Genomic DNA, 288,358 nt, shown 5'->3' with positions numbered 1-288,358 from the left:
CAAAGTTCTCAGGGAAGTTCACTGTGTAATTTCACAAAACATAGCTTGGCGTATTTCACAAAAGAAAACATTGTCTCACAATCATAAAGATTTATTGATAAACACAGTTACAACTCTTTTCAAGTTCCTGTGAGTCTGAATAGAACACAAGTCTCCAAAAATAAAACAAATGAAAATTCTTCACCAATGAAATTAGTTTAGAGTTTCAGATTCACAATATCAGTGACTGAAACAAACAGTGTCTTTAATTAACCAAACAAAGCATTATTCAGAACTCTAACATGAACAGAAAAAGGCTTTTCTCAAGTGGGTTTTTGTAAAAAAGCCCGCAGCAACCAACTTAAGTTATCGAAAGAACAAATTCTTGACGAAATATTATGTATTACTTCACTTTTGAAATATCACGAGTCTAACAGTAACGAAAATTTGGAAGTGCGACAGGGACTGAAAAGCTGAAGTCTGACATTGCCTTGTCGCTCAGTAGAACAACAGCACAAACGATACCAAGTTTCGACTGGCAGGACACTAGACACTTACAGTCGCAGGGTTTGGAGGTTGGGTAGTGTCCAGGACGGCGGATGAGTCACTGGCGTAGCATAGGTGAAGGTCTTCCGGTTGCTGGCTGCAACGGAACTGGTGTCCGGAGCTCGTGCGCCGGCCTGAACAGCCACATTGTAAATGGCTACTTGTGGACGTATTTTCGGCACGTGACATGGTGGATGCATGAAAAGCTGCAGTTTGTCAACGACCTAGCCACCTGGTTGTCCGGTCGGAGCGCTATGTTGCCTTCTGCTGGCCTGGCCGCTGAGACCCGGGGTTGTGAAGTCCAGCCACAGAATAGGAGCATACAGAATAGAAAGTCAGCTGATATCCATGCTCCAAAATATAGTGCACACGTGCGAAGTCTACCGTATTAAAACCGTGTAAACAGCGGTGTTTGAAGCCAAAGGCTAACGGTTATGTTTTGTGTATTTTATTAATTGTGCATTTCAGCTGCTGGTCTTACCTAGAAGTAAACAGTTGTTTGACGTATTGTTAAAGTTAGAAACATATCGTTAATAGAAAAGGCCACACAGGAAAGTAACGAGCGATTTCCAGGAAGTGTCCGACAGCAGTACACGAGAAAAATGTGTTTTCTGATTTTCTTGTTGTACACAGTAATAGCTCATTAAACTGTAAAAAGTGCTGTATGTAAATGAAGCAAAGGTACATCAACTAGCGTGGTTTGCTTTTCGGTAGGGTATCTCCTTTTTCTTTCAAAAATTAAAAACGACTTTTTCACATTTGCGTGTCTTCTTCACTGTTGTACACAGTATCTCTCATTCAATCCTGAGGGAAGAAATTGACATATAAAATTTATTTCTTTTGTGTCTTATAGTTTCATACCACATCTTTAAATGAAGTGTCTATTTTTTCGTTCTGAGTCTTAGTTACCGTGGTACTTAATTTCCAAGTACTCCGTAGCACAATCTGAAGAGCTTTTAGTAAAAAATGTGCTCACTGCCTACTTTACATATGGTTCATTTCAGATGTATGTTGATGTATACTAAATATAGTTATTTGTTGTAATCGTTTTTAAGGATAGAAGAAAAGCCAATCCCGCTCAGCATGGAGAAAACAGAAATATAAGAATTTTATTTGAGCGCGCTGCCCGACCACGCCACGCACAAGTAGCCTGCAGATCACGAGGGAACTGCGCTTACTCGTCATCACCGGTTTCGTACACGTTTTATGGTATCTGCATCCAGATTTATGGTATATGCGGGACTTGGCCAGAAATAAAAGAGACAAAGTAGGAGCTCCAGGTGGCCAAGTGTTTGGAAGAAAATAGCATTTTTGGCGCGGCTCGGACGAGGGATGAGTCATGTACGGAAGTTAACGGTGGTGAGAGTCGGGTTATGAAAAGAGTGTGGGAAGATAATGCAAGCGTCGCCAGTTCGAATACATCTGTCGCAACAATTTTTTTCTTTCCTATTTTCACTTTTTTCGTTACTTACACCGCAAAATAAACATAAATGATATTTAATATATTGTCTTGATTAATTCTTTCGTAAAAGGCATGAGAAGGAAAGGAAAACAAAAATTTTGGGATTGCATACAGTTATGCAGCAAGCGATTGCACGCTGTACACAAGAAAGTCGTATATAAAATTAGAAGACTTCATTCTTTTACAGTTGATGATGTATACTTGCTGGGATCATATTTACAGTAAAAATAGTCGTGAACACCTCGTGGAATAAATGCACTTTTCTCAAATCAGTGATCGCAGTTGATTATAGTATTTTTTGATGGAAGAAAATGAATAAAAATACGTTCTGCACCGTTACGTAATGGAAAGCTGACACATCTCATATTTAGGGCAAAATTGGACAGAAGTTCCTTTACGATACTTATCAATCGTTGTTTACTAAACGGATATGATTTGTATCACGTAATAAGCTAGAGTGAAGTCATACATGTGGACTTAACTTTTGTGTGGATTAAATTTTAATCATCCTACTGCCCTCATTCAGAGTAATGTCTATACGTTACTTTCCGATTGAAAACCCGAATGAAAATTACATTGATGTATAACCTGAAACTTCTGCAGAGTGTTCGATGATAAGTTTCTTTGGGAAGTGAAGCCTATTTATTAGCTCCCAGTACCAGAAAGGAAAAATTAGGGAGTAAAATTAATTTGTGCAAGGAAAAAACTGATATTTACAAAAAAAAGTAGCTTCATTGTGATCTGAAGCTAAAAGCAATGGCAGATCACAGCTTGTACATGTGAACAGGAATTAATTTATAAGCTCATGTGATAAGTTTATGTCTAAAGACTACGCTCGAGATTTGATATAACAAAATGACGGACAACATCTCCTTCAGATTGGCATATATACTATTACTACGGGAAAACCTCACTCTTCGAGAATAAAAACTAAGCAACGGCGAACAGGTAAAATGGATAACCCAGCTGGATTGCTGTGCCTGAATGCATTGTGTCCCGAACGTTGTGTCTCGCCATTAGCTGTCTACAGTCCTTTATAGTGAATTCTGAGCAGTACTTCCCGGAATTGTTTTCATACAAAGAGGGTTAAAATAACAATTCTTTACTAGTCCAAGACCGAACGAAGGGTAAAGGAAGAGGAGAGTTTTAACGTCTCAATGACCAGACGCGGATCTGAACCGCCATACTCTCGAACGTGAGTCTAGTGTGCTAACCACTGTACCATCTCGCTGGGTTAAGCAAAGAGGTCTGAGAAATTTACCTATCTTATTATTATTCTATAATGATTTATTTGCCTTAGTAAGTCTCCTGTTCTCGCGAAAAACAAAAAAAAAAACTCATGGATACATAAGCGGCAGTCGTGAAAGATTCTTTTCCAATTCCTAGGAAATTATGCGATTAGAATACCATATATAATGAAGACAAATACGACATTTTAAAATATCTATTGATCCTGACAATTTTGGTTCATTGAGAGTCATAAATTTCAGGGGTGGTTTTCTGAAAAATGAGAGAGTAGTGAGCTAAAACAACTTTCCGGTCCTAATTTTAGGCTGTACACCAACAATCTGTCATACATCAGTCGAAATGGTTTCCCGTGTCTGAAACCGTTCCCTTGTGAGAAATGATGTTAAAACTATTTAGTCTTGGTAGCTTGCCTAATAATCAACCTTGAAAACTTAGGACAAGGGAACCCCAAAAAGTAAGTTAAGCATTATTATGGCATGTCAAATAATTTTTATTTAATGTTGCACTATACTTCACAGTGACCGAGATACATCATATTATTTTTAACAGAGCCATAAAATCTCTGTAAAAACGGTTTGAACGTTTTATCCATCGTTCAATTTCTCGACAGTAGAAATCCTGCTCTATGACAGAAATCCGCTCCTTGATCACGCGGCGACTCAACAATTACTTTGTGAACGTCCTCATCGTCGGAAATTCTTCGATTCCAAAGTATCAGTTTGTCGATTACCTGGACAGTGTCATCTATGATCGATGGCGATGGCCTTCCTTCCCGATCAACATCATCCACGTCGGTGCAGCTTTGGTCAAATTGTATGTACTATATCACTACTGCTGGACACGACATTGTATTCGGTCGATACACCGCGACAATTTCTCGGTTAATATGTGTGTAGTTTAGATGTTTTGCCAACAGGAATCGTACTCCCTATGTATTTTGGAGTATGTTTCTAGTTACCGCACCATTTTACTCCCACACTGTGATGAACCTGTTAATCATAAGGCGGGAGAAATGTGTCTGTAGTAAACCAACAACATGTAACATCTTCTGCCCATCCTTCACTCATGTTGCGCAATGGTCTTAGTGCGAGACAACATGTGTACGAGTGGCTTACTTCTTGAAGTCCCGACGTAGCTCTTGGCTTAAGCTGCCCATTTAACGAAGACGGAGACAAGTCTAAGAAGGCAAATATTCGTGTAGTCGCAAATTTTTGTACAGTGGGCGGACTGAGTACCATGAACAACATACTAAGATCCTAATCAAATGAGGTCTGAGCACTATGGGACTTAACATCTGTGGTCATCAGTCCCCTAGAACTTAGAACTACTTAAACCTAACTAACCTGAGGACATCACACACATCCATGACCGAGGCAGGATTCGAACCTGCGACCGTAGCGGTCACGCGGTTCCAGACTGAAGCGCCTAGAACCGCACGCCCACTCCGGCCGGCAAAAATCCTAATCGCGTGGGTGAGAGCATGAGAGTGGGGGCGCTTTTGAAGGTCACTTGTTCAAGTTCTTCTTGAATGGCTTGGAAACCATGGACTCCATGGAATAAGCATCTTAGTGCAAAATTAAATTATATTAAATTTCCAACAAAAGGTCTCACTCATTTTTTCTCTTGGGCAAATGTTTCTGTGTCGCAGGGCATGAAAAAATAGCAGCATGTTAAAAATAGTATATTAGCTGTATAGAGTTAATGTTTATTATCGAATTAAGTATGTTAAGGACAATTATTAAATGAGTGTACCACATATAACTGCAGTACAGTAGTACGGAGAGATCAGTTGTGTTCTGGTTGCGTATTATGCTGGAGTGGTGAGTGGAGGGGAGGGAGTGGGAAGGCGGAAGCGTGAGAAAAGGTAGGTAGCTGGATTGTGGTCACGAACTTTCCTGCTTCGTACGTCTGAAAGCTGAAGTGTCAGCAGGCGCTTCTCCACTGCATCTACCTCAATATGTCACATAAAGCAGCTGAAGAGTGTTTCACAAAGTTAAACCGACACGGCAGTTGTCACATTCTTCCGGGAAAGGCGACTTGGCCCACTACGAGAACTGCTTGCTTTTCAGTTTACGGTCAGACTGTATCTCACCAGCATCTCCTGTGTTGTTCTCTTACACGAACAGAGAAAATAACTTTACTGAGCTCATTTTTACTTCCTGGAGCCACATTGTGACCATCTGCTCAATAGCCTTTTTGCCCATCTTTGAAAGTAAATACATCACTGATTCTGCGTATCACGGATCCAACAGTTCGCTGGTAGATTTGTGGAGGTATGTGGCATTAAATGTCTACGCACAGATCATGTAATTCACGAAAGTAACTGTTTACTGGTTTGATTATGCGATGACGTCGACCGATAGCGACCAAGATGGGTTACATGTGATTTACATGAACTAATTTGGTAACCGAGGCATCAACGTGACTTCATTATAATGCTCCTCAAACCACAGTAGCACGCTTCTGACTCCGAGATACGGCATCGCCGTCGTTTAAGACATAAGGTATGAAGGGATGCAGGTGGTTCGCAGCTGTCAGCAAGTCTTCAATTACTACCGCAAGTCCCATTAAAGCGCAGGAGAATGTCTTCCTCAGGATAATACTTCACCCACCAGCCTGCGTCCGTGGCGTGCTGCAAGTGCTCTGCAAGTGATCTTTCGGCAGAGATGCTACAGATCGCCATCTATCCTACTTTACAAAGCAGACAGCTTCAGAACCCCACGTTCTGTGAAGAGTCGTGGACTTCCAACCATATAACGCCTGGAGGTACGAGTAGTTTCACATCCCACCTCTTTCCGCATATGTTCCCAACAGTAGCACGCGAGCATTCCACCTTGTTCGACATTTTTCGAAGTACTCGTTCACGGGCTCTGCTTAATAATAACCTGCCATTTGTTAAAGTCGCTTGCCTGAATGGGTTTCCCCATTTGCCACCCATATCTTCGCTATGGTGTTCCCCCGTCCTTGTCTGCTCCGCTTACATATTTTTGTTACCCCGTCACGTGGCCCCAACGATACTAGGCAACATCCATCGCTGCGGTGGGCATGCTTATAATGCTTTGTCTTAGCAGTGTATTTTTGGGTTATTAAGTGAGTACTTGTTTGCAGCTGTCAAGTGGGCTTTCATGTAACATTACTTTCTTATTAACAACGCATGAAAATTGTTTAATTTCTAAGTGTGACGCTCTCAGTGACGTAAGTAGTATCGAAGGGAAAGTGCTCAGATGCATAAATTTGCCATCTCGCTGGCGTCTATCGTTGACAGCATGTTGTAAAGCCCTGTAATCATGTGGTAGTCACTTTGTGATGAATTAAAGAAGGACCCGATAGTTACTGCACATCTCTCGCCATTAACTGGTTACTGGTAGGCTGCATAACTCTCTATCATTCTGGAAGTTCTAGCATTTGAAGTGGGATGCATCAAACTGAGCCACTTACCACACACACATAATGTAGACGGTTGTCAATATGTCTCATGGAATGGAACTTACGATGTTCAAGTCTAGAACAGTAATCCGCTGTAACGCATTGCTTGAGTTACGTTGAAATATCTGAAGTTTCATAACACCTGGGCGACATACATACGTTGCAAATGCACACAGTTTGTGCCTCTTCCCCTTTTTAAGTACTGGGAGAGGTCAGTTTGGGGTGATTCATTCGAACATCTCATTCTGTGTAAAGTATTACAGCCATTGAGAGTGTAGACATCCACATCTACATCTACGTGATTACTCTGCTATTCACAATAAAGCGCCTGGCAGAGGGTTCAATGAACCACCTTCATGCTGTCTCTCTCTACCGTTCCACTGTCGAACGGTACGCGGGGAAAACGAGCACTTAAATTTTTCCGTGCGAGCCCTGATTTCTCTTATTTTGTAGTGATGATCATTTCTCCCTATGTAGGTGGGTGCCAACAGAATGTTTTCGCAATCGGAGGAGAAAACTGGTGACTGAAAGTTCATGAGAAGATCCCGTCGCAACGAAAAACGCCTTTGTTTTAATGATTGCCACTCCAATTCACGTATCATGTCTGTGACACTATCTCCCCTACTTCGCGATAATACAAAACGAGGTGCCCTTCTGTGTACTTTTTCGACGTCATCCGTCAGTCCCACCTGGGAACAACAGAGGGCGTATAACACTTCCTTGGGGAACGCCGGATATTACTTCTGTTTTAACTTGATGACTTTCCGTCTATTACTACGAACTGTGACCTTTCTGACAGGAAATCACGAATCCAGTCGCACAACTGAGGCGATACTCCGTAGGCACGCAGTTTGATTAGAAGACGCTTGTGAGGAACGGTGTCGAAAGCCTTCTGGAAATCTAAAAATATGGAAACAATTTGACATCCCCTGTCGATAGCATTTATTACTTCATGAGTATAAAGAGCTAGTTGTGTTTCACAAGAACGATATTTTCTGAATCCGTGCTGACTGTATGTCGATAAATCGTTTACTTCGAGGTACTTCATAATGTTCGAATATAGTATATGTTCTAATGACAATGAACTCGACATTTTTAATACATATTGACAGCATGTTACACTTGAGGTGGTACACACTTGGTAGTTGGAGCCAACGAGATTTTTAGATAATATCTGAGCAAATAACTGCAAAGAAGTACTTACTTCATAAACTGAAAATAGCTCTCGTATATACGCATCGACCTAAGTTATTTGTCCACTCACATAAGAGGACTGGACAACAAGTGTTGGCTAAGAATAGTTTGTTCGTAAAATGAAAAGCGAGCAGCGCTGGTGGTGGGCTAAGCTGACTTTCTGGAGAGAAATTGACCTGCCGTACAGGATGACTAAGAATCAATTTCTGCACTAGCAGTGTGCAACAACGTTCAAGGATAATGGGATACACATACATTTGGTCCACATTGTTAATTACTTAGTATTATCACCAACAAGTGCTAACGCACTTTGTCTAAATAAACAACGCTTGGACATGTCCGTGCACTCAGTGTCCAGTGATTCATAAGGTGCCCTTCGGAAGGGCCAGTTTAACTTCAGACTCTTTCCTCCCGCTTCAATGCTTCCAATCCGCATCGCACACCCAGAACACAAATTATCCCTCAATACTGGACGTAGATGTGGGATACTCATTTAATATTTGTTCTTAACGCACTTCATTTAACAACATTAATTTTATATGGTCAAAACACTATTTTTAAGAATCTGCAATTTTTCCATCCCCAGCAGGAAGGATGCTTTTTCTGCTAGAGAATAAACTAACAGGGCCTTTATTGTAGGAAATGTACTTTAATTTTGTGCTGGTAAACATTTTCGCTGTAAGTCGCGGTTTTCCGGTACTTAAAATCATAAAAAAATGACCTTTAAAGGCGCCTCCAACCCCACCTGATTTTTATTATGTTGTTCATGGCACTCCCTCCTATCACTGTACAAAAATTTGCACTACACGAATTGTTTCGTCTAATTTTCATTTGTTTACTAGAGTTGCACTCGTGGTCTAGCGATAGCGTCTTCAGCTGGTAATCAAAACGTCCTTGGTACAAGATTCTAGTCCCATCACTGCTTAAGCTTTGAATAAAAGACGTCAGGAATGGCAGCCGACGACTTCCGGCATCAGAAGTCACCCTCACTCTTTTTGTTTTTGTGGTAAGGTGCTATGGGACCAAACTGCTGAGGTCATCGGTTCCTGGGCTTACGCACTAACTAAACCAACTTAAACTAACTTACACTAAGGACAACATGCACACCCACGCCCGATGGAGGACTCGAACCTCCGATGGGGGGAGCCGCGCGAACCGCGCAAGGCGCCAAGACCGCACGGCTACCCCGCGCCGCCACCCTCATTCTGTCAACGGCCTTGTCGAAGGGGACCGAGAAATGGACAAATGTTCAGGCCATTGTTTTGCCCTTGGGGTGGGAAACTGTCCCAAAACGGCGCAAGAATCAGCAATGATCAACGGCATCAGGATTCAGACGTCAATGGAAACCACTACATTAAAGACACAAATTAGATATTCACGGGACATGTGACTTGTAATTTAAAAACTGTCATGATGATCTCTCTATTGAGAATAGGTAGCGGAATTGTCCTTCACTCGGCTCTTTGGGAGAGGACTGCTAACGGGGAGGTGACCATGAAAAAAATATCGAATAATCAACGAAAGGATAACTTTCTGCGAGTCGAGGAATGAAATGTCAGAAGTTTAAACGCGGTAGGGAAGCAAAAAAATATGAAAAGGGAAATGGTAAAGCTCAATCTAGATACAGTGGGGGTAAGTGAAGTGAAATGGAAAGAAGACACGGATTTCTGCTCAGTTGAGTATAGGGAAGTATCAACGGCAGCAGAAAATGGTACAGATGAAATAGGATTAGTTATGAGGTAGAGCAGAGAGTGTGTTACTGTGAGCGGTTAAAATATATGATCTCATCAGAATCGGCAAACAAACCAACACCGATAACTATAAGACAGATATTCATGCAGACGTCGCAAGCAGACGGAGAAGAGGTAGAAGAGGTGTAGGTTATATTCAAAGGGCAATTCGATACGTAAAGGGAGATGCAAAGCTAAAAAATCATGGGAGATCTGAAAGCGGTTGAGTGGAAAGGAATAGAAGAGAGGACTGAAGGAGAATATCGGCTTGGAAGTAGGAATGAGGGAGAGGAGAAACTAATTGAGTTCTGCAATAAATTTCAGCTAGTAATCGGGAGTACTCTGTTCAACAATCACAACGAGATTAGGTATACTTAGAAAATGCTGGGAGTTACGGGAAGATTCCACTTAGAAGACATCACGGTCAGGCAGAGTTTCGGAAATCACATATTGGATTTTAAGGCGTAACCAGGAGAAGGTATAGACTCATATCAAAATTTAGTATTGATGAAGAATGGGCTGAAGTTTAACATACTAGTCAGAAAAATCTGCGTTACGAAGGTGCTAAGGAGTCAAGAGATACGCTTGAAGTGCTCTAAAGCTACAGATACTAAGGTAATGAATAGCTCAATAGGTACCTCAGTCGAAGAGGAATGGATATATCTAAAAAGAGCAATCACAGTAGTTGGAAAGAAAAGCACAGTTGCAAGGAGTGTAACTGCTAGGAAACCATGGGTAACAGAAGAAATACTTCAGCTGATTGGCGAAGAAGGAAATACAAATATTATCAGGAGAGTTCAAGACAACACGAATACAAGTCAATTAGGAATGACACAAATAGGAATTGCGGGGAGGACCGGCGAAACGGCTGCATGAAAAATGTGAAGAAATCGAGAAAGAAATGGTTGTTGGAAGGAGTGACACAGAATATAGAAGGAAGGGCGGTAACGTTAAGAGAGCCATGGGATCCCATAGTTAAATGCAGAGGAAAGAGTGAACACAAGTGGAAAGAGTACACTGAAGGAGTGTACGAGGGGAAGACTTGTCGGGTGAAGTGACAGAAGAAGAAATAGGAGTTGATAGCGAAGACACAGCAGATACAGTATTAGAGATAGAATTCAATATAGACTTAAACTCAAATAAGGCAAAAGGGGTAGATAACGTTGCACCGAAGTTTCTAAAATTATTGTGGGAAGTTGCTACAGAACGACTATTTATTTTGCCAGCAGAATTCATGGGACTGACGACAAATCATCAGACTTTCGGAGAAACATCATCCACACATTTCCGAAGGTAGCAAGTGGCAACAAGTGCGAGATTTATCGTACAATCAACTTTTATGCTTATAAGTTTCTGACAAGAATAATATATAGAATAATGGAGAAGAAACTTTAGAATTTGTTGGATGAGGATCAGTTTGGTTTTAAGAACGGTAAAGGCACCAGAGAGGCGTTACCAACGATGCGCTTGATAATGGAAGCAAGACTGAAGAAAAGTCAAGACAGGTTCATAGGATCTGTAGATATTTAAAAAAAAAAAGCATTCGACATTATAAGACGGTGCAAGACTTTCGAAATCCTGAGGAAAACAAGGTGTAAGCTATAGGGATGATGAGTAATACACAATAGGTACAAGAACATAGAGGGAAGGGTAAGAGTGGGCGGCCAAGAATGAAGTGCTCGGATTAAAAAGAGTTTAAGATACGGATATAGTCTTTCACCCCTAACGTTCAGCCTATTAATTTAAGAAGCAATGACAGAAATAAAAGAAAGGTTCAAAAGTGGCATTAAAATTGGGTGAAAAGATACCAATGACAAGAGGCGTTGATGGCACTGCTATCCTCAGTGAAAGTGAAGATTTGCAGGATCTGTTGAATGGAATGAAGAATCTGATGTGTATAGAATAGGGATTCAGAATAAATCGAAGCCGGCCGGTGTGGCCGAGCGGTTCTAGGCGCTTCAGTCTGGAACCGCGCAACCGCTATGTTAGCAGGTTCGAATCCTGCCTCGGGCGTGGATGTGTGTGATGTCCTTAGGTTGGTTAGGTGTAAGTAGATCTAAGTTCTAGGGGACTGATGACCACAGATGTTACATACCATAGTGCTCAGAGCAATTTGAACCAATAAATCGAAGAAAGTCGAAAGTCATGAGAAGCAGCAGAAATGAGAACAGCAAGAAATTTGACATCAGAATTGGTCATCACGACGTAGATGAATTTAAGGAATTCTGCCACCTGGGCAGCAAAATATCCCATGACGGACGCAGCAAGGAGAACATAAAATGGAGACCAATACTGGCAAAAAGGCAGTCCTGCCCAAGAGAAGCCTGCAAGTATCAGACATAGGCCTTAACTGGAGGAAGACATTTCTGAGAAGGTACGTTTAGAACAGAGCCATGTGTTGTGGTGAGACATTTACTGTGGCAAAACCGCAACAGAAGAGAATCGAAGCATTTGAGATGTGGCACTACAGAAGAATGTTGAAGACCAGAATGAGATTTTCACTCTGCAGCGGAGCCTGCGCTGATATGAAACTTTCCTGCCAGATTAAAACTGTGTGCCGGACCGAGACTCGAACTCGGGACCTTTGCCTTTCGCGGGCAAGTGCTCTACCTATTGAGCTACCCAAGCACGACTCACGCCCCGTCCTCAAAGCTTTACTTCCGCCAGTACCTCGTCTCCTACCTTCCAAACTTTACAAAAGCTCTCCTGCGAACCTTGCAGGAATAGCACTTCTGAAAGAAAGGATACTGTGGAGACATGGCTTAGCCACAGTCTGGGGGATGTTTCAGAAGTGCTAGTCCTGCAAGGTTCGCAGGAGAGCTTCTGTAAAGTTCGGAAGGTAGGAGACTAGGTCCTGGCGGAAGTACAGGTGTGAGGACGGGGCGTGAGTCGTGCTTGGGTGGCTCAGTTGGTAGAGCACTTGCCCGCGAAAGGCAAAGGTCCCGAGTTCAAGTCTCGGTCCGGCACACAGTTTTAATCTGCCAGGGAAGTTTCATGTTGAAGATCATGTGGACTGTTAAGGTAAGGAATGAGGTGGTTCTCCATAGAATCGGCGAGGAAAGGAATTTGTGGAAAACACTGACAAGAAGGAGATACAGGGTGGAAGAACATCCGTTGAGACGTCAGAGAATGACTACTGTGGTACTAGATGGAGCTGTAGAGAGTAAAAACTGTATAGGAAGACAGAGATTGAAATAAATTTAGCAAATAATTGAAGACGTAGGTTGCAAGTGCTGCAATGAGATGAAGAGGTTGGTACGGGAAAGGAATTCATGGCGGGCCTCATTTAACCAGTCAGAAGACTGCGGACTAGCACAAAGAAAAAAAAAAGAAAAAACTAAAGGGAGGAAGAATAGTGGTGCACCAGAAGTGTCCAGCTAAGCACCATACGGTTAGGTTTGAGACTATCGACCCCATGGCTGGTGCTCCGTTCTAAAGTCGGAAAGGCAGCCACACTGAGCGGCGGCCAGGGTGGAACTCCGCCAGCCTACCGCGCCGCGCCCACCACTGAGGTGCCGTTGCTGGCGCCATCGCCAGTGCGCAACTGATTAGCGGCGGTGATTTGTCGCGGCGGCAGAGGGCAGAGAGGATAGGATGCTCGCCGCACAAAGCGCTCATTGTCCGCTAATTACGAGCGCCGGCTGACCCTCGCTATTGATCCCCGGCCGCGGCAGCACGTGTGAAGCGCTGATGCCCACACAATGGCTGCCACTCATTAAGAAGCACTCGCTACTCTGCCCAGCGGTTAGCGCAACGTCTACAGCGGTTCCGACACAGCCACCCGCGACGCCGCTTGTGCTAAATTTGCAGTTGGCTCTCTCCCTTCCCCCTGCTACCTGCCCCATTCTCTCTCTCTCTCTCTCTCTCTCTCTCTCTCTCTCCCTTCCCCATGATACCTGCCCCATTCTCTCTCTCCCTCTCTCACTCCCTCTCTCTCTCTCTATCTATCTATCTACCTCTCCCTCTCTTTCGCGCTCTCTCTCTCTCTCTCTCTCTCCCCCCTCCCCCCCCACCCCTCTCTCTTTATCCATTTCTCAGGAAATGTGTTCCAGAAGAACATTCCTATTTGAAGGTTCGCTTATAACTGTGTAGCATTTTATGATTTAAGAGGATACCTTGTAGTGTGCTCTGGGATGTCTGCTCTGTTGTAGCGTTCATCCCAAATTCGCCAGAAACTTCGTTATCGAGTTACGAGGCGCACTATGGAAAAGTTGAAACGTCCCCTTAGAAAAATTATTGAATTACTGTGCTAGCAAACCCCTTACGTTATTCGATTTTCAAACAGCTGAGCAGAACGTACTCAGAACGTACTCATACATTCCGCTCTTTACTTATTCTGATCAACACTAAACTGACACACAATATTTTTAGCGCAACGCAATCTGACTTTCAAAAATCCCTACAAAAGAATGGCCCTGACTAACAATAACCTATACCTTTCATGAATCACTTACCTCACAAAACTCTTCGTTACTCGAACTACTGCAATACAGCAAGCACCACAACTGCCAGCAAAATAAAAGATTCTAACTACTGAAGGCACTAACTACTGATAGGCATAGTTATCAAATGAAAGGTTTTGATAAGAACAAACAATGTACTTACCTTAATAGTGTTCAAAAGTCATAATATGTATATCAGTTCATCACATCCAGTCTTACAAATTTTCTGTCTCTGATGGACACGCGTCCAGATCATCCGCTCTCAAAATTCCGCCATCTCTCTCCCCACATCCACCACTGCTGGCAGCTCACCTCCGACTGCGCAACGCTACGCGCTGTTAACATCCAACTGCCCAACACTACAATAGCAAATATTGCAACAATGCCGACCAGCCTCAGACTGCACACAGCACAATCAGTGATTTTCATATAGAGCGCTACATGGCGTAACCAACATAAAAACCTACATAAAAACCTGAACAGCCTACTTACAAAGTGTCATCGAAAATCATTTACAGCGAGCAAAAATCTAGCCGACATCGCGGCCAATGTGGCAACATATAATTTCAACAGTGGCCCAATACGCATTGTGGAAATTATGAACGTGCTCTAGCTTGGGATCGGGCCAACTTGTTACAACTTCTGCACAAACGTGGAAGAAAAGTGTACCAAAAGAGCTGAGCAATAGATAATAGAAGCTTCCAAAGAGACCCACAGGTCCATCATGGCCACGAAGGAGATCGAGGAGGACGTCCTTTTGGATCTGAAAGCTTTGCTCTATGGTCCAGGGATTGCTAACTAGAAGTATATTTAACTACAATACACGTAACCCAAAATTTTAAACGTATTTTTTACATTGGCGGGAAACATAGCTTGAGACAGGAACAAAAGATTTTCATTGGAATTTGATGCCGACATTCTAAATTGAATTCTCTATCAGAGTACGTAGCCGTTTTGCAATATCTTCAAATGTTTATTTTCGGTGCCCCCTTTTGTCTCAATGCTTTGAGCGGAGAAAATGACATTTGTTTCAACATGCTACTATTTTGTTAGAGCTTAATATTATTAAATTAGCCTATGTATGACGATAAAAAATATTTTGAAAATGTGTTGTTGTGGTCTTCAGTCCTGAGACTGGTTTGATGCAACTCTCCACGCTACTCTATCCTGTGCAAGCTTCTTCATCTCCCAATTCGTACTGCAGCCTACATCCTTCTGAATCTGTTTAGTGTATTCATCTCTTGGTCTCCCTCTACGATTTTTACCCTCCACGCTGCCCTCCAATACTAAATTGGTGATCCCTTGATGCCTCAGAACATGTCCTACCAACAGATCCCTTCTTCTTGTCAAGTTGTGCCATAAACTCCTTTTCTCCCCAATCCTATTCAAGACTTCCTCATTAGTTATGTGATCTACCCATCTAATCTTCAGCACTCCTCTGTAGCACCACATTTCAAAGGCTTCTATTATCTTCTTGTCCAAACTATTTATCGTCCGTGTTTCACTTCCATACATGGCTACACTCCATACAAATACTTTCAGAAACGACTTCCTGACATTTAAATCTATACTCGATGTTAACAAATTTCTCTTCTTCAGAAACGCTTTCCTTGCCATTGCCAGTCTAAATTTTATATCCTCTATACTTCGACCACCATCAGTTATTTTGCTTCCCAAATAGCAAAACTCCTTTACTACTTTAAGTGTCTCATTTCCTAATCTAATTCCCTCAGCATCGCCCGACTTAATTCGACTACATTCCATTATTCTCGTTTTGCTTTTGTTGATGTTCATCTTATATCCTCCCTTCAAGACACTGTCCATTCCGTTCAACTGCTCTTCCAAGTCCTTTGCTGTCTCTGACAGAATTACAATTTCATCGGCGAACCTTAAAGTTTTTATTTCTTCTCCATGGATTTTAATACCTACTCCGAATTTTTCTTTTGTTTCCTTTACCGCTTGCTCAATATACAGATTGAATAACATCGGGGAGAGGCTACAACCCTGTCTCACTCCCTTCCCAACCACTGCTTCCCTTTCATGTCCCTCGACTCTTGTAACTGCCATCTGGTTTCTGTACAAATTGTAAATAGCCTTTCGCTCCCTGCTTTTTACCCCTGCCACCTTCAGAATTTGAAAGAGATTATTCCAGTCAACATTGTCAAAAGCTTTCTCCAAGTCTACAAATGCTAGTAACGTAGGTTTGCCTTTTCTTAATCTAGCTTCTAAGATAAGTCGTAGGGACAGTATTGCCTCACGTGTTCCCATATTTCTACGGAATCCAAACTGATCTTCCCCGAGGTCGGCTTCTACCAGTTTTTTTCATTCGTCTGTACAGAATTTTGAAAATAACTAATGCAAATTTATTTTATTACAGGTCCAATAGCAGGGCTTCGAAAATTCCAGTCAATGACCTAAGTTCCGGCTGCGCGGAGTCCTTTCACCTGATGCAGAGGTTATTGGCAGCGTCAGATGTCGACACGCAAATGATTTCTTAAAGACAAAAGTGTAAGGAATAAAGTTAAATATCAGACGCAGCATTACTTTTTATTTTACTTGAAAAAAAATCACGAAAATACCTATTATTAATGTGTCCACAAAGGGCTATCCCCTAGAACACAGACGATAACAGATCAACGATGTGGGAATGTTTTTTATGTATTAATGCTTTAGCTCCACATTAATAGGGAAGCGAGGTGGAGCACCGTACTCTAGTAGCCACACTACCCTTCGTACTACTGTGATGTCTCCCACTGTTGCCTAATGGCACATCCACGATCAGCGAAAGTGTAATGTCCTTTTTCAGTGCACGGCCAGTATTCATCACCTCGTCGAGATACGTGAAAGCGAGGTGACAAAACACTATCTGTTATTGCGCTCAATATTTGTTGATTATGTCCTTTTCGCACTAAGCTGAGTCAGACTCTTTCGTTAATAATTTTAGAGTCAATTTATTACCATCGGCTAGCAGCGTTGCTTATTGGCGGCCGTCAAAAACGCTCATTAACAGTTACTAGGTAGCCAAGTCGCACTTCAGAATGAATTGATATCTTTGACATGCGTAGCACACTTACACCGAATTAACTTCTTCAAAAGTCACAGGGTTAATTTAACACAGCACCATGTTTTGTCCGTTGAAAATCATTCCCTTTAATATTAATGTGGAATAAACTCATTATTATTATTATTATTATTATTATTATCATTATTGTCCAGAGATAGTCCAATACACGGTTCAATTCTCGTGATACTCTTTTCGAAATCGTAGCACACTATAGTTTTTCTTTAACTAGGTTTTTTACTAACACAGTTTCTTTGATATGATTAATTACTATGAATGGTGACACTTTAGCCGGATAATAAATGTTCAAACCGGGTCTTTAAACGAAAGTCAAGTTGCTACGCGATGTGTGAATAGTAGCTTCGCCAACAACTGTAGTTCTTAAATTGGAATTAATGATATTGGTTTTTTATTGATCGAGGTATACGCTGGATGTTAGCGTTATTTCAGTTCTGTCAGTTTTCGTACTTTCGACAATAAATTAAACTTTCAATTAACCCTGCTTCCAATGAAATTAACTGTGTCACACAGTGGCGCATGAACTTAAGAGATGTAAATACTCAGGACTCATACGCTAAAAGCTCGGACACTAAAACCTCGAACACAAAGACTCCCAGATACTAGAAAATTCCAAACACTAAACACGCTAAAGACGTTAAGATTACGTACATTATGTTCATATATTAGTTGTGAAACAAAACTAACATTCTACTCTTTCAAAAAGGCCCCCTGTTACTTTACATATAATACTCAATTCCATTGGCTTTTATTATTCTTTTATTTAATTTTCTGTAATCTAAAACGGAAATTCGGGATTTCATCTGAAATAAGGGTCTTTTCACGGCCAGTTCAAACAAAGTTTTGTTTCAAAAATGACTAGATATGGAACGAGGAGTTGGACTACCAAAGGCACGTCTTCCATCAGTGGAGTAACGGTTACACGTAGGAAGTGCAGATATGCCTCACCTGTGAGGCATCGCGGCAAGATGGCTGTTCCTACGAGATGGTCCCCAGTTATTTCCTCCCACACATTGAACCGGTTCCGATCGGTCCGCCTCCACCATCCCTCGGGGATACTCTGTACCTCACAGGTGAGTGTTGTGAAGTTTGACAGTGCCATCCCTCGTAAAGGTAGCCTTATCTGTGAATAGGATGACTGGCAGAAATCCTCAAATTGCGATTATCTATGCAACGAACGAGCGACGAAACTGTCGCCGCAAACATAAGTCCGTAAGTGATAAGGTCTGCGCGTGTTGTAAGCGACACGGATAGTGGTAGTTATCCTGGAGAATATACCAGACGGTCGTCTGGCTCACCAATGGCAGGTGGGCCACCTACGTGGTGCTGATGGTGCGGTCACTGTCACAGATCTTGTATCTCCACCTTCAAGTGGGTGTATCTCACTTGTAACACTTATCGAGCCATACACGCGTACGACCTTTCCTCCTCCTAATCTGCACGACAATCTTTCGCAGTTGTCCATATTTAATAAAATCGCCCCGTACATTTTCGTTTAGTGGCTACAGGTGTGTATCCTTTTTCAACATATTTTGCAAACGCGGAGCTGAGAGTGATATAATGACCGGCCACAAAAACATTACGCAAATAAAAATTTATTAGAAATTTCTTTTACAAAGTGAAATTAACAGCCTTAGATATTCATAAGAATATGCATCAAGCACAAAGAAAACCATTATTAACGAATTATTTGACACCTGTAAGGATAGGAAATCAAAACAAGGAGTGAGGACTATAAAACCAAGTGAAATATAAAATATAGATCAGATATATAGTAATTGATCACCCATAAATAATCAAGTAAAAAGCAAATCTCAGCCAAATAACAGGTAGCAATGTACATAACTTGATTTTAAACTGAGATTACTCAGGCTAGTTTTATAAAAGAATGTATGCTTCATTATCTGAATGAAAACAGCAACCACTGACAGGCTTTGTCCAACATTTTGGTTGAAGGTCTGAAGATGATCATGTGATGATCGTAACCGGCCACCTTTCAATAAACGTGCCTAGCGATCTAGACTGCTTTATAATTAATTTCAAAAAATTCTTAAATGCGTGACACTATTCATAAGTTACGAACCATGCTAAAACCTGATAGAAAGGAACAACATCACATTACGACTCTTACCAATGTAAGCTCAGCCGGGCCGGCCGCGGTGGTCTAGCGGTTCAGGCGCTCAGTCCGGAACCGCGGGACTGCTACGGTCGCAGGTTCGAATCCTGCCTCGGGCATGGATGTGTGTGATGTCCTTAGGTTAGTTAGGTTTAAGTAGTTCTAAGTTCTAGGGGACTGATGACCACAGATGTTAAGTCCCATAGTGCTCAGAGCCATTTTGAACCAAGCTCAGCCGGTAAACTCAAATCGAAACCACGTAATATAAGGAACCTTAAGGGAAAGTGGACAGTGATGAATAGCAGCTCACACGGTCTACACATAAAGGAGCTCGCCAGGGAAGTCAGTATGCCTCAGAATTTTTCTCTTTGCCCGCGATTTCTGTAAACACGAAGAACAAACGAAGCTCCTGGGCTACATTCAACCAAACATCAGTGTGTGTTTCCTGGGCATGTAAACTGATACCAAGTCTTTACAATTAAAGTGAGCTACTCACAGATCCCAATGTGGTCTGCAATTATCATATGACAGCGGAACTTGGTAGATATTCTAATTTACGCTGGAAAAGTTAATTTTAATTTTGGCCACCAGGAGCAAATTTGGCTCTGTAAGTGCAAGAAAGGGGTGTAGAAATGCTTCAATGTGTAATGGGATGTGGGCAGAAAAGATGAAACAAGTGTGATAGGTATAATTATGATTTTATTATTAACTGTCACTTACACCGTCTGTTCAAGGTGACCATTGTAGATGTAGACGATATGCTGTACAGCGCCAGACTTGCACCTCATGGCCATTATTGGGACTAAATTTTTCCAGAATAAATTGGCTTCGCATTAACGCACTGGCATATTTCCTAAGTTTAGCTGCTAAACGATAATTGCAGCCCACACAGGACTTCCATAAGTAGCTGCGCTTTAATTCTAACCACCTGGTAGATTAACAAGACAGAGTCGCTCAAAGTGATATTCCGTTTCGGCAGTTGCCTGCAGCATCTATCTCCCGTACAGCTGCGAGCAGTTATCCTGGGATGTGCATCCTCCAGTTGCCAGTGCTCAGCGACTGACAATGAACCGACGAAGATCCCAGTTAAATCCTAGCGCTATGAAGCACGCATGCCCCCTGGCGAAACATAAGGCAGGCCGTTGCTTAGTTACGGGCAAAGAAGTTATATAGCCCTTTCGATTTGATATTGAAACAGCGCAGGAGTCATTTTTTACGTCGGATATATGCATTTATGTCGACATTCACCTATTAGTGTGTTTGCGGTCTTCCCTATACATAACACTGGCCGGTGTACCAGAGGAACGGTCTTTAAACTGGAGCACCGGCTCCATGCAGTTGTGGCTCCCTGACTCAGGTAACAGCTGCCACTTGTATTCCGTCTTATTGTGACAATAGTTAAGTGAAAATTATTAATATTTTCACTAGATAAAGCCCCACAGTTTGTTATTCTCTATTGCAAGTTTCCACGAAGACTCTGCTTATGGGGGACTGATGACCTTCGCTGTTTAGTCCCCCTTAAACATCCCAACAACCACCACCACCACTCTGCTTTTTAACCGCCTACGTAAACAGAGGGGCGTTGTAAGTATAAAGTGTGAATCTGTGTATCTGTCTATGCCATAGTAGCTCCCAAACGAAAGGGCAGATTTTAATACAGTATTTTTTTTAATTTGACATCTGGTTTAATCGGTCTGGTTTTTTGCTGTGTTCTATGAAAGTCTGTTTAGGTGTTCAAATTTCTACAGTTAAGTACTACATCAAATTATTTCTCCCGAATACTTTAGGCACCCTATTTCTAGAGAGCGCAGTGGCATCCCATTTCTTTCCGACATGATTTACAAATATGGCCTCTGCTTAATGCTTGGGTTACCTAAATTAGTTAAATATATGCTAAAACATAGTCCATGAATATATACGTGAATTAAAAAGGACATTCGAAAATCGAATAAGTGATTCACGCTAATATTAGTGTCTTCCCAAGTTTCCGTGTGAAAAAACCTTTTCACTCTTCTTAAGTAAACATTTATCTGTACACCGCAAGATATATGTCGGCCGTAGCATAACACTCAAATACACTTTTACCTCTATCTACACCCTGAGCGAATAGTGTACAGGAATAATGAAGAACGGTTTGGTACAACGTGAAATCTCTAATTTTGAATAAAACCATTACACGAAATATGTGATTATGTTGTAATATTTCTTAATTCCAATCCCAAAGAGAACAGGGGTTGACAGATGTGAAAATTACCGAACTATCAGTTTAATAAGCCACGGCTCCAAAATACTAACACGAATTCTTTACAGACGAATGAAAAAACTGGTAGAAGCCGACCTCGGGGAAGATCAGTTTGGATTCCGTAGAAATGTTGGAACACGTGAGGCAATACTGACCCTGACACTACGACTTATCTTAGAAAAAGATTAAGTAAAGGCAAACCTACGCTCCTAGCATTTGTAGACTTAGAGAAAGCTTTTGACGATGTTGACTGGAATACTCTCTTTCAAATTCTGAAGGTGGCAGGGGTAAAATACAGGGAGCCAAAGGCTATTTACAATTTGTACAGAAACCAGATGGCAGTTATTAGAGTCGAGGGACATGAAAGGGAAGCAGTGGTTGGGAAGGAAGTGAAACAGGGTTGTAGCCTATCCCCGATGTTATTCAATCTGTATATTGAGCAAGCAGTAAAGGAAAGAAAAGAAAAATTCGAAGTAGGAATTAAAATCCACGGAGAAGAAATAAAAACTTTGAGGTTCGCACAATGGCATTGTAATTCTGTCAGAAACAGCGAAGGACCTGGAACAGTAGCTGAATGGAATGGACAGTGTGTTGAAAGGAGGATATAAGATGAACATCAACAAAAGCAAAACGAGGATAATGGAATGTAGTCGAATTAAATTGGATGATGCTGCAGGAATTAGATTAGTAAATGAGACGCTTAAAGTAGTAAAGGAGTTTGGCTATTTGGGGAGCAAAATAACTGATGATGGTCGAAGTAGAGAGGATATAAAATGTAGACCGGCAACGGCAAGGAAAGCGTTTCTGAAGAACAGAAATTCGTTAACATCGAGTATAGATTTTAACGTCAGGAAGTACTTTCTGAAAGTATTTGTATGGCGTGTAGCCATGTATGGAAGTGAAACATGGACGATAAGTAGTTTGGACAAGAAGATAATAGAAGCTTTCGAAATGTGGAGCTACAGAAGAATGCTGAAGATTAGATGGGTAGATCACATAACTAATGAGGAGGTATTGAACAGAATTGGGGAAAAGAGGAATTTGTGGCACAACTTGACTAGAAGGAGGGATCGGTTGGTAGGACATGTTCTGAGGCATCAAGAGATCACCAATTTAGTATTGGAGGACAGCGTGGAAGGTACAAATCGTAGAGGGAGACCAAGAGATGAATACACTAAACAGATTCAGAAGGATGTAGGTTGCAGTAGGTACTGGGAGATGAAGAAGGTTACACAGGATAGAGAAGCATGGAGAGCTGCATCAAACCAGTCTCTGGACTGAAGACCAGAACAACAACAACAACATTTCTTAAATCGTGCAAATTCTGCTCGTGGTATTTTAAGAGACAACTTTACGTCAAACACAATGTCTTCCATTAGTGACTCTCATTGAAGCATGTTCTAACATTTTTGTCATACTTTATCTCTTCCTAAAAACGCATATATTCTTGTCTGATTCTTGCTTATTCCTCCGTTAATCCCCCTAGGTAGTAGTCCCAGACTGCCTAACAGCACAGAAAAATCGGAAGGTTCCTGGATGAGTTTCACTTCCTTATGTCTCTTCTGATGAATCTTGTTCTTGTACAATCTATGTGGAATTCAAATCGCTGTCTTTTTTATAGTTTACTGTTAAACATTTTAACTACTTTACCTTCGTATAAGAGTTCCTTATGATGCAAATGTCGCCTGGCAGTCATATTACCACAATGAATGCATTTCATCTCTATATTTCGGCTGAGAATCTTCCAGCAATAGACACAACTACTCGGTTATTGACAACTGAGTGTGACAGCGGGTCTATTTATTCCTTGGGAATCCGAAAGCAGGAGATCGATCATGCTGTGAAATTGCAGTAACAGACGCAATATTTTGCCAACGTTGAATATAAACAGGCATATAATACCGGTAAAAGCTGCAAATCTACATTAAATAAGAAATTTTGTGCTTCGTCTCCCAAAGCCGTCATAGCTTTTGCGATGCCAAGGAATTTAAATTGAGAAAAGAATTGTTTCCAAGAGGTGAGGTAAGACGTACGTCACTGTAACGAAATATTTAAACGAAATTTGTAGTTCAGTGGGAATCGCTTGTTTGTCAGTCATAAGTCCATTGCTTCTTTAAGTACAGTGTCTGAAAAGAATAGAACAGTGAAAGGGAGAGCACTATAAATATAATTTTAGTTTAGATAGGGAATATTTCTGTTCCCGACACTTCACAAGTTACTCAGCTGACTGTCAAGTACCCCATTAAAAGGATTCTTAACAAGCAATATTAGTCATCAGTACATCGATGTTTAGTTGAAGATAAAAGAAAACAGAAGGTACGTTAGATGTGAACATTTACTAGAAATATTTGTTAGTGTCTGATCATAAAATATCCACGAGGTGTTGTTACAAAGAGCTTATGCCAACAGTACACTGCATCGCGAAATGAGGCTGTCTGTACCAGTGGAGGAGAGCGGTGACCTTTGTATAGCATTATATTACAAAAGTCAATGTTTGTTCATTTGCTACTTTATTAAAATCGATACCCGGTTTTAACCTTTTAGTTATCAGTAGAGCAAATAATTACAGAAGTGTCAAGTAGGTGCGTAGTCTTTTCATAGTATGTACTGGCTACGCACCTACGTGTCACTGCTGTAGTTTTTATTCCTGATGATGGCTGCAAAGCCGAGCCCCGTTATCACTTTTAACAAACTCATTTATGATCAAGACATTGACATCTATAATCCAGTATACCGAACATGAACAAAAATAATTTTATAATCAAATAGCTAGAAAGTGTATCAACTTATTAGGTATATTTTTTGCTCTTACATGTTTCTTAACTTATATTCTGTGTCACTGCTTTTAACTTTAACTGGTAACTGGTTTACCAAAGATTTTACATATCTGTACAAAAACCCTTTAGACAGAACGCTTGACAATGGATTAAGGCTATAATTGTACCATAGTAAGAAAATTAAATAAAAACTAACGACAGCAGGCAACATGTGCCAATTAAAAGTGTGTTCTTGGAACTGCCTATTTCGTCTTTAACCACAGTTCAGCTACATGTTTTAATCGTGGACACACTTTATAATATTCATCTAGCTTTTAATGAATTAAAACGCATATAATGCGATGTATACGTCGTATTAATACATTCGCTCAACATAAGATTTTAAAAGTTTAAATATTTAACACATTCTAGTTCAGTTCGAGGCATTCACGCCACCTACGGGCAGTTGCCTAGCGGGTTTCTACTAACAGTTTCAATTTCACCAAAATATTGTGTTCTGCCATAATGTAGAATGAATATTGCTTGTCGAAGCTAACGGTTTAATTTTGTAAGTCGCATATTGAGGTACGTTCTGCTACTGTTAGTTTTAGATACAGTTTAATACCTATGTTAATTATATATCTTCGCTTATGTGGTGGTTAGCTACTTTTTTTAGTTATTTTTCTTGTTTCAACAGATGTGAACATGATTCGATGGATCAGACACCTGTCATAACATTCAAATGGTTCAAATGGCTCTGAGCACTATGGGACTTAACATCTTAGGTCATCAGTCCCCTAGAACTTAGAACTACTTAAACCTAACTAACCTAAGGACAGCACACAACACCCAGTCATCTCGAGGCAGAGAAAATCCCTGACCCTGCCGGGAATCGAACCCGGGAACCCGAGCGTGGGAAGCGAGAACGCTACCGCACGACCACGAGCTGCGGACTGTCATAACATTGGAAATGCTTGGAATGTAGACGTTACATCAGTGAATAATTTCCAGGGTACTGGAGGGAGTTGTAAAAATAGTACGAGAAAGGATAGACTCGGATACGATCAACAGATAATTAGCGACGCAGGGTGTACGTGCTACTCCTAAATGAAGCGGTGGGCACAAGTGAGGAACTCTCGTTACGGCCCACATTAACCTACTTATAATACTATTGGCTTAAACAAAAGGTTGCTATTATCATCAGTAAACAGTACAGTGCTTCATGTTGGATGACTTGAACTAAATGTTGAAAAAAACTGACAACATATTTAATACTAAATTAAACCTAAAATTAGCTGTTGACTCCGAATAGATGCTAATGATGTTTTCCTAATTATGCCAAAACCCTGTCTTATTTGACTATCTCAGAGCTGTCATATGCATCAGACATCTATGTAAAAGGAACAGGGTAACTTTTAGGAGAAATGATGTTATAAATGTTGTTGTGAGGATTCTAGAAGCGAGATTGGGTTTCTTTTAAAATGTTGTAATTTCAGACTGAAGACCGACTACCAATTGTCGCTTGTGTTAATTTATTCAGATAACTTATGGTTTCCTCTTTTAGTGATATCCAATAACTGATAACTTATTGACAATCATGATTCCTGAAGATTTAGAGAATGATAGACATTTATGTAAGATAAACCTTATGATGCTTGTATATTAAAACTACACTCATGCTCATAAATTAAGGATGATTGCAGAATGTGGTACCATACAACGTGGCACTGTACAAAACTGGCGCTAATAGCATAGGCATATAAGGAACACACATGACACGACTTACGTCCATGGCATTGGTGATAAGTTGAGAAAACCGTCCCGAAACACATGTGGTTGAAAACGCCACTATTTCCTGCGCATGTACCCCGACATCAATATGGGATATGATCACCATGCATACGTACGCAGGCCCACGACGGGTTGGCATACTCTGGATCAGGTAGACGAGCAGATGCTGGTGTATAGCCTCCCATTCTTGCACCAGTGTCTGTCGGAGCTCCTGAAGTGTCGTAGGGGTTTGAAGACGTGAAGCGATACGTCGACCGAGAGCATTCCAGACGTGCTCGATGGGGCTTAGGTCTGGAAAACAGGCAATCCACTCCATTCGCCTCATATCTTCTGTTTCAAGGTACTTTTCCACGATCGCAGCTCGGTGGGGCCGTGCGTTATCATTCATCGGGTGGAAGGTGGGACCCACTGCACCCCTGAAAAGGCGGACATATTGGTGCAAAATGACGTCCCGATACACCTGACCTGTTACAGTTCCATTGTCAAAGACATGCAGGGGTGTTCGTGCACCAATAATAATCCTACCCCACACCATCAGACCACAGCCTCCATACAGGTCCCTTTCAAGGACATTGTTCCTGGTTCAAGCCAGATGAAAACCCGGTGAGAATCACTGTTTAGACTGTACCTAGACTCGCTTATGAACATAACCTGGGACCACTGTTCCTATGACCGTGTGCTATGTTCTTGACACCAGGTTTTACGGGCTCTCCTGTGACCAGGGGTCAGTGGAATGCACCTTGCAGGTCTCCGAGCGAATAAACCATGTCTGTTCAGAATGAGATTTTCACTCTACAGCGGAGTGTTTGCTGATATGAAACTTGCTGACAGATTAAAACTGTGTACCAGACCGAGACTTGAACTCGGGACCTTTGCCTTTCGCGGGAAAGAGCTCTACCAACTGAGCTACCCAAGCACGACTCACGCCCCGTACTCACAGCTTTACTTCTACCAGTACCTCGTCTCCTACCTTCCAAACTTTACAGAAGCTCTCCTGCGAACCTGGCAGAACTAGCACTCCTGAAAGAAAGGAGCTTTTGCCCGCGAAAGGCAAAGGTCCCGAGTTCGAGTCTCGGTGTGGCACACAGTTTTAATCTAACACGAAGCTTCATGGCTGTTCAGTCGACTGTAGACTGTGTGTCTGGGGACAACTGTTCCAGTGGCTGCGGTGAGGTCCCGAGTAAGGCTACTTGCAGTAGTCCGTGGCCGTCTGCGCGCACTGATGGTGAGATATCGGTCTTCTTGTGGTGTTGTACACTGTAGCGCATGGACACGTTTCCTGTCTGTTGGAATCGTTGCCATAATCTTGAGATCACACTTTGTGGGACACGGAGGCTAGTGCTTCGACCTGCTGTGTTTGGCGAGCCCCCAGTCACTCTAGTATTCTACCCCTCATAACGTCGTCAATATGTGTTCTTTGAGCGATTTTCAACATACATTCACCATTAGCACGTCTGAAAACGTCTGCACACTAACTCGCTGCAGCATACTCTGACATGCACCAACATACCTCTTCGTATGTGGACTGCTGCCGGCGCCACCATGCAATGACCGCAGGTCAAATGCACTGCATGGTCATGACCCGAGGTGATTTAAACCCTCAAACCGCCCACCAGAGCGTTGTTTCGCCATGTATCAGCATTACCCTTAATTTATGAGCATGAGTGTATGTGCCGGACTGGGTCTCAGATCCGGAGCCCTGCCTTTGCTGTGGAGTTCAGTTATACGCGGAGCTACCCAGGTACAACTCACGTCACGTCCAGACAGTTCTTTTGCCAGAAATTCTCCTACAGATCTAACGGGAATGACACTTATGCAAGGAATGATATGCTGGAGAAATGGTAAAATTTCACGTTCGAGTCCCACTCAGATACGCATTACTAATCAATCATTAAGTTTCAAATCAGTGCACACTGCAGTGTAGAGTGAAACATTCGGTCTGTAAACAATATCACCTGTATAAGACTGGTGTATCGAACGCCAGCAGCCCACCAACCTCCTTCAATCAAACAAATCTATGAAGGTTGTGCATTTTGTTTCTTCATTTTATGAGTAACGAGAAAGTTCAGGCACTGGCAGTTATCTGTTTACAGTTGTGAAGTAGATACGGAATACTGTTACTTTCCACTTTTCAACAATGTGAAGTTTCGTGTAAATAGACAGCCATCTAGTTTGCATGATATAGGAACATTTTATAGATCAATTTCACTTGTATTCTAGAAGCATCTTAGAGAAATACGTTGTCTGCCACTTATTTCATGAAGAAATACTTTGTCGACTGTATTTGTAGTGTATCGGTTTACTGTAATGTATCGATGTACAGAGACATAATGTTCCATAGCACGAGTTACCAATCATTTAGGTAACAGATTAACTGCATAGACTTTAACTTGCATTAACAAATTGATGATCTGGGGCACATGAAGGGTAAATAGTCTTTGAGTACTAAAAAAAAGCACTGTTGAGTGAAATAGCACGTGGCAGGCAGAGCAGCAGTAGTGGGGACGGCGAGTCACAGGCGAGTGTTGGTTTAGGTGTGGCGGTGATCGTTCCCTTTTGATGATGAGAAATTTTGAGAAATGATGAATAGCTAAGAACTGAACATTATTGGAGAAAGAATTTTGAAATTTGAGTTGGACACAGAAACAACTGAGCAACCGAAAGGTATTGGTCAGATTGCTTTGCATGCATTTAGCAGTTACTGTAGTTTTTAATTTTCATTGTTCATTGATTTACAGCGTCAGGTAAAGAAGACAATTTGTCAGGCATATGTCCAAGGTGTTAACAAGTTCTGTTAAGTTAGAAGGAGATTTTGATTTTGTAATTTTAAAGTAAAACTGATACCAGTTTTATACTTCAGTAATGCTTGTTGTCTACGATACGGTTAAGAAGAATGAGTAATTTATTAAAAAAGAGTGTAATGTTAGATTTGCAATTTTGCGAAACTAAAGAAGTTCCTAAGTGATTTCAATTTTCATTTACCATCAGCCTCTCTCTTTCCTTATGTTACATACATTTTGCATACATTTTGAATACAATGAGTGCCAAGAGCATGGTTAGCAAATGAAGAGAATGACGAGTGGACAGGGTGCCTTTCTTCAGAAGCATTAAATTATAGCACACAGAGCAGCCTTTTTCTCTTTCGGTCTATCTGTCGCAATAGGATTGTCATTGGCAGCTACTCCGATACAGAATAGAACTGGGCGTTCGTTGCAGGTAAGACATTATGAGGGCCTAATTGCGGAGCGCATCTGGAGGCAGATTTCCTTGTTGCGTACAGTGAAATATATAGGCACTGTGAGTGAGCGTTTCCACTCCGTGGTTAGCTTGATGTTATACTGGCAATGTTCGAAGTTCCTTTCATTAGAAATTTCCAAATTCAATAATTTTCATTTTATTACTTTTCGCAGTTCCCGTCATTAAATACTTTCCATTAGATACTTTCAAGTCTGGCCGTGGTAGCGTAGTGGTTAGAGCATTTGAGATCGGTCCTGATGGTTCCCGGTTCAGTCCTGTATAGGGATGAGGAAGGATGGGGTTGGGGGGGGGCTTTCGTCATTGCCACTCAGCCTGCTATCAAAATGAGTACCGGGAAGGTTTCCCCGGATAGAAGGTGAACGGGCAGAGCTAACCCTCCCTCTCGCGGTGAATAGAAAGACTGTACTGTGCTTGCTTAAAGTCTGATTTTCTGGAGACGGGCATGCGTACTTTACCTACCTGTTTACTTTTCAACAGTTTCGTGTGCTGGTAATCATTAGATCGCTGCGTGATCTATATGGTACAGTCTCGTCACAACTTACATGGTATACAGTACCCATCTGGGTTACTTGCACCATGATGTTGTTGCAACAAGGTTCTTTGCACCAGTTTGTATACGACGAGATCTAGTTCATTAAAACTTTGGACAAAAGATAGAAGAAGATACATATAATGATGTTTCCCTGATACCGAATTTCCAACCAGATTCAGCCGTCGTGCTAGCGACATTGCGCCCACCCCAGCCCTGGGTCCGAGTCACCTCTGCGAGGGAGGGTTTGCGAGGTGGAAGGAGGGAGGTGGTCGTGGTGGGCGTCAAGCAGGCGGGCGAGCTGCTGCGCTTGTCAGGAAGGCTGCCCGCCAGGAGGAGGGTATTTATACGTGGCGTGACGTGTGTGTGTGTGTGTGTGTGTGTGTGTGTGTGTGTGTGGCGACTGAGTTAGGCAGTTTCTGTGGAGGCTGCCTGGAGGCTAGCGGCGGAGGACGAGCCGTGTGGGGTGGGAAAGCACAAGACACAAGCAGCGGCCGCGTAAGTGGAACGGAGAGGGACACAATCAGCATGGACAGTGGCTGCGGCGGCGGCGGCGGCGGTGGCGAGGGTCTTATCTGCGTAGTTTCGACATCTCCGCGCGCGCTGGCGTCCCCTCCGCCTCCGCCTCCGCCGCCCCCCGGCACGGCCAGAGCTCGGCTCCGGAGAACAATGCGGACTGGCACGAGGCGCGGGGGCGGCCAGGGGGAGGAAATGAGAAGCAAGCAGCGGCGGGGCGCGGGCGGCCGTATGGATTAATGCAACACAGCCGGGCGCGGCCACGCAGCTCCTTCAAGGCTCTCCGCTGGCCGCTCCGTCCCCCCCCCCCCCCCCCACCGGTTCCCGCTGTCCCCTTCCCGCCCCCGCGGCCGTCTCGTCCCGTCCCGTCTCGTCTCCAGGGCTGCGCCGGCCGCGGGCCTAAGACCGCGAGCCGGGCCCGACACGAATGGCTAATGTCCAGCAGCTCTGCCCAGGGCTCCCCGCGCGCTCCGTCTCTTTCTCCTCCTCCTCCTATCCCGTCATCCCGCGCCGCGCCGCGCCGCCCTGCTCGGGGCTTCCTTCAACTCAAGGAAATACCTCCTCGCCTCGCCCCGCCGTCCGCCGCGCCGCTGTCTGTCTGTCCCGGGCGTCTTCGACGCGGTCGGCGCTGGGCCGGCGTCCGGCGAGCCGGCAGTAGTCTGCCTGCCGCAGCGCAGCGCCGGGGGAATTCAGGCGTATCGCCCGGCCAACACTCTGGGATTAGGCCGTCCCAGCTGCCGTCGCTGCCAGGCAACGCTACGGCCGAAAGAACTCCACTTGTTGCCTCTCATTGTTCACTACGCCTTTCACATATTACTAGCTTACTGTTGCTTGAAACGAGATCGAGAAAGGGAAAAAACAGAAGAAAATAATTTGCTTACTTCTAAATCGCTTAGGGGTATAAGTGCACATATTTTTTATTTCTGACTGGATAAGTGTACAGAACAGCATATAGTCTGTATTTCCCTAGTTTACAGAATAATTACTATAGCAGTTTGTTTTTAGGTTGGCTGGTACCTCGAAGTACATTTTGTTTCGAAATAGCAAGCCATTAACGCCTTTTTTTCCCTCGGAAGCAGGTCAGGTGTTGAAATGTGGACATGTGGATGCAAGCTGCGGGGGATTAGCCGAGCGGTCTCGGGCGCTGCAGTCATGGACTCTGCGGCTGATCCGGGCGGAGGTCCCTCGGGCATGGGTGTGTGTGTTTGTCCTTAGGATAATTTAAGTTAAGCAGTGTATAAGCTTAGGGACTGATGACCTTAGCAGTTAAGTCCCACAAGCTTTCACACACTTGGATGCAAAACGGTTAGTCTATACTGGCAGATATATGTCTCCTAGTGGTGCAGCTACGACTGTGGAGAAATTATCAGATAGTAAATTATGTGGCGTGTTTGCGGGTGGACTGTTAGAGGCATAAAAAAGACAAACACACTAAAGTTCGTACACATTAAGGAACCAATGACCATAATACCTGTACTTATACCCATAACACCCTGTACACGGGGTTATTCATAAGTATCTCCACAGTTTCGGAATCCTGCCCTTATAGCTGTGCTCGTTAGTGTTACGGGAAACGTGATGGACCCGGATCAATTCGCCTAGCGGATTAGCAACGCGGGCCATGTGTGCAGGCCAGCCTGGATTTGGGTTTACGCTGTTCGCAATACCCGTCCAGGTGAATACCAAGATGGTAGCCAAGTACCGCCTCATCGACACGATTTGCCAATATTTCGGAAAAGTTCAAACACTTCCACGTGGGATAACACTGCATGCTGACAGATGGGGTGCACAAATTCCGGCCTGGGGAGGGGGGAAAATACTGGTGACGGGAAGGGCACCACTACTATTTCCAAATCCGGGGTAACGTACCAAACCTGCGAAGATGCGGCATAAATGCCAGGACAAATACGACCTTCTGGACATATGCGAAACATGCAAGACAGAAAAAAAGACACATATCAGTGGATAGAGTATTTCTCCAAGCTGCGCTTCGTAAGTCGTGACGTGGGGTAGTTGCAGAGCACGGCACTAGGAGACAGGTGTATGAGAACACGTAGTCATATCACCTGCTGTGTATTCACAGGTTAAATTAGTTCACCCTTTCAAGTAGCCAACTCACTGAAAAAATTTCCGAGACAGAAAGCTTTGGTGCACATTCCCGGGCAGCAGGAGTAGTGAAGTCAATCAGCTAAACGAAAGCACTGGCGTTTGCAGTATCACAAATGGCGCCCACAATGAGCACCTCTGGTGTGATTTAAACACTTGGAAAAAGGCTCTGTCCACTGACATCTGTCTGTTTTCTGCATGTCTTATAGTTTTCACTGTCATCTTCTGAAACGTGAGAGGTACTTACGTACAAACGTATATAATGAAAAACCTACCCGGGTAAGACAATTTAAAAACTGTACTCCTGCCTTAACGATGATGTTTAGTAACAGTTTGACGAAATAAAATTGTGACTGTAGACTAAAGTCACAAAAATTTCATTCGTTTATGATACGGTAATACACAATTGAGCGCAACAAACTGAGAAAATTACTAGAGGTCCCTCCCATGAACCATGGACCTTGCCGTTGGTGGGGAGGCTTGCGTGCCTCAGCGATACAGATAGCCGTACCGTAGGTGAAACCACAACGGAGGGGTATCTGTTGAGAGGCCAGACAAACATGTGGTTCCTGAAGAGGGGCAGCAGCCTTTTCATTAGTTGCAGGGGCAACAGTCTGCATGATTGGCTGATCTGGCCCTGTAACACTAACCAAAACGGCCTTGCTGTTTTGGTACTGCGAACGGCTGAAAGCAAGGGGAAACTACAGCCGTAATTTTTCCCGAGGGCATGCAGCTTTACTGTATGATTAAATGATGATGGCGTCCTCTTGGGTAAAATATTCCGGAGGTAAAATAGTCCCCCGTTCGGATCTCCGGGCAGGGATTACTCAAGAGGACATCGTTATCAGGAGAAAGAAAACTGGCATTCTACGGATCGGAGCGTGGAATGTCAGATCCCTTAATCGGGCAGGTAGGTTAGAAAATTTAAAAAGGGTAATGGATAGGTTAAAGTTAGATGTAGTGGCAATTAGTGATGTTCGGTGGCAGGAGGAACAAGGCTTTTGGTCAGGCGAATATAGGGTTATAAATACAAAATCAAATAGGGGTAATGCAGGAGTAGGTTTAATAATGAATAAAAATAGGAGTGCGGGTAAGCTACTACAAACAGCATAGTGAACGCATTATTGTGGCCAAGATCGATACGAACCCCACGCCTGCTACAGTAGTACAAGTTTATATGCCGACTAGCTCTGCAGATGATGAAGAATTTGATCAAATGTATGATGAAATAAAAGAAATTACTCAGGTAGTGAAAGGAGATGAAAATTTAATACTCATGGGTGACTGGAATTCGACAGTAGGAAAAGGAAGAGAAGGAAACGTAGTAGGCGAATATGGATTGGGGCTAAGAAATGAAAGAGGAAGCCGCCTGGTAGAATTTTGCACAGAGCATAACTTAATCATAACTAACACTTGGTTCAAGAATCATGAAAGATGGTTGTATACATGGAAGAACCCTGGAGATACTAAAAGGTTTCAGATAGATTATATAATGGTAAGACAGAGATTTAGGAACCAGAATTTAAATTGTAAGACATTTCCAGGGGCAGATGTGGACTCTGACCACGAATCTGTTGGTAATGGACTGTAGATCGAAACTGAAGAAACTGCAAAAAGGTGGGAATTTAAGGAGATGGGACCTGGATAAACTAAGGTATCCAGAGGTTGTACAGAGTTTCAGGGTGAGCATAAGGGAACAATTGACAGGAATGGGGGAAATAAATACAGTAGAAGGGGAATGGGTAGCTTTGAGGAATGAGATAGTGAAGGCAGCAGAGGATCAAGCGGGTAAAAAGATGAGGGCTAGTAGAAATCCTTGGGTAACAGAAGAGATACTGAATTTAATTGATGAAAGTAGAAAATACAAAAATGCAGCAAGTGAAGCAGGCAAAAAGGAATACAACGTCTCAAAAATGAGATCGACAGGAAGTGCAAAATGGCTAAGCAGGGATGGCTAGAGGACAACTGTTAGGATGTAGAGGCTTATCTCATGAGGGGTAGATGCTGTCTACAGGAAAACTAAAGAGACCTTTGGAGAAAAGAGAACCACTTACATGAATATCAAGGGCTCAGATGGAAACCCAGTTCTAAGCAAAGAAGGGAAAGCAGAACGGTGGAAGGGGTATATAGAGGGTCTATACAGGGGTGATGTTCTTGAGAACAATATTATGGAAATGGAAGAGGAGGTAGATGTAGATGAAATGCGAGATATGATACTGCGTGAAGATTTTGACAGAGCACTGAAAGACCTGAGTCGAAACAAGGCCCGGGAGTAGACAACATTCCATTAGAACTACTGACAGCCTTGGCAGAGCCAGTCCAGACATAACTCTACCATCTGGTGAGCAAGATGTATGAGACAGGCGAAATTCCCTCAGACTTCAAGAAGAATATAATAATTCCAGTCCCAAAGAAAGCAGGTGTTGACAGATGTGACAATCACCGAACTATCAGTTTAATAAGTCACAGCTGCAAAATACTAACGCGAATTCTTTACAGAGGAATGGAAAAACTGATAGAAGCCGACCTTGGGGAAGATCAGTTTGGATTCCGTGGAAATGTTGGAACACGTGAGGCAATACTGACCCTATGACTTATCTTAGAAGAAAGATTGAGGAAAGGCAAACCTACATTTCTAGCATTTGTAGACTTAGAGAAAGCTTTTGATATTGTTGAATGGAGTACTCTCTTTCAAATTCTGAAGTTGGCAGGGGTAAAATACAGGGAGCGAAAGGCTATCTACAATTTGTACAGAAAGCAGATGGCAGTTATAAGAGTCGAGGGACATGAAAGGGAAGCAGTGGTTGGGAAGGGAGTGAGACAGGGTTGTAGCCCCTCCCCGATTGTATTCAATCTGTATAATTAACTAAGCAGTAAAGGAAACAAAAGAAAAGTTCGGAGTAGGTATTAAAATCCATGGAGAAGAAAAAAAAGCTTTGAGGTTCGCCGATGACATTGTAATTCTGTCAGAGACAGCAACGGACGTGGAAGAGCAGTTGAACGGAATGGACAGTGTCTTGAAAGGAGGATATTAGAGGAACATCAACAAAAGCAAAACGAGGATGATGGAATATAGTCGAATTAAGTGGGGCGATGCTGCGGGAATTAGATTAGGAAATGAGACACTTAAAGTAGTAAAGGAGTTTGGTTATTTGGGGAGCAAAATAACTGATGATGATTGAAGTAGAGAGGATACAAAATGTAGACTGGCAATGGCAAGGAAAGCGTTTCTGAAGAAGAGAAAGTTGTTAACATCGAGTATTGATTTAAGTGTCAGGAAGTCGTTTCTGAAAGTATTTGTATGGAGTGTAGCCATCTATGGAAGTGAAACATGGACGATAAATAGCTCAGACAAGAAGAGAATAGAAGCTTTCGAAATGTGGAGCTACAGAAGAATGCTGAAGATTAGATGGGTAGATCACATAACTAGTGAGGAGGTATTGAATAGAATTGGGGAGAAGAGGAGTTTGTGGCACAACTTGACTAGAAGATGAGATCAGTTGGTAGGACATGTTCTGAGGCATCAAGGGATCACCAATTTAGTACTGGAGAGCAGCGTGGAGGGTAAAAATCGTAGAGGAAGACCAAGATATGAATACACTAAACAGATTCAGAAGGATGTAAGCTGCAGTAGGTAGTGGGAGATGAAGAGGCCTGCACAGGATAGAGTAGCATGGAGGTCTGCTTCAGGCCAGTCCTAGGACTGAAGACCACAGCAACAACAACATTACTGGAGGTTTGCATTATCATAGTTGACATTAGATTTATAAATGCAAAGTCGTCAAGCAGTTAATGCCATAATCGGTTGCTTCGATCAGATTTCTCATTAATTCCTTTTTGCACTATGTAGTCTATTGCTAGCTCATTCAACTTCGTGCAATATGTTTCTCATCGTATTCAGCCACGTCCAAATATTTCTATAGAGGTAGATAGCGCATTGCTTAGCATACTGGACTTGCATTGTGGAAGACGAAGTTTCAAATCCTCGTTCGGCTCTCCAGGCTTAGGTTCTCAGTGATTCCCTTAAATTGCTTCCTTCGAAAGAGCAAGGCCTATTTCCTTGTCGGAACGTGAAGCTCTAATCTTCCTTCCTTCTGTCCGACAAGTTCCTAGGAAGAGGCAGTTGGAAGAATAGTTGTGTCGGTTCACCAAATCTAAATGGTTGACACTTGATGTCCATCTCCCTCTTTATTAATCACTGAGGTCGAAGTATGTTTTGGTGTTACTTTTCCAGACTGATTTCTGGAACTTACACCGACACACTGACGTTGTGGCATATAGATCGTTTGTTCTCATATGGATGGGGAACTTCTGCCGTTGGTAAGAGTCAATGAATTTATTCTCACGAAAATCCTTGTCTTGATTCAGTTAGTTCAAAGTTGCTGCGCACAGATAACAATTTTCATGTACTAGTTATTATCCACAAGGCTTCATTCAGTTTGCCAGCAATATTTTTAAAGTGTGCAGTTCTGAACTACATGGGAGCACAATATCCCGCTAGCAAACGGACCGTAGTAGTTGCTGTTTGAGAATACTTTCTGCTTGGCCCCCATGTCGTCCCTGGAAGTTGTTTCGGCTTGTACGCATGGTGTTCCTTGTACGCTTATGAGCGGTCTAGCGCAACACTCAGGTATGTAGGATGGAAGCAGTGTCGTCATCTCTTCCCACCGTATGTGATGTTTAATTGTTTAGCTGGTCCACAGTTATTTATGTTAAATGGTGTTTTTGAGGTGTTAAATAGCAGCCTCCACTTTTCTTAATATTTATGATAGTTTGTTGGCATTATGTATTTCCATCTATTCAACCCTTCATTACTCCGAAACTATTCGTTAATAGATACGTGATTCGTTTATTTGACTAATGTGGACAGAAATAATTAATTTTGCCTCTATGTTTCTATGGTGTCCCTAAATCGGCACCGTTCCATTTTGGATGGCTCTCTGAGCGATGCACAACAGAAACTTACGTTTTGCACTGTCTTTGTATTTCTTCCCTCCCATGCAGAACGTTTTCATTGTGCTACAAATAATGCTGCCAAGAACAATGAGCTACCGTCAGTGTAAGACGCCTGGATTAAAAATCAGACAATCCCCTTTAAAAAGAGCACCGGTTGCTTTGGAGTGCTGTAGTCGGTGTGGAACTGGTAGCAGGAGATCATGAACCACTGCAGCATAATAAGTCAATGAAGAGACACAGAACGGTAGAAGGGAGCTATTGAGTTTGAACATGCCCGTGACGACACTGTGAATAAAGCTACCCGATCTGTTTGTGTATCTGCTCAGGCTTCCAACCTGTCTACAAAAAATTGTGGATCACTCGCAGATCTACGATGAACGAATAGTGATCGTAAAAATATCCTAGCCTACAGGTATCAGAAACGAGTGTCACGCCTTCGCAATTACGATCGGTTTCATATCGACCAGGAATTGTTGCTGTTAATGAATGAGGCTACTTTCCGACTGACGAATGAGACAACCCGAGTGTATGGGTGGTCTGTGATGTTTTTTTATACAATTATTTAAGCGCAGTCATTCAGGTTATTGTGAATGTGAATCAGGATCTTTATTTCACGATTCTTCGTAACCAAATGATGCCTGTCTTCTACGTTTTCATGGTGAGTATGCAGTGCACATTCTTCTCCTTCGAGTGATATCACGGGTGTTCTCAAGGCAGGAGACATACGTTTCTGGTTTTATGAAGTCCGATTAATCTCCACAAAAACCGTCTGGGACTATTTGTAACAGTGGGTGAAACTTAGAAATCATTTTCTCCCTTCCCCTTCCGTCCCCTTTCCCCTGTTTGGTAGCGCTATTAGATCTGATTGTTAATGAAGCTAGTTAACAATGTAGACACATATAAAGAAACTTGTGGACTTTCTTCCTCGCCGAAGTGAGACCGTTATCCTACAGGCAGTCATGCGCCTGGGAGTAGCTAATTTTTGTCCACTGTGCTTAGTTCTAAGCGAGATACCAAACATCATCGTTGTGTCGCACATAACAGTGGTAGGAGCAAAGAAGTACAGGCAATACGTATTAATCTGCTCTACATGGAATTCGTGTTCCAGTAGTATTGTATTCGTGTCTACAACCGAGATGAGTCCATTTTTCTCAGTTGCCTTTCGCCTTTCGACAACTGAATAAGCCGTCTTCTTAAGTGTTGCAAACTGTGGGGCCTTACCCGCGTTCGCTACCTTTATTCCGAACTGTGATGTAATTTCTGTCTCGCCTCTATCTACAGCTGAGTTCGATTCCCACATAGAGGAAAGTGGCGCAGTGGTAAGCAGGTGGAATTCAAGTTCGTGTGAGAACGGGTTCAAATCTCCGTTGGCCATACAGATTTAAGATTTCTTGATTTCTTTAAAATCATCTAAAGCGAATGCCGCTATTGTTGCGAATCACTTCTTTTCTGTGTTTACGCATGTCGACAGGGCTTTCGATCCACATCTTCCATTCGTCTTCCGGCGGCTGCCAAGCCTTTGTGACAATTGTTCAAAGCTGTGAGCAGCTGTATACCACTGCTGGCGTAACCGGATGAAGACGGCTGTCCCACGGTTCGAAATATTTTGGCAAAATCGAAACATTCAAATCCTATGGACATATCGGAATAAAAATCCTTGCTAGGGCTGTGTCTTGTCTTAATAGCCAGAGGTACACAGGAACCATTATACTATCTGTATCCGGACATCCATTAGTGAAAATTAACATGGAATGTGCGGACCCCGTCGCCTTTATCACGACTTGAATATTGAGGACATTTTCATTGAGGTTTCTGGATGCTGTAGAGAAATAGCCCCCTATTACCTATTATACCTCAAGAGTTGAAGAGCTGAAATCAGACGAAGTAGTGATGTTGCACGTTGGGGTCTGGAATGAAGTCGACTTTCTAACTCATCCTACAGATCTCTGGGAATTCATCGAGAACAGTAGAACAGCAGCTGAACGTGAAGCACTTGAATAATAATAATTACTGAAACCAACAGATATATTGTAATCGAACGCCGTTTATTCAAAACATGCTACCAGCTCGACGCCAAAAAGCGTCATCTTCAGGCCCCAAGCGTAATGTGCCATCAACGTCCGAACCACGATGATAAAGACCAACGGTACAACTCATTAAGCTGGTGTAACATGCTCAATAATTTGTGCAGTTTCCATTTGAAGACTCCGTTGGCCTTAGTCATTGTGGTTCGTACGGTGACAGCCGATTATGCTTGGGGCATTTTCTGTCGTCGAAGCTGGTAGTATGTTTTGAATAAACGACATTGATTACAGTACAGCTTTTGGTTTCAAATATCGTTATTCCAGTACATCCCAGAGGGGTCCCACTGTGTTCAGCTCGAGGCTGCGTAGGTCAGTCCATTTTAGTAATGTTATTGTCCACATATCACGGCCTCACAGATGGTGCATTATGACACAGTGCATTATCGCGTTGATGCAATCATCGTCTCCGAAATGATCCTCTAGTGCACGCAGTAGGCACTGTCGTAACAAGTGTTCATGACGTTCTACATTAAATATTTTCTTAAGTGTAATGAGGGGCCCACAGACTAACCACGGAAAACACCCGTGTATGGTAACTTCACCTGCTCAGTACTTCATTGTTGGCATTACACAACGGTAGGTAACTATTTTCCTGCATTCGTTAAACCCAAACACTTCCATCGCACTTCTGCAAGGTATGACATGATTCATCACTCTAAATCGCTCGTTCCCAGTAATCCAGCGCGCAGTAGCATCGCTCTTTATACTACTTCAATTGTCGCTTAGCACTGAATAGAGAAATTTGCGGGTTATGAGGAGCTGCGCGACCATTGGCACCATTTTGAACTCCCTACGGGCAGTCATTGTCCTACCTGGACTGCTTTTACCATTTTGGAGCCCACTCGTAACTCATTCTGCTAATTTCATGCGATTTTTAAGGCTACCACGTGCAATGCTCTCGTTCCGTCTCCGTCAATGAATGAACTCCGCCTGGTTATTCCTTCGCATTTCCATTTCACAGGTACGTCACCGATAGTCGGACCGCTTAAGAAGGGTTGAAATGTGGACATCCCGTATATCTAATAGGACTGTTCAGACATGACATTCCATGATAATTACGGGATCACTCATGACGCCCAGTATCAGGAAGTAGTAACGGAACAGAAAAACACAAAATTAAAAATTGTGAAAATGTTCTAAATGCTACAATGTCTGAAAGACACCCTTCTAGTAAGAGATGTCACGTTCTTCAATAACGCATTAGGAAAGAGACCATGAGGCTTCTACATTATATTACCGATGAATTTTACTATTGCAGCCTTTTCTGCGGAAGAACGTGAATATAAAGAGGTCTCACCAAACTTTTCAAGTGCTTCCTCTAAGAAGTTTGTAAGACAGTAGAAACTGTCAGGAGTAAATATAAATCACATAATGAGAATCTTCTCGTGAAAAATCGAGTCATTCCTTTTAACAGTGTTAAGCTTCAGAAACTAAGAGCTACGGTACTGTATCCTATTACTATCAGATTTTCCTCTCAACTAAGTCTAGATGAAGTGTGATAAACAAGGTTTAAAAATGCTGATATCCAAATTATCCTGTATGTGGAGAGGAATTACCCTCCAAAACGTAGTGTTACAACGTTTAAATCATTACCGAATTAATGTTTGCCAAGTTAACTTCAATAATGCTTGGGAACAAGAAAAGGCGAAAAATTTTACTTTTTGTATTCTTTGCACTGTCTTTTAGTCTGTTACTCAGAATTATCGTTAGAAGATACATAATTTTTCGGGTTGCGACGGTACGAGATTGGGATGTAAACTCTTTGATACGAACAAACTCAAGTAAATAATTTAGTTCAAACAAACAATTAAGATTCATAGCATTGTACAAATTTTAGTTTCCCACGTATCGAAAAGCAAATTAAGCGTTTTCATGTTGCTCATTCACATGTAGAGAAAAGAGTATGTCATGTTATCAGAATTCATCTCGTTACCTGTCCATCGATCTTTACATGTACTTACGTCCAATATGTTTCATGTTTCGCGCAGGGTGATTTAAAGTGTGGAATATCATTTACTACAATCTACTTTTCGTTTTTCTATTATTCCACATACAGTTCGTCGCACTGTATAGCTTACGTTGATCATCGATGGAGAATGGGAAATAATCTGGCTCTGAATGTCAGCATTAAGAGTAGGCCCCTAAACATAATTATTTGTACGTGACAAGTTGAATTGTGTGTGACTAATCGTGATTCCCACTAGGATACTTGACGTTGGAGGTCAGTGCGCTTCCGATCACGCTGTTTGTGTACATCTCACAGACTCAAAACTTCAACTTGCCGCTACCTTCTCCTCAATTTTTCATAACGCCTAAGAAGTATTTAAGAATAAAGTAGTAGATTAATGACTGACTTTCGTCAATACCACAATAAGCAAGAGAAGAACTGTGTTAAGGGTCGACTTTACTAAACCATGAAAACACACCGACTCGAAACATTGGCGTTAATATTACCCAGTTAACCCTACGAAGTACTAACGAATACCTTCACATCGAAAGTTAACATACAAATATAAGCGTTCATAAAGAAATAAATCGGTTAAGCTGACAGAAAAAGTTGTTTTAACGAAGCATTAAAATGAATTTACGTATTTTCCTCTGCCCAGTAAAGCAGCACATCTGGCTGTTCTAAGATACATTTTTCAATGGTGTCATTTACTAATTCGAAGAAGTTTATTTCAGTTCATATAAATCAGCATCATGTTAAATAAAGCAGACATTTTGAGCAACACAAGGAAAGGAAAGTATGGTAGTAAACACACTTGAGACAGAAAAGAGGCATGTTCTTTTAAGGCGTTCCTTATAAGAAGGCTCCGAAAGACAAGCACGCAGCTTTTACTTTGCGGGCAGCCATTCATACAGCTCGAGCAAATCAATAATTCTTACAGATGCGTACTCACGAGTTTCTCTCGACTGTTCAAAGGAGCTAAACAATTTATACTCGATTTCTGACAAATAAAATTCGTAGGGAGGCATAAAATGAAATAATTATCACGTTAGCCACCTTTCACGACGCAACCAAACGAAGAATACGCGGAGGTAAAAAAATGAGAACGTTCTCCGGCGAGAAAAATGTTATGCAAGAACGTAATTAACGCGGATTTTCCCTTCTAACGCTGAGAACCCTGCTGCGACTTCCGAGCACGGCTTTTCTTCCCCTATTCGTGCCTCCTCTTTCCCGTCTTCCCTTCTGTCCCTCACACCTTCACTTTCCGCAACCCCTTGGGGGAGACTACAGGGTATGTTTGTCTGCGCGAGAGAAGGGTTGCAAGTTGGAGCCGGAGCTGCCCATTCCCTACGTGCGTGTGTGTGTGTGTGTGTGTGTGTGCGTGCGTGCGTGCGTGAGCGAGTGTGTGCGGGTGGTGGGATGAGGGCTTGGAGGGGAAGGAGAGAGGAAAGGAGAAGTTTAAATCAGCCGTAATATGGAGGCCGCAGCAAAGCGGCGCTCATACATGTCACCCCTAATCAGATAGAACAGATGCCGCAGCCCTCCGTAGGCGCTCGCGCGTCGCCGTGGAATCCTTTCCGCCCCGTGTGTGCGGTAACGTCAGACGGCAGGCAGGGGTGGCCTCCCTCACGAAGGCTGTTCCCTCGCCGGAGCGCTGCGTTCCCACTGCGTCCCATCATTCATTCATCCATCCTAGTTAGCGCCGTATCGCTCCTCGAGACCTTGGCTCTCGCCGTGGGGAAATAGTTTTTGGCTGTGGCCCTCATTACAGCTCGTAGAATCTATATGCTGCGTGAACATAACAGCATAGGACGCTATATCTTTGTTCTAGTCTGAATTACTACAGCTACAAAATGTAATGAAACACTTGTTCGATTTCCTCTCGCTCCACCTGCTTTAGCAAGGTGTATAATCAATCATCACATAGCATCAAACACTACCTCCTTCTTTCCGCCATCTAAAACCTCGAGCCAACCACGCTATCAGAAGCGCACCAATGTATCGCAAGTCAATGACGTTGTTACTATAGCATAAACAGGACAATCTACATCATTTTTTGTGTAATTGTGACGAGCAGTTTCGACACAATTGGGCCATCTTCAGATCTAAAACTAAAGTAAAGTTTGTCACCACCAACGACATCTTTGTGTGTCGTTGCAGCTCAACTGCATACCATACCTGAAGACACTGTCAGTAACAATCATGCATTTCAGTTTTAAATCTGAAAATGGCTTAATTCAGCCGGAATTAGTCATAACAACTATATCTTCTTCGAGTGCCTAGATTTTTACAGCTCTTTACACGGGCTATTGTTCAGTAGTGTCTTTGGTATGTCCACTCTTGCGACGAGCTCCTCTCATATGTTTCTGTGTCTCGTTATTTTCATATCCGTGACAAATATCTTTTGTTCTTCCCTAGTACCTTTGCTTCTATCATCAGTCTAAACTAATAAATATCATCTCTACCATCTCTAGACTTCATGCATGTGGTTTTTCAGCGTCCAACATTCTCACCTAAGAAATAATTATTGCGACTGTCTTACTTTTCAGAATTTAAGCGTTGTCGTCCGTTTACTTCTCCTCTTGATTGTGCCAGTCACATTTTGACATTTTCGGAGTACGTTTCATTTTATTGCTCTCCCACACTGGTCAGCTTCCTACTGACGCCATATTTTTATTTTATTTCTTCTGGATGAACAGCACAATCTCGCTAAATATAGTAGCGACATCGGTTCTGCTTGGCTATTAGTTTAAATGAATAACTGACTAATCACTATTACCTAGTTTTGAGTGTGCACTCATCCTCAAGAGCATAATGGATGTGAACGCATCATCCTCAGTGATTACGTGACAGTTGGCCGCAGTGGCCGAGCGGTTCTAGGCGCATCAGTCTGGAACCGCTTGACCGCTACGGTCGAGGGTTCAAATCCTGCCTCGGGCATGGATGTGTGTGATGTCCTTAGGTTAGTTAGGTTGTGGGGCGGCTGGCGGAATTATTTGCTGTTGTATAATGGTTGGTTTGTAATGTAATGTAGATGCAGAAACATTTCCCGGCCGATGCACCAATTGTGGGGCGGCTGGTGGAAATTTTAGGTTGCTGTTATCTAATGTTTGGTTTGTAATGTAGAAACATTTCCCGGCCGATGCACCATATGTGGGGCGGCTGGCGGAATTATTGTTGTTATTTAAATGTTCCTATTATTTATGCTGTCTTTTGCGGTTCTCAACACTGGCTCTCTAACTACAATATTGGTAACCAGAAAGTGATTAGCAAAACGTGAAGCCTGTAATTAGAATTCCTAGTGCCCACTTCATCTGAGAAATACACTTATAGCTACAGCTTATAGCTCTGAGGAATTAGGAAATTGTCTGGGATTCATAATAAAAAACGATCGTGAAAAAACGTTCGCTATATTCTGAAAGTCACAGATGAAAAAAAAAGAATCCACACAATCTGACTAACAGAGCAGTTCAGAGTCTAATGCCCTGATGCAACTATAACTGTCCAAATTAAATGTTTAAGTGAATCCTCGCCATAATTTGATGATAATGTTCATCAAACGCCACGCTAAATAATGGTAGAATGTTTGTCCCGCGACGGCACGTGAAAATACGACATACGCAAACTGAAGATATATCATTAAAGTTATCCCAGGATTAACACTTCACTCGAAAACGATTTCATGGTTACGCGTATCCCGAGTAACTCAATAGGGCATCCGAGGCTGTTTATAGCAATGATACCGACGCGACGCGACTCCCGACACAGATGGTGTGCTATTCAGCGCCTGGAGAGAACTGGGGCCTTTTTTCCTCGCGCAGCGTTCTTATATATAAAGCCGCGGTGCGGACGGCTGAGGGAACACCTGATCATATCGGCTCTCCCAACTAGCCGCTGGGCTAGTAATGCACCACTTTAAGTTATTGAATAAATCATCGCTTCCTTTGCTGATGGCCGATGAAGCTCTCAATTTAAACGCTCATTCAGCACACAGGTAAGTATTCATAAAAGTCTGACGTGGCTAAGTAAAATATTTTGGGCGAGAGAATTAATTTAATTACACTACACGCAGTAGACGAGCTCTGAATTTGCCCTTTGGAGATACGCTATCGCTTTAGTTTTATAGTTATTCAATTGAAACTTCCCACATCCTTATGATTATAGCGGATCTCCATTCTACTTAAATTTAAACATCCTAGCCTTATTTATTAGCCTACTTAATCTATCTTGCTTCCTTAATTTTTAAGACAAAAACCAGAAAATCATGAATTTCCACTAAAATTTTAATTTGTGAGATCCAAAGTACTGTTTCTATTAAATTATTATGAAAAAGGAATCTAAATATAAATTCTTAAGTCTCTAGCTCTTTTCTGTTGCGCCAATGATTTTTACAGAAAAACATCCAAATTTCGAAAATGGTTAAAGTTACTGAACTGACATTCAACACATGTTGATTTAGTATTACTCCTGACATGCTAGAAACGTTTCAGGTTATTTACTTGATTTTTAAAGTATTGCGCAACATTTATGACGTCAGAGCTAGTTACAGCGGACTAGGCTGGCACACAATGGAAAGACTGATGAGAATTTTATACGGCGTGAGTAGGCTGCTTCGCTACAAGGTTTAAGTAGTTCTAAGTTCTAGGGGACTGATGATCTCAGATGTTAAGTCCCATAGTGCTCAGAGCCATGACCTTCAGCAACTGCGGATTTACTGCAAATAAAACAGCCCGCTTCTAATTGAAATTTAAATTCGATGTTAAGAAGGTTCTCATTTTCAGAAACATTTTCCCTGCCATTGCCAGTCTACATTTTATATTCTCTCTATTTCGCTCATCATCAGATATTATACTGTGAAAGAAGGAAAACTCATGTATTATTTGTAGTGTCTCAGTTCTTAATCTGATTCCCTCAGCAGCACTTGCTTTAATTCGAATACGTTTGTACCCTCAACTCACAAATTCACAACTGTTTGCACATGCAGCTGAACTGTTCTTCTGCGCAGCTTTCAGAGCGAGAACAGTCTGTTCAAACCATCCTCTGATAATATCCATATCATTTGCAGAAAGTTTCTCCTAGCTTGGGTCAACGATGTCGTGAACTGAAAGATCGCTCTGATTACCTACAAAATTCTGACATCATTTCTGGCATACATACTAGTTCAGTTGCCATTCTGCCTAAACTATCCATACGAGAATTTCCCGTCTTCGTGCCCCGAAATCTACACATAGAGCAATCAGATTACACTTTACTCTCTCCATGCAGTAGCCATACAATAATGTATTGATTTTATTCGACTTTTGTGCTACTGGTTCAGTTACCAGAAATCTTTTTTCGTCAGAAGGTTCATATCACACGCCAGTGAACGTTATCAAGTAAATGACGTCAAACAAAATCTAAGAGCGCAGTGAAACTTCACAGAACGAAAACCCTGCATCGACATTTCAGTCATGTTGTAGCTTTTTGTGTCTTTTGCTTAGCCGAATGTAAGGCGCCACAAGAGAACCACACACATCAGAAGACACAGAGAGTAACAGAATCGTGCACCGCTGGGAAGCATAACATGCCCCTGCTCTTTCGAACGAGCGTAGGTGAGTAGGCCGAAACGTGCTCATTTACCAACAGCAGGTAACTCAACTTTCAAAATATCATGTGGTTGCGCATTCGAGGCTTCTGTGAACAACAGTACCAGTGTGTAAATGGATATCATTATGAGTCATACAGCAATATTACTGTAATTTGGAAATTGTGATAGTCTCTGACATTAGTTTCTTACTTCAATATGAACCAATTAAACACAATAATAAACAATGTCATGTAACCGTTAAAACATTTTGACCTTATTAACAATTATTATGAAGTATTTATAAATCAGAAAAGGTGGAATGTTACTATCTATCCTGTATATAATAAGGTTCTTAGTGCACAATGTACTGCAACAACACATTTTTTCACTGATGTTTCATAGTCTGTTCGTGTACGGAAACTATTCGCACGTCATTGTATGACATGAGCTGAGCTATCATGAGGTATGAAGACAACTAATATGAAAACAGAACGGCCTACAGATCATTGTTTCGAACTGCAATGAGTAGATGAGATGTGTTTCAAAGGAAGATGAAAAAATAGCACAGATGAAAATGTGGTCACAGTTATTAAGGTCTGACGCTTACTGAACCCTTTGTTTCTTGTTCAGATAAATATACCTCATCTAAAAACGTGGAAAGCATGAAGTTTGCAGTAGCAGAGGGTCACTGTCAGAGGTATCAGGACAATTTCCGCCTATACCTTTCGACTCGGTCGTTTATGGACCGGGTTTCGTACCTCAGATTGATACACTTACCATTCTCCATCATTCCTGAAATTTGGTAACATAATTACGAAATGACCACGTATAATTCGAGATGAATTACACACTTCTGGCTCCAAAGAGACTATTTTTGAAGTCCGCATTGATTAAGACAAACTATGAATAATCCACGTTCAAATTCGCAACTAGCTGCCTTGATTTAGATTCTCTCTGATTTCCCCAAATCGATTTAGCATAATGGAATAGTTCCTTCAAAAATATCGCAGACGAATTTCTTCTTCCTCCTCATCCAAGTGAAAGCGGACTCTACCTTTAATCTCGATCGAACGTTTCGTCTTCGTTTCTTCTTTACCTGGAGAAAAAAAGAATTAAAATATTCGAATCCGTTGCTATCACGTAAAGTACTATGATATGCTCGAGGCGTTCCACGTCTTCTTCACAATGTGCTACTCGGAAAGCTACAATAACAAAAATGAGTGTAACGCCCCGTCGACACCGCGGTCCCTAGGGACGGAACAAAGCCTCAGTCACACAAGGCTGAAAGGAACACAATCTGTGCTGCTGAAAAAGAAGCAACCTAATATTTACCTCAAGTGACTTACGGAAAGAACTGCGCGTGATCAGTGTCAGGTCATCTCGTTCCAATGATCCTCACAAATATGAATGTGCTATATTTTCGGAGTGTTTACCTCTATGAAGGATGGACTCAGTGTCAATTACAGGGATATTGTAGGTGCAAGGGAAGACTTTGTGCATATTATATTTCGAAATCACTGTGTTTTTAGAGAAATAACGAACATTCGCCGACAGTTATTGTCCTTTGACAATCACTGACAAATATAAGTTTTATCTACATTATAAAAGAGTACCTGCCCCGTAGCCGAGTGGTCAGCTTGGTCGTTGCCTGGCCGGAATGGTCGTGCGGTTCTAGGCGCTACAGTCTGGAACCGAGCGACCGCTACGGTCGCAGGTTCGAATCTTGCCTCGGGCATGGATGTGTGTGATGTCCTTAGGTTAGTTAGGTTTAATTAGTTCTAAGTTCTAGGCGACTGATGATCTCAGAAGTTAAGTCGCATAATGCTCAGAGCCATTTGAACCATTTGGTCGTGGCCGCTAGGGGGATCCGCGACTCATTCCCGTTATGCCAGGTATTTTCTGCTATCTTCACAGCGGCCGCGGGTGCCCCTTCAAACCGCATCTACACGGTGCCATTGGCAGGTTGTTGATACGACGGTCGGTCGGACCCGATTGACCCGCCTGGGGCCGGAAGAGCTTTCACAAAAGCGTAGACACACTAAATTTCCAAGACATAGGGTACAATGTTTTCAAAGAAGTGAACCGGTCTGCTGCCATAACTGGATAGGGAAGCAAAGATACTAAACGCGACACTTCGAAGTTCTAACAGTTCACGTGAGTTACAGTGACTTTTGACAGATACCATTCCTACAGAAGATAAATGTGTGGTTACTCTTCTCCTTATGACAGAGAGGCTTTTAACGGCCTTTATGTCTACAACAGTCTACCAGTTGAAAACAATTTTGTGTGCAGAATGTTAACGATGATAAATCACGCTGGACAGTATCTGATGTCTAGCTTGTCCCATTCATAAACATCGATTTGGACACTTATAGAGGTTTTGAGCTGCTAATGGTGAAACGACCTAGGAAGAATTTTGTAAACGATTATGCAAAACTGTGTTTATGCCGCTAACAACTGATGGATTTCCTGTGGAACTTTGAAACCGAGTAGGGTGGAGGAACGGCTAATATAACCTGTTATTCTCGTGAGAAGTTGGTTTCAAAACCTTTCCGAAGTTTTTCCTTAAATAATATGAAGTAAATGCTTAGTGGATTATTTCTTTTTATTCAAAATTCGTGAACCACGCATACTACACACATCTCCTCCTCCCACCTCCATCTGTCCATTTCCTCGTAGTTCCTCACTCTTTCAGTCCCCTTCTGCCCCTCTCTCTCTTGTAAAGCGGCTCCCTTTGTCGTATTTCTCTGTGAGAGGTAGAATGTCCAGCAGAGAATGCGTTACTGTTGTTCGTGTTTGGTTTTTACATCAGGCGAGGCGCATAAACACAGTCATATGTTGAGTAATCACTGTGAACAACACAGAGATGCCACGTTTTCATGTGAGACAGCATTATCAGCAATCGCCAGAGTTTCATAGATTCAAAGGACGTCGTTATGGGTCTCCAGTTGAACAGCTGGCTGAATGATGTAATTAATATCCAGGTTTTTTGGGGCTTCCGGATATGACAGTAGCCCAGTGTTGAACTACGTGGGAATGTCATGGCAGGCGTACTCGACTTCAAGCTTCCAATTGACGATATCTAACCACCACGAGGGAGGATCATGGCATAGCGCACCAAGCACGTCGTAATCCATTCATATCTGGGCTTGCCCTCCGAAAACAAATAAAGGTGTCTCGGCAACACTCTCAGGCACCCAATGCCATTGGTCAGAGACTAACAGCAGTCGGGCTACGGAATCAACGCCCCTTACGCATGCTACCGGTAGCACTCCAACACAAACTGCTGCGTTTTGAGTTATTCTGTGACTGGAAAGGATGAACTGCTGTTGAATGGCATCACACTGCGTTCCGTCATGAATCGAGTTACTGCGCTATCCTGGTGACCAACAACGGTGAGCATGGCAGCGACGGGATGGAGGTCCGATTGTTCCTTTGCTTTTGAGGGACACAGCGGTGTTACTTCTGGAGTCATGATGTGCGGTATCATCGAACACGACGTCAGGTCACGGTTGGTAGTGACTGAGGGAACTCTGACGGCGCAACGGTACATCGCAAACATACTGCACCATCATGTGTTACCGCTCATACGACAGTATCGCGGTGTCATTTTCCAATAGGAGAAAGTTTGTCCGCAAACGACTCGTGTCTCTACGAACCGTCGCCATGATGTCCAAGCACTTATGTGTCAAGGAATATCCCTAGTTCTGTCCATGATAAAAATGTGTGGCGCCAGTTCACATGTCAATTCCAATTCATGACAATATTCACTACATCAAGGACTAGTTTACAACGGTTTTGAGGGCAGCTTTCTTCAACAGAGGCATTAGGATTTCTGACACCCTATCTGCGTCCAGGTCACTGTTGCGTGCAAGGTCATTGTGGTAAGTGGCCTCATACTGCCAATTTCTTTCTAAATTTGACTTGGTTTTGTAGTGCATTAACATCGTATTACCTGAACCCATGAATTTTCACTTCGGTTCCAGCTCCCATTGTGGGGGCTTCAATTTTTTTTGTGCTGTGCATTTTTCCAGTTTTTTTGAAGGAAAATACACTACTGGCCATTAAAATTGCTACACCACGAAGATGACGTGCTACAGACGCGAAATTTAACCGACAGGAAGAAGATGCTGTGATATGCAGATGATTAGCTTTTTAGAGGATTCACACAAGGTTGGCGCCGGTGGCGACACCTACAACGTGCTGACATGAGGAAAGTTTCCAACCGGTTTCTCATACACAAACAGCAGTTGACCGGCGTTGCCTGGTGAAACGTTGTTGTGATGCCCCGTGTAAGGAGGAGAAATGCGTACCATCACGTTACCGACTCTGATAAAGGTCGGATTGTAGCCTATCGCGATTGCGGTTTATCGTATCGCAACGTTGCTGCTCGCGTTGGCCGAGATCCAATGACTGTTAGCAGAATATGGAATCGGTGGGTTCAGGAGGGTAATACGGAACGCAGTGCTGGATCCCAACGGCTTCGTATCACTAGCAGTCGATATGACAGGCATCTTATCCGCATGGCTGTAACGGATCGTGCAGCCACGTCTCGATCCCTGAGTCAACAGATGGGGACGTTTGCAAGACAACAACCATCTCCACGAACAATTCGACGACGTTTGCAGCAGCATGGACTATCAGCTCGGTGACCATAGCTGCGGTTACCCTTGACGCGGCATCACAGACAGGAGCGCCTGCGATGGTGTACTCAACGACGAACTTGGGTGGACGAATGGCAAAACGTCATTTTTTCGGATTAATCCAGGTTCTGTTTACAGCATCATGATGGTGACATCTGTGTTTGGTGACATCGCGGTGAACGCACATTGAAAGCGTGTATTCGTCATCGCCATACTGGCGTATCACCCGGCGTGATGGTATGAGGTGCCATTGGTTACACGTCTCGGCCACCTCTTGTTCGCATTGACGACACTTTGAACAGTGGACGTTACGTTTCAGATGTGTTACGACCCGTGGCTCTACCCTTCATTCGATCCCTGTGAAACCCTACATTTCAGCAGGACAATGCACTACCGCACGTTGCAGGTCCTGTACGGGCCTTTCTGGATACAGAAAATGCTCGACTGCTGCCCTGGCCAGCACATTCTCCAGATCTCTCACCAACTGAAAACGTCTGGTCTATGGTGGCCGAGCAACTGGCTCGTCACAATACGCCAGTCACTATTGTTGATGATCTGTCATATCGTGTTGAAACTGCGTGGGCAGCTGTACCTGTTCACGCCATCCAAGCTCTGTTTGACTCAACGCCCAGGCGTATCAAGGCCGTTATTACGGCCAGAGGTGGTTGTTCTGGGTAGTGATTTCTCAGAATCTATGCACTCAAATTACGTGAAAATGTAATCACAAGTCAGTTCTAGTACAATGTATTTGTCCATTGAATACCCGTTTATCAGTGCATTTCATCTTGGTGTAGCAATTTTAATGGCCAGTACTGTATATAGGGCACGTCGGCAAAGAAGGAACAGAGAGACAATACCCGGTGCCAGGCACGGCCACCAGTGTGTGGCGGCGTGCGGCGGGCAGCGGGCTCGCCTGCCCGTGGCGCCCCTGCGTGTCAGGCGCCAGAGGCCGGAGTTCGTAGTCTGCTGTGTGGCGCGAGGCGGCCCGCCTCGGCGCGGAGCGGCGGAAGCAGCTGAGCCCGGGGTGGGGTGAGGCGGGGCGCGGAGGGCGGGAGAGGTTTATCGCGGAAACTCCACAGAAATGTCTCGCAAACTTCGCCAAACTGAGTCAAGGCCGCGCGCGAGCTTCCTTTACCCGGCGCCAGTTCTGGAGGCCACCGCTCCTCCATTTGTTCCCAAAATGTTTAAACAGGTACCTTGCCGCGCGGCGCTTTGCCGCTGACAGCACCAGGGGCGCCGTAAATGCGGTAGCAATTTTGATTGATCCTAACAGAAAACAGCTGCCTTACGATCACTTAAGACCATTAATACGCAATTTTACTAATTCCTGGGTAGTAACATAGTGCTTAAAACGTCGTGATGTAGAAAGAGATCTCACATTTCATCTCCTATCGTAACAGTCTCCTACGATGCTGTTCTGTTCTTTCTCCACTTAACCCTTTGATAAACAGCAATTAATTCCTTGTCAGAATTATTAGTCGAGGGAAAGTGAAAAATTATCCTCAGTCTTGACATAACTTTTCCTACATCGTTGTTTGTTTGTTTTGTTCTATTTTGCCTCCAGAAATTGTACTATACTTAGCTGTCGAGTGAGATGTTTACACAGAATATATAATTGTACAAAGAAAATACAAAAATACATTTTTACAGAATGGAAATCTCAAGCTTTTACCACAACAACTGTCTTACAAACAGAGTGATAAGAAAACTAGAGCTATGTATGTGATCAGTTCACACTACTTCTTAAATTTAATAATAACTGATACAAATACATGAAAGTATAAATCCTAGAGATGTTTCTTGCCTTCGCGTAAGTAGTCTTTATACGGTAATTTCACATAGAGAACAGTTCCTGTGGATGCAGATTGCTTCGCTAAGACGTCAACTTCCTCAGTATAGAGGATACCAGAGTGGGATTGCACCCACAGCCGAATGGCTGTCTGCCCTCTATACTTACAACGAATAGATTCCAGTACCACATCCAAAATATAACGGTTCGTAGTTTTATTTCATCTTCGGATTTGAATACTTTTAAGAACACTCTGGGAGTCGGACACGAATAGTATCTTCAAGAAGAAAGTGGAAGATACAAACTTAATTGCCACGGTCTGCGCCGTAAAAACTGAAGCACTTTTAGGTAGTTTCTAGGCGTTACTGATTTGGATGTGAGGACATAGACTTGTCCATATTCACTTCTGTCTTCGTTTATTTTATTGTTATGCTTTCGTGGTTCTGTTATGAAAGTTTGATCCAAATTCTTCTATTTGTTTTCCTTTTGCTGCAGATAGATCACAATCGCTAAATTTCAAGTTTGCACCACGGCATAACAACGGGCGCTGATCCGGATTTTGTGATCGGATGGTGTTTTGGGGGCCGCAGCCTATTAGAAGCTTACGGCACAATACGGAAACAGTGTCTATAAATCGACTACAAATTTCAAAGTGTTACGCATGACGAAAGAGACGGACGGCCATCCGCGGCCACGAATGACGACAACATTGAGAGTGCACATGGCCTGCTTCTGATAGTCAGCCTTGTCACCCTTGAGAAAGTAAATTACACGTAGTTGACCCTACAAAATCATCTACAGTATACGTGGATTTTCCGGCCGTTGTGGCCTAGCGGTTCTAGGCGATTCAGTCTGAAACCGAGCCACCGCTACGGTCGCGGGTTCGAATCCTGCCTCGGGCATGGATATGTGTTAGTTAGGTTTAAGTAGTTCTAAGTTCTAGGGGACTGATGACCTCAGATGTTAAGTCCCATAGTGTAGAGAGCCATTTGAACCATACGTGGATTTCATAAAGTCTGTGAATATGGATCCCGAAACAACTCACATTGCTGCATTAACAAACGCGCTTGGACATGTGCTAGAAACATTTGGATCGTTATGGAAACGAACGTGACGGCTTCTTAGACAGAATCATGACAGGTGGCAAAATTTGGATCTACCATTACGAGGGGGAAAGTAAACGGGGGAGTTTGGAATGGAAACATCCCCAATCGACCAGCAGGAAAAAGTTCAAGACCCAACCATCTGCAGGAAAACTGATGCTTACAGTTTTTCGGGACGCACGTCGACCAGTACTGGAATATCATCAGGAGATTGGTGCAACAATAAACAGTGCGCGATACAGTGAGATGCTGCCTGGTAGTGTAAGGCTTACAATTCGAAGCAAATGTTGGGGACTACTGTCCAAAGGTGGTGTGTTGTTGCACGACAATGTTCGTCCACGTAACGAACGCTGCCCAAATGGTGAAACATCCGGAAATTCGTTATGGCTCATCCTCTTTATAGTCTTTATCTTGCCCTTTCCGACTACCACTTGTTTGGGCCACTGAAAGAGGGAATAAGGAGCCATCGATTCAACTCGGATAAAGAAGTGAAGGACGCGGTGCATGCGTGGCTCGCTCCTCAACCAAAATCAATTTTTTTTTTCTGAGGGCATCGGGAAGCTTGTACAACGATGGACAAAGTGCGTTGAAAAGCAAAGGAACTATAGTGAAAATGATGTTGAGGTACATGTCCTATTTATATTGTAATACAACGTATAGTTGCATTATGGAGCCGCGTGGGGTAGCCGCGTGGTCCAGGGCGCATTGCGCGGTTCACGCGGTTCCCTCTGTCGGAGGTTAGAATCCTCCCTCGGGCATGGGTGAGTGTGTTGTGCTTTCCGTACGTTAGTTTGTGTCAGATTAAGTACTGTGTAAGCCTAAGGGCCGATGACCTCAGCAGTTTGATCCTAAAGGAAAAATGCATTTCGGATATTTTTTTATTTATACTCGTACAATCATGTCTACGTCAAGTTGACATATGGACAAATATTTTTTGGAAAAATGTGTTTTACTGGATTTTTTCCGAGATAATTTAACAGCGAACCCACTGTTAAACCAGCGACTGTTTACTTTTCGTGGCAGCCTGTACTTCCTTACGCTGAGTCCAACACCACATGTGTGCCTCAGCCATTTTGTACGAAGTTTGGGATCAGTTGCTTCATCCATCCGTTTAGCGTGTCAGACGTATAGTTTTGTAACATGTGATGCGTAGTACTTTATCTGCTAATGGTTGCATATACCCTGCAATGGCAGCAGCTCTAAAAGCGCCTCACATTCATCTAACTTTTGCTATAATTTCGCTGAAAATTTTGTTGGCGTAGACTGTAGCACAATGCTGAGCCACCATCACTCTTTCGTTGTCGCTATCGACGTCACTGTCTTCCGATCAACTGAAAATTTCATCCAACAGCTGATACATTATTTCACTGACCACGTAAGCAGTACATACAGGGTGTTACAAAATGGTACGGCCAAAACTTCCAGGAAACATTCCTCACACACAAATAAAGAAAAGATGTTATGTGGACATGTGTCCGGAAACGCTTAATTTCCATGTTAGAGCTCATTTTGGTTTCGTCAGTATGTACTGTACTTCCTCGATTCACCGCCAGTTGGCCTAATTGAAGGGAGCTAATGTTGACTTCGGTGCTTGTGTTGCCATGCGACTCATTGCTCTACAGTACTAGCATCAAGCACATCAATACGTAGCATAAACAGGTTAGTGTTCATCACGAACGTGGTTTTGCAGTCAGTGCAATGTTTACAAATGCGGAGTTGGCAGATGCCCATTTGATGTATGGATTAGCACGGGGCAATAGTCGTGGCGCGGTACGTTCGTATCGAGACAGATTTCCAGAACGAAGGTGTCCCGACAGCAAGACGTTCGAAGCAATTGATCGGCGTCTTAGGGAGCACGGAACATTCCAGCCTATGACTCGCGACTGGGGAAGACCTAGAACGACGACGACACCTGCAATGGACGAGGCAATTCTTCGTGCAGTTGACGATAACCCTAATGTCAGCGTCAGAGAAGTTGCTGCTGTACAAGGTAATGTTGACCACGTCACTGTATGGAGAGTGCTACGGGAGAACCAGTTGTTTCCGTACCATGTACAGCGTGTGCAGGCACTATCAGCAGCTGATTGGCCTCCACGGGTTCACTTCCGCGAATGGTTCATCCAACAATGTGTCAATCCTCATTTCAGTGCAAATGTTCTGTTGCTGTGTGTTTCCATTCCATGATTAATGTGATTTGAAGAGAAGTAATAAAATGAGCTCTAACATGGAAAGTAAGCGTTTCCGGACACATGTCCACATAACATATTTTCTTTCTTTGTGTGGAGGAATGTTTCTTGAAAGTTTTGGCCGTACCTTTTTGTAACACCCTGTAGAGTCCAGAATTCCATTGCTGAGAAGAGGAGATGGCTCGATCCTTACTTACCAGTGGTTTCACACTGAAGCCTCATATTATTGTCTTGTGTAGCGCGTTTGCAGACGCACTTGCGGAACACAGGACATAGTTTTAAAGTCATTTCGACACTTACTGCCAACAGAAACTTAAGTTCTCTGAAGGGTTTAGTCATGTAACAAGAAAGAAATTACAATTAAAGTCTGAGAAGAATATAACAGGCTTGAGCTATAGAGGTAATTTCCAAGTCAGGAAAGTGGGGAAACATGTAGTGCTCCAAACATGAGCACTGGAGGTCGGGTAGAGACACGGTAATCGGCAAAGATGAAGAAGATCGATATTTTCTATTAAAAAATCTTTCAGCGGATTGTTAGAAATGAATCTGTGAACTATGTTGTTGGTTTGAGAAAGAGAAGTATTGTTTACGAAAATTTTATTAATAAATAAATATATTGGAAAGTAGTTCTTAGCATCCCAAGTTCATTGAACGTATCTAATTACTATTTTCTTAAATTCTTACCACAAATAAGTTGTATTAATGCTTGACTTAACTAGTTACCCCAGAAAGTGACCCCATATGACATTATAAAGCGAAGCATGCTAGGCTTATTATTTTTGTATCATCTGTCTCACAACCTTCCCATTACAGTTAAATATTTGGTTAACTGTAACACGATATTAGTTTGATCTCATGGGGGTGATTAAATTTTAGCCAGGTGTCATTTGTAAAGAGGATCTAACTGACACTTTCATATGGAGCAATTTATTTTACTGATACACGGTTCTAACAACAGTGATTTAACTATTTTCAATGACAACTCTTTTTACACAAGTCAGAAATAAGTATAATACATGGCAATTACCATTAAAACAAATCAAAGAAAGAATTATCAAGCTACACTAATGACGACCAAAATCTTGCAACTTCAGTTGCGCTCGGTGTCCAAGCAGACGATCTTCTTCGCAAGATGCAGGACATGATTTACGATCCAGTGGATGCTCAGAGATCTGTGGTTCTAACAACAGTTGGTGGTATCTACGATGTGCCATTTCTGGAGATAACTACTGGATCTTCCAACTCCAGAAAAAAGATAGCTGACTGACCCCCAAACGATCAAATTCTGTTCATATACAGATGGGAGGGTTTCTGAATGGAGAGGGCAGGTAGTGTAGCTGCTGCTGTTTTCCAAGACTGGTGTGTAGGGTGGTCTTGAGGAAGATCCTTTACGATCTCAACCTTGGTGTACCTGGAACATGCCTAAGTATTGGATCGTTATCCTGTTGAACTTTACACGTTCTCGCCACGTTGGTAGCTACTTCACGATGAATATTTGGTGACGCAATGCCATCGACTTGGTAGAGTTTTACAAGTGGCGTTAGTTTCATACCACCAGTAGTAAACATGCCCGTTTTGTTTAGTCCACTATGTTAGCGAGGGTAGATCTTTACCATGCTGGGCATGAATACTCTGCAGCATTGTAACATGTTGCCAGTGCTGGATTTCTCAGAGTTTGTGATCGAGAGCCCCAGGTACTACCAGGGCAGAGGATATTACTTCTGGCTTCCGCCTTCCTTCTCGTATTCACACAATGCTGCTTGTACGTCAAAGAACTTCCAGAGTGAATCACATATATTTTGGATGATTCGTACTTATTAACTGTGCTCCCTGCCATGTGATGTCAGGTTTGCGACGTCCCTGGTTGTTCTTAACATGAAACGCTCACGGTTATGGTTTAGCTGGATTTGTACGAAGTTGACTGTTAGAGTAATAGGCATCTCTCTCAGGTGGGCTTCTTCAACTCTTTTCATAGACTCGCTAATGCCGGATCATCGGCATAAAGGAAGCTCCTTGTTTTCTCAGGAGGAGATTTTTCATTGGCATAGATGCTAAATAATATTTATGAAAGAGCTGTTCCTTCTAGTTAGCCATTTATTTGAAAGGTACATCGACTACACTGACCGTGGAAAACCACGTAAAAGCTCCGTTAACTTTCAATAATTTTGATGAAGCATAATCTTTTCTTATTCCGGAGACTTTTTATGAGGGTATTGCATTTTTACCTGGCATTACCGGCCGCTGTGGTCGAGCAGTTCTAGGCTTTTCAGTCTGGATCCGCGCTACTTCTACGGTCGCAGGTTCGAATCCTGCCTCGGGAATAGATGTGTGTGATGTCCTTAGGTTAGTTAGGTGTAAGTAGTTCTAAGTCTAGGGAACTGATGACATCAGGTGTTAAGTCCCTTACGGCTTAGAGCCATTTAAACCATTTTTACCTGCAATTGTACAATACCTCGTGGTCGCGCGTTGATAGCAATGTAACTGCAAAAATATAAAAGCACCTCCAGCGTGACATATTGAAAGGAATCATTCCAGCACTCATCCAAGGTGATTTATCAGAGGGTTGGTGAGTCTTACACAGTGTCTGTCGAAGGAGGTCGTGCAATGGTTATCTCAGTGGACTCGCATTCGGGAGGACGATTGTTCAGTTCAAATGGCTCTGAGCACTGTGGGACTTAACTTCTGAGGTCATCAGTCCCCTAGACTTAGAACTACTTAAACCTAACTAACCTAAGGACATCACAGACATCCATGCCGTAGGCAGGATTCGAACCTGCGACCGTAGCGGTCGCGCGGTTCCAGACTGAAGCGCCTAGAGCTGCTCGTCCACTCCGGCCTGTGATTGTTCAGTTCCTCGTCCGGTAACCCATATTAAGGTTTCCTGTGGTTCCCCTAAATCGCTTAAGACTAACGCTGGGATGGCTCCTTTGAAAGAATACGGCCTATTTTCTTCCTCATCTTTCCCTAATCTGAGCTTGCGGTTCGTCTCTAACGGCTTCGTCGTCGACGGGACGTTAATCGCTACGCTTTCTTTTTTACCTCAATGGTCTCTTTCTCCTAAATTTGGGCCTTGTGCACTGGAAAAGTTACTTTATCGGGAAAACGAAAGTGCCTGCGAAGGAAATCGCCTGTGCCCTTATCAAAGAAACCACGCTGCGTTTCACCTAGATAGATTAAGGAAAACCACGGAAACCCTGAATGTGAATAAGCATCCTAGGGTTTGAATCCCGCTCCTTCCGAATGCCTGTCTAGTGTGGTAACTACTGCGATAAACGATTCCGAACAATGCCGGTTACAGGATGTACAACGAGAAAGAAAGCGTCGAACAGCAGGTGTGGTATCGTGCGGGCCTAGTAAATGTCCCTCATATTTCCGCTTTAACCTCCAGCGTTGGTTCTAAAACGAAAACATATATTTAAAAAAGAGGGGAAAATAAAAATAAAACGGAACGCTGCTGGCAGCCTATTCAGCGGAGCCGGCGACCGAAAACTCCCCGCCGCCCAGCCGAAAACGCGCAGCTACATACAGTAGAGCCCGGCAGGGTACAGTAGTGCAGCAAGGCGCGCTCGCTAATTGGAAGGCCGGGGTCTTCGCACCGCGATCGCGGCGCCGCTCACAGCTGCGACTTGCCGGCGCGGCGCAGACACAAAGCAGCCAGCGAGCGCCGGAGTAAAAAGCGATTTCCCTTTCTGTTTTTTTTTTCCTTCCTCGTCCGTGTGGAACCGCATGCAGGACGGAGACCTGCGCAACAGGAACGGGAGCATGTAACACACACAGACACACACACAATCACACACAAACACACACGCGCGCAAGCAGAGGCGGACAAAGACACGGACACGGCGATGTCGAGCGGTGGGCAAAACAGAGAGGGAGTCCATCTAAATTTGGCCGGTGACGAATGTCCTTGTCGTGACTGGAGGATTCCCACCCAACCCTCTCCTGTCAGAGCACGCACGCGCGCTCGCACACAAACACACACCTACACACACACACACACACACACACACACACACACACACACACACAGAGGTGGCAATTCTGCACGGAGAAGAATCGTGGGTACTCCTCGGAGCCACTGCCCTCTTCTCCACCGTCTCATACAGAACTTTCATTTCTTTTGTTGTTCGTCTTACTCTTCTTATCTCGGTCGACATTCACGTTCGCCATCTAAATTATTATATGGCTTAAATGCGTTCCTTATCTGCACATCTCACATTTCCGGGCGCGCACGTTTTTGCCGTCTCGCCTGTTCCGCCCCCACCGCCGCCGGCGCCTCGCCGCCCCCCCTACCGCCCCCCCCCTTTTTCCTGCTGCTTTTCTGGTGCTGCTGTCGCCCCCCCTCCCTCCTCCTTGCCACCCACCCCCTCTTTCCGCGACCAACCTGGCTGGCTCTTCGTCGCCAGTGCAGGCGGGGGTGGGTGCGAGGGGCGAAGTCTGTCACACGCAGCGCTATCAGCTCGGCGGGCGAGCACCGGGCGGCGTTATGACTGCTCGGTGAGTCGCGAGAGGGTACGCCAGTACTTGGGGACCGCGCTGCAACTTCCCCCGTCTCACCCTCTGCCCGACGGCCTTCCGCTGCCCTGCTGCCACCGGCGGCGCCACCCGGCGCTTTCCACTCGTTGGTCCACTACCTTCAGCCTACAGCACTTCCCTCTTATATGCACACCGCTACATTCGTAAATCATATCACCCTTGAAAATAAATATTTATTTTAAGAAGCTTTATTGCAAACTGTCTAATGTGTTGTTGTGGTCTTCAGTCCTGGGACTGGTCTGATGCAGCTCTCCATGCTACCCTATCCTGTGCAAGTTTCTTCGTCTCCCAGTACTTACTGCAACCTACATCCTTCTGAATCTGCTTAGTGTATTCATCTCTTGGTCTCCCTCTACGATTTTTACCCTCCATGCTGCCCTCTAATGCTAAATTTGTGATCCCTTGATGCCTCAGAACATGTCCTACCAACCGGTGCCTTCTTCTTCTCAAGTTGTGCCACAAACTCCTCTTCTCCCCAATTCTATTCAATACCTCCTCATTAGTTATGTGATCTACCCATCTAATCTTCAGCATTCTTCTGTAGCACCAAATTTCGAAAGCTTCTATTCTCTTCTTGTCCAAACTATTTATCGTCCATGTTTCACTTCCATACATGGCTACACTCCATACAAATACTTTAAGAAACGACTTCCTGACACTTAAATCTATACTCGATGTTAACAAATTTCTCTTCTTCAGAAACGCTTTCCTTGCCATTGCCAGTCTACATTTTATATCTTCTCTACTTCGACCATCATCAGTTATTTTGCTCCCCAAATAGCAAAACTCCTTTACTACTTTAAGTGCCTCATTTCCTAATCTAATTCCCTCAGTATCACCCGACTTAATTCGACTACATTCCATTATCCTCCTTTCAAGACACTGTCCATTCCATTCAACAGCTCTTCCAAGTCCTTTGCTGTCTCTGACAGAATTACAATGTCATCGGCGAACCTCAAAGCTTTTATTTCTTCTCCATGGATTTTAATACCTATTCCGAATTTTTCTTTTGTTTCCTTCACTGCTTGCTCAACATACAGATTGAATAACATCGGGGAGAGGCTACAACCCTGTCTCACTCCCTTCCCAAGCACTGCTCCCCTTTCATGCCCCGCGACTCTTATAACTGCCATCTGGTTTCTCTACAAATTGTAAATAGCCTTTCGCTCCCTGTATTTTACTCCTGCCACCTTTAGAATTTGAAAGAGAGTATTCCAGTCAACATTGTCAAAAGCTTTCTCTAAGTCTACAAATGCTAGAAACGTAGGTTTGCCTTTACTTAATCTATTTTCTAAGATAAGTCGTAAGGTCAGTATTGCCTCACGTGTTCCAATATTTCTACGGAATCCACTGCCTCATATGATTACTAATTCCGAACACTTTATGATATCTTGAGACCTATAAATAAAAAACCGGACGAGTGCGAGTCGGACAGAAGGTTCAGTACAAACTTAACTATACACTGACGGAAGAAAAAAATGGCAATACACTGACGGAAGAAAAAAGTGGCAACCCCAAGAAGGAGTTGTGTGACATAAAGGAAGTTGGTAGGCGAGTTTCTATACATGGAAGACGATGTCTAATCAAATTTCAAGCCAGTCGCGTAAGAATTGCACTAGTAGTGCCACTGTGAGGATGCAAATCAGATTTGCTTTACAGACACGCTGGAACGATCGTGAGGGTTAGTTAGCTCTGAGACTTGACGTGATGAGTTTGTGTTAGCATCTCAGCATGTCACCAAGTTTGCACTACGTTGTGTAATAGGGATAGGAGAAGGTGGATGTTTCTTCTGCGATACTCCAGAAAGACTTGGCACGAATGTAGCCGCTGTATGATTCCTGGTAGCGGTGCTCACGAGAATGCGCAGTACAAGAAAACCGGGCTCCGAACTGCCACGTAGCATTATCGAGAGATAGACTACCATGTCTGGCATCTGGCGCATCGTACTGCATCTGCAGCAGCAATCTGAGCGGCAGTTGGCACCACAGTACCATGTGGCACGCCGAAGTGTTACAAATTAGTTACTTGAAGGACAACTCCGAGCCAGACGCCATGTAGCGCACATCCCATTGATCCCAAATTACCACCATTTGAAACTACTGTGGTGTCAAGCGAGGGCTCATTGGAGGGCAGGGTAGACGTCTGTTGTGTTTTCTGATGAAACCTTGTTCTGTCTCGGTGCAGTAATGACCATATGTTGCTCAGAAAGACGCCACGCCTATGGTGTGGTGTGCTACTTGCTATGACAGTAGGAGCAGTCTCGCAGTTATCCTGCCCACCACGACTGCAAGCTCGTACATCAATCTGGTGATTCCACCCGTTGTGCTGCCTTTCGTGAACAGGATTCCAGGGGGTGTTTTCCAATAGAATAAAGCTTGTCTCATACCGCTGTTGCAAGCCATCATGCTCTACAGTGTGTCGACGAATGGTTCAAATGACTCTGAGCACTATGGGACTTAACATCTGAGGTCATCAGTCCCCTAGACTTAGAAATACTTAAACCTAACTAACCTTAGGATGTCACACACATCCATGCCCGAGGCAGGATTCGTACCTGCGACCGTAGCAGCAGCGCGGTTCCGGACTCAAGCGCCTAGAACCGCTCGTCCACAACGGCCGGCTGAGTGTCGACATGTCGTCATCACCTGCTCGGTCACCGTATTTGTCTCCAGTCGTGTGCATATGGAACATCATCGGACGACAACTCCAGCGTCATCACAATCAGCTAATACCGTTCCTCTATTGACCGACTACGTGCAACAGGCGTGGAGCTCTATTCCACAAACTGACATCTGGCACCTGAATAACACATTTCATGGACGTTTTCATTCTTGCATTCAACATTCTGGCGGTTTCACCGGTTCCCTCGTATACCAGCATTTCATATTTGCAACGGCATATCTTGCGATTACATTAACCTATGATCTTGCGACGTTAATCACTGTGTTACCTAGAAAAATGTATTCCCAAAATTTCAGTTCTATACAGCAATTTTTTTCGGTGTTGTGATTTTTTCCGTCATGATACGTAGATAATAGTAACAATTTCAATGTAGCTCAGTGGCCTGGTTTTCTACTGGGCGCCACTTTCGCGACTTGGGTGTTCCTAGCTCCGGCCGGGTTGGCCGAGCGGTTCTAGGCGCTGCAGTCTGGAACCGCGCGACCTCTACGGTCGCAGGTTCGAATCCTGCTTCGGGCATGGATGTGTGTGATGTCCTTAGGTTAGTTACGTTTAAGTAGTTCTAAGTACTAGGGGACTGATGACCTCAGAAGTTAAGCCCCATAGTGCTCAGAGCCATTTGAACCATTTTGGGTGTTCCTAGCCTAACCCAGTTATTCAACCGGGCAAATGGGATCTATAGTTTTAACGTGGAATCTGAAGCACGTGTTTTTCTGGAGGCTCCTCACATCGTTGAGAGGTGACGGCAAGGTTAGAAATAGGACTGAAAAAATGAGTGGTCCGGCTAATTTTATCCCGAAACGCCTCGGTATCCAGGCAAGCGCTCCATCGCTACACCACCAGGCCCGTCATCTGTGTAGTTAGTTTATCTTCAATTTTCGATGAGTGAGTTTGCACGTACCAAAGATATCGCAGTGTCATTTATTGCTTTGACTTAGAAGCTTAAATTATTTACACCGCCAAGGGACCATAGATCTTAGTTTCGGACATATATTTCGAATTGATATCTACATCTACATCCATACTCCGCAAGCCACCTGACGGTGTGTGGCGGAGGGTACCTTGAGTACCTCCATCGGTTCTCCCTTCTTCCAGTCTCGTATTGTTCGTGGAAAGAAGGATTGTTGGTATGCCTCTGTGTGGGCTCTAATCTCTCTGATTTTATCCTCATGGTCTCTTCGCGAGATATACGTAGGAGGGAGCAATATACTGCTTGACTCTTCGGTGAAGGTATGTTCTCGAAACTTTGACAAAAGCCCGTACCGAGCTACTGAGCGTCTCTCCTGCAGAGTCTTCCACTGGAGTTTATCTATCATCTCCGCAACGCTTTCACGATTACTAAATGATCCTGTAACGAAGCGCGCTGCTCTCCGTTGGATCTTCTCTATATCTTCTATCAACCCTATCTGCTACGGATCCCACACTGCTGAGCAGTATTCAAGCAGTGGGCGAACAAGCGTACTGTAACCTACTTCCTTTGTTTTCTGATTGCATTTCCTTAGGATTCTTCCAATGAATCTCAGTCTGGCATCTGCTTTACCGACGATCAACATTATATGATCATTCCATTTTAAATCACTCCTAATGCGTACTCCCAGATAATTTATGGTATTAACTGCTTCCAGTTGCTGACCTGCTATTTTGTAGCTAAATGATAAAGGATCTATCTTTCTGTGCATTCGCAGCACATTACACTTGTCTACATTGAGATTCAATTGCCATTCCCTGCACCATGCGTCAATTCGCAGCAGATCCTCCTGCACTGCACTACAATTTTCCATTGTTACAACCTCTCGATACACCACAGCATCATCTGCAAAAAGCCTCAGTGAACTTCCGATGTCATCCACAAGGTTATTTATGTATATTGTGAATAGCAACGGTCCTATGACACTCCCCTGCGGCACACCTGAAATCACTCTTACTTCGGAAGACTTCTCTCCATTGAGAATGACATGCTGCGTCCTGTTATCTAGGAACTCCTCAATCCAATCACACAATTGGTCTGATAGTCCATATGCTCTTACTTTGTTCATTAAACGACTGTGGGGAACTGTATCGAACGCTTTGCGGAAGTTAAGAAACACGGCATCTACCTGTGAACCCGTGTCTATGGCCCTCTGAGTCTCGTAGACGAATAGCGCGAGCTGGGTTTCACATGACCGTCTTTTTCGAAACCCATGCTGATTCCTACAGAGTAGATTTCTAGTCTCCAGAAAAGCCATTATACTCGAACACAATACGTGTTCCAAAATTCTACAACTGATCGACGTTAGAGATATAGGTCTATAGTTCTGCACATCTGCTCGACGTCCCTTCTTGAAAACGGGGATGACCTGTGCCCTTTTCCAATCCTTTGGAACGCTACGCTCTTCTAGAGACCTACGGTACACCGCTGCAAGAAGGGGGGCAAGTTCCTTCGCGTACTCTGTGTAAAATTGAACTGGTATCCCATCAGGTCCAGAGGCCTTTCCTCTTTTGAGCAATTTTAATTGTTTCTCTATCCCTCTGTCGTCTATTTCGATATCTACCATTTTGTCATCTGTGCGACAATCTAGAGAAGGAACTACAGTGCAATCTTCCTCCGTGAAACAACTTTGGAAAAAGACATTTAGTATTTCGGCCTTTAGTCTGTGATCCTCCGTTTCAGTACCATTTTGATCACAGAGTGTCTGGACATTTTGTTTTGATTCACCTACCGCTTTGACATAAGACCAAAATTTCTTAGGATTTTCTGCCAAGTCAGTACATAGAACTTTACTTTCGAATTCATTGAACGCCTCTCGCGTAGCCCTCCTCACACTACATTTCGCTTCGCGTAATTTTTGTTTGTCTGCAAGGCTTTGGCTATGTTTATGTTTGCTGTGAAGTTCCCTTTGCTTCCGCAGCAGTTTTCTAACTCGGTTGTTGTACCACGGTGGCTCTTTTCCATCTCTTACGATCTTGCTTGGCACATACTCATCTAACGCATTATGTACGACGGTTTTGAACTTTGTCCACTGATCCTCAACACTATCTGTACTTGAGACAAAACTTTTGTGTTGAGCCAACAGGTACTCTGAAATCTGCTTTTTGTCACTTTTTCTAAACAGAAAAATCTTCCTACCCTCTTTAATATTCCTATTTACGGCTGAAATCATCGATGCCGTAACCGCTTTATGATCGCTGATTCCCTGTTCTGCGTTAACTTTTTCAAATAGTTCGGGTCTGTTTGTCACCAGAAGGTCTAATATGTTATCGCCACGAGTCGGTTCTCTGTTTAACTGCTCAAGGTAGTTTTCAGATAAAGCACTTAAAAAAAAATTTCACTGGATTCTTTGTCCCTGCCACCCGTTATGAACGTCTGAGTCTCCCAGTCTATATCCGGCAAATTAAAATCTCCACCCAGAACTAGAACATGGTGGGGAAATCTACTCGAAATATTTTCCAAATTATCCTTCAGGTGCTCAGCCACAACAGCTGCTGAGCCAGGAGGCCTATAGAGACATCCAATTACCATGTCTGAGCCTTCTTTAACCGTGACCTTCACCCAAACCTCGAACCTCTGCTGAGAAAAAGAGAGGGACAGACAGATAGACGTACAACAAACATCAAAAAACGAGGGAAAATAAATGTGATATAATTACAGATTAACAGTTTCCGAGTTTTTTCCTTTATTTTCACTGTCATACCTAGCTTCATGTCAAATTTCATTATTCTAAGTCAACGGTCAATAGCCTAAAGGTTTTGATGAGTGGGTCTGAAAATATCGAAGCATGTGACACAAATGACCGAAATTTTGATTGCTTTAAGTTAAATTGTTACTTATTTCCTGCCGCTATGGTACTGTGTACCTCAGTATGTTACATAAATTTCAACTTTATATTTCTACCCCTTACTGAGAAACATGGATCTTAACAGTCGGAGAGGCAGAAAGACATGCACACAGACTGACAGACAGGAAAGTCATCCGACTGACATATGGAACCCTAAAAATAAAACTTTAACAAGTATCTATTCAAGTGAATAATATAGGCTGAAATATATTTAAAATTTATAGTTCTTAAAATTGTATTTCTTAAATTACGAGTTATGAAAAGTAAAATTTTTTTCTAAATTTGCTGTGTCATAAGCGGTAAAATAAGACTCGTAAGAGGAGTCACTACGATCCAACAGATTACTAATCTCAGTATGCACCGTTCGTATCAATGTGTCGCATATGAAGGGTAGTGGGGAGAGGATACAAGGCAGGACGGGGAGTGGCTAGGTAACTAGTACAGTGCGGTACTAAAATGTAACAAAGGTATTATCTAAATCATCTGCTAAAATTAATTTAAAAGTGATTAGCTATTTGGATGAACGCATTGATGCAAAAGAGATCCCCAGGACGACCTGGGGCAGGATGGGTAAGTAGTTAACATAAACGATGAAAAGAGTTGGGGACAGGACCGAGCTCGGTGGGAGACCTTTCTGCAGGAGTGTAACGGTGGAGCGATGCCCATCGATGTGAACCATCAATCGGTGTTGGAGAAAACTGCCGATTATCCTTTAGACAATAGCCAGGCAAGGTTGGCAAATCTTGCAGTTTGATCACGAGCTTAGTAGACTACAGATGGTCATAAGCTTTTCCTATGTTTAAGAAGGCGGCCGCTGCATAGCTGCAAACATTCAACTGAAAACGAAGGCTGGAACGTAAACTGATGTGGCCCAATGATGTCCTCATCATGGAAAACAGTCTCACGTGGCAAAAATGAGGAATTCAGTAACGTCGATGAGGTGGAAAGTGGGCTGATAGGACGGTAGATAGTCTCGGTAGAATAAGGTCATTGTCAGGTTTTGAGATCGAGCGATTCGTGGGACATTCCACGCACCCGAAAAGAAGAGGAACCTCATACGGCTATTATAAATCCTTGTGAGTAACATAAGCGCTTGCGTCGAACATGTTTTAGATGTTCATTCGTAACGCCGTTCAGTCCGGGGGCGGATTGAATTCCCAGGTGGCGGATTGAAGTCTTTACCTCAGTTAGTGCGGTTATCGGTGAAGTTGCCAAAGAGACGACACTCTTGTATTCCTGAGCTCTGCGACATATTCCCTTAGTGTTATCATCGTCGACATTTCATCAATGGTTCAAATGGTTCAAATGGATTTGAGCACTATAGGACTTAACTTCTGAGGTCATCAGTCCCTTAGAACTTAGAACTACTTAAACCTAACTAACCTAAGGACATCATACACATCCATGCCCGAGGCAGGATTCGAACCTGCGACCGTAGCGGTCGCGCGGTTCCAGACTGTAGATCCTAGAACCGCTCGGCCACCCCGGCCGGCTGTCATCAATGGTGTTTTGGGCCTCGTATACGTCGACGAAAATTTCGGTATTGGTCAGCGGGTCGTACATCAGTCCTTGTGGGCCCTGGGTCGGGCATTTTGGCGGCCGTGGTTGGAGAAGATGTCTGACCAGACTTCAGTGGTCGCGCGAATGGAGGGCAAAGAAAGCCATTTTGTCTTCCCACATTAGCTCGCGGTGTTCTACAGCCCGACGGTGGGCTTCTCTGGAGAGCCTCCTCACCTCCCTGTTGTCATCCGGATTCCTATATCGGTGCCAGCACCCTCTTCTTGAGGTATTTCATTTCCTGCAGCAATCGGGGGAACGTGTTTTGTTTGGACACCTGGCGTACCATGGTAACAGAAGCCTGACGGAATGAACGCTTGATCTTCCTTGTCAAACTGTAGAGGACTTGATCGATGTGATCAGTAGTTGAAACATCGTCGGTGGGACGGAAGTTATAAAGCCAGCGCGCGCATTTGTCCCACTTTGAAGTGCTGCACAATTGTGTTGGCAAGCAGTCCAGGGCCTAAAAAGTACGCAAAGCACGATTAGTGGCCATACGTAAGGTTGCAGGTGCTTATTCAGCTCAGTTGGTAGAGCAGTTGGCCGCGAAAGGCAAAGATCCCGAGTTCGAGTCTCGGTCCGGCACACAGTTTTAATCTGCCAGAAAGTTTCATATCGGCGCACACTTCGCTATAAAGTGAAAATTTCATTCTAGAAACATCCCCTCGGTTGTGGCTAAGCCATGTCTCCACAATATCCTTTCTTCCAGGAGTGCTAGTTCTGCAAGCTTCGCAGGAGAGCTTCTTTGAAGTTTGAAAGGTAGGAGACGAGGTACTGACGGAATTAAAGCTGTGAGGACGAGGCGTGAGTCGTGTTTGGGTAGCTCAGTTGGTAGTTGGTCTTTGGCTGTGCTGCGGTAAGGACGCGCTGTTTGTGCTCCTGCCACGGAGCAAGCGCTCGTGTTGTTTACATCGTACTCGGCCGTCTCACGCGTGCCGTACTCAGCATATAGATCACTATGGCGCACCAATACAGAAAATCGACACTCAAATTTACGTTCCGCAACGAATTTGCACAGCCCAAAGCACTCGAAGTCGAACGATTTCTACGAGAAGAAGTTAAAATTCCGGCGACCGACATTCTCGGCATTCATTTGAACGTTGTGAGTAGTATCGTATATGTCAAGATCATCAACGACGTAACATGTGAACGGATCCTTCGGGACACGAAACAGGGCCTCCGTTTCTGCCATGCTGATGGCAATGTGAGGACTGTGCACGTCGATTATTCTGGCATGGGACTTCGCACGATCAGAATTTTCGAACTTCCTTTCGAACTACCGGCGGAAGACGTCGTGACAGCGCTGCACCCCTACGGCACGGTCCATGATCATACTGCGGAAAAATGGACGCAATTCCAGACATATCCTGTGCTGAACGGAGTCCGCCAGGTCCGAATTGAACTTAAAAGACATGTACCTTCATATCTGAATATCAGTGGCTACCGTGCCATCGTCATCTACGATGGGCAACCGAAGACCTGCTCTGGTTGTGGGAAGGAGGGACACCTCAGATCAGAATGTATCCAACGTCGAATCACTCAACTGCCGCCGGCTGACGCGGACCCGCCATCGCAGCCGACGCTGCTTCCCGTGACTTATGCAGCAGCCCTCACGACAACTACCACTTCACCACGACTGCCGACATCCACTGTTGGGTCGCGGCTCCATCCTCAAATACAGGGTGATGATGACACACCCGTTCCACACGCAACGGATTCAACTCCGATGCCACCGCCCCCGTCGACGGATAACAACATACATGACGATAGCATGGCCATAGACTCGCTTATTGTGCCTACGGCTGCCTTTGTGCCGGAACGTCGTGAATCTTTGCCATCGTCTGACACTGAAGGACACACCAGGAAGCAACGCTCTCCGAAGCGACGGAAGCGGAGGCGTAGAGCAACTTCCGAACGGGATGCAACACAGCCTCCAGAGGACGACGACTCCACCTTCAATGACGACGCTACCACAGAGGCAGCCGCCATTTGCTGCAGTGTGGCACCACCGAACGGAACTGAGGACAAACCACATATATCTACAGTGGCAAAATCGGATGCCGATATGCAGGACAGATGCTGCCCACCACCTTCTGGAGAGCAAGCACCCATGCCGTGTCCTGAGGAAGCTAGGGAAGCCGATCTTGCTTTGAGTTCCCCGACGTGGGCGGATGACCACGACGACGACGGAACCATGCAAGTTACGCCAACAGGGCCCACGCCATTGGCGCCGGCTCTCTAGAAAGGACTGCAGGTGAGGTTTGGGGGATGCGGAGGTGTCAATACAGTCAGAATCGTCATAGGTAATTCCAGTCTTAATGGATAACTTAACACCTGCGGTTCGGCAACAAGCTTATCGTATCGCCACGCTTAACCTCAACACGATACGAACGACAGTGAAGATCCACTTGCTGCGTGAGATGCTTCGTTCTTCGGATGTTGACAATGCCCTGTTGCAAGAAGTGTATATAGCGGCCCTCCCCGTTTTCTACGGTTATGTGACATACGTGTCACCGACGGACCGGAATGGCAGCGGTACGGCAATACTAGTGCGCGACGAAATTTCCATCGAAGAAGTGACTTACCTTCCGTCAGGAAGGGGGCTGGCGATCACAGCACTGTGCACGCGCATCATTAACATTTACGCTCCATCAGGAACTGACCAACGCCGCGAACGATCGCTGTTCTACACGGAGGATATCGCCCCCCTCTTTATCAGCCGCTTCGATCAATATATCTTCGGCGGCGACTTTAACTGTGTGCTCCACCCCAAAGACCAAGTCCCACATTTCTCGGCTTGTCAAGAACTTCGGCTGTTGGTTCGAGATCTGCTTCTCACCGACACATGGGAGACAGTGCACGGTGACCGTCCCGGGCCGACATACCTTACTCGTCACTCAGCCAGTCGCCTAGACCGCATTTATGTCTCACGAGCTCTAGCGCCGGGAGTACTTGACGCCGAACGTTGGCCGCTTGCCTTCTCCGATCATAGCGCTTTCATATGCACACTCACTCTACAACAGCAGCGGATATGGCGCAGCCGAGGACCCTGGAAGCTGAATGTGGCACATCTTCAAGCCCCGGAATGCCGTCAGATTATCGCCAACACATGGCTGGATTGCGAACGTCGTCTTCCCCGATAGCCTTCGACTCTAGCATGGTGGATGGACTGTGCAAAACCAGCGTTTCGGCGTGTGCTAACACAATTCGGAAAAGATATCGCAGCTTGGCATCGTCACACATTGGACTTTTATTACACGATGCTTCGCGAACTCGACAGCCAACCACCATCTCCAAACCGACAAATGGAAAGCCGCCGAATTAAAGGTAAAATATTGTCTCTTGCGAGGAAACGTTTGGAGGGGGAAGTAGTGCGATCGCGACGTCAAGATCGATCGGAAGGAGAAAACCCGTATATGCATCACATCGTGCTCGACAGCCGCCGACGCCGACAGCAGCTGATCACGGACCTCGTATTGCCAGGTGGTAGGGTCGTAATGACTCAGGCGGCGGTTACAGAAGCCTTCGCAGATCACTATCGCCATTTTTACGACGAGGTGAATACAGAGGACGAGGAAGCGGACGATCACGACATACTGCAGCACGTGTCGCACACCCTTGACAATGCAGCAGCGGCGACGCTGTTAGGTGGAATTACACGGGACGACATCGAGGACGCGCTTAACAAGGGAGCACTCAACGAATCTCCCGGGCCAGACGGACTGCCGCTCGAGTTTTATCGGACTTTCCGCGATCTAATGATGCCCCGATGGATCATCATGTACCAAGAACTGATGACCCCCGGTTCCCACGTGCCACCTGCATTCGTGGAAGGTCTCCTTATACCGATACACAAGCCTTCCAGAGGTCGTACGGTCGAGGACTACAGGCCAATTACAATGCTCAACTCGGACTATAAAATCTTCGCTCGACTACTCGCCAGCCGCATAAAGAAGGTTCTGCCTCTACTCCTCTCAATGGAGCAAACGACACAGGGCGGATTGACCAACATGCAAACGGCTACGAGTGAATGCAGGGATTTAATAGCCATAGCAACATCCTGTCGCCATCGAGCTGCTCTGATCTCCATTGATTTCGACCACGCCTTCGACAGAGTTCACCACAAGTTCCTTCTGTCCGTTATGGCCCGCATGGGCTTCCGCCTGACTTACTCGACATCTTTCAGCGCCTTTTCCGTGGAGCTGCATCCCGTGTATCGGTGAATGGACGGATTGCGGGTCACTTTCCGATCCAATGGTCAGTTCGCCAAGGATGCCCACCCTCCATGACCCTTTACGCGATCGCACTCGAACCACTTGACGGAGGGTTGAAAAACAGGCTCTCGGGCATGTTATTGAGGGAACACACCTTTCACTGCAGGATATATGCTGCTGACCTTCTATTACTTGTCCGATCTGGTAACGAGGTACGCTCGGTGATACAATGGATCAATCGCTATGGATTGGCAGTGGGTATCCTCATGAATGTGGCCAAGTCGGCAGCGATGCCCATTGGGAAAGGTCTACAGGAGGACGCTTTAGCCCCACTCCCACTAGTTAGCAAGATCCGGTTCTTGGGCATAACATTTACACAGGATGTGGCCCACACGGCTGCCATGAACTATGCACGATTACTACAGGCAATACGCACAGAAGTTCGCCGGAACTTACTTCGGCGGATGGACCTCCTACAGCGTGTGGAATACCTCAACCTTCACGTGGCGACTAAGATGATCCACATGGCCCAGGTCCTACCGATATCGACAGCGATGGCACACAGACTGCAAGCAGCGTTTGGATATTACCTTACCGCCGGACACCTATTCAAAGTCCGCTACGAAACACTCACAATCCCTCCGCGTGATGGCGGACTGGGACTTATAAATGTACGAGCGAGAGATACAGCGTTATACTTGTGCACAATGATGAAATTGTGGACCCACAAAGATGCGTCCCTTACGGGACGTCAGTTAGAGGAATTTCTGCCGGCGTCTCTTCTGCCATCTGTCACGGTTGCGCACATTACACCCTCACTCTCGCACCTCTCGGCATTTATTCTTGAGTATAGTTACGTGCACCCAGACCTTCCCAACACTCGCACTCCCAAGGCGAGAGACGTTTACAGACTGCTGCTAAGGTCCATCCCTCGCAATGTGATTGAGAGGAAGAGCCCTACGACCCTATGGCCTGCAGTGTGGAGAGCGGTCCAGAAGCCGTTCCTCCCCACGTGGGTACGAGCCACGTGGTACCAGGTGGTGAATGGGAAGGTTGTAACATGACAAAGGCTGCACGCTATTGGGATGACGGATTCCCCCCTCTGCCCACGTTGCCACCTCGTGGATACTGACGAACACCGTTTAACATGTGGATCGGCGTTAGAGGTATGGCTGCTAGTGCAGAAGATCCTCGCCTGCTACCTACGTATCGCGCCTCGCATAATTGAGCCACAGCTCCTCTTTTGTCCAGAGGACACTTATTTCCCACCTGCGAAGACTCAGGCTCTCACATGGTTTAAAGGCATGTCCATATACTACCTCTTTCGAGATGATGAGAAGATGGTGCTTGATTACTGGCAGTTTCTCCAGGACAGTCATAGCACACTTGAGTGTACACCCCGATACCGACCACTATTTGCGAACAATTTGCGCAGTGTCTTCGATAACCCCCCACACAGTTGGGGAGTACCGGGCAGAGGATGACCGCCTTCATGGGGCTCAACACGCTGCGAAATGTTGTACCAATTTGGTAAAAAAAAAAGTTGGCGGAACACATGCCCGCGAAAGCAAAGGTCCCGAGTTCGAGTCTCGGTCCAGCACACAGTTTTAAACTGCCAGGTTGTTTCATATCGGTGCACACTCCGTTGTAGAGTAAAAATTTCATTCTAGATCTAGGATTTGTTGCAACGTGCTGTTCAGAAGAGGTATCCACCCCTTCGTTCTCTTAAGGATTTATGCGACAGCCCTGCTGGATTCATGGTGTCAATTCCGTCCAGCATTACTTCAGATTTCAGTCGAGTCCATGCCATGTCTTGTTGTGGCACTTCTCCGTGCTCGCAGGGGTCCTACACTATGTTAGGCAGGTGTACCAGGTTCTGTGGCTCTTAGTGTATATGAAGTACTCCATGTGTACTTACGAGCAACAAGTGAATTGAAATTATCTGCTTCCTTGAAGAGTAAGCGCTGCTGTCACCAAGTGAATAGATTAGTTCAGTGCGCCAGACTGGAGTGCCGCTAGACCGTTTATTGACTGTCGGCAAAACACTTGAACCGAGAATGGTCAACGCAAAGAACAATGATGCATTTGGTTGTGAACACATTTGGTTGCGACCAGGTTATGAATGTAATAGAGCAGAGCAGCGAGTAATTTGAAAATTTAATGCTGGATCACGTCAACCTGCTGGCATCCAAGCCATTCAGAAATATGTGTGTGTCTACTGAACTCTCACGATAGGACACAGTGAGTAGCATGTGCAGTAGAACCCAGCCCCTGGACTGACCTACTCGAGTACATCCCAAATCGCATTAAGTGATGGATCTTGACAGCTAACAGGGCAACATTCGAGCAAAAGACGTAGGTTTTCTCATCTCGAGGATATTTACGTGGGTTAAAATGAAACCGCTTGTTTGTCTGCAATTGTCCCTTGTCGGTGGAAGACGCGAGAATCGCTTTTTCGATCATGAGTATCCACTTGTAGGTCTACAGTTTCCAGAACGCGAACTGTATCTGTAGCATGACACTGCATCAGCCCATCGGTCCCAAACTGCTTCTTGGTGGCATATAGAACATTCCATGGACATGTAGGTGAAAGCTTATGAGGCTCCCAGGCCAGCGGACTTCAGTATTGGCCACGAAGTATGTGATGCTATGGAGCGAGATGTGTTTACCTTGTCGTCGATGACGAGAATCAAAGCTATTACTAGGGTGGATCTTACACGTTTGTAGGTAGGTGTCTCTAATTTTGTTGCCGCTGAATGTACGGTATGTGATTATAAGTAGATTCATATGGGTGTTCGTTTGCAGTTTTGCACCAGGATATTGATTACACCGTACTACTGTAACAAGCTGTCACTTGCTTCCTTGAGCACTCGCGAACCGAGAAGCTATTGGTGGTTGCCGTTTCAGCACTAAGTCGTCACCCGCCGTTCTTGCGGCTAAACTGCCAGTGGATCGTCATTAAATGATCCTCCTGGAATTCACAGACCAGTGCTCTATGGGCTGATAAATACGGCCGTGGACCCGCGCAGGGGAAGAAAGGGTAGGTACCCATCTGCTGATGTGGCGTCTGTTTGAAGAAATGCGGCCTTGGACTTCTTGCTATTCATGGATTACTATTAGTCTGGTCTTAACCCGAAGACCAAGTTCTTCGTGGTAGAACCCGCTTCATCTCACCAAAGTTTCTGCATTTCAATCTGCTTAGTGTAGTCTAGGCAAGCTCTCCAAGTTTGAGCCCCACTCACAGTTCCGTTCGCTACCAAACTGGGAACTGATACCGAAGGATGTCTACTCGAGCGACCCGTGCACTTAACTAAGTCGTGGCATAAATTTTTATTCTCGTGAATTTGAATAAGCTGTCTTCATAGTTAACCGATCTACTAGTTAAACCTGTAGCATTTTGCTTTATCACCAAATGTCAAAAGTCGGCACTGTTTATCTTCCACATTGCACTATTGTACCGGGTTACAGTTCAGATAAATATCTTGAGACAAGCCTTCCCACCATCTAAGCTAATATTCGATTTTAACAAATTCCTCTTTTTGAGAAATGTTATTGCCAGTACCCCCTCTTTACGACATCGACAGTTATTTTGCTGCCAAATTGGTTAACCTTATCTATTACCTTCAGCATCTCATTCCTTAGTCTAATTACCTCAGCATCGGGCCAGTGAGAACCGAACTACCACCGTGTCATCCTAAGCCAAAGACGTCATAAGAAAGCGGTGCTGCGGTGGAGGGGGCGCTTTCTCGACTGTCGCCGGCTTTGCAGACTTTGGATCCACTACTTTCCATAGAGGTACCTTCTCAATTGGCATCACGAGGCTGAGGGGAACCCTTGCAGCAAGGAAAAACACTTAGCAATACAGAGAGCCGATGTCAGGTACTCCACATGGCAGTCAGCTACGCTGACAACTCAGCTACGGAGGTGCACTCACACTGCATACAGTAAAAAGTAATGCGTTGCAACTGTCGCTGTCTTGCACATTTGTTAGACCAAGTCAATTGAAAGTGAGATTCCAGCCAGGGTATTTCAACTGAGGACAACCCCGCTGAAGCTGCCGATGTAACAAACGAAGCGTCGGAATGGCATCCGCGGTTCATGATCGGCTAGGGTGGTCCTTCTATCACTGCCTGAACTTCTGGTAACGCTGGTAAAGCTCTCAGCCCAGAACACACTTGCGCGCCCCGGCGGGCGAGCTGTTGGAGTGGTACGTCCTCACGGGACGGTGGCGCGGAACGTGCGCGAGACGTGGCGGGCGCCCGGGGCGCATGTGTGGCGTACTGCCGCACCGAGCAGGCGGCAGCCGGCACGCAGTGCGCCGGTCACGTAGGCGCGCGCCTCGCTCGGAGCAGAGGAGGCGACAGCGCAGCGCAGCGCGGCGCCGCGCGGCGAGGCGGTAATTGCGGCCAGGGCGCCGAGGAATGCGCGCCTAACGCGGCGCCGCGGGCCCACCGCACGCACCCAGCAGCCGAGGCGAGAGTGCAAGAGAGGACAGGGCAGCGAGGTGCGGGACGCGACGTACCCATGTGGCGGGGAGGGGCAGAGCGAGGCGACCGCCACACTCGAGGCGCGCCGCTGCCGCAACGCACAGTGGCGACGGACACTTTCCCCCCGCCTGGCGCCTCGAGCTCATTAATTAGGTTGCGGCAGCATTCTCTAACGTCAGCCTAACAGTGGTCCTCTGCAGAAGTGAAAGGCATGATGGTCACAGTCTCGTACACGCTGAATGCAATGGAATGGGGTACGTGGTTAAGGAGTCAACAAATTTACATCTACATCTACACTACTGGCCATTAAAATTGCTGCACCACGAAGACGACGTGCTACAGACGCGAAATTTAACCGACAGGAAGAAGATCCTGTAATATGCAAATTATTAGCTTTTCAGAGCATTCACACAAGGCTGGCGCCGGTGGCGACTCCTACAACGTGCTGACGTGAGCAAAGTTTCCAACCGATTTCTCATACACAAACTGCAGTTGACCGGCGTTGCTTGGTGAAACGTTGTTGTGATGCCTCGTGTAAGGAGGAGAAATGCGTATCATCACGTTCGCGTTGTTCGAGATCTGTTAGCAGAATATGGACTCGGTGAGTTCAGGAGGGTAATACGGAACGCCGCGATGGATCCCAACGGCCTCGTATCACTAGCAATCGAGATGACAGGCATCTTATCCGCATGGCTGTAACGGATCGTGCAGCCACGTCGATCCCTGAGTCAACAGATGGGTTCGTTTGCAAGACAACATCCATCTGCACGAACATTTCGACGATGTTTGCAGCAGCATGGACTATCAGCCAGGAGACCATGGCTGCGGTTACCCTTGACGCTGCATCACAGACAGGAGCGCCTGCGATGGTGTACTCAACGACGAACGTGGGTGCACGAATGGCAAAACGTCATTTTTTCGGATGAATCCAGCCACTGTTTACTGCTACCAGTGTTTGTTCTGCTATCATATAAGCATACAATAAAGAATCCTTCTTTCTATGTATTCGCAATACATCACATTTCTCAATGTTAAGGGTCAGTTGCCACTCCCTGCACAAGTGCCTGTCCGCTGCAGATCTTCCTGCATTTCGCTGCAATTTTCTGGTGCTGCAACTTCTCTGTATACTACAGCATCATCCGCGAAAAGCGTCATGGAACTTCCGACACTATCTACTAGGTCCTTTATATATATATTGTCAAAAGCAGTGGTCCCATAACACTCCCCTGTGGCACGCCAGAGGTTACTTTAACGTCTATAGGCGTCTCTCGGTTGAGAGCAACATGCTGTGGCGGTTCTTGACACTCCAATCTGGATCCGCGCGACCGCTACGGTCGCAGGTTCGAATCCTGCCTCAAGCATGGATGTGTGTGATGTCCTTAAGTTAGTTAGGTTTAAGTAGTTCTAAGTTCTAGGGGGCTGATGACCTCAGATGTTGAGTCCCATAGTGCTCAGAGCCATTTGAACAACATGCTGTGTTCTGTTTGCTAATAACTCTTCAATCCAGCCACACAGCTGGTCTGACATTCCGTAGGCTCTTACTTTGTTTACGTTCTGAGGCTACACCCAAAAAATGGCTCTAAGCACTAAGGCACTTGACATCTGAGGTCATCAGTCCCCTAGACTTAGAATTACTTAAACCTAACCAACCTAAGGACATCAGACACATCCATGCCCAAGGCTGGATTCGGACTGAAGCTCCTGGAACCGCTCGGCCACAGCGGCCGGTGGCTATACTCGGAAATGGTGTGAACACAGATGCAGAAGTGGGAGGTATAGGTCAAATAGGTACATACACGCAAAGGATCTAAAGCACGGGAAAGCTCATTATACACTCCTGGAAATTGAAATAAGAACACCGTGAATTCATTGTCCCAGGAAGGGGAAACTTTATTGACACATTCCTGGGGTCAGATACATCACATGATCACACTGACAGAACCACAGGCAGATAACCACAGGCAACAGAGCATGCACAATGTCGGCACTAGTACAGTGTATATCCACCTTTCGCAGCAATGCAGGCTGCTATTCTCCCATGGAGACGATCGTAGAGATGCTGGATGTAGTCCTGTGGAACGGCTTGCCATGCCATTTCCACCTGGCGCCTCAGTTGGACCAGCGTTCGTGCTGGACGTGCACACCGCGTGAGACGACGCTTCATCCAGTCCCAAACATGCTCAATGGGGGACAGATCCGGAGATCTTGCTGGCCAGGGTAGTTGACTTACACCTTCTAGAGCACGTTGAGTGGCACGGGATACATGCGGACGTGCATTGTCCTGTTGGAACAGCAAGTTCCCTTGCCAGTCTAGGAATGGTAGAACGATGGGTTCGATGACGGTTTGGATGTACCGTGCACTATTCAGTGTCCCCTCGACGATCACCAGTGGTGTACGGCCAGTGTAGGAGATCGCTCCCCACACCATGATGCCGGGTGTTGGCCCTGTGTGCCTCGGTCGTATGCAGTCCTGATTGTGGCGCTCACCTGCACGGCGCCAAACACGCATACGACCATCATTGGCACCAAGGCAGAAGCGACTCTCATCGCTGAAGACGACACGTCTCCATCCGTCCCTCCATTCACGCCTGTCGCGACACCACTGGAGGCGGGCTGCACGATGTTGGGGCGTGAGCGGAAGACGGCCTAACGGTGCGCGGGACCGTAGCCCAGCTTCATGGAGACGGTTGCGAATGGTCCTCGCCGATACCCCAGGAGCAACAGTGTCCCTAATTTGCTGGGAAGTGGCGGTGCGGTCCCCTACGGCACTGCGTAGGATCCTACGGTCTTGGCGTGCATCCGTGCGTCGCTGCGGTCCGGTCCCAGGTCGACGGGCACGTGCACCTTCCGCCGACCACTGGCGACAACATCGATGTACTGTGGAGATCTCACGCCCCACGTGTTGAGCAATTCGGCGGTACGTCCACCCGGCCTCCCGCATGCCCACTATACGCCCTCGCTCAAAGTCCGTCAACTGCACATACGGTTCACGTCCACGCTGTCGCGGCATGCTACCAGTGTTAAAGATTGCGATGGAGCTCCGTATGCGACGGCAAACTGGCTGACACTGACGGCGGCGGTGCACAAATGCTGCGCAGCTAGCGCCATTTGACGGCCAACACCGCGGTTCCTGGTGTGTCCGCTGTGCCGTGCGTGTGATCATTGCTTGTACAGCCCTCTCGCAGTGTCCGGAGCAAGTATGGTGGGTCTGACACACCGGTGTCAATGTGATCTTTTTTCCATTTCCAGGAGTGTATTATAGGCATTTCACACTGAAGGCGGCGGTAAATTTCGAGCTTCTGCATTAGATCCCCAATCTTGAAGATTTCTTGTTCTTTTAAATTCAGCATGCTTTTCTCGTTGTTTCTACAACAATGTACTGACCTTTTTTCGTGTACCGTAGGGGATCAGCTCCGTCGTTTGTTAATTTGTTTGGTATAAATCTCTCAGTCGCTGTCGATACCATTTCTTTAAATTTGGTCGACATCTGGTATACACGCACATTGTTAATTTGGAAAGAGTGGAAATTGTCTCCGAGAAAGGCGCCAAGCGAATTCTTCTCTGCTTTTTGAATAGATATATTTTTCGCTTAATTTTGGAGGATTTGCGAGTTACGGTATTCAGTCTCGCTTTGACAACCCTGTGTTCACTAATCCCTTGCAGTCAGACATCTCAGCAGCTGTGAATATAGTAGCAGTAGCAGGAGCAGTCCCAGTTGTGTATCTTTGAAAGGAGATTTCCAGTTTCGCTGGGGTAATACAAAAAATTGCTTGACCCCGTGTATGTATGTATGTATGTGTGTGTGTGTGTGTGTGTGTGTGTGTGTGCGTGCGTGCGTGTGTGTGTGTGTGTGTGTGTGTGTGTGTGTATCCCGGGACTTTGATTCCATATAAATAATTTTGGTTCTGCTACATAAGAGAAGAAAGTCCTGAAGCTGAATGTTGGTTCTTGCTACAGACACATGCCTCTGTATACTTCGTCGACTTTTGCTGTCAAAGTTTTTCGATGGCCAAAGCTGTATCCAAATATGATACTCCTGCATGAGAACGTGTTTAGAAGCCACCTGATACTGCAGACCCTGCCTTCGCTGATTTTACAAACGGTAGGATGGCATGGTGAGTTTCTTTATTTTATGTGAATACAAACCAAAACAATTATTGACGTACTTAGGTGACAAAAATAGTAAAGCATGGTACTGTATGACACGCACCGTTTACATGTCGACGTCACATGATCCAGGCCACTGATCATTCGACGACTTCTACAAGTCAGGCCCCTTTATCGACATCATTGTGAAGCCACAAGGCTTGTCCCTTTTACGATGTCTCTAAAAAATTCGAAAGAAATGGTAGGAAATTACAAAATTAAAGATACATGCACGGGGACGTGTCCAAGCCCAAGGTTTGCATTATTTTAGTGAAAGTCATAGGTATACAAAACGAAGGAAAAAATTACACATTCGGCGGCCAGCATGCGATTCCCTAACCCAGTTCAGGTCAAAAGTGGACCTAACAAAACCTAGATCCGCCAATAGGTTTAATAGAGGTTGGGTAAAAAAAATGAGTAGCGTGGCCAAGGACAGGTAGAAGGAACTCTGGGCTGTGCCGGAGCTGTCCCATTAGCGCAGTGAGACGAGGCAGTACTATTCGCAATGGCTCTGCAGACTCGCCAATGTTCGAGTTGCATTCGCCCCAAACACTTTCTTTTCGGGATCCAATTGAAGCTCCACAATGCGGCATGTTGTGTGTTTCTTTCTATTACTGTTATCTCTGTTTAAACAATAAGACATGGTATGAACATCTTACAGACGTAAACGACCACTTTGTTTCGTCCATCACGCAAATAAAGCCAGTAGAAAATTATAATGGATACAGCAACATAGTCTGCATCTGATGAGGTACAAGAAACGTATTAGGTAGGCTACACTATATTGCACCTTATGCTAACACAATAATTCCGTTCTGTACGTTTGACATCCAAGTTTATCTTCACAGAGCCGGTACTCATACGAACGAGCAACGGTCACTTAGGGAAGATGTTCAAAACTACCATCTTGCATTTTCAACCACGTCGCCACCCGCTGGATCATTCTTTGCTGGACGCTAAGCAACATGCCTGCATCCGCCAACGCCGAAGAGGCACGCACGCGAGCTATTATGTCGTGTACATCCATGGCTGGATTACTACTTCCTTTAAGTGTCCCCACACTTAAAAATGTAGTTGATTAAGGTCCGAGGAACGTGGAAGCCAGGACATAGGACCTCCATGACCGATCCATTTCTCTGGAAACGATTCACTTTAATAGTTACACACACTCATTCCAAAGTGTGGCTGTGCTCCATCAATCTGAAACCATAGCCGTCGCCGAATATTAAGTGACACATTTTCTTATGCATCAGAAGTATCGCAAATAAATGTACGATACATGGGTGAATTCAACTTGTTCGGCAATAGGTAAGGGCCCAAAAGCACTCCTCTCACTCTTCTGGCCCAAAATTTTTTCCAAAGCATGTCTGAAAGCCATGTAAGCGGCTGATGTGTCGGCTGTGTTCCAACCAGTCATGATGACTCTTATGAAGGTTGAAAATACCTTCAACAATGAAGCTAGATTCGTCACTCCATGTCACGTCATTTATAATATATTCGTTATCTTTCACTTGGTGCAAAAGCCTTTCATAAAACTGTACTCTCCGAATGTGGTCTTCTAGCCACAGGTGTTGAGTTAACGCGTAATGATATTGGTGGATTTCTTCATCGTGCAACACTCCAACAATCAGTCTTTGAGACATCTGGAACTGCCTTGCAATATTATGGGTACTTCCCTGAGTTACGTTAGGATACGCGTGATCTCACACACACACACACACACACACACACACACACACACACATAACACATACCACCTCCACTTCTCTCCTGCAATCAGACTAGTATTTTAGCTATCATTAAACTGAAGGAGCCAATTATAATGAAGACGTATGTGGGCTGTGCTCAAAAGTATCCTAACGACCTGCGTTAATTATTGATCAAAAACATATAACACATTTTAAAAAATCTGAATTGCATAAAATGACGAAAATGTCAACTCCTTTTTCATTAATGAATTTGAAGAATCGGCTCACCAGGCGCATCGGTACATTTCATTGGAGGCTGTATATCATTCACTATGGAATATTAGAATTAGTGTAAAACGAAAATAGTTAAAAACTGAAGTTTGCTTGTGAAACGTAATCAATGACTAAGTAGTATATAGTTGTCGCACATGAGTTTGACTTTAAATAGTGAAATAGAATCAATTATTGGTTTACCCTCCTATTCCTTGTCTTCGTCAAGAGATTGCTGCACTGGTTAAATGTTCAGTGTTAGACCTTGGTATACGATACAACTGAGCCTCGTGTTAACTGTTTTCCACATCATTGAGCTTTCCAGTTGTCACAGTGTTTTTTCCAAGTTTAAAATATTTCCAAAAACATATCAGCAAGGCAAAACAGTGCTACGCTTACGTCAAGTACCTCAATGTTATTTTCCATATGCACACATATAGGTGAAATTAGTGGCTACATCTTGATTGTCAACTCTAACGTAAGTACTCCAACGCTATTTCCATCCCTGAATAGTAACAAAAATCATGATAAATTAAGAACAGTTGACATTAGAAGTTAGGCCTAAGAGATTGAAGTCATAAAACTAAACTAACCAGGCTTATAACTGCAGAAAATGTATGTTAGCTAAAATATTGTCCGCCCCCAGTAGCTGAGTGGTCAGCGTTACAGAATGTCACTCCTATGGGCCCGGGTTCGATTTCCGGCTGTGTCGGAGATTTTCTCCGCTCAGGGTTCAAATGGTTCAAATGGCGCTGAGCACTATGGGACTTAACATCTATGGTCATCAGTCCCCTAGAACTTAGAACTACTTAAACCTAACTAACATAAGGACATCACACAACACCCAGCCATCACGAGGCAGAGAAAATCCCTGGCCCCGCCGGGAATCGAACCCGGGAACCCGGGCGTGGGAAGCGAGAACGCTACCGCCCGACCACGAGATGCGGTCTCCGCTCAGGGACTGTTGTGTTGTCCTAATCATCATCATTTCATCCCTATTCACGCGGAAGTCGGCGAAGTGGCGTCAAATCGAAAGACTTGCACCCGGCGAACGTTCTACCCGATGGGAGGCCCTAGCCACACGGCATTTTATTTAGCAAAAATACTATGCTGAGCAGGCCAGCACACAAACAAATTCTCTTTGGACCCATGTCTGTAGTTCACAATGAGTACTTGATGAATGGTTCCAGTTTCGTCATTACATTCTTAAGAAATTACGTATACAGGTAAGTGGCGACTGAGTCTACAATCCTACTCAAACCACACAATATGGTCCTGACTGCAGAAGGAAACAGGGCGTCCTTGTAAACGCAAAAACAGTGGGCGGCAACCAGTATCCATGGAATAGTTTGAACGGACCACCGAAACATTTCTCAGAAGCCCACAATAATCAACGTCCGGTGCCAGTCGACAGCAAGGATTTCGACAACTGACTGTTTGACGAGGAGAAGAGAAACACCTGCAAATGAGATCATACCTCATTCAGTTCCTCCGAGCCGTTATCCATATAGACAGACGTAGGCGGAAACAGTTTTTCGTTGATATGTAGCACTTAATGAAAGAAGACGATTTTACCCTCAGGCTAGTTTTCACCGATGAGGCTACCTTTTGCTTGAACGGCGCAGAAAACGAACACAAAGTGCAAATACGGGGAGCACAGAATCCCCATATTGTTGTCGAACGTGTAGGTAGATTCCCAGACAGTCGTAGTTCCCGTTCTAGTTTTATTGCAGCAGATCCAGATTTCGTCTAGAAACTAGCCATTATAAATGCAGTATTTCGGAGTTGTTATACATGCTCTAGTACGCCAATTCTGTACATACTAGGGCATATACAACAACCACGAAATACTGCATCGATAATGGCAAGTTGTTAGCCGAAATCTGGATCTGTTATAATAAAGCTGCAAAGGAAACGACAACTGATTGCTGCTCTTTACCATTTTGAAAATAGATAGAACTTGTGCCTTGTCAAGGCAAAAAGTGTACGAAACCTTCGTCTTTTCACAGGCGACTTTGTTACCTGGACGTGCTTAAATCCAGCGAGCCCTTTCCTTTCTCCTCCTCCCCCTCCCCCTCCCCCTCTCCACCTACAATTTACATACGAGGATGTATCACGGCAGCTTTTACTGAAATCGATACGAAAAATCTGGGGCGAGTGTGGTCCGAATTTGATTACAGAGTGGACGTGCGCCACATGACAAACACTTCATACATTTATTAACATGACTCGAAAAAGTATTGAGTCGATGTTTCCATACGCACAGTGTGAGCAGAATAAAACTGACCTGGAAAAGCCTTCCCGCGCCTTAAGATAGGCAACACAGCATTTATCGACCTTCCTAGTGTGCAGATGATGTACGCTGGGTTGCTTATCTTAAGGTTAATGAAATATCTTTCTATTTAAGGTTAATTTAAATATCTTTCTGTTTAAAGTATAGCTACTCACGGAGGTACATTGTGGGCTTTAATTATCGAATGGTAGCGAAAATTAGTAGTTATGCAAATGCATTACCGATTTACGCTGGATGAAAAGTTAGTTTCAGTTTTGGCCACCAGGAGAAAATCGGGGGCTGTGAATGCAAGAAGGTTCTACAGAAATTTTGCAACATGTAATGATTTAGGAATGGGACGATGTAGGAAACGTCAAACAAGTGAGAAAGGCATAATGTCGATTTTATTATTAACTGCTGCTCACACAATTTGTTCAGTATGAGTGTTGGAGAAATCGACGAGGTGCTGCGTCCGTAAAACGATTAACAATTGCTCGCAGCAGCTCCAGAGGAATTTGAGCAACATGTTCCTGTGTACTGATCTTCAGATCGGGAAGAGACCGAATGCATCCCGGCTAAACGCGTTCTTTGAAATATCCCTAGAGCCAAAAGTCACATGGATTTAGGTGATCTTGCAAGCCATGCATCTGGAAAACCTGTGGAAGATTGCATTAAGCAAATACTTTACTGGGCGAGCGAGAAGAAGTGCTGCCCCATCTTGGGGGTTGTTTCAACACAGTGCCGCTCTTCCAAAGCAGGAATCACATGCTGTACAAAGAGGACTCTATAACTTGCAGACATCACAGTACATCTGACAGGCCCTTTGGTGTATTTCTCTTCAAAGAAGAACGGACCGCGAATAAAGGTGCTTGTGAATCCACACCATACAGCCGCATACGGAGAGTGCAATGGCTCTTCGTGCACAGCACCTTCGGTACCCAAACTGAGCAGCTCTGTGTATTCGCTGTACCCTGTAGGGTAAAATGTGCCTCGTCACTCTACAGAATATTGTCCAGCCACATGTCATCAACTTTGATCTGTGCCAGATTCAGAACGTTGCTAAAGATCATGAGATTTCAGTTGCTGCGCCTTTTGGATCTTGTACAGGTACCAGCGTTAAACTGGCTGCAAAACTTTCCGTGCTGTATTTCGAGGGATGGGCAATTCTCGTGATACTGCACGAGGACTAGAACTAACTGGGCACGTCCTGTATGGTCAGTTACAGCAACAACAACTTCGCCATTAATTTTCACCTGGTAAGGGCGCTTTCCACTTCCAGGTGCATAAAATGTTCACCCCATTTTCGAACATCATTATAAAATAAATGTAAATTTCGTGTAACTAGGGCCTCCCGTCGGGAAGACCGTTCGCCGGGTGCAAGTCTTTCGATTTGACGCCACTTCTACACATTATCATGGCAAGCAATCGGCTGAAAGTGTCTGTATAATTTTGAGTAACCCTGCATCGGACTAGTGTAACAGAATTTAATGTTTTCCATTTTCGTTAGTCGCCGGCCGGTGTGGCCGAGCGGTTCTAGGCGCTTCAGTCTGGAACCGCGCGACCGCTACGGTCGCAGGTTGGAATCCTGCCTCGGACATGGATGTGTGTGATGTCCTTAGGTTAGTTAGGTTTAAGTAGTTCTAAGTTCTAGGGGACTGATGACCTCAGATGTTAAGTCCCATAGTGCTCAGAGCCATTTGAGCCATTTTTTTTTTTTTCGTTAGTCTAAAGAACACAAATTATCGAGAAAGTGAGCTAGTATGTTGAGATGGAGAGTTAAGAGCAAGATAGGATGAAATGGAGGGTGACTTGAAATCAGTGCAATGACTGAAGTTTAAAGAAGAACCACTCAGGCTGCACATTTTAAGGTAACTCTCTTTCCTGTACTGGTAAAAGACGTACGTAGCAGAGAGCAGAGAAACTCGCAGAGCGCACAGTGGCGCAAGTGGAGAGGCGGTCTGCACGGACGGCGCCCTTTAAGACGGCGGCTGTCGTCTAACTCTTGCCGGCGCCTGTACGTGCGGGAGCGAGGATCTCGTCGGCGCGGCGGCACGCGTGTGTTGCGTGCGTGAGCAGCCCTCCACTCACACGCACGCCCACGCACTCACACACGCGCACATGCCGTGCCGGCACAAAGCGGCGTCGTTAGGCCGGCGGGCAGGAGAGGGCTGCGCCCACAGCAAGACGCTTGACCCGGCGGGGCCGGCAAGACGTGGGCGGCGGGGGAGGGGGAGGGGGTGGAGGGTGGGGGGATGCAAGGCGGTCCGGCCGCGCTGCACGCCGTCTCATCCCCCTGCGGGCGGCCGCTCGCACTAAAGGGGTTCGCGTCACTCCTCGCAGACTACCGCCACTCGCAACTGACGGGTTGCGCTCTCTTTCTACAGCCACTCACCGATTTCATTTTTCATGTGGTGTCTGTACTCACGGGAATTGGATAAAGTAATCTGAACACCAATGTATTCACCGTATCTGTATTGCACTGATGCAGACTTTTGTTTTCCCCTTGCATTACCAGGCAGATTAATGCGATAACTACAATGTAATCAGTTTAACAACTCATGCATACAATGTTGCTGACAAGAGTAATACGACGGCTGGAGTCTTAATAGAGGCAACTATTTATCTGTAACTTATACAAAATACTTTTGGGAGGACGGTGGTTCAAATCAGCCTCTGGCCCTCCAGGTTTAGGTTTGTCGTGATTTCCTGAAATTGATCAGACAGATGGCGGGATTGTTCCTCTTAAAGGGCACGATGTGTTTCTATTCCACGCTTAACAAAAGACTCTGATTTTGTGCTGCGTCTCTAACGACCTCATAGTCGACATGAGTTAAACCTTAAACTTCCTTCCTTCGCTCCTACGGCTGAAGCATACGAATGTATTTCTCAGGTTTCGCACCATTTTAATCGCAGCTTTCATTGGGCGAGTGTAGGCTACGGCGGCCGATGATAACCTCCATCAAACGTTTCTCCGTATGAACACCCTCATCATACTGTTTATAAAGCCAACATTTCGGCCACAATTCCCAGTGGTCATCGTCAGGAAGCTCTTAAAACAGGATAGTAAATATTACTATAAATTCATATGTATAGCCTCTTGATCAGTATTGCAATTGGACTTAGGGTGCTGTATTTACAGACAGAGGGTCGTAAATCCGTAAATACAGTGCCATCACGAAGGGCAGTTGCAACTATGGTCGAAACGCCGGGCTAAAAACCTACGTGAAATAGCAGTCACGTATCCAGTAAACCATTATCAAAGCAAATGGAGATGCTGACTGACCAACAGCACACCGCTTTGAGTATAGACGTGTAGGTGGCTCTGAACCCCTCCTTGCATATCAAGCAAGAGTAAGACAGACAACTGCTTCAGCGTACTACAATAAGCTAAAATTCATTCCACAAATACAAAGATGATCCGATTATTTTCTGTAGTTCCTGTACTTGAGTAAATAAACTAATGTAAAGCAACTGTGACCGAAATGTTGGTTTTACAAACAGTATAATGACTCCGTTAGGATACACACGCTCCGTGGACATGCACAACGGATACTGCCTCGAGAGCCTCATGAAGGTACTTACGAAACTCTCCGTACGCCTGTAAAAGAACCCGAGACATTGTCGTAACCACTTCATTCTGTATTTCGTGGATTACGATCAGAACTGCAGGTGGAAGCATAACCGTCTAAAAAACATATTTTCTTAGGCATACCTCACCACCAGACGTGAGCTTTAGTTCTCAGACAACACGATATCGGCGAGATACTGTATTTCAGCAAATCTGACTGGAACTTCCTGGCAGATTAAAACTATGTGCCGGACCGAGACTCGAACTCAGGACCTTTGCCTTTCGCGGGCAAGTGCTCTACCAAAAGGTCCCGAGTTCAAGTCCCGGTCCGGCACATAGTTTTAATCTGCCATGAAGTTTCATGTCAGCGCACACTCCGCTGCAGAGTAAAAATCTCATTCTGGAAATCTGACTGGCACTGTCAGATGCACTCATATATCCTAACAGCTGGCTGATAGGGCGACGCCAAATATACGTTACACATTATTATGGCAAGCCAGCTAACTTTTCTGTTCAATACGCGGCCGGACATCTGAGCGAGCCTACCCCGAATCGAATCCGCCTCGCAGATTAACAACACAGGCCGGAGAGGCGGCCAGCGGAGATGCGGTTTTTCGGCGGTTTCCCACATCCAGTTTGGTAATACCATACTGGTACCCAAAACCTTCGTGTGTTAACATTTAGAGAAACGTCCTCAGGCTTGAACACAGATTTGCTCTTGACGCAGAAATATGGAGAACTCAGATTCCGCCCCAGGAAAAGTGGGAGGGGGGGGGGGGGGGGGGCAGCAAACTTGATGGCGTCACGAAGGGTATCCGGCCATTGGATCAAACCAACATAACAATGCCGACCCTGTAGAATGACGGGATTCGACATTGCCTCGAAGTATTTGAAATCAACGGTCCGAATGTACTACCAGTCAATCTATCAATTTCATATAACTCGTGACCGAAGTGAAAAACGTAAAATCCAGACAAAATCTGCTCCTTAACAAGTATAATCTTATGTGAAATGTTCAACACAATAAGACAGATTTTACAGTTACGAACTATGGACATGTCTTCTTGCATCGTAACTTATCGTGTACAAATACCGAAATTATTTATTCGCCCAGTATTTCAGAGCGAGAGCACTTGGTGACTTGCAACAAACTTTACACACAATTTCAAACGTTTGGGAAACTTTTTCTCGTTGACACAACCAACAAAATGATGAAAGGTAAAAAGTTTGTAGCTTAGTACATTTTTGGTGTTGATGTGGTAAAACTGCCGCATTAGACATCACGTTTTATTTTATTTTTTCTTTGGTACTAACTGTTTTGGCAACAAAAATTGAAGATAGTGTCCACTTATACAGGATGTTCGGAAAATCCCGTTACAGACTTGTAGGACTTACAGAGGTAACGAGTACATAATATTTCGAATAGGAACCCATGTCCGGAAACGTACCGTTTCCGTACTGCGACCGTTTCATTTCGTATGTGCAACGCGTCCACGTCGGATGAGGGAGAGAGAAAAGTCTCAGTGTTGCTTGTCCTGGTATGCTACAGGGTGGATGGGATGGACAGGACGTCGGGTACTACGTCAGATGGACACATGAATGTCCGTCAGGAAATGTGGTTTCAGCATGATGGTGCGCCATCTCGCTTCTCACTATCGGAGGCATCTGAGCAGGTGATATGGTGAAATATGGGTAGCCCGAGGTGGTCCAAAAGGGTGGCCACCGCATTCACCGGATTTAGCTCCTATGGACTACTTCTTGTGGGATCGTATGTAAAGTTTAATTTACGAGACTCCTGTAGAGACAGAGGAAGATCTGCTGGAAAGAGTTCTGGCCACTGCACCTGAACCTGAAGGGACAGCAGGTGAGGTGGAGAGTGTCTACCAGAAAATGTTTCGAGGGGACAATTTCTGAAACAACATTGATGGTCGCCATATCGAGCCCCTGCTGTAATCCATCAATGCAGTTTTGTACTTTCATATGCTGGATTCTTTCTCGTTTTGGATAATGTAAACGCAAAATGTTTAAGTGTTAATACCAAAAAAATGATGTTTCGTTATGTTTCCTTCAGTACTATTAGCTAAAAATTATACTGCGTGACGCCTAATTTAATTCCTCAAATAGAAATGGATAAATTACACATCTGATTTGAAACCATCGTAACGCGGAAACGGACAGGGGCTCCTATTCAGAATATTATGTACTCACTCCCAGATTCTGGAAGTTTGCAACGGGAATTTCATAACACCGTCCAGCACCGAATGTATCTGCAAATTACAAGGTACATCCGGAAAGTTCGGTGAATTGTCTCAAAAAATAATGGAAACAAGAATTAGATACAAAACACCTCTGAAGGCCTACAAAGCAGTCACTTTTATCTACAAGACATTTCTGATATCTATTCTAAACTTGTTGGAAACTGTCAGTAAACGCATGTTGTGGAATCGCTCAAAGCAGTGTGGCCACGCTCAACTTCTGAAAAGCGTAAGACTTTCAGGGCTACCGAGCGAGGTGGCGCAGTGGTTAGCACACTGGACTCGCATTCGGGAGGACGACGGTTCAATCCCGTCTCCGGCCATCCTGATTTAGGTTTTCCGTGATTTCCCTAAATCGTTTCAGGCGAATGCCGAGATGGTTCCTTTGAAAGGGCACGGACGATTTCCTTCCCAATCCTTCCCTAACCCGAGCTTGCGCTCCGTCTCTAATGACCTCGTTGTCGACGGGACGTTAAACACTAACCACCACCACCACCACTTTCAGGGCTATTTTAAGGCGGGGAAAGAAAAGTAAATGTGAATGTGATCAAAGCAATTAACAGTCTGTGAGAAGAAATAGATGGCTCTGTAACATAAGGATGTCTGAATAGGTCCGGTGAGTTTGCCTCGGATAGCCTAAGCGATAACACGACCGCTGACATCAGTAGGAAATCCGGGTTCTAGCCACGGTCTGGCGCAAATTTTCCCACGTCTCTTTAGGAGATACATCTGTATCTATTACAGTTAAATTGAATTTGAGGAACAAATTTCAAGCAAAACTAGTCTGCCGGCGTCGAATCTGGAGAATAAAGAGGGTGTTGAAGTTTAGTCACCTTCTGTTGAGAAGTTGAATACGCAGACTTTTCGGATATCCAAGTACGCCTGACCGTGGTGTCTCGATTTATTCCATAAGAAGCATTTGCTGTCAATTTCTAACAGCTTTAAAACCGATGTCAAAAGGTAACGGTGATGAATGACCTTTCCTTAGAGGGCGGAGGGGGGGGGGGGGGGGGGAAGCTTTGGCGACTTCATTCAGTCATGCTTAGGTTTTTAAATGAAATTTACGCCATTTAACTGTTAATTGTTCATTTAAAAAGACACGTTGAAAATTTCTTGGAAAAAAAAATCATGACTACTTCGAAGACCAGTACAGATATTTTTTTCGTAACTCTTGTTTCCTTTATTTTGTGAGACCATTCATGGAACTTTTCACTAGCACTTTATATACACGTATCATTGTACGACAGATTCTTCACGATTTAAGACGTTATAAACATTGAGAAGAGTGAAAAACTACCTTTTATTTAAAAAAGAGTGGAAATTATCTAAGATATATTCATAAGTGTTAATGAGAGCAACCAGTGACTTCCAAAAAGCTTTAAACATAGTCTCACAACTTTTCTACACTGTTCCTTACTTACAACCTTAACGTCAAATATCTAACGCATTAATCTATTCTATGAAAGCTACATTTTTCAAGGTCACAGCAGAAGAAGAGTTGTTAAGAGAGTTTCATATGGTGAAAGAGCCGCGACAGGGAGATGTGACCTGTGCGCTACCCTTTAACAGAGAAGGTAGTTCGGCAAATGCCAACAAAAGCAGGAGGAACAATATTTAACTGGCAGGTTCAGGTGGTTGTGTACGCTGACTATGTGTCATTAATCGCAAGGAATATCAGGCCCTTGAAGGAAAGTTATGTTGCACTGGAAGGAGCAGTGCCGAAGTTAGGGCCCTGGTGGAGACAGAGACTTCAACAAAGTAAATGGGAAAAGGTACCAAAGAGCGGAAAAGTTTAAATACATACGCTCACTAATAACGGAAGATAATAGGGTGGTAGCAGAAACGGAAGAAAAGATAGCAAATTTAGAGCGATGTTATTATTCACTGCAGAATGTATTCAAGTCCAGAAATGTTAGCAGGAATCGAAATATAAAGGGTAGTCATAAATGTTTACCCTGATAACAAACCAATGTAACTCTTTGTTTTATACAGTAAATGAAACATGCCTTATACCATATATGCCTCTACTCATGAAGTTTTGAACCTTATATAAACGTTTCGATTACTTCAACATGTGCACCCCTGACAACACGCAAAATATCGAGCCAGTATTCAAACTCTTTGCCACACATTCTGCAACATGTCTGGTGTGATAGTTCCAATGGCATTTATGATGCGTTGTTGCAATGTCACAACATCAAGAACTATTGTTTTGTACACAATAGCGTTACATAACCTCAAATAAAGAACTCTAAGGGGTTGATGTCAGATGATCACGGTGGCCATGGAGTTGTGCCGTCTCTGCCACCTGTAGTAGAAGGTTTCACTAAGAAAATCGAGGATTTCCACACCCTAATGTGGGGAAATGTTATCTTGGTAAAAGATGATAGTATCTCGCAAATTTTGTAGCTGGGGAACGGAATAATGCACCGACATATCTAGGTAACAGATACAATTATATTGCTCTCGAGGAGGAAAAATGGGTCAGTCACTCGATCACGCATTAACCCACACTACGTATTAACTTTTGGGCTATCCGAAATGTGTTCTCGTACTACATTAAGATTTTCTGTTCCGAAGACACGCAAATTATGACAGTTAACTTAGTGTCATCGGAAGAACACATCAGTGTCGAGAAATCTTTGTCCTTATTCAAACTGTTCAGGATGTTCAGAGCAAATTGTTAAAGTTTTGGGTGATCAATTGGTTGTAATGCCTGAACAATTTGGACCTTGTAGGCATACAACTTAAGAAGTTTCGAACGGATTTATGCACTGTACGTGAAGCCCTGCGAAACTTATCTGATATACACTCCTGGAAATGGAAAAAAGAACACATTGACACCGGTGTGTCAGACCCACCATACTTGCTCCGGACACTGCGAGAGGGCTGTACAAGCAATGATCACACGCACGGCACAGCGGACACACCAGGAACCGCGGTGTTGGCCGTCGAATGGCGCTAGCTGCGCAGCATTTGTGCACGGCCGCCGTCAGTGTCAGCCAGTTTGCCGTGGCATACGGAGCTCCATCGCAGTCTTTAACACTGGTAGCATGCCGCGACAGCGTGGACGTGAACCGTATGTGCAGTTGACGGACTTTGAGCGAGGGCGTATAGTGGGCATGCGGGAGGCCGGGTGGACGTACCGCCGAATTGCTCAACACGTGGGGCGTGAGGTCTCCACAGTACATCGATGTTGTCGCCAGTGGTCGGCGGAAGGTGCACGTGCCCGTCGACCTGGGACCGGACCGCAGCGACGCACGGATGCACGCCAAGACCGTAGGATCCTACGCAGTGCCATAGGGGACCGCACCGCCACTTCCCAGCAAATTAGGGACACTGTTGCTCCTGGGGTATCGGCGAGGACCATTCGCAACCGTCTCCATGAAGCTGGGCTACGGTCCCGCACACCGTTAGGCCGTCTTCCGCTCACGCCCCAACATCGTGCAGCCCGCCTCCAGTGGTGTCGCGACAGGCGTGAATGGAGGGACGAATGGAGACGTGTCGTCTTCAGCGATGAGAGTCGCTTCTGCCTTGGTGCCAATGATGGTCGTATGCGTGTTTGGCGCCGTGCAGGTGAGCGCCACAATCAGGCCTGCATACGACCGAGGCACACAGGGCCAACACCCGGCATCATGGTGTGGGGAGCGATCTCCTACACTGGCCGTACACCACTGGTGATCGTCGAGGGGACACTGAATAGTGCACGGTACATCCAAACCGTCATCGAACCCATCGTTCTACCATTCCTAGACCGGCAAGGGAACTTGCTATTCCAACAAGACAATGCACGTCCGCATGTATCCCGTGCCACCCAACGTGCTCTAGAAGGTGTAAGTCAACTACCCTGGCCAGCAAGATCTCCGGATCTGTCCCCCATTGAGCATGTTTGGGACTGGATGAAGCGTCATCTCACGCGGTCTGCACGTCCAGCACGAACGCTGGTCCAACTGAGGCGCCAGGTGGAAATGGCATGGCAAGCCGTTCCACAGGACTACATCCAGCATCTCTACGATTGTCTCCATGGGAGAATAGCAGCCTGCATTGCTGCGAAAGGTGGATATACACTGTACTAGTGCCGACATTGTGCATGCTCTGTTGCCTGTGTCTATGTGCCTGTGGTTCTGTCAGTGTGATCATGTGGTGTACCTGACCCCAGGAATGTGTCAATAAAGTTTCCCCTTCCTGGGACAATGAATTCACGGTGTTCTTATTTCAATTTCCAGGAGTGTATTTCTGTGGCAACCTCGTGAATGCGGTCTGAACTGCCGACACAGTCTCCTCCGAAACAGGTGGTCTGCCGCTTCTTGTCGGTTTATGAACCGACTCTGACGCTAATAATATTTCCAGTCATGTTCTGATTAAATTTGTTTCAAGTGTTTTCTTACCATAATAGAACACAAACTTTCGCGGCATAGTAACCGGTGATCTGGTTTTGGTTCAAATGGCTCTGAGCACTATGGGAGTTAACTCCTGAGGTCATCAGTCCCCTAGAACTTGGAACTACTTAAACCTAACTAACCTAAGGACATCGCACACACCCATGGCCGAGGCAGGATTCGAACCTGCGACCGTAGCGGTCGCGCGGTTCCAGACAGAAGCGCCTAGAACGGCTAGGCCACTTTGGTTTCTGTAAGCCACACAAAACACTGAGCTATCTTCTGGGGTGGGGGGAGGAGAGGGGGAGAACCATCTTTACGATATAGCTCACACGGCGCCTCTTGTGGACAAAATGTTGAGAGAGACACAGCTGTACAGAAGCATCATGGGTTCCGTACTGGGTCTGTAACAAAAAACAAACGTTAGCATCCGAAATATAATTAATATTTTATCTTGAAATCAGAATAAAAAGTTATGATGGATACCCTGTATTTGATTGTACAAAAACCTGTAGTAATGATTGGATCGGATGGCTCGATAATTACCAGGAATGAGGCAGCCCTCGTTAATGAGATGGGAAAGGAAGATTTTGAGGAAGATATTCGGGGCGATGAGAGAAATTTGAAATTTGTTGTAAGATCTTATGGGACCAAACTGCTGCGATCATCGGTCCCTAAGCCTACACGCTACTTAATCTAACTTAAACTAACTTACGCTAAGGATGACACACACACCCATGCCCGAGGGAGGATTTGAACCTCCGACAAAAGAAGCCGTGCGGACCGTGACAGGACGCCTCAAACCTCTCGCCTACCCCACGCAGCTGCGGTGAGAGAGGAAGGTAGCTTGAGAAGAAGGAAAAATGCAGAACTATAGACGATTTTTGGTCGGAGGAATACTGTACTGAATATCAAGCAAGCTAGAACAAGATTAACTGGACCGGTAGACAGAATACCACGAATTCGATGTGTTAAGAAATTGAAACTTCCTGGCAGATTAAAACTGTGTACCGGACAAAGACCCCAACTCGAGATTTTTGCCTTTCGTGGGCAAGTGCTCTACCATCTGAGCTAACCAAGCACGACTCACGCCCCGTCCTCTCAGCTTTACTTCCGCCAGTACCTCGTCTCCTACCTTCCAAACTTCAGAGAAGCTCTCCTGCGAGGACGGGGCGTGAGTCGTGCTTGGGTAGTTCAGATGGTAGAACACTTGTCAGCGAAAGGCAAAGGTCCCGAGTTCGGGTCTCGGTCCGGCACACAGTTTTAATCTGCCAGGAAGTTTCATATCAGCGCACACTCCGCTGCAGAGTGAAAATCTCATTCTGCTAAGAAATTGTTTATAGAAAAACCGAAGTGAGAAGGAGAAGAGGAAGTTCCAGGAAAAAGTTGTTAGAAGATATGGAGGAGAATCTCAAAGCAATGGGAGATAGGTGTTGAACAAAGAAAATGATGAACACAGTGGAATGAAGGCAGCTGATAAAGGAGGCCGAGGTTCTGCAAGGACCGCAGCGCGGCCGCTAGGTTATCAATTTGTAATCAAAAGTTTAAAACCGTTTTATACACGTGAATCCGAGCTATAAAGAATCTGAGGTTTATTACTTGTTTCTAACACTGAACCGGAGCACATTCGAATCGAACCCAGCGTCAGTTCATTGAGATGATTGCGTCTTTCAAGGAGAGGAAGCGCAAGTACGTAAGACACTGTGCGTGCGCGAGACGGGGCAGAGCAGCGTTGGCGCGCCTGTACCTGCTGGCGAGAAGGGGTGGACGGGACGGGGGTGGCGAAGGCGGAGGAGGCGGCGGGCGGGGGCGGAGGGGCGGCGGCGGCGGCGGCGCGCATGTGTGTGTGCGTGGACGTGCGTGCTAAGGAACAGCCGAGGAGCTGGCCGTAGCCGGCCGGCTATCGATCCATTAGCGGCCCGAGGCTCGGCGCGGCGCGGCGCGGCCAGTGCGGCCGGGCCGGGCGGGCCTCCGCCTTCCTTAGCGGGCTAACGAGCCCCGCGCCCCGGCTGCAATTACTCGGCCGCCCGCCACCGACGGCGACGGCGCTCGGCTCGCCGACGCCGCCGCCGCAGCAGCCCACCTCGCGGCCACCTGGCCCAGCCGAGCCGAGATTCATCGGCGCCGTCCTCACCCGTGCTGCACCCGAATCGCGATTTTGGTTGCCGAAATTCACTTCGTACGTCTGGTGCTAAAACCAAAGCCAGCGCTACGAAAGCAAGGAAATTACATATTTCACACCTTGTGACAAGCCTACGCGATTCATTACACTGTTACGAAACTCATGGGACAGCGATATCCACATACGCAGATGGCAGTAGTACCGCATACACAGGTATAAAAGGCAGGGCATTGGCCGAGCTGTCATTTGTATACAGGCGATTCGTGCGAAAATGTTTTCAACGTGGTTACGGTCGCACGACGGGATTAACAGGCTTTGAACGCCGTATGGTAGTGGGAGCTACATGCATAGGACATTCCATTTCGGAAATCGTTAGGGGATTCATTATTCCGCTATCCTCAGTGTCAAGAGTGTGCCCAGAATAACAAATTTCGCACATTAACTCTCACCACGGCCAACGCAGTAGCCGACGGCGTTCACTCAACGATCGAAAGCAGAGGCATTTGCGTAGACGTAGACAAGCAATGCTGCGTGACATACCGCAGAAATACATGTGGGACGTACGAAGATGTATCCGCTTGGACAGTGCCCACTGCGTGACATACCGCAGAAATAAATGTGGGACGTACGAAGATTTATCCGCGTCGACAATGCAGCGAAATTTAGTGTTAAAGGGGTACGCGAGTGCTTTCGGTAAGAGCACGACGTCGCCTGCAGTGCCTTTCCTGGTCTCGTGACTATGTTGGTTGGAGCCGCGACTACCGGGAAACCGTTGCCTGGTCAGTAGTGTACCGATTTTGAGTTGGTAAAAGTTCATTTGAGTGTGGCGCAGACCCTGCGAAGCCATGGAGCCAAGTTTTCAGCAAGGCATTATGCAACCTGATGGTGGCAACACAGTGTTGTGGGCCATGTTTACATGAAATGACTGGGTCCCCTGTCCCAAATGAACCAATTATTGCCGTCCGCTGTGGCCGAGCGGTTCTAGGCGCTTCAGTGCCGAACCGTGCAGCTGCTACTGGCGCAGGTTCGAATCCCGCCAAGGGCATGAATGTGTGTGTTGTCCTTAGGTTAGTTAGGTGTAAGTAGACCTCGGATGTTAAGTCCCAGAGTGCTCAGAGCCATTTGAACCAATTATTGATTGGAAACGGTTATGTTCGGGATTTGAAGACCCTTTGCAGACATTCATGGACTTCCTGTTCTCAAACAACGATGGTATTGTTATTAACGACAAAAATTGTTGGCGACTGGTTTGAAGAACATTCTGGACAACTCGAGCGAAAGATCAGGCCACCCTGATCACCCGAGATGAATGCCATCGTACATGAATGGGACGCAACCGAGAGGTCAGTTCGTGCACAAAGTCCTTCACTGGTAAGACTTTCGTACTTACGGACACCCACACAGATAGCATGGATCGATATTTCTGAAGGGACTTCCAACGAATTCTTGAGTCCATGCGATGCACTACGCTGGGCAGATGGATGTCCAACATGTCCAACTTGATATTACGTGCTATCCCATGACTTTTGTCACTTCAGTGCATATCCATTGTGGATGAAGAAACTGCTAAATTGGCGCTTTATCTAGTTGTAGAATGCAACCTGTCGCTTTCCCAGTTTGATACGATTTGTTGTATCATTAACTGGTTTTTGAGCCTCTGCAGGATCGTCGCAGTTTCTAGTACTCTTTGTCATCGTCAGTTATGTTCACGAAACAAACCTGTCGTCTAACAAGAAGGTGGCACGATGAGAGCCACCCCACCACAGAAAGTATTTACGTTACCGACGTGTTTTGCTATTCCATGCAACAACCAAGCAGCTCCATCACAAAGCAAACTAGATATGAACAGAAATTCAAGCCAACACACTTTGAGATAGATTTAAGAATAATTTATTCCGAGTTGAAACATATTCACAGCAAAGTTTCGCAGCAATCCAGGAAACGTTTTCTTTCTTGTAAATCCAGTCATGAATCATCAAAGTTTTATTGGTCAGGTAACTAACTTCAGTCAGCTATGACGATCTTCAGGATGACCGTCTGGGTCTGCTGAATGCTGTTGGCATGCTGGCTGTACTCAGAGCCTGTGAGGCCAACTGAGGAGCTACTTGAGAAGTAGCATCTCTGGTCATGACAGCCGATAACGGCAGAAAGATAGTGTGCTGACCACATGCTTTTCCACATCCGCATTCAGTGACGCCTATAGGCTAAGGCTGACGCGGCGGTCGAACGGTACCGTTGGATCTCAAGGCCAGTTCGGACGTAGTTTATGATCATCTTCAGACCTGAGTGAATCCTGTAAAAAACATAATTTGTGTAATTGGGTATACAGATGGTACAGTCACATAAATCAGCCATACAAGCTAGTATGGGTGATTAGTGTCGCTGTACTACCTATAGCCGCAATAATGAGAATTGTATAATGTACTGGATTCACTCAGGTCTGAAGCTGCTCATAGCACCTGATTAGTAAAATTTTTGTGACCCAGGACTGGATTTATAAAAAAAATAGTTTATTAATAAAATTAAGGTTTTTAGATGAAGTGTGGCAAAGTTATTTACAGTTCACCGTGAACACTTATCTACTCTTGAACCCTGTGAACGACTACAGACTAAACCAGTAGAATGTCGGTCTGGCACTGCTGGCGGTGACATTAGATAACACCTGGCGTTGCTGATACACTCATGCTGCGGCATTCGGCGGTTGCTGCGACACTGTAAGGCTCCGCAGACGCTGACTGATGAGCGCAGCTATGCGTCCATTCAAATCCGTTGTTGGCGTGTAGAAGTTCATTTGAGAACTTCGAGAGCGTTCAGTAAGTAATGCAACTTTCTTTTCTGAAAGCGGGTTAGATTTATTCAGGATACCAGTGCACTATAATATTCCACACTCTTTTAGGTACAAAAAATGTGTGTGAAATCTTATGGGACTTATCTGCTAAGGTCATCAGTCCCTAAGCTTACACACTACTTAACCTAAATTATCCTAAGGACAAACACACACACCGATGTCCGATGGAGGACTCGAACCTCCGCCGGAATCAGCCGCAGAGTCCATGACTGCAGCGCCTCAGACCACTCGGCTAATCCCGCGCGGCTAGTAGGAACAAAAAATTATTGTTCATCTCCGTTCACTACGTCGGCCTTACTCCACCCAATTGGGAGGGCCTGTATGCCAGCATGTTACCACTCTTCTGGTCGATGTCGGAACCAGTGTCCTGCTGCGTCAATAACCTCCGCATCGTCCAAGTATTGCTTCCCGCAGAATGCATTCCTCATTGTGCCAAACAGATGGAAGTCAGCAGGTGCGAGAACCGGATTGGAGAGTTAATGATTTACCAAAACACAAAAAAGCCATATCTCTTACACAGTCCGCAGCTATGCAGCACGACGAATCACATGGAATATCTGCAACAAGCAGTGTTGAAACAAGGATACATCAAAAAGCATTAGGAAAAAGATGGGTATTACGTGAAGCCTATTTTGGAACTAACACACTTTCTAGTTGTGAACGAATTAGCTTTACATGGAAATTATATTGTTGAGGAAGAAGAAAAACAAGGCTTATTTCAGAATTTGTTTGAATACACGTGCATGAAAGATCCGAATTTGAAGGATGGTGTCAGTCATATACCAAAAAATGCAATATATCATTCACCTGAAAGTCAAAATCAAATAATTCAAGCAATGGTTCAAGCAGTACGAAGGCCCATTGTTAAAGAAATTAAGGAAACTGATGAGAACTGGTTTACTCTAACGGAAACAAGGACAAGAGGTAAAAATAGCCGCGGAAGTATTTGCAACAGCAATACGTTAGTTTAAGGATGGAATCGTCAGTGAGTCATTTCTGACAGTCACAACTACTGAAAACCTTGATTCAGACACTCCTACGGGAATAACGTTAAATACCTTTATAGAAAGTAACACTGACCTCTCTCTCGTATACTGAGCCAATGCCATGATGGCGTAAGTGTAGTGAATGAGAAAGTTTCGGGGTACCGACGAGAATAGAAAACAAATTGGACCAAAAAATTCCTTGTGTCCAGTGCTATAACCATCGCTTACATTAGATAGTCATCACAACTACATCTGAGATGATTTTCATGTGTTTATTTTTTGATCACTGCATCATGTTACATGACAAAATAGATGCCTTGTTTGGTGGAAAAAGGATGGAAAAAGGATTAGCCGGCTCTCCAAACAGCGTTCTTCGGGTCTCTTGACGATTACAGAAGTTGTAAACGATAATCATACACCGATTTTGATGACTTTAGATGAAATTAAAAACGACACATTTATCGATGACAAAGTTGCCAAGATGTCGACATAAAAAAGTCATGCGCAATTTGGAATTCCGAGTGGCCATGGTTCTAGCAAAGAAATGTTACCCATGCTTCAGCCTGCCCATGCTTTGCAAGCCCGAAACGCAGGATTGAAAGACCTCATAACAATCATAAAGTGCGTCCAAAATGAAATGACGAAATGTGTCATCAAATTTTGGAAGAAGCAATGTCTAGTGATTCCGAAAATAGGACCCAGACGAGGCACGTGAAAAAATCAAATCGTATGGTTGACCACTTGATGTATGGTCCTTCCTGTTCCTGTGCGAGACAAAATATTGGAGACCAGAATGCCCAGCCAACTCAGTCTGCGTATTTCGAAACGGTGGACGTACCAATTGGTGAAATGTAAAGAAGATTTTCGGACAACGACGGTCTACTAAAATCACTGGCGCGTCTCGATACACTGGATGCAGACAAAATAGTACCGCTGAAAAATTTAGCCAAGTGTGAGAAATTTAAACAGACTTACGTTGTTGCTTGTAAAACGTAAGTGTAATTTATGTGAAATTCACAATTTCAGCTGATTTTTCAGGTCCAACCAGTCCATCAAAGGAAGAGGCTACTGCGGTCAAAGCTTATTTGAGCTGCCGCGGGGATAAAATGGAAAACACAACGCAAGTTTTGTACAATCAGCGACAGGCGTTCAAAAATACGTATGAACTTCTTGCATATGTGGCGCCCATAGGAAGTAGCACTGCTGTGTGTGAATCAACATTTTCAACTCTGGTTACTAGCAATAGGGCTCAGGGGCTGTCAGTGAGTCACTAAATACATCTACATCTACATCTACATTTATACTCCGCAAGCCACCCAACGGTGTGTGGCGGAGGGCACTTTACGTGCCACCGACATTACCTCCGTTTCCTGTTCCAGTCGCGTATGGTTCGCGGGAAGAACGACTGTCTGAAAGCCTCCGTGCGCGCTCTAATCTCTCTAATTTTACATTCGTGATCTCCTCGGGAGGTATAAGTAGGGGGAAGCAATATATTCGATACCTCATCCAGAAACGCACCCTCTCGAAACCTGGCGAGCAAGCTACACCGCGATGCAGAGCGCCTCTCTTGCAGAGTCTGCCACTAGAGTTTATTAAACATCTCCGTAACGCTATCACGGTTACCAAATAACCCTGTGACGAAACGCGCCGCTCTTCTTTGGATCTTCTCTATCTCCTCCGTCAAACCGACCTGGTACGGATCCCACACTGATGAGCAATACTCAAGTATAGGTCGAACGAGTGTTTTGTAAGCCACCTCCTTTGTTGATGGACTACACTTTCTAAGCACTCTCCCAATGAATCTCAACCTGGTACCCGCCTTACCAACAATTAATTTTATATGATCATTCCACTTCAAATCGTTCCGCACGCATACTCCCAGATATTTTACAGAAGTAACTGTTACCAGTGTTTGTTCCGCTATCATATAATCATACAATAAAGGATCCTTCTTTCTATGTATTCGCAATACATTACATTTGTCTATGTTAAGGGGAGGTATGGTATTTTTACTTCCGTCCTACCTGTAAGCATCGCTACCTACCTTAAACTCAACTCTCCCTAAGGCCCTGACATTCATATGCGCAAAGCTTCATCGGTTTCTCATTACGGTTTTAACTTCGCTACCGATCGCACGTTAACAAAAATAGCCGTCGTTGTTAATGGTGCAATAAAGCGCATAAAAGTCATAAAGTGACGAGCTGAATATTATATCCACATAAACCGGCGAGTGTATGACATTGATCAAAAAGTTTAGTGCACACTTGGAACTGAATTATATCTGAATTTGACTAATAAAGTGACGCACAGCTAGTTGTTTATAGGAGAGTTGTTACAGCAACAGCCAATCAAATTTAGAGTTTGGAGACGCCGTGTGTCCCTTGCATGATTTTCGCAACGCTCTGCTACCTTCGATTTCAGTTATCATTCAGTTACGGGAAACAATTACGATCTGTAACATAACTGTTGTGATTCGTTGTTACGTCCTTTACAAGTGCGATGCTCCTTTTATGGAATCTTAGAAGAAAACTGCAAAATTCCTTAGGAAAATGGTAAGACTAACAAGACCCTGCAAAGCACACTCAGCAGTTCACGTTAACGTGGAACTAATGAAGGTATCAGTACGGAACCTCACAACTGTTACTACCGGAGCCTTACTGAGCTTTTGCATGACGACAAACAGGCCACATCCCGCCCTTCCACTCTCAGCTGTAAACCACTTTATTAATGTCGTCTTCTTTGGTACAATGTACGATGGAGACTCCGAAACTGATACGAAATGGCAGCATTGCGTGGAGCAAGGGTTTAAAGAGCTAGGTCACGAATACAAAATTCGTTAATAAATTTTATTTGCTTCCCAAAGAGATATTCTTTAAACAAATTAATTAACTCTGAGCAAATCAGCTTTAAACAATTTAGAATCATAATCTAACGTCAAATAAATTTCATGGCAATAATTTCAAATTATACTTTTACAATTTTTACAGTAAATAAATTTAAAAAAAATTCTGTCACTGAAGAACAGGCTCCCTTCCAGAAGTAAGCACACTCGGCCAAAGGCTTGGCACATCATTTAGACGCGGCTTCGCAAACATTATCATACCATTTGTTATGAAAGCACCCCACACTGCTGTTGTTGTGTTTTGATGCAGCTATCCATGCTACTCTATCCTGTGTTATCTTCTTCATCTACCAGTACTTACTGCAACCTACATCCTTCTGAATCTGCTCAGTGTATTCATCTCTTGGTCTCCTTCTACGAGTTTTACCCTCCACGCTGCCCTCCAATGCCAAATTTGTGATCCCCTGATGCCTCAGAACATGTCCCACCAACCGGTCCATTCTTCTTGTCAAGTTGTGCCACAAACTCCTCTTCTCTCCAATTCTATTCAATACCTCCTGATTAGTTATGTGATCTACCCATCTAATCTTCAGCATTCATCCGTAGCATCACATTTCGAAAGCTTCTATTCTCTTCTTGTCCAAACTCTTTATCGCCCATGTTTCACTTCCATACATGGCTGCATTCCATACAAATATTTTCGGAAACGACTTCCTGACACTTAAATCTGTACTCGATGTTAACAAATTTCACCCCACACTAGGAGCCCAAATTACTACAACATGGAAGAGCAGGGGTAAAAAACATGCAATATGTTCGGTTTGCTGATACTTCCTTTATGTAGGCCTGCTGAACAAGGCGGTCGTCAGTCAGTTAGATATACCCCACGTCAAGTTAGAGTTCCCACTGAGTTTACTTCACTCGTAAAAAGTTGCTACAGATGTGTTTTGCTTGCCTTGTCTAAAAATTCACGTAGTTTTATTTAAGGACATTGATGTCCAAGCTTGAGCCCCTAGTTCGTAGTAATTACAAATTCAAATTCATCACTGAGCTATCTCGACTTATGATGGATCACCGAACCTCTTGTGTGTGCAATACTTTTGTTTCTTACCTTTTCCTTCGATAGTGGGACGACAATAAGTCATTACTCCAATCAGTGCCACATAATTAAAAGCCACAACAGATTATTGTACTCAATTTTCGCTTTCATTTCTGAAGCGTGTGTTATTACTACTAAGAGATAGTATAATATGCTCTCAGCCACTCATTTAATATTAACGGTGTGGCTCTTTACATGAGTATCGAGTAGTATGAATTTGTTTCTTGTTCCCTGTAGTCAGATTGAAAGTAACGGGGTGTGATAACCAATACAATAAATGTTTTTACAACCTTTAATGTTTCACTCGTCAACCAGTTCCTACCGCGTCATCGTGAGAATAAATAATGTTTCCAGTTCTGGTTACACTCGAGTGCACAAGTGTCAGAGTAACTAATCTAGTTGACCTGCTTACGAACTAGCCATCGTCAGAGAGCTGAAACAAATGTTCTGCCAGCTTCACATACCTATCCTTTAAACTGCATTTTATGTAATTAATCCCTTTTTCAAGATGTTAGTTAATTGAATCGCTAAGTAGTTTGCACCTCATTCCTTGTTTTACCAGGATTTCTTATTCTTTGATGTATATAAAACAATACAGGCCATTTGGAGAAATGACTCACCTTGTAGGACTATTATTATCATAACGTTTAATCAAAACTCAGAAAGCTACTAACAACTTGCCATCAAATAAAGCAGAAGCGATAGATACAATTCCACCGGAATTTCTAAAATCATTGGAGGAAATGCCAACCACAACTACTGTGTAGAAATTATGACACTGAAGACATACCCTCAGACTTTCGCAGAAATATCATTCGTACAATCCCAAGGACAGCAACGACAGAAAAGTGTAGAATTATCGCCCCATTATCTTAACAGCTCATGCATTCAAGTAGCTGACAAAAGTAACATGAGAAAGAGTGGAAAAGAAAACTGACGACCTGTTAGATGGCGACCATTCTGGCTTTCCGAAATGTAAAAGGAACCAGCGGGACAGTTCAGACGGTGAGCTTGATAAACGAAGGAAGATGTAAGAAAAATCAAGACACTTTCATAGGATCTGTGTACTACAAAAATTGTTCCGTAATGTAAACTGGGGTTAGATGTTCGAAATTCTGACAAAGAAGAGTAAGCAATGGTTTACTAGTGGGTGTTCAGAGTGAAGGAATATTAATCATAAGATTCGCTAATGACATTGTTATCCTCAATGTTAATGAAGAAGAATAAGAAGATCTGCCTAATCACCACACACTGTGGACTGGAAGTAAACCGAAGTAAAACTAATTTAATGAGGAGTAGCAGAAATGAAAAGAGCGATAACGTTACCATCAAAATTGATGATATGAAGAAAACAAAGTGAAATAACGTAAGACGGAATAAGCAAGGACGATATAAAAGATAAACAGGGTATTCCTGCAAAAGAAATCCATTGGTATTGAGTAAAAGTTTTCATCTGAGAAAGAAATTTCTGGAAATGTACGTCAGGAACACTAAACTGTTTGCTAAAGAACCGCGGATTCTGGGAAAACCGGAAAAGAAGAGAATCGAAGCGTTTGAGATGGGGTGCTACAGAAGGACGTTGAAAATTAGGTAGACTGTTAAAATAAGGAAAGAGATTGTTCTCCACAATCTCAGCGAAGAAAGTAACGTATAGAAGAACTCCGTCTTCAGGCCACCAGTGGCGCAACGGGACCATCCGACCGCCGTGTCATCCTCAGATGAGGATGCGGATAGGAGGGGTGTATGGTCAGCACACCGCTTAATCGGTCGTTATGATGGTTTTCTGTGACCGAAGCCGCTACTATTCGGTCGAGAAGCACCTCAATTGGCATCACGAGACTGAGTGCACCCCATAAAATGGCAACAGTGTATTGCGGCCTGGATGGTCACCCATCCAAGTGCCGGCCACGCCCGACCGCGCTTAACGTCGGTGATCTGACGGGAACCTGTGTATCCACTGCCGCAAGGCCGTTGCACAACATATGGAAAATACAGAAATAAAGAAGAGACAGCACGACAGGACATGTGCTAAGACATCAGAGATTAACTTCTGTGGTACTAGAGGGAGATGTAGAGAGAAAAATTTGAAGGAGAAACAGAGACTGGAATCCATCCTAATAAATAAATGATGACGTAGGGTGAGGTTAAGAGGTTTTCAAGAGAAAAGAAGTTTTACCGGATCAGTCATACCATTCAGAGGGTTGACGAGAAAGAATAAAAGGAAATATAGAGTTATTCCTAAGAGATTGTAACAAATCAGAGTTTTGCCCTTTTGGAGTAAACTACAAGGGTCATGTCGACCAAACAGTACCCAACTACACAATCATCTCGACACAGTCAGTGTGAGTTTTAGGAGTTTAATATGTACAACAGCACAAATTCTTCTGTACCATGCTGCACAACGTGTATTGGCAAGAGAACTTCTAAAAAGCAACTTGCATAAGTAAGATCTCGTTCTGTTCACTGTAGAGGGCAGAACACGTTTGATGCCTGTGGATCTTTGAGTTTTAACTCAGCGTAGAGCAAAGAATTAGTGATCTTAAAGCCCTTATACTATCAATGATTGATGGTTCCTGTAGAAATGTAACGAAAGACTGGAGGATATTCTTGCTTAGTAAGTGAGATGGGAAACAGATTTCAGACTACCTGAGCAGTCAACATCACTGATTCATCTCTGGAACAAATGTTGAACATAAGTTTACGGGGTTGAAGAATGTTGTGCACTATGCTTTAGACAGGTGTGTTTTGAGAAAAAATAATAAGGGATGGGAAAGATAGGCGACGTTTAGCATCAAAGACAGCTTTATGGCAGATTCAAAACAACGCCTTATAGACAAACAGAAATCGAACGACTTTAAATTAGCTTAAATAAACACGTGTGTGATACTGTTCAATGAAGTTCTAAGTAAAAGTGTATCTATAATGACAGAATATCCTAAAAAGTTTTGGTCTAATGTTAAACCAGTAAACGAATCAAAATTCTCTCTCCAGGCACTCACTAAAAATGTAATTGAAGCAGATGATGACCAAGAGAAGACCTATATACGAAATTCCTTTTCCCAATATTGTTTCACGGACAAAAAATACAAAAAGGTCCTGCGTACGAGGTTTCTCTTTTCAATCGTCACAAAGAACGTCCAGATTTATGGGAACTAGCACACTCGCCTTGTAACAGGAGTGCACCGTAGGTCGTTGGAGGAGAGAATCGTTTCTAGCGAGTGTACATAAGCACAGGTGATTCCCGTTTCCAAAGAGGAGTTATCGGACAGACGCAAAAACTAAATTCCCGCATTGCTGACATCAGTTTGTTGTCGAATTCTGGAGCTTGTTTTACCCTCGTGTATTAGGACCTTCCTAGCAGTCTCAGTGTCTGTCACTTATGGAAACGTACTTTCCTCAGTGCCAGCCTGTTAGCTCCATCTTCTTCAAGTGACTGTCTCGTACAAAGTAAAGAAACAACTTGAAACGGTACTTCTTCCTTTGAAATAAAGCTTATTAATTGCTTTTTAAATGAATTTTAATTCTATGGCTCTTCTTCTGAATCCCTTATCAACACAAAGCTTGAAAAAAAACTGCCTTCTTGAGGCCTGAAAATTATTTTAGTATTTACAAGAAAAAACTAGGAGTTTAAGTGTGCATATACAACGAAATGCAAGAATATATTACGAGAATGACTTAATATTTGAAATAGTCGTTTTTGAGTGGTAGAAATGGTCACATGGTTCCTCAAAAAATCCCACTTTACACATAACACACTGGAAGGTAGTGTTTCCGTTTGTGCTCCAGTGAGCAGCATTTGATTGTGGCTTAATCACTAATACTCCCATGCAAAATTACTGCAACAAATTTTCTAATGCGCCAGGGTGACTTCCTTACCTGAGTCAGATAAATCGCAAGTAGGTTTTTCATCCGAGTCACCAGTATCAAAAGGATCGCTACGAATATTCGAAAAAGCGAAGAATTTCTTCGTTACAGAGTGGACTGATCCCAGTCATACTGCCTCGATTACACTATGCGCTAACAGTGTCGGCTCACACTAAATTGACTCATTGTTTTGATTATCGAACGTCATATTCATGAATCAAACTGGCAAAAACGTGTACAAAGAGTAGTTAAATGCCTTCTCGCATCTGCTATACGACCAATGTCACTTACGAGAGCGAACAGTTGAATAAGGAACGTAGTCGTAACATTATGAGCATGGCAGGTCTCACTAAGATGTTGTGCCCGTCATATTACTGGCATGGCATTCTTTCCAACATTGAAAACAACGTCATATTACGAGCATACTGCTTTATGTATTAAAGGCCTAATAATCTCCACCGAAGGCAATAAAAATGGATCCCGCAAACCACGATAGCCTGCTATCCAGCTCGTTATGTTCTCCACAAGAGTCAGAAGGCAGCAGATTGCGGCACTCAGGTTGACTCTCCGTTCCTTCACTTCTGCAAGGCACCTGACGCAAACCCACACCATCATCTGTTGAATAAAATACGCACTTACTTTACTTTAGCAGGCGTTTCCATTTATCAGCAGTTGCCTGTTCACAGATATCATCATCTTCTATCCTGCCAATCTCCTTCCGATATACTTCTCCTTTCCATTGCTTTGACTGTAGTTCCCCTCCAAGACTACCGTCCCCTTCGGCTCCTTCTACCAGGCGGAGAGCAGTTGAGCAAATGCTGGTGCCATCCTTGTTCTTCCATACATTGGACATGTCCATACCACCTCAGTACACAGAGCATCAATCCTGTCAGTGACGGGTACCGTAGCGTCCATCTCCTTTCTTAGACATTCATTCCTCAGTCGATCCAAGCGGTTCGCTCTTATGCTCCGCCGGAAGCCACCCATTTCGACTGCCTCAATTTTCCCACTTTGTCCCTCGTTCAGTGCCAGACACTCGGGGCCATAAGCCAGCAAGCTTTCAAACACAACATTACTTCCCTTTCCCGTCTGGATATGTGCCGACTCTAAATGATACGCTTGATTTATACAGTGTGATATGTGCAGGTCTCACTGTACAGTCTTAGTGATTAGTGAACCCAGATACTTGAACACGAACACATTTATTACCCGCCCAAACTCAAATCCAAATCCTAACGTTGCCCACTTGCAAAAGCAAGATATTACGTTTTATCAAGATTGATTATTAGTACCCGTTGATTAGAAATATCCATCAACTTCCTCTTTTGATAGACGGCGTTATCCTTATCCAGAGCCATATGAACCTGATCGTCGGCAAACAGTAAAGAATGTAAACTTTGATGCTGTACTGTCACACACAGACTTATGCAATGTCTATTCCAGTGACCAAGAACAACTTCTAAATACAACTTAACTAAGAATGGTGACACAGAATATCTTCGTCTTAATCCTTTACTTGTTCCAAAACTTTCCGCTATCTTACAACCAACCTTCATAATTGCGTCGCATTGGTGGTACATCCTGTCCACCAACTGTATTAATGCATCATACACACCAATCTTTTACAGAGTTGTCCAGTGTTATACAGAATCAAAGATCATTTCTAGATCAAGAAACACCAAATGGACACCTTGATTCTTTTGCGATCATTTTGCTGTCACATCTGGTGTACATAAAAGATGCCTGACGTACGCAACAGATATTATCAACACAGCTATCCCCAGCAGTGAAAGCGGACTGTTTCTGCGATGCAACAACCTGCGCAACCTTTTCCAATCTATTCTTTATTATACTACTGAACAACCTACTCACCGAAGCCATTATGCTTATTCTCTTTTAGTTAGCTGGATCTTTATCTCCTTGAAACACTTTATTAAAAATCGTTTCTTGTGCTGTTACTACATCAGTTCTCAGTATTTCAATATTTCAGTTACTATACCTCCAGGACCGGTTGAATTTTTTTTCAGGGGCCTGATAAACTCCATTTTCAGCCACCTCTTCCACAGGATAAATCTCCACTTTATTCTGCTCTTGTCAAAATGATTCCCTATCCTCCGTAAGGAGATCTTTAAGGCGTGTCCTCCACACAGAAATACCAATAATTTTCGCTTCTCTTCAAATTTCAGCAGGAACTCTCACTTGAATATAAATCGCCAAGCTTCTGATGTCCTGTTGTATCCAACTAAATGTTCTAAGTCGGCACATTTCCTCTCCCACGACGCCTCCTTAGCTCAGACAATTCTCTCTTGTGCTGAACGGATCCCCATCTTCACGCCTTTTAGAGCTTAACCATTCTTGGTAATCAGGCTTCCTCTCTTCATCCCTTTGTCTTAAAACCTGAGTCAACCACTCAGTACCCGTTCCTCTTCCTCCTTCTCTTCCAAGAGTCTACTCAGCAGCTCCCAGTAAACGCGATTTTAAATCCTCGTATAGTAATATAGTAATGTTGCAGTTCCGTCCTTGCCCAATCTTTCCGCTCAACTAGTCTCTGCTACAGGTGTCGTACACTCGAGTCCTGCAGAAGCCGTACCTTTAGCCGTAGCCTTTCTATTCTGAGTCTTTCTTCCTGTTTCTTCGCTACATCTTCGTTCCTTAATGGGATTATGGCTCTTCCCAGTACCATATGGTGATCTGTTCCACGTTCTGCCCCTCGAAATACTCTCACATCCTGAACTACCGATATTTCATCCCACTTGGCAAATACTACATATATAATTGACCATAAAATACTGGTTCTTTGAATCCATGTGCACTTATGGATGTCCTTACTTGGGAAAACCCCATTCATAATTTGACATCTGACGTCTGATCTCATACTTAAATTAATCTACTCCCAATGGACGTATGCAGTATCAGATCAGTTTTTCAATCTGATTTTCGAGGTCCTAGTATACAGAACACACCATGTCTTTCTTAACGAAGAGAAATCTTCAGACATTAAAGAAATATGGAGTGTACCTCAGGGGATTGTTATGGGATGATTACTGTTCACAATATACGTAAACGACTTAGTGGTTTACGTTGGAAGCTCCATGAGGCAGTTCGCGGATAGTGCTGTTGTGTATATAAAGGATTCGCAACGCTAAAAAGTTGTAGTGAAATGAATGAAGAGTTGTGAAGATCGACACTTGTTGCATTGATTGGCATTTGACTTTCAACATTAGTAAATGTAAAATATTGCTCATAGATATGCGGGATCACCTGTTATTGTATGACTACACGATTTGCAGAACAGTCACTGAAAGCAGTTACATTTAGGAGTAGAGAACCATTTAAAGAGGTACGACCACACAAAACTAAAAGTAGGAAAGGAAGATGTCAGAAATGCTCACTGGAAGAGGTCTTCAACCAAGGGTGTATCGTAGCAAACCCTCCTATGGACCCTTTACCTCGTAGAATTGATGGATGAGATAGAGAAGATCCAAAGAAGAGCATCGCGTTTATTCACAGGTTCGTTTAAGAGGTACGAAAATGTCACAGAGATACTGATGAGTGAGTCTTTGTGTTAAAAGTCGAAGAACGTACTTTCTTACGTATATTTCGTGAAATGTTCATGAAGGTAAGATTAGAGAGCTTTGAGTTTGTTCTGATGCTTCCCAACATCCATTCCTTTCACGCAAAGCTTGCGACTAGAACAGGAAACGGGGGAACTGAAAATGATGTATAAGGGGAGATCAAATATTTTCCATATGAAGGCACTCCTGCAGCGCGTATGAAATGTAGCACGACTCCTATGAGGGTATATAAGCCCCAACATTTATGCAAGGAATTAATGTGGTACTCAAGTCTTTCCGACGTGCGTGCGGTAAATGCAGAAATCTTAATAAGGGCGACGTTATTACCAAATGCTTCCAGACAGAACCGACGTGCTGTTATTCTTTTGTTGGCTGCCGAAAGACAAACATGGGAAGATACCCATCAGAGAATGAAGAATGCGTATGCGGTAGAATGTCTGTTGTAAATCAACGTTGTACAACCTGCGACAAGGGGTGCTGCTCCTACATAATAACGCACGTCCCCACAACGCAAACATCGTAGTCCAAAAGAACCGCCAACGCAAGTGGGAGACACTCGAGCATCCACCCAACAGTCCTAAGCTCTCCCCACGCGATTATCAAGCCTTCCGTACCGTGAAAATGGCCTTGAAAAGTCTACGGTCCCAGTAGGATGTACAGCAACCAGTTATGGACTTCACGCAGCAGAACACGATGTGTCTGGTATCTTCAACATGGTGCGTCGGTGGGATGATGGCCTTGATGCTCACAATGATTTTGCCTGATTGGCATATAAGTTCTGGACCGTACTGCCTTCGAACGTAAACTTTTTGATTGCCCCTTATACGAAGTATCCTATGCCATACATGACAAAAAGTCTTACAGTGTGCCGGCCGCGGTGGTCTCGCGGTTCTAGGCGCGCAGTCCGGAACCGTGCGACTGCTACGGTCGCAGGTTCGAATCCTGCCTTGGGCATGGATGTGTGTGATGTCCTTAGGTTAGTTAGGTTTAAGTAGTTCTAAGTTCTAGGCGACTGATGACCACAGCAGTTGAGTCCCATATTGCTCAGAGTCATTTGAATCATTTGTCTTACAGTGTACAGATATAGAGGAGGGCGGCGTCGAGGTACCAATGTACGTCGCAGACATGCAGTTCTGCCGGTTGAGAATAAGGGTAGCTCATATGTGTTTTAGAGCCTTAACATGAACGGACGTCGGAAGACTCTTCATCGCTGTGCAGTACCATGACAGGGTCTTACCAGCTTTTGGCAATCCCTTTTATAAGGCAAGTTTACTTTCGTACATGGATTTCTGTTTCAAGACTTCAATTCATGACCTCAGTGCGACCAGCCAAGGAACTCTTCCCCCAGGATGCAGAAAAATAGGCTGCGATATCTTCTGGACGAAACCAACAGAGCATAACTGGGAGCAGTTGAAACTTGTAGTGGTTAGTGGGCTGTCGCACGATTTCTTAATCTCGGAACGCAATAGTCAAAGAGTGGGAAAGCTTCAGCAACAACAATTCGATCACTATTTTTTTGGAGGCTGGTGGTTGGCCGGTGGCTACGGGGGACCTGACTGGTTTGACGCGGTCCGCCACACCTTCTCCTGTTCCATTCTCTTCAACTCATAGTACAACTTATAGTCAACATCCTCTAATATTCGATGTACTATACACTGATGGGCCTGATCATAACGACCACTGCCCACCACGGTAGTGAATATCGCCTGGTGACCCTCGGTAATCGTGGAGGAAGGTATAGGACAATAAGCAATGCATAGACGAATTGGGAATCATTCTAGCGAAGTATGGTACGCAAATGGGGAAATACACAGATATCAGCAAGTTTTATAAAAGAAATATACGGTTCTGCGTGTGGGAACGAGCATCACGCAAACGACGAAGATGGCCGGCTGCTCGCCAGTTGCTGTCGTCACGATTGGAGGGAGATGAAAGTTGGTGAAACCAAGAACAGGTGACAAAGTGTAGGACGTCCACACCTCATCACAGAACGTGGAGGTAGTAAGCGGGATAAGTAGCGATCTGTGGCACATCTGACTAGTACAACACTGGTGCCGGCACATTTCAGAGCACATAGTTCGGTGTACGATATTAATAATGGCTTCGCAGCAGATGACCCTAGCGTGTTCGCATCTCGACCCAACGACATTGTAAATTGCATTGATAATCGATAATGGACCATGGATCAACATATACGAGTCGCCAGTTCGGATGAATCATGTATCGTGAGCATCTATGGAAAGTGGTTGAATGATGCTAAAACCATCCAAACTGATATCAGAGCTGTCGCCCCTTCAGAATAGAGTACGTAGGAACACACGATATTTTTTGATCGGTGCTTGACCCTGCTGGCTGACTGTAAAATCACACCTAGGAATGTTCACCCGGCATCGACATATGAAACTTCTGATATTTTTGCAGTTTTTGTTGTTGTTAAACATGAGATTGTGTTTTACGCAGCATTTGTAAATGTTTCGTGTCCTACACATTTAACTGCGGTATAGCATGTGAAAGCTACATGAAACAAAGTATATTGTTAATTCTTTTTACGGTACGTAAAATCTTATATATTTTTAGAACCACTTATGTAACACGTAGACAGCTGATCCATACTCCGTCGATCGTGCACCATCATGTACCTTGAAGAAGAAGAAGAAGAAAAAGAAGAAGAAGAAGGCTTTTTATCAGGAAACATGTGATATTTGCAAATGAACTGAGTTTGTTTAATATCCTGACAGTATCATCTGTCGTGAAAATGGAAATTTCTGTTATTTGCCAACAGCTTCTATTTTAGAAGTTTTTAGTCAGTAATTGATTTTCAATCAAATGTCTGCTTCATTGTGTTTCTCTTACTAATTATCGGTGGGTATTATAGTAATAAAACAGATATAGACAATTAAATACAGTACTGAGAAGACTGTCCCCATTACAATATTTTACATTTCAATAGAATATTTGCTCCTAGATACATGATTGTGTTTTCACCTTAATTTTCCAGGGTAATTCTTGTAATTCCAGAAAAAAATACAGGATCACGTAAAAAGTTTAAAAATGGCTTCGTTTAAAAATGGAATAAGAACATAATCTAAACTTCTGTTACAGGGGTTGACTAGAGGCAAACGTCAAAAGTGTACCAAGATACAATACTCGTCATTATCAAAATTCCTTCACTCGCTCTACTACGTAGACTCTCACTTTGATGTTACGTTTATCGCTGATCTCAAGTCCTCTGCTACTCAGTAGCGTCTTTTGTCCACTATATCAGTACCAATAAATAGTTCCCACTCATTAGAGTGTTCATTCCATTCAAATGGTCCTATAATACTTCCTCACTTTCATGCAAGATAGCGTCAGCAGCGAATCTTATCATTGATATCCTATGACTGGAACTTTAGCCCCATTGTTCTTCATTGTTGTTTCCATAAACGGATTGAACAGTAGAAAAGAAAGACTATCTCTGCTTCATAACTTTTCTAATTTAAACACTGTTTTAATTGTTTACACCTTATATTCTGGTCCGCATTGTTGTATTAATTTCGAAGTTGGTAGTGCTAAAATGTAGCCACTTCACGAAACTTGTATGGATTTCATTACGAGTTGCAACACGGGTGTTAGAAGAGAAACAATTTTTGGCTCCTCGAATTCGATCAATCTGTGTGCTATCTCTTCTCACTCCCAGTTCCTAATCAGCGTGATGTGCTAAGCTAGTTCCCTACTACGTACAAAATAAAGAGAACATATCCATGAAGTATTATCAATTTTGTAGGTACTTCCCTTAGCCAAAAACTCTCTTTTCTCGGATGCTCTTTTCTGTTCCTCAGTACTGCCATTTGGATCACTGGACGTGGACTTCTCAGGATAATGTCGCCATCAGAGGAATCAAAACAGGCTTTCTCCGGATCGGAGCTTGGAATGTTGGGTCCCTTAATGGGTTAAATAGATTAGAGAATTCTAAAAGAGAAATAGATAGGTTGAAGTTTGAAATTATCTGGACTTAGTGAACCTGACGACAGTGAGAAGTGGCTTTCTGGTCAGGTGAAATGTGAGTAAGTATTTCTGGTCAGACGAGTATAGAGTAAGTAGAAAGTGTTACAACTTGACAAGAATTCCTGATGAACAGTTAGGTAGGACAAAGGGTGTGTTTTTATGGACAGTTCATCGACATGATGATTCTCATCAGGGTTGACAGTAAAACAGCGCATACAACTACAGTTCAAGTATGCACGTCCACTTCAGAAGCGGAAGACGAAGAGAAAGAGGTAGCATTGACCTACTAACTACTTATGCAAAAGGAGATGAAATTCTCAGTTGAAATGCTGTAAAAGAATGAGTTTCTGGATAATATGGACTCAGTAAAAGGAATGAGAAAGACTTCTCGCGTTCTATAGAAATTTTAACTGTTAATTGCGGATACTCTGTACAAGAATCCCAACAAAAGGAAAAGATGGAATTTAAAAAATCAAAGTAAAACCTATCAAATTTTTTGTGAAATGATTTGTCTAAAAGTAAGAAATAAAATAGATGTTTAACTCAGAAATTTGAAGAGTACTAAAAAGATATTTGTCTCGTGTATTACTTAGATCGTGCAGAGTACTGCTGTGTGATCTTGAGATCCACTCTAAAACAACAAAAACAGACGCACCACGAAGGAATTATTTTCTTAAGACGGAAATCGGTAGATATGGTGTACATGTACAGACGAATACAATTTAGGAAATATTGGATGATATTTTCAAGAAAAAGAGCTTCACAAAATGAGCAAGTCAATAACACGTTGGTCCACTTCTAGCCCTTATGCAAACAGTTATTCAGCTTGGTAGTGACTGATAGAAATATTGGATGACATCCTGAGGAGGGCCCTACCCGTAATTCTCCAAACGTTCGCAACTGGGGAGATATCCGACTCCCTTGCAGGCCAATATAGTGCTTGGCAAGCACCAAGACAAGAGTAAAAACTCTTGCTAAGTGGAGAATTGCATTTCTGTAATGTAAACACATGATGGATTGCCATGAAGGGCAACAAAACGGAGGTTAGAATATCGTCGACGTACCGCTGTGCTGTAAGGATGCTGCGGATGACAACCAAAAAGCCTGCCGGGGTGGCCGAGCGGTTATAGGCGCTACAGTCTGGAACCGCGCTACCGCTACGGTCGCAGGTTCGAGTCCTGCCTCGGGCATGGATGTGTATGATGTCCTCAGGTTAGTTAGGTTTAAGTAGTTCTAAGTTCTAGGCGACTGATGACCACAGTAGTCAAGTCCCATGGTGCTCAGAGCCAATTGAATTGAACAACCAAAAAGTCCTGCTATGAGATGAAATGGTACCCCAGACCATCACACCGGGCTGTCGGGACCTGTGGAGGGCAACAATCAGGTTGGTATCCTACCGCTGACTGCGGCATCTTCAGACACGTCGTCGCTGGTCACTGCGCTCAGTCTGAAACCAGCCGTATCACTGAAGACTATTCTTCTCCGGTCAATGAGACACCAGGTCGAGTGTGCCCGACATCCCAGCAAACGGGCTTTTTTGGTGTACAGAAGTCAATGGCTAAGGCGCAATGGGTACAATGAGCCCAGCCATCTTTCTGTGACCCGCCTATTAATGGCCCTTGTGGTCACTGAAGAACTATTTGCACGTCGAATCGATAATAGTGATGAACCCGGGTCTATAAGTGCCTCTCTGCCTCGGTCCTCTCGTTCTGTCGTCTCTCTAGGTCGACAGCTTCCTTCTTTGTGTTCGGACATGGTTCACCCATTCCTGACAACATCGTCGAATAGCGATATCGCTAGTATCCAGATGTCGAGTGGTTTGCCAATTACTACTGCCGGCTTCTTTGAGACCACGTCGTCTCTCAAATGCTGACATCTGTGTACATTGTTCCCGCGCCTGCTTGTGAGGTATAGTTACTGTCCAGCTGAGTACATGCTACGACATTCTCAAAGACTTTGTGCCTTAGTATCTGTATGTCCCCTGTTCACTACACTTGCTAGCTACTTAGTGAAGCTGCGCTTTAGCGTCACATATTCATGCATCGGCCGCCAAAGTTTACAGTTTTACTTTTTTCGTAGATATCTCTATGAACATTAGTTTGTGACCAATTTGATTACTCCTTCGCTGTTGGTCTTTTTTTAAATTTTTCCATTGTTTGTTTTTTATTGTCTTTCAGTGTATTTCTGTCAGCTATGCCCGAGTGTTTGAACAATTTTTCATCCTCAAAAATTTTGCCTTGATATATCAGGGAAGAAGCTATACATACTCAATCGGTACCTCACATGCTGCGCCTGATTTCAAGCATCTTTCAAAGGCGAGTCTAACGCTTATTTAATCTGTTTTCTATCTTATCTTAGAAAAAACATTTCACCAAATATACGTCCTTTAAGACTCACGAGAGAATGAGATAAACCTGGAAAATGCCAGGAGACATGCGAGGACTCCACCTGGTTTACATCATTCCAGAATCAGATCTTGTATTGCAAGGCATACCCAGGAGCAGACTCCTATCTTGCGCAGAGAAATATAGGTACATGGAAGATAACTGGGAAGAAACCTTGGGTTACAGAAGAAATACTTGAACTGATCGACGAAAGAAGGAAAAAGAAAAACTTTCAGTGAAAGACAGGAATAATGCAACATTAAACACTTGGGAATGAAACAAACAGCAAGTACAGGGCAGCTAAGGCGAATTGGATGAAGAAAAATGTGAAAAAAAAATCGAAATAGAAATGAACGGCGGGAGAGCAGCATTAATCATTAAAAGAACCTTCAGTGAAATTAAAGGCATGGGCAGCAACACGAAGACTATACTGTGAATTCCACCGTGAAATGTAGAGGTGAGAGCGGGCGGAAAGAGTATACTGAAGACCTCTGGGAAGGGAAAGACTTGTAGGACGTCCTGATAGAAGAAGAAATTGGAGTCGATACGGAAAATATTGGGGATCCTGTATTAGAGTCATTATTTAAAAGAGCTTTGGAGGTCTTGAGATGAGACAAAGCAGAAGGTCAAGAATCTATACGATTGAAAACATAGCGTCAGACTTTTGGAAAAATGTTATACACACAATTCCGAAGTAGCATGAGCGGATAAGTGCGAGAACTACCGCAAAATCAGCTTAACAACTTATGCAACTAAGCTGCTGACAAGAATAATTTATAGAAGAATGGAAAAGAAAGTTGAGGATCTGTTAGATGACGATCAGTTTGATATTAGGGTAGGTAAAGGCACCAGAGACGTAGTTATTTTGTTGCGGTTGATGATGGGAGGGAAACTGAAGAAAAATCAAGACACCTTCACAGGAATGTCAAATGATGTAAGATGTTCGAAGTTCTGAGAAAAATAGGAGTAATCCATACGGAAAAAAATACAAAAACCAAGAAGGAGAGATAAGAATGGACGGCCAGAAACGAAATGCTAGGATTAAAAAGGAACTGACGCGGTGAAGCAGTTTTTCGCCTAAGCTGTTCAATCTGTACATACAAGACATAGTGGTGGAAGTAAAATGGAGGATGAAGAATAAGATTAAAATTCAGGGTTAAGGGGTATTAATGACAAGATTCGCTGATCATATTGCTGTCCTCACTAAAGGTGAATGCGAGTTACGTGACCTTGTGAGTATAGAACAGGGAATGAGAGGGAACTGATGATCACGAAGTACACGAAGTCAAGGAATTCTGCTGTCTTGGAAGCAAAACAACCATCAATGATGAAGTAAGGAGGATACAAAAAGCAAACTAGCACAGGTAAAAAGGGCATTCTCGGACAGGGAAATCTAGAAATCTCGAACATAGGACGTAGTTTAAGGAGGAAATGTCGTTGAATGTAGGTTTGGAGCACACCTTTGTGTGGTTGGTAGTGAATCATGGACTGTGGAAAGACCAAAAAAGAGGAGAATCGAAGAGTTTGAGATGTGGTGCTACAGAATAATGTTGAAAATTAAGTGGACTGATAATGTGAGGAATGCAGAGGTTTTCAGCAGAATCAGCGAAGAAAGGAACGTATGGTAAACAGTGACAAGGAGAAGGGACAGGATGACAGGATATGTGCTACGACTGCAGGCAATAACTTCTATACATCGAACAAGTGATTGAGAGCATAGGTTGCAAGGGCAGGTCTGAGACTGAGAGACTGGCATACGAGAGGAATTCGTGGCAGACGCCAAAACACTAATGAACCCATCCTCTCGACAAAAAAATAAAAAAAGTGCAGTCTGAATACTGTGTACCTGAATCAGGACATGGGTACCAGTCCAGTATTTAAGTAGTCTGGTGTGGGATACCTCTAAAGAACAACATACAGGTTGGCCTACTCACCAGCCTCGTCCTTAATCTGGGAGGACTGTTTCATCCGGGCCTGTCTCGCCTCCCCGTGTCCTGGATGCGGCGGCGTCAGTCCTCTTGGCTATGCGGGCGGATTGGTAGATTACAGAGTGGTGTAAATAATTTCGTTTTCGAGATGATGACCCGTTTACCGAAACTGGTAGCAATAAAGTTTTATGTCATCAGCAGGTCTCCATGGCCGATGACTTTAACTCTCTTCAAATATTTACGAGTTGTGGGGCACCATGTGCATAAAATATATGTAGATGGATATTGTTTAATTTAGACTGCAGCACATTTCTTTCTACAGTAGACAAAACAGAAAGAAGTCTCGCTTGCAAAAATGAAACCCGTACGTAAAAAATTGCTGTGGGAAATATAGCAGCAGATATATCATTATCGCCTAACATTTCTACTTGGCAATTATGAAACTCAACTGCTGAAAGATCGCAAGACAATCGAAGTTATCTGTGCACAGTCACTGAAACAATAAAAGATGAGGAGGAGGCAGGCCCAGCAGGTGTTCGGCTGCTAAAAGGGCATTAACAGGGCATTATCTTTTCACAGGCGGCTGATTTTCACGCAGGAGACTCAGTAGCCAGCCGTGCGATGCAGACAGACGCTCCGGCCTTTTTTGCCTTCCTCTACGGAGCTGATGCGTACGGTCAGCTCACAAGAGAGCACCGCGGGTTGCAGCACGCGCAGGCGCTGTGGAAACGCACTTTGTTTTTCTGACTGGAAATTTGGGAGCTAAATTAACAATGGCGGCGCGAAGAGTTGGTACCATGACTGTGTTTCAAAAATAGCATTTTCAAGTGAACGATCTGAAAAAAGATATTAAGAATGATTTGGCCTAGTGCTTCAATTGAGCAAAATAACTAGTCCCAATAGAATAAGCAGGATTAATTTTTGAAGGCGACTCCAACAGCATTTTATGAAATTTATGACACATAGCTGTCAATATGCAGTTAGTATCACTGCTAGTTAAAGTTCATAACTAACATCACACTACGAAAGTTGATATATTATTTGTAACCTTCTAGGTTTATGCTTTTTGTTGTAATGACTGTATAGACAACACAAGTGTAGCCATTATGATTTAAACTTCTTATTGTATAATCTTTCAATGTAACACCTTAACTGTGTAATATTTCAAAGTAATATGCCGAATGTAGAATGAAAAGTTTTAATTGCAAGTATCATGTCATGTTTAAGCTGCGTTACCTATAGTTTGTACTCTGCAACTTTCTGAGCATGAAATGTGCCTTTGAAACACTCGGAATCGTAAAAAATTTTCTAAAAACAATATTCCAAACGTAACAGAAAATTTGTACTAGCATATGTGCTGAAACCTTTCAACAGTCAAGGCTTTAATATCGACTGATTTATAGAACATGCATGTGTAGTTGCTGATACTGTTCAGAATCTGGACAGAAATTTGTAAATGTTCGCTGTTCTCTAAACGCTCTGGAAAATGTTTTCCAGGGCCCTTATGATACTACTCACCTGCGTAACAAAGATAATGAAGCTTAGCTCTGTTCAGCCACCCTATCTACAACGTGACCCTTCGTGCACATTGACCTGAAAGTAATCGCCAAGCTTCTGCAAAAATCCTTGTTAAAAAAAATTCCTGTTAAATAAATCATGTAGGTGCAATGCGTGTGAACATGTCTATGACGTTGCGTTCTCGCTTCCCACGCCCGGGTTCCCGGGTTCGATTCCCGGCGGGGTCAGGGATTTTCTCTGCCTCGTGATGACTGGGTGTTGTGTGATGTCCTTAGGTTAGTTAGGTTTAAGTAGTTCTAAGTTCTAGGGGACTGATGACCATAAATGTTAAGTCCCATAGTGCTCAGAGCAATTTGAACCATTTTGTCTGTGGCAGTTAGGATTCTCGTAGCTAAACAAAAATGTGGATTTTAGTGTAAAGAAATTGAAATCCAATTTCAATTTAAAGTTATGTAGTAACTCGGACAATAAAAAGTATTTCATTTACATCTGAATGAAGGTTCCGAGCCTCTTTTAGGCATTGTTGGAAACAAGCACTTCGACATAAATTCGATGCGGAAAGCTTATGCATTTAAAACTTCCAGCAAGATATTATTGCTGTAACTAGTACATTGGAAGGCGGTGAAGGTAATAACTTTCTGAGTTCATGCACGGCAACTGTGAAAAAAACTGTCCAAACAATGCTGTATTGAATTTATACCTTACGACTTAGGAAATGAAAAGTTATTCTTAAACATTCCAATGAAATATTTGTGCTGGAAGCAATTAAAAATGAGTTACGCCATTCAGCATACTTTGAGATGGAGAACACAGCATTCTGAAAGTAAATCACCACACTATCATTGCCAAAAGTACAACCAAAAATAAAACGGGTGCCCGGCAAGCAGCAAGACAGAAAAAGTGACTTCTTCTTACTGTAACAATATTAATTCTGCTAGTACAAAGAGAACTCATCTATTCGTGTGCTCAGCAATAAATCTCCCTGTGGAGATTACTAAAATTACTGAAACTTCTCCTGATGTTACATCTTCACATACCATTTCATGTCACATCAAAATCTCTATTGGGTAAGGTGCCCTATTTTCGGATAGTTAAGGAAACGTCAGGATAAATTCACCTCCCGAAAATTATTGACGTATGTAATACATAACAGATTTTGATTGTGTGTAACCTCTTACAGGGAAAGTCAGCAGATTGCATTTTACAATTTACCTCAAGGAAACTTGTGCATTTTGGACATTATACTAAAAGGTTGCGCATTGACCCGCCAGGGTAGCCGAGAGTGCTAACGCTCTGCTTCCTGACTCGGGTAGGCGCGCCAGCCCAGGATCGAATCCGCCCGGCGAATTAAGGACGAGGGCCTGTATGCTGGCCAGCGTGGTTGTGGTTTTTAGGCGGTTTTCCACATCCCGCTAGGTGAATACCGGGCTGGTCCTCCAGTTCAGCCTCAGTTACACTACTCAGACATTTGAAAAACGTTCGCACTATTTCATGACTTACACTAGATGCGGAGAGCTGGGGTACACTACTTCCGTCCAGGGGGGTTTGGGGTGGCGGCAGGAAGGGCATCCGGCCACCCTCTGCCATTAACACTGCCAAATCCGTCATAACAAAGCCGCCCCCCCTTGGTGCGGGACACAGGCCCGAGAAAGAAGAATGAAGAACTAAAAGGTTGCGCATTGTTTGTTTTTCAGATAGTCCAGATCTTAATTATTGATAGGATTATTTCATAACGAAAACTTTAAGATTGCATACCTATAGGAATACTGTTTTATTACAAAAAATGGTGTTGAGATATTCCAGTTTGATTACAATAATGATACACTTATAACTCCATTGGGTCTATCATTTGCAGATTTCACATATGTACTTCAACTAGCCATGTTTCTCAGTCCCAACACACACTTCATGTATCCAGTACAATCATCCTAAACCCTTTATACATTCTTCTCCAGATTTATCTTCCCGGTATGGGACAGAACAATAGAAGTATTTCTCATCTGCACTGTCTTCATAACCCGTCGAGACAAAAAAATAGAATTTTCTTTATTCCCACTCGTTTTAGCTACCTTTGTGTTCTCCTGGATGACGTTTTGGCTGCTTTGATGTTTTATCCTTTTAGAAGACTCTCCTAGTTCTTCTAAAATTGCCCTCTTGTATTTTAGCTTGTCTTGAGCTCCAAGTTCTTACTAAAGTACATTTTCTGCCTATCTAGAGCCCAGTTTCTATTCCAAGTTTCCTACCCTTGCGTAATCTCAAAATGCAGATAGTGGCACTTGAAACACTTTGGATGCCTTTAAAAACCCTGTTTCTTTATTTGTAATGGCTTCCAGTCCCTTCCTCACATTTTTCTCCGCCCAACACTTTCTTTTCATTCCACCCATCTTCTGAAAACAAATAAAAAGTGAAATCTACAAAGAGGTGCCTCTGTCAGATGATCGAAATTAGGCACCCTAGCAGTATCCGAAATGAGGCACGTATACCATTTGACTAACATGGCTAAACTACCGAAACATGTAATGAATTACTGCATTTAAAAGCTGCTAACAAATTTCATTAAATGTGATATATCACTAATAGATATTACTAAATTATCAAACTATTTAATATGCAGCCTTGATGCTTACGTTGTGTCTACAAAACATTACATTTCATTGTAGGATAATAAGAAAAAAATCAGCCTCTATCACGGAACGCGAGTGATGCCCTTGTCAGTTAGCATGACACTAAAATAGTGGAAACAAAAAGATTTCAGCTATTTTCCGCATCGGCAGCATTGTCCAGGGAGCAGATATCCACCCGTCCAGAAATAGGCCACCCTTCGAAAATAGTGCACCTTACCTACTGACATGATAAGATATGTAAATAGTATGATTAATTTTATACTGTGATGATGGCTATTAACGGAAACCAGCGGTGATAATAAAGGACATATAGACGTTTGTATTTCAGGCATTTCATAAAAAAGATTAAAATATACCAGTGTTAAAACACTTGTTCAATAATCCCTTTTCATGCTTACCCAAGATGTGCAGACGGTAGTCGGTAGATGCACGAATGAATACACACCCTTGTCTAGAGACATGCAAGAGAATGTGTTTCACTCTCCGTGATGTGCTGGGCGAAAAACTGATAGTAGAGTGCTGTGGTTCTTATGATTAGTACAACTGTATCCAAGTAACTACGTCAAAGAGTAACCAGTGCAAACAGCTTGTGTAAAACTACATACTGATCATCAGGAAAGATACAAGTACTTAGTGTGTTATGAGATTATATTTCGTGTATCCCTTAGCACAGTTACTTGGAACGGATTGTATTGCATGTTTGTTACTAATAATATTCATAAACTTATGCAACCACAGGGTGAGTGACAGTGCGGCTGATGAGCTAAGAACTGAATTAACACATTCACTGACTCGATGTGATAGCTGTTGCATAAAAAATAATGTTTCACTCATTTCCTCACATGTCCAAGTCCCTGACTGTGCACACCATGAAAGTTTGGTAAACATTCTGTTTATCGAGTTAATGGTTTAAGAGATGACTGATTCATAACGTGAGTAATCGAAAGGTAGCAGAAAATTGTGCTAAGTGGCTTATATCTAAGAGGGAGGAGTTATATTTTCTTTTCCTAACTGATCGGAATCCCTGATGGAGTTCCATAAGGATACGGTTTGTACTAGTCCCCGTAGGTGAGCATTCTTCCGTTTAAAGCAATAGAGAAAATTTTAGACTATGTTTTGTTAAGAAATTTTGAGAGATTTTGTGGAAATGGTCTCGTTTTCAGTTTTGTGAAACCATGGTATATTCACACCTGCACATCAATGAACCCAACAACTGTAAATGGTTTGGGGCAAATAAATAGAGCATAAGAATTTTCAGTTGAAGAAACGTGTTCTGAAGATTATCAAATAGTTTGCTTCAACATCGACTAGTAACTGTCTGTGGCAACTCGTCTCTCAAAAAGACAGCATTTTCTTTGTGAAGGTGAAATAACAGGTTCTTGTCTGCTCATTAAGTGGTTTACCATTTAAAGAGATTTCTGTTACTTTCATGTTTAAAGATTGAACGACAACTTAACATTAAACCCATTCGCAAAAAATATGTATCATATATTCTACTACAACTGAAAAGGGTTGTTATTTGTGGTAGTAGTGGCAAGCTCCTATGGGACCAAACTGTTGATGTCATCGGTCCCTTCCACACTATTTAATCTACTAACTTACGCTAAGGACAACTCATACACCCATGCCCGAAGGAGGACTCGAACCTCCAACGAGGGGAGCCGCGAGAACCGTGGCAAGACACACCCGAGACCGCGCGGCTACCCCGCACAGCGGGTTGCTGTTGAGCACGTAAAACGGCCTCAGGAAGAGGATGTACTGCAGAGGTATAGATTTAGCTTGTAGTATACGACATTTCTTTTGCTGTTACAGTCTTCTGTAAGACGTGTCATACTTCCTCACGAATGTTCACTAATGCGAGAAATGTTAGAAAGAAGTCACACCTAAATTCTTATACATATGTAATACTAATTTCTGTGCCTGTAAAAGAAGCCGGGAAAATAGCATGTGGGATGAGATGGGGAATATGGTAGGGCTCCTATAGTCCCTGCAACATTTTTTTCGCAGTTGTGTACTATGAGAAAACAGTGACAGAAAAGTTGTTTATACCGACTCGAAAAAGTGACATTCTGTGAGACTGTGGTGCAAGTAGTTCGTGAAAAAACAAACTAGAGAATAATATTACCAACTTGTTACGATTACGGATAGCCGGCATGTAAAAAACAGCTACACTACCGTTTGTGGAAACCGCAACACCAAGAAGTAAACGCGTGAATTCAATTAATCTAATGCCACAGATTAGGTAAATTACAAGTAACAAATGACCACCTTTTCTAATCTGTACATGTCCTTTGCGGGCCGGCCGGAGTGGCCGAGAGGTTTTGGGCGCTACAGTGTGGAACCGCACGACCGCTACGGTCGCAGGTTCGAATCCTGCCTCGGGCATGGATGTATGTGATGGTCTTACGTTAGTTAGGTTTAAGTAGTTCTCAGTTCTAGGGTACTGATGACCTCAGATGTTAAGTCCCATAGTGCTCAGAGCCATTTGAACCATTTGTCCTTCGCGCCCTACTATTCAGTATGTCGTGTGGCCACCATGCGCTGCAATCAGAGCTGCTATACGCTGTGGTATTCAATCAATAACGTTGTGAATACGTTCCTGAGGGATTTCCCTCCACACAGTTTGTATCCGTGCCCACAAATAAGTGACACCAGTTACTGGAGAACCGTGACGCACTAGGTGCCGACCAACCGTATCCCAGACATGTTCGATGGGCAACATGTCTGGGGAACGTGCAGGCCAGGGAAGCAATGGTACCCGTCGCTCTTCGAAGAAGGCCTGCACATCCCTCGCAATATGTGTCCTGTTGAAATGTGGCCTTTGGAGATGCCTGAAGCAGGGCTCCATAACTTCCGTTAGGTACCGGTTGCTGTTCAAAGTACCCGCAAAAGGTACGAGACGAGATCGGTTGTTGTAACCAATGGCGCCCCAAACCATCACACTTGGTGTTTGTCCGCTATGCCGCTCCACAATGCAGCCCTCCAGATTGCGCTCACCACAGTAGCGCCTGACACGTATGCGGCCATTACTGTAGGATACGTTGAGGCGGTGCTCATCTGAGAAGATTACATGTTGCCACTCAGCACCCCAGTGACAGTTTTCACGTGCCCATTGCAGTCGGAGGAGGTTGTGGTTTCTGAACAGTGGATGCTTATGTAATGGCATATGTGTAACCAGTCCACCCTGCAGCAGACGGCGACGAACCGTCGCTGCAGACAAGTTCACACCTGCTGCAGTGCTCCAGAGACGAGCCAACACTGTGAATGACGCTGTACGGTTCGTAATGGCCTTGCGGACAAGATGACGGTCATCCCGTTCTGTGGTCATGTTCCGTGGTCCAGTTCCCGCTCGTCGCTGCATACTACCTTCCTCTATCCGCTGCTCCCATACATGCATCACTGTCGTGGCAGCATGCCCTGTGCGAGCCGAAAAGTCACGGTATGACAACCCCGTTTCCCGGAGACCGATCATTCTGCCCCGTTCGAAGTCGCTGACTTGCCGATATGGCTCCCTTTGACGTCGACGAGGCGTACTGGCACTCTCTGTATTGTTTCCATATTGTGTGACAGCTCTGCACTGACTACACTAGGCGCAACACTGACACTGTCGGACCGATACGAAAGGGCTCCGCTCGGCCTACATGTACGTATTACGTATTGCTTGTACATCCGTCGCCACTTCCACCAAGTGTGGCGCTATTCGGGTAATTTCTTCTCGGTGTTGCACTTTTCACAAACGGCAGTGTATGTTAATGGCAAATTTTGTACCTTTACTGTCCACATCCTGCACGAAGCTGACAAGCATTTGCGACATGATTCCCCAAATACATTTTCTGCCACTTTGTACATGCGTCTCAGTCGTCAAAGTAGTCTCCATGTAGTATTCGCAGATGAGGATAATCTTCATTATAACTTAGTCGCATTTATGAAACTTTCTCTGTGACAATGAATGACAAAAAAAATAGTGATAGGGTGTGCATAACTTCAGATACAAAGTACGTAAAAATTATTTAGCTGTAGACTGAGATGCAAGTGCTTTGGCTCATTTCACTGTTAGTTTATACTTAATGAACATCTACTTATTGTACGTATAATTTTTATCATTAGTGCCTGAGCAAATACTGTCAACATTGCCCAAGAGGCGTCTGCGTTATTGTCGAGTCTTGGTTTTACGACTTACACAGGTCTGGCTAACGTGGCACCTAATTTACCGATTTCTCCTGCACGATGACAGAATTTGTGCGTGAAGCATTAAGTCCGGCACATCCGAAGTAAGATGTACATGTGACCACAGAATCTAAAAGTATATTCTTTCGCGTTGTAATGGTGCTTGGAGATCACCGCAGAGCAGTTAGGTAAGAAACAAAGTTCGAGGATTTTCTTTCGGGGTTATTTCGGATATGTTCTGGTTATTTGAAGGCACCAGAAAACTCACCTTTTATCCTCTCGCTATGTCTACATAACGTACAGCCACGGCACGCCATGTATTGAGCAGGGTTCATGCGACTCATATGTCTTCTTGGACGGGCGCGTAGGATTTGTTGACAGAGCTGCCTTGAATTCTTCAAGGTCTGATTCATACATCAAATTTCAGTGTATGTTCCTCAGAGTTTTGATTCTGAATAGGCATCGGCAGCCTGAACAGGCTCTGGGATACTTTGCCAAACTTTGACCGTTGGAGACAAATCAAATGGTTCGAATGGCTCTGAGCACTATGGGACTTAACATCTATGGTCATCAGTCCCCTAGAACTTAGAACTACTTAAACCTAACTAACCTAAGGACATCACACAACACCCAGTCATCACGAGGCAGAGAAAATCCCTGACCCCGCCGGGAATCGAACCCGGGAACCCGGGCGCGGGAAGCGAGAACGCTACCGCACGACCACGAGCTGCGGACGCCGTTGGAGACAGAAAAGGGATATAAAATAAAAAACAACGTACTTCCAAGAATGTAGGCCCCTAGGGGAACCGCACTTGGGAAGTCTCACCAGCTGGTTCTCCTAAAAACAGGGTTGAGCAGATGCTTGATAAACAACTCTCGGAAAACACAACTACTCTTCGTACTTCAAGGAGCTTCGGAAACATGATGGTCTCGAAGGAATGTGGCAGCACTATGAAAAAGGACAAAAAAAGTAGATCAACGGATATATCATAGTAGTAATTTGAAATGTCAGAAGCATTTCCCAAAAAGAAACCGAACTAGCGAATATACTAAAAGACATGAATCTGTAGAAATCGCAGAAGCGAAGAGGACAATTAGACATAGTATGTAGGCGATTACATTATATTCTACAATGGAGCCGAACAAAGCGTAAGAGCATATACGGCATTGCTCTTGCATCAGAGTTTGCAGATACATAAACGAAAAAAATACCCACAGCCAGACGAACTGAGAAGACACTATGCCAGCATCATAAGCGTTTATACACCAGAAAAAGGAAAAAAAGGATGAGTCTAGAATCTTCTACGAAGAACTACAAAAGACTCCGAATAAATACAGTGCTACTGATCAGATTGTTATGATGGATGATTTCAATGCCATATTAGGGAATATCGTAGAATGAATACTATAGGGCCTTTTGGAGAACTGGTATGTAATGAATGGCAAAATACTAAGAGATTTTGCGACTTACAGTAATCTAAAAATAACAAACTGACTTTTTAAGGAAAGGGAAACATAATTTTAATTGAGGCAGTAGAGATCTTAGATCAATAATTGACTACATTTTGGTAAATGGTAAGCTAGTGGGTTAAGTAAGGGATAGAAGAATTTATAGAGGACAAGATATAGGATCAGACAATTTCTGGTAATCTCCGGAATAGGTCCTTTTGCGAAATGGAAGAAAATGACAAAAGAAACAAGTAACCGGCAGTATACTTGCTTGAAGAGGACAGTGTCAAATATCTTCACCAAAGCATATTCAATAAAAAGCCAGAAAACTTGCAAACTAAAGATAATGTAGAAGAATAATGGCAAAATATGGAGAATATGAAACTTAGAGTAGACAGATAAGCTCTTGGTAGAAAGAGAAGAGTAAGGAAAAGAAAAGGCTTAAAAATTTGGAAACTAGTATATAATGAAAGCTGTTAAAAAGAGTATGTATCTATAAAATACTTGAACAACTTCACAACCGAAAAGAAGCACTACTACAAGGAGAGAAGAAATATTGCTGAACATATGGTAAGAAAATCACACCAAGAACAATGGGATTGATTTACTTCTGATATCGAGAATGATGTTCACGGGAGACATCAAATGGCCTATAAGATTTTAAATACTTTAGATGCAACAGAAAAAGAGAAAATACAAATAAACAATATTGAAGAGGAACAGTGGATAAATTATTAAAAAGGATTACAGTACGATGATAAGGCACTGTAAACTGAAATTGAACCAATAGATCTGAAGGGATTACGTTAAATACTGTCTGACGAAAGAACATCTGCCTTAACATCACTTAAGAACATAAAAGCGGCAGGAAGAGATGGTATTAATGCTGAATTGCTGAAATATGAAGGAATAATGCTACATTCACAACTGCTTTATCCTTTAAACAAGTGTTGGAAGAACAAGAGTATCTCCAGAGATTGGAAGATTGCCAGAGTGATATCATTTTCTAAAAAGGAGATAAAGGCTTACATAGAAGCTACAGACGAGTAAATTTACTGGACTCAGCAACAAGGTATATGCTAAGATTTTAAGAAGAAGACTTAAAAACATAACGGAAGTAATACTTCATGAGTTTTAGGAAAAGGTCTACGGTAGATGCAGTTTTTATTTTACAGCAAATAATAGAAAAATGCAGAGAACTGCTTCTATCAATTTAAAGAAAAAGCCTTCACATTATCACTGGACATAAACTTTGCAAGCTAATGACGAATCGCAGAAATCCGAAACATTTAGCAAATGAGATAAAACTATGTACCAGAACACGACTATCACTCTAGATCTCAATAGAAAATTGAATAATGAGATACCAAGTAACAAAGGAGTACGACAAGGCTACTGTAGCTCCTCTACTTTGTTTATTTACATACATATGTATGTATGGAAAACAGATGTATGCATGGAAAACAGAATTTCGGATAGCTATATACCTAGTATCATTTAAACAGTTTATATAGTTTAAATATGCTGACGATGCACTGATTATAGCTGGCACAGAAGAAGATTTTCAGAAAGAAATTTAATTACTAAAGCACACATGGAGATCTCAAGAGAAAAAGACAATGGGATTCACGGGGAAAGAACACATTAGAACGAAACTAGTGGCAAATGATAAAATTCTAGGCCAAGTAAACCATGTCAGTTACCTAGGATGTAAGATGACATACGGCTATTGCAAAGATATAGAAATTAAGCTTAGTAAATTCAGCCGGGTGTGTAGGGAAATTAACAGAAATCTCCCAAACAAAATTAGGAAAGTTACTCAAATTCAACAAAACAGTTGCAGTCCCTACACTGTTCTATGGAAGCAGGACCTGCATGATTGGCAAGAAGCAAGAAAGCCGTATTCAGGCATAAGAAATTAAATTCCTGAGGCGAGTTAAAGGTTGCACAATAGAAGACAGACTAGAGGAATGACGATATTAAAGAAGAACTAGAAAAAATTAGTCTAAATGGTAAAATTCTAGATATAATAGAAAATAGAGAGAACTTCTAGAAAGAATGGAGAGTGACAGACTCTCCTTAAAGCCCAGAAACTATAAGTGCCAAGAAAGATGAGATAGAGGAAGATCCCAGCAGTGAGGGGTACCTTAACTGGCAACTTCGCCTAATAGCTGAAGAGGAAGAAGAAGAAGAAGAAGAACAAGTCTGAGGGCCTGAAGAGTCGTATCTTGTGGCTGGTACGATCAGACAGCAGCTGTTCGACTTTCAGGTAAGATAGAGATCAGTAGTTGCCATACATCTCTTCGATTAAAAATGTTGGAGTAAAACATTTACAGTGTTTGCCTCATCCTTAAAATTTCAGCGTAATCCCCACCGTCAATGACCACCTCGCGCCAGAGTGGCTTCAGACGTCGAGCGCGCGGCGTGTTCCGCCAGCAACATCGTCTCCAGGAATACGATTGCCACCGTACTGCCCGCTGTGAAATGAATCTCCGACTGCGCAACCCTTGAGGCAGTCTCACTCCATTTACGAAGGATGTAGGAGCGTCTGCAAGAGAGCCGGGTATTTGCCTGGCGAGAGAAGCAGTGGCGACGCCGGGGAGGCGGCAGGTCGGCGTCACGTTGGCGGGGGCTGTCTCGCTACGTGACGGCCGTCTCGGTGCCGAGATTATGACGTAAGGCGCCGCTGAAAGAACATTACCATACTTGTGTACGGGCGCCGCAAACAGAGTGGCCAATAGCGCGGGTGCGGACGCGGACCCCGAACTAGCGAAAGGCGTGCGGCGCGCATTAGTAATCAGCGTCAGTCCAGCTTGCAGTAAGTACATTTCTTACTGGTCACTTGCGCACTTTCTACAATGAAATATGAGGCATGTCCCCTGCCTGTCCTCTGCTGTAGGATCGAGACCACGTCGTATCCTAGTTGCACGTACTATCCTACATTATTGTGATCTTTAACATTATTTTTAAAATGAAGTCTTCGTGATGTTATATTCGGACACATGTTTACCCTCACGGTGGCCCTCTCTCTCTCTCTCTCTCTCTCTCTCTCGCTCTCTCACTCTCTCTTTCCTCCTTTTCTCTTTGTCTCTTACTCTTACTCCCCTTTCACCTTATTATTCTCTCTTCCTTCTTAAAAGAATTTTCCTGCGCAGACTGCAATAAACACCTCATTTCCTTATTTAGAAATAAGCGAATTTCATGCCCTTTGGGCATCATCAATTTACTTCGCAATAAATGTTGATATGCTTGCAGGCCGGAAGGCCAAGAGGGAAGTGTTCAGATTAAAAAGGGTATAAGACAGGGATGAAGTTTTTCATCTCTACTGTTCAATCAATACATAGAAGAAGCGGAAATAGAAGAAAGGTACTAGAGTGAATTTTAATATTCTGGGCGAAATGATAACAATGTCAAAGTTGGCTGATGACATTACTATCCCCAGTGAAAATGAAGAACAATTACAGAAAGTGTTGAATGGGATGAACGGTTTAATTAACACGAATATTAATTGAGAGTAAATCGAAGAAAGGGAGAAGTAATCAGAAGTATCAAAAACGAGAACAGCGAGAAAGTTACCTCAAAATTGAGAATCACCAAGTACACGAAGTGAAGGGTTTCTGCTACCTAAGAAGCAAAATAATCCATGATGGTATGGGCAAGAGGGACATATAAACCAGACTAGGACTGTCAAAGAACGCATTCTTGGCCAAGAGTAGTCTGCTGCTATCAAACAGAGGCCTTAATTTCAGGAAGAAAATTCTGAAAATTTACATTTGGAGTTCAGCATTCTGTGATAGTGATACACTGACTTCGGGAAAACCGGTACAGTATGAAATGGAAGCATCTGAGATGTGGTGTTACCGAAAATTAGGTGGACAGATAAGGTAAAAATAATAAGGTTCTCTGCAGAATTGGTGAGGAAAGGAGGGTAAAAACTGTAGAAGAAAACAGAGACTGGAGTATTCTAGGCGCTTCAGTACGGAACCATGAGGCTGCTACGGTCGCAGGTTCGAATCCCGCCTCGGACATGGATGTGTTTGATGCCCTTAGGTTAGTCAGGTTTAAGTAGTTCTAAGTCTAGGGGACTGATGACCTCATATGTTAAGTCCCATAGTGCTTAAAGCTATTTGAACCATTTTAGACTGTAATACGACCAGCAAATGATGTAGGTTGCAAGTGCTACTCTGAAAAAATGGTTCAAATAGCTCTGAGCACTATGGGACTTGACATCTATGGTCATCAGTCCCCTAAACCCTAGAACTACTTAAACCTAACTAACCTAAGGACATCACACAACACCCAGTCATCACGAGGCAGAGAAAATCTCTGACCCCGCCGGGAATCGAACCCGGGAACCCGGGCGTGGGAAGCGAGAACGCTACCGCTGCTACTCTGAGATAAAAAGGTAGGCAAAGAAGAGGAATTCTTGACGGGCAGCATCAAACCAGTCAGAAGACTGATGACTCAAAAAATTAAAAAAAATTCTTATAGAATGTTACATTCCACTCACAGTTTTGGGGGAAGCAACATGTGATGGTGTGAGATGCCGTTTGAGCTGAACATTGAATAAATTTTGAGCTGTGAGGATCGCTATAATCATTTTTTCGTATAAATTACCGATTTCATCAATTCTCAGTTGCAACTTCGAATCTATGCTTACAGTATTACATGGTTTTCTCCTTCAGCACAGTAATGCTGTAAACATACAGTAGATGGCAATAGAGAGTTGCCTAAACGGTAATCTATACCAATAAATGATTTTAGCGATCTCGGCAGTTGAAAATTTATTCACTGTTTCACTGCCTGCGATATGGTCCCGAATTGATGAGTGAGCCGAAAATGTACAAACAATTTCTTTTATTTCTCGTGTATGGTGACAAACTTGTAGGTCCTCAGACTACCGGTTTCGGTCAGCAATGATCAGCTTCAGATCTGCAACAAAATATGGGAAAAAAACACAAATACAACTAACAGATTATCTACAGCTTAAAATAATCAAATAGGCCGTGATAAAAAGTATGTCTGACATACATGAAAATTTAAACGCTTTAAATGTGATGAGGCATACCGGTTTTATAAAAGCATGTCCTAATATACTGGAGCCAAAGTGACAATTTCAAATGCTAAACATGAAATCTGCGTCGGCATCGTCACGCATATATGTATAACAGTATACACAGGAGTCATCTTGTCAGCAGCACTACTGTTCAAAAGAAACTACCGCACAACAGCAACAGAATGTTTGTGTTGCAATTTCGCCAGAAGTCGCTACTGTACGCGAACACATATTCTTCAGTTATAATTGTACGATGTAAAATAAACACAGGGGTACAATGTGCAAGGCGCTTAAATTCTCATGTATGTCAGTAATACTTTTCCTCATGGTCTATTTTATTGTTTTAAGCTGTAGACAATCTGCTAGTTGTATATGAGTTTTTTTCGTATACTCTGCTGCAGATTTGAAGATGATCATTGCTCACCGAAGCCGGGAGTCTGAGCCGGTAGGCTCTCTAGCATACCCTACGGCGCTTACGTCCGACCTCCGGTAACATGCAGGACCGGGAAGCTCCCCATAGGATAACACAAATTTAAGAGAAAAACTAGAAAAGGAAACAAGCTATCACAAGAACAAGTTGCTTACTCATCATAAGACATCAAATGAAATGATTTACCAACTGAATCCAGCATATAAACATTTAATAAATAGACAAATTATAAACTGTAGCCTTGGCACAAGTACTTGGACATGTGAAAGCATAATATGAAACTACATCGAGGATATAACCAATGACTGCGAAAATGATTTGCGATTTGAAGAAAGAGCCACGGAAAAGTAAGTACGAACAGCCATATACTCACCAGAATTCCTGATGGGTGCAACTAGCTGGCTGTGAATGTTAAAACTGAGCTGTTAGATCCTGATGTAAATTAATTAGTCGCCCTCGGCTCGGTGATTGCATCGCCGGCTTATGCTTACCACCCTTGGCGGAATGAATGTGGAAGACGGCTGCAGTAGCTGCTGGAAATTCTGAGTCTTTACTCTGTTCTAAGTCGGAGACAGCTCTCTCTCCCGCTAGTACATTCTTCAGCGTCTCTGAAGCAAGCACACTCTTCCATATCCCAGCAGCAAGTTTTTCAGTCTCTCTGAAAAACTGTTTTCTGACTTAATTCCCTGAATCGTAGGTGGCTCTGCCATCACAGGAATCTCGCCAGCCAGTTATAACAGACCTTGTGATTTCTGACCAACAATAGTTTTAAAAACAAGTTTAACAAATTCTTACTCTTGCAGATTCTATCATGGTGAACCATTAATGGTGGGCCGAAGGGAGTAATACAGACAATCTTTCCTACTATATGACAGGTTTAGAAGCGCAACCAGCCAAAACCTTGCATATAGGCACATGTGGGAAATGCGCCTTCTGCCGAAATAATTGTCATGAGCCAATCACAATCCCTTTTACTTGGATGTAAACAAATATTCCTTCGTGGCAAACCTTGTTTATGAAAGAACCACGTTCAAGTGCGGTATATTCAGTCATGAGAACACATTAAGTGCCTTTAACAGAAACAGTGTTTCTTAGCTTCAAATGATCATTTCAGTTAAATAAGATGAGTGTGGGTTGCAACGGAAGTTCAAAACAAGTGTTTTGCAAATAAGAAGACTTCGAGTCTTTGATTTTTCATGACTCATTTTCAGTTGGTTAGGTATTACAGAAAGAAGTGTATGGTTCCTATAGGGAGTAATAAACAAACACTAAGAGGTTGCATTGGATCAGTTGAAGATTTTGGTTATAATTTGTCATCACTTATGTTAAATACACGTTTTTCATTCTGCTGCACTATGAGACAGTTGGTTCACTACAATTTTTAATAGCCAGATCGCATTATTGTTTATTTGTGGTTCAAATTCCTTATAAGGAGAATTTTTTCCGGTCATTAAAATCGGAATCACAACATGCTATTAACTTACATGTTGAATTTTAAATATAGTGACCGCTTTCAATTTTACATATGGATTTCAACATTTCTTTAAATTGTGCCCATGCCTTCTATGTTTGTGCGAAAGTCCTTGAGATCACCAGTAAGTTGCTTTTTTCCTGCACTGTGTGGAATATAACGCGCTAAGCATATCAGCTTTTAGTGTGATGTTGCTTAATAATGTCCTAGAGAGTGAAATTAGTTGAGTGCTACATAATGAAATGAGTGTTTAGTTTAAAATAAAAGAAACATCTGCACAGGATGATGACCTTCTGTAAGAAATTTACCGCGGTTGTGAACCCATACTCTTCCTCCTGCCCCCTCTGTTTTTCACAGTTTTCCTCTTTTGACTCACGCCCTTCTCCTTTCACTTCTCCTCTCGGTTACGTAAACATGCGGGTACTTCCCTCTCACCGTCAGTATTTCTGTCCTCCTCCCAATTTCTCCCTCCTGCACTATTTCTTCCTTCCTTACACGTCTTTCTCTCACCGCCCCTGGCTTTTTTCTTATATCTGATCCTCCTTCTACAAAATCTCCTTTATTATTCTCGCTCTCATTCTCTTTTAACGCGCTTTTCCGCCCTCTCCTTCGCTCCTTGTCTTTGAAACATATGACCTTCCTCTTTCCTTATTCCTCTTCTATCTTGGGTATCCTTATTCTCTGTTTTCTTTTTTTATTCCTAGGTCCACAATTGCTATGAATTTTGTAATAGTTGTGATACCGACAGCTAATTCTTTATTTTCGAACCATTACGTATCCCAACAAAAAAAAATTTATAAAGCAATATTTGATCATCAGTACATAACTTTTACGTTAAAATTCGAAAGCAGTGACTAAGCAGAATACAAGTTGCATTAGATGTAGTAATTTACCAGATAGAGCTACTGTTGGATTTTACACCATTATAGTTCAAAATGTTAATAAAGTTAGCCTCTGTTACTGACGCTATATGCACACCATTGGACAGATGCAGAAACTCTATAACACATTTGTGCATCATCATCGTAAATATTCAGTGTCTCATTCCATGTAGGCTTTCGCGGCCGACGTCTTTATCAGTAAACTCTTCCGGGCTACGTTGCCGTGGTCGATCTGTAGATCTGTAGATCGACCACGGCAACTTAGCCCGGAAGAGTTTACTGATACTCAGTGTCTCGTTGGCACAAGTTCTCTGAAACAGCATCTTCTGCTCAACTGGTAAGATATGACGTCGTAGATATTTTATGATTGCTTTCTCTTCATCTCTTCAGCACTCTGTATCCCACTCCCCGTTTTGCACCATCTTTCCAGTAATTCGACATTTCTTTCTAATTTTATAATTATTTCCACGTAAATAAGCCCTTATAACCCCTCCCCTTAAATCTGGGTTCCTGTGAATTGTTTCATTGGCGTTAATGGACGATATGTTAATGCATTTTCATTTGAGACTAATCTATCTTCTCTTTTTTCATTTTGAGTCTCCTGCAGTCTAAAATATGTAGAACACGAGCGCTTATGTGCATAGAATTTCCTTAGGTACCAGTAGGTGCTCATTTCAAAATGCGTCCCTTTCATTTGAATCATGAATAATCTCACGTTAGAGTGGGCACTGTTACAGTCTGTTTATATGTTACTCATATTTGTTCGAATATGTAGCCGGGAAAGACCATTCTACTTTGAGAGGCCCCTTTTTCAGATGATAATGTTCAGATGCGTGTGAAATCTTACGGGACTTATCTGCTAAGGTCATCAGTCCCTAAGCTTACACACTACTTAACCTAAATTATCCTAAGGACAAACACACACACCCATGCCCGAGGGAGGACTCGAACCCCCGCCGGAACCAGCCGCACAGTCCAGGAATGCAGCGCCTTTTGTCCGCATCTCGTGGTCGTGCGGTAGCGTTCTCGCTTCCCACACCCGGGTTCCCGGGTTCGATTCCCGGCGGGGTTAGGGATTTTCTCTGCCTCGTTATGACTGGGTGTTGTGTGATGTCCTTAGTTTTAATTAGGTTTAAGTAGTTCTAAGTTCTAGGGGACTGATGACCATAGATGTTAAGTCCCATAGTGCTCAGAGCCATTTGAACCATTTTTTGCAGCGCCTTAGACCGCTCGGTTAGACCCTTTTTCTCTACAGCAACATCTACCTGCGTCTTTAATTATAGTGTATCAAAAAAAAAATGGTTCAAATGGCTCTGAGCACTATGGGACTTAACAGCTATGGTCATCAGTCCCCTAGAACTTAGAACTACTTAAACCTAACTAACCTAAGGACATCACACAACACCCAGCCATCACGAGGCAGAGAAAATCCCTGACCCCGCCGGGAATCGAACCCGGGAACCCGGGCGTGGGAAGCGAGAACGCTACCGCACGACCACGAGATGCGTGCTATAGTGTATCAGTCTCCCCTATTAAACCTTTTCTAGTTCAGGTGATAAGTATGTCATTGTAATGCAACATACTACGTTCATTTCTTAAAAGTAATATCCTTCGTCTTACCCCGTGATTCATCGCTGTCACTCTGCGTAGTTGAATTTCTGACTGAATGTGATATAAATTACAAATGTTATGATCCTTGTTTTTGTCTATACCTGTGTCTGGAAGTGCTGGAAATGAACATGTGGCTCTTCTTGAGATAGATACATCTTTTTAAGGTAACAAGAATCTCAATAATGGAGGCAGATATCACTGTTACAATACACAAAAAAGTCAGGTGGAAGCTGTACTGATACAAATATTGACTGTAAGATTACTGTCTCTCCCATCTCAGTGACGTCTTATGAACACACATGATTTGTATTTCAACTACCGACCCAACATGTCTTCGCCCGGATACTGGTAGTAGTAAGCCTCTAGTCTCAGTCGATTTGTTTATAGTATGTAGTCATTTACAGAATTGTAAATCAGTCTGTCTGTTAGTGAAAACTGTATCCAAATCCAGATTAGCCATTCACATACAGACTGAAAAACTCGGCGGGGAACTTCAATATAAAATATGTACAGATTCTGGTTAATCCTTGCTGCTCTCCAGAGATGTGGAGGCTGGTAAGTTACCGTTTCTCCCGCAGATACCGCCTCCTCTCTAATTAAACAGCTCGTACCTCCCATCGCTGCAACGAGAATTGACGCCAGTTAAATATGGAACATATAATTATGTATCTTACAGCCTCATCATTATTATAATCAATGAATATATGTACACAAACTTTCCTTTCAACTCAGTCTATGTCTTAGTCAAAAATGTACCAAAATCCCAATAGCAGTTCATAACATTATCCATAAAATAAAGACAGAAAATCGGGGTAGGGAACTTTGTATTTAATGTATATAGACGTATTTACATTTTTATTTAAATATACTAGGTATTCCTGGCCACACGTTGCAGTGGATCAGTCTGGCTAAATGAAAAATAAGGGAAAGAGAAAGCACACGTCCCTAATATGTATAGATATTGGATATAGGTGCTAATCCCCTTCTCCCACTATCTCTGTCCATCTTCCCCTTCCCTCTCTCTTTCATCACCTCCACCTCTCTTCCTCTGTCCATCTTCTCCTGCACCAGTCTCTCCATCACATCTGGCCTCCTCTCTCTCCCCCTCTCTTCGTCCACTACCTCCTCCCACCTTCTCCGTCCATCTTCTCCTCCCCTCTCTTCACTTTCTTCTGGTCCTCTCTCTCTCCACCTTCCCTCTGTCCATCATCTCCTCCCCCTTTTTACGTCCATCTTCTTCTCTCCTCCTGCCCCTCTCAATGTTCATCTTCTTTCTGCTTCCTATGTCCATTTTCTCCTATCTCTCTTCCCATCTTCTTCTCCCTACCCTCTCTGATCTTGAGTTCAGTTTATTGTTAGTGCAAATTCAGATTCTAACTACAAGACGATAACTGTTAAATACAACTTTCCTGTTTATTAACAACGCTCCACTATATGTGTCCAAACATTTATTAAAATACCACGTAAAACTTTGAGCTAAATCTGCAGAGCACTTTTTGAAATTTCTGGCAACAATGTTTCCTTTTTCTGTAGTACATATATATTTACATATTATATCCATTCGTAACAAACAGCCTATGTCCGTCCTAACGTCCATTATTGTGCAAAAATCTGAAGAACATCTGTCAAAAACGTTTCGAGATTTTTGATATACTACGTATTTATTTATGTATCACAAAAATTTAAAAACACGTCCATAACCACAGGCACGTATTCGAGTGACACACTGCGTCAAAATGTCGAAGCAATCGGAGAATAACTTTGGAAAATTTACGATTCTGAACAAATCAACATTTACATTTTCATTTATGCAGATGTAAACTTTTGCTTTTTTAAAAAAATGTTTAATCTACAAAACTTCTTCACCGACGGTACTGAAATTTTGACACAAAGTTGCATTCGAATACAGGCGTGTTTTTATATACCATATGGCGCTCCGTGTGTATATAAAAACAAGCGTATATTCGAATGCCACTTTGTGTCAAAATTTCAAACGAATCGGCGAAGAACTTTTGGAGATTTAAGTTTTAAACAAACAAAAATTTACATTATTATTTCGATTTTCCCTACAATAATTACATGTATATTTATATACATTGAGGCGCCAAAGATACTGGTATAGGCATGAGTATTCAAATACAGAGATATGTAAACAGGCAGAATACGGCGCTGCAGTCGGCAACCCCTGTATAAGACAACAAGTGACTGGCACAATTGTTAGGTCGGTTACTGCAGCTACAATGGCAGATGATCAAGATTTAAGTGAGTTTGAACGTGGTGTTATAGTCGGCGCACGAGCGATGGGGCACAACATCTCCGAGGCAGCGATGTAGTGGGTATTTTCCCGTACGACCATTTCACGAATGTACCACGAATATCAGGAATCCTGTAAAACATCAAATTTCCAACATCGCTGCGGCCGGAAAAAGCTCATCCAAGAAAGGGACCGACGACGACTGATGAGAAGGAGTTCAACCATTCTGAAAATTGCTGTAAATTTCAATGCTGGCCCATCAACAAGTGTCAGAGTGGGAACCATTCAACGAAGTATCATCGATATGGGCTTCCAGAGCCGAAGGTCCACTCGTGTACCCTTGATGACTGCACGACGCAAAGCTTTACGCCTCGCCTGGGCCCGTCAACACCGACTTTGGACTGTTGATGACTGGAAACCTGTTGTCTTGTTGGACGAGTCTCGTTTCAAGTTTTACGGAACGGATGGACGTGTACGGGTATGGAGATATCCTCACGAATCCATGGACCCAGAATGTCAGCAGGGGACTGTTCAAGCTGGTGGAGGCTCTGTAATGACGTAGGGCCTGTGCAGTTGGAGTGATGTAGGACCACCGATACGTCTAGATACGACTCTGACAGGTGACACGTACGTAAGCAGCCTGTCTGGTCACCTGCATCCATTCATGTCCACTGAGCATACCAAAAGACTTCGGCAATTCCAGCAGCACAATGCGATATCCCACACGTCCAGTATTGGTATAGAGTGGCTCCAGAAAACTCTTCTGAATTCAAACACTTCCGCTGGTCGGCAAACCCACCAGACATGAACATTTTTGAGCATATCTGCGATGCCTTGCAAGGTACTGTTCAGAAGAGATCTCCACCCCCTCGTACTCTTACGGTTTTATGGACAGCCCTACAGGATTCATGGTGTCAATTCCCTCTATCACTACTTCAGACAATAGTCGAGTCCATGCCACGTCGTCTTGCCGCACTTGTTCTTGCTCGGCGGGCCCTACACGGTATGAGGCAGGTGTACCAATTTCTTTGGCTCTTGGTCAAAAACTTTTGAACAAACGAATATTTACATTTTTACTTATATATTGTGGCGCGTGCCCCCGGACTCCAACTGCGTGCCGATGTAGTCCACGAGGTAGAGCTACTACTGCCACAGCTCTCGCGGCAGAGTAGAGATACGATTGGATATAACGTCAGTCCCCGTAGATTAACGGGAGAAAAAAAAAACTGAAAAACTTCCGAAAAGGCGTTCCTCGCGTAGTCGTTGTATCTCAATTACAAGACTGCAGCGTTTCCACTTACGCAAACTCGTATAACTGATGCTTTTTATTATTAATATTGTATTGTTAATTGCCAGGATTTGCAGTAGTTATTAATTCTTCTCTCGTTTGTATAGCACACACCACTGATTGCGAGGAAAAAATTTTAGTTAACAGTTTTTTCTTATGCTGTTCTCTCGTTCCTATGGAATTGTTGTGCTGGTATGCAGCGAGATCCACGGATACTCTTTAATTCAGTCTTTGTAAGATTGCGTCGTAATACGAAAATATTTTAAAGTTCACTTCTCAACTAATGACGTGAATGTTTGCACTTCAGTGGAATAGTCTTTTACGAGTAGTCGTTGATTTAGTCACTTATCAAACTATTTAATGATGTAGTCCACACCGGGTATTTAACTGGTAATGAACAGTTTATTGTTATTTTATCACTAAATACTTATAACTCCCGCACCACACGCACACGGAATAGTTCAGTTAAGTCAGTCCGATTGATTTATAGTTTCTTGCCAATCACCACAACTCAACACTTTAGCGTAATTGTTTTATCTTCATGATGTCGTCTACTTGGGTCCTACCCAAGACTAATTGCGTGTATTCTTTCATAGAATGTTCACTTCTCCTTAAGGTCCAACTAATTTAAAGTCAAGTCTAATGTTCACTAATTCCGTTATTAGATTTCAATTAACCCGTAGTGTACGGTTAAATGAGTCTATCTGTTCCTGCCTCAGTTCATAAGCCGTGAATCCCGTCCCGCTACAAACATTTCAAAACGCGAAAACAATCTCGTCACGATTCGCAATCTCAATAATTCAGATCAGAACTGCTCTCGTACGTCTGCACTGGATGAGTTCTAGCAAGCGACTTCTTCTGTGGAAGAGCACTGTAGGGGCATTGAATTTCTTCGTTGCGCTTACAACTCTCTTCCACATAAAAGTTATCTCTGATGAGATTAATTTGGACTTAAAGTTTGGGATATTAATTTCACATTTGTCAGATGGATATTTGTACGCTGCTGAAATACGATGTTTCTTCTTTCTCTTTCGCTAACAAATATGCTTAGTGGTGTACAATGTAGTTGCTGACAAAACTCTTTGCCGGCCGAAGTGGCCGTGTGGTTCTAGGCGCTGCAGTCTGGAGCCGCGAGACCGCTGCGGTCGCAGGTTCGAATCCTGCCTCGGGCATGGATGTGTGTGATGTCTTTAGGTTAGTTAGGTTTAACTAGTTCTAAGTTCTAGGGGACTAATGACCTCAGAAGTTGACTCCCATAGTGCTCAGAGCCATTTGAACCAACAAAACTCTTTCGTGTTAGCTCATCGCCAAAGATGTCGTAACTGCCAAGATAACTTTCCCTACTTCATGTTCTTTCTTAATTGACTTTAAGGTGGTCGTTGGGGCGTTACAATATTCGTACTGTTTTTTCCCGTTCCACCTCGTGTAGAGTTAGCGAGATTGTGCCAACACGCTACGATTTTTCTCAATAAATGTGAAGTTTTCAGTATCAGTTGCCGAGATGTTCTAGCCGACGGCCAGCGGCCGTGAAAAGATGGGACCGCATTGTCAAGAGGCTTGTAACACTTTAAATAAGAACAGAAAAATTTATAAAATACATTGTAGCTGCAGTATGTAACGTGTCGTAGGGCTTCAGTGGGACTGGAATGTGGCTCGGGGTGGGGAGTTGTTCATGAGCAGGCTTGTAATCAACCTTTGGTTTATTATTCGACAAATAACAATATCAGAGCGCGTGCATTAATGAACACGGAAAATCCTTGCACCCATCGTCCTGAGACACTTAACTTCCGTTAACAAATGAAATAAGAAACCGAGAAAATTACCTGGCTGACAGTAACAAAATAACCTCCAAAAGGGGCAACAAGAACATACAATAAACACTTCTCCTAATATACACTATTGGCCATTAAAATTGCTACACCACGAAGATGACGTGCTACAGACGCTAAATTTAACCGACAGGAAGAAGATGCTGAGATATGCAAATGATTAGCTTTTTAGAGCATCCACACAAGGTTGGCGCCGGTGGCGACACCTACAACGTGCTGACATGCGGAAAGTTTGAACCGATTTCTCATACACAAACAGCAGTTGACCGGCGTTGCCTGGTGAAACGTTGTGATGCCTCGTGTAAGGAGGAGAAATGCGTACCATCACGTTTGCGCCTTTGATAAAGGTCGGATTGTAGCCTATCGCGATTGCGGTTTATCGTCTCGCGACATTGCTGCTTGCGTTGGTCGAGATCCAATGACTGTTAGCAGAATATGGAATCGGTGGGTTCAGGAGGGTAAAACGGAACGCCGTGCTGGATCCCACCGGCCTTGTATCACTAGCAGTCGAGATGACACGCATCTTATCCGCATGGCTGTAACGGATCGTGCAGCCACGTCTCGATCTCTGAGTCAACACATGGGGACATTTGCAAGATAACAACCATCTCTACGAACAGTTCGACGACGTTTGCAGCAGCATGGAGTATCAGCTCGGAGACCATGGCTGCGATTACCCTTGACGCTGCATCACAGACAGGAGCGCCTGCGATGGTGCACTCAATGACGAACCTGGGTGCACGAATGGCAACATGTGATTTTTTCGGATGAATCCAGATTCTGTTTACAGCATCATGATGGTCGCATCCGTGTTTGGCGACATCGCGGTGAACGCACACTGAAAGCGTGTATTCGTCTTCGCCAACTGGCGTATCACCCGGCATGATAGTATGGGGTGGTTACTCGTCTCGTTCACCTCTTGTTCGCATTGACGGCACTTTGAACAGTGGAGGTTACATTTCAGATGTGTTACGACCCGTGGCTCTACCCTTCATTCGATCCCTGCGAAACCCTGCATTTCAGCAGGATAATGCACGACCGCATGTTGCAGGTCCTGTACGGGACTTTCTGGAAACAGAAAATGTTCGACCGCTGCCCTGGCCAGCACATTCTCCAGATCCCTCACCAACTGAAAACGTCTGGTCAATGGTGGCCGTGCAACCCGCTCTTCACAACACGCCAGTCACTTCTCTCGATGAACTTTGGGATGGGCAGCTGTACCTGTACACGCCATCCAAGCTCTGTTTGACTCAATACCCAAGCGTATCAACGCCGTTATTACGGCCAGAGGTGTTTGTTCTGGGTACTGATTTCTCAGGATCTAGGCACCCAAATTGCGTGAAAATGTAATCACATGTCAGTTCTAGTATAATATATTTGTCCAGTGAATACCCGTTTATCATCTACATTTCTTCTTGGTGCAGCAATTTTAATGGCCAGTAGTGTACTTGTATTCGCAACATACAGGATCCAGACACATTAATGTGACCACTGCCTACGTTCTACTCCAACGTGTAATAATCACTTACAGAGAGCAAGCGGTAGCACTAGCAGTGGAGTGCATATAAGCATGTCGCGGGGGCGGTGGAGGAGGGGGGAAGGGGGAGAAAAAGTGCGGTCGCTGTCGTAACGTGGAAATAGAGTGACTTATCTGACGTCCAAAAGGGCATGATCATTGGCTTTCGGGCCACGGATGGAACCTTTCCGAAACAGCTAAGTTTGTTCGCATACCGTCGTGCTTAGAATATGCCTTGCATGGAAAAATAGCGCTATCCGAAACCAGCGCTGAGGTAGCTGTGATGCACCAGAGGCCATAGATTACATGAGTGGAAGATCGCTGTGGAGATCGGTACAGGCGAACAGACGTTCAGCTGCCGAGCAACTGTCAGCCCCGATGATCCAAGGGGCTACAAAAAGTGTCTCCTCATCGACCGCTTAGTGACCCTCCTCACCAGGCGCCTGTTTTCTGCACCCTAAGGTTTATCGGTGAGAAAGACTGGAATCTGCACCCCAGTGCCGCAACTGGACGTCCTGTATGTAGGCTGTTCAGGTTTTTATGTTGGTAACGCCACGTAGCGCTCTGCGCGAAAGTCACTGGCTGTGCTGTGTGCAGTCTGTGGCTGGTTTGCATTGTTGTTGGCTATTGTAGTGTTGGGCAGTTGGCTGTTAACAGCGCGTAGCGTCGCGCAGTCGGAGGTGAGCTGCCAGCAGTGGTGGATGTGGGGAGAGAAATGGCGGAGTTTTGAGTGCGGATGATCTGGACGTGTGTCCATCAGAGACAGTAAATTTGTAATACTGGATGTCATGATCTGATATGTATAATGACTTTTGAACACTGTTAAGGTAAATACATTGTTTGTTCTTTATCAAAATCTTTCATTTGCTAACTGTGTCTATCAGTAGTTAGTGCCTTCAGTAGTTAGAATCTTTTATTTAGCTGGCAGTACTGGCGCTCGCTGTATTGCAGTACTTTGAGTAACGAAGATTTTTGTGAGGTATGTGATTCATGAAAGGTATATGTTATTGTTAGTCAGGGTCATTCTATTGTAGGGATTATTAAAAGTCAGATTGCGTTGGCTAAAAATATTGTGTGTCAGTTTAAGTACGGTCATTGATAATTTTTCTAAGGGGACGTTTCATATGTCGACCCTTAGCCGAGGATACCTCACTGGAATCTTCTGATTTTTTCTTGTAGTTTGTGTAATTAGTGTAGCTATTGTTTATTGCTAGCGCGTAATTATAGAGAGACTTTCCTTTGTAGTTGTAGTTTTTCATTGTTGTACAGTAAAACATTTGTGGCATGCATGTAGATTTGCACTAAGTATTTCACAGCTGCGCTTGCGATTAACTAGATATTATTTTAAGTGCTATGTTAATGTTTTTTCTTATTTTTGTTCTTCAAATTGTGCTTTTCTGTGCTATCGGGTGAAATAAGACAATTATGGCGCATGAAAAACGTAGTACTAGGCTCCAAAGTAAACTGAGAAATGACAGTGAAGACGAAAGCAGTGTGTTAGCGCCACCGTGTAATGAATTAACATGTTCAACATAGTAATTTGGTAATTGTGCATAGGGAAATGGAGCGGGCGGCAAACAATGCTGTAGATAGTGAAACAATTAGTGAACAGGGAAGCATTATCGATCGATCGGTCGGCAACAGCTCGCCTCAGGAATCGGGACTGACAGGTCACAATCTTGCAAATACTGCAGATTCAGGTTTTGGGTCCTCACCGTTTTCTCAAATAAGTCAAGACACATTTTCTGCTTGTCGAAATGTGAATGTTGCCGGTGCAAATTCACTGCCGAAAAGCACTGAGGAACATGTTTCAGACACCAGTGTATTGTTATTACAATTAATACAACAAATGGGACAAAAGCTTCAAAAGTTATACACAATGGAACAAAATCTTCAAAAGTTAGACACAATGGAACAAAATATTCAAACGCTAGACACAATGGAACAAAATAATCAAACGTTAGACTCAGTGGAACAAACACTTGAACAAACATGTGAAGATTTAATTGCAGAGTTACTAAAAATCGAATATAAATGTCGAAAAGTCTGTAATGATGTAAAAACACAAATTTGTGAGCATTTTCAACCTATTTTTTCGCGTCATGAAAATGCATTACAGAATCACAAAGCAGCCATAAAAGAACTACAAACTATTGTTCATGAAAATCACGACACCTTTCAAGCTAAAATTGACTCAGTTGCATCTACCGATTCGGTTGCGCAACTTGCAAAAACTGAGGAAAACTTAAAAGGACACAGTAGATACGATTTCAACACAAACGGACACTCTGAAACTTGGTTCAGAAAAACCCACTGAGGAAATCAGTTCACTATTGGAGAAAGTAGCCGAACTTTCGAATCAGTTCACTAACTTATCTACAAAGGTAGATGATGATCTGAATGACACAAGACCCTTAGCCTTCACTGACACAGAAGTGTATCAAAAATTAGAAAATTCAAACAAAATCAAAATCAAATCAATACACAGTATAAAAGAGAAATCCGGGAAGTACAAGATCAGTTGACACAGGTAATACAAGAATAACTTATTTCAGAGGAGACTCGCGCTCCAACACGGGAAGAGGGACTTAGAAATACGGAACAGCCACAAAATAATAACACAGGGCACTTCGGAAATTGTGAAAGAAATTGGCAAGGTACACCGAATTTTGAGATGGAACCGCCGAAAAGAAGTAACAATGACCGATGTGCGAATCGCCGACAAGATGATTTCGACTATAAGCTGTTCATTACTACACATAAATTCAAAACATTTAAGAAATCTGGCAACGACATTCATCCACAAGCATGGCTCCATCAATTTTCTCAATTTTTTCCTCCCAACTGGTCATTGGAGCACAGGTTAGAATTTTGTGTGGCTACTTAGAGAATGAACCAGCCGTAAGATGCGATCGGTCATTCACGATTGTCACAGTGAAGGAGAACTTTATTGTGTTTTCCTCTCAGCATATTGGTCTCAAGCTACACAAGAGCGAGTAAAACATAGCATCATAATGATGAAACATTTCGAACAATCTGAATTTTCCAGTCTTGTCAAATATTTCGAAGACATGTTACATAAGAATCAGTATCTTTCAAACCCATACAGCCCCTCATAACCTATCAGCATTTGCTTAATCAAATTGCTTGAACATTTACGACATATTATTTTGGCAGGACGGTGCAAAGACGACGTTGAAGCTTTTCAGGGACTGTTACAAGAACTGGAAATTGACACTGACAATCGCGGAACGCGAAAACAGGTGCACAACAATTACAGGTCACATCCGTCACAATTCCACGATGACAGAAATAATAACTGGACACGACAAGGCTATTTTTACAACGTAAATCGTGACCAAAACAGACACCACCCGTATCACAAACGTTGGCACAGTAGTAAGAATTACAGGGAAAGATCACCTCTCCGTGGTAATGACTATCACAGAGACAATCAGAGAAACAGACAATATGGCAACCAGAACTATTATGATCACGGGAGACAATAACTTCAGACGCAACGGTCCACCATGCAGTGATAATTCAGGGAGAAATTCACCACTACTTGACCGACAAGAAAGAAACTACAGGAACTACCGTCATGACAGACGATATAATCATAACGACAGATCTGAATTTCATCAGAACTGGTAGGATACAAACAGGGCTGGGCCCTTTCGACAACGTGAATTTGTAGAAGTTAGGTCTCCTAATCCTATTACGACGCGCGCCAACAAAGAGACTCGCACTGCAGGCAGCCACGTGCGCCGGCTGGCTTAGAGAAAAATAACATGGACGCTAACCTTGAGAAAAATTTTAGCGTTTTTTACCGACGTATACCGCGTGCTAATTGCGTTCAAGTTGAAACTCTGTGTACTAGGAAGAGTAAAGGTTTACACCACATTTCACATGTAAAACCGTTTATTGAAAGATAATCTGCTTTTTAACTTAGTCTTTGCTATAAAATTTTTCACTTCACATTACTAGTACTCTTTGACACACTTAGAAACTGTTAACATGCAACTATGTTTTAAAATTAACTATCCAGTCCAGAACCTAGTGAACATATTTCGACAGTAATTACGAATGCATTGTTATAGTGAACAGACGACACAGTGTTATTGTGTGTGTACATTCTTGCTTGTTAGTTACACGATTACGTAACGACTATAAGGATTACATACTTAGAACATATACCAGTACTGCTAACGAGATATTACTGCAACATTTTGGTTTACTTGAAAATACATTATGGATTTAAAGCGCTTTCTGAGAGATACCAGATGACACAGTGGTTAGTTTATTTGACATCTACACGATTATATCACGACCCTACTAATGTGTGACACAATTTACATGGTTGCTTTTGCGGTGTATCTGTTTTATATCTGCACAGTTTTTCTGAATTCTTCTGAAAAGGAATACATGTTTTAGTAGAAACTTTTGTGGTATAGCTACAATGAGACAGCCTTTTCTGTAGCACTACAATACGTTGCAGTACAGTACTTACTTCATCACGGCAATAAGCGTAACAATTACGATATCTATACGCATAGCAATTCACTTTGTTTATTACGAGGTAAGTACATTGACTTCTACGGAACTTTACTTACGGACGATGATAATTACGACACTTGGCACATTTTTACCCTCAAGTAATGACAGAGATTGTCTTACAACAAGACGCACAGCTTAGCGCTACAGTACACGTATTTGAGTGATTGATTTTGTACTTAAAACATTTATGTTTAAAGATTTTTGAATTACAATGATACAAATGTTTTCCGTGATACATTTCATTCCATTGCTGTAATCTGTAACACCTGAGGGTATAATTACATTAATCCTCAGGGGGTACACGCCTACTTCGTGTACTAAGCGTGTAGCGAGCGCTAGGAGCCCTAGCTAATATGGTATTTGCTTATAAAACTTTAAACATCGGTACCATATTTCTCTAACACAGAATAACACAGCTATCTGATTATTTAACAGAGAAACAAACATTTTTTTACTACGTCAGTGACACATGTTTATGCAGTTACCCAGTTCGATAACTTCACACTTACGAAATTGTATTTCATCTGTACTTTGTGAACTGTTCATATTTTTTCGGAACCATTGTGGCACTATGAGAGCTTTGAATGATGTATTTTGTATGGGATCATGATTTTTAAAGTAAGTTTGTGATAGATGACACTACTGAAATGAGCAGAGAATTTTCTTTAGGTTTTGAAGTTATTGGAGGAAGCTACGACGTTTTTGAGATTTGACTGAGTTGTCATGAGGTTATTACTACGATGACGATGTCTATTATGCTGTTGAGGTATGTTTATGATCAATAAGCTGAGGCTAATGAGGAATTTGATTATGCTACGTATTTATCATGATGAAATATTGAAGAAGTGTCTACGAATATGTATATGTGTAATAAAGTAAGGAATAATGAGTAGTGGTTAGGGACTCTGGTTTGTGAAAAAGGATGTTGGAAACCGAGAATCGTACTTTAAGAGTTATGAAATGTGTGTATCTGCGTGAATGTATCACAATGCCGGCGAAAATTTTTTGGTCATTGTTATATTTACAGGATTTTGTTTCTACACATTTGTAACGCAAATTCTCGACCTGTGAAATTTTTATATGAGACTGTCACTGTAGCGGAAACTGCTGTCGTAAATATTTCGTTAAGAAAGGTAAGTGACCTTGACGTAATGCGTTTTGGGCGCCCAGCTGAGAGATAGTCGTCTGAAAAAAGAAAACCATTAGGTGAAAAAGAAAAGAGACCATTATCCTTGCTATTGACATTTCTTTGTAGAAAGCATCGCAAATACGACACGCTCAAACTTGAAAACATATGATTACACTGTGGAGCTCTTAATTTATGATATTTACCAAAATGCCTAATGAAATGATGAGAAACATTTTACATCTATTGTCTTTCTAGTTGAGAGATTGCTCATTTTGTTTAATATCTAGTTTCTAGCAGCACTGCGGCATTGGTTAAAATAAAATTTAATAGACGTACTAATATAGTTATTTTATGCCTACAGATCCAGTAAATAATAATTTTATGATCTACTTCCAAGAAAACGAGGGAACATAAATAGACATTTCCCTTCAGGAATTGCATAAATAATTTTTTTACGATTTGGTAACTTTTCTGCTAGAGTAAGTTCTCATGATGCATCACTCTAGTGTTAAGATGTGACATAGGTATTAGACATGGCCATTTTTACTGTAATATTTTTCTGCTTGAGCTTTATCATGTTTAGGTATAAGTTATAGCATTTTCTGCTGTTGTTTGCCAGGTAAAGTTCTACTGAATTTTACACTGTATTAAGCCAGTTTTACTACTGATTTATTTTTCTTTTTGCTGCACATTGGCTCATATTAGTGATAATGTTGCATTTCCTTTGCTAATTTAGATATACTGCTGCTTGCTTTGCCAATTTCCATTTGTGTTAATTTGTTGTGTGTTGCTGCAATGCCTTGTCTCTTAGTATATATATCTGAGCTGAGTAGATTTAAGTTAGCTTAAAAGGGGGTAGACTATATAAGGAACTAACTGTGAAGAATAGAGAAGGAATGCATTGAAAAGTTAAATGAAAAAGATTTGGGCAAAAATGAGTATTGTGCAATGAGAAATATTTATTTAGCAGGGTTAGATAGGATTTTTTTTTTTTTTTTTTTTTTTTTTTTTTTTTTTTTTTTTTTTTTTTTGCAGGAGCAAATGTTGAGATAAGAGGAAAGATCTATGGAATGAAGTATTGTGCTGGACTGCAGTACCAAATGTCAAATGTTACACTGAAAACGAACCGTGTCTTTCCTTTTGTATTATTCCGCTATGTGTTTGTATACCCTTGTGTATTTGTGTTCGCCCTATCTTTATGTGTTTATATGATGAGAGTTATGTTGTAGAATTTTTCTAATTCTTTGTTATTTACTTTGTAAAGATGTTTAGACATTATTTTTTCTGTTTTGTTTTAATGCTCATGTGTGAAGTTGATGTTTCGAAAGTTATTCTGATCTTTTATGTATGTACTTATGTTGTAATTCCTATAACACTGATGTATCTGTTTGTTTCTATTCTTTTGTAAAGCTTGTACTACTACAAATGTTATCTGTATTGTTATGTTCTTTAATGATGTATTTTGTAACTTTGTAATTGTATTCTTATGTTGTAAATTCATAATTAGACACCAGTTCTTAAAATTAAGTTTCATTTCACTGCACACGCTTCTGTTGGTCATAGTACACGCAGAATATGCGAGAAAAAAAAGGGATCTGGTAGCATTTTCACGTGTGTTGATAATTCAGCAACGGACTGGTTAAAAGCATTGCTGGTTCTAAGGACAATTCCAAAAACTTTGTAAGTGCACAAGTGGTGGTTTATGGACTTGCTATATTCTCTGCAAGACTCTTTGATGATGATTGTGCACCTGCACAGTCGCAACAGATGGCTGCTGGCCGTCTCTACAAGGACTACAGTGGGTCTGCATCTTTGATGGCCCACCAATACCATTACCTCTACAAGGACTACAGTGGGTCTGCATCTTTGATGGCCCACCAATACCATTATTTCTACAAGGACTGCAGTGGGTCTACACATCTGGTGGCCCACCAGTACCGCAACCTCAACCAGGACTACAGTGGGTCTGGTCTGTGATGACATACTTACCAATATTCTTCAAATCTTCGACTGACTCTGCGGTGGGTTTGCTCTGTTGTGGCCCATTACCTGTCTGCATGTCAAGAGTCAGCATTATCTTTCCGCTGGACGGACAACACTACTTCTTCAAGACTGTATGGAAATCCACTACTTCCATGTGCATTTTCTTTTACTGCTCAGATTTTGAGAAAGAAAAACACTGCAATTTTACTGTGATGAATGATCAGGACTGTCTTTATGGACTGTGAGAAAATTTTAGCTTTTGCCCAACATTGTATCAATAAGTGTGTGCGTTTGATATTTTTGTTATTGTAATTATAAAAAAAATTTTCAAATCTGTATTGGCCACTGCCCAAAACAATTTGTAAAAATTTTTGTGGGGAGCGTGGGGGCTATGTAAGTGGGCTGTTTAGGATTCTATGTTGGTAACGCCACGTAGCGCTCTGTATGAAAATCACTGGCTGTGCTGTGTGCAGTCTGTGGCTGGTTTGCATTGTTGTTGGCTATTGTAGTGTTGGGCAGTTGGCTGTTAACAGCGCGTAGCGTTGCGCAGTTGGAGGTGAGTCGCCAGCAGAGAGATGGCAGAGTTTTGAGTGCGGATGATCTGGACGTGTGTCCATCAGAAACAGTAAATCTGTAAGACTGGATGTCATGAACTGATATATATTATGACTTTTGAACACTGTTGAGGTAAATACATTGGTTGTTCTTTATCAAAATCTTTCATTTACTAACTATGCCTATCAGTAGTTACTGCCTTCAGTAGTTAGAATCTTTTATTTAGCTGGCAGTATTGGCGCTCGCTGTATTGCGGTAGTTTGAGTAACGAAGATTTTTGTGAGGTATGTGATTCATGAAAGGTATAGGTTATTGTTAGTCAAGGTTATCCTTTTGTAGGGATTATTAAAAGTCAGATTGCGTTGCGCTAAAAATATTGTGTGTCAGTTTAAGCATAGTCATTGATAATTTTTCTAAGGGGATGTTTCAGTCCACTGAGTGGCGACACGTGGCCTTTTCAGATGAATCGCGTTTTATGCTCTATCGAACAGATGGCCATAAGTATGTACAGCGTGGAACGTCTAAAAGCAATCAAGATGCAACAATCGTCGGAAAGTTGCAGGCCCGAGGGCATTACCTGAGTGATCTCGGCATTCTGTAAGGCCATCCTTGGGTATCCTGTCCTCCTCTACATACCGTTATTCTTTTCGCGGCACGATGGCATCTACCAGCATGACAATGTAATTTATTACGTCGCTTGCAGTGAACTTGCGTGGTTGGAAGACAACCAGAATGAGTTTACCGTACAGCCCTGGCCACCAAACTCCCTTATTTAAACACAATCGAGAGTCTGCTGGATCACCTGGATAGGAATTTTCGCGCCATGAACCCTCAACGAAGAAACGTCACGCAGCTGGCAAATGCCCTGGAGTCGGCATGACTCCACATCTCTGTCTGTACCTTCCACAACGTCACTGACTCTCTTCCTGCAAGTCTCGCAAAAGCTGCTTATTCGGGCTTTTCCAAGGTGTTCACGGTGTTCACATTAATGTTATTGGACATTGTATGTAAACCAATACTACTATTGATCAGTAATGACTATACGGAGGACAACAAGTAGCTTAGCTCATTGGAATAATCTACAGCCAACTACCAAGAAAACCTCTTCCCTATACTGAACAGAACAGATGGGATAACATGAAGACGTATGTAAAACCTACAACAGAATCCACAAGGAAGTGCATAAAAAAAAACAATAAGGTTACAAGGGCTTAACACGAAAACAGTCCTCCCACGACGGCGTCACAGTGTTTCCTATCAACGAACAAGGTTCCACCACTGCCTAGCCGTACAAATACCCTTTCAATTATGACACAATCAGAAGTTCGCAGGTCTTCGCCGAGGTTCTTCATTTCAGACATAACTACGCCAGGCCTGACTTCGTTGATGCAGGTCAGTCGCTATGGCACTGTATTCTGACCGTTGCGATCGCTGACGATTTCCGATCATCAGCAATTACGGCATACTTAAAAGCTCTAGTAACTCTTATGCGTCCTCTGTCCTTCCTCCCTGTCAGCTGCCACAACTTTTAGACGCCGGAAGAAAAATTCCACGGCGGATGGCTGCTGAATGACGATGATTTCTTATGCCGTAAGTCTTCGGCTGCCATTGGTGACGATTTTTATCCACAATTCAAAATATAAGGTGTTGCGTGGTTCGAATCCGAGAACAAGGTCGTTTTCATTACGAAGCAAAGACACTCCTCCCTTTTTTCCATGGATGTAGAGTGGTCAGCTTCGATCCGGCAGAGACAAGGTGGGCAATGGTGTAAACCCGAAGCCTCATAAAACGAAACGGCCGTTCTTTCGGTGGAACCCACATTAGACACTTCAATCAAACAAAGCCCGCCCGGTTAGCTGTGTGGTCTAACGCATTGCTTTCCGGGCGGGAAGGCGTGCCGGTCCCCAGTATGAATCCAAAATATGTTCAAATGTGTGTGAAATGTTATGAGACTTAACTGCTTAGGTCATCAGTTCCTAAGCTTACACACTACTTAACCTAAATTATCCTAAGGACAAACACAAACACCCATGCCCGAGGGAGGACTCGAACGTCCGCCGGGACCAGCCGCACAGTCCATGACTGGAGCGCCTCAGACAGTATGGCAACCGTTGGCACAGTAGTAAGAATCACAGGGAAAGATCACCTCTCCGCGGGAATGACTATCACAGAGACAACTGTTTGGCTGCTATCACTTACCGTGAAGATTTTCAACAGTTGCTGCTTCAGTCATGTTTAAAATTTTGTAAACTAAGTGGTGTGATGCTGTAGACAAAGAGGGAAGAAGGGGCGGGCTCATGTTAAGACGTGCAGGCATTCTCCTTCTCTGCAGCTGGGACGTGGGGCAGAGAGGGCAGGGGTCAATATTGGAGGCCTGGCCACGGTGTCTCCGGCACCACTACTGGGCAGAAGCGAACGAATGGGCTAGGAGATAGCAGAGTTAGGGGAATGACCGTCTGCACTTTTATAGTGCATAAGAAAAAAGTTGTGCGTGTCCACGCCACCACCCCACTGTGGGGTACGATATAGAAATGTAGCGCTGGGAATCTCAGACGTCAGCAGCAGTGTCAGATGTGCCAGCCACATGTGTCAGCATCCAGCTGAGCGGGGGTACCGTAAAGATCTCACAAATGTAATTGGCGAAGACGGTGTCGAAGCGCGGTCGATGCTCGATTTCATTGTGGGGGGTTTGTACGTACTGTCAAAAGTCAAGGCGTGATTTATCGCCAACAGTATACAGGTAAGACATCATCCATCGCTTCACCTTTTAATAGCGTGATTTTTTGTGGCGAGGGAATGAGTGACATCAGGAGGGATAGAAATCGGTGAAGTCCGGCAGAACGCGGGGGTAGAAGTCAACAGACTGTTACAAGTTAGTGGTGGCAGCACAAGACAGGTTGTGGGCATCGTCGTCCACGAGGTGGAAAATTGTACGAAGTGGAGTCCCCGACAATCCGATTGAATGAAAACGTAGATTTTCCGCGAATTTTCCTTATGTGACATGGTATCATGTCGTCCATACGTTATAGGGAAGCAAATGCTAGTGGACATGACGCCAAAAATTTGACCACCGCGTGAATGGATGCTTGAGTTCGACGTTGTTGCGGAATATGTAATGAAGTAATGGGGTGTAGGAATCTTTGGTTCCAGGAAGGCGCGTGCTCAGAAAGTGAGTGTGAGCGCAACTGAAGTGCACCAGATGAGGCGTTACCTGGTTTACTGGCACCGGCGGAGATACGGTCTGGCACAAGCATGTCCAGCATGCTGCGCGTAATGGAGGCCCCCTGTTCCACTGATTGTGCGTGGTGGCCATGCACGAAGACACCACTCGGTATCGCACAATGGCAAGGCTGAGGCTTCCCGCTCGTGGAAAGGGCAGGGCAAAAAAAAACTATTCGAAAGCAGCCTGGAGGCTGCGTCCAGTGTTTGTTGGACGTGGGAGTACCTGTGTGTTGTGGATCATCTTGAACGCCACACATTGACTGATGCATTCGAGTCGTTGTAAAGAATAGAGTCGGAGGAGGAGATTTTGTCATACTGCCCCGCGTATAAGTTGTAGAGTACGCCGAAAATTGATGTCAGACGAGAGGCGCATGGTGGAGGCGAAGATGACACCAAGGTACCGTAGTTTGTGTAGTCGTCGTGTGAGAGGCCGTATCCAAAGGGCATTGCCGAGAATTTAGCCACATTCACAGTACTGCCCGCAGCCATTCCGTACATTGGTATCAAATCGAGTACCATTTATGCTTCTATCCGTGCCCTAGCCAAGCGGACGAGGTCGTTCGTGTATGCACAACGAACGCAACGTGAGACCAGAAAGGTGGCTCATCAGATTTCCGACGAGTGGCTCCAGCATGATGGCATAGAGTAGTGTGTGCCGGCCGCGGTGGCCGTGCGGTTCTAGGCTCTTCAGTCCGGAACCGCGAGACTGCTACGGTCGCAGGTTCGAATCCTGTCTCGGGCATGGATGTGTGTGATGTCCTTAGGTTAGTTAGGTTTAAGTAGTTCTAAGTTCTAGGGGACTGATGACCTAAGATGTGCTCAGAGCCGTTTGAACCATAGAGTAGTGTCCAAAGAGAGAACCTTGCCTTATGGAGCGGTATATGGTCAATAGTCCCCCCATATAGCTATTGACCTGAATCGGGGATTCGGCGCTACCGTAAAGGCGGCGGATCATAGCAATAAAGGGGAGAAACCCATTCGGCCCATTACGGAGAATGGAAAACGATGCTCCACCTTCCTGAACGCGCTGTCAAAACGTATGGCAACCAGCACGAAGAGGAGTATTCACGCCGTTACCAGTGCGATTAAATTACGAAATTCCCCTGTGGCCGTCTGTAGATTAACTAGGCCACTCGGAGTTCTCGAACAGACAATAGATTGAAAGACTGTATCTTGCGGCAACGTGTCGCTAGGACTCGAGCAAACATTTTATAGTCTGCGTTAAACGGAATTAGAGGGCAGTAATGTGCTGTCGTCGCTTCCGGTGTCGGTTTGAGAATGGGCATAATAATTCGCGGGACAAAGGCTGGCGGTACGGCGCTGTCTGTTGCCAACAGTTCAAGGAAGTATGTCGACCACCGCGACGTCATTAGAGCAAGGACGGCGCGATAAAATCCTATCGACAATCCGTCGATGTCAGGTGAGTTATCGAATGCACCTTTGCTGACTGCATCGTGATCTCGTCGTACGTAGCCAGAGCCGTCAGCTCGTTCAGCTCGTCGCCTGCGAGGACAGGTCTGACGTGTGGTAACAGGACCTCCTAAGCACGGGCGTTGGTAGGCTTCTCCTGGTACATTATACGGTAGGGGTCTACAAGGGCATTGACCATTTCGTCCTCACAAGTGACATGCAAGACGCAACAGGTGTAGATCGCGATAATGAGTTCGTTGTCGTCCTTGTTTCCTGTCGGAGGCATACGATGCATGGTGCAGGTGTTCCCATTCCATCGAATCTGGACGTCTAGTCCTCACCACCGGCCCCTAGAGTCAACGGCGTGTCAGTGTCACGATATCTGCCTTAATCCTGATGCGTTCCCTCTGGTTTTCAGGGGTGGGTGGTTTGGCGTGTCGGTCGCAGGGAAAGCGGAAGTAATGGTCGACAGCGTGCTAGTGCCACGCAGGTACTTCCTTGCCGCACTGAATCGAGGTACGTCGAGTGGTAGCTTGACACATTCCAGCCACCAAGTCAAGGTTGTCCGTTACTTAGGCAAGCGACGTTCACACGTAGCCCACGTTTCGGTAACACGTTGAAGACACTCGGGGTCGTGCAGGTGGGAGTTGTGTGACTTCCAGTTACATTTAAGTTCGACGTTGCACGACTGCACCACACAACTTCGTTGGAGGAGGAGATTATTGCAAATGTGGTCAGAAGAGGCCAAGGACTAAGGTTTTGCACCGTGGAGTGCAGGTGTGAGTTCACGAGAGACGTAAATCCTGTCAAGGCGACTCGTGGAGTGACCCGTTTGTTAAGTATGTCCAGGTGTGTCGCCGTACCGAACTTACCAAGTGTCGCGGAGCAACAGTTCACGGACGACAAGGCGCATTTCTTGACAGTTGGTGTAATGGGGCATTTGGTCCTTACGCTGCATGACACAATTAAAATCACCCCCGCCGGCCGGGGTGGCCGAGCGGTCCTAGGCGCTACAGTCTACAACCGCGCGACCGCTACGGTCGCAGGTTCGAATCCTGCCTCGGGCATGGATATGTGTGATGTCTTTAGGTTGGTTATGTTTAAGTAGTTCTAAGTTCTAGGGGACTGATGACCTCAGAAGTTAAGCCCCATAGAGCTCAGAGCCATTTGAACCATCTGAAATCACCCCAGTGATGGTCACAGCGCCCAAGAAATGAAGGGGTGATTTCTTCCGAGTAGAAGCACACTCTGACGTGTCTGCGGGTGGAACACGTCAGGGTTTAAATGTTGACGATACTCATTTTCATGACCGTAATCGCGATGCCTCTGACGGACGGAAGGTATGTGACATCAGCTGCCGGGATGACCTCGCGCGCTCAGATGGCTATGCCACGTCCGAGGTGATCTCACCAAGGGACGGATAAGTGTTACAGCCCACTCCGTCCGGAAGTGTGGCCAAGTGTACCTCCTCTAGCAGTGCGATGCTGACATCCGATGAACATTATCATTTCTCACGGCAGTTGAATTTCCACTCGGGAGCTAATGTTAGTGCTGATCGTTGTTATTCTGTACGTTTGGAGTCGAGAACCATTACGGAGGCGAACTCCATCAGCGGGAGATGAGGAGGGGCGATAAAGCTGCGAGCCGTGCCGTATGCCACCTGACCGCGTTATCGTTGGCGTAATTAGGTCTCCGTCTGGTGTACCTGTGACCTCAACGTGTGATTCGGGTAATCGTCTGCGTCGTCACTCCACGCCATCGAGGATGCTAGCCTTGTGACGGTCATATGTTACACACTGCTCGCAGGAGCGGAGAACGTCTGGACGGCAGTCGTAACGGTGGAGTCCATTGGCTAAGGTGCGCCTGGGTGAGCTGGCGCAACCAGTTCCTGCGTCGCGTTGTCTTCATTCTTGTCATCGTGCAGGTTCTCCGAGGCCTCGTCCTGCAGGAGGTCTCAAGTTGCCGTCAAGTCTTCGAAGTAAACACTCGAAACAAGAATACACGGAATCCAGATACTGAAGGCTCCATTTATGCAAGCATCGATACATCTAATTGTCAATATATGGGGTGCATAGGGGCCTTAAGATGGCATTATTGAGATACCGAAACTGATTATCTAAATAAAATAAATTCTCAAAACATACGGCTGTTTGAAGATTTTCTTGGTAAAAATTTTGGGGATTTATACTTTGTCTGTGTTTCATCTTGATCTCTTTGGAAATCACGTAATATTTGTACGTTCGACAGTTATAACAAGTCAGTTATTTAGTATGGAGTTATAACCAAGTACACAGTACTGTAACCGGACCAAGGTTCAGCAAGTTTAAAGAGCAGCACTTTTATATGGACAGTGTTCAGACAGCCGATTGTGACAGTTATGTATGTTCTACATTTGGCTGGATCGTTTTAGACGAAAACGTACTTTTAATTCATTGATGTACACTGTATACGTACAGTGGTTTTAAAATGACATTTTTTAATTCCCCCATTTTCTATAATGCTTGTGTATATTCTATATTCATGTTTTTAGTACCTTACAGTTTCCTCTTGTGAAGATGACTGTAATAAATGAAACTGGTGTAGAATAAACATACAATTGTACAGCTGATGGCTCAAGTATGCTATTTTTCAGACCAAAAAAGCAAGTTTGTGCTCCCCGTGTACTTTCACTTTATCTGATAAAGCCTTTCCCAGGTGAAACACGTAGTAAATAAATTACAAATCTGCAGCCTACTATTGTTTTTGATATCGAGTAGAAAATCATTATTACCATTGTTTTTTCTCATTGCTATGAAAAAAATATATCTTCAGGTTTGTGAAGCTTCCTTGCATTCTCACGGCGCGATTCGGCCACCGATATACAGTCAGAATGAAGCATCGCAACGTAAATATGCGCGAGACACCGCAAAGTGCGGACGTGACTGCTGACGTCGGCCGGCGCGGGGTGATCGGCTCGGAACGGCTCCAGACCGGAGTCTGCGCTGCGCGCGCAACGCAAGAAGCGCGGCGTCCTCCCGCCCTCCCCCCGCGGTCTTCCTCCACCTCCTCCTCAGAGTTCTAATATTCCTTTTAGGGCCCGGCCGGATTGCAATCAAGAACAACAAAGTCTCACTAATTACAGAGCTGCACGCACACATGCGCGGCCGGCGCTGCCTTTCTCAAAGCGGGGCGCACTACTTAAAAATGAATGCTCTAAATGTAGCGCTCGCCGCCATAAAGAATAATAACATTACTGCACACAAGTTGGAGAAAATTTTCGCGAACTGCTTCCCTTTTTTCCCTCGGCTGCCGGCGGGTTCGCCGACGGCGGCGCCCAGTAATCGCTCTTTGTCTGCGAGTGGAGGCGGCGGGCGGCTCCTCTGCGAGTCAGGCGCCGAGCGTCGCGCGCCCGCCAGCTCTCTGTCTGTGTGTCTGTCTCTGCCTCTGTCCCCGCTGCCGCGAGCAGTGCGTGCGGGTCAAGGAGGCACACACACGCGCTGTCTCCTGCCCTTCTCTCACTTTTTCCTTTACACAAGTTCTCATTCCCCGGGCGATATATTTAAAGCTATTATACCTCCAGAAACAACTAGGTACAAAAGGCGCTGCAGAGACGAAACGAAAACTTTTGCTCAGTACAGATCAAAAATTGGCGAAATATTCTCTTTTTAAGGTCATCAAATTAGTCGTCTTGGATGTCAAACATCAGCACGTCCTGGGTAGAGTGTACCGTCACAGTGTTTAGTGTGATCATGTTGCAGGTGTTTGCCCTAACTCGTAGAGTGAAGTCATACGAGGCGTGTTTTTTAAGTAAGTACCGTTTTGAAATTCCCTTAGACTTCAAGAAGAATATAATAATTCCAATCCCAAAGAAAGCAGGTGTTGACAGATGTAAAAATTACCGAACTATCAGCTTAATAAGTCACAGTTGCAAAATACTAACACATATTCTTTACAGACGGATGGAAAAACTGGTAGAAGCCGACATCGGGGAAGATCAGTTTGGATTCCGTAGAAATGTTGGAACTCGTGAGGCAATACTGACCCTACGGCTTTTCTTAGAAGAAAGATTAAGGAAAGGCAAACCTACGCTTCTAGCATTTGTAGACTTAGGGAAAGCTTTTGACAATGTTGACTGGAATAATCTCTTTCAAATTCTGAAGGTGGCAGGGGTAAAATACAGGGAGCGAAAGGCTATTTACAATTTGTACAGAAACCAGATAGCAGTTATAAGAGTCGAGGGACACGAAAGGGAAGCAGTGGTTGGGAAGGGAGTGAGACAGGGTTGTAGCCTCTCCCCGATGCTATTCAATCTGTATACTGAGCAAGCAGTAAAGGAAACAAAAGAAAAATTCGGAGTAGGTATTTAAGTCCATGGAGAAGAAATAAAAACTTTGAGGTACGCCAATGACATTGTAACTCTGTCAGAGACAGCAAAGTACTTGGAAGAGCAGTTGAACGGAATGGACAGTGTCTTGAAAGGAGGGTATCAGATGAACATCAACAAAAGCAAAACGAGGATAATGGAATGTAGTAGAATAAAGTCGGCTGATGCTGCGGGTATTAGATTAGCGTATAAGACACTTAAAGTAGTAAAGAGTTTTGCTATTTGGGGAGCAAAATAACTGATGATGATCGAAGTAGAGAGGATATAAAATGTAGACTGGCAATGGCAAGGAAAGCGTTTCTGAAGAAGAGAAATTTGTTAACATCGAGTATTGATTTAAGTGTCAGGAAGTCGTTTCTGAAAGTATTTGTATGGAGTATAGCCATGTATGGAAGTGAAGCGTTTCTCGCTTCCCGCGCCCGGGTTCCCGGGTTCGATTCCCGGCTGGGTCAGGGATTTCTCTGCCTCGTGATGACTGGGTGTTGTATAACGTCCTTAGGTTAGTTAGGTTTAAGTAGTTCTAAGTTCTAGGGGACTGATGACCATAGATGTTAAGTCCCATAGAGCGCAGATCCATTTGAGCTATTTGAGCCAAGTGAAACGTGGACGATAAATAGTTTAGACAAGAAGTGAATAGAAGCTTTCGAAATGTGGTGCTACAGAAGAATGCTGAAGATTAGATTGGTAGATCACATAACTAATGAGAAGGTATTGAATAGAATTGGGGAGAAGAGGAGCTTGTGGCACAACTTGGCTAGAAGAAGGGATCGGTTGGTAGGACATGTTCTGAGGCATCAAGGGATCACTAATTTAGTACTGGAGGGCAGAGTGGACGGTAAAAATCGTAGAGGGAGACCAAGAGATGAATACACTAAGCAGATTCAGAAGGATGTATGTTGAAGTAGGTACTGGGAGATGAAGAGGCTTGCACAGGATAGAGTAGCATGGAGAGCTGCATCAAAACAGTATCAGGACTGAAGACCACAACAACAACAACAACCGATTTGAAATTAAAAAAGAGGTGCTAAGATATCTCAATAATTTTATTTTTACATGAAAGCCTGTACCTTAATCTACGCACTGACGTCATTACAGTCTGATTCTTCTTTGTTTACGTTGTGTACTGAGTGTTTAAGATGCCTCCGATAATCGTGAGTCCCGCCGACTGTGAAGTACGGGCTGCTATAAGATTTCTTGGTGCTAAAGGCCTAAAAGGGATCGATAGTCATCGCGAGATCGGTGCAGTTTACGGAGAAAACATTATGAGTGATGGAATGGTAAGTAAGAGGGTGAGAGCGTTTAAAGATGGCCGCACAAATGAGCATGATGAACAACGGAGTGGGCGTCCTTCGGCCATTAATGAAAGTTTGGTGCAGAAAGTGGACAATAAAGTGAGATAAAACAGATGCTTTACGATTTCCGCCTTGCGGGATGTTTCTCGTAGTGTTTTGTATGGCATTGTGACCGAGCACTTGAATTACCGAAAATTGTGCGCACTTTGGGTACCGAAATGTTGACGGTGGTGTAAAAAACCAAACATTTAGAAAGTGCATTGAGTTTCCTTGAGAGGTACCACAACTACTGTGATGATTTCTTAAGCAAAATCGTTACAGGCGATGAAACATGGGTGGCTTACGTCACACCAGAATCAAAGCATCAGTCCATGGAAGTTGAGCAAGGGCATCGTTTTGCTGCAAGACAAAGCCCGTCCGCATGTGGCGAATCAGACCAAAGACCTCATCACATCTTATCGATGGGAAACTCTAGATCATCCTCCGTACAGCCCCGATCTTGCACTCAGTGACTACCATCTGTTCCTGCACTTGGAGAAACACCTGGGCTGTCAGCGTCTTCAGGACGATGACGAAGTCAAAACAGTGGTGATGCGGTGGTTAACAAGTCAGGTGGCAGACTTCTATGAGGAGGGTATTCAAAAACTGCTACAACGTTATCACAGGTGCCTCAATATTGACGGAAATTATGTAGAAAATTAGATTAAGGTACAGGCTTCCATGTAACAATAAAATTATTGAGACATCTTAGCACGTCTTTTTTTAATTTCAAAACGGTACTTATTTAAAAAACACGCCTCGTATTTACGTGGCGAAAAATTACGCTCTACATCTATACTCCGCAAACCACTTTATAGTGTATGGAACAGCGTACCTCTGGTATCACTAGTCTCCCGCTTCTCCCATTCCCGAATCATACGTGGGAAGAATGAATTCTTGAAAGTACAACATAAGCACTAATATATCTGATTTTCTGATCATGGTCGTTTAGCGAGACATATCCGGAAGTAATATGTTGTCCCACTCTTCTTCGATCGTATGTCCTTCGAATTTCAATTGTACCCCTCTCCGTGGTATACAATGCCTCTCTTGTAGCGACTGCCACTAGAATCTGCATCTACATCTACATCATAGTCCTCAAGCCACCTAAAGATGTGTGGCAGATGGTAATTTTGGTACCACTAATCTTACCCTGTTCCATTCGCGAATGGAGCGTGGGGAGAATGATTGACGATAAGCTTCTGTATTTGCTCCAATTTCTCGAATTTTCTCGTTGTGGTCATTACGGGAGACGTATGTGAGAGGAAGTAGTATGTTGCCCCACTCTTAGTGGAAAATGTTGTCAAGAAATTTTACTAGTAAACCTTTCCGTGATGCACAACACCTCCCTTGTAACCTCTGCCAATGAAGTTTGTTGAGCACCTCACTTACCTGACGAGATACATCGTTCATCGTTTGATATTCTCTCTTTCTGTCGGTCCTGCCTGGTAAGGATCACAGACTGATGAACGATACTCAAGAATCTATCTAACATGCCCCTTGTAAACCATTCCCCCGCGGATGAATGACGTTTCCTTAAGATTCTTCCTATGAAACTGTCTAGCATCTGCTTTTCCTACTTCTTGTTTAATGTGGCCTTTCCACTTAAGGTCGCTCTGGATAGTTACTATTATATATTTTACGGTACATACTGTTTCCAGCAATTTGTCATCAACAGTTCGTTGTGCAGTAATGGATTTCTTTTCATATGTATACGCAGTGTGTTACATCTGTTTAAGTTCAGGGTCAACTGCCAGAGCCTCCATAGCCGTATCATCTGCGAACAGTCTTAAAGAGCTTCCCACGCTATCTACTGGAACATTTGTTTACGTCGTAAACAGTAACCGTCCAATCACAATTCCTGGAAATTGTCTTTACATGTCGATTTTGTTCTGCTAAGAGCGACGTAACGAGTTCTGTCTATGAGGAAGTCTTGAATCCAGTCGCAAATCTGATACTATATTCGGAGACTTCGTCATTTTTTCACTAAACGGCAGTTCAGGTCGGTGTCAAATTCCTTACTGAAGTCACACGGCATCAACCTGAGCGCCTGTGTTTACAGCTCTATGAATCTCATGGCGGGACAGAGCGAGCGGAGTTCCGCAAGATCTCTGATTCGTTTAACTTTGCATTATTTCAACTCTTCATCTTACACATTGTTAAGTCAGTGTTTGTTTTACCTTACGTTATTCAATGCTGTGTAAAGTTGCGCCACGTATTTAACAATGTTATCACCGGGTCGCTTAACGTCGTCTTTCTATGAAAAACGTAGGTACAGCATTACAAATTCGGACAGTAGCGTATTCGCATACCGGTTCTAATCATTGTTGGGGGAGGGGGGGTGGGTGGGAAGAGAGCTCGTAAAAGCGGATTTTGAGCCATGAATTGTAGGCAGCGCCGCCTTGAAGCTCTGTCTAGCCGCTTGCGTATTTGAAACTTGTGGGAACGTAGAACGGAAGTAGTAAGTGCGTACACCGGGTGCACTCTGGGATAATTTAGAGGGCAAAGCAAACCCAACCACAAAAATAGGCTATAGAAGAATAAGATAAGATATAAGAAATTAAATCAATAAAAATTTATTCAGACATCGAACACTAGATGATGAGATTCATTATCGATATTTTTAGTTTTCTTCATTCCTTTATATCTTAGCTTAATATTACAATCTTCAAAAAACTGAAAGTCCCTGTTAGTTATTATATTATTAAACCTTTCAGGCGAAATAATTTTAAAGTTATTATAAAGTTCCATACAAACTTTCTCCCCATATCTAGTTTTAAGACGTTCGTAATCAGTAATGTAACACAAATCATTTACGTCCTGCTCACTAATCTTTTTAAACAAATTACAATTACTTGCATTATTCAGATTCTTCAGTACAGTAACCATTTATGCAGAATAAAAAATTATAATCTCTTAAATTTTTAACCTTATAAATACGACTAATGTGTGGCAGGAATTTAAATTTGGCATTTTTTCTATAGAATAATAAACCATGAAAGAGAAAAGTTGAATGCAATATTTCCAAAAAAATACTTAATTATATAACATTTGTGTATTCTGAATCATAATTTAGGAAAATATGATGAATGAGATATAGAAATATGGTAAGAAATAGCAAACTCAATTTCTCTCTTTTTTACAAATGCAAAAATAATAGCAGAGCGTAATTCAGTTATAGATAATTTGCTAAAAGTTACAAAATTACATTAAAGCCTATTCATTATTTTCAAAAGTTTTTCATTTTATAAGCAAAAAGTTGGATAATATAGAACACAACTAAACGCAAATAACTAATTTATTCTATTTATGTAAGGAATATGGCATGAATTTTTCTTAGAGATTCAAAATCCATAAGGCACAGCATCAAAATTTTTTAGAACAATTTTCTTGTCATACTGAAATGAGAATTCTTTCTTAACGTGTTTCTTAACTTGATTTTTGGTATCAACATCTCTAGTCATCTGATTGTACTCTGATTGTCTCTTTTGTTTCACTTCACTCTCTATTAGCCTTATCATAGATTCGCCATTAAACTTTTGAATATTCTTGTAATTTAGAGTGAAGCCTTTTACCTTCATCACACTACTCTTGTCTTTTTTCTCATAATAATAACTTTTTGGTCCAGTCAAAGCCCAATTAGTAATCCATTTATTTTCTCCTAACTTGTCAGTCCATTCACCCAACATACAGCCGTTCCCTAAATTGGCTGTGCCATCATCAGTATACACCGCAGAATCACTACCAATTATATAACATTTTTTACTAGTTTATCCAATCTATCATACAACCTAAGTCTCGCATTTGATGTGGTGAAAGCAGCTATGAAAATATATGTAGCTGTGTTGTTTTTCACGTAAATATCCTTGAAATTATATCTCATCTGAACAATGTTCTCCATAATAAAATTCACATCTAAATTATCTAAACGATCATCCAGTAGTATCTCGTAAAATCGCGGAAAATCTGTCACATACTCAGTTTTATTCATATTTTGTCTTTGCCCAAATTTTCCCCATAATGAGTTAAGACATGGCTCGTTTTCCAGGATTTTCCTTTATTCTTTCAGGATCTAAGTCAATATCCAATTTCTCTTTAACTGTTTTGATATACTCTTCATTACTTTCAAAATTATGGGAACTGGTTTCCAGTATTATTTTCATAAAATCTTTCACATAATTTTTAAATAACCTGTTGCTTTTATCTCTGAAATCCCATACTTAAAACTTATATCCTTTTTGCATGGCCAGCTTTACTTCATCTGTTACCCAAGTTCCAATAAAACATCTTTCTTAATCACTGTGATTGAAATTACTTATTTGTTCTTCCACACATTTGACATACAAAGAAAACAATAGTTTTTCATGTTTAACGATTTTTATTTTTTCTGGTGAAACAGGAAGATACAATCCTCTAGGTGCCAATACTTTGCATTTTATGAATCCATACCATTTCTTAGTATTGTATTTTGGTCTATAGATTCTTGTTTCGTGTCATGCAGAATAATAGTCATAAACTGTACAGTTGGATAAAGGCTACAAACACCATCATATGTTATTTTTGTGTTAACACCATCAGCTACAGCTCTTAATTTTATCACATTTGAACAACCATCATAAAAAGGATCTCTCAGGTTCAATGGTTCGACAGGTTCTGGCAATTTTTCAGAGCTTTGTACTTTGGCGAGTTAATCCATCACAATCCCATCTCCAATAATTTATATCCAGCTTTCGTATCTCTGCCCTTCTTCTTAAAGTCTTTCGATAAAGGTCATCCATTGTCTCCTTATTTTTATTATTAATCATGTCACTTTTAAAACACTTTTTACATCGATGCGAGAAACAACCTTGGTATTGATAAACAGAGTTCGCTGTTTTATTAGAACCATCTACATTTGCACCAACCATTCTTACTTCGCCACCATAAAGAGCATGTGAGATATTGTTATTGTTTAAACTGTTTAAACAAGCTATGGATTGTTTACTATAATTCTTTTTCTGTTCTTTATCCAATAGAGCAATTGTATTTTTGGTAAATATTTAGATCTGTATAGAGACATGAAAACTCCAGCAATTGTTACAAAACAGAACTGGTCAATGTTAGCGATTTCTATAAATTGTTTTCTTAGTTCCAAACAGCGACTTCTCAATATATCTACATCAGAATTACAGTACACATTAATTTCTTTCTTCATATTGAGCACATAATATTCTCTAACTCTGGAGCTATGCAATTCAGGAAAGCTTCTCTATCTTTTGGCTTCAAAGTGGCAACACAGTAATATTCAGCATCAGGAATAGGTCCCATATAATTTTCATTTTGTGGTGTATTGAATAAATGTGGGAAGTAGCGTTTCTTCAATTCTTTCAAATCAAAAGTTTTTGGAAATCTTCTAAGAGAACCTTGTAAAAAATTACAACTATCTATAATTTTTATGCCTAACTGTTTGATCTCCAATAACATCAGTTTTGTTCCAGTGTAGATAATATATGACTTTATTGTATTTTCAACATAGTACTTCAAAATGAATTGGGAATCTTTTGCATTGTGAGCTATAAATGGGTGATAACTGGTTTTTTTCAGATATCATCCAAATACAGAATTTATATTTTGTCTTAAATTTATAAACAGTATCACCTGTAAGATTATGAACAATTATGAGATTTGGGATATGTGTTCCAGTTTCTTGAGTTGTTTAAAAATCAAACCACATGTATCTCTCAGTATACATACAAATCACTCTCTTAGGGAATTCATCTTCACAGCATTTAAACTGTTAACCAGCAACTATTTTATTGCATTCAAAGCATTGGTACACATAAAAATCTTTAAATTCTCCATTAATATAACAGCCAACGTTATTACAATTGGGGCAACCTTGTACTACAATATCTTCAGCAAATTTTCTCTCTCTAATACTTCCTTTCTTCAATAAAGATTACATATAACATTAATGATTTTCGATTATTGCTGTTTGTCTGCAGTTTCTGCAAAGTTCAAAGCCACATTCATATTTTTCAGATCTCAAACAAATCCTACTGCGTTCTTTACATTGATAAGCTGTAGCACAAACTTGTTGGTGATTGTTTAAGCATCCTTCTTTATAACAGCATCTATAGCCGTTTTCACAAGAAACCTTATTTTCTTCACTTTCATGTTCAGGAATTTTGCATAATACACATACTTTTGTCTCTATTTTGCATCTGTGATGGTCCTTGCTGTTATATGGTTTGTTACATTAATTTCAGAAACATACTGATCCTAGGAAAGCTGTCATACTGTTAATTACATCAAAATGGTTGTGATCTTTGTACAGGGAAATCTTTATTTCTTTCTCAGGACCACTACAGATAACTGTATTGAAATTCTCAGCACATACAACATTTATTTGAATATTCAACAATTCTTCAACATTTTTGGTGTCATCTAGAGGAAACCCTTCCTCATCGTATTCACCCAACTGACAACATAATACGTCAGATAGCTCTTTCTGTAATGTGTATTTATCTCCTACACTGATTTTCTTAATCTCATTTGTAGTTAATTCTCTCCCCCAAAATGTTATTTCTATGGTATGTTAATGCCACAATTATTGCTCTAGGACAACACAAATTATCATTGTTATTAATTCTTGTGATACATCCTTTAGTCTTTTTGTCCTCCGCTAGATTTATTACTTTTTTAACTTTACCACCTCTAGGAACTGCTATCATCTGAATATTAAATGAGGTATCTGCAATATCAACATTCTAATTAGATGCTAAGATATCTCTCATTTCATTGCACAAAACGTGAACAGACTCTCGAGTGCTATTTGATTCTCTATATTCTGTGGATATTGATTCAAACATTTTTGGGTTGTTGATTGTTAAATTCAACATATCCCCTATCCTTAAATTAATTCTCTTTTTAGCTACTTTTACCATAGAATTGAGTGCTTTCGTTATATACTCTATTCTCTCACTAACTGTATTGAGGATGGCAATATTAGCATCACTAAAAACAGTTTTACAGTCAACAGACCATGCTTCAAATGTTTCATTAAATCTCGATCTAATTTCTTTAGTCTCGAAAAGATCACTTTTAAATCGTCCTTTTCTTGTTCAAGTAGTATGCTACTGAAAAGTTAAATCTGGTCTAGTCTCAATATTTTCTTCCTCTCTCAATGGACAAGGATTTTCAATAATGTCATCATCAAATCTGCAGAAAAAATTTATATAAGGTACATGTTTTGGTCTTCATCATGTAGTTTGGAATGCTACTGGATGACATGTAAACTCTTGTAATCCAATGGCATTTATTAACTTAGACTTCTTTAATGTAATGCATCCTCTAATGACATGATTTTCAGCTAGAGCTTTGAGTCCCTTTAGTTCCAAATTATCGAGATTTATTGTAGGAGGAAGCAGAATATCTGAAACTATTAAGTTAATTAAATCAGCTTATCTAAATCCAATGTAAGCAGGTAAATTATTCCTTCTTGCAATAATCATGAAGTTGGGTGGCTGTAAAGTTTGTCAACAGAGTGACCATTTAATTGAGATAAAAAAACAATAAGCCCACAAAAAATAACTAGCAAAATTCAGCTTCTTCATCTTCAGTTAATTTATTCTGCTTGTTTTTTCATAAATGTCTGTTGTGACCACTTTCAACTGTTTCTTTTCCACCACACACTATTTTCTTTTATCACTTATTTTCTAATTGTCAGATCTTACATTTACTTAAGAGACTGTTCCTAGTTGAATGGTTAATGTAAAAACAATTAAAATTTTTACTTTTTTGCAGCCTGTTTGATGTTCATCATCATCACTCAAACATCTATTAATTTTATTTCGTTGTGTATAGTAATCCTGAATTCAAATCTTACATCTACTAAATAGTTTGCTTTCAGACATAAGATTCGAGTCAAAACAATAAAAATCTTTAATTTCTTGACAACCAGTACATGTTTACAGTATGCCTCTTTTAGTTGTTCTCTATTTAACCCCTGTTGCTCATAATAATTCTTGTTAAAACAAACAAAAACTTCCATATCATTGAATTCTTCAAATGGGTACTTATGGTTAGATACAAATTGTTTAAAATCTTCTTTTTTATTATTATGTATATTTCTATCATAGTTTCTAGTACATTCTTTACAAATATATGAAAATATTATCCTTTGAGTGTTTGTGCAAATAAAAGTTATCAGTCGACTTTCATTTCATATTTCTTATACTTCTTGTACACATCCATTTATTAAAACAATTTTTCGTTAGATTAATAAAATTTTTTATGAATAAATGAATCCACTTTCTTGTTGCTATGCACTAGATAGCTGTGTGGATAAAATGCTTACACTCTTAATTCTTTCATTGTCACTAGCATTCCTCCAATGTATTTCCTCTTTTACATACACATTTCATGAAAGTCAAATTGTGATATACAGGCCAAACTTTCAGGAAACATTCTTGACACACAAAGAAAGAAAATATGTTATGTGGACATGTGTCCAGAAACACTTACTTTCCATGTTAGAGCTCATTTTATTACTCCTCTTCAAATTACATTAATCATGGAATGGAAACACACTGCAACAGAACGTACCAGCGTAGCTTCAAGCATTTTGTTACAGGAAATGTTCAAAATGTCCTCCATTAGCGAGGATACATGCATCCACCATCCGTCGCATGGAATCCCTGATGCGCTGATGCAGCCCTGGAGAATGGCGTATTGTATCACAGCCGTCCACTATACAAGCTCGAAGAGTCTCTACATTTGGTACCGGGGTTGCGTAGACAAGAGCTTTCAAATGCCCCCATAAATGAAAGTCAAGAGGGTTGAGGTCAGGAGAGCGTGGAGACCATGGAATTGGTCTGCCTCTACCAATCCATCGGTCACCAAATCTGTTGTTGAGAAGCGTACGAACACTTCGACTGAAATGTGCAGGAGCTCCATCGTGTATGAACCACATGTTGTGTCGTACTTGAAAAGGCACATGTTCTACCAGCACAGGTAGAGTATCCCGTATGAAATCATGATAACGTGTTGCATTGAGCGTAGGTGGAAGAACATGGGACCCAATCAAGACATCACCAATAATGCCTGCACAAACGTTCACAGAAAACCTGTGTTGATGACGTGATTGCACAATTGCGTGCGAATTCTCGTCAACTCACACATGTTGATTGTGAAAATTTACAATTTGATCATGTTGGAATGAAACTTCTTCCGTAAAGAGAACACTTGCACTGAAATGAGGATTGACACATTGTTGGATGAACCATTCACAGAAGTGTACCCGTATTGGCCAATTAGCTGCTGATAGTGCCTGTACACGCTGTACGTGGTACGGAAACAACTGGTTCTCCTGTAGCACTCTCCTTATAGTGATATGGTCAAAGTTACCTTGTACAGCAGCAACTTCTCTGACGCTGACATTAGGGTTATCGTCAACTGCACAAAGAATTGCCTCGTCCATTGCACGTGTCCTCGTCGTTCTAGGTCTTCCCCAGTCGCGAGTCATAGGCTGGAATGTTCCATGCTCTCTAAGATACCAATCAATTGCTTCGAACATCTTCCTGTTGGGACACCTTCGTTCTGGAAATCTGTCTCGATACAAACGTACCGCGCCACGGCTATTGCCCCGAGCTGATCCATACATCAAATGGGCATCTGCCAACTCCGCATTTGTAAACATTGCACTGACTGCAAAACCACGTTCGTGATTAACACTAACCTGTTGATGCTACGTACTGATGTGCTTGATGCTAGTACTGTAGAGCAATGAGTCGCATGTCAACATAAGCACCGAAGTCAACATTACCTTCCTTCAATTGGGCCAACTGGCGGTGAATCGAGGAAGTACAGTACATACTGACGAAACTAAAATGTGCTCTAACATGGAAAGTAAGCGTTTCCGGACACATGTCCACATAACATCTTTTCTTTATTTGAGTAAGAGGAATGTTTCCTGAAAGTTTGGCTGTACCTTTTTGTAACACTCGGTATTTTTAGACCCTGCTTTTTTAAAAAAGTGTGAAGGGAATTATTTTCGTAATTCCAGAGATCAAATATTTAAACCCAGCACATGGAATATCGTGCATTATTCAGTCATATATATATATATATGACTGAATAATGCACGATATTCCATATATATATATACATATATATATGCCTGAATAATGCACGATATTCCATATATATATATATATATATATATATATATATATATATATGTGTGTGTGTGTGTGTGTGTGTGTGTGTGTGTGTGTGTGTGTGTGTCTGGTAGATCCTATATATATATATATATATATATATATATATATATATATATATATATATATATATATGCAATGATATATATATATATATATATATTATCTACCAGACAAAAATGACATTAGTTCTGAACATGAAGGTTAAGCTTCACATGGATGATAACAAAATATATAGAATGGTTCCATGGGATTACACCTATTGTGGAGCATGAATTGGCTAATGGAGGCACAAGGCACTTGGCAGTGTTTGCTTCGAAAGACATATGGCAAAAATATCTAAAATTATATTACCATTTGTTGAAGAAAACCGCCAACCAAGTATCTGAGTAAAGCTTATGCTATCAAGATGGGAACAGGGTGAAAAGAATTCATACACAGATTGTGAGGTAAAAATTCATTCAGTTTTCATCCAACTTACAAGTAATTTAACATTTTCATAAGCAGGCATATCACTGTTTTCCCACATTCTTGAGAACAGGACACCTGTAGATTTACAGGTCTTGAATAGCAGCAAACTTGAAGATTCCATGCGTCCATGTGATCTTGCCTTTGACATAGGCGATGGTCTCTGTGTGGTCGAATAATCGGAGATATGTCACCATATACAGGATATACCCTAATCAACCCAGTGGACTCCATGGGAGAAACGAGTTAACCTATTTGCACTCCTCTATGTATTAGCACACTTCATATCCTTGAAAAACTTTGGTGATGCAATGTTTTCTGAGTATGTCTTCTGTGTGTACTATGATTGCAACATATTTAAATATGAACAGTCTACACTCATTGTCACAGAAACCCTAAGCAACTGCAATGATATTCACGGCTTGAAACACCATTGTCAAATGCTCTGGGTATGGCTCAACAGCTGTTCATTTATACAGATCGTTGTACAATATCAGTGAGTGGGCAGTAGTTAACAACAAAGTTATGCAGAACTACAGCATATGCTGTCGTCTGTTCTCAGAAATTTCCCGATTATTCAAATTAAATTTGTATAACGATGGTGAAGATGTAAGTAGCTTGTTCTGTTTTGAGCAGTCTGTTTTGATGATTGGCACCAGCTCCTTAAACTTCCATGTGCTGAGGAGACATCCTTCCTCTTCAGACAATGAAGCATGGAACCTTGTCTGCATGTCATATGCTGGGCTGTATACATTTTCATATCACTGCAGATGCAAATTGTCATATGGGTAGAATTCAGAATTTAGGTAGATTCTGGCATTAGTTAATCTACAACTGTCAGAACATGTGAAATCATTTGCTATATTCCCTCTTCCACTGGTCTGAAATGCAAGTACGATGAACCTGGACATCTACAACTGAGCAAAGTTTGTAATAGCCCACATTTGTCTATGTACTGTCAATAGAATTGGTACTTTGAAACCTCCTATGAATGGAAAGATAATGGTAGAAATACACCTGCACTGACAACTTTTAAAAGCATCAAATGCTGCTCATGCGATATAGTGATGCGCAGCATTTTCCATATTGTTTTATTGGTGGTGATCACGTTATCCTCTTAAGATTCTTGAACACTCTTATACTGCTGTACCCAGTGGCTCATCTAAGACCCATCCAGAACTTTCTAAATTGTTCAAATCCTAGAGAGTAGCACAGACATACGTTTTAAGAGTTGATGCTATGCCTACATTTCGTGCACATTTAGTCTCGACCCTATTAAGTTCTTATTGTATGTCATGAAACAGGAGCAGTAAAGCATAACATGTAACCTTTGATGTCGCTGTAGCAGTACCATCCCTTTTCATAAACGATCCATCAAGATATGTGAAATTCTTGCTTGGTAGGGTTAAAGTGTGTTGGTGTTGGATGGAAATCCTAATTTCATCGTTCTTGTTAAATGTGGTTCATGCATAAGGTTCATGTGAGAAGAATTCCTTGGGGAATAATATGCTTGCCATATTCCACTAGGATAGTTATATCAAATGATGTCACAATGAGGTTTCAGACCTACTGATTTCAGAAAGCTGCAGTTCACACATGTAATCACAGTGATATTCTGTTTTGAAGTGCCACACTGTACATTGTGTATGTTGGTTTTATAGCTTACGCCCATCCTGTCTTCGTCGACAATACAAGGACACTGGGAAGCTGCTGTAAGTCACCAACACTATTTACTTCCAAGTGACAGCTAAGACATGGGACTATCTAGAGCTGCATATTGTGGTCCAAGATAACCAACTCATTGACTTTTATGGCAGGGAAATCACTGTATGACAAAATCTACACAAATCAGCACTGACCCCGAACATGCAGAGATCCAGAAGTAGCGGTGACCTTCATCTGGCCAGAACCTGCAGTTCTCAGCGAGATCAAAGACCCCAACTTGCTGGGAGATGGAAGACGTGGCGGCAACCTTCAAGCATACATTTCTATAAACACCACAGGCCTGGCTTCTTCTTCCTCTTCTTCATTGTCTTCTTAATCGTTGTTTTGCGATCATAATTTGCTGTAACTTCACAACCAAGACCATCTTAATTTCACCAAGCATGGTTTTATGAACTACAGACGCTGCACTGCCCTATCCTATACCAATATCCCGTGTCACACGTACTGCGTTGGCTTTATCAGCTATAATTCGATCTGCAATGTGACATCCGGGGGGGGGGGTCTCTATGTTCTGCATATGCGGTGTTGTGTTCGAAACAACTCGTCAAGCAGGTTGATCCCCTTATCACCATGAGAACGACGTTTTTGAAGCTTTGTAATGGGTCCACAGTAATTATACCCTGGATTGTGTAATTCAGCTGGAAGCTTGTTATGAACACCACCACCTTAAATAATGTGTCTCCTACAGTGCATGTTATGCTGCTGGGTTGCCTGTACTCTGTGGACCCCAATACAGCAAATTGTCAGCGACAGTCCAGGTGATCTGTGTTGCAGGAAAACCAAACCATTTAACTAATGCTCTATTCCCTTGAAATCTTATGACAACTCTATGAGAAACAAATGTGGTTCTGAGCTCGTCTGCAATTTCTCTGTGTAACAGCATGCTGAAATTTCAGTGTCACTACTATCCTTTAAGATATAAGTTCTGAGATTTGTTCTCTGCACTTTGGAAACTGTAATTATCTCACTCGACAAGTTTGGAAGGTATGAATTCTCAATTTCTGGCTTGTGTTTTAAGACATGTACCATATCACACACATAAAATTTGTGTTTACGTGATTCAACATTTTAATAAGATACTGTATCCACAAGTCCTTTGTCATAAACATCGATTGGTCTCATATTTATTGTGCTACGTTTGGTTCTATTGTACTATGCAATTATTTCTGGGTGGCTGTCCATCCAGTTGCTTGAGTCTCGAAGATAAAAATGCATCCACATTCGTCCGTTTATTGTTATGTTCAGACATTCCACGATACTCGTCTTGAGGTAGGTGAATATTGAGTAGTAACTAATTCCATACTGCTGCATCACGGTCTTAGAAGATCTATTGTAAACCTCTCCACCACGACATGTTTGCAAGTTGTCTGGGCATTTGTCCCTGCCTGCAAAAAACGCTGAAACACCTCCATAACATCTCCTTCTGTTTTTATTTTAACTGATAATTCCCAAGCAGATTTGAAGTATGTGTCAATATCCATTAAAATTTATCGGAATCCATTACTTGCAGGTGAATATTCCCACATATCCAATCTGCCATAAGTCATCCAAACCTTTAATTATAACATGCCTACAAGGATATGTATTGCATATTGGTTTGTGCAGTTCTCAAACTACTGTCCCATACATGTTGTATTATACATATCTCTCTAAGTTCTGAGATTATTCAAACAGCCTCATTCGAATGAGCAGTATCACCAGCAGCACATGCTGTAATCAGCAGTCACAGTCGACCTATTAGCTCATTGGGATTGGTGTAGTATGCAAACTGCGAGGATCAATTGCTAGCATTTATGTTTGTTGGTAATACCATCACTAATGATACAGCAAGTATGTAATATAGGTTTTTAAACGGTTCTGTATTTTGCACAGTACTGGTTTCCCACTTCTGCAGTATTTCACCATACATTCCAATATTTTTGGGCGAATAATTTACAGTTTTTACACAATTTAGGAAAATGAGATGCATTAGATTAGTTGTTCTTTGAAGTACTCTAGCACCTATCTGTATTGTTTTTTTATTTGAAACGAATACGCTGCTTACCCAACATGTATGGTTTTTCACCATTGATACCGAATGGTTTGCCTATCCTAGGACTGCTGTGATGGTTAATGAAATCAGCAAACCCATCGTGTTGTGTAACTTTGCTGAGAGTTCATCTAGAGATTCAATGACTAGTTTAAAGGTTTCTCTCAGTGTCTCCTCTCGACCAAATGTCCTACATCTGCGGTAATAATTTCTCCTGAACAGACTTCCCCGCTGCGTTGATATTAGACTTCGTCGACATCTTGTTATATACTAAGTGGATTCATTCAGAGGATACACCTTATATACATTCTGTTCAATTCTATCTACGTTACAGTTAATTCGTGTACATTCGTTTCAGTTACGTCAGCCTTTACACTAAGTCATCTACTTTCTGCCTCAGACTGATCCAGGTAAACATCTTTAGTTCCTTAACCCTAGCATCAACGTCATCGATCAGTCTCAGAAAGGTCTGGGCATACGTCTATAGGTCTTTAACTTTACATGCAAGAGATTGAAATTTTCTACCTATATATAGATGCATTCTCGTTTATGCACACCTATCCTCTCAGGCTGGCCTGACATAAGTGCGAAACGGCCAGTGGTGTGATGTAAATTAACGTACTTATCATTTTCTTCATAGCTAGATATAAAGAAACTCCTAGAAGTTCGGTCTATACCTGCCATCATTCTGTTCTCTTGAATTATCAGTAACGAGAACCCTGTACTCTGTGTGATTCCAGCAACTTGTACATATCTCTACAACATAAATGACTGACATGTCAGTTCCTACATGTCCCCAGTAAGTGGGTTTTAAATTCAGATTGTCTTGTTTGAAAGCTGTAATGAGTTCTGCACTGTCCCCACCGACTGTTTCATGATTCTGGAATACATCTGACTCCAGTAAAATGTCTCAGCACCCATGTTGTTGTTGTGCTGTCCAGAGACTGGTTTGATGCAGCTCTCCATGCTACTCTATCCTGAGCAACCTTCTTCATCTCCCAGAACCTACTGCAACCTTCTGAATCTGCTTAGTGTATTCATCTCTTGGTCTCCCTCTACGATTTTTACCCTCCACGCTGCCATCCAATACTAAATTGGTGATCCCTTGATGCCTCAGATCATCTCCTACCAACCAATCCCTTCTTCTAGTCAAGGTGTGCCACATCCTTTTCTTCTCCCTAATTCTGTTCAGTACCTCCTCATTAGTTATGTGATCTAATCTTAAGCATTCTTCTGTAGCACCACATTGCGAAAGCTTCTATTCTCTTCTTGTCCAAACTATTTATCGTCCGCGTTTCACTTCCACACATTGCCACACTCCATACAAATACTTCCAGAAATGACTTCTTAACACTTAAATCTATACTCGACGTTAACAAATTTCTCTTCTTCATGAACGCTTTCCTTGCCATTGCCAGTCTACATTTTCCACTTCATTCCATTATCATCGTTTTGCTTTTGTTGATGTTCATCTTATATCCTCCTTTCAAGACACTGTCCATTCCGTTCAGCTGCTCTTCTAGGTCCTTTGCTGTCTCTGACAAAATTACAATGTCATCGGCGAACCTCGAAGATTTTATTTCTTCTCCATGGATTTTAATTCCCACTCCAAATTTTTCTTTTGTTTCCTTTAGTGCTTCCTCAATATACAGATTGAATAACACCAGGGATAGGCTAAAACCCTGTCTCATTCACTTCCCAGCTACTGCTTCCCTTTCATGCTTCTCCACTCTTATAACTGCCATCTATTTCTGTACAAATAGTAAATAGCCTTTCGCTCCCTATATTTTACCCCTGCCACCTAATGACGACCAAAACAGAAATGTCGTAGAGTGGTTTTCCGCAGCAATATCGTAAAATATGGGCATGATGTTTGCTTTACTTTTTCTGGTGGAGGGATTTCTCTACTTTGAGTGAATGTTGCGAACCCTTGAAGTATGTTTTACATTAACTGGTACTTGGACTGAAAAACTGTTTTTGAAAATACACATAAATGCTCAAAGCGGACTCCATATGGCTGTTTTAGCAGTCACATGAGAGTATATGTCTTGCCAGAGTTGGATAGACCTAATTACCAGTCATTTATTATCAGGTAGAAGTCACCCACTCCTCTTCTTCTGCTCTTCTACCACACCATCTCAGGACTAGTCACTTGCAACGAACCCCTAACGTTTCACCCACCCCACCATGATACCGACCACGTCAGGTTTTGGTGTGCAATGGGTTTTGTACAAATTTACATGTCATCAAGTAAGGAATGTGGTATATACACACATGAAAATATGACGCATCATTCATTTTAACAAAGATTGAAGTCGTTGACTGTGGTGATGGGGTGAGCTTGGTCCTGCTGTGGTATTCTAGACATACCAGTCAATATACTGGCGGCAGTAACAAAATTATGAGAGGTATGAACAAAATAAAAACAGAGTTTGTGCTAATTTACATTTTTTAATCAACAGCCATACAATAAGTGTGCTACATAAAAAAAAAATCAACTGATTCTTTCTTTAGCTTCAGAAGAAGTCAGTGCTTATTTCGATCAAACTGATGGGTGTTCCTTTAGCTTCTCCTTTTGACACCATACTGATGCACTGTTCTAAATCATCTGCATGCACACTATACACACAGAGATAATTCACGATGTCTTTATACACAGTTTTAACACATGGCAGGCCACGGTTCAGTCTTTCCAACACAACACCTTCCATAAGACAAACAAGTTTGTTATGGTGGAGTACTGCAGATTAGTAGATTGACCTCCAGATCTCACTACGACTGCCACGGCATCATAAAAAATAATGTCTAAGAGCCGTGACTAGGATAGTTTCTCTGTCGAAGTTATGCGCTTTGCGGCATGCTGGTTGGCTAGCGCCCTCTATTTAGGACGGCCGCAGCCCGCAAGGGGGGGGGGGGCAGTGACGGAGACTCAGTCGGGTCAGTGACAGAGGGGGACAGCGCGGGGAGCATCGCGAGTAGTCGGTCGGCGCTTGGTGTACTGCGAGGAAGCACCGTGTTGACATTCCGGCGCTTGGGTCTGGCGGCGAACGGAACTGGAGAGCGGAAACAGTCACCGGTCAACATGGGGTCTACAATGAGATTTTTACTCTGCAGTGGAGTGTGCGCTGATATGAAATTTCCTGGCAGATTAAAACTGTGTGCCAGACCGAGACTCGAACTCGGGACCTTTGCCTTCCGCGAGTGAGTGCTCTACCAACTGAGCTACCCAAGCACGATTCACGCCTCGTCCTCACAGCTTTACTTCTGCCAGTATCTTGCCTGCGAAAGGCAAAGGTCCCGAGTTCGAGTCTCGGTCCAGCACACAGTTTTAATCTGCCAGGAAGTTTCTACATAGGGTCTGCTTAAGAGTCGTGTCTGTCTCGTATCCTGAGGAGAGCGCGGGAGTTTACCCTGGCGTTCATGTTACAGCGAACTCCCGGACTAACTTTAAATGGTGAGGCATTTTATGTGATTGCTCCATGCAGACACTTCAATTTTCGCAAGTCATTCCTTAAACCACTTGGACTTGGGTTCGGGATGCTTGGTATTGCAAGTCCACGTAACTGCGCTATGCCCTGGTTCCGTTGCATTTATCTTGCATTACAAGTGTGGTCGATATTCGGCAGTTAATTTTTTTGTTATTATTGTTAATATGTTAAGTGGTCAATTTTATGAATCAATGTCTTTTTACTGTATAAAACTTCAACCGCTAACTTAAGCTGGAATTGCAAACTTCTTTCTTGTTGGCAAGTATAACTGTAACAGTTTTGCTCCGTCAAACGGTGCTCTGGTATTAAGGTTGTGTGCGGATTGTCTGGTCATTATCACCTTAGTTGTGGTTTATAAATTTATCAAGTGAAATTTCAAGTCATCGGAGATTGTTTAATGGACTATTGCTTTAATAGTAACTGCGGTAGTCACACTATAGCGTTTAACATATCTTCCTGCATTTGGCGCTACCCAGTGCTTGGCTGTTGGCTTTAGTATTTTAGTGAACTGTGTATTAATAATGGGTTTGTGTGTTCTAGAAGCACTAGAGTATCTGTATCCAGTTCCTACATCGAAGACACAATGACGTAAATAAAAGAATGGCTCAAGAGTGAGATTAAAATTCAGGGAGGTAGGACATCTATCTTAAGGTTCCTTGTGACATTGCTCTCCTCAATAAAAGCGAAAAAAATTTACAGGATTTGGTGAATGGAACTCAATTAACCTTTCCCCTCTCTCATTCTTTGTCCCAAGGCCACATTCTCCTGTGACCTTTTCTGCTAGTCCTTCCCTTACAAGTGCTTTCCAGTCCCCCATGACAATCAGATTTCCATCTCCCTTTATGTACTGTATTACCCTTTGAATATCCTCATATACTTTCTCTTTCTTTCTCCATTTTCAGCTTGCGACGTCGGCTTGTATACCGGAACTATCGTTGTCGGTGTTGGTTTGTTTTCGATTCTTATAGGAACAGCCCCTGAACTGTTCACTGTAACACACTCGCCCTACCTTTCTATTCATATACTTACATGGATATGGTGTCTATTTTATAAGTATCAGGCAACATCAGCCATGACCTTCTTCTTCTGTGCGGATGCACACATATTACCCAACTCTTACGGGACTTGGTAAGAATGTCTTCTACGAGTAATGAGTGTGTTGGGTAGGGGCACTATGAACGTAGTGTTTGGACACATAAGGCGAGAATGTGGGTCTCGCGGGAGGCCTGCGCGAGATAGTCCCTGCAGTCACACTGTTCACTGTGCCCTCTGTGGCTCAGCTGGATAGAGTGTCTGCAATTTAAGTAGGACATTACGGGTTCGGGTCCCGGTCGGGGGACACATTTTCGGCTGTCCCCATCGAGGTAAATCAACAACACCTGTCAGCAGTTGAGGATTTCAATTAATTATCATTTATTTTAGAGAAGCTGTACGGTCATCAATGGTATCTGTTCTTTCGAGAGCAGTTACTATATTCATATTAAGATATCTGGAGTGGCCCATTGTCTTTTATCCAACACTTTTAATTCCTGTTTGCATATCAGACTCATCCCACTGTTTTCGAGCTCGTGAAATTTCTAAAGCAATTTTTATAAGTAAACAGATTGTGAAGGTACGGTACGAATATGGAATACTAGGGTACAAGCATGGAATACTAGTATTCCATATTAGTGACACAGCCATCTTGAAATTCAGAAACGGAAATAAAATCGAAAATTAAATTTAAATAGGCACCAAAGACGCCATTTTACGGCTTAATATATTAGCTAAATGTTTGCTTATAAAATAAATTAATAATTTATGTGTTATGACAAGAGGACAAGGGTGAAACTGATAATCAGAAACCTGCAACAGTTATGCCTCATAGAGAATTCGTTAAAACGGCTACACTCATTCGCAATGGCTGCCACTTGTAATATGAATGCATCCTAAAGCAGGAAAAAAAGTTTTTGCACGTAGTTTTTAAGCAGCTAACCAAAGTACAGCACCTACAAGGTGAGAAACCACAGTATTCAGTATTACTAGCTTATTCAACATTTGTACCTCTTCCTCTAACAACCTCCGATTTGCAGACGACATAGTGTTTTTAGCCAGCAGCTAGGACGAACTTGCTGAGTTACTGACAAAAATAAAGGACTATATCATATGGACTGGATCTCCGTCTCAGCAATTCCAAACTCATGGTAAATGATCGAGGAGTATAAGTTCAACTCACTGGTCGATGAAAGGAACTGGGTAGTTGCGCATTCTTTCAGCTATCTTGGGTCAACCACCTGGGACAAGAAATCTGTGAAAATGGATCACTCTAGGGCAGGTGGCTACGAAGATTCTCACCAAGATCTGACATAACAGAGCAGTAATGAACACTGCAAAGCTCCATCTTATTAAAAGCACTCGTGTTTTCCGTCTTCTTTTATGCTTGAGAGGCATGAACACTTAAAGCCCGAGACCAACAGCGCATGGATGCGTTTCAGCTTTGGTGATGGTGCAAGATGCTGCTCATAAAATGGACTGAAAGAAGAACAAATGTGTCCATTATCGAACAACTCAATAACTCCACGAGCGTACAACGCAATAACTCCACGCGCCTTCTTGTGTGAACCAAAATCTTCTGGTATTCTTTGGCCATATTATGAGAAGGGATGGAGATAACGTGGAGAAAATAATCATGGAACGGAAGATCGAGGGTTAGAGACGGAGCCGCGCGAGATTAGCCGAGCGGTGTGAGGCGCTGCAGTCATGAACTGTGGGGCTGGTCCCGGCGGAGATTCGAGTCCTCCCTCGGGCGTGGGTGTGTGTGTGTTTGTCCTTAGGATAATTTAGGGTAAGTAGTGTGTAAGCTTAGAGATTGATGACCTTAGCAGTTAAGTCCCATAAGATTTCACACACATTTGAACATTCTTGAGACCGAGGAGAAGAGCAGCGAACAGGAAAATTGATCAAACCAAGAAAATCTTAGATCTACCTCTTCAGCAGTTTAGTCTAAGATACGCTGGTAGCCGTCCGGTATGGAGACGCTTGGTTCATGGGGTCACGACGCTCAGCATTGAATACAACGGTTTATAATGATAACGATGATGTGTACGATTATATTCACGTGGTGGTGTCATTCCATATATTGTGTTGTAGTGTAAACTCAATTACCAATGAGCAGCTTGGCAAGCGCGCCTACAGTGTATGACGCAGGACGGTCCAGACGCACAGTCGACGAAAGAGGCGCCGCAGCTGGGTGCTAGGGCTGCGCTAATGAAGAGAACTCTAATTGTAAGGAGGCGGGCGCGCTTGCTCCGCCGCAACATTCGTGATACGCCAGCATTAGAGGCGTGATCAATAGCGCTGCGTGGGAACACGTGCATTCTCGGGCGCGCCACGTGGCCCACCGTAATCGCTACGCCGCAGGCACGGCGCTTTTATTTTTACAACACCTCTCCGCGGCTCTGGCACCGCTATCTGCCCGCAGCGAGCGCTAGGACCTCTGTCTGTCCGCTAGGCCGCAGTCCCGTGACGTCACTGCCACCACTTTGTACTCCGCGACGACGACAGCTGGTGCAAGGCAGATAGGGGCTCAACGTCCTCTTGACGTCAAGGTCATTAGACATGGAGAACTAGCTCCACAGGAGAAAAATTCTGGAAACAGTTATCTTTGGGGATATTCTTGCATCACAGAGGGGCAAAAGAATGCATAATAGAACTAAGTGCCCTGAAGTGAACTCCGCCCCTCCCTCCCCCTAAATCGGCCCCCACCGCCTGGTCGCTCGGCTCTGCACTGTTCTGAACTCTAGTAGGACCAAATATAAATAGTTCAAAAATGGCTCTGAACACTATGGGACTTAACTTCTGAGGTCATCAGTCCCCTAGAACTTAGAACTACTTAAACCTAACTAACCTAAGGACATCACACACATCCATGCCCGAGGCAGGATTCGAACCTGCGACCGTAGCGGTCATGCGGCTCCAGACTGTAGCGCCTAGAACCGTTCGGCCACTCCGGCTGGAATATAAATAGTACTTTAGGCTTCTACCACACTGTAGCGCAGTGCACAAGCAGCCCGCCTCACTCGTTACCTGTTAGTTCAGCATTAAAAGTTTTGAGAATGGAGGCTTCTTTACGTACATTCTACTACTATTTTCGTTATTTCTCCTACATAATGGATGGTAAACCTTTCAACCCATACGTGTTCTTGAATAGTAAAGTTTGAATTTAATGTTTTTGACCAAACAGTTTCATTTAGATGGTTCGATAATGTACGCTGTAGTCACGTAAACTGGGCCCCCCTTCAGTTGTTTTGAGCCAGACCACATAGTTCTTCACGTTTCAAGTCTGCTTCCATTAGCGGAATCCAAGAGGATAATGATTCAAATGGCTCTAAGTACTATGGAACTTAACATCTGAGGTCATCAGTCCCCTAGACTTAGAACTACTTAGCTGGCCGGTGTGGCCGAGCGGTTCTAGGCGCTTCAGTCTGGAACCGAGTGACCGCTACGATCGCAGCTTCGAATCCTGTCTCGGGCATGGATGTGTATAATGTCCTTAGGTTAGTTAGGTTTAAGTAGTTCTAAGTTCTAGGGGACTGATGACCTTAGATGTTAAGTCCCATAGTGCTCAGAGCCATTTGAACCATTTTTAGAACTACTTAAACCTAACTAACCTAAGTACATCACACATATCCATGCCAGAGGCAGGATTCGAACCTGCGACCGTAGCAGCAGCGCGGTTCCGGAGTGAAGCGCCTAGAACCGCTCGACCACTACGGCCGGCGATGATAATGGGAAAGGAGGATTAAAGCAAGTGGAGTCCATCTAAAACGACTCAAGCTGTTGATGCAGTTCAGAAGAAGTTGATGGAAGAGCAGTACTTCAGTGGAACTTTTTCTAATTCATGGCTGGATAACGCAGCAACCAGTGATAAAAAAATTTTAAAGTCTCGTATTCTTATATTTTATTGTTATATCAATTGTAATCATTGTGTTTTATTCTTATGTTCATTCTTCAGGAAGATTTAGTGGATTCCCTTCCATGATACCGATTGCAGACCGCCGAAACATTCGGAACGTAGGAATTCCGAACACCACGAGCGCTACACGAAGGCAGGGTTTTCACAGCGACATTTCTTCGTATGAATCTTACTCGGAAAAGAAACGTCGTTACCACTGCTGAAGATCTTACGAGCAGGCAATAATTTCGTGACAAACAATGCATAACTGATCACTTTTCCGAAAACTGGGGCTTGCAATTGATTACAAATCAAGATACACTACAGGAATATCACCGAAATCGATCTTAAATATCTTTTCCATTCATTTATTGCTTTTCTGTTTTTTTTTAATTCAGTCATTAAACACACAACTAGTGCACGAACGAACGCTATTTCAGTATACTCGTACAAGGGCGAACATTCGTGTAGATATCTTCTACGGACATGAGTAGATAAATGAAAAAAAAGAAATGATCGGGTTTCGAACACGTGACGCAAATGTGTGAAACCAATGCAATAGCCACTGTGTCACTGCTTCGACTCGACTGTTTTCTCCGTAAGAGGCAAATAAAGTACCTCGAAAACTCTGACAGTCGTTTTCTTAGGAAACGGTCGAATATCAATAGAAAAGCGAAGAGCCCTGCTTGCTTCTTTGAACCCCTCTTCCACCGAGCGAAGTCCTTAGGAAATCGGGGTATGGCACTTGCCGTGTTCCTCTCGCGGTTTGGTGCAGAGCGTGGCGACGTATCTGTGTCGGTGTCAATGACACAACAGGGAGCATGAAACCGGTCCCGCTGCATAGGTTATTCATCTCGAAATGAACGACAGTATCTGGCGTGGTCAGACACCCCTTTCGATTGTTATCGACTGTGTCTCATACCGTCACACCATCAAATACTCAGACTGGCTGGTAATACAGCGAGCAGTCCGATGACAATTTCCGCGATCTTGTTCTGTAGCTGACTAACCAATAGGGCTGAAAATTTCTTGCAACATAATAATTTTATTGAGCTTCCCCTGTGTTTGGACGGCTTAAAAGAAATACAGCTGACTTTTGTGTGCCTAATTGTTACTGTGGATGTGACACCGATCCGTCCGTTCACGTCAGAAACTCAGAAACAAAACAGTAATCAAAGCTGGTGGTAAAACTGGTGCCTTGCGCTGAGCAAACCCATTTCGTCTGGCGCAAACGTGATGGTTAGTGTTTTCATAAATATAAATAGGCTTCTTGTAGGAAGAGTAGGATGAAACATATCATCGACGGCGAGGTTATTAAATACGGAGAACAAGCACGGAATACGAAGGGATAAGGACGGACGTCGGCCGCACATATTCAAAGGAAACATCTCTGCATTCATCTGTTGTGACTTAGGAAAATCACGAAAATCCTGAATCTGGATGGACAGACGACTTTTGGAACCTCCATGGTTTCGATTGTCTGTTGCAAGATTCGTCTGGCGTATTGTCGAACGAAGAAAGTCCATGATAAAAGCAGTACATACCACAGTTTGGCAGAAAGAGAAGAATATTTTGTTTTTGAGAAGACAACTAAGTTACTGAATCTAAGTGAAGAAAATACGTCGTAGCTTTATGTGGTAGAATGAAGCTGATAGGTAGACAATGGCGAAAAATCTGTAACTACTCTTTGCTTTCTTCCCTCTGTGTCTACAGCCCCCAATTCCTCGTTAAGACTTATACACACTTCACTCCACGCGTTCGATGTGGAATTGCAGTCTGCGTTTATGGCTGTAATGTTGTACCATGGAAGAGATCTTCCTAGTAAAAAAAGTAATGAGTTCAAAATGATTCAAATGGCTCTGAGCACTATGGAAAGTAACATCTGCGGTCATCAGTCCCCCAGAACTTAGAACTACTTAAACCTAACTAACCTAAGGACATCACACACATCCATACCCGAGGCAGGATTGGAACCTGCGACCATAGAGGTCGCGCGGTTCCAGATTGAAGCGCCTAGAACCGTTCGACCACACCGGCCGGCTAGTAATGAGTCCCTCTGTACCGATTTCAGCATCCATTGTAGCACAAAAGCACAGTCCACCCAACAAAGATAGCAAGCAGTAGTTTCTCTTACAAATTACTCACCGTTCGTCTATCGCCGCATTGTGTGTACACCGCTAAGAAAAAGGGACTAGAGCGACGGAATCGGAAACAACATAAATTATTTTAATACTAAAATATTAAATTTAGAAGCCTTTTACGACGTAGCAAATAATAAGTCAGGAGCAACATAGAAAGAAGAGAAGGGAAAAAAACTAGATGGGGTGTGGATAGATTGTAAAATAGTAAACAAACAGTGAAAAGTTGTTAAACTAACCTAGTTCGTCTACATCTACATCTATGCTCTGCAAGTCATCTTATGGTGTCTTGTGCGTGACGGACGATATTGTGTGTACCACTGTCACTCGCCCCCTTTCTGCTCCAGTCGCGAGTGGTTCGAAGGAAGAATGATTGCTGGCAAACCTACGTGCGAGTTCGAATCTAATTTTACCCTCAAGAGCTTTTCGCAAGATATACGTAGGAGGAAGCAATACACTGTTTAACTCATCTAGGAAGGTAAGCCCGTGAAATTTTAACAGTAACTCACACAGCGATGTACAACGCCTCCTCTTGCTGCGTCTGCTATTGGATTTTGCAAGTTTAAGCACTGTCAGGCCGTTTTGCCCTCACGGGCGCACATTTAAGAAATGACGTATTCCAGGTCCGAGAGCAACTTGTCGTCAGCTTAAAAGATGAGCACTAGTCACACAGGGCTACTAATAAAAATGACAGTGATCAGTACGTTAAACAAGAAATTTCTCTGTCCTACATGGTATCACAAGCGTTCAAGGGTGTTTAAAACAGAAAACACGCACTAACTCAATGACCTCTGCAATTTCAGTCTGAACATCAATGATAATTTGACAAGCACACAAGCATGCATGCGTGTAAGTCTTGTCGACGAGGAAGCCACCTGAAGAGTCTGTACTCTGTGCAGTGAGAACAATACTTTCTGCAGTCACCAGAAATCTCGCATGCTGGATGGGCACCAATAAGCTGTCTTTTCGGTTGTTAAGTGAAGCTGTGATGAAACGTGCTCTCAACATAAATTCTTCTCTAATTACTCTCTCAATGTTATATGATACAAGTCACGGACCGACGAGCAGTATACAAGGATTGTTCGGGAGATGGTTTTGTAAGCTACTTCATTCGTGGGCGGGGTATACTTCTTGAAGATTCTTCCAATCTCATTGTGGGATATACCTTACCCATGATTAGTTTTATGTGATCGTTTCGCCTTAAATCTCCTAGTGTACTTGCTTCTTATTATTTTGTGGATGTTACTTCCTCTAGTGATTTTTACTGTTTACCGTTATATAGTCTTTCCACCTACTTATGTGCAAAAAGTAAATTTGATTATATCGAGAGTAAACGGAGAAGCATTCTAGGCAGAGAGCTGTCATTGAGTTTCTTTTGGCGGGAAGCAACATGCAGATATTCATAGTCACTTCCCCATTGAAGTGAATAAAAGTACAGTAACTCACTGGACGTGGCAACGGCCTTGCCACGGTGGATACACCGGTTCCCATCATATCACCAAAGTTAAGCGCTGTCGGGCGTGGCCGGCCCTTTGATGGGTGACCATCCGGGCCGCCATGCCCTGTTGCCATTTTTCGGGGTAAACTCAGCCTCGTGACGCCAATTGAGGAGCTACCCGACTGAGTAGTAGCGGCTTCGGTCAAAGAAAACCATCATAGCGACTGGGAGAGCGGTGTGCTGATCAGCGACTGGGAGAGCGGTGTGCTGATCACACGCCCCTCCTACCCCCATCCGCATCTGAGGATGACACGGCGGTCGGATGGTCGCGATGTGCCACTTGTTGTCTGAAGACGGAATGCAATGATAAGACCCTGGGCGAGGCGTCTGCCATCATCGCAACAAGGTCGCGCAAACCTGTCCGATCTCCCGCGTACTGGCCGTCAGCACACAGCTATGATTCCTGCAATGTTGGAACGTGTAGACGCTCTCATTCGGGGAGAATGACGGATCACAAACACCTCAATGGTCAACTGGACGTCTCTTTCAGCAGTGCTGACACACTCGTCCACCAGCTGCGGTACTCACTGGCGTATTCTTGCGGTCCTTGCCACCTAACAAAGCTCATAAACAGCAACGAAGGACCATCTGTGTGAAGTTGTTTGTATGTTAGGGGGCTGATGTGACAATTTTTTGTCGAACATCTCCAAAGGCGATGAAACATGGGTTCATCACTTCGAATTGGAAACAAAACAGCAATCCATGGAGTAGCACAATAACACCTCTTATCCGAAGAAAAAGCCCGAGAGGACCTCACAGAATAGCGTGGGACTGTTCTTCCTCATCCAGTTTACAGCCCGGATCTCGCAAGTTCCGAATTCCATCTGGGATGCACATCGGAGAGAGTAGTATGTGGATGAAGGGAAGGTTCGCTACGGTTGCAGGTTCGAATCCTGCCTCGAGCATGGATGTGTGTGATGTCCTTAGGTTAGTTAGGCTTAAGTAGTTCTAAGTTCTAGGGGACTGATGTCCTCAGATGTTAAGTCCGATAGTGCTAAGAGCCATTTGAACCATTTGAAGGGAAGGTTACTGATACCCAATACGCTGGCTCCGAAATCGACCAGTAGAGTGCGATATCATGCAGGCATAAAGGCCCTCCCAGGGAGGTGGCGTAAGGCCGTCGTATTGAACGCAGATTACGGCGAAAAATAGGGTTTTGTAGCCAAAAGAGTGGGGAACAATATGACATATGAGAATCCTGGATTGGATTCATAGTATGAAGGCTTTCACGACCGGATGACATATCTTCTGGTAAACCTTGCGGGATGTAAGGTCGTGGTCCATGAAACTTTTCAGCTCCTAACGTTTCGTCCAGTGCTTCGCTGGACATCTTCAGAGGGGTGTTTCTCCTCCGGTGAGTCTTGCCGACTGACGGGTCGGACGTCTGAGAGCGACTTATGTATCGTAGAAAGTGGGCGTGACCAGAGTTACACGTGATATGCAGAGATAACCTTTGTCAGAGATAAAACTTAACTATCGATCGTAATCTTGTCACGGATAAAACTGTCTAGCAATTCTGTAGTGCTACTGTCCAAATATCACTAAGTTTCATGGTCTCTTCTTTCCGATTAAAATTATCCCTATGTTTATATATTTCAATTGCTTCTCTACAAAGCCGTGGGTAATAGTTCGTCGTCGTAGATAAAATTTTTGTTTCGGAAAACTTCACTTGATGATTTCCTGGCTGAAAAGCGTGTTCTGCTACAGCCGATTTATCTGTTTTTCCTAATCGGCAAAGACTTCTGTGTTCTTTTAACCGTGTATTTACGCTTCTTTTTGTTGTTCCAACATAAACTTTACCACATGTACACGGAATTTTATATACGCCACTGGCTGATAGGGGAGCGCGTTTATCTTTTACAGACCGAAGAACATGACAAATTTTCTTCGTTGGTCTAAGAACAGGTCTAATATCATGTTTACTTAAAATCTTTCCAATCTGATCCGTTACTTTCTTTATAAAAGGGAGAGAGACTGTATTCTTCCATCGTTTTTCGGACTTGTCGTTAAGCTTTTTGTTGTTTGGGTGCAGAATTCTGCTTACTTCTTTCTTTGAGTAGCCATTTCTCTCAAAAGCGTGCTTCAGATGTTTTAATTCGTCGTCTAGATACTCCGGCGTGCAAATCCGTCTGGCTCTGTCAACGAGACTTGTAATCACACCTCTTTTTTGTTTTGGATGGTGGTTAGAGTTTTTATGAGACAGACGGATGGAAGCTTGAAACCACAGATTTTTAGAAAAATAACGCACACAGACAGATACTTACATAAAAACTCTAACCACCATCCAAAACAGAAAAGAGGTGTGATTACAAGTCTCGTTGACAGAGCCAGACGGATTTGCACGCCGGAGTATCTAGACGACGAATTAAAACATCTGAAGCACGCTTTTGAGAGAAATGGCTACTCAAAGAAAGAAGTAAGCAGAATTCTGCACCCAAACAACAAAAAGCTTAACGACAAGTCCGAAAAACGATGGAAGAATACAGTCTCTCTCCCTTTTATAAAGAAAGTAACGGATCAGATTGGAAAGATTTTAAGTAAACATGATATTAGACCTGTTTTTAGACCAACGAAGAAAATTTGTCATGTTCTTCGGTCTGTAAAAGATAAACGCGCTCCCCTATCAGCCAGTGGCGTATATAAAATTCCGTGTACATGTGGTAAAGTTTATGTTGGAACAACAAAAAGAAGCGTAAATACACGGTTAAAAGAACACAGAAGTCTTTGCCGATTAGGAAAAACAGATAAATCGGCTGTAGCAGAACACGCTTTTCAGCCAGGAAATCATCAAGTGAAGTTTTCCGAAACAAAAATTTTATCTACGACGACGAACTATTACCCACGGCTTTGTAGAGAAGCAATTGAAATATATAAACATAAGGATAATTTTAATCGGAAAGAAGAGACCATGAAACTTAGTGATATTTGGACAGTAGCACTACAGAATTGCTAGACAGTTTTATCCGTGACAAGATTACGATCGATAGTTAAGTTTTATCTCTGACAAAGGTTATCTCTGCATATCACGTGTAACTCTGGTCACGCCCACTTTCTACGATACATAAGTCGCTCTCAGACGTCCGACCCGTCAGTCGGCAAGACTCACCGGAGGAGAAACACCCCTCTGAAGATGTCCAGCGAAGCACTGGACGAAACGTTAGGAGCTGAAAAGTTTCATGGACCACGACCTTACATCCCGCTGGATTGGATTGTTTGGGAGAAGACACCAAACAGCGAGGTCGTCGGTCTCATCGGATTAGGGAAGAACGGGGAAGGAAGGCGGCCGTGCCCTTTCACAGGAACCATCCCGGCATTTGCCTGGAGCGATTTAGGGAAATCACGGAAAACCTAAATCTGCATGGCCGGACGCGGGATTGAACCGTCGTCCTCCCGAATGCGAGTCCAGTGCTAACCTTAGAATCCCGAATAAAACTATCCTGCTTCCAGAAAAAGATGTGTTCCATTACTTATTGAACGCCCCTCCTTTTTTTTTTTTTTTTTTTTTTTGTATCTTTATTTTCTGAGACCATTCGCCGAACTTTTCAGACGCACCTTGTATAACATTAAAAAGCACTGGTGAAAGCGTAAAGACATCACTAATGCTGTTACTGACTTGTGGTGCCAAAATACCAGCCAAGATGCGAATTTGGTACAGTGCCTATCGATTGAGAAGAGTTCCGCGTGACCGGCGGAGGGCGGGCCCTTCTTCCGGAGACCCGGGCAGCTAAACTGCGCATTGTCGCCGCCGACCGCCGGCCGCCGGCAAGGCAGCAAGGCAATCCTCGGGGCGGCGGGCACGGCGCGCTGCTGCGGTGAGGCGACGTGTGGGGGCGGGCAGCGCGCCGCTTCTTTCACTCTCGCTCTCTCCGTCTCTTTCTCCTCCTCGCCCGCCGCCGCCGCCGCCGCCCGCCGCTCCCTCACAAGCAAAAATTAAACAAGAACCAGGCACGGACGGGGAGGAGTCTTAAAACCCAATCAATATACACCCGGCAGCGCGCGGCGCGGCTCGGCTCGGCGCGGTCTTATTGCACCACCCCAGCCCGGCTAGCTCTCTTCTGCCCGCTCAATATACTACTCTGCGTGCCACGCCTTGCCCGCTTTCTTATCTTCACTCCGTCTCGGACACGCTTTTCTCAGACAACACCAAATTTCCTCACCAATTTCTACTACCAGGTGTACCCCAACGTCGTTCAGCCTTGCTCTGGGCCATCCTCATTTCTTGATCTCCCACTATCAAAAAAAAAAAAAAAAAAAAAAAAAAAAAAAAAAAAAAATGCAGCAACATATGTGGTGGCACACACTAGGAGAAGATGTATATCTCTCGAAATGGTACTGCAGTACTCTGACGATACGAACCTTTGAATTTGCTGTCGTGCTCCCCTTTCTGGTAAAAAGACTTCCTCCGACGTCTCTTCAGTCGGTAGCGTCCATGAACGAAATGCAATTCCACATGAACTGTTAAACAACCCTTACTTGGACCCAAAACTTTTCTCCTGGTCATAAATTTATGAAGCTGTGTACGCGCATATCTGTAGTTAAGATGGTTAGATCGCGTTGTGCCTACAGCAGGTGAAGAACTTATTGATTACGAAGCATGTACGGCACGTTTCAGAATGATTCCCATCTTCAGTCATCAGACTGACATCTCATGCTACCTGCAGACCTGGTAACGCCCTTGCCCTTGTGCTATCTTCACACTTGGATTTGTTAAGATGGAAATAATTCCGAAACGCATCTTCATACTTTCTGATCAATAAAGTCATTCTTCACATTCTCTATCACTTTTTATGCGAGCTAGCGAGCTTCACTACAGTTCTACGGATATTCGCTAGAATGGTCGGTAGTCTCCTACGTGATTTTATGTCATACCTTTAGTTATTATTTCTTTAGGTCTAACAGAGTGGCGAATAGTCAGGAAAAAAACTGGAAAAATCTGGAATTCTTAGGAAAACCTAATTTGCAGGAAAAAACGGAGGGTTCTCAAGGGCTTCTGAAAGGCTAAGGAAATTTTGAGGCACCCTGGAGGAGGAGAGGGGGCAGCTACTACAACTTTGGCGGCAAGAAACGTACTGAGTCATTTATCTTTCTTACATTGTGCTTCGGTAACAGTCAGTCGTGGAGTCACCTAAAGAAAGGTAAAGACGAGCAATAAACGGTTCTAACGTTTGTTGCTCGATTGCTGGTGTTTCTGAGCGCCCGCCGACGGCAGAAATCTTCGTTATTGTCTACGGGTTGTCGACCTCCAGATCCGTTTCCCACTGCACGACTGTACTCCACGTACGAATTCACCAATGGAGCAACAGCAAGAGTAAATTTTTTAACATACATGTATATACAGCGTGTCAGAGTGTAAGCGCAGATATACAGGGTGAGTCACCTAACAGAGGGGCTAGTGTAATTGGTTAATACAAACCATAAAAATTTGTACGGAAGTATGTTTTTTTAACACAAACCTACGTTTTTTTAAATGGGACCCCGTTAGACTCACCTCGGAAGATGTTCTCCGTAGTTGAGAACGAAACGTCAGGGAGAAGAAGTTCTACAGATCGACCACGGCAACTTAGCCCGGAAGAGTTTACTGATAAAGACGACGGCCGTGAAAGCCTACATGGAATGACCCGTTAGTTTTGTTAGCACATCTGAACATATAAACAAATACGTAATCAGTGCCGTTTGTTGGATTGTAAAATGTTAATTACATCCGGAGATATTGTAACCTAAAGTTTACGCTTGAGTACCACTCCTCCGCTGTTCGATCGTGTGTATCGGAGAGCACCGAATTACGTAGGGATCCAAAGGGAACGGTGATGGACCTTAGGTACTGAACAGACTGGAACAGCACATTACGTCCACATGCTAACACCTTTTTATTGGTCTTTTTCACTGACGCACATGTACATTACCATGAGGGGTGAGGTACACGTACACACGTGGTTTCCGTTTTCAATTACGGAGTGGAATAGAGTGTGTCCCGACATGTCAGGCCAATAGATGTTCAATGTGGTGGCCATCATTTGCTGCACACAATTGCAATCTCTGGCGTAATGAATGTCGTACACGCCGCAGTACATCTGGTGTAATGTCGCCGCAGGCTGCCACAATACGTTGTTTCATATCCTCTGGGGTAGTAGGCACATCACGGTACACATTATCCTTTAACGTACCCCACAGAAAGAAGTCCAGAGGTGTAATATCAGGAGAACGGGCTGGCCAATTTATGCGTCCTCCACGTCCTATGAAACGCCCGTCGAACATCCTGTCAAGGGTCAGCCTAGTGTTAATTGCGGAATGTGCAGGTGCACCATCATGCTGATACCACATACGTCGACGCGTTTCCAGTAGGACATTTTCGAGCAACGTTGGCAGATCATTCTGTAGAAACGCGATGTATGTTGTGTTTGTTACAACACGCAACTGAACGTCGGAGGTTTCAAGCGTCAACTTTAGGTTACAATATCTCCGGGTGTAATTAACATTTTACAATGCAACAAACGGCACTGATTACGTATTTGTTTATATGTTCAGATATGCTAACAAAACTAACGTGGCTCCATTTAAAAAAACGAAGGTTTGTCTTAAATAACATATTTCTGTGCATTTTTGTATGGTTTGTATTAAACAATTGCACTAGCCCCTCTCCTCACGTTCGGTCTGTGGAATCGGTTCGTCAGTATTTGATGTGGTTTACGAAATATATCCAGCGGTAACGTGAGGTGACTCACCCTATATATAGTGGTAACTGAGGACAATGTACTGAACGACATTACATCAGTATTTACTTCGTTTCCAAAGTATGATAATAATTATAGCTCTCACCAGCAGAATGTATATAGGTTGGGTAATATCTCCAAGTACACATGGCAGGTACAAGGCATTAACGGTTATTTCTCCTGGGCAGCAGATAAGGAACTGAAGTGTGGACATGTGGACGCAAAATGGATACTCTACATTCACAGGCGTAATCCAGTTTGCAGCGCAGTTACGACTGTTTTTTGGTTGGTTTGTGGGACTCAAGGGACAAGACTGCTACAGTCATCGGTCCCAGTTACGACTGTGCAGAAAACATGAAGTAGTAAGTCATACGATGTGTTTGTGGGAAGACTGTCAGACGCAAAGGGAAACAACTAACACACTGATGTAGGGACATATTACGGTACCAATTACCGTAATATCTGTACCTATACTCAGAACACTCTATATGACATTATTTTAGTACAAAAATGGATCGGTTGATTAGGGCACAACCTGGGCCATGAAAGAATCGTCGGTTACGGATGGAAGTGAGAGTGTTAAAACGTTTGGAGCGATATCAAAGGATGAAGACAGTAAGCAGCTCCCAATGGATGTAGACTGGAGTAGTTTTTCGGCGATGAAGAACCTGCACAGGATCACAGGACAGAGAGTAGAGAGCTGCATCAATCTAGTCTTTGCAGCTTTGGGCATTATCGCCGCAACACTCACACTCAATCAGACACACACACACACACACACACACATATATATATATACATATATATATATATATATATGTATATATATATATATACAGGGTTATTACAAATGATTGAAGCGATTTCACAGCTCTACAATAACTTTATTATTTGAGATATTTTCACAATGCTTTGCACACACATACAAAAACTCAAAAAGTTTTTTTAGGCATTCACAAATGTTCGATATGTGACCCTTTAGTGATTCGGCAGACATCAAGCCGATAATCAAGTTCCTCCCACACTCGGCGCAGCATGCCCCCATCAATGAGTTCTAAAGCATCGTTGATGCGAGCTCGCAGTTCTGGCACGTTTCTTAGTAGAGGAGGTTTAAACACTGAATCTTTCACATAACCCCACAGAAAGAAATCGCATGGGGTTAAGTCGGGAGAGCGTGGAGGCTATGACATGAATTGCTGATCATGATCTCCACCACGACCGATCCATCGGTTTTCCAATCTCCTGTTTAAGAAATGCCGAGCATCATGATGGAAGTGCGGTGGAGCACCATCCTGTTGAAAGATGAAGTCGTCGCTTCCGGTCTCCAGTTGTGGCATGAGCCAATTTTCCAGCATGTCCAGATACACGTGTCCTGTAACGTTTTTTTCGCAGAAGAAAAAGGCGCCGTAAACTTCAAACCGTGAGATTGCACAAAACACGTTAACTTTTGGTGAATTGCGAATTTGCCGCACGAATGCGTGAGGATTCTCTACCACCCAGATTCGCACATTGTGTCTGTTCACTTCACCATTAAGAAAAAATGTTGCTTCATCACTGAAAACAAGTTTCGCACTGAACGCATCCTCTTCCATGAGCTGTTGCAACCGCGCCGAAAATTCAAAGCGCTAGACTTTGTCATCGGGTGTCAGGGCTTATAGCAATTGTAAACGGTATGGCTTCTGCTTTAGCCTTTTCCGTAAGATTTTCCAAACCGTCGGCTGTGGTAAGTTTAGCTCCCTGCTTGCTTTATTCGTCGACTTCCGCGGGCTACGCGTGAAACTTGCCCGCACGCGTTCAACCGTTTCTTCGCTCACTGCAGGCCGACCCGTTGATTTCCCCTTACAGAGGCATCCAGAAGCTTTAAACTGCGCATACCATCGCCGAATGGAGTTAGCAGTTGGTGGATCTTTGTTGAACTTCGTCCTGAAGTGTCGTTGCACTGTTATGACTGACTGATGTGAGTGCATTTCAAGCACGACATACGCTTTCTCGGCTCCTGTCGCCGTTTTATCTCACTGCGCTCTCGAGCGCTCTGGCGGCAGAAACCTGAAGTGCGGCTTCAGCCGAACAAAACTTTATGAGTTTTTCTACGTATCTGTAGTGTGTCGTGACCACATGTCAATGAATGGAGCTACAGTGAATTTATGAAATCGCTTCAATCATTTATAATAGCCCTGTATATAAATATATATATATGTGTGTGTGTGTGTGTGTGTGTGTGTGTGTGTGTGTGTGTGTGCGCGCATGTGTATGTATGTATGTATATATGTGAGTTGTGTGAAAGATATATGAATACAACATTGTAGTCTTTTCTTTTTTCCTTTTGGGTGTCTCTTCTGGTTGGTTCGACGCAGCCTTCTAAGGGTTCTTATGTTGTGTGAACCTCTGTATCTCAGAGTAGCACTTACAACCTATACACGTACTCAGCTATTTGATGGATGTATTCCGCTCGCTATCTTCCTCTTCAGTTTATACCTCCTATAGCTAGCCTTAGTACCGTGGATGCTATTCTCTGATGTCTTAAAATACTCGTCAACTATCACTAGTGCCACGGTGCCAAACGAACGTAAGCGTACAAGAGCAATGTTCTGTGTGATGTGAGCTTTCATGTGTAATTACTACGACACTACAGCAGTCATTTTCTTTAAATCGTTAACGAATATATTCTCGTTCAGATCTACACTAATGTATTAAACATAAAGACGAACGTAACTGTCACATGATGTGTAGTTGCCAAGTAACATAACTCTAACTCATTGTGACCAAACATAGGAACAACTGCTAGAGTAAGGTACAGAAAGTAACTGAATGAAACACGTAATGAAGACTAACAGAAATTAAAACAACAATTACACTAAAGTCACCATGAGTCATGATTGTCCCCCGGATATCCACGAAAGGCAAAACATTCTTTGCAACGTGCTCCTGTAATGACCGCGAGGTTGATAAGAAGTTCTTATAGCAGGGCGTTCCATTCCCCACCAGCGCGATAGCCAATTTCTGCATGATCATTGGGAAGTGTGTGGTTGATTTAGGGCGGGGTAACTTTCCCAGTGTATTCGTTGAATATCTTCTTACCACAAGAGCTTCTCCATCAGCGCTGTTCCATGTGGTCGAGCGTTATCACCCAAGTAAATGAATGCAGGGTCAATTTACTTCTGAAAAGGCACACGTGGGAAAGGAGTACGTGTCACAGTAACGTTGACCAGGGAGTATACTCTTTCAAAGATTTCACGATCAGTACGCCAATACAACATTATGCCTCTCTATCCCGATGCAATACGTGTTCACATCTCTCGTCCTTGAAGATACATCCAGAATCTCTACGCAAACTGAATCTGTCCTCAATAAAGAAAATCACGCGACCTCACCCCTTCTTGGTCCAGTCCTTATACTCTCGGTACCTTCGCAGATCTTGTAAGTAGGCTGTTTATGTTTTCTTACTGGCAACGTTACGTAGCGCACTGTATGAAAATCACTGGCTGTGCTGTGTGCAGTCTGTGGCTAGTTTGCATTGTTGTCTGCCATTGTAGTGTTGGGCAGCGGCAGCTGGATGTGAACAGCGCGTAGCGTTGCGCAGTTGGAGGTGAGCCGCCAGCAATGGTGGATGTGGGGAGAGAGATGGCGGAGTTTTGAAATTTGTCATGAACTGCTATATATATTATGACTATTAAGGTAAATACATTGTTTGTTCTCTATTAAAATCTTTCATTTGCTAACTATGCCTCTCAGTAGTTAGTGTCTTCCGTAGTTTGAATCTTTTATTTAGCTGGCAGTAGTGGCGCTCGCTGTATTACAGTAGTTCCAGTAACGAAGATTTTTGTGAGGTAAGTGATTTGTGAGAGGTATAGGTTAATGTTAGTCAGGGCCATTCTTTTGTAGGGATTATTGGAAGTCAGATTGCGTTGTGCTAAAAATATTGTGTGTCACGTTAAGCACAGTCTTGTATAATTTTTCATAGGGGACGTTTCAATCTTTGAACACGCAACACTCACCATTCAACGCTACTGCGACACTGTACACACTCCCTATGCGGGTCTTTTCAGGGTTGCATTCGACACCGCCTTCATTTTTGTGGGTGACAATATACAACCTTAGTCCGCAGCTCGTGGTCGTGCGGTAGCGTTCTCGCTTTCCGCGCCCGGGTTCCCGGTTTCGATTCCCGGCGGGGTCAGGGATTTTCTCTGCCTCGTGATAACTGGGTGTTGTGTGATGTCCTTAGTTTTAGTTAGGTTTATGTAGTTCTAAGTTCTAGGGGACTGATGACCATAGATGTTAAGTCCCATGGTGCTCAGAGCTATTTGAGCCATTTGAACCATACAACCTTAAGTTTCGTGTTACCAGGGTAATCATACATTTCATTGAGAGAAGACATCGTATACACCCACAAAGGATGACGGTGTAAAATTACGAGTAGGTGAGTAAGAAGAGGGCACAATGCCGAAATCAGCTGACTACGTAAAATAAATAAAAGTGTTCGTAACACAGTCAAGGTGAAGAATGGGACTGTCCTTTAATAATTTTTTCGCGGTGGTAACCAATATGAAAAAACTTATCAGAACTAAATATTCACGTCTCGCTTCTTTTTTACTAACTGAAATATAATCTAATACTTGCTTACTTTCTGGCAGTGTCAAGCTTCAAGTTAACCGTGATGTACTGATAAAAGCGTCCAGTTTGAAACACGATGTGTCACGGCGTTCGATGTCCATTGGTATTACAGACCAGTGACAATAGATCGAATCGTGTTCCTGTGAGGATTTCTCACACGCCTGACATTATCATACAGTGACCTTACATGGCCCAGAATAGTGGCGGACCACGGTAACGATAGCATTTCCGTTTAAAATTTGACTACAGTTACTGTGTTCCGAAGTGTTACGATTCAACATCATTTATGGAACTACAAAAACGATGCCATTACTTTGTGTACGTAAGTTTTTTCGCTGAAAGCTGAACTTTTAATAATCACTAGTAACTTACGTGGTAATTCAAAAATTTATGGTCATGGAAACTAGTGAAGTAAAACTTGTTCTGCGACTTAACAAAAATTAGCTCAGAGACTTTTATAATTTCAACCTTTAAAAACTACAAATGAGGGAATGGAGGGGGAAGGGGGAGAATATTTTGATGAAATAAAGTCACCATCCTGTGAGGGAACAGGCGGGAAGGCAGTTGGTGGCATATCTGTTGATCAAGGTGGATGTTTCAGCACGGATGAGCGTAAAATACCGCAGGCGATATCCATTTCACTAAAATGCAATAGTGTATGCAACCGCGTAATTACATAATAGAACGACCAAATTTTCGGTTTCTATTGCAGGTAAACTGTCACAATGAGTACTTGGTGATTTGTAGATGCTGCTTCATACAGAGTGAACCAGAACTCCACCGATTATCTTTCAGAGATGCTAGTATGCACCAAAATTAGAAAAAAGGTCCCGTAATCATAGGTTCTAACCTCATTGCCTTAGAAGACATTAGCACTTGGCTGCCAGAAGAGATGTATTTAAGAGTAGCGAAGATTGAACAAGTGCCCGTCGCTCTTAAGGTTGTAAGTCTTCTATTACATTTATGTCTATATATTAGATAACTCAATAGATCGATTTCGAAAACTTTTCCTGATCTTACATGTACTTTAGACAACATGTTCAATTGTTGAGCTAAGGTGACTGTTTGTCAGCCCTGTGTTGCGCATGTGGATACAGCTGTGAAATAAAACTTTAAATGTCATGATTTGCAAATCTGAAATAAAGAAAGTGAAACCAGTTAAATGCCCAAAGAAATCGTATGCTGAATGAAAACTATATAACTAAAACTCAGTACCGAATCACGCTATGAACGATGCGTGGCATGAACTGCAATGTTAGACTAGGAATGTAGACAAAAAATAAATTACTACTCTACTCGGAAAACAATAACTGCTTAAAATTACTAATACCGTTCAGTGAAAATTAATCAGCCTGCTAACACGACCCCTCACCGTTTCGATTATACACTGTTGGCTCAATAATGGAAGGTGAGGTCGACCGAGAAACAAATGTGTCTTACTTCTTGATCAGCATGCTGTTTATCTATCTGGAGTGCTGATGTTCTCGAAACCAAAGACATATCAGCAGATGCATTAGCTGAAGGTAAATAATCTATTCTAAATCGTTTTTGCAGAAACAATCTGTTGCTTCGAGTGGCGTAGGGTGCAGTACACACACGATAAAAATTCAAATCTTTACTATGAATCATGGAGATCAGTTTTACTTCAAGGAAAATCGTTTTCGATAAATAAGACGCTGACTGTGGAGAAAAAGAGTGCACAATATTAGAAGACCTAAATAATTACGAAATTCTCTCATTACAAAAACACTACAAACATACCTTTAAAATTCATTCAAAATCTTCTCTATCAATGAAACGAACAAGAAAACATTGTATGTCAGTTTTAATCCCCATAATAAAGTAGTCTAGATAGCTTCTCCTTCACAGTAAGCAGACCACATTCTTTGAAAAACTCAAATGCACGTTACTACGCCTCAAATAAGAATCTCAGCACCGCAGAACTAGCAGGTTAACAAGTCAATCACATATAAAATTAAAGAAAGATTCACGGAAGCTATTCGCTACTACTGTAGTGCGCTCATTCATCTTTGCCCCGTAACAGTAAAGATTCATTACTTACAATAGCAAAGAACATATGAGAGCCTTACATTATCCTCTGCCCCCCCCCCCTTTTCCACAAAAATTTCATACGGATTGTCTTAGTTGTGCTAAGGCAAGGAGAAAGAATTTTCTTTTAAACTACAAATAAGTGAATACAAGAAGCTACAATTATAAATAATACCACAAGTGACAGGAATGAGGTTACAAAATGTACAAGAGAATGCTCTGATTTGAGTATTACAAACAAAGATTTGTCTTTGCACGTGGAGGAAGTATATACACTATTTCCTGAGTTCTGTAGATTTTAGGGAAATGTTTTATCACATCCACTGTACACCAAGAAAATTTCATGACATAGATGCTTATTTTTGTGAGACAAAGGATAGGACTTTACAAGTGCTTTCTGGCCAATGTATAGCTTTTAGACGTTTAACTTAGTGTGTTGTGACTTCTTTACTCCATCTGCAGCTTTCTTGGTGTTACTTACCGCTATGTCTATTACCCCTTTGTGACGTAATCTGCTTGAGTTAGTAAATGGTACAAGCTCTCTGATTCGGTCTGCATTCGGTCTAGTGGCTGTTCGTTTTTAAGTACAAATAAGAGAAGCAAAGAATTAGAATCATGAGGCAGTGCTTTTAAAATACTCTGAAACATGTGTTTGTGCTCATCTTAATTCTGATGGTTTCGATGGCAGTGTATTCTTAAAGTTTATTGATTTGTTGCATAAGGCGTTCAAAAGGGTTAGCTTTTGGCCAACAAAGAAAGAGATGAATATAGGTTTCATCTGTGATTTCTTAAAGTTCTAGCCCAAATGCCTGCTCTATATTGGGTAACGTTGTCCGAGGTTGCCTTGTTAACGTGTCCTACTTCACGTAGGAAATACTTTACAAATGCATAAGATACAGTTCTGCCAGTGGCTCTCTGTACCGGCGTGAGTGACACAGATTCAGAAGTTAACCCTAAACCAACAAAAACAAATGAAAGTTCATTCTTAGCTCTTACGAATGTGCTTAGAAGATCTACAGCTGCTAATGCTTTTAACTTTGTATGAATGATGATAAATCATGGAACACCATGTTTAACAGTAGATGGCTTTGCTTTCTGACACAATTTGCATACAGATAAAGCTTTTCTAATTTTTCTTTTTCGTGTTACTGAAGTAATAGGTTGTGTGAAGTTTGCTGAAATAAGTACGTGATCCAAAATGAGCGTAACTGAGATGTGTGTACCAACTGAATTTTATTGCGAAATCATCAAGAATGCGTAAGCCACCAAATGAGTCATTGACAGTACATTACTTAAAGAGAATGTTCTTGCATACAAGGTAGTACTGTCTTATCTCTGTCTTTGTTTCGTCGTACCAACTATTTTCAGGTCTTTCCAGACGAGATCCATATCCTGTTCCGGTCCAATATCCTTTAAAAAGGAAACAATAAAGTTCTCAAAGACAAAGTTATGAATACTCAACATACTGAAGTTTTTCTCAAGTTTCGTTTCTATATTACTGTCTTCTACGCCAATGGGTACACGAGATAAAGTGTCAGCAACAACATTTTGTGAACCAGGAATATGAATTACTGTGAAACAGAGTTCTTGAAGATGCGATGCCCAACGTTTTAATCTGTAATGATTCAGTTTTGAAGACCATACAAGTATAATGTGAAAATTACCGAACTATCAGTTTAATAAGTCACAGCTGCAAAATACTAACACGAATTCTTTACAGACGAATGGAAAAACTGGTAGAAGCCGACCTCGGGGAAGATCACTTCGGATTCCGTAGAAATACTGACCTTACGACGTATCTTAGAAGAAAGATTAAGGAAAGGCAAACCCACGTTTCTAGCATTTTTAGACTTAGAGAAAGCTTTTGACAATGTTGACTGAAATACTCTCTTTCAAATTCTGAAGGTGGCAGGGGTAAAATACAGGGAGCGAAAGGCTATTTACAATTTGTACAAAAACCAGATGGCAGTTATAAGAGTCGAGGGACATGAAAGGGAAGCAGTGGTTGGGAAGGGAGTGAGACAGGGTTGTAGCCTCTCCCCGATGTTGTTCAATCTGTATATTGAGCAAGCAGTAAAGGAAACAAAAGAAAAATTCGGAGTAGGTGTTAAAATCCATGCAGAAGAAATAAAAACTTTGAGACAGCAAAGGACTTGGAAGAGCAGTTGAACGGAATGGACAGTGTCTTGAACGAAGGATATAAGATGAACATCAACAGAAGCAAAACGAAGATAATGGAGTGTAGTCGATATAAATTGGGTGATGCTGCGGGAATTAGTTTAGGAAATGAGATGCTTACAGTAATAGATGAGCTTTCCTTTTTGGGGAGCAAAATAACTGATGATGGTCGAAGTAGAGAAGAATTAAGATATAGACTGGCAATGGCAAGGGAAGCGTTTCTGAAGAAGAGAAATTTCTTAACATCGAGTATAGATTTAAGTGTCAGGAAGTCATTTCTGAAAGTATTTGTATGGAGTGTGGCCATGTATGGAAGTGAAACGTGGACGATAAATAGTTTGGACTAGAAGAGAATAGAAGCTTTCGAAATGTGGTGCTACAGAAGAATGCTGAAGATTAGATGGGTAGATCACATAACTAATGAGGAGGTACTGAATAGAATTAGGGGGAAGAGGAGTTTGTGGCACAACTTGACAAGAATGGACCGGTTGGTAGGACATGTTCTGCGGCATCAAGGGATCACAAATTTAGCATTGGAGGGCAGCGTGGAGGGTAAAAATCGTAGAGGGAGACCAAGTGATGAATATACTAAGCAGATTCAGAAGGATGTAGGTTGCAGTAAGTACTGGGAGATGAAGTAGCTTGCACAGGATAGGGTAGCATGGAGAGCTGCATCAGACCAGTCTCAGGACTGAAGACCACAACAGCAACAACAACAAGTATAATGCACGATGATCTGTATAGACTTCAGTGTGTTTGCTAGAGAAGAAAAAACGAAATTTAGAACATTCTCAAATAGATGCTAGAGCTTCTAGTTCAGTTAGTGAATAATTTCTTTCTGATTTCTTTAGTACTCCGCTAGCAACGGTTACGCTTCTTTTCGCAATGGTAATAGATCAGTTACTGAATAATTTCTTTCTGATTTCTTTAAAACACGGGTAGCAAAGGCTAGGCTTCTTTGGGCAACGGTAGCATTTTCCTCAAATTTCTGGAATAGATGAGCGCCTAACTCAGCTTTTGATGAATCTCTTGTCAAACAAAAATGGCTTAACAGGTCTAGGTGGGCAAGAACTGGAGCATTCAGAAATGCGTCCTTCAGAGTTAGGAACTCAATTGGCGCTTGTTTTTCCCAATGCCGCATTTTCTTTTTATCAGTAACAGAATAAAGTTTTAGGGAGGCAAGAGTTTTCATGCTCAAGAAGCGGTGATGAAAATTTGTTAAAAAGATAAAACTACAAACTTGTCTTTTGGTGTAGGGCTAACTGATTGCCTCAGGTTTTCAGCATCAAGCGCTGTGCCTCCAGATCAGTTGATGTGACCTAGAAACTTTACTCTGAAATTGGCAAATTCCGATCTATCCAGATAGATAGTAATTCCCGATTCTTCAAAAATCGTAACAAACTATTGAGAATACAGTTATGTTGTGACTAAGAATTTTTAGCTAAGAGGATGTCATCAACATACAGGGTGAAGTGTTGCTTCAAGGACTCGGTTAAGATAGAGTTTAAACTGTAAATGGAGGATGCAGAAGGAATGTTAAGACCAAATGGTAATTTGGTAAACCGGTGGCACACTCCAAAATAGGGAAATGCAGTGTATTTTCTACATTCTGGGCGCAGTCCTATTTGCCAGAAACTCCCTATCAAGTCTACAGAAGACAGAACATGTACACCATAAAAATTCTGAAGTAATTAATTTAATGTTTGGGCTCTATCTGTCTCAGGTAAGACAAAGGTGTTAACTGTCTTGAAAGTAATACGAGTCTGATTGACCCATTATTTTTCCCTACTATGTGCAGCGGATTGGTGTATTAACTACTGATGGTCCTATGACACCTTCTGCAGCATAGACTGAATTGCAGCTTTCACTTGCTCTCTGTGGTAAGCAGGAATAATACATGGCTTAACGCAAAATTTGTTGCTACCTTTTACTTCAAATATGTATTGAAAACCTTTTATATTTCCTCCATGGCGATTAAAAACAATTGAGGGTGAACGTAAAACGTCAAAAAGACTCCTCTTATCTGTATTAGCGCAATGCTATATTTTGTTTATTTTCTCTTCTATCAAATTCTGCATATCTATTTTCTGACCAAGGCCATCACAAGGATTACGTCTGTCATAACAGAGTTCAGATGGAACTCGTGTTGAATAGTCTGACGAAAAGCGCGCACGGTTCACTTCCTCATCTTGTCTTAAGATCCAGCCTTCACATTTCAGAGTAATTGACTTCCTTTCAGCTTATATGATTATCTTAGCATCATCAAAGCTTAAAATTGCATTGTGTTCATTTAAAAAGTCTACTCGCAATATCATATCACCCGACAAAAGCGGTACATTTAAGAAACTCATCACAAATTTATGGCCTTGATATGGGAAATCCAAACAAGTTAGATGTCGTACATCAACACTTTTGCCTGAAATAGAAACTGACTGATGACCTCAGATGTTAAGTCCCTTAGTGCTCAGAACCATTTGAACCATTTTAAATTAGGTCACGCGAAGGACAACACACGCACCCATGCCCGATGGAGGCCTCGAACCTCTGACGGGGGAGCCGCGCGAAACGTGACAAGGCACCTCAGACCGCTCGGCTACTCGCGGGGCATAATTTGAGTAAAGTTACACTGAGTACAATGCTTCTAGGTGCGTGATCGTGTCAGTCGAATTTTCGGGTATTGTGCAGGTACTTTTTAACGTGGCGTTGTATATCTTTTTGCAAAGCTGTACTCTATCTACTGTATTTTCAGCACTTCTGATTTTGTGATATATTGAAATAATATGCATATCATGGATATTTTTCGTTTGTTACGAAAAATACACTGATCAACCAGAACATTATGACGACCTAACTAATAGCCCGCATGTCTACCTTTGGCACGGACAACGGCGCGGCGACGTCTCGTAGTATGGAAGCCATGAGACCTTGATAGGTCGCTGGAGGGAGTTGGCACCAAATCTGCACACACAGGTCATCCAATTCGACTAAATTCCGGGAAGGGGGCCATGAGGTCTGACGCCACTTTCAGCCACATATCAGAAGTGCTGGATCGGGTTCAGATCTGGGGAGTTCGAGCGCCAGCACATCAACGGGAACTCCCCACTGTTACTCGATCCACACCACCACACTACTGGCCTTGTGACATGGCACATTATCTTGCTAAAAAATGGTGCCATTCACGAGCGCCATAGAACTTTCATAGATGCCAACGTGAATGTTCCCCAGAGCATAACGGAGCTGCCGCCAGCTTGTCTCCGTCCCGCAATATAGGTATCAAGGAGGACGATGGATTCGCGTCCTCTCATCGACAAGATTAAGGACTTATCACGATTCATCAGACCATGCAACGGTCTGCCGTTGCGCCCATGTCCAATGCCGATGGTTACGTGCCCATTTCAGTCGTAGTTGCCGATGAAGTAGTGTTAACACTGGTACAAACATGGGCCGTCGGCTGCGGAGGCCCATCGTTAGATGTGTTAGGTGCACATTGCGCTCAGACACTCTTGTACTCCACCCCAACATTAAAGTCTGTTGTTAGTTCCGCCATAGTTCACTGCCTGTCGTGTTTTACCACTGTGTCCAGACTACGATGCCTGGCATCTGTAATGAGGGGAGGTCACCTAATTCCACGATTTCTTGACACAATAATTTACCAACAGCTGTATGTATTGTAGAAATTTATTTTATGAACTTCTTATATGCAACCAGTTTCGGCATTACGTTATTGTAATGTACATTATTGTATCAAGAAATACATACCTGCCGTTGTTCCACAGTCCGTAATGGATCAACAAAGATTTAATTTCACGATGTCTGGGCGTGGTTTCACTTCGATTTCGCCAGGTGTTGAAGACACCCAACACAGCACTACTCGAACACCCGACAAGTCGTGCAGTTTCCAAAATGCCTCCGGGCCATCACAATCTGCCCTCGGCGAAACTCAGATAGATCGCGCTCCTTCCCCATTCTATACACGGACAGCACACTCACTGATACTACATGCACCGTACGTGTGCCTGACAAGCAGTCATTTCTCGCCAGGCGACGTTGCTATCGCCTGGACGGGTTTATATCGATAGTAGGTCAGTGATCACAATGTTCATGCTGACTTGTGCATTTTTGTGATATGTGCCAAGAATTGTATATTCCATGTTTTACTTTCTGTAACACGGCAGATCCGATGATAGCAAGTTAGCCGAAACCCGTCAGTAAAATAAGAAATAATAATGTGTGTCCAAAACTGACCAATGTTGTGTGTATGTTAATTTTTTTTACACTTTTTTCTTGCAATTTTTCTGCTTCCTCAGTGTCTCGTGTCACAGACATGAAGTGTTGATCCTGAGCACACACTCCCAGTAGCAAAGTACAAAAAGCTTTTCTAGACCGAAAATCTGTTTTAACGAGCCCTTCCTCTGTTTCACCCTGGTTTAGATAGTGGAGTTGTTCTTGTAATACTTTCAACGCTGTCACATAACTGCCAATCTCAGTTTCTGCTTTTTCTCTGGCACTGCTGTCATTACTGTCCTCAATCTGATGAAGTATTCGATCTTCTAAAGCAGGTAATCTAACACTGTTTGGTCTTCCGCAAAGAAATCATCTTTTCTCAAAAAAGCCTGTCTCTGCAAGACGTTCGTGTACTCTTTGAAATTTCTTATTGTTCGATAAATGCTTATTATGAAATCTTTCATCATCCAAACGGCTAGCTTCAGACGCATCGTAATTTGCAAGACCATGCATCAGGTGCATGCACACTATATGCTAATAAGAACACATTTAGTCATAAAAGAGCAGTACACATTAGCCGAATAACAATACGGAGTTACGCCCGTGACTGGAGGTCGGAAACAACACGTCTTTCTACAGCTGAGGAAGCTAACGCACGCTTGTTTGATGGTGCCCTCCTACAAACAGCCGAACGAGGTGACACGGTAGTTAGCACAGTGGATTTTCATTCGGGAGGATGCCGGTTCAAACAGCTTCCTGCAATTCAGATTTAGGTTTCCCGCAATTTTTCTGAACCGTTGCAAGTAAATGTCGGGATGATTCTTGTCAAAGGGCACGACTGATTTCATTCAATATCCTTGGCACAATCCGAGATTGTGCTCCGTCTCTAATGACCTCGATGTCGACGGGACGTTGAACACAAACTTCATTCCCTGCTTGCTCTCGGAAATAGCTGATTCGATTTCTGGAGTGGAAAGAATTTTCTGTACATACTAAGTACTAGTTCAATAACAACTGTATACAGGGTTATTACAAATGATTGAAGCGATTTCACAGCTCTACAATAACTTTATTATTTGAGATATTTTCACAATGCTTTGCACACACATACAAAAACTCAAAAAGTTTTTTTAGGCATTCACAAATGTTCGATATGTGCCCCTTTAGTGATTCGGCAGACATCAAGCCGATAATCAAGTTCCTCCCACACTCGGCGCAGCATGTCCCCATCAATGAGTTCGAAAGCATCGTTGATGCGACCTCGCAGTTCTGGCACGTTTCTTGGTAGAGGAGGTTTAAACATTGAATCTTTCACATAACCCCACAGAAAGAAATCGCATGGGGTTAAGTCGGGAGAGCGTGGAGGCCATGACATGAATTGTTGATCATGATCTCCACCACGACCGATCCATCGGTTTTCCAATCTCCTGTTTAAGAAATGCTTCTGCTTTAGCCTTTTCTGTAAGATTTTCCAAACCGTCGGCTGTGGTACGTTTAGCTCCCTGCTTGCTTTATTCGTCGACTTCCGCGGCTACGCGTGAAACTTGCCCGCACGCGTTCAACCGTTTCTTCGCTCACAGCAGGCCGACCCGTTGATTTCCCCTTACAGAGGCATCCAGAAGCTTTAAACTACGCATACCATCGCCGAATGGAGTTAGCAGTTGTTGGATCTTTGTTGAACTTCGCCCTGAAGTGTCGTTGCACTGTTATGACTGACTGATGTGAGTGCATTTCAAGCACGACATACGCTTTCTCGGCTCCTGTCGCCATTTTGTCTCAACTGCGCTCTCGAGCGCTCTGGCGGCAGAAACCTGAAGTGCGGCTTCAGCCGAACAAAACTTTATGAGTTTTTCTACGTATCTCTAGTGTGTCGTGACCATATGTCAATGAATGGAGCTACAGTGAATTTATGAAATCGCTTCAATCATTTGTAATAGCCCTGTAGTTAGCTTCCTTTACCGACTGTGTTCTCAATAATAAAAGGACATTTTTTTATTTACTAGCACCATGGCAACTAACATAAACATCTGAGGGCTTTGACTTAACACTTCCCAACACAAACAACACATGTAAAGATAAAAATAACTGTAAGCCCACGCTGGAAACATGAAAACAAAAATATAGATATAAAGCAAACATGTAACAACAAAAGAACTGCCTGTAACTACGAAACGTATGTATGAACTTTTTACTTCTTTTTTTGTCAGGTCTCTATTCCTCAGGGGTTTCCCATATCGGCATACATTCCAATAACTTATATAAAATTCATTCCATGTTTTCCGCGAGAAAATATGTGAAGCGCCACCGGTTCTTTTTACTAATATTTGCCAAGTATAAATACTTGACACGTACTGCATCGCCGGCCGCGGTGGCCGTGCGGTTCTGGCGCTGCAGTCCGGAACCGCGGGACTGCTACGGTCGCAGGTTCGAATCCTGCCTCGGGCATGGGTGTGTGTGATGTCCTTAGGTTAGTTAGCTTTAAGTAGTTCTAAGTTCTAGGGGACTTATGACCTAAGATGTTGAGTCCCATAGTGCTCAGAGCCATTTGAACAATTTTTCGTACTGCATCGTAGAGAGTGATTAACAGTTTCCTTACTTCTGTCTCCAATTCACATTCACAGTGGCCTTGCAGTTAAACAATAAATAAATTCACGGCAACGTTTCTGGAACCATGTCACATGCACGACGATGACGAACGAACGTTTGTTACCCGTAGATACGAAATCTGAGAGTTCACAATGCCAGCAGAAAGAGTCATTTTGATTTCGAGAGTAAGTTATCTAGATTCTTATGCTCCTTCTAAATCTTCGCAGGAAGCTTACTCCATCAAATAAAGTGGAAACTGGCAATTTATGTTTCACCTAGCACGCCATAGTATAGAAACTGTGGGCGTCAATAAAAATTTACAACTAGAACAAATAGTTTTGACAAACCTGTATGGCTGACTACAATTTTTTATACATTTTATTTATGTATATACATCTCTCTTTACGTACAAAATACTATGTATAATTTTTTGGTCATCATACAGATTCCTGGAAGAGTGGTAATTATTTATTTACTACGCTGTCTTAGAATTATTGCAAAAAACGGACGGGTTTCTTAATTGCCATCGGATGAATATTATATTTCAATTAGTGTAAGTTAGTAAGGATCGTTAAACGTGAACAACGCCAGCTTAGCTTTCTCTTTCATGCAACCTCAGTTCTTAGCTCGTTGATTGTTAGCTCGAGTAACTATCGCGAAGGGACTGGTTACGTACAAACGTTTAGTCAAGACTTCAGTGACATCCCTGTGATTCATGTACTAAGAATGTACAAATGTCATACTGTTTGATGAAATGGGAAACACTTCCGTTATTGTGCCATTTAGCACATAACGGCTGGCAGAGAAAACATACTACTTTCCTTTACTTGATGCGTACAGTGGATAAATTCTCAAAATAGTGTGTTTTATTCCTTATGGTTCTATAATACAACGCAGAATGCAACTGACCGAGAAGGGAACACGCCACATTCCAGGTTGCATAGGTGTCATACTAATGTAAGCAATCATCGGTGTCACACTTCCCTGAAAAACAATTAAAAGTAGGCAACTTTCAGGATGAAAGCTCTCTACTATTACTGTTTTTCACGAAAATCTGGTAGAGATCGACAAATAAAGGTTGTGTATTATTGGATTTGGTTGGTTTAAGTGACTCTGTGCATGTGCCAATGCCACAAAACTGCATACTATTTCTTTAAATCCAATGGTTTTACAGAAAACGTTTCAAGTAGCAAGCACAGCAACATGACCGCGGTTGAAGCCTAAGCTATTAAGACAGAAAAGAAACTGGTTTATTAACTTAGATCCGAAAATTTTGCGAAACGATTCCGAACGTATTTCTGTTCCGCATGGCTAGCCTCACCGCACTGAAGCTACTTCTCCACACGCTGTCCCGCCGGAGGTTCGAGTCCTCCCTCGGGCATGGGTGTGTGTGTTTGTCCTAAGGATAATTTAGGTTAAGTAGTGTGTAAGATTTCACACACATTTGAACTTTATTTTTCTCCACACGCTGAGACATACCGAAGAATATACATTGGATAATAGTAAGACAAAGATTATCACGAGATAATAAATGTAAGCAGTTTCACATTTGGCTACGTGGTGATCAGTGGGCAGGTCGCAAGTAGAATATTAGCATTTTATTTTATAATAATTAATCTGTCGTATAGGGATGATAAAAATTACAGGAACGCGATGTCAGTAACTATTGATATACAGTAATCAGACTGTGATAACTGCCACATGAGCATGCAGTCCAAACAACCAATCCTGGAATGATAGTAACTAAATCTTCTACATGGAACAAAAATCTAAGCTAATTATTGGGCTTAGCAAAGAACATAGCAACTCTTAACTACAAGCAGGATCAAACGTCCTTCAAACGAAAATGAAGGGGACTCACGTACCAAGCAGCAGCGTGAGTTTGAAAATAAACCAAAAGAAATCGAAGTTAAACCACGATATGATGAACTCAGTTTGGTTCTAGTACAAACGCGTTGAACTCCATTTTCCGGCAAAATGGTGTTTCAGCTACACGCAAGCAGGTTACCGGTATAAGTCACTGGAGTGATGTATATTGGGACACGACCGATACAACAACTCACGACCACTTTCTAGCTAAGGTCATCTCTCTTTGTTCTACGTACAGAAGTCTCGTGGTGTCACGTGCCAAGAGAAAAGCATTTCCCATATTCCGCTTATGTCCATCTATCCGTACTGCGAAGTCCGTCGCAATAGGTAGAGGGCTGACGGAGATCTGTCCATGTGGTCAGCATACCAGGGAACAGTCGCCAGCTGCACTACAAACGAACAATGAAAACCTGCTGGGTATTCACCCACCTTTCCGTTCTCAGTAGTTGTAATTATTTTATTTACAAACTGAATTATGGTATAGTCAGTGTGATCTCACAATCCAGTATCAACAACAAATCAGTGTTTCTGTTACGTTTTACCTTCATGTCACAGAATGTGAAAATGAATGAAGTCTACATAACGTCCCATTACGTTATTGGGGACGACTTAGCTGGACGCGATGTGCAGATGAGTAGCAATAAACTACATTGAGGTACCAAATTCGTGGGATATCATTGGGCACATAAACATACGCCGGTAATATCGTCTACCCAAGGTAAAAGAAGGGCAGTGCATCGGCGGAGCTATCATTTGTACTCAGCTGATTCACGTGAAAAGGCTTCCGAAGTGATTATGCCCGCAAGACAGTAATTAACAGACTTTCATCACGGAATGGTAGTTAGAGCTAGATGCGTGGGACGTTCCATTCCGGAAATCGTTAGGGAATTCAGTATTCCTCGATCCATAGTGTCAACAATGTGCCGAGAACACATTTCAGGCATTACCTCTCACAACGGACAACGCAGTGGCCGACGGTCTTCACTTAACGACCAAGAACAGCAGCGTTTACCTAGAGTTATCAGTGCTAACAGATAAGCAACACAGCATGGAAAAACGACAGAGATCAATATAGGACTTACGACCAACGTATCCGTTGGGGCATTTCGGTAAAATTAGGCGTTAATAGGCTATGGCGGCAGACGACTGGGGCGAGTGCCTTTGGTAACAGCACGCCATCGCCTGCAGAGCGTGTCCTGGCTTCGTGACCAAATCGCTTGGACACGAGACGACTCAAAAACCCTGACCTGGTCAGATGAGTCCGGATTGCAGTTGGTAAGAGGTGATGGTAGCATTCGGGCTTGGTGCAGACCCCACAAAGCTCTGGACCCACGTTATTAGCAAGGCACTGTGCAAGCTGGTGGTGGCTCCATAATAGTGTGGGCTGTATTTACATGGAATTCACTGTTTCACTTATTGGAAATGGTTATGTTCGGCTACTTGGAGATCATTTGCACCCATTCATGCGCTTCATATTCTCAAACAACGATGGAACTTTTAATGATGACTGTGCGCGTTTCACCAGGCCACGACTGTTCGCCAATTTGAATATCATTATGGACAGTTCGAGCGAATAATTTGACGATCCTGATCGGCAGATATGAACCCCATAGAACATTTGAGGGGCATAATCGAGGAGTCAGTTCGTGTACAAAATCCTGCACCGGCAACGCTTTCGAAACTACGGGCCGCTGTAGAGGCATCGGGGCTCAGTATTTCTGCAGGGGACTTCCAGCGACTTTTTAAGTCCATCCCCGTCGAGTTGCTGCACTACACTGGAAAGAAGGAGATCCGACACGAAATTACGAGGCGAAATGGCACGAAATGGAAACCTGTCGATTGCTTCACGTCGCTCTTTTCAGTTCAGATCGCGTAGAAATGTCTAAAACAACAGTGTCTTCCGCCAATTATGTAGATCTGGTGAGAGATTTCGCCTGAAGCTATGTAGCCCACGTAACATATATGTCATGCGTATCTTTCTTCAAATCAACTTTCATCCGCACTCTGCAGGGGCAATGAAGACGCTCCTGCAGCTTTTTCGATGGGAAATGTTTGATCACTCGCAGTACAGCCTTTAATTGGCTCCTCCGTTGTTCATCTCTCCTCGCATGAACCTCTGGCTACGAAGACAACACTTTGGCACAAACAATGAAAGGCAGACCAGCGTAGAGAATTAGCGGAAACCACAGGCGGCTGTATTCTGTGCCGAGGGTAATGGAAAATTGGTACACCACCATGACAAATGTGTAAGTCGGAGCAGAGACTATTTGCAGAGGTAATTGCAATGTGTGCCTAACTGATGCGAATAAAATGTTTTTATGTTCACTGTGGTTTTCATCCCGCGACCGATGGGACCTTACTTGCCAAGCAGCCCTCGTAGCTGGTATCCATTGATTTTGTTACCTCTATGTAATGCCCACAAGGGAAACTCCTTATCGCAACCCCTCAGATTTAGTGGTAAGACGGTCCAGTGAATAGCCCGTCAAAAACTGAACACAGATAAAGCATTAAAACAGGAAGAAGGTGTAATGAATCGTGTAAAAAGAAGGAAGACCGAAACAGTGAACGGTCTAAGTGCAAAATGTGCAACATCAAGCGAATTTGAATAGTCAGGGGTCGTGGTTATGTGGTCACAGTGCTGAAATGTGAAGGAGAAGGTCCGTGTTAAAATCTACTCGTGCCTCTTTTTTTCCACAATATTATGAACTGCCCATTCGGCTACTGATTCTCTTGATGTTGCACATCTTTTGCTTCGACTGTGCGCTATTTATATTTCGCTTCTTTTTTCACAGGTCGATACACCTTCTTCTGTTTTCCTGCTTGATCTGTGTTCAGTTTATGAAGGGCTGTTCACTTGGCCTTTTTACTACTAAACCTGAGATATGCAATGGGGAGTTTCCCTTTCCAGAGTGTACATATTTATAACAGTGACCCATCACAGTGTATGATGATGGCATCTATAACCAGTACTGGAAATCAGGTCCATTTCATTTAGAAAACGACTAGATTGTTAAGAAGCTGTCTGAGTCACGAAAAAAAAGTAACATCGATTTCGTGAGTTCTTGTACAAAGCTGTAGATCAATGTATCTATGTTTGCATTGAGTCTAATTGGTATCTTCACTTACACAAAGGTTAATCTCGCGTAGTTCCTCTGGAATAATAAGCACTTAACTTCTCCAGAAAATCATTTCACAAGAGCGGCACGATCAGCAGCACGGCTCTGTAGTCGTTTCTGTGCGCTGGAAGGCATTCGAACTTCACGTAGCTCTGGGATATAGGTCAGGTGTAGTGTCTAATGACTGAGACGGGCGTGAATGCCGTAAAAACGTGGTACATTGTACCCATCCGAGCGAACTACCGTAATTGCTTTAATGATTGGTGCCGTAGCCGTTCTGGAACGCAAGTATAATAGCTAACGTAGCTATCACGAAAAACAATCTGCGGCAGAAAGGGACACCTTGTCATAGACAGATTGTGACATATCAGGACTGGAAGACTATCCACTGGCAAACGAAGCTAGAAGCTGAGAGAGAAATCCCTATTTGACGTAGAGCGATGGTCTAGAGACTTGCGATTGTTCTCTGCCAGTTCAGTTTGTTAAGTACAACAGATGAAAGAAAATATCTGTGATCGCGTACAGTGACGATCTAGTAACTGTTGTGAGCTCGGTTAAGAAAGAATAAGGACGTCTAAATAATCTTACCGCAGTCTGTTCATAGGCACCTCACAGGGTACTCTGATATCTTTATATTTCAATACGGAAATAAGTTACTGGACGTGGATTTGAAAATCCTTAACTATAGGGAACTTGTCAGAAACTCATTTCATGTTCTAACAAAATCTGTTTCTTAGTGATATTCTGGTAAACTGCATACTGCACTTTATAAATTTGCTAGATAACGTTGCTTCGCTGCACGTTTATCTATGCTTCACCGAATGTTTATTTAAAGCAACAATCACTAAGAAGATACCGAAGTCAAAAAACAGAGACACAAGACCGCTTGTAAAACTTGCAACACTCTGGAACATGTTAGTTCCATGTTCTATGGATGATGACCAGGATAACTGACGCTATGCTATTCAATGAAAAACTACAAACATCAGAAAAAGTTTTGCATCACCTCGGTTCCGATAGTTCTGGAACCTGTACAGAAAACTGAAATAGAGATCAACATAAACATCGCTTCCACCCTTTTTATTGCTCATGAAAACCACACATTGCATGTTGTATCATCATACAGCGAGACCTTAAGAGGTGGTGGCCCAGAATGCTGTACACCCCGGTACCTCTGATACCCAGTAGCACGTCCTCTTGCTTTGATGCATGCCCGTATTCGTCGTGGCATACTATCCACAAGTTCATCAAGGCACTGTTGATCTAGACTGTCCCACGCCTCAACGGCGATTAGGCGTAGATCCCACAGAGTGGCTGGTGGATCACGTCGTTTATAAACAGACCTTCTCAATCTATCCCAGGCAAGTTGGACAGGGTTCATGTCTGGAGAACATGCAGGCCCCTCTAGTCGAGCAGTGTCCTTACCCTGAAGGAAGTCATTCACAAGATGTACACGATGTGGGCGCGAATTGTCGTCCATGAAGACGAATGCCTCGCCAATATGCTGCCAATATGGCTGCACTATCGGTCGGAGGATGGCATTCACGTATCGTACAGCCGTTACGGCGCCTTCCAAGACCACAAGCGGACGTCGGCCCCACATAATGCCACCCCAAAACAGCAGGGATCCTCCACCTTGCTGCACTCGCCAGACTGTGTGTCTAAGGCGTTCGTCTCCGACGATTGTCTGGCTGAAGGCATATGCGACACTCATCGGTGAAGAGAACGTGATGACAGTCGTGAGCGGTCCATTCGACATGTTGTTGGGTCCATCTGTACCGCGCTGCATGGTGTCGTGGTTGCACAGATGGACCTCGCCATGGACGTTGGGAGTGAAGTTGCGCATTATGCTGCCTATTGCGCACAGTTTGAGCCGTGCTCCACGAAAAGCATTATTTAACATGTTGACATTGCTGTCAGGGTTCCTCCGAGCCATAATCTGTAGGCAGCGGTCATCCACTGCAGTAGTAGCCCTTGGACAGCCTGGGCGAAGCATGTCATCAACAGTTTCTGTCCCTTTGTATCTCTTCCATATCCGAGTAACGACGCTTTGGTTCACTCCGAGACGCCTGGACATTTCCCTTGTTGATTGCCCTTCCTCGCCCAAAATAACAATTCAGACGCGATCGAACAGCGGTATTGACCATCTAGGCATGGCTGAACTACAAACAACACGAGTCCTGTTCCTCGTTCCCGGTGGAATGACTGGAACTGATCGGCTGTCGAATCCCCTCCTGGACTCGCTTTCGGGAGGACGACGGTTCAAACCCATGTCTGGCTAATCAGATTTAGGTTTTCCGTGATTTCCCTAAATCGCTCCAGGGACATGCCGGAATGGTTCCTTTGAAAGGGCACGCCGATTTCCTCCTCCATCCTTTAGACATTCCGAGCCTGTGTTCCGCCTCTAAGGACCTCGATGTCGACCAGACGTAAAACCCAGTCTTCCTTCCTTCTTACATCTTTAGAAACAGATTTCTTTGTGATAGTTTAGTGGATATTTTCTAAGAACTCCGCCATTTATTTCTGCATGAAGATTAGATACTTTTGATCCATTAGACTCAGAGGAATCAATCATATGGCAATCGATGACACTGTTTGGTGAAGCAGGTTTTAAACAGAAGACATCATGAGACATCGGATAGTTGTACTGGGAGACCATTAAATGTGGTTAGCATTCACTTATGAGAAATTTAATTAGAGATCGTTCCCTTCTTGAAGAAAGAGCGCTTATATCACCTCGAACTATTCACGACCGGCACTTTGACATGCGTCATTGCAAACCGTCGGCATCATTGTAGGCCGCATTATAGTAAAACCACTGATCTCGGTATAGGTAACTGTGACTGGGCTGTGGTTACGCAACGCACTTGTCATGTAGATCTTGAAAGGAATGGGCTTCTCACTTGAGCCGTTAGTAGGAAGAAACAGCCGACTCCAGACACAAATGCAGTAGACAACAATGTGTCGTCGACAGGAGCCTTCGTTGACTCCTGAGGGCTGTAAATAGCGGACAGGCAGATCACAGTACTAACTGAATGCAGAGCAACAACAACCGACGAGCAACCTAACCATCTGGAAGCACCTCCTTTGTCTGTGGTGCACAAATCATCGCCCTAGATTCGTACGTATGCTCACTATACATAACAGAACACAGACCGTAGCGCTGCTACACACTAGAAGCATGGTAATTGTGACTTGTAGTGACGTGTTGTGACAAACAGTGGTATACGCCAGTGGCAGGATACGTCTAGGTGGAAAATCATATAAGATGATAATTCCTGATACCAACGGGAATCCTCGTCAGACCACGAGAAAGCGAGAGCGAATTGAAATTCTCCGCCCTTTCTGGAGATATTAAATACATTTTTAATTGGCACGATGTTGTTTGGCTACCTTTTTGCTAGTAGGGCACATTTTTCGGTTAATGAAGTACACATAATTACGGAAGCAAATTGTATTTTTAAAATCGCAACGTCTTGGCAATGTAAAGTTCATGCAGCTCCTATATAGATATTACTGTGTAGGAAATTCAGTGAATACTCGTCGTCATTTTAGCGAACTGAATGTAATCTAACTAGCGCTATCTGGAAAGCTAATATGATGAATATACAACTATACACATTTAAAATGCATTTTATATTTTTACTTTAAAGTTTGTATTTTAAAGAGTATCTGTATTTTATGAGCCTGAAGAGAGAGAAAAATATAAATAATAAGATAAAATTTGAAGCCGATATCCCTCACATTGGTTGCTAGAATTTACATCATTGTACCAATTTTTTATCCAACTGTTAGTGGACATCCCAACTAGGCACAGCTTTTAATACTGCTGAAGTGTGTTCTGCAGGTTCTAAGCGTATTGGTGAGTGTATTTTTAAAGATTTTTTAACTTATTTAACTTTTTAATTTTTCACCTCTTGTATTATGTTGTTGACTTACACACGTCTCTCATGCTTTACGTTCCTCTAAACTTCAATGCAGATATCTATTGATAGCCGTAGCCAAAGTGGCATAATAAGAAGAGAAAAATTTTATAGAGAACTGGGTGGCTTCATTCAAAAAATAAAAATGCACTAGATATACAATTATTATAAAATAAGACTACATTTCACAGATAAATTAGATACACACTTGGTTGACTGTGCTCTTTCACACACACTCTAGCTATAACAAGGGGTATTCAGAGTTTAATTAAATTGTACAATGTGTTTAAAATTTTCTCAAATACCTAAACTTAGTTACAAAATAAGACTTTCATTATCTGAGCAGTTAAGATGGATATTTCTTGATCAAACAAATGCAAACAAATTAAATTATAGTGAGAATATATTTTCCTGGGAACTGCGGGTTTAATCTATTAATCAGAAGGGAGTATTTCACTATAAGTATGTGAATTGGAATCAGTTCATTGTGGTAGTGACTGCAAGCTACAGTTTACAGCTGAAATTACAATTTACTATTACAATTTACGATAAACATTTTCACATACATTTCACATTGTTTCTCATTTTTCATTATTTATATTTTTGAAGTATTTACATTATTTAAAATAAAAGTTAATCATCATCAGCAGCAGCAGCAACAACACTTTTCAGGTGGTAATGACACTCAAGCCAATGTGTTCCCCTTATCCAGACGTGTAAGACGTTCACTGCATTAAGCCTGTTCAATTTACAGTTCAATGCAACTAACTTTTTTGTTAAAAATAACACTCCTTTGAAAATCTGGTTTGGCAATCAATGCAGATGCTCCGTATCTGCCTTTCGAGAATAGTCTTAAGTAACACATCTTTTGCACATTTTGCATTGTCCTTCGAAAGACACTATTGTTTAACAGTTTGAAAAAATTTTTCGAAATCATGATAAGATTCGTTGAACGCATTTTTAAAACCAATTTATGTTGTAAACATTTCCATAATGAATAATGTAGTTTTTCTTAACATACAAAATTGAAATTAATTTTTTGGTATCTTACTATTCGATGGAGGTGACATTGTTTCTGGTTGTAAGGGCGAATCTGAGTAAGTCATGAATGCTCTCTAGAGACTTGAGTTCCATGTCTAAAAGGTACCCTGGTTCAAAATCTACTGGTACGTTTTCCACATAAAAACTTTCAACACTCGCTGAAGAAACCAATATAAATCTGGACACTGGAAGATACCGTAACACCGTCCATCTTTAAAGACTATTCACAGCAAGATATATAATGTAAGATGAGTTAATTTTGCCATCGTAACTGGCAATGACTCCTTTGTTTCCGACGGCATGTCTACAAGAACAGTGACAATACCACCTCTAAAGCCTTTTTTTGGGTAAAACGGAGTTATTCAGTATTGGCAAATAAGCTGCCTTTCCGTTTAGATTATTCTCAGCAGAGAATCCCATGCAAGAGAGTTGCAGGATCCAATTCATATTGAATATATTCCATACATTCCAAACTCTTTGGTACTCGCCTTCTCTTACAATTTCCCCTATTAAGACGGCAAGAGCTGACAAGTGCGAGAATTATCACACAATCAGCTTAACAGCTCATGCATCGAAGCTGCTTACAAGCATAATATACAGAAGAATGGAAAAGAAAATTGAGAATGCGCTAGGTGACGATCAGTTTGGCTTTAGGAAAAGCAAAGGGACGAGATAGGCAATTCTGACGTTACGGCTAATAATGGAAGCAAGGCTAAAGAAAAATCAAGACACTTTCATAGGATTTGTCGACTTGGAAAAAGCGTTCGACAATATAAAATGGTGCAAGCTGTTCGAGATTCTGAAAAAAGTAGGGGTAAGTTATAGGGAGAGACGTGTCATATACAATATGTACAACAACCAAGAGGGAATAATAAGAGTGGACGATCAAGAACGAGGTGCGCGTATTAAGAAGGGTGTAAGACAAGGCTGTAGGCTTTCGCCCCTACTCTTCAATCTGTACATCGAGGAATCAATGATGGAAATAAAAGAAAGGTTCAGGAGTGGAATTAAAATACAAGGTGAAAGGATATCAATGATACGATTCGCTGATGACATTGCTATCCTGAGTGAAAGTGAAGAAGAATTAAATGATCTGCCGAACGGAATGAACAGTCTAATGAGTACACAGTATGGGTTGAGAGTAAATCGGAAAAAGACGAAGGTAATGAGAAGTAGTAGAAATGAGAACAGCGAGAAACTTAACGTCAGGATTGATGGTCACGAAGTCAATGAAGTTAAGGAATTCTGCTACCTAGGCAGTAAAACAACCAATGACGGACGGAGCAAGGAGGACATCAAAAGCAGACTAGCTATGGCAAAAAAGGCATTTCTGGCCAAGAGAAGTCTACTAATATCAAATACCGGCCTTAATTTGAGGAAGAAATTTCTGAGGATGTACGTCTGGAGTACAGCATTGTATGGTAGTGAAACATGGACTGTGGGAAAACCGGAACAGAAGAGAATCGAAGCATTTGAGATGTGGTGCTATAGACGAATGTTGAAAATTAGGTGGACTGATAAGATAAGGAATGAGGAGGTTCTACGCAGAATCGGAGAGGAAAGGAATATGTGGAAAACACTGATAAGGAGAAGGGACAGGATGATAGGACATCTGCTAAGACATGAGGGAATGACTTCCATGGTACTAGAGGGAGCTGTAGAGGGCAAGCCGGCCACGGTGGTCTAGCGGTTCTAGGCGCTCAGTCCGGAACCGTGGGACTGCTACGGTCGCAGGTTCGAATCCTGCCTCGGGCATGGATGTGTCTGATGTCCTTAGGTTAGTTAGGTTTAAGTAGTTCTACGTTCTAGGGGACTGATGACCTCAGATGTTAAGTCCCATTGTGCTCAGAGCCATTTGAACCATTTTTTGTAGAGGGCAAAAACTGTAGAGGATGACAGAGATTGGAATACGTCAAGCAAATAATTGAGGACGTAGGTTGCAAGTGCTACTCTGAGATGAAGTTGTTAGCACAGGAAAGGAATTCGTTGCGGGCCGCCGCATCAAACCAGTCAGTAGACTGATGACCAAAAAAAAAAAAAAAAAAAAAAAAAGCTCTCTAACTTCGCAGTTGAGGGTAAGTGATTTTCTAGTGAAAACAACGCATTGTTCACGTACTAATACTAGATTAAACTGTAAACATCAGGAAAATATATACTCGCTATCCTGATTTCATTCACTTTTAATTGAGCACGTCAAAAAAATTATGAATCGATAAATCGCAAATTTATATCGCAATACCTCTCTTGGTGCAATACTGCAATACTCATCATAAATGATTTATGTATATCCGGATTGGATGGTAACATAGACCTGGATTTAATTTGAATATACATATGTTATATTTTGTTTGTGTGTGTTTGTCATTGAGCAATGCCCATGTAATAGCTTAGATGTGGGATACTACTGGCACTGGCACTGTACTCTGGCAGACCTCTGCTGAGCAAGACGCTGGTTCTTATTTAAGTCTTATTTCCATCTTTTCATTTTGCTATAAAAAGTCATTCGGACTCACAGTGACTGAATTCAGCTGTTCAGATGTTCAGTGAACCACTGCAGTCACTGCCTTTGTAGAGTTTAAACTCGGAATTTCCTCGCCGTAATCGCGGTGTATATAGTAGGCTATTATGATAAGTGTATACAAATGTTCTTGATCAGAAAACAGACCAAAGTCATGGCTTTGATTTCAAGTAGCAACTGGTACTACCAAACGTTCTGTGTCAGCATACAATACTAAAGGGAGCTGCAGTTTGTTGCTGAACATAGTGATTTTATAAACCCATTTTTGCCATTAATCATGAAATCGTTGACTGACTTAAACTGTGCGTAGTCATCTAAATGTGCATCTGGCCTTTCTTTGGCATAAAAATGGCACAAGCAACGCTCTAATATTACAACACACTTAAGAGGAGGAGAAATGCTACTACGTGCTAGCATAGAAAGGTTTTTTTAAGCAGTGGATGTAGTACGTGCCTGTATCACCAACCTACACCGTTAATAATTTTACATGATTCTCGCGACAGTGGTTTGTGATATGTAACGACATAACTTGAAATTTTTTCTCATCTCTCTTGTCACCTGTTACCATTCATGCACAATCCGAATATTGGACGCCGTTTAGAGAGAGGTTTTCATTCTGTTTCTCGAAAATTTGAACATGTTTCAGCTCCGCAGGGTATGTTGGATGGTTAAGTTTACTTTGTTTGCATACAGAATATCTGTAGATACACTGTGGAGCCTTATTTACAGGATACAGTCCAGCTAAAATTAACCACCACATGCATTGTCTTTTGACTGGACGTTATTGCTATATGTCTATCTGGCATCACCTTTGATAGCTTTATGAACACTCGTGCACTAAAATCTTGATTTTTATTACATTAACATGCAGTTGAACTATTTACTTGCCAACCAGAATCTGTCTCTTGAAAAGTATCAAGTTTCTGTAACAGTTTACCAATAACTTTAGTCGTCACTGATTTTGGATGGCATTAAAAACACAATCTTTGCATTGAGATACATTTGTTTTCCTTTGCGTGACTTCGGCAGGCGTCTACGAAATGTCTAGGAGCCTTAAACCCAACCCTATAAGGTATCACACCCGTAAATGCACACTCAACCACGGCTCACTGAAGAACATTGCTTATATCTAACTTAATGTGTTATGGTACCAGTTCGCCCGTTACTGTCAACTTGGTACTAATACAGTAATATACTAGATTAGTGGCCAATAACGGTGACAATGATGCCCACGAAGATCGCAGCCTACTGAGAGACTCCATCAGCCGTCTTCCGTGGCCTTCTTCAGTGAGATACTAGTTGTTGCAGTCCTTCAGCCACTGCCCAATTGGGTTACTACACGACAGCTGCTTCCTGATTCTCTGTTGCTCTGATCATGTAATAGTACCCACTGCAATCCTTTGACAACTGGCTGGTCGGATACTCGAAGTCACACGTTTGGAGATTCTGCAGTACTGAATGAAAAGTGTACCAGAGTGGTGAATTCAGGAAAGACGTCATAGCTGCATTCATAGACACGGAAAGCTCTGAATAAACTTGAAACAGTTGAAAGGAATGCAGCTGAGGAATTTGTTTATTAATGACCGAATAATACAATGTGAATAGCCTACATATGCAAAAACGTTTCTCACGTATATATAATGTCATCACGATCGGATGTATATGTCTGGGAGACGACGGTCACTTGTGTGTGTGTGTGTGTGTGTGTGTGTGTGTGTGTGTGTGTGTGTGTGTGTGTGTCTGTCTGTCTGTCTCTGTCGGAGTTACATTTTTTTGTGTGCTTGCACAGATGTTCTTCAAAGAAAACGTGTTGGCTTCCAATGACAGCCATGATGGCACATCAAAATCTTGCCCTAAGTGGATTTCCTGATTTAATAAACCACCTCACTGCCGACTCTGCTGAATAGTTCTGAATACTTTCGAGTATTTCCCACCGTTCCTTCTGAATCAGCAAGTAATGCGAGGAGGGGAAGAATCCGTCCAAGTGCATTTACTGAATTTCTTATCTCGTGTGAAGTACCAACTCGGCCAGTTCTAGAAGTAGAACAATTTTCAACAATACCGCCAGCTGTAATTTCATTACCGATTTATTGGCAACCGGTTTCTACGATACAATTGCGTCATCATCAGCCCTTCTAAATATATAGTGGCTGAATTTTTCCGAAAGACATCTGTCAGAAAGTCCCATGTGAAAACAAACGATATCCGTAACAGTTGTTGAGGTAAGCAACCAAATAACCACACACGGTGAAATCGCAAGCAGAAGTACTGACCATCGTTGACCACACAGCAGTATCTGGGGTAATAGTTTTCAGCTTTAAATTGACCATCATTACCCCATGTTCCATGTTCAATTTTCCTGTCTTAATTGGAGCTGTAAGTGTGTTCTGGTTGACATTTTATACACTGTTACATGAATTTTAGAAATTCAGTCTGTGTTCATTGGTGGGGGTTTCTGTATGTTCATGTTACAAATATTCTTGTTTATTGGGTTAGAGTCTGATTTATAATTTATGTGTATTATTTTGCCCTGCCTCGGAACATGGGGTTAAATGTAGTAGTTTTATTTGAGGAGCGCTGGTGTTGTTTCTTAAATTTTTTTGTTCATGTCTCATCGTACTCAGTTTTACTATAGTGTTCTATAATAGTGGCTCATTGCCTGCTCCGAGTTGATAACTAAATGTCCCTTCGTGTTAGAGTATTGTTATATAGCATCTGCTAATGGAAATGTTTTACTCTTTGTTTTAATTATTGCTGTGGTTATCCATCTATTTTGGAACATAGCCAGCAGGGTAGAGTGAAGCTTAAAAGTTTGCTAGCTTCAGTAAAACTATTCAGTTCTAATTACAAAATTTTACTGGTCATTTGCTTGCATTTGGTGCATCTTAATAGTTTGGTACCTTCAGAAAAACTGTCCGATTTCCAGTTCTAAAAGTACACTGTTCATTTCTTTTCTTTTATTGAAGTTTCTCAGACGAGCACTGACCTGTTAAAAACTGGCTCCAGAGGAAACAAATGAGGTCACAGGATATACGTGACATACTAATGTGCCGTCAGACTTTCCTAAATCATTAATAGACACGACTTGATGTCGTACCCAGTCGCTATATCTCTCTAAAACACTGCAAGATTGGTACCTCTCTCCAGGTCGCGGCATGCTTACCGACGATAGTCATCCAGGATAGTGCAGAATAGTGATTCATCGCTGAACACAGTGCGACGCCATCCCTCAGCAGCCCAAGCTGGTCTGTCATAGGACCACTCCAAAAACAGCTTTCGTTGTTGCGGTGTTAACTGCATCCTACGTTGTGACCGTACTCCCCTAGTCTGGCTGCTTCTGGTCTGCGACCAGTGGTGCAGGATGGCTCAGATTGTGGCAGGGAGTCCAACACTTGTTTCCGGATGGCAGAAGCAGACGTGAAGGGGGTACGACGAGCTGGGTCCACGATGCAACGACCCTCCTCTGTGGTAGTGCTCGACCGGAACCTTGACGAGTATGCCAGCCCTCTCATTCCCATGCAGTCCAACACTGGGCCACTGTCAGATCCGAATGCCACATAAGTCGGGATATTATACGATTCGACCAGCCGGCCCACAATGAGGTCCATTTCAAACCCTGTCAGGTGCTGATAACGCTGTCTCACACGAATATCTGACCTCTCCGCTTTTTGTGCTCCTCATATAGCCTACCAGGCCTGGTAATAACATTAAACACGAACACCACTACTGCACTATGGTGACCTTTATACCTGTCACCGACAACTGCACTTCTAGTCGCTACAGATGAGTGGTGTGTACGTTTACGACGCTATACTGACAACCGGCAATATCTTCCGGGGTTTCACGTTTTTACTAGGCACTGTACATCCGCGTATGGACCGAGGGATGTGCAGGCTGCGGTGGTGGGGGTAGCTTGCGCTGACGAGATGACTGATGGGAGTCAGTACGCCGGGAAAATCTACGAACACACACTTAATTTTAATGCTCATACTTGCTTTATAATTTGAGAGTTTGGAAATGTAGGAACTCTAAATCTGCCTGTTAGCCTACATACGTTTTAACGCCCCTCCACGTCATTGCGTTCTGAAAGAAATCATTTCTCGTTCCACGATCGTCGTAACTTTTTTCAGAACATGTCTTAGTCTAATGACAACGCAGTTCTTAGTGGCGACGTTCCTCACAGCGTCAGATTTGTATAAAATGTCAAGCTGTCGACCGACTACTTCCACCATCGTCAGGAGTTATCTGCAGAGCGTGTGGCGCTATATTTACTTGGATGATTCATGTCACGAAGAAGGCACAAAGTCACGGAACTTCCTTGCACTACCAGAGACAATAACGACGTCTGTGGAGGGAGAACATTGATAGTGACGTTGATTTCGTCAGTTGGTAGATGGTAGACGAGTCAGGTTATTTCTGTGTGGCCTTTCAGCATCAAGCGCCCATTTCGGTGCAACACTAAGGATATAATCGCTGTTCCGGTTAAAGTTGTTGTTATGCATATTCGGGTCTCAATGGCTTCTTTTTGACAGAATCACAGTAGATGAAACCATGGGATACTACACGGTCTAGTCACAATAATGTCATCACCGTATACGTTCGACGTCAACGCGCAATAACCACTCACTACCGACAGGTGGCTGCGCTAGTGGTAGAGGGGATATAAAGCATGTCGGGGGGACTCAGAAAACAGCGTAGTCTTCGTCGTACTGTTGAAACGAAGCAATTTATCTGACATCCAAAAGGGCATGATCATTGCCTTTTAGGCCAAGGGTAGAAGAAATTCCGAAACGCTTAAGTTTGTAAACTGTTCGTGTGCCACCGTAATAAAGTATGCCGTGCATGACAAAATTGTGATATTAAAAATCGTCTCAGAGGCAATAGGTGGCAGGGGTGAAGGGCGGCTGCGGGGATGTGAACTGGTGACTAGACGTGCAGCTGTTGAGCAACTGACCATCTAGAAGAAACAAGGGGCTACCAACAGTGTCTCCTCAAAGGCATGTCAGCGAATGTTGCTGTAGGTTCAGATGGCTCTAAGCACTGAGGAACTTAACGTGTGAGGTCATCAGTCCTCTAGACCTAGAACTACTTAAACCTAACCAACGTAAGGACATCACACACATCCATGCCCGAGGCAGGATTCGAACCTGCTACCGTCGTAGCAGCGCGGTTCCGGAATGAAGCGCCTAAAACCGCTCGGTCACAGCGGCCGGCTCTGCAGTAGGCACCAGGCTGATGCAACCATGCTTTTCATCATGATGAAGGCTGCAATTTGCCCTGGACGTCCATGGAGTGGCGACAGGTGGCCTTTCCAGATGAATCGAGTTTTAAGCTCCATTGCAAATATGACTGTTGGTGTGTATGGCGTGAAATATCTTGCAGCAATCGTCGGTGGGGTCCAGGCCGAAGGTGAGAGTATAATGGTTTGGAGAATGTTTTCGTGGCAGTTCCTGGGTGATGTCATTCTGGAAGGCGCAGTGGAGCAAAACAAGCATGCCTCTATCCTTTGGGACCAAGTTAATCCTCACATACACGATGGCATCTACCAGCTGCACATTGCAACGTGTCACACAGGTCGCAGTGTACGTGTGTAGTTCGAAGAGCACCAGGATGAATTTATAGTACTGTCCTGGACACCAACTTCCCAGGATTTAAACCATCTCCCTCAGGCTTTTCCCCTCATGTATCCTCAGTCGAGAAATCTAGCCCAGACGGCCGCGGCACTGGAGTTGATACAGCTCTACATCCATGTAGCTACCTCACAGACTCTCTTCCTGCACGTCTCGCAGCTGTCCTCCCAGCAATAGATGGCTATTTGGGCTTCTGACGGGTGGCCACATTAATGTGACTAGATAGTCAACAATGCCTATTCATGAGGTTGTGAACAAAGAACCTGTTGAGTTCTCAGTGTATAGAAACAACTGTGTTGGGCAGCGGCTATACCATCAGCGCCGCATGGAAATAAGAGCTTGGTGATCAAACTGCGGCAGAGAAGTGATCATCGATATCACATCACTACCAATCTTCCTCCATCACAGACACCAACATGGTCTCTGGTAGCATACGGAAGTTCCGTGACTTCGCCTCGCTTCCATGACGTAAGTCGACCAAGTAAAGAAAAGGACCTCACGACACACAGGGAACTCCTTACGATAACAACGATAGAAGGCAACGAACGCTTGAGATCGCAGAAAGCTGTCACGTAACAAGAGCACCATGAAGCATCTGTCCATGCTTTAACATCTACACCAACACACTCATTCCGCAAGTCACAGTACTGTGCGTGGCGGAGGATACCCTGTGCCACTTATAGTCAGGTCCTTTCCTGTTCCACAGGTAAACAGAGCGAGAGAAAAGCGATCGTCTATATGCCTCCATATGAGCCCTAACTTCTCGTAACTTTTCATAATCCTTATTCGAAATGTATTTTGGTGGCAGTAGAATCATTCTGCAGTCACCTTCAAATGCTGATACTCTAAATACCAAAAATGGTGCAAATGGCTCTGAGCACTATGGGACGTAACTGCAGTGGTCATCAGTCCCCTAGAACTTAAAACTACTTAAACCTAACTAACCTAAGGACATCACACACATCCATGCCCGAGGCAGGATTCGAACCTGCGAATGTAGCGCTTGCTCGGTTCCAGACTGTAGCGTCTAGAACCTCTCAGCCACCCCGGCCGGTCTCTAAATATCCTCAGCAGTGTTCCTAGAAAACAACGTCACTCTCTCTGCAGGGATTACCATTTGAGCTCCAGAAGCATCTCAGTAACACTTTCGTGTTGTTCCAACCTACCGGTAACAGAACAACCAGCCATTGAATTACTTAGATGTCTCACTTCATTCCGACCTGGTACGAATCCTAAAAACTCGAGCAGTACACAAGAATAGGTCGCGCTATGTATGCAGTCTCCTTTACAGGTGAACCACACTATCCCAGAAAATTTTTCCAATAAACCGAAGTCGACCATTCGCCTTCCCTACCACAATACTCATGCGCTCGTTCCATTTCACATCGCTTCCCAACGTTACGCCCAGATAAGTAAACGACTTGCCTGTGACAAGCAGAACACTACTAATGTTCTATCCGAACATTAGGGGTTTGTTTTCCCAACTCATCCGCATTAACTTACATTTTTCTACATTTAGAGCCAGATTTTTCTAAGCCATCTTAAATCTTCGTGCAGTCACTCAACTTCTACAAATTCTCGTACCACGACAGTATCGTTAGCGAACAACCGTTGATTGCTCCCCACCTTGTCCGCCAGACCATTTATGTACATAGAATATAATATTGGTCCTATCGCTCTTCCCTGGGACACTCTTGACGACTCCTTTGTCTCTGATAAACACTCGCCGTCGAAAACAACATACTGAGTTCTATTACTTAAGAAGTCCTCGAACCACCCACGTGTCTCGAAACATACAGGATGTTCGGAAACACCCTTTACAAAATTCTAGAACTTGCAGAGGGGAGTGAGTGTATAATATTTGCAATAGGAACCCATGTCCAGAAACTTGCCGTTTCCGTTCCACGACAGTTTCAATTCAGATGTGTAACGCGTCCAGTCTGCTGAGGGAAAGAGAAAAGTCTCAGAACTACTTCTTATGGTATGTGGTAGGCAATAGGGTAGACAGGATGACATATACTACGTCGGGTGGTCACCTGACGTCACTTAACATCTGCCTTGTTGGGAATTTATGAGAATCCTCTACAGACAGAGGAACATATGCTGGCACGATTTTTGGCCGCTGCATTAGAAACTGACACCGGGTGGAAAGCACAGTGTTTACCATAACATGCTTCCTAGGTACAACGTCTGTAACAACGCTGGTCGCCACATCGATCCAATGTTGACATGTATAAGTACTGACCTCCCTGTATGTAAAGTATGTAGGGTTCTGTTTCTTTTTAAATAATATAAACACGTGATGTTTTGATTTTAACACAAAAAACGTGCGTAAGTCATAAATGGATATCTCGTTATGTTTCCTTTCGCAGTGCTACCTAGTAATTGTACTGTATGATGCCTAATTCACTGCCTCAAGGAGAAGTGGATGAGTTAAACATTTGAATTGAACAGACGCAGCGAGGAAAAAGTATGTTTGACGATATGGATTCCTATTCAGAAAATTAGTATTCACTCCGCTCTACAAGTCCTACAACTTTGTAACAGGAATTTCCGAACACCTTGTATCCCATATGCTCGTACCTCCATTAACAGACTACAGTGGACCACCGTCTCAAAAGTTTTCCGGAAATGTAGAAACATGGAATCTACATCTACATTTATACTCCGCAAGCCACCCAACGGTGTGTGGCGGAGGGCACTTTACGTGCCACTGTCTTTACCTCCCTTTCCTGTTCCAGAAGCGTATGGTTCGCGGGAAGAAGGACTGCCGAAAAGCCTCCGTGAACGCTCGAATCTCTCTAATTTTACATTCGTGATATCCTCAGGAGGCATAAGTAGGGCGAAGCAATATATTCGATACCTCATCCAGAAACGCACCCTCTCGAAACCTGGACAGCAAGCTACACCGCGATGCAGTGCGCCTCTCTTACAAAGTGTGCCACTTGAGTTTGCTAAACATCTCCGTAACGCTATCACGCTTACCAAATAACGCTCTTCTTTGGATCTTCTCTATCTCCTCTGTCAACCCGACCTGGTACGGATCCCACACTGATGATCAATACTCAAGTACAGGTCGAACGAGTGTTTTGTAAGCCACCTCCTTTGTTGATGGACTACATTTTCTAAGGACTCTCCCAATGAATCTCAACCTGGCACCCGCGTTACCAACAATTAATTTTATACGATCACTCCACTTCAAATCGTTCCGTACGCATACTCCCAGATATTTTACAGAAGTAACTGCTACCAGTGTTTGTACTGTTATCATATAATCACACAATAAAAGATCCTTCTTTCTATGTATTCGCAATACATTACATTTACCTATGTTAAGAGTCAGTTGCCACTACCTGCACCAAGTGCCTATCCACTGCAGTCATTATATGACAATTTTAACACGTAAGAACCAAAGTACTGATGGCACTAGTGTGGCGGGCACGTAACGGGCTGCTAATTAATAACGAGGCACTCGGAGACGCGGACGGGCAGCATTGTGCCTTACGCGCCTGCAGCACAAACACAGCCCGCGTCCTCGGCGGCGCAGCGGCGCGCCATTGTCTGCGATTCCGCCCCCACGTGCAGGACTGGCCCGTGCGGACGTCCGGGAGAATGTGGCGGGCGCAGAGTGCACACGCCGGAACAACGGCGCCCAGCGACACCGCACCGGCGAGTTATACGGCGGTCCGCTGCCGCCCCACCCCCACCCCCTCCCCCATATCCCTCCCCATCCCACATCCGCGGCCACCTTACCCGCACGGGCAGCAGTAATTACACAAAACGCACTCCCGACCGGCAGAAAACGCCGCCGCGCCGCCCACGCCGCGCCGGTTCGTGCGTCCCCGGCCCGGCCCGGCCCTTTCTGTTGTATATACATTAAGTTAGATGTGTTTCGAGGGCTGCGTTATTGATTATTAGGCCCGCCACCCGTCCGCCCTGCAAGACAAGGACTCGGTGGCGGCGGCGGCGGCGGCAGCGAGGGGGAAAATCAGAATGCTGGGGTTGAAAACTTTGAAATGAGTGGGAAACGGAGGGCGGCGGCATCAGCGTCGGAGGGTTGCGGAGGGCCGGGGAAGCAAAGGAAGGGCTGCAGGGGGGGAAGGAGGGCGTTCGGCAGCTTACGTGCCGCACTAATACACGCGGGCACGCACATGCGTGAGGGCCGGCGTTTAGCTTTCATTACTGTTTGTTAATGCGTGGCGCGCTCGCCAGCACTGCACAGTTCCTGGAGGAGCGTGCACGGGGCGATCGGCCTCGCCGCTCTGCGCCAGATGTGGCCAGTCTCCCCTTCTCCAGATGATCGCACTGACCAAGGGGGTGGCATCCTGAGCCACACAGCCGTAGCGCCCAAGACTCCGCCGCATGCGGAGTTTCCTCTGGTGTTGACACATTATGTGGACCCTTCGTACATTCATCTTCCGATAGATCGTCAGACGACAACTGTTAAATACGCTACTGGCCATTAAAATTGCTACACCACGAAGATGGCGTGCTACAGACGCGAAATTTAACCGACAAGAAGAAGATGCTGTGATATGCAAATGATTAGCTTTTCAGAACATTCACGCAAGGTTGGCGCCGGTGGCGACACCTACAACGTGCTGACGTGAGGAAAGTTTCCAACCGATTTCTCGTACACAAACAGCAGCGTTGCCTGGTGAAACGTTGTTGTGATGCCGTGTGTAAGGAGGAGAAATGCGTCCCATCACGTTTCCGAGTTTGATAAAGGTCGGATTGTAGCCTATCGCGACTGTGGATTATCGTATCGCGACATTGCTGCTCGCTTTGGTCGAGGTCCAATGACTGTTAGCAGAATATGCAATCGGTGGGTTCAGGAGGGTAATTCGGAACGCCGCGCTGGATCCCAACGGCCTCGCATCACTACCAGTCCAGATGACAGGCGTCTTATCCGCATGGCTGTAACGGATCGTGCAGCCACGTCTCGATCCCTGAGTTAACAGATGGGGACGTTTGCAAGACAACAACCGTCTGCACGAACAGTTCGACGACGTTTGCAGCAGCATGGACTATCAGCTCGGAGACCATGGCTGCGGTTACCCTTGACGCTGCATCACTGACAGGAGCGCCTGCAACGGTGTACTCAACGACGAACCCTGGTGCACGAATGGCAAAACGTCATTTTTTCAGATGAATCGAGGTTCTGTTTACAGCATCATGAGGGTCGCATCCGTGTTTGGCGACATCGCGGTGAACGCACATTGGAAGCGTGTATTCGTCATCGCCATATTGGCGTATCACCCGGCGTGATGGTATGGGGTGCCATTGGTTACATGTCTCGGTCACCTCTTGTTCGCATTGATGACACTTTGAACAGTGGACGTTACATTTCAGATGTGTTACGACCCGTGGTTCTACCCTTCATTCGATCCCTGCGAAACCCTACATTTCAGCAGGATAATGCACGACCGCATGTTGCAGGTCCTGTACGGGCCTTTTCTGGATACAGAAAATGTTTGACTGCTGCCCTGGACAGCACGTTCTTCAGATCTCTCACCAATTGAAAACGTCTGTCTCGTCACAATACGCAAGTCACTACTCTTGATGAACTGTGGTATGGTGTTGAAGCTGCATGGACAGCTGTACCCGTACACGCCATCCAAGCTCTGTTTGACTCAATGTCTAAGCGTATCAATGCCATTACTACGGCCAGAGGTAGTTGTTCTGGGTACTGATTTCTCAGGATCTGTGCACCCAAATTGCGTGAAAATGTAATGACAAGTCAGTTCTAGTATAATATATTTGTCCAATGAATACCCATTTATCATCTGCAGGTCTTCTCGGTGTAGCAATTTTAATGGCCAGTAGTGTAGAATCATCATACTGTAGGGCTGCCGCATTCAGCTGCATTTATGTTTCAATTACAGTTGAGTTCGGTGTTCTGGTTCTAACCACCCAAGATTCCCCTGCATGTGGATTTTTTCTGGCGTTGACACTTTACATATACTCAACGTACACCCATCTTCCGATAGATTGCGGCATCATATCTTTTCTATATCATCACGTCGTATGGATGACACCTTCAGCTTATTTAAAGATCTTGTTTTATTTACAAACGATTTCGGTGTTCACTACACTTCTGATCACCTGGTACCGTAGAGGGTGCAGAAGATGGTGTAAATTAGTATCGAAATCGATTGCAAATAAAATACACTGAGGTGACAAAACTCATGTGATAACGATATAGATATGTACGGAATCCTGTAGTCTCCCGTACACAAGGCATAAAAGGGCAGTATATTGGAAGAGCTGTCATTTGCATGCATGTTGAAAGGTGTCCCACGAGAATTAAAAGACTCTGAACGCGGAATAGTAGCCGGAGCTACACTCGCGGCTCATCCCATTTCGTATATCGTTTAGGGAATAACGTTCACAATGTCAAGAGATTGCCGAGAATACTAAACTTCAGGCATTACTTCTCACAATGGGCAACGCAGTGACCAGAGCAGCAGCGTTTGCGTAGAGTTGTAAGAGCTAACAGACAAGCAACACTGAATGAAATAACCGCAGAAATCAATGTGGAACGTACGACGAAAGAACCTGTAAGGGCAGTGCGGCGAAATTTAGTGTTAATGCGATATGGCAGCAGACGACCGACGCGAATGCCTTTTCTAACAGCACAACATCGTCTGCGGGGCCTCTACTGGGTTCGTGACCATATCGGCTGGACCCTAGACGACTGTAAAACCATAGCCTGATCAGATGAGTCCCAATTTCAGTGTGTAAGCTCTGATGGTAGCGTTCGAGTGTGGTGTAGACCTCGCAAAGCAACGGAAACAAATTGTAAACAAGGTATTGTCCTACCTGGTTATGGCTTTTAATATTATGGGCTATTTTTACGTGGTATGGACTGGGTGCTCTGGTCAGACTGAGCCGACCATTGTCTGGAAATTGTTACCTTCGGACATTCAGACTCCATTTTCAGCCATTCATGGGCTTCTTGTTTCCTAACAAAGATGGAATTGTTATGGATGAGAATGGGCCATGTCAACAGGCCACAGTTGATGGTGATTGGTTTGAATAACATTCTGGACGATTCGAGCGAATGATTTGGCCACCCAGACCACCCGACACAAATCCAATCGAACATTTATAGGATGTAAATGTTCGCGCACAATATCCAGCACCGGCAAATCTTTCGTGTTATGAACGGCTATAGATGCTGCACGACTTAGTATTTCTGCTGGGAGTTCTAACGATTTTCTGAGTCCGTGCCACGTCGTGTTCCTGCCGTACGTCGGGCGGAAGGGTGTCCAACATGATAGTAGGGCGTATGCCATGACTTAGTCACCTTAGTATAAGATCTGCATATACAACTTAGGGTTTCTCAGTCATTAGAGTTAGGACTAGATCGAAGTGGCCTCCAGGAATTTCTTTCTTGTGCCAGCCTATTCATCTCTGAGTACCTCTTGCACGCTACGTCCTCAATTATTTATTGGATGTATTCCAGTCTCTCCCTTCCACTATAGTTTATACCCTCTACAGCTCCCTCTAACACCGTAGAAGCATTCCCCGGTGTCTTACCACGAGTCCTATCACTCCGTCCCTTCTTCTTGTCTATTTTTACCACAGTTTCTTTCTCCGACAATATTGAGGGGTGGATCCACATAATTTTCAGTTCAAAATGTTCAAATCTGTTTGAAATCCTATGGCAATTTACTGCTAAGGTCATCAGTCCCTAAGCTTACACACTACTTAACCTAAATTATCCTAAGGGCAAACACACACATCCATGCCCGAGGGAGGACTCGAACCTCCACCGGGACCAGCCTCACAGTCCATGACTGCAGCGCCTGAGACCGCTCGGCTAATCCCGCGCGGCTAATTTTCAGTAATTTTCTGTAGCACCACATCTCAAATGCTTCAATTTTCTTCAGTTCCGGTTTCCCCACTGTCCATGATTCACTACCATACAACGTTATGCTCCAAAAGTACATTCTCAGACATTTCTTCCTCTTATTAGAGCCGACGTTTAATACAAGCGGACTGCCCTTGGTCACAAATTCTCTCTTTGCCTGTGCTAATTTCTTTCTTATCTCCTTGCTTCGTCTGTCGTGCGTTGGTTTGCTTCCAAGGGTGGGAGAATTCCGTAACTTCGTCTGCGTCTTAGTCCCCAGTTTTGAGAAGTTTGTCGCGAATATCATTTCTGTTGCTCCTCATTACTTTCATCTGTCTTCGCTCTACTCTCAAAACTCATTCTCTACCCATTAGGCCGTTCATTCGATTCAACACGTCCCGTAATTCTTCTTCATTTTTTCTGAGGACAGTAGTGTCTTCAGGGAATTTGACCATTCTTCCACCCTGAGTTTTACATCTACCCTTGAACATTTCGTTTATTTCTGTCGTTATATCTTTGTCATAAGCGTCATAACTATCACTCAATGGATTTATGTCGACTGCTAAAAAAGGTTGGGAAACTTTTGAGGTACCCAGCCAGAGTCCAGTAGATTAACGTTTGCAGCACACACCAGTTTCTCGGTTTCTCATAGTTCACATCTACACCCATACTCTGCAGACTTGAATGAAGCGCATAGCCGATGATATTTCACACTATATTATCTATTAGGAATTGTAGCCTCTTCCATTCGAGTATGGAGTGTGGGAAGAAAGACGGTTTAAACACCGCTGAGGCGTGCAGTTGTTACTCAGCTCTTGTATTCGCTACATCTAAGGGAGCGATACATATGAGGCAGTGCTATATTTCTCGATTCATCCTTTAACACATTTAAAGTATGCTTTGAAGCGATCAATCGTCAAGCGCCCACCGCTACAGGCTTTACAAATTTCGTCTTACACTCTCCGGAAGGTCACACAAACCTGTCAGCATTCGTATTTCCTTCTTTGGTACACAAACCGCTGTTAGGTCTACCTGCTATCAGTCTCACACACTTCAACAGTGTTTTTGATGGGTATTTTCTAAGCAATACTAATTAATAAGTGAGAGAGTTTTTCTAGTGTCCACCTTGTGAATGCTAATCCTCAAACCCGCTTCACCTACGGTTGAGCCTACCTGGTATGTTGTCATTACACTTAATATCCCTGTAATATGTCACACTCAGGTATTTCTATGAGGCCTGATTCCAATTCTGACACCTAAACTTTAGTCTAGGAGGCGAAACTACTTTTCTGGATGTTGTGAAGCTCGCAATTTGACATTTATGAACATTCAAGACAAATTTCCAGTCACTGCTCCGCTTTTTAATCTTATCAAGATCTACCTGAATATTTATGTAACTGCAACGGCGCGTACCGATTCCGTCCAACACCTTGTCGCTTACAAGTGGTCTAACCATGCTTCAACTACTTCCCATAGATGCCCACTGCAGTAGCACACAACAGCCGACTAGTCTCGCTCTTTCAGAAATGCTAGTTCCCACGGACCGCGCCATAACTATCTGCACATTGTCAGAGTTCCTTATGTGAGAGTCTTTCTCTATTAGTGACCCGTACCATCAGTAGAATGATTACTCAATTGCCTCTGCTCCACTCATATACTTTCGTAATCTACATCTTCATCTACATGAATACACTACAAATCACACTTAAGTGCCTGGTATAGGATTCATCGAATCACCTTTGTAATATTTCTCTGTTATTCCTCTCTCGAATTGCGCGTGAGAGAAACGAACATCTGTATCTTTCCGTGGGAGTTCTGATCTCTCTTATTTTCTTATAATGATTGTTTCCTCCTTTGTAGTCACCGTCAATAGAATATTGTCGCAATCGGACGAGAAAGTTGGTGATTGAAATTTCGTGAGAAGATCCCGCAGCAACGAGAAACGCCTCTGTTTTAATGATGCCTACCCCAAATCCTATATCCTGTCCGTGACATTCTCTACCCTATTTCTCTGTAATACAAAACGTAATCCCCTTCTTTTAACTGTTTCTATGTACTTCGTTAATCCTCTCTCGTAAGGATCCCAGACCGCGCAGCAGTACTCCAAAAGAGGACAGACAAGCGTAGTGAAGGCAGTCTCTTAAATAGATCTGCTGCATTTTCTAAGTGTTCCACCAATAAAACGCAGTCTCTGGTTCGCCTTCCCCACAACATGTTCTATGTGTTCTTTCCAAGTTAAGTTGTTCGTAATAGTAATTCCTAGGTACTTAGTTGAATTTACGGTTTTTAGATATGATTGATTTATCCTGTAACTGAAGTTTAACGGATTTCTTTTAGCATTCATGTGGATGAGCTCACACTTTTCATTATTTAGGGTCAATTTCCAATTTTCGCACTACATATATATCTTTTCTAAATGGTTTTGCGATTGTTTCGATCTTCTGATGACTTAACTAGGCGGTAAACAACAGCGTCATCTACAAACATCCTAGGTCTGCAATTAAGATTGTTTCCTTAATCCTTTATGCATATAAGGAACTGCAGAGGGCCTGTAACACTATCTTAGGGAACGCCAGAAATCACTTCTCTTTTACTCGTTGACTTTCCGTAAATTATCGCGAATTGTCACCTGTCTGACAGGAAATCACGAATCCAATCACATAACTCAGACGATATTCCACTCGCACGCAATTTCACTACAACAGCTTGTGTGGTACAGTCTCGGAAGCCTTCTTAAAATCTAGAGGTACAGAGTCAATCTGAAATCCCTTGTCGATAGCACTCAGCACTTCGTGTGTGTAAAGATCTAGTTGTGTTTCACAAGAACGATGTTTTCTAAATCTGTGTTAGGTGAGCCAACTGAACGTTCTCTTAGAGGTATTTCATAACGATCGAACACAATACACGTCCCAGAATGCTGCTGCATGTCGACGTTAATGATATGGGCTTGTCATTTAGTTGATTACTACTATTGCTTTCATGAAAACTGACGTCACCTGTGCTACTTTCCAATCTTTGGGTACGGATCTTCCGTCGTGCGATCGGTTATATATGAATGTTAAGCATGGATCTATTGCGTCAGCATACTCTGAGAGGAGCCTAAACGGTATACAGTCTGGACCGGAAGATTTGCTTTCATTAAGTGATTTGAGTTGCTTCACTATCCCGAGGACATCTGCTTCTAATTTGTGTTGACAGCTATTCTTGATTCGAATTCTGAAATATTTACTTCATCTTCGTTGGTGAAGGAATTTCGGAAGGCTGTTTTTAGTAACTCTGCTTTAGTAGCAATGTCATCGATAGTATTTCCATTGGCATCGCGCAGAGAAGACATTGATTGTGTCTTGCCGCTAGTATACTTTATGTACGATCAGAATCTCTTCGGATATTCTGCCAGGTTTCGAGGCAATGTTTGTTGAAGAAACTATTATAATCATCTCGCATTGAAGTCCGCGCTAAATTACGAGCTTCTATAAAATATCATCTGTCTTGGAGATTTTCTGTTCGTTTAAATTTGGCATGCTTTTCTCGTTCCTTCTGCAATTGTGTCTGATCTGTTTTGTGTACCAAGGGGGATCAGCTCCGTCGTTTGTTACTTTATCTCGTATAAATCATTCAATTGCTGTCGATACTATTTCTTTGAATTTAACCCACATGTGGTCTACACTTGCACTGTAAATTTAGGAGTGAATATTGCCTCTCAGGAAGGCGTCACGCGAATTTTTATCTGCATTTTTGAATAGATATACTTTTCACTTATTTTGGAGTATTTGGGAGTTCCGGTATTCAGTCTCGCTACGACACTCCTGTGTCCTGTGTTCACTAGTTCTTGCGTCCGTTTTGAGGCTCGATGTTAGTTCAGGTTTATTTGTTGATAACAGGTCAAGTGCATTTTCAAAATCGTTTACTATTTGAGTAGACTCATGAACTAAGTGCTCGAAATTTTCAAAGAATGCATTTAGCACACTTTAGGACGACGCTTTTCGCTTACCTCCAGATTAAACATGTGTATGCGCCAACATATCGAGGGTAAATTGAAGTTACCGCCAATTATAATTGTATGAGTCGTGTACGTGTTTGAAATTAGACTCAAGTTTTCTTTGGATTGGAACGTGAACTACAGACAACGGACTGCTGAGCCTTTGCTGATTGGCAACGAGCCGTTTTGTCGGATGGGTCCAGTTCTTTGCTTCTAAGAATGGACGGACCTCGGTGTGCCCGACAAAAAACTGTAGTCAAAGAACTCTCGACAATGATTACTGAAAAGGACTCAAGAATAAAGCAAATGACTAAGTGGAAATTTCTAAAACTATTGATATATGTGGATTGCGTTATCGTTGATTTGTTTACGAACTCATTCCATCGAGAATACGTTGACCAGTAGTCAATGATTGTGTTCGTTGTTGACGGTGAGTTAATTTCAGGAAGATGGTAATCTATTTCATTCGGTTGAGCATATCTGGGATGCCTCGCAACGTGCTGTTCAGAAGAGATCTGCACCCCCTCGCACTCTTGCGGATTTATGGTCACCCCTGCAGGAGTCATGGTGTCAGTTCTTTTCAGCACTACTTCAAACATTAGTCGAGTCCATGCCACGTCGTGTTGCTGTACTTCTGCGAGCTCGCGGGGGCGCTACACGATATTAGGCAGGTGTTCCAGTTTCTTTGGCTCTTCGACGTATATTTGGAATATTGTATATAATATTGACTTTTTCATTAAGTTGTCGATTTAAGTATTATATTTCGTCTCAGACAACACGATCTCGGATTGCAGAAGTTAGTTGAAGGGAATTGTCCGTATCGCTTAGAAAGAAATGCCCTGGTAATCAAGTAATTTAGGGAAACCGCAGTCGACCAGACCAAGCGTACACCGAGCAACTCAAAAAGTGTGGAAGCAATCTCTAGAACCAGGCGATTCAAAGGGATAGTCGCCAAGACATGTACGCGTACGCCTAACAGAGTGGCATTTGTTATTCGTAAATACGCGTAAAACACTAACAGGCACATCTTTGAATATGGATCACAGAAAAAGCAAGAAAATGCATTTTGAGTCATTTGAGAAAGTGATCGAACAGAGCTGTAAGTTTTTCCGCGACGTACTACGCGTTTGTTCTAGCTTATCTCACTATAGCTTGTTGAATATTTCTGTGACAATTTCACTTTGAATGAACAAAGCTGATACGTGGCATGCAGTCTTCTTTAAATCTTCTTATTCTCTTTTATTAATCAAAACTAGTCCCAGAACGTCGAACAATATTGAAGAACAAGGTGAACTATGCTTACATTTTATACAATAAGTCTGGACGGATTAATGTGGTCGTTCCACCTTAAATCGCCTAGATAGTCGAAAACCATAACTGATTCTAGCAGAGTAACTCAGATCGCTCAGTCAAACGATATTCGATAATTTTGTCGATTGATACGCATTACTTTACAGCTTTTCTAGATGTTGAGTGCCAGCTTCTCTAAACGCTGATCATTTGTAGGAGTGTGACACGCATAGCAATTTCCTGACTACGTCACCTTGCTATATACCTTCAGCGAATCCATCTACCAGGTCATTTATAGTATATCTGTTGGACACTGCTCCAACCTCAAGCAAGTTCTTGAAAACAGGAGTAAGCATTCTTGAGTCTGCTGCACTGTGATAAGCAAATCGTCTACCGTATTCGTACACAAGTAGTATACCGCCATACTTTGCGTAATAAGTAAATACTTGCAACATGCTTAAGCGATTCAGTAGAATTGGTCAATATCGCATTTACAATTATAGCTGAAAAATTCAATTATGTAAACTTAAGCTCAATTTCACAACTTGACCTTTAAAATAATCTATAATTTAGCGCATAACAACAGAACAACTGACACCGGAACCAAAATTTCAGTAACCAGACCAACAAAATCTGGGCACATATTATATTGAACATTTGACTGTAAGTAGTTCATACGACCATTTCCTAAAATATTTACCGTCTCTCCTGAAACACCCTGTATGTCGTAAACAGTAGCTAACATATCTCAGTATCTTACGGCATTCGATGTTTCGATTCTGAATAACCACGGCTTACTACCTTCAATGACTTTCTGTTAGCTGAATTACTTCGATTATCTTCCACTGTAAGAAATAATTTGCTCCTCACATGTCGTCGTAGTGGTCATTTCCTTTGGGTAGCAAAACGGCCGCTGTGGTACAAAGGATACGACTTCTATTATTTGTGAGGGCCCAGATATATATCCCTACGCGGTCACCGTAATACATGTTTTTCATACTTAAATCATTTCACAATTTATTCAGTGATAGGATACCTTTCTGATACACCCACACCTTAAAATCTAGAGGAGAATGATTGTGTTTGGTTCCGAATAGTGCAAGCTACGTTCTTTGTGTATTCCTGCTTCGGATGTGTTAGTATTCTGCTTCTGACGCGATATAAAAACATACTTGCGTACAAACTATTCCGTGCTGGCTAATGTGCCAGATTATTGGTATTTCATACTGGGCCTGCTTAAATCAAGTACTCAGCAAATTACATTACAAGGTCAGGTCATCGTTTACCTACACGTCGATATGGCAATGACTCTAGAATATCACATTCTGTAAGATTCAGATAAGCTAGAAACTAAAAGAAGAGAAGGCGAAAAAAACTGATTGCCTGAGGAATAGATCGCGAAATTCCACTGCGAAGCTTTTCCTGGAGCAGTGACCAGGAAGGTAATAATGGAGTCCACCACTTCGCAATCCTGCTAGCTGCACACCAGATTTGTCTTGTTCACTTCGATTTGAACGGAAATGACGCTCCTGTGAAGAAACCCTTTTAACTCGGTCGCATATTTTGTACCAACTGATACTTCAATATACTGAACTAACAATGTGCCAAAATATTTAGAAAAAGTTTGCTTATAGGTTTCATAGATTCTCCTTTTGAAGCTAAGAATTCTGTGATGTCTTGTTGCATTATGCAGCCTCCGACGCACAGTAAATTTCGTTCTCGACATCCCCCTCGTGATTTAACTTCTTAACCCCCTACACTCTTTCCCTCCTCTCAAGTGATCAGACAACCCTTTTCGTCTTCACCCCTTCCTGTACCCGGCCACGCTCCCTCTTCTCAAACTGTTGCAAGAAAACGGATTTTTATTACTCTTCTGTTCGTCAAGACAGGGGTGGTTATTGATGGAAGGAGCGTAGTGTGCTGTCTGAACGAGAAGAACAGTCATCCCAGATTCGACGTAACTAAAGTCTCAAATACATTAAAACAAACCTTCGAGTAAATGCGAAGTTTGGGCTGGCATTCGTAAACCGTTTGCCAAGGACAAAGCTAATGCTGATTAGAATTGCAAGATCTCATGTTTTGCCGGAGTTGATGACGTATATCCATGAGAGCATTGTACCATATACGTAGACACACTTCACGGTAACCATTTATAAGGAATTCGCTTAATTCCAGGGTGGGGTGAATGGTACAGACTTGAATTATCAATCATTTGTTTTTATCGTCAAGTAACTAATTCGGATTGATGGAAGGACTGGTTAGGATTTAGATTCCTATCGATGAAGAAATTATTGGAGAGGAGAGCTACACAAACTTCGATTAGAATATAAAGAATCCCCTCCAGTATTCGCCTTAAGTGATAAGGACAACTTAAGCAACTTAACGCAAATGCAATTTGGTTAGTTTAAAGAAGATCTGGCCAGCATGAACTGAAACGTTTTGAGAGTTTGATGTATTAATAACGTTTTTCCCTATACATGTGGCTGTCGCTATTATTTGAGCGTTATAACTTGAGTTTGATGCAATACAATTCTTCATGGCGTGTGATTGCGCCAGACAAAGTTACAGACACTGTGGAGGTACGAGGGGCGTTCAGTAAATAATGCAACACTTTTTGAAACTTCCTGGCATATCAGCGCACACTCCGCTGCAGAGTGAAAATTTCATTCTGGCAACACTTTTTCTTCTCGGCCAGTATCGTCTCAAAACTAGACCCGTGGTCTAGGGGTAGAGGTAGCGTCTTTGATTCATAATCAAAACTTCTTCGGTCCCGGGTTCGATCCCCGCCACTGCCTAAATTTTGATAAATAGTCGGCATTGGCGGCCGAAGACTTCCGGCATAAGAAGTCAGCCTCATTCTGCCAACGGCCTTGTCAAAGAGGGCGGAGAAGCGGATAGAGGTTCAGGGCACTCTCTTGTCCTAGGGGTGGGAAATTGCCCCTAAAGGCGGAAGAATCAGCAATGATCAACGACATGAGGATGCAGAAGGCAATGGAAACCACTGAATTAAAGACACGTAACGTGTATCCACAGGACATGTGGCCTGTATTTGAAAGATGTCTCATGATGATCTCTCCATTGGCAAAAGATTCCGGAATAGTCCCCCATTCGGATCTCCGGGAGGCGACTGCCAAGGAGGAGGTTACCATGAGAAAAAGATTGAATAATCTACGAAAGGATAACGTTCTACGAGTCGGGGCGTGGAATGTCAGAAGCTTGAACGTGGTAGGGAAACTAGAAAATCTGAAAAGGGAAATGCAAAGGCTCAATCTAGATATAGTAGGGGTCAGTGAAGTGAAGTGGAAGGAAGACAAGGATTTCTGGTCAGATGAGTATCGGGTAATATCAACAGCAGCAGAAAATGGTATAACAGGTGTAGGATTCGTTATGAATAGGAAGGTAGGCCAGAGGGTGTGTTACTGTGAACAGTTCAGTGACCGGGTTGTTCTAATCAGAATCGACAGAAGACCAACACCGACAACGATAGTTCAGGTATACATGCCGACGTCGCAAGCTGAAGATGAACAGATAGAGAAAGTGTATGAGGATATTGAAAGGGTAATGCAGTATGTAAAGGGGGACGAAAATCTAATAGTTATTGGCGAATGGGATGCAGTTGTAGGGGAAGGAGTAGAAGAAAAGGTTATAGGAGAATATGGGCTTAGGACAAAGAATGAAAGAGGAGAAAGACTAATTGAGTTCTGTAACAAGTTTCAGCTAGTAATAGCGAATACCCTGTTCAAGAATCACAAGAGGAGGAGGTATACTTGGAAAAGGCCGGGAGATACGGGAAGATTTCAATTAGATTACATCATGGGCAGACAGAGATTCCAAAATCAGATACTGGATTGTAAGGCGTACCCAGGAGCAGATATAGACTCAGATCACAATATAGTAGTGATGAAGAGTAGGCTGAAGTTCAAAACATTAGTCAGGAAGAATCAATACGCAAAGAAGTGGGATACGGAAGTACTAAGGAATGACGAGATACGTTTGAAGTTCTCTAACGCTATAGATACAGCAATAAGGAATAGCGCAGTAGGCAGTACAGTTGAAGAGGAATGGACATCTCTAAAAAGGGCCATCACAGAAGTTGGGAAGGAAAACATAGGTACAAAGAAGGTAGCTGCGAAGAAACCATGGGTAACAGAAGAAATACTTCAGTTGATTGATGAAAGGAGGAAGTACAAACATGTTCCTGGAAAATCAGGAATACAGAAATACAAGTCGCTGAGGAATGAAATAAATAGGAAGTGCAGGGAAGCTAAGACGAAATGGCTGCAGGAAAAATGTGAAGACATCGAAAAAGATATGATTGTCGGAAGGACAGACTCAGCATACAGGAAAGTCAAAACAACCTTTGCTGACATTAAAAGCAACGGTGGTAACATTAAGAGTGCAACGGTAATTTCACTGTTAAATGCAGAGGAGAGAGCAGATAGGTGGAAAGAATACATTGAAAGCCTCTATGAGGGTGAAGATTTGTCTGATGTGATAGAAGAAGAAACAGGAGTCGATTTAGAAGAGATAGGGGATCCAGTATTAGAATCGGAATTTAAAAGAGCTTTGGAGGACTTACGGTCAAATAAGGCAGAAGGGATAGATAACATTCCATCAGAATTTCTAAAATCATTGGGGGAAACGGCTATTCATGTTGGTGTGTAGAATATATGGCGATATACCATCTGACTTTCGGAAAAGCATCATCCACACAATTCCGAAGACGGCTAGAGCTGACAAGTGCGAGAAATATCGCACAATCAGCTTAACAGCTCGTGCATCGAAGCAGCTTGAAAGAATAATATACAGAAGAATGGAAAAGAAAATTGAGAATGCGCTAGGTGACGATCAGTTTGGCTTTAGGAAAAGTAAAGGACGAGAGAGGCAATTCTGACGTTACGGCTAATAATGGAAGCAAGGCTAAAGTAAAATCAAGACACTTTCATAGTATTTGTCGACCTGGAAAAAGCGTTCGACAATATAAAATGGTGCAAGCTGTTCGAGATTCTGAAAAAAGTAGGGGTAAGCTATAGGGAGAGACGGGTCATATACAATATGTACAACAACCAAGAGGGAATAATAAGAGTGGACGATCAAGAACGAAGTGCTCTTATTAAGAAGGGTGTAAGACAAGGCTGTAGCCTTTCGCCCCTACTCTTCAATCTGTACATCGAGGAAGCAATGATGGAAATAAAAGAAAGGTTCAGGAGTGGAATTAAAATACAAGGTGAAAGGAAATCAATGATACGATTCGCTGATGACATTGCTATCCTGAGTGAAAGTGAAGAAGAATTAAATGATCTGCTGAACGGAATGAACAGTCTAATGAGTACACAGTATGGGTTGAGAGTAAATCGGAGAAAGACGAAGGTAATGAGAAGTAGTAGAAATGAGAACAGCGAGTAACTTAACATCAGGATTGATGGTCACCAAGTCAATGAAGTTAAGAAATTCTGCTACCTAGGCAGTAAAATAACCAATGACGGACGGAGCAAGGAGGACATCAAAAGCAGACTCGCTATGGCAAAAAAGGCATTTCTGGCCAAGAGAAGTCTACTAATATCAAATACCGGCCTTAATTTGAGGAAGAAATTTCTGAGGATGTACGTCTGGAGTACAGCATTGTATGGTAGTGAAACATGGACTGTGGGAAAACCGGAACAGAAGAGAATCGAAGCATTTGAGATGTGGTACTATAGACGAATGTTGAAAATTAGGTGGACTGATAAGGTAAGGAATGAGGAGGTTCTACGCAGAATCGGAGAGGAAAGGAATATGTGGAAAACACTGATAAGGAGAAGGGACAGGATGATAGGACATCTGCTAAGACATGAGGGAATGACTTCCATGGTACTAGAGGGAGCTGTAGAGGGCAAAAACTGTAGAGGAAGGCAGAGATTGGAATACGTCAAGCAAATAATTGAGGACGTAGGTTGCAAGTGCTACTCTGAGATGAAGAGGTTAGCACAGGAAAGGAATTCGTAGCGGGCCGCATCAAACCAGTCAGTAGACTGATGACCAAAAAAAAAATCGTCTCAAAAAATGTAGACTTTGTTGTGGGACATAGCGGAAAATTGCCGCTTCATTCCCCATAGTCTCGTGAAAACCCGATAGGCGACAGATCTTCAAAATAGCGTTTGTAACAGAAGTGATTTCCAACCAGAACTGTCACTGTGTTTCTTTTGGCAACCAGTGCATGGCAGATATTCACAGGCGCCTTTAGAGTGTCTACGGACACATTTCAGTGAACAAAAGCACGGTGAGTAGTTGGGCGAGGTGTCTTTCATCATTGCAGTAAGGTCTCGCAGACCTGTCCGATCTCCCGCGTGCTACCCTCAGGAAATTGAAGAAACGACTTCAGTGTTTTCGTCGACATAAAAATGCAAACTAACTTCTCCTTCTCCAACACAAAACAAGGCCTCACACAAGTCTGCGCACCAGAGAGGAGCTCACAAAACTTCATTGGACTGGTCTTCCTTATCTATCTTATAGTTCAGATTTCACACCTTCGAACTCCCATCTGTTCTGTCCAATGAAGGATGCACTCCGTGGGAAGCAGGACGTGGCTGATGAGGAAGCTATTGATGCACCAAGGCGTTGGTTCCGACGTCGACCAATAGAGTGGTACCCTGTGGGCATACAGGCCCTCCCAACAATGTGGCGTAACGCCCTCGCTCTGACGGCATTTATGTACAAAGATAGCGTTTTCTAGCGAGAAGAGCGGGGAATGATATGATGTACTGAATTCTGAATAAATCCAATCTATTTACTGACTGAATGAGCATCGCACTTTTAACATGGTGTTATATACCTTATTGCAAAGTAAAGCGTATGTCGAGGACTTTTTTAATCTAAAATTCCAAGGTACTATTAATGGATCCTTAGGTATATTTTTCTATTAATCTGATCTTATTTTCAACTTCAAGCGTATATTGTAAGCCCATTTTGAAAACTAGAACTGGCGGATCAGAAGCAGGATAGCAACCATTTAAGTGACCAATTTGAAATGCGAGTATTCACAGTGTCTCCAGGTAGAATAACTCAAATGACTTGAATATGTTCCTTGACACACTAGCAGGAGATTGCTTGTTTGAATCCTAACGGTGCTGATGCGACTCGCCTCTATTTCGTCTCTTCATATCAAGAGTAGCACATGCACCCTACGTCCTTAGTTATTTGATGGATATGTACCCCTATAGTTTTTACGTTCTACAGCTTTCTCTAGTGTTCCAGTGATACCCAGATGTCCTAACAAATGTCCTGTCATTCTGTCCTTTCTTCTTGTCCGTGTTTCCCGGACATTGTCTTTCAACGTATGTCATGCGGAGAGTCTCCCTCTCTCTTATCGCATTAAAGACACATAATGTGTAACCACAGGACATGTGGCCTGCAGCTGATGAACTGTCACTATGACGCCTCCATTGGCAAAAGATGCCGGCCGGGCTTGTCCCCATGCTGATCTCCAGGAGGGGACTGCCAAGGGGCAGCTGACCATGAGATAAAGATGTCGAGGCGCAGAATATCAGATATTTGAAAATGGTATGGAAGCCATAAAATCTGAAAAGGGAAATGTAGAGGCTCAATCCAGATATAGTGGGGGATGGCCATTCAGTGAAGTGAAATGGAATGAAGGCAAGAATATCTGGTCAGATGGGTATAGGGTAATATCAACAGCAACAGAAAATGATATGACTGAAGTAGAATTCCTTATGAATTGGAAGGTTGGGAAGAGAATGAGTGGGGTACGAAAATACTAAGCAATGAAGAGATATTCTTGAAATTCTATGAGGCTATACATGATGAAAAATTCAGTGGGCAGTTCAGCTGAAGAGAAATGGACATCTCTAAAAATGCAAAAAGAGTAGTTAGAGAGAACAACTTAGGTACAAAGAAGGTGCGTGCGAAGAAGCTATGGGTAACAAAAGAAATACTTCAGTTGATCGACGAAAAAAAGAAGTACAAAATTGTACAGGGAAATTCAGGAATAAAGAAATACAAGTCACTTAGAAACGAAATAAATAATAAGTTCAGGGAAGCTAAGGCTAAACGGTTGCGTGAAAAATGTGAAAAAATCAACAAAGAAATTACTGTCGGAAGCACTGACTCAGAGGGTTGAAAATTCGCTGAAATCAAAAGCAAGTGCAACGGAAATTTCACTTTTAAATGCGGAGGAGACGGCAGATAGGTGGTAAGTGTTCACTGCAGGTCTCCATGAGGGAGACAACTTTTCTAATGACGTGATAGAAGAAAGGAAGATATAGGGAAGAAATAGGGGATCCAGAATTAGAATCAGAATTTAAAAAATGCTTGGACGACTTAACATCAAGTAAGGCTGAAAGGGTCGATAACATTCCATCACAATTTCTAAAACCATCGGGGAAGGTTACAACAAAACGACTATTCACGTTTCTGTGTAAAATATTTGGGACTACCGATATACCATCAGACTTCCAGAAAAACATTTCCAGAATTATTGCACAACCAGCTTACATTCAATTCATCCAACTTGATGACAAGAGTAATACACAGAAGAACGGAAAAGAAAACTGAACATCCATTAGATGGTGATCACTTTGGCTTTAGGAAAGGTAAAGGCAACAGAGAGGCAGTTCTGACGTTGCGGTTGATGCTGGAAGGAAGACTGAAGGAAAATCAAGACACATTCGTAGGATGTACCGACCTGGAAAAGGCGTCCAACAGTGTAAAATGACGCAAGACGATCGAAATTCTGGGAGAAACAGGAGTGAGCTATAGGGAAAGGTGAGTCATATACAATATGTACAAGGAAGAAGAGAGAGCAATAGGAGTGGAAGACGAAGAACGTAATATTCGGACTGAAAACGTGGAAGAGAGGGATGTAGTCCTATGTCTCTGTTGTTCAATTTGTACATCGAAGAAGCAATGACGGAAATAACAGAAAGATTGAAGGGCGGGATTAAAATTGAAGATGAAAAGAGATCAATGATAAGATTCTCTGATGACAATCTAATCTCAGTGAAACTGAAGAAGATTTACGTAATCTGTTGGATGGAATGAACAGCCTAATGAGTACAGTATGTGAACTAGGAGTGAATCGAAGAAAGACGAAAGTGACGAGAAGTGGCAGAACTGAGAACCGCGAGAAACTTAAGAGCAAAATTGGTGATCACGAAGTACATGCATTTATGTAATTCTGCCCCCTATAGAGAATGTAGCCTATAATGGATGGAGCAAGGAGGACACAAGAAGCAGACTAGCACTGCTGAAATGTTGAAAATTATGTGGCCTGACCAGGTAAGGAATGAGGAGGTTCTCCACCGAATCAATGAGGAAAGGTGAAAATACAGACAAGAAGAAGTAACGGTAGGATAAGCCGTCATTTGGGACATCAGAGGGTAATTTCCTTGGTACTAGAGGCAGCGGTAGAGAATAAAAACTGCACAGGAAACAGAGACTGGAATGCATCCAGCAAATAATTGCGGACGTAGGTTGAACTTGTAAGTAGGCTGTTTAGGTTTTAAGGAGACGTTTCAAACTGCTACCCTGAAATGAAAAGTTTGGCACAATAGTGGGATTCGTGGTGGGCTGCATTATACCAGTCAGAAGACTATAGGCTCAAAAACTAAACAAAGAACAAACAAAAATGCACCATGGATGGGCGAGCTGGAAGTATTTGTTCTAGACTATGGAACTTTGCTAGCAGGAGGCACGCGCTCGGACCATGTTAAGTAAAATTCTTTTAGCAGACAAAAAAATAAAAAATCAAAATCAAAACTGCAAAACAGCTCTGACATACTCCAGGTTCATAAGATGCCACGTGATGGGTAGCAGAGCCTTTCAGCTTTTCCCAGGGCCGGTAATTCGAGGCTAGCTAATGATTGAGAGAGCACCAATGCGTGAAACAGAAGTGACGTCAGGAGAATGTGATACTTGCAAGTATTTTAGAAAAAAGGGGAGGAAATTGAGATCATTGGGTTTTTGACTTCTCACCTCTTCTTGGTGGGATATTTTATCAAAGAAACAATAACACCATTTGCAGAACGATGAAACTTTAGAGAGGATTAACGGTGGATTTTCTGTTAGTGGGAAGAAGGGAGCAGCCAGTACTTCACTGAATTGGAAGAAAGACTTCGCCTCTGGGTTTGGCGCTGAACACATCGGTATAGCACAGGGTGTGTTCTCAACTGGAGGAACTCACTAGGGTCCAGTGCTTGAGCCCTGGGAAGGGTGATGCTAGCATGGAACTTCATGGCAGCAAGACATGGTGTCACCAATCTGCTCACAATACACCAGAGATTAAGATGAGCAGTGCTACCAGCTCCAGCACGCAATGACAGTCGAGTGTTTGAAATTCAGATTCATGACAGGTTTCATTGTCCTATATTCATCAGTGCATCCTCAGATCCATGCATCAGTTCAGTATTTCTTTTTTTCAGACTGTCACTGTAAACGTAATATAGTAAGGATGAGATCAATTTCACAAAGTCAGATGAGAGTTTATTAAGCAATTCCGATGCAATCTAGTATCTTTCCCAACTGATGCTTCCAGTTTTGTAGTGCCGATAGTTAATTATATGATTGTAACTTAAGTAATTTATTTACTGTTTTGGGTGGTTGACGATTCTAATTATTCTTGTAATAAATTACAGAGTTCATTTAAATGTTATGTTTATTAACACATTTAATATTTTTCAATCATGAAACGCAAATTTACCACTTTAAGATTCATTACTGGAGTCACACTATTTTATTGCATTAGTTAATCAGTTGCGTACCGGTACATTGATTCCAGCGTTGTGCCTCAAGTGTGTGTTCCTGTATCACTATTAATTCTGATTCAGCTACATATATTTAGACACACATGGGGTCTTGCTCCTTGCCTCATGACCTTCCTCATTACAGGATTTCTCTCTTGGTATTCCCTTTTAATCGTTTTCTCTTGGCTCTCGTACGTTTTGTATAATACCTCTCTTTCCCTTAAGTGTACACCTACTTTTCAGAGAATTTCTAACTTTTTGCAGGGTTCTACGTTGTGGAATGATTTTTCTAGTTCTAAAGTGTTCATTTTTCTTAAGCTTTGCTTCAGATGCAACCTCAAGAACGCCTCTGCTGCCTTTACCTTTCAAAAAGGCAAATTGGTTGTCATCTAATAGAGTTTTGATTTTCTTTTCCAATATTCGGTGTATTGTTCTCGTCTATAAATTGGACACGTAATATGTTATGCTTACTGTGTGATAGTTCTCCCATTTATCTGCTTTATACTTAAAAATGAACATAAACAGTCACAACCACAAGTCTTGCGGTTGTGACTATTTACGTTTATTTTTACATAATAAAAAAACCGCTGTTCACACGTTCAAATGTGTGTAAAATCTTATGGGACTTAACTGCTTAGGTCATCAGTCCCTAAGCTTACACACTACTTAACCTAAATTATCCTAAGGACAAACACATACACCCATGCCCGAGGGAGGACTCGAAGCTCCGCCAGGACCAGCCGCACAATCCATGACTGCAGAGCCTGTAACATTATGTGATTGCCTTATCATTTTAAATCATTCACTAATCGAGCAGTCGCTCGGCAACAGCTACAGTTAGCAAATAATGTTGCGAGAATGTAAAAGGTGAACGACCTGTGACGTAACTTGTTTATTGTCGAAGCGCCGTCAGAGATGCAGTGAGTTATTGACTTTGAAAACCGCGGCGCGAAAAACGGACAGAAGAAGAACACTTTTTTTACACATTTTTTTTTTTTATGTACGAGATATTCTCGATGAACAGTTACTCATTCTTCTCTTGCCTCCTGTAACGTGTGTCGGACGCGCATGTCTTGCCGCCGTATTATTATTGTTAAAAATAATATTGTTCTAGTGTAAAGTAGATGTGTAATACTAAAAGTGCCTAGCAGTAGATTTATTGTGCGACGTGTATGTGAAAACGTCAAAGGAATTGTTTTCATTACGAGAAGTGGCAGTCAAAACAGCATCCATGTTAAATCCTTCATTGCAGTGTAAGTTCGTCTATTAATTGCCATAAATTCAGATTTAAATGGAACTGGTGTATGGACTATTTATTTAATATAGAATATATGTCTCACTCCTTCATGAAGTTATTTAATTTTCTTTATGTTTCTGCCAAATAGAGAGTTCACAGTCACGAATTCTTTCGTCGAAATTGGACAGAAGTTGTATGCGGCGAAATATTTTCTCCGCGCCATTTTCTATTGGTAAATGCATGATAAACTACGGTCCCTTAGGAAATTCATGTTGAGCTATCCAAAAATAATTATATTTTAAATAGGCATTTACTCTCTTCCGCAATGCAACTTCCGACTGATCAGACGATCCAACAAGAAACAGCCGCACACGGTCGGCGTTCGCAAATATGTTTCCACCGCTGATTATAGCTATATGTTACAGCACAAAAGTAAACATATTGTTATAATTAGCGGCTACGAACGGGGACATTTATAACTGTATGTTTATGTATACACATTACGTAAACATATCGTTATAAGCCCTAGACCGCTCTACTAATCCCGCGCGGCAAACCGCTGTTCTCCAGGAGAACTATGGGACTTAACTTCTGAGGTCATCAGTCCCCTAGAACATAGAACTACTTAAACCTAACTAACCTAAGGACGTCACACACATCCATGCCCGACACAGGATTCGAACCTGCGACCATAGCGGTCGCGTGGTTCTACACTGTAGCGCCTAGAACCGCTCGGCCACACCGGCCGGCTGTTCTCAAAACTTATCTGATTTTTCTATCCTGGAGATTGTGTCGATGATATTCTTCTAAAATTCCGATGGAATGTCCCCAGTGTCATTGATTCTACAGAGTAACTAGAATAATCGTTTGGTTGGCACTTTCCACAAAGACCTTAGAACTTCCTAAAATCTACAGTTTTTTCCTTCTGCCTTATTTTGTCATACGTTTTCCAAGGCTCTTTTTGTCAATCACTCATACTAGCTCCCCTATGTCTTCCAAAGAGGTGTGCCAGCCAGCACCCTTTTCCTGCCTCTTTCACAGGCTCTTTCCTTGTAACTGCTCTCTCCTCTGCATTTAACAGTAGTTTTCCTCTAGCACTCTCTTCTATGGTACACTTGCTTTTAATTTCATAAAAAGTTGATTTGAATCTTCTACTTGGTGTGTCTGGTCTTCCTTACTTTTGTTGAATATTTTTGTCTGCTCTACTCTTCTCGACCAACTGAACCCGACGTTCCTTCGCAGCTGCCTTCCTTGTACACACAGTTGTCAGTCCAGGATTTGTGATTAGCTTTTCCTGAGGTGTCGTTTCCTCTTCAACTGAACTGTCTACTATGTTTACTACCAAACCCAGTTACTGCTCGCACTGAGGCTGACCCCTCACCTGTGGTCGAGTGGGAGGTCGCCCAGGGCGAAGCAGGCCGCGGATGACTTCCCAGGCGACCGCACGTAAGGCATCCCCGGTTTGTCTGACAAACAAGTTCCAGGTGCTGTCTGTGCCTGACACTGTCGCTGTGGCCTGTCCTGCTTCAGAGCAAACCACGCAGCCTGCAAGATCCTGGAAATCGCAGAGGGTCGGATTATTGGTAGTTGGGAGCTCCAACGTAAAGCGCGTTGTGGGGCCCTTTAGGGACTTAGCTCACAATAAGGGTAAGAAAACCAATATGCATTCCGTGTGCATACCGGGTGGAGTCATTCCAGATGTGGAAAGGGTCCTCCCGGATGCCATGAAGAGCACAGGGTGCAGCCAACTGCAGGTGGTTGCTCACGTCGGTACCAATGATGTGTGTCACTTTGGATCAGAAGAGATTCTCTCTGGTTTCGAGCGGCTAACAGAAGTGGTAAAGGCTGCCAGTCTTGCTTGCAAGATGAAAGCAGAGCTGACCATTTGCAGCATAGTCGACACGACCGATTGCGGGCCTCTGGTACAGAGCCAAGTGGAGGGTCTGAATCAGAGGCTCAGACGGTTCTGCGATCGTGTAGGCTGCAGATTCCTCTACTTGCGCCAAAGGGTGGTTGGGTTTCGGGTTCCGCTTAGTAGGTCAGGTGTACACTATACGCAGGAGGCGGCTACACGGGTATCGGGGGCTGTGTGGTGTGGACTGGGTGGTTTTTTAGGTGAGAGGGTCTCGGGAAAACACCAGAAGGGCTTCAGGCACAAAGGGTGCAGAGTGAACATAGGAAGAACGTTGATACAGGAACCATCGGTATAAGAGATGTAAATTGTCGTACCTGTGTTGGGAAAGTACCAGAGCTCCAAGCGCTAATAGAAAGCACTGATGCTCAATTCGTTGTAGGCACAGAAAGCTGGCTAAAGCCGGATATAACCTCAGCCGAAATTTTTGCGAAGAACCTAACGGTGTTCCGAAAGGATAGGCTAAACACGGTTGACGATGGCGAGTTTGTTGCTGCCAGAGGTAGTTTAACTTGTCGCGAAATTGAAGTAGATACTTCCTGTGAGTTAGTATGGGCAGAGATCATTGTTGGCAACCGGAATAAAATAATAACTGGATCCTTTTACCGACCTCCCAAATCAGATGATACAGTTGCTGAAAGGTTCAAGGAAAACTTAAGTTTGATTTCAAACACGTACCAGACTCATACAATAATAGTTCGTGGTGACTTTAATTTACCCTCGATATGTTGGCGAAAATACATGTTTAATTCCGGAGATACGCCTAAAATATCATCCGAAATTGTCCTAAACGCAATCTCTGAAAATTATTTAGAGCAGTTAGTTCATGAGCCCAAGCGAATAGTAAACGGTTGTGAAAACACGCTTGACCTCTTAGCAACAAATAATCCTGAGTTAACAAAGAGCATCAAAACCGATTCAGGGATTAGTGAACACATGGTTGTCGTAGCGAAATTGAATATTGTGATCTCCAAACACTCGAAAAATAAGTGAAAAATATACCTATTCAAAAAAGCAGATAAAAATTCACTTGAATCCTTCCTGAGAGACTATCTCCACTCATTCCAAATTAATAATATAAGAGTAGACCAGATGTGGCTTCGATTCAAAGAAATAGTATCGGCAGCAGTTGACAGATTTATACCAAATAAATTATCAGACGACGGAGCTGATCCTCCTTGGTACACAAAACTGGTTAGAATACTGTTGCAGAAACAACGAAACAAACATGCCAAATTCAAACAGACGCAAAATCCCCAAGATTAGCTATCTTTTACAGAAGCTCGAAATTTAGAGCGGACTTCAATGCAAGATGCGTATATCAGTTTCCATAACAAAACTTTGTCTCGAAACCTGGCAGAAAATCCAAAGAGATTCTGGTTGTATGTGAAGTATGTTAGTAGCAAGAAACTATCAATGCATTCTCTGCGCGATAGCAATGGAGATACTATCGAAGACAGTGCTGCCAAAGCAGAGTTACTAAACACAGCCTTCCGAAATGCCTTCACAAAATAAGACGAAGTAAATATTCCAGAATTCGAATCGAGGACCGCCGGCCGGTGTGGCCGTGCGGTTAAAGGCGCTGCAGTCTGGAACCGCGTGACCGCTACGGTCGCAGGTTCGAATCCTGCCTCGGGCATGGATGTGTGTGATGTCCTTAGGTTAGTTAGGTTTAATTAGTTCTAAGTTCTAGGCGACTGATGACCTCAGAAGTTAAGTCGCATAGTGCTTAGAGCCATTTGAACCATTTTGAATCGAGGACCGCTGCCATCATGAGTAACGTAGAAGTAAATATCCTCGGAGTAGTGAAGCAATTTAAATCACTTAATAAAAGCAAGTCAGGTCTAGACTGGATACCGGTTAGGTTCCTTTCATAGTATGCTGATGTATTAGCTCCATACTTAACAATCATACACAACCGTTCGCTCGACGAAAGATCCGTACCCAAAGACTGGAAAGTTGCACAGGTCACACCAATATTTAAGAAAGGTAGTACGAGTAATCCACTAAATTACAGGCCCATATCGTTAACGTCGATATACAGCAGGATTTTGGAACATATATTGTGTTTGAACATTATGAATTACCTCGAAGAGAACGGTCTATTGATACACAGTAAACATGGATCTAGAAAACATCGTTCCTGTGAAACAAAACTTTATTTACATGAAGTGTTGATTGCTATTGACAAGGTATTTCAGATAGATTCCGTATTTCTAGATTTCCGGAAGGCTTTTGACACTGGACCACACAAGCGGCTCGTAGTGAAATTGCGTGCTTATGGAATATCGTCTCAGTTATGTGTCTGGATTTGCGATTTCCTGTCAGAGAGGCCACAATTTGTAGTAAATGGCGGAAAGTCATCGAGTAAAACAGACGTGATTTCTGGCGTTCCCCAAGGTAGTGTTATAGGCCCTTTGCTGTTCCTTATCTATATAAACGATTTGGGAGACAATCGGAGCAGCCGTCTTCGGTTGTTTGCAGATGACGCTGTCGTTTATCGACTAATAAAGTCATCAGAAGATCAAAACAAACTGCAAAACGATTTAGAAAAAATATCTGAATGGTGTGAAAAGTTGTAGTTGACGCTAAATAACGAAAAGTGTGAGCTCATCCACACGAGTGCTAAAAGGAACTCGTTAAACTTCGGTTACGCAATAAATCGGTCTAAATTAAAATCCGTAAATTCAACTAAATACCTAGGTATTACAATTATGGAGAATTAAATTGGAAGGAGCACATAGAAAATGTAGGGAAGTCTAACCAAGGACTGCGTTTTATTGACAGGACACTTAGAAAATGTAACAGACTTACTAAGGAGACTGCATACACTACGCTTGTCCGTCCTCTTTCAGAATACAGCTGCGCGGTGTGGGATCCTTACCAGATAGGAATGATGGAGTACATCGAAAAAGTTCAAAGAAGGGAAGCACGTTTTGTATTATCGCGAAATATGGGAGAGAGTGTCACAGGAATGATACAGGATTTGGGCTGGAAATCATTTAAAGAAAGGCGTTTTTCGTTGGGACGGTATCTTCTCACGAAATTCCAACCATCAACTTTCTCCTCCGAATGCGAAAGTATTTTGTTGTCGCCGACCTACATAGGGAGGAACGATCACCACGATAAAATAAGGGAAATCAGAGCCATTACAGAAAGATATAAGTGTTCATTCTTTCCGCACGCTATACGAGATTGGAATAATAGAGATTTGTGAAGGTGGTTCGATGAACCCTCTGCCCGACACTTAAATGTGATTTGCAGAGTATCCATGTAGATGTCTGCAGCGTAAGAAAACTTCAAACGCACGTCATGAACTTCAGCCTACTCTTCATCAATCCTAAAATATGAACTGGGTCCATTTCTGCTACTAGTTACGCCTTCCAATCCTATATCTGATTTCGGAATCTCTATCTGATTATGATGTAATCTAACCGGAATCTTCCCATGTTCGTAGGCCTTCTCCGAGTTTACATCTTCCACTCGAGATCATTGAACAGTGTATGCAGTTGCTAGCCCAAAGTCAAAAGGTATTACACCCCTCTCATTCCAACTGCCTAGTCCATATTCTCCCATAACTTTATCATTTACTCTCTGCCTTATTGTAACATTCCATTCCCCCTGATTATTAGATTTTCATCTCTCTTTAAACATTGAGCAATCCATTCTTTGCCCTCGTCTATTGTATCAGTTCTTCGGTTTGTGAATTCAACAAGTAGACGTGAAATATAACTGTTGAAGCTCACTTGGTTTCTGTTCTGGTGAGAATAATACTTTCAGTGAACTGTTCACAGCAGTTCACTTTTAGTCCTACCTTCATATTATAAGCGAATGCTACTGCCGTTTTTCTATTTTCTGCTCCTGATGGCATTACCCTACGCTCATCTGATCAGTCTTTATCTTCTTTCAATTTCACATCACTGACTCCTTCTATATTTTAGTATCTGACATTAAGAACGTGTAAATCCATTACAATAAAATTAACTAAGCTACTTAAATGACAGTGTACCTATACATAGACACATAGTCATAAAAACAGGGATATACTACATGTCGCCGTTAAAGGAAAAATAAAGATCTGCCAGAAGAAACAACAATCTACATATATGGGCTGCCAATCAGCAAATGTTAGTGAGTGAAAAAACTGAATTTTCAAACAAAACTCCGTTCAGCAAATTGCAAACAAAAAGCTAAAACATGCAGACACCACTCCACTCCCCATGTTCCATTAACATTTACGTAGGTGGCGTACAGAATGACCACTGTACACGAAAAACGAATAATATTACATGCAACATATTTAACATATTTACAAACGATTAACCTATGAAAAATTTTAAAACAGCTGTTAAAATATTTCGTTCGCTGTCTTCTGTAAAAGAAGAAGAAGAAGCGAAAATTAAAATTATAAAAAAAATCAGTTCAACGAATGCGGTTAAAGATTAATATTTGAAGTTTAATATTAATATTAAATAAAACGTGTAACATATACATGGATTCTAATACAAGATTTAGTGCCTTAGACATGATGTTGCTTATACACAAAGCAGTCGGCCGACAACGTTTGCAAAAATCGGTCATGTTAAAAAAAATTATTTTAGCATCTGGCTCCTGTCTAATAGATGTTATTGACCTGTAACCTAACGTGTAACAGACATGTAAAATCTGCATATAATGCATGGCGCTCATTACTCGCCGGCCGAGGTGGACGAGCGGTTCTAGGCGCTACAGTCTGGAGCCGCGTGACTGCTACGGTCGCAGGTTTGAGTCCTGCCTCGGGCATGGATGTGTGTGATAACCTTAGGTTAGTTAGGTTTAAGTAGTTCTAAGTTCCAGGGGACTGATGACCTCAGAAGTTAAGTCCCGTAGCGCTCAGAGCCATTTGAACCATTTTTTAGCTCATAATTCGTCATCCACACTTATGAGACGGAAGAATAAAATAATAATACGGAGGCAAAAATATGAAACATTTAGTTTGGTTTTTATAATATCTAAAATCCTTTTGTAGATGGATATGATTACACTGGAAAACAATAAACAATGATCAAATAAAATTGATAACTAATGCCTCGTTGCCCCAAAGCATTCAACTTGAACATGTGTTCCGACAAGACGATAAATACACAGATTTAGTGCAGGAGCCGGCCGGTGTGTCCGAGCGATTGTAGGCGCTTCAGTCTGGAACCGCACGAACGCTACGGTCGCAGGTTCAAATCCTACTTCGTGCATGTATGTGTGTGATGTCCTTACGTTAGTTAGGTTTAAGTAGTTCTAAGTTCTAGGGGACTGACGACCTCAGATGTTAAGTCCCAAAGTGCTCAGTGCCATTTGAACCATTTTTAGTGCAGGAGGCTTCAGCTGAAAAATTCCTTTAACACATGTACCTCACCGTAATGCAGTTCATCAACTTCTCGAAAAATTTCGAGATGCAAGTCCCACGTCAGATGACAAACTAGGAAGCTACCTAAACTAAAAGAACAGAAGTCGTTGGATATTTATGACTCTTTGCAGCAGAGCTCAGCCTAATAATTACTCAAGTTGTCACAAGAAAAATATATAGGCTTGCATAAAGCGGTTAGGCAAACAGTAAAATTGTTCCTGTATAAAGTCGGATTAGTGCGAGAACTGAAAGATGCAGATCATGAAAAGCGAATTCGTTACTGCAGATGGTTTATGTCTTTCACTGAGATGTACACAACTAATATTCTTGACGTCCCCTTCTACGCAGACAAGGCCATGTCCCACTCTCTTGTCACCTTAGCACACAAAACACATAATTGTAGTCAACATAGAATGCTGTGCTGCTCCACTGCATGATCAGAAAATCGGAGTGTGCGTATCAGTATTCAAAGGGCGTATTATTTTGCATTTTTTCTTTTAAGAAATCGATTACATCGGCGATCTAAAGGAAGACGAAATCTGTTTAAGACTGAATAACAAGTAAAGCGTTCGCGTTGTACTGACATTTGTTTATTTGTAACTATTTTTCGGCTTATTGGGAATCTTCAGGAAATGAGTAGCGTCCGCAGGAGACACTAGTTCTTAGGTCAACAAATTTCATAAACAAAGATACTTCCACACGGAATACTGTGCGTCAAACTCGTTTTTTAACATTGTAAATTACACTTCAGGCAATGGACAATATCGAACGCAATAAATAATTAAACTACACAATATTACAATCTACGGGTTATATGGTTATAATGCAGAGGATCGTGAGGTCGTGACACCGGTTAGAAACTGTCGAACTGAGCACTCTTCATTTACGTCGTCCATCAAACATGTCTTTTAGTACCGAAGACGATATCAACTACTAATGGTTTCAACAAAATGGCGCTACTGCGAAAATAGCTAAAACACTGCGTCTTCTGGAAGAGTTTTTTTTGGAAACGTGTCATCTCAGAAATCCTGTGACGCCGTAGCTCGTCGCCGGACCTTAATATAGAACACATTTTTCTTTCGGGAGCAGCATAGCCTGTAGTGTTCCACAATCATCCACGCAAGCTTTGCGAATTACAAAGTGCAGTAACTGCAAAATCAAGTCTGCAGAAAGTGTTCTCCAATGAAATGAAGGAGGTTCGTTCTTGAATGGCTGCCCGTGAGCATACGTTGAAATCGCAGAGCGACTTTCCGAGCTCTCTGTAAATTTCAAGACCGGAAAATGAGATGTACAAATGTGTGTGTAATCTTGTGGGACTTAACTGCTAAGGTCATCAGTCCCTAAGCTTACACACTACTTAACCTAAACTATTCTAAGGACAAATACACACACCCATTCCCGAGGGAGGACTCGAACTTCCGTCAGGACCAGCCGCACAGTCCAAGACTGTAGCGCCTGAAACCGGTCGGCTAATCCCGCGCAGCCCGGAAAATGAGATGCAGTTGCACTTATATATTGCCATCTCGGAAAGGACGTGAAACAAACTGTCTCCTTACGATCTCATCCGATGGATCATGGAACAGCTGTTAGTATGTTAACTGTATTAAAAAATTTCATTTTATTTACGATCGATTTCCGTGTTACATTTCACCATCTCCTCTACCCCCAGAATCAACTGCTGCAGCGGTTCACATTATAACCAGGAAAATAGGTTTAGCATAAGGGTCATCGATTTTGTGCACCTTCTGTGAGGTGCAGAATCATGATGATCCGGTTCGTACGTGATTAGTTATATCATAGAGGAGCCTTAAGATAGTGTACTGTAACACCGAAACCAATTGCAAATGAAATAAGACCTATAAATACAACTAAAGTTGTGTTCTTTAGAAAAATGTGAAATACATTGGTGCAAAGTACCTCGTCAGTGTTGTCGATACAGATCCTAAGGGTAAACTTCATTTGTATACCTAAAGAATTAAGATATTTGTGCTGAAGACAGACTGTAATGCGTCTTAGCAAAACACATATTTCATGTGGTAAAAAAAAGGAGAAAATAATAATTGAACTATTGTGTGAACTTCATGTAATAAAGCGAAAGCATTATGTGTCATGTTTTGTTCTTGTATAGAATTATGTGCCGGTTTTTTTTAAGATAATATCTGTGTCGGCGAGTACTGAAACCGCCACAGACGATACTTATTAAATATGAAACAAAGATGAGAATATGTCACAGCAGGTATAAATAGTAATGACCGAACATTAATTTCTCTGTCGTCTTCTTGGAGTTGCGTGAGCAGGAAGAGCCTGTCACGTTATATTGTACGCTTGCGTAGCATTCTTTTGTCAAGATTGAGAGACGTACGCCATTAGGTACTGATTTGTAATGGTGTGTAATAATTTAATATGTTTAAATGTTTGAATAGAGTTACTTAGTGAAAAATTGCATTATAATTTGTAATAAGCTTGCCTGGTATTTTATCCCATCCTTTTAAGACATTTTCAGCTATTTAAATACTATTCGTGGTGCAGAGCTGCGCTACGAACGAACGACCAGCTGCCGCGGCGCGTTCAAACTGCATTAAATGAAACCGATCATACCGCAATGAAGCGGACAGGTAATAGTGAACTAAAATTAATTTTTTCAGTTTTCGAAATTGCAGAGCAGAGCAGCAGATTTTATGATGTGTTTTACAGGTGGACGCGGGCTGCCGATGATTAACAGTGCAAAAAGATAATTTACCTTCATGTTGTTGTTGTTGTTGTTGTTGTGGTCTTCAGTCCTGAGACTGGTTTGATGCAGCTCTCCATGCTACTCTATCCTGCGCAAGCTTCTTCATCTCCCAGTACCTACTGCAACCTACATCCTTCTGAATCTGCTTAGTGTATTCATCTCTTGGTCTCCCTCTACGATTTTTACCCTCCACGCTGCCCTCCAATGCTAAATTTGTGATCCCTTGATGCCTCAAAACATGTCCTACCAACCGATCCCTTCTTCTAGTCAAGTTGTGCCACAAACTTCTCTTCTCCCCAATCCTATTCAATACCTCCTCATTAGTTATGTGATCTACCCACCTTATCTTCAGCATTCTTCTGTAGCACCACATTTCGAAAGCTTCTATTCTCTTCTTGTCCAAACTAGTTATCGTCCATGTTTCACTTCCATACATGGCTACACTCCATACAAATATTTTCAGAAACGACTTCCTGACACTTAAATCTATACTCGATGTTAACAAATTTCTCTTCTTCAGAAACGATTTCCTTGCCATTGCCAGTCTACATTTTATATCCTCTCTACTTCGACCATCATCAGTTATTTTACTCCCTAAATAGCAAAATTCCTTTACTACTTTAAGTGTCTCATTTCCTAATCTAATTCCCTCAGCATCACCCGATTTAATTTGACTACATTCCATTATCCTTGTTTTGCTTTTGTTGATGTTCATCTTATATCCTCCTTTCAAGACACTGTCCATTCCGTTCAACTGTTCTTCCAAGTCCTTTGCTGTCTCTGACAGAATTACAATGTCATCGGCGAACCTCAAAGTTTTTACTTCTTCTCCATGAATTTTAATACCTACTCCGAATTTTTCATTTGTTTCCTTTACTGCTTGCTCAATATACAGATTGAATAACATCGGGGACAGGCTACAACCCTGTCTCACTCCTTTCCCAACCACTGCTTCCCTTCATAACATAAAAGAAATCTTGCTGTGCGTAGTTCTGGTCTTGCAAACATTATAGTAAAAACATCTTTTTCTCTGACAATAGTCTCATGTTCTCGTGTTAGTCGTGGTACTTACTGGTGTTTTACTGTTAACAAAAATCCCCTGCAAAATTTTGGTGTTCAACAAACATTCCGTACAGTAACATCAGTATTGATAACGAAATAATTTTCAGTAACATTTTGAATAACTGTAAAGGAAGGAAGATATGTTGAACTTTATGGCGAGTTAAAGTAACGAAAAAAAATGTTCCTTTAATAGAAAGCCAGATCCAGAATAATAAGAACATACAACTTGTTTTTCGAAAATTAATGATCCAAAGAAAGTCACAGCACAGTATCCCTAAAAAGTATTTCGGGACTCTTTTCGTAGCAACATCTCAGATATTAGTTGTTACGAGAGCAATAACAAAGCAGAGAGCTAGCGAAAAGACATACTGTTAATTTAGATGCGATTCTAAGAAATACTTCGTCTGGAACGGTGCTAGTCCGTTCAGGATCTATGAGCACAAAGTCAATGGCTGCTGTTTTACGTTTAGTTCCCTGTCCACGATTTTATGAGCAGAGCTGTTAATGTAAAATACAGCAGTAGACGACTAATTTCCGTCTTTTCATTTAAGGTGGAGCTGGGAAACACTGAGTGCGGGAGAGATTACGTCCGGCACCGACGTCTCAACCTGACGTTTTTCTCCCGAACTGCCGCCTCCCGTACAAGCAAACATCTCTGCCGCGGCGAGAGAGAGAGGAAATGAGAGCAGCGAATACTCAGTTTGAAAACCGAAGACGTCATTGCCAGGCAGACTTTTGTCTCGAGGAAAGAGGGTATTCGAGAAATCGGGCGGGCGTCCGGCCGAGCGGCCGCGAACAATAGGAGCAGTGTGCTGGCGGTCGAGGAGGCGGCGGCAGCAGCGGCGGCGGCGGCGGAGGCGGCGGCGGAGGCGGAGGCTCGGTCGCTGAGGCAGCACCGGCGGCACAAGTTGGCGTGCGGGGGCGGCGGCAGCCGCCTCCAAGAAGGGCGCAGCTGGCGCCGCCCGGGGAGAAGGAGGCAGGCTGGCCAACTCCCGGCGCAGGCCAGGCGGCACCGGCGCGCTGTTCATTATTCACGGCCGTGACGCGCGGGAAACCAATAGCGGGCGCTGGTCTGCAGCTTGTTCGGTCATCAGCGGCGGCAGCGCGCGTCTTCCGTCTGTCCGTCCATCCGCCGCCCCCCCCCCCTCCCCCGCAGCTGCTCTCCGCCTAAGATGGATCGCAGAGCAGCGGGCATCCCGAACGCCACGGCCAGCCGCACGCCGACCTTACTGGCGCCAAGGGGCACAGCAGCCGACGCCCCGTTCTCAAGAGTATACAGAACTAATCCATCGTCGCTCCTAGCGCGCCTCCCACCAGCCTGCCGCCCTGGTGGTGTTGTCGGCCTGCTGTTACTTCCCTTCACTGTTCGAAGTATTTCGTAATTTCCGGTTGCCATCTTGACATTCTATATCCTAGTCCTTAAACTGATGCATGACGGTCAGTTCCAGCGACATTTACGTTGAAGTGTATGGAAAATATTTCACCTGGAACACCGTAACCACCGATGATCGTCGCAGTCTGGTCCCTTTAATCCCACACCGTAACCAAGTCCCGTCACACTGACACAAGATGTGAACTTTCTTTAAGACCTGGAGATTGATCCAAAGCACATCCATCTAGCGAATCATGCTGCGAACTACAAACCAAGAGTTCTGTTCAATGGACAAACGTTGGGGTACAATCATTTCCCAAAGTATCTCGGAATCATAGTACCCTGAGCTACAAAGAGCACATCACCAAGCTTTCTCATAAACGTGCTGTCTGGAACAACACACTGCTTAAGCTCAGTGGTACTATAACACCCCCTGCTTCCGGGATTTGCGAAATTACAAGTTGACAATGACCGTGAATTAAGAATTTTGACCCGCGTGGGGATAAGGCATCCGAATCCGAAGTAAATAATGATTATTCAAATGGTTCAAATGGCTCTGAGCACTATGGGATTTAACATCTGAAGTCATCAGTCCCCTAGAACTTAGAACTACTTAAACCTAACTAACCTAAGGACGTCACACACATCCATACCTGAGGCAGGATTCGAACCTGCGACCGTAGCAGTCGCGCGGTTCAAGACTGAAGCGCCTAGAACCACTCGGCCACCGTGGCCGGCGAATGATTATTCCGCGGGAAACAGGAGACGTTTTCACTTGATCATTATTGAATGAGTAATTTCATTCAATAACGATCGATAAATGAAATAATGGAAATAATTTGGAAATAAATTTTGCCAGTGGAAATTTTGCCGAAAGAAATGATTAAGTTGTAAAAGCAATTAAAAAATCGGTCGCCAGCTCAACTGATGAGCGACAGTGCTGTTAAGTGTGTGAATAATTGTGTCAAAAATGAAGTTTATCTGTTTGTAGCGCAGCAGGTGCAACGGGAACTTTTACGTAAGTGCTGTGTCAGGTTTAGTAGTCACATAAAACAATGTCATAACAATCTAACTACACTTATTTTGTTCATAATTTGTCAGCTAAGTGCAATGATGACAGCACAGATCTATCGATATTTTGAACAATGGACTGTCATTGTCTTTAAAATTAGGTACTTTGCACAGTTTAATCTACTAATAATGAAATATATTGCCAATAATTGATTAACTATGTTTTGACTGATAATAATTCATTAATTGGGGGATTGTCAGGTGGAATAAGCTTTATAGTTTCATGAAATATCCTTGAATTAACTTCAGCTGAATATGCATTGAAATAAATCTTAATAATCAAATTTACTACTTCAGTGTATTATTATGTTATTACCGTTGGCGTAAGCTTATTAAGTGCATCAATTAACTACGATAACCAGTCTGAATTTTACTCTTCACCGTCTATGCAAATAATTTGATAATTAACGTATTTTCTCTTGATAATGGCGTGACACACTCGATTCAATAAGGTAAGGATTGGAAGGAACCTACTTGGTGTTATTGTCGGGTGGAATGTAACTGCAACACTTCGATTATAAAGTGCTTGTTATTAATTGTTCAAGTTCAGAGAAAAGCACACTCACTGGCAAGCCTTCTACAATTTTATCTTACGAAAATTACGTAGATCTTATTTCCCTCGTTGTCGGTGCATCGACGGAAGTCCACGGCAGCGATACAATGTGGCAGCGGGCTTTTACTGTTGCGACTTGGGCCCACAGTGCGCTTCACATTTAAGTCCTCGTTTCTTCAGCACTATGCCCATTAATCCATAATAACTTGCCTGGCCATTACATTCCGGTCGTACTTAGATCCACACACTAGCCGTTAGATGTAACACAGCTAGGACTAGCAGCACTCGACTGTACTTCTTACTCAGAGCACGGCGTCACTGCTGCTACTACCCGCTGGCGCGCTCCCGCGCCCAGAGGTGCGACAAAACAATCTCTCTCTGACTTCAACGTTAACTAAATATGCCCTGACTTACCAGTGTTAAATATTACATAATTTAAACATAGTATTTACAATACATATTTACACTAGACAACACATAGTATACAAACAGTTTCATGTGTTAAGTAAGCGAAAAAATTCATAGCAAGGACTGCGTTGTAGCGTCACAAGTTCCAGCGACATTTTCGTTAAAGTGTATGGAAAATATTTCACCTGGAACATCGTAACCAAGTCTCGTCACACTGATACAAGATGTCAACTTTCTTTAAGACATGAAGATTGATCCCAAGCACATTAAAAACTGAAGTCTCTTGTTTCCATCTAGCGAATCATGCTGCGAACTAAAAACCAAGAGTTCTGCTCAGTGGACAAACGTTGACGTACAGTCCTTTCCCAAAATATTTCGGAATCACTCTAGAAAGAACCCTGAGCTACAAAGAGCACATCACCAAGCTTTCTCGTAAAGTTGCTGCAAGGAACAACATACCACATAAGCTCAGTGGTACCACCTGGAGAACCCCTGCTGACTGTCAGCGTTTAACTGGCATCAGTCTTGCGTACTCTGCTGCCGAGTACTGCGCACCTGTCTGGTTGGAACGTGTACATGTGAAGAAGGTAGACACAAAACTTTACGACACAATGCGCTGCATTACTGGTTCCATCAAATCAACTCCATGTCATTGGTTACCTGTACTGAGTCACATCCCTCCACCTCTCTTAAGGCGGAAACAAGCTCTACTGAGGGAGGCCAAGAAAATCTCTGCATCACCCTCTCTATCACTGCACCAGGAATTCCATCATCCACCACAGCAACGATTGCGATCAAGAAGACCAGCAAGTGTTACTGCAGGAGAACTCACCGCAGATGGTTTTGATCTAAATGAAAGCTGGAAGCATGAATGGTCAACAAAAACATTGGGAACAAGAGCCCATCACCTTGGTCCCACAAAGAAGCCAAAAGGTTTTAACCTACCGAGGAATCTTTGGTGCCGTACAACAGGTTAAGGACAGGACATGGTTGTTGCAGGTACTTCAGGTACAAATGAGGCTGGATCAGTTCACAAATGTGTGAATGTCATCAAGAAGAGCAGACAATTGAACATTTAGTCTTACCCTGGAATTCCCGATGACTTGTTCACTCTCATACCCAGCTTATTTAACTGGTTTAAAAACACGGACTTTACGGTTTAATCCTCATTGCCCTCAAAAATCGAAAAAGAGATTTTCAAATTCTCTCGATCGCTACACGCAAACTAGACTGCTGGGGAAAGACGACACCTGGAAAGACGACGTCGATTTTCATTCAATTACGCTGTATGCTACCTGGGGGATAGTAGATGCACTGCTAATGGTTTCAAAGTCGTCCGCCAACAGACAGCACAGTGTCATAGCTACCAGGGTGCCGTCTATGTCTAGCCTTTAACTGCAAGTGTGGTGCGAACGTGTGAAGCAAACTGGAAACAATGCCACAGACACTCGTGCCTCCAATAACCAACTGAACAGTTTGCAAAGGATCAAACTGTGGCCTTCCGAATGACGGTATGGTCCCTTCGGAGAATTACGTGTTGCGTCAGTTATACAGCAATGCTTGTGTCAGCGGTCACGTGAACATTGTCACATTGCCACGTATGGACGTCCACGAACGACAGACGCTCGCTAGCATCGTCGTACTGTAATGGGTAGCAGTGGCACATCTTACAGCTACCACGGCTTGTGAGACCAGGCGTGCCAACATGAGCTGTTGAGAACCAGTCATTAGCAGCGGAACTACGGGCACACACACCTCAACCCCGTCTTCCGCTCACGCCACAGCATCGACTTGCATGCCTCCACTGGTGCCGCCAGAGGAGCACTTGAAGATGACATGGCGCGACGTGGTCTTCACCGATGAGAGCAGATTCTGCCTGCATGCAAGTGATGGTCGTTTGGGCGTACAACGTACACCTGGTGAGCACTGTCTCGTAGAGTGCATTCGTGAAAGACACGCTAGCCCCATCCCAGGCGTTATGGTGTGGAGTGCGATAAGTTACACTATTGTTCACCAATGATGTCTCTAGACGGGACACTAACTGGCGCTCGGTATCTGCAGAATGTTGTTAGACCCATTCTTTTGCCATTCTTGCAACTGAAAGGTTGTGTGTTGTTCCAGAAGGTAATGCTCGCCCACAAACTGCCCGTGAAACAACATCCTCTGCAAGACGTGCAGCAATTTCCGTGGCCAGCACGGTGTCTAGACTGGCCTCCAATCGAGCACGTGTGTGATATGGTAGTACGAGAAGTGATTCGTGTCAACCAAGAACTCTTACAACACTGCTTATAAGGTGGAGTAGGCGTGGCATAACATGTCCCAGGACAGTATTCACCATCTGTAAGATCGACTGGATACCGGAGCCAGCACCTGCATTGCCACCCATCGAGGCTACACCAAGTCCTAATGTGGGGGATTCAGCATGGGTCGATACCGGGTAACTTGCGCTATTTAATCTGTAAATGTAAGCCTTTCGTGTGCTCCATATACACTGTTCCAAAACTAAATCTTAAGTGAATTTTTTTCTCTGGCTTTATATTAGTCCTAAAGGAAGACTGAGAAAGCCTGATCTGCACCCAACATTCTGTGTCATCCTGTAGCATTGGTCAGAGACTGGCAGCCACCGGACTATGTAGCTACCGTCCTATAAATAGGATGCCATCAAGAACACAACACACACGGCTGCATTTGCAGTTATGTCGTGGCTCCTTCCGCTTGGTAGCTTGATCCCAAACAGTCACGCAACAATTTCTTAATGCTTTAGGCACATCCTCACAGTCAACGTTTGCGACACTTTTACATTGCAACATAACTGCAGACAGTATTCAACACTACTAGGACTGCCCAGATAATTACTTCTTCTCTTCCCTTCCTTTTCTTACAGTGAGAGGGCTTTTATTTCCTGCAGTCTTGAAAGTTTCCTTGCTGGCACAGACGACGTAGAAGGTTCCTTAACGCGACCAGGACTATGAATGCGTCCAGAGCTGAGAGGTGTCCTTCAGTGCAGATAGACAGTGCAGAATTCACTTTCGTCCAGCTCTGCACACGACGTGACCAAAGGGAGGGTCTGCCTGTCGTGAAACTCCATTCCGTGATGCCTAACGAAGTCCTTTTTGAATGATAAAGTGTGTAGCCAAGTGTAAACACCATAAGGAGAGAAGTGTGGGATCCACCATTAGGCTCCGATCTCGATACGAAAGAATGTTAGTTTAAAATCCTTGCAAAGGGCTCTGTGATTTGCTCACAATAATTATTTCTGTAAAATATAGGCTTTCCCACATGTATCTATGAGTACGTTGTACGACAGGCCAAGGTTAAAAACCTGTCTCGATGTGGGAGAGGTTCTATGTCTTTCTTCCCACGTTAGGCCGTCACTAGTTAATCATGACAAAATCTGTCGAGTAAGAGTCTGCTTAACTTATTTACAAAAAAAAAATAAAAAAAACTGTTGGACGAAACTCGTAAGGTCTGGTGCCATTGGCTGGCAAGATTTCTAGACTGGCGAAAGCTGCTGAGTTTCAGAAAGTCAAGCCAGAAAACTTGCGGACAGGTGATTGAAGACAGAAGTCTTGCTGCAATGAGATGAACAGTGTTGACTTCCTGCCAGCCAACTGATGTGAGACTTAATGTTGTACAGAAGGCTGTCTCCATTTTAGTTAGGCCGGCCGAAGTGGCCGTGCGGTTAAAGGCGCTGCAGTCTGGAACCGCAAGACCGCTACGGTCGCAGGTTCGAATCCTGCCTCGGGCATGGATGTTTGTGATGTCCTTAGGTTAGTTAGGTTTAACTAGTTCTAAGTTCTAGGGGATTAATGACCTCAGCAGTTGAGTCCCATAGTGCTCAGAGCCATTTGAGCCATTTTAGTTAGGAGCACAGAGGGCGAGATGAACGAGGAACTTCGAGTCGCTACTCTCACTGTCTTACACATTCATGCTGTATAAGAATAGTAAGAATGTGCTGTCGATTGAATCACCGAACTGATGGGGACGTGAGACTAGTTAACTTTGCCGACAAGTACAGTTTTAACGTAGCGTCCAGCCAGTTGCTTCCAGATCTTTTTCACAACACCCACCATGAAATAAACTATCCACATTTCATTTCCATCTCTCTCCAAACCCTCTCCCCCATGATAAACACAGATCACCTTCAGCCAACCAGTTTCACATCAGCATATGAAAATCACAACAAAAGTCACTGTCACCTTAAAAAGGTCGCAATTACCATGTTTCCCTTTTGAACTCTAGTTCGTTTTTTTCAATGTGAAGAACAAGGAGGTATACTATCAGGAATGACAAATACCCTTCGTATTCGTTGCATAATTCGTTTTGACAGCGCTGATTATTCGTGAAGTCCTCTAAAACGTTTACTCTTCTCTTTTTTTCACATGTGGTACTTCAGCAGACATTGACGACTAGTCACGTTGCCAACATGGTCCGATGAAGACATGAAATAGATAAGAACTCCTGCAGAAGCATCTGTTTTAGCTCCTCAGGAGAAGGATTAGGTAGTCAACGTCGAGACAGTGAGCCGAGAAAAGATAAATCACATATAATAACTCTCCACTGACTACTTTTCCTGTGCGACTGGAACGGCGACGCACTCACTGTGCTGATCAAGCCCTCATGCGGGTCATCCACTGAGAAGGTATTTTTGTAGATGAAATAAGTCCAAATGTCACTGATAACTGACAACATGTGATACATACAAGAGCTTTTTACCGTGCTACTTTGTGTTCTGTGCTCTGAATAAGACCAGTGATTGAGCGAAACCGGCAAATGTCGTGAAAAGTAATTACCAGACAAACGAATATCAACCGCGCGACTGCTACGGTCGCAGGTTCGAATCCTGCCTCGGGCATGGATGTGTGTGATGTCCTTAGGTTAGTTCGGTTTAAGTAGTTCTAAGTTCTAGGGGACTGATGACCACAGATGTTAAGTCCCATAGTGCTCAGAGCCATTTGAACCATTTGAACAAACGAATATCAAAACAACAACAAAAATTTTGTCACTCAGGCTGGTTGCTTTTAGCAGAAAGGTTATAAATAGGCAGTAACATGCAAGCAAGTGCATTATCTTGCACCAGTTCTCACGAAATGTTTCGCCACAAATCGAGGAGTTTTCTATGGATTGACTCAAGCAAACGGCGTAGAATATCCAGGTAAGAGTCCATACTGTTTGTACATCGTGGCAAGCCTATGTAGTACGTTACACAATTGAAATTAAAGGACGAATTGAGTAGAATCTTGAAATTTGAATGAACTTGACGAATTTGACTTGTAGATATGGTATCATGTTACACATTAAGTGGCTGTTTTAACAATTCTTCATTGTGAGAACGGCTGCGGTTAAAGACCATTTTCCACCACCAGTTGTACACAATCCATAGATAATAGAAAATATTTCTGTTGCAACAGATGTTTTAAATTACAGTGAAAATACAATCACTAGTTACATTTTTCTGTTAACTGTCAGTTACAAATACACTTAAAAAACACAAAGCAAAAAGTATAAAAGTTATAAATATTCAATTTTTGATAGTGTGTGTTACGTATACAGGGTGATTTTGATCCACCGTGTACCAACTCTAGGTATTTATCGATGAGAGGATACGGAACAAAAAAGTCTAATGAACATATCTCTTCGTTACAGAGACTATGGTCTAATACGCGCTGTACCATGTAGCCACAGTTACAGTATGCATAGTTTCTTCCTAGAGGGTCGCACTGTTCCTCATACCTCTTGCCCTGGAGCTCTCCCTTCCATAGTAATTGGTAATGTGTCAGATTCACATACCTTGCTGACTCACCTTGTAATGGATGAGATACAAGGTTGTACACAATGGTTCCATATTCGAATCGAGACATTGCCGCTATAGTGTTTACTTACGGAAAGACAAATGGCATCGGCTGGCAGGTAGCAAGGTTTTATCAGGAGACCTATCCGCACCGGCAACAGCAGTAGCATTGAGTGTTTCCAACAGTATTTCGCCGTTTATCTGACAGAGTCGTTTCAGGAAGCAGGAAATCATGAAGGACGTACCGAAATGTTCGGACACCAGACTAGGAGGAAAATGTGTTTAACACTGTGGAAGGCGAACGCCGTGTCAGTACCAGGTCGCCAGTACACCGTAAGTCAGGCGACGGCGTGGAACATTCTCCATGACAACTACCCTCATCACTTAGAGCGTATGCAGTGCTTACTAACGACAGACTATCCACAGCGGATGCAATTTTTTCAATGGTTTCTTTAACAAGCAACCACCATTCCAGAATTTGTGTCATCAATCCTATTTACAGATGAGGTTAACGTTACGCGTAGTGGTATCTTCAGCTTTCATAACACTCATCTGCGGAATAGTATGGAGAACCCCCATGGTACGGTGACAGCTAATCATCGGCATCGGTGCCGCCGGAATGTGTGGGCTGGAATAATTGATGACCGTATTTTGGGGCCAATCTTCCTTCCACGTTACCTAACAGACAGGAACTATCACCGTTTCTTACGGGTGATTTTGCTTCCCCCGCTGAAAGAAGTGCCATTGATGATTCGAAGGATTATGTGGCTGCTACATGCTGGTGCTCCAGCCCACTTTGCCATTAACGTCCGGACGCATCTCAGTCATGTCTCCTCTGCTCGATCGATCGGACCATGGGGTCCAGTTGCTTAGCTGCTCGGTCACCAGATCTCAACCCGTGCGACTCCTGGTTATGCGAAAATCTGAAAAGTATCGTGTATGCAGAGCTCATTCCAGATGTGGAGACACTGGTTCAGCGTACTCATGCTTCCTTTGACACTGTTCGGATGCAGCCTGGCCGATGTGAAAGTGTGAGGTATAAAATGCTACGGTGCTTATACGCATGAGTTGAGGCACATGGAAACCATTTTCAACACATACTATAACTGTGGCTGCATGGTACAGCGTGTATTCGACCGCAGTCTCTGTATGTTCAAAATTTTCAAATGTATGTGAAATCTTATGGGACTTAACTGCTAAGGTCATCAGTCCCTAAGCTTACACACTACTTAACCTAAATTGTCCTAAGGACAAACACACACACCCATGCCCGAGGGAGGACTCGAACCCCCGCCGGGACCAGCCACACAGTCCATGACTGCAGCGCCTGAGACCGCTACGCTAATCCCGCGCGGCCAGTCTCTGTAACAATGTATGACTGAATAAATGGTACCTAGCAAGGAAATCATGCATTTCCCGACATAAGTTCATTAGACCTTTTATGTTCCATATCCTCTCATCAATCACTCCCTAGAATTTATACACGGTGGAAAAAAATCACCCTATATGTGTAACTATTGATGTTAACAAAAATCTGTAGGGATTATTTGTATTTTCAATAAAATTTTCAAATATACTTTTCACTGGAAATTAGCCTGTATCCATGAAGCCTGTACAACAGGTGCTGAGGAGTTATTTGACCGAAACCAGTCATGCAAAAAAATTAGCAGCTCAAGGTGTTACATAACATCTTTTCCACGATTTGTAAAAGCTGTGGAGCTCAATCAACAAACTGTTTTCAGAAACTTGATTCGATCTTCGTTCTTCAGTAACCTTTCATTGTAGCGACTGTGCATTGTTTTTGTCTTTAAACACCCATATTTCATCAGTAGTCATCACCTCTTTGAACAGTTCTGACTCATCGTGAATGCTTTTGATGTTCAGAACATCTAACAGTGTGGTTTTAGGAGGTACCAAATAATAAGCTACGATAATTAGAGACATTTCTAGTAGTGATTCTGCGATTTTCCGTTGATGTTTTTTTTTCCTTTATGACAGCCAACACAAAAATTACTTCTGTCGATCTCAAAATACATCACGGACGAGTGTACTAACACAACAACAAACAACCTTGAAAATTGTTCGTATCGAGACCGTCTAATTAAACAATACTACGAAGTTTCTTTTCAGACTACGTATGCTTTTACATTCTGTTTTCATTCGCCGATACGTGATTATAACGAGCATATAAATGTCGTTAATATGTGAATATGACTCATAACAAACAAGAGCGTGTTCCCTGCATTAACTAGCATTGCTTCATTAATCAAGATATAATAATCAAGACAGAATGAATGAAAAGGCACAGTAATCAGATACTGGAATGTGTAATATACACTTTTGGCCATTACAATTGCTACACCAAGAACAAATGCAGATAATTAACGGGTATTCATTGGACAGATATATTATACTAGAACTGACATGTGATTACATTTTCACGCAATTTGGGTGCCTAGATCCTGAGAAAACAGTGCCCAGAGCAACCACCTCTGGGCGTAATAATGGCCTTGATACGCCTGGGCGTTGAGTCAAACAGAGCTTGGATGGCGTGTACAGGTACAGCTGCTCATGTAGCTTCAACACGATACCACAGTTCATCAAGAGTAGTGACTGGCGTATTGTGACGAGCCAGTTGCTCGGCCATCATTGACCAGATGTTTTCAATTGGTGAGAGATTTGGAGAATGTGCTAGCCAGGGCAGCAGTCGAGCATTTTCTGTATCCAGAAAGGTCGGTACAGGATTTGCAAGATGCGGTCGTGCAGTATCCTGCTGAAATTTAGGGTTTCGCAGGGATCGAATAAAGGGTAGAGCCACGGGTCATAACACATCTGAAATGTAACGTCCACTGTTCAAAGTGCCGTCAATGCGAACAAGAAGTGACCGAGATGTGTAACCAATGGCACTCCATACCATCACGCCGGGTGATACGCCAGTATGGCGATGACGAATACACGGTTCCAATGTGCGTTCACCGCATTGACGCGAAACACGGATGCGACTATCATGATGCTGTAAACAGAACCTGGATTCATACGAAAACATGACGTTTTGCCATTCGTGCACCCAGGTTCGTCGTTGAGTATACCATCGCAGGCGCTCCTGTCTGTGATGCAGCGTCAAGGGTAGCCGCAGCCATGGTCTCCGAGCTGATAGTACATGCTGCTGCAAACGTCGTCTAACTGTTCGTGCAGATGGTTGTTGTCTTACAAACGCCCCCATCTGTTGACTCAGGGATCGAGACGTGGCTGCACGATCCGTTACAGCCATGCAGATAAGATGCCAGTCATATCGACTGCTAGTGATACGAGGCCGTTGGGATCCAGCACGGCGTTTCGTATTACCCTCCTGAACCCACCGAGTACATATTCTGCTAACAGTCATTTGTTCTCGACCAACGCGAGCAGCAATGTCGATAGGCTACAATCCGATCTTTATCAAAGTCGGACACGTGATGGTACGCATTTCTCCTCGTTACAGGAGGCATCACAACAACGTTTCACCATGCAACGCCGGTCAACTGCTGTTTGTGTGTGAGAAATCGGTTGGAAACTCTTCTCATGTCAGCACGTTGTAGGTGTCCCCACCGGCGCCTACCTTGTGTGAATGCTCTCAAAAGCCAATCATTTGCATATCACAGCATCTTCTTCCTGACGATTAAATTTCGCATCTGTAGGACGTCATCTTCGTGGTGTAGCATTTTTAATGGCCAATAGTGTACTTCGCGCGGTATACACCTCCTACAGTTATCAAGGAAAAATGGTCATATTTACTTCTGGAAACGTATACTTTTGAGCTGTACCCTTACAACCGAACAAGAAACAGCACTGCAACAATTTTAGGAAAGGGCCTGCCTCAGAGACACATTTTGATTATTTAGTATGATCAACGAAATGAGTGCCAGGGATACTCAAGTTCTCACAAAGGAGATGGACAGCTACTTAATACCAGAGTTATACCGACGTTTTCTTTTATAGTATTCTCGATATTTTTTGTGTCTGCTGTACTTTCACACAGCTTCGTTTCATTATCAAAAGGGAGAAAGCAGGTTCGGCCTAGTTGGATTGGGAAATCTTGTCTCGTAATTTTGACATATTTAGATTGTACGAGATCGAGAGCGCAAACACAAAAGTCCTGCGCCGGCTGACACGCTGGAGGAAAATTCAGGGACGTACGGACAAACATAAAAGCGGCGACTTAGAGGGGAATTAGCGAGCGCGGCACGTCCACGGGCGAGCAGCGGCGCACTTTTAAGAAGCAGCGGCGGGCAGCGGCGCTCGCCGGAGCTCATTACGGGCGCAAAGTCCACTGGGCAGGCAGCAGTCCCTCCCCCACTGCTGCTGCTGCTCCCCTCTCACTTAAGTGTGGCCTGCCTGTCCCCCGCGGCTTGGCCAATAAACACTCGCCGAGTGTGCAGCAACCTTTGGCGCCAAGTCACTTCTCATGTACACATATGTTGTTCAACAACATGCGTATGTGCCGTACAAATCATCGCAGAAGGGTTACACTTCTTATTCTGGCACAGGGTGTTAATTAAAAGAAATTAGAAGTCAGAATAGGCTCAAGTTCCCCATTAAATACCGCAAATATTTTTCCGAAGATTGCACAAGAGACTCATACCATCATCTGCTAAAAGTAAATTGTAAAACCCGGTACATTCGTGCAACAATATCTTTGAACATTTTACTGTGTACACTTAGTAGAACATTGGCAACGAGTCATCCGGAATTCTGCCTCCTGATGACAGGGTGTTGTGTGATGTCCTTAGGTTAGTTAGGTTTAATTAGTTCTAAGTTCTAGGGGACTGATGACCACAGCTGTTAAGTCCCATAGTGCTCAGAGCCATTTTTTCATCCAAAATTCATTTTTCCTTCGTAAGGGAGAATTTCCGTTGCAAATCTTCGTCAGAAACACAGATTGTTAACGACAATATTAGCCTTTGGTATACCTACAGTTTAGCCATGACTTTTACAACTTAGCTTTCCGCAGTATAATTTGGATTCTCCCTCGGAATTAGGAAGTGCAGTAATACTAGAAAGGTTTGAAACGAGTGACATTGATTTCCTCACTACATGATCTAAGTTTCATACACACTCAGACCAACAGATTTCCCCGTTACCTGCATATGTGGCACTGAAATGACTAAGGTGAGTAGCTACCGAGGTACATTCAAATAAAATTTTAAGTATAGCGCTATTTCTGTCTTTATTCTTCGTAGCCGCGCGGGATTAGCTGAGCGGTCTACTGCGCTGCAGTCATGGACTGTGCGGCTGGTCCCGGCGGAGGTTCGAGTCCTCCCTCGGGCATGGCTGTGTGTGTGTTTGTCCTTAGGATAATTTAGGTTAAGTAGTGTGTAAGCTTAGGGACTGATGACCTTAACAGTTAAGTTCCATAAGATTTCCTACACATTTGAGCATTTTTTTTTTGTATATTCTTCGTAGTCAGAAGAGTAAAATGTTACAGTAACGTAAGTTAGACTACGTCTAACACATGAGAAATTCTCATTTCTCTGAATATATAGCGAGTAATATGTGGTTTATTTCCCCTATTGCAGAATTCTGTTGTATGAGGTTACTTCAGAGTTCTTGCAGTTTAGAATTAATTTTTTAAAGGGATCATAATACTCTCCTGCCTCGCTCCCTTTTCCGTCTCACGGCCTCATATACCGAAAGACTAGCTGAGAAACTCGGAATTTCTCGGATATTCATTTTGGCAGTTTTCTATTAGAAATAAATGCAGAAGAACGAATCGCTTTTGTAGTGTAATAACCCGGGCTCAGCTACTTTGCATGTCTACAACGCAATTCTGTTAGACGTCTCTATGGCGATGTGTCTTCATAGCTCTAAAGATGGCGACAGTTTCGCCTACAGCCATTTGATCATCGCAGTTGAATGCTGCCAAAAGCGCTGCCAGGTGCCAGGGACGCCCATCAGTTGACTCGACTCTAGGAGTGTGGTACTCGTAAATAATACTTGTACTAAAACTTCCCCCCCCCTCCCCCCCCCCCCCCCCTATGAACCATGGACCTTGCCGTTGGTGGGGAGGCTTGCGTGCCTCAGCGATACAGATAGCCGTACCGTAGGTGCAACCACAACGGAGGGGTATCTGTTGAGAGGCCAGACAAACGTGTGGTTCCTGAAGAGGGGCAGCAGCCTTTTCAGTAGTTGCAAGGGTAACAGTCTGGATGATTGACTGATCTGGCCTTGTAACAATAACCAAAGCGGCCTTGCTGTGCTGGTACTGCGAACGGCTGAAAGCAAGGGGAAACTACAGCCGTAATTTTTCCCGAGGGGATGCAGCTTTACTGTATGATTACATGATGATGGCGTCCTCTTGGGTAAAATATTCCGGAGGTAAAATAGTCCCCCATTCGGATCTCCGGGCGGGGACTACTCAAGAGGATGTCGTTATCAGGAGAAAGAAAACTGGCGTTCTACGGATCGGAGCGTTGAATGTCAGATCCCTTAATCGGGTTAGAAAATTTAAAAAGGGAAATGGATAGGTTGAAGTTAGATATAGTGGGAATTAGTGAAGTTCGGTGGCAGGAGGAACAAGACTTCTGGTCAGGTGACTACAGGGTTGTTAACACAAAATCAAATAGGGGTAATGCAGGAGTAGGTTTAATAATGAATAGGAAAATAGGAATGCGGGTAAGCTACTACAAACAGCATAGTGAACGCATTATTGTGGCCAAGATAGATACGAAGCCCACACCTACTACAGTAGTACAAGTTTATATGCCAACTAGCTCTGCAGATGACGAAGAAATTGATGAAATGTGTGATGAAATAAAAGAAATTATTCAGATTGTGACGGGAGACGAAAATTTAATAGTCATGGGTGACTGGAATTCGAGTGTAGGAAAAGGGAGAGAAGGAAACATAGCAGGTGAATATGGATTGGGGCTAAGAAATGAAAGAGGAAGGCGCCTGGTAGAATTTTGCGCAGAGCACAACTTAATCATAGCTAACACTTGGTTCAAGAATCGTAAAACAAGGTTGTATACATGGAAGAACCCTGGAGATACTAAAAGGTATCAGATAGATTATATAATGGTAAGACAGAGATTTAGGAACCAGGTTTTAAATTGTAAGACATTTCCAGGGGCAGATGTGGACTCCGACCACAATCTATTGGTTATGACCTGTAGATTAAAACTGAAGAAACTGCAAAAAGGTGGGAATTTAAGGAGATGGGACCTGGATAAACTGAAAGAACCAGAGGTTGTACAGAGTTTCAGGGAGAGCATAAGGGAACAATTGACAGGAATGGGGGAAAGAAATACAGTAGAAGAAGAATGGGTTGCTTTGAGGGATGAAGTAGTGAAGGCAGCAGAGGATCAAGTAGGTAAAAAGACGAGGGCTAGTAGAAATCCTTGGGTAACAGAAGAAATATTGAATTTAATTGCCAGTCCTGACAAAACTCTACCATCTGGTGAGCGAGACGTATGAAACAGGCGAAATACCCTCACACTTCAAGAAGAATATAATAATTCCAATCTCAAAGAAAGCAGGTGTTGACAGATGTGAAAATTACCGAACTATCAGTTTAATAAGTCACAGCTGCAAAATACTAACACGAATTCTTTACAGACGAATGGAAAAACTAGTAGAAGCCAAACTCGGGGAAGATCAGTAGAAACACTGGAACACGTGAGGCAATACTGACCTTACGACTTATCTTAGAAGAAAGATTAAGGAAAGGCAAACCTACGTTTCTAGCATTTGTAGACTTAGAGAAAGCTTTTGACAATGTTGACTGGAATACTCTCTTTCAAATTCTAAAGGTGGCAGGGGTGAAATACAGGGAGCGAAAGGCTATTTACAATTTGTACAGAAACCAGATGGCAGTTATAAGAGTCGAGGGACATGAAAGGGAAGCAGTGGTTGGGAAGGGAGTAAGACAGGGTTGTAGCCTCTCCCCGATGTTGTTCAATCTGTATATTGAGCAAGCAGTAAAGGAAACAAAAGAAAAATTCGGAGTAGGTATTAAAATTCGTGGAGAAGAAATAAAAACTTTGAGGTTCGCCGATGACATTGTAATTCTGTCAGAGACAGCAAAGGACTTGGAAGAGCAGTAGAATGGAATGGACAGTGTCTTGAAAGGAGGATATAAGATGAACATCAACAAAAGGAAAACAAAGATAATGGAATGTAGTCTAATTAAGTCGGGTGATGCTGAGGGAATTACATTAGCAAATGAGGCACTTAAAGTAGTAAAGGAGTTTTGCTATTTGGGGAGCAAAATAAGTCGGGTGATGCTGAGGGAATTAGATTAGCAAATGAGGCACTTAAAGTAGTAAAGGAGTTTTGCTATTTGGGGAGCAAAATAACTGATGATGGTCGAAGTAGAGAGGATATAAAATGTAGACTGGCAATGGCAAGGAAAGCGTTTCTGAAGAAGAGAAATTTGTTAACATCCAGTATTGATTTAAGTGTCAGGAAGTCATTTCTGAAAGTATTCGTATGGAGTGTAGCCATGTATGGAAGTGAAACATGGACGATAAATAGTTTGGACAAGAAGAGAATAGAAGCTTTCGAAATGTGGTGTTACAGAAGAATGCTGAAGATTAGATGGGTAGATCACATAACTAATGATGAAGTATTGAATAGGATTGGGGAGAAGAGAAGTTTGTGGCCCAACTTGACCAGAAGATGGGATCGGTTGGTAGGACATGTTCTGAGGCACCAAGGGATCACCAATTTAGTATTGGAGGGCAGCGTGGAGGGTAAAAATCGTAGAGGGAGACCAAGAGATGAATACACTAAGCAGATTCAGAAGGATGTAGGTTGCAGTAGGTACTGGGAGATGAAAAAGCTTGCACAGGATAGAGTAGCATGGAGAGCTGCATCAAACCAGTCTTAGGACTGAAGACCACAACAACAACACTAAAACTTCGTGCATGCTGCGGCATTTTTTAGGCATCTCAATGTTTATGATGTCATATTTCTTTAACTGTGAGTCGCACAGTGATATATTTTTGCAGGTACATTCCGCGGCATATGTGGGTACACAGTGCAAAACGTATTGCGAATAGAGTTAGTAGCAAAGAAGTAAAAAAAATTAAGTCATGCACAATATGGCAGTTTTTCATACAACACAGTATTTATGACGTCATGCCCCCTGAATTATGTATAAGTAACAAATTTAAACGTGTTGCAAAATCCGTCGGTTTTTCACGAATCTCAGTGTTTGTGGCGTCATATA

At 43.0% G+C, this 288,358-nt stretch overlaps 1 protein-coding gene across 1 annotated transcript; it reads left to right on the top strand.

The window, feature by feature from the left end:
- The first annotated feature begins 88,477 nt into the window (after positions 1–88,477).
- On the top strand, positions 88,478–271,126 carry LOC126455963 (translation initiation factor IF-2-like). Its single transcript, XM_050091720.1, has 4 exons — positions 88,478–88,571; positions 237,289–237,603; positions 237,692–237,928; positions 270,783–271,126. Exons 1-4 carry the CDS (start codon positions 88,478–88,480, stop codon positions 271,124–271,126), a joined length of 990 nt encoding a protein of 329 aa, XP_049947677.1.
- Positions 271,127–288,358: the final 17,232 nt, after the last annotated feature.

The sequence above is a fragment of the Schistocerca serialis genome, chromosome 2 (assembly GCF_023864345.2).
Source record: "Schistocerca serialis cubense isolate TAMUIC-IGC-003099 chromosome 2, iqSchSeri2.2, whole genome shotgun sequence".
NCBI classification, from domain to species: domain Eukaryota; kingdom Metazoa; phylum Arthropoda; class Insecta; order Orthoptera; family Acrididae; genus Schistocerca; species Schistocerca serialis.
This window is presented reverse-complemented; position numbering and strand designations above follow the sequence as displayed.

Excerpts from the sequence above, each read along its gene's own strand:
- LOC126455963 (XM_050091720.1), top strand. The coding sequence starts at position 88,478 with ATGCCGTGCCGGCACAAAGCGGCGTCGTTAGGCCGGCGGGCAGGAGAG. Across the intron at positions 88,572-237,288 it reads CCCGGCGGGGCCGGCAAGAC|CACAAACACAGCCCGCGTCC; the intron begins GTGGGCGGCGGG and ends ACGCGCCTGCAG. Across the intron at positions 237,929-270,782 it reads ACACGCGGGCACGCACATGC|GCGGCGGCAGCAGCGGCGGC; the intron begins GTGAGGGCCGGC and ends GCGGTCGAGGAG.